General features: G+C 37.4%; 4 protein-coding genes across 11 annotated transcripts; 3 read left to right on the top strand and 1 right to left on the bottom strand.

Annotated features, from left to right (window-relative positions):
• Positions 1–4,080: 4,080 nt before the first annotated feature.
• CAMSAP2 (calmodulin regulated spectrin associated protein family member 2) lies at positions 4,081–84,805 on the bottom strand. 4 transcript variants are annotated; one of them, XM_056497170.1, is made up of 18 exons: positions 84,211–84,569; positions 71,590–71,849; positions 44,541–44,702; positions 43,797–43,880; positions 37,986–38,018; positions 33,789–33,930; positions 30,567–30,706; positions 22,983–23,076; positions 21,835–21,928; positions 18,653–18,723; positions 18,088–18,157; positions 15,047–17,258; positions 13,864–14,000; positions 13,114–13,334; positions 11,993–12,092; positions 9,932–10,047; positions 8,831–8,949; positions 4,081–7,367 (listed from the first exon to the last, which is right to left on the bottom strand). In XM_056497170.1, the coding sequence occupies exons 1-18, from the start codon at positions 84,347–84,349 to the stop codon at positions 7,062–7,064; spliced, it is 4,500 nt and encodes a 1,499-aa protein (XP_056353145.1). In that variant the 5' UTR covers positions 84,350–84,569; the 3' UTR covers positions 4,081–7,061. The 4 variants fall into 4 exon arrangements, with proteins under 4 accessions (XP_056353145.1, XP_056353146.1, XP_056353148.1 ...); XM_056497171.1 differs by having other exon boundaries at positions 11,993–12,065; XM_056497173.1 differs by lacking the exon at positions 37,986–38,018 and having other exon boundaries at positions 11,993–12,065; positions 84,211–84,805.
• A 220-nt stretch (positions 84,806–85,025) lies between these two features.
• DDX59 (DEAD-box helicase 59) lies at positions 85,026–107,613 on the top strand. Of its 5 annotated transcripts, none has more exons than XM_056497178.1 (9): positions 85,032–85,120; positions 90,818–90,913; positions 101,173–101,996; positions 103,152–103,319; positions 103,838–103,927; positions 104,319–104,570; positions 104,734–104,886; positions 105,370–105,498; positions 107,148–107,613. In XM_056497178.1, exons 3-9 carry the CDS (start codon positions 101,184–101,186, stop codon positions 107,409–107,411), a joined length of 1,869 nt encoding a protein of 622 aa, XP_056353153.1. In that variant the 5' UTR covers positions 85,032–85,120; positions 90,818–90,913; positions 101,173–101,183; the 3' UTR covers positions 107,412–107,613. The 5 variants fall into 5 exon arrangements, with proteins under 5 accessions (XP_056353150.1, XP_056353153.1, XP_056353154.1 ...); XM_056497179.1 differs by lacking the exon at positions 85,032–85,120 and adding an exon at positions 97,559–97,699; XM_056497175.1 differs by lacking the exon at positions 90,818–90,913 and having other exon boundaries at positions 85,026–85,120.
• A 1,089-nt stretch (positions 107,614–108,702) lies between these two features.
• Positions 108,703–137,177, top strand: KIF14 (kinesin family member 14). Its single transcript, XM_056497987.1, has 31 exons — positions 108,703–108,765; positions 110,507–111,687; positions 112,044–112,298; positions 113,467–113,554; positions 114,975–115,070; positions 116,031–116,083; positions 116,415–116,445; positions 116,802–116,909; positions 118,051–118,167; positions 118,786–118,904; positions 119,176–119,348; positions 119,679–119,826; positions 119,928–119,991; positions 120,193–120,377; positions 121,093–121,195; positions 121,399–121,559; positions 122,321–122,468; positions 123,141–123,293; positions 123,878–124,004; positions 124,595–124,688; positions 125,198–125,336; positions 125,749–125,852; positions 126,273–126,367; positions 127,086–127,307; positions 127,432–127,616; positions 128,191–128,349; positions 128,879–128,998; positions 129,859–129,933; positions 130,616–130,751; positions 130,873–131,214; positions 134,215–137,177. The coding sequence occupies exons 2-31, from the start codon at positions 110,594–110,596 to the stop codon at positions 134,232–134,234; spliced, it is 4,914 nt and encodes a 1,637-aa protein (XP_056353962.1). The 5' UTR covers positions 108,703–108,765; positions 110,507–110,593; the 3' UTR covers positions 134,235–137,177.
• A 30,556-nt stretch (positions 137,178–167,733) lies between these two features.
• ZNF281 (zinc finger protein 281) lies at positions 167,734–172,760 on the top strand. The gene has a single exon (XM_056497965.1). It carries the CDS (start codon positions 167,985–167,987, stop codon positions 170,598–170,600), a length of 2,616 nt encoding a protein of 871 aa, XP_056353940.1. The 5' UTR covers positions 167,734–167,984; the 3' UTR covers positions 170,601–172,760.
• The last annotated feature ends 47,727 nt before the right edge of the window (positions 172,761–220,487 follow it).

Raw genomic sequence — 220,487 nt, 5'->3', positions numbered from 1 at the left:
GAATTTCAGTTACATTTTTGTAATTGTTAAAAGATTATGGCACCTCAGAGTGATTATAGTGAATAGTCAATAAGCTTGCTCTGTGTTTATATGAAGTGGTGAGATGTTAAAATGCAAGTACAGCACTTGGACAGAGTGCTTGTGACTACACTGCAGTGCACTGGCAGGCCCTGCCGAAAGGGAGATGGTGGCAATTTTCTGACAGGCTGATGCACGATTTTTAAATTTTCCTTTTTATTTTTTAGTTAGGCATGCGTGCCATGCATCAGAGATTCAGGGAAGGTTGCCAAGGTTCTGAGTGAAGCTGAACTGGATTCTCTGCCACATTAAAAAAATGCCAGTGAGGTCAAGTCTACTTACTACCTGTTTTGCTGAGGATCTGCTGAAGGGCAGAGGTGAACCTTGTTATTTTATAGTTTTGGTGAAGATACTATAGTAGCATCCTATGGGAAGAGAGTCCATGGAAGATCCTGTTCTCGGGTTGTTTGCAATTCTTTACTTAAGCACAGAAACGTGTTTGGGATGGTCTCAGCTTGCTTTGAACTCCCTGCTCATTACTGTAAAGGAGCAAACTCCCACGAACAGCAAAGCTGTTGGGTGTGGGTTTTAGAGAGCTTGAAAATCAGGATTAGTGGAGGAGGAGATCTGCATTGCCTAGTGACAAAACAGGGCGCTGCAGTCTGTGCTTGGAGCACTGCAGGAAAGAAAATAGTAATTGTATGCCTGTTTTACAAATGCTGCAGGTTAGAAATGAGAGCTGGAGAGCAGCACTGTGGAAAGGGCCTTGAGGGTCCTGGTCAATGACAAGCTGGACACGAGCCAGCAGTGCCCTGGCAGCCAGGAGGGACAGCCCTGTCCTGGGGCACCAGGCACAGCATCACAGCCGGGCAAGGGAGGGACTGTCCCCTCTGCTCTGAGCTGGGACACCTCACCTCAGTGCTGGGGGCAGCTCTGGGTGCCACGATATAAAACAGACATTGAGCAGCTAGGGAGCATCCAAAGGAGGGGAACGAGGATGGTGAAGGGGCCAGAATGAGAAGTCTCGAGGAGGGGCTGAGGGCACTGGGTCTGTTCAGCCTGGAGGAGACTGAGGGAGACCTCAGAGCAGTCACAGCTCCCCTGGCAGGGCAGAGCAGGGACAGGCACTGATCTCTTCTCTGGGGTGACAGCGACAGCACCCCAGGGAATGGCCTGAATCAGGGGGAGGTTTAGGTTATTTTTCAGGAAAAGATATTTAACCCAGAGGGTGCTTTGGGCAGTGGCACAGGCTCCCCAGGACCGTGGTCACAGCACCAGCCTGGCAGAGCTCAGGAAGCATTCAGACAATGCTCTCAGGCACAGGGTGTGATTCCTGGAGAGTTCTGTGCAGGGCCAGCAGTGGGACTCAGTGATCCTTGTGAGTCCCGATTCTGTGATTCTGTGTGTTGGCCCTAAAAATGGGCCAATCCCAATTTTCAGTACTTGTAACTGAGCCATTCAACTCCATACATTTTATATTTACATGTTCTTGTAAAAACTTAGAAAAAAATTATGTCAAAAACTTTATTCTGAAACAGTTTTTAATAATTTCAATAAAGGGTTTCCAGTACTTCCAGGAAACAATTCAGGATTATTCTTGCATAATCTATAGAATTCTTTATGTCAGCATCATAGCTCCAGTTTCAGGTAGTTTAAACAAGAAAAACACTGATCCAAAGTATAATCTGCCTTCAAGTAATTTAAATAATTGCAGGCTTGTGGGGCCTTGCTAGGTTTTGTACTGCAGACATTTAGATCAGTGATGATGAAGAAATAATAAGACAGAGCTGCTGTGATGGAAAGCTCCATATTAGCTTTTAGTCTTTCTACAAAGCTCCATTAACTGTGACATAAAAGTACATACAGATATTACTTAGTATGTCTCCATGAAGTTCACATACTTTTAACTGCAAACTTAAACACATGTGGAAGAATAATCTTTTACTATCTTGCTTAAACACATTTGTCAGTGGATAATGAAATACTTATTTACCCCTAAGCATTTCATACAACAAGTATGAAATGTTGTTTGTAATGTTGAGTAAGAGTCTGAAGAATGTTTTAAATAACTTTTATTCCAGTGAATGCTTACCTTATTTGTGTTGTTTTCTGCCTTTTCTGGAATCCTGGTGGTTATTAGCTCTTCTGATCAGTTCTTCTGGCAGTTCTGTCTAGCATCCATCAGCATTATCCTTGAATTCAGAAATTTGATTAAAAGAACTTCACCTCCCAAAGACTTTGTACTGAAATGTGCATGCTGTAGATTGTTTCCTTGTCTCTTACAGCAGTGGTTTTAAGTGCAAGAGCTGCTTTTCTTTCTTGCTAGAAGGAAATAAGCTGGACTAACTTCCCTACCATGTTTGACTCATTGCTGTAGTTTTCTAAATAAAACATGTATGTAAGCAAGTAGGTCTGAAGGTAAACGTGCATTTGTATGAATGCATATACAATGTATTTTTACCTAAATGGAGAAAAGAAAATTGCTTATAAATGTACAAAGATGTACATGTAAATATATTTTCCCCCTGTCATCTAGACCTGGAATAAGAGTGTTTATAGGGGATTTTTTTTCCTTTTGTTGTCTTAAATTTATTTAACTAGAAAACGTAAAAGCAGCTGTAAAGGGCTGTGACTGTCAAGATCCATCTTTATAGCCACAGTTCTTCAAGCTGCTTATTCAGCTCATTGAATTAGTAGCAAGACAGAAAAGAAATGCTATTTTGCTATGTGAAGAGATCTAAATAGTTAAAGTTTAGCCCTGTGTCTTTTTAATAAGTTCTTGGAAAAAAGACATCTGACATGGATCTGATCAGTACAGCTGGATTTGAGAAACAAAGTTGTTTTTTGCATCACATTTGTGTGGTGATCTATCTGAAAGCTTCTGTTCCAAGCATAAACCTCTCACTGGATCCCACAGCAGCACAAATTTTGAATCAGAAATTCTGTACAAATTCAGGCACACAGAACAGTCACATTATGTTAAATTAACCAGGGAATGAGCTGAAGTTTCTTGGCGACAGTGCTATTTGCCAAAAGATAGAAAAAACGAAGTCTGTTCTAAAGCGGATCTGTACAAAGGCTGTTTTTAGAGGAAAATTTTGAGCTGGGCTCACCACTGAAAAAAATAGCTTTACTGGGTGCAACTGTGTGTTTGTGTTCCAATATAATTCCTAGCTTGTGTGTCAGCCTGTTTGTGATGCTGTACAGGGAACTGACTGCACTGCCTGAAAAATAACCAGTTTTCAGGGGCAGGAGGGAAAGCTATTAATTTTCTTCAACAGTAGCTTTCAATTCACCATTAAAAGCTCTACTGTCAGATTGCTGGTATTCTTGAAGTTACCCTTCACACACCTCTGCAGTTCTGAGGTTCTTTATCTGTGCAAGTTAGCCCAGCAATTTCAAGTCTGCCTGTTGACAGTGCTGGGTTGTCATGGCCACTTTCAGCAAGGCCTTGCTCTTTACTCTGCAACCCAGGAGGACAACACAAAACTCCAATAAAGGCATGATTTGGACTGGAAAAATTACTAATTTTCAATTCCGGAAGAGGCCCGTCATTCTTTTTGTAGTGTTTCTGTTCAAGATAGAATCACTAGCAAGTACAAACTATTTCACTAGAAGCGACACACATGCTTTATACAGGAACTTGACAAAGATAAGACTTCAGTTCACCTTAACCTTTCAGGCTGAAGCAAATCTTTTAACCTGACCAGCAAGTTTGTGTGGCTTTGGAAAAATGGAAGTTAACCAGAGCCCAGAAGGTTATCAGATGACTTAGAACTGTGAAATTCACTTCTGAAGAGAACAGGGTAACACCTTGTTGACCTCACGAATGAAGTAGAAAGGTTATTCAATTATTCAATAGCCTTCCTCTGATAACATCAGAAATCTAGATTATCTATGGAAGTATAACCAAGGATGGGAAACAAAAGAAGAAATTGTAATTGTAATCATACAATTTCCACATTGCTGAAATATGAGAAGAAACAAGATTTAAACATTACCGTGAACATTTTATAATTTTAGTTTACACTTAAAGGTAAGCAAGACAACAAAAAAAAAATGTTATTTTGGTGCCATGCTTTTATTTAAAGGAAAGGAAAAAACTACACTGTACCACATAAGTAGCAATGACAATCTTTTACAGCACAGCATTTGAAAAAATATGGAAGCTATGCTCCATAGAAGTGGACAAGTAAGCACACAATACACTGTACATTTTTCAACAGTGCCCAATAAATCATAATTAAATAGCTGAATTTGGCTTTAAACAGCCAAATAATAAAAACTAACAGTCATATTAACACTTAAAAAAAAAAAAAAAATCAGTAGCTATTATGACTGTTAGAAGATGAAATTTTGCTCCAAAAACTAAGATGAGAGTTTGGCAATTCAGTCGTAGCAACAATAGTAATACCCCTGATGAAAGCACCAGTGTGTTCTGGAAAGGTCAGTGACAAATACTGGCCTTTATGGAAAGCTTTCCTTTTTTTTTGTTTTTTTTCTTTTTCTTCATTTTATTTAAACATGATCCCAACCAAAGATCCACTGTGATTAGAAAATTTGCAGGCTTAAAAAGGAAAAGCATCTCTAGCTTTACTTTCCCTGTATTAAGTAAAACCTTATACTGCGAGCAATGAAATTTTCAACAGCATTATTCACATTCTACTTTTAGACATTGCACAAATCTTTAACCTGTTGACAAACGCAAATTTCATAATACATTCAGATATATTTAAAATTACTCAGAGAATTCCTGTCATGTATTTAAGCTCACTTTGATTAGGTTGATGCATGTGTCTTTATGGTGTTGCAAATCTTCAGTTAAATCATAGAACATATTTTAGAAATAAAAAGCCTCCCATCATAAAACTTCTTTTGAAGTTATTCACCGTATGTGTGTGTCAGTTAATTCCAACCTCCTGGTTTCTTGAATCACTGTATATTATATACAGTTTCATATTGTTATTCAGGATGTTCCTACAGTGGCATCTGTAGGAAGTGTCTAACAGGCAGAATGTGCAAACCCTCTTTCCCCCCTTTTTAATATTATTTATATCCTATATACACAATATGTATACACTTGAAATATAAGAGTTACATATCCTGGTGATATACATGCAAACAGTAGGAATCAGCTAACTACAAATAGTTTTGAGCCACATACATAATAAACATGTATTTTAAAGTGTTTTTTCTTTTTTTTTTTTTTACAGTTTTAACAAATATACATAAATATAAGAACATAAATTACAGTAAACTGACAGCATTTTTGAGAAAATGTTTATAATCCAGATGCACTGATGCCTAAGGCCTTAAAATAATTTTAAAAAGTACTGTTCTAAACTGCTTAATGACATCTCATTCCTGTGCATCTTTTCTCTAAGTAAATGAGCACATCATAGTAGTGAGGCAGTTTCTCTCAAAGCAGTTTAATGAGAGAAATACAAACATCATTTTAGTCTCCCATGAAACTGAATGGACTACATACTTATAGCACAATACTGTCTTATGTGAATGGAGTTGTCACAACACTGAAACAGAACAGAATCACAAATCATTCAAGTCTTTTCCTGAGAATGAGATTTCCCTCCCCCCCAACAAATTCTCTGGTGATGTTATCAAAAAGCCACAGATTTAGGGGAGGCTTCAAGTTTGTGTTTTCTTTTTTTTTTTTTTTTTCAGAACAGTGCTATGTTAAAAGCAAATTATAAGAGAAACAAACACTGAAATGGGATAGTGATTTATAAAATAATCAAACACTGTTTTGAAATAAAATGCAGCCCTTTATAAATAATACTGAAATATGCCTAGAGTTTGGTTTTGCAAATGGTCGTGTTGTAGATTTACTGAAATGTCAGTTAGGCTTTTTTTCCATGTGTACTTAAAAATTGCTGTGTCACAAGACATCACCTGTTAGTGTCAAGAAAACAATTTACAAACACACAGAAAATTCTTAGCAGATGTCTGTTCCCTAGAAAACTGATTCAAGTCTGAATAGGCAGATCTGAAGGCAGGAAGTGGCCTGGATCTTAAAATCAATGGGAATTAGATACACAACTTCTCAAAGATCTGTGACTTAGTGAATTCTGTGATTCTTCTGAATATTTAGTGCTCTCTTAGGCAACATCAGGGATCTAGTTCTGAATGTTTCATGAGTTCCTATTCCTTCCTTGAAGAAGCAGGACCTGACCGTGTGGTCTCTCTCCAGCTGGAACAGTGCCAAGCAATGAATGCGCACTTGCTTAAACCATTTCAGAGACCTACCAAATCTTTTTACTTTGAGTTTTACAGGTGTTATGAACATGCACATGCTCAGTCATTACATCTGAGATGGCAATTTACTGAAAAAGAAATAAACTGCACCACCTGTACCCTGAGTTGTTAAATAATTCATTTGAAGGAAACTTCAAGCAGTTCAAAGGTTTTTTCCTTTACTGTTTAGTTTATAAGCAAATCAGTACTATTTAATTGAAAAAGAATTATAAATACACAGGGGAATGAATCTTGATTTTGTTACAGCACACAGTAAGGATCTTGGAGAACAGACCCATTCAGCTGTTATTCAGTGACATACAATTTATCATTTAGTCTTTACTGTAAGTCAGTATGCAAAGTTCAATGGTATTGGGAATATTAAGAAGTTTTTCTTTAGTGAAAGAAAGATATTTCAAGACAAGCACAAATACAAACATATAAGGCAACAGATGTAAAAAATGTAGTTTGAGTCACTAAAGAGGAACATTCAGTGCTTCAGTGTATCTAATCAAAATACAGAGCAAATATACTCTATATGTTGCATTAGCACATACAAATCTCCACACAAGTCAAACATTTCTGTAATCACTCATAATAATTCACCTAAGAGTTAATCTTCTGCACTCCTAAACACTGTGTTTACATTCCAGTTGGACATGATAACAGAACTCGGTGTCCAGTTTTAAGTTCTAAGAGTCTTGTTGGCAACTAGAAATCTATTCCTATAGGCAGTAAAGATGAAGTGCAAGTTTATCATAATTGTCTCAAGCAATTTTTTTTCCCATCTACTATGCCTTGGTGGGTAAGAGTTTCTTAGGAGTTACTGGTCTCTTGGTTTGCCACAAATGGCTGTGAATTGTAATTGCATCGACACTGGCAGACAAAGTTTTGGCAGGTATGTGGCTAAATTGCTTCCTGTCAGAGTTGTATTTATACAGTCCCTCTATCATTTTCTTTGTGATAGATTTGGGACCTATTCCTGTTAATTTATTGATTTCTTCTGTATCAGGGCAGTACGTATACAGAGATCTGAACTGGCAGCCTGAATCCCGGAACAAGATTAAGAAATTATTGGCATCAGATTTTTCCATTTCCTTTAAAAGAAAGAAAGAAAGAAAGAAAAACATTCAGAATATGAATTCTGCATTGTAATTAGAAAACATTTCAATTAGTTAGATTTCATTTTGAATCAGTTTTCTCCAAAAACTGTCCACTAAAAGATCTTATTTTCAATCATTAAAATTTGCTAAGCTTCACCTGTCTGAATTTTGATAGGGTAGAAATTAATCTCAATCAAAACCTAATTTATTTAGACAATTTCAGCTATACTTGTTTAGTTGTACCTTAAGAACAGACATCCCAAAAGTCTTTTTGTAGACCAAATAAAAATTATTTTCATCATTCATTTCATCAAGCTGGTCTAATACTTGAAAGTTTGGGAACAGGAAACTTGACACACATCTCAGTATGTCTGAAAGATCCTCTGGTACTAAAATGGAATTTCAGTCATCCCTAAATCCTCAAGCTTGGTCAAACCATGAAGTCAGTTGAAATGTACTGAACAAAATTTTTTTATTAGTTAAAATCTTCAGATTCCTATTCCACTTAACAGACCTTCTATGGGACACATGCCCTGAACATATACAGCTTCTTTCAAGTGATGCTTGCTTTGTCCTAGAGTTAAACATTATATTTTTGCAGCTATTTTTTTCTGGGATTTCTGAGGATCATTTTGCTCCCAGTTACATAAACTCCAAGAGTGTATCCTGACTTGGTATTTCCAAAAAGTGTCTGGAAAGACAGAGAAAGCAGCATCTAGACATAGATGCAGAAGGATTACAAAGGAAAAAAAAAAGGCAAGAAATACTGCTGTGAAGTTTATTCCAGAAATGAAATTCAGTCTGGATTCCAAGTGTCTGTGAGGTTTGATATCAATTAATCTGTTGTATTTGTCATAGCTGGTAAAAGGAACAGTCCTCTTAGTCTCAAGGCTCAGACTATGTTATTCCTTTTGCCTGGAAACATATTGTCCCCCAAGTTCTTACAATATTTGTGCATCTTCAGAAAGGTTTATAGCCATGTAAGAGAGAAGACTGGAAGGCACCTTCCTGTAGTAGAAAGTCCTGAATTTGCACTAGTGCTTGGAAACTGGAGAAGAGCCTAGAAGGGATGCATTTCAATTCTTTCTGTTCATGAGGATGCTGTGCTGTAGTTCTAAAGTTCCCAATGAGAGGATCTTTATGTTTAAGGGAAAACAACTTTGGGAGCAAATTACAAAAACCTAGATACTGAAGTTCCCCCATAAAACAAGCAATAGCTATTAATTAAATGTGAATTAATTCAGCTTCCTATGCTGCATGTACAAAGTAACAGCTCTTGTTTCTACAGCACTGGAGAACCTTTCTGCCTACACAGGAAGCAAGTCACAGAATTTACTCCATCCCTTCACTGATTGCTGCCATAATCTCTAAGGTTTCCTTTCAGTATCTGCATTTATGCTTTAGATTCTCCATAATGCACATAGGTGTTTATGCTTTTAGGGGAAAAATACTCTTACCTCTAGGATCTTTTTCTTTTGACCTTCATTTACTTTTCCAGCCAGGCAGCAATGTGCCAGTGCATTCTGAATTATATACTTATTGGATTTAGCACTGGGTTCTTTGAAGAGCTTTGGTCCTATGCAAAAGGAACGACAAGCTAAATTAATCAATAAGCCAACAAAGAGTTACTTTGAATGCTGTGAAGCACTTCTGGTGTGGAACTTTTGCATGCATAGAAACACAAATCCAGGAATAATACAGAATTTGGTTAGAGACCACAGTTTCACAAACAAGTAAAATGTCATTCAGCTGTCATTGAATTTACTTACAAATGTGTCTTTCATTATTAAATCATTATTATTGGCAGCCTTGGTAAGTATTTTTTCTCTCAGAGGACCTTTTCTATAAACAACAAAACATTTTGTTTTTTCTAACCGAAATTTAATCAGGAGGGAAATTCTAACCAGGAGAGAGCAGAGTCTTTCTTTTTCTACACCTGTGATTTCAAGGCTGCAAGGTATAGCAATGAGGCATATGCAGTGCTTAGAGTAACTGTTGCCTGTTGTCTTTGGAATTCCAGAAGTGTTTTACCCAAAACTATGGATGAAAGATCTGGCCTTACACTTGACAGGTTATTCTGTCTGTAAAATGACTCATTTGGTTGAAGAAAAATCTACTGTTTTAATTTCTGAAATGTCTTGACTTGGGTCAAGACCATTTAAAAAAACCCAACCCATGAGTACCAATTACGAAAATAATGTACAAGCATCAATTAAATTTAAGATTAAATCTCAGTTTGTCTAAGCTTTGGGGAAAAAAACCCCTAGAAAATGCCTAACTTTATGCCATTATTCTCACAAAGAAAGCAATATTAGGTTGGCAAAAGTGGAGCTTTCATAATCCTGATGATGCAAGGTCTTGGCAGTATCATGTGTGTGGTATAGTTAGAGAAAAGGGAGGAAAATACCCTTACTATTTGATTCATAATATAATAAAGAATCAGTAGTCTGATCATAAAATTCTTAATAAACAACAAAGGATCTGTTAGGAAAAAAATAGTGCAGAATATTTAAAGATTTCTTGCTGCTGCAAGTTTTCTGACTATTGTTGTCACTGACCTGTGTACTCTGTAGCAGAGGCGACTGAAGAAGTTGTAGATGCATTTTCCCAATCTTTTTCTCCATTACGACTACCACAGCGACTTGGAGATAAAAATCCTTCCACAGATTCAGACCTAAACATTAGTTTTAAAATCTATTAAAAAAATTCACAAAGTTCAGCTGGGAAGCCTTCTGATATGAAAAGAAGGCAAGGTAGAACATAATGATCTGAATTACAAACTATAAACCTAAATGCACAATATTTTGTGTGTTTTGAGTGATGCAAGAAGTTGGTCTTTACATGAGGTATGTGTTAATTTTTGGGCTTCATCTGAGGGACAGAAACCTAATAGATGTTCTTGGCTGTGGAACAGAATTACTTAAGTGGAAATTCATGTTACTCTTAACATGTACTGGCAAACCAATGTTATCTCATGTAGTGAACAAACCAGTTCTTGATAGTATGATGAATATGAAGTAAAAATTTATTTCATTTATACTTATGACTTATGGCAGTGAGAACTGCTGTATTTTAAACAGCAAAACAATTTCCCTTCTAGTTTTTGTTTTCACAAGCAATAACTTCTGGTGCTGTAATTCTTCAGGCTGCACTCAAATGTGGATAATTTTGCATTTAAAAGTCTAAGTCTAAGTTGCCAAGTTTTTCTTAGATTATTACAAGATATTTGAAACATTTCTGATTGTGGCTACTGCAAAAGCCAATCAAATTTGCAGCTTGGAATGGAAGTTTTCTAAGTGAGAAAATGGCACAGAATAAGGAAAAAAGCGGTATCATATTTGTGTGGTATCAAAATTTGTGTACATGCTCATTTTCAGTAAAACCAGCAACAGAGGAAAATTCAATTTATCATATATCCTACACCTTTTGTGATTAGCACCTGCATGAAGAAGGTGACAAATGCATCATTGAGATTCTCTCAGTGGGATCATCAAAAACAATGGTGATGCAAGGACAAGGTGACAAAATGAGTTTGGAAAGATACTGAAAATTCTTTCAACTCTGTTGCTTTTTAAAAATATTTAAAAAATCTCAATTCCCTAAAGAAATCCAAAGCTTGAGGAATATGTACTGCTCATTACAAGCATAGTACAGCACTGTACAACTCCAGCTCCAAACACGTGGTCATCTCCTGCAAAGCCCATGTAGACGAGCAACATAAAGCCTTTTGTAATAGCTAATATAGCTGGAACTAGCTATATTAGCTCTCAGCTGAAACTGATAATTTTTAAGAGATGACAAGAAATATTAGGCTAATTGGATCATTTATGAAAGTTTCTTATGTAATACCTGGAAAGTCAGTTCTTGAGACATCAAGGTAATTGAGAAGTCAACTGAAGCCAGCTGCAGGTTTATCAGAGCTGATGAATAATGTGTAGTGGCCACAAAGACATGACATGCAATATCATAATATGTAGTAGTCCTTATTAGCCCCCTTCTCATAGTTTGCCTTTCTTCCCTACTTCTTTTTTATACAAAGAAAATAGTACTTGTCTGAATATTATCAAGTAGTTTACAGAAATAGTAATTTTCCTCTGAATATATGAGACTTGTACTAAAAAATTTAAATTTTTTCTGTTGTTTTCAGGTTTTTAATGCAAAATAAATTCTGGTGTTTGGAAAAGGCTGATGTCCTTGTGAGCATTCAATAATTCCCTGTACAACTGCTAAAGAAAAAAAAAACAAACAGAAAATAAAATTCTATGTTAAAAAAAAGAAAAGCAGCTATGTAGTTGCACGTAGCATACAGGTTTAGTAAAATATCCACAGGTTGGGACCTAGATACAAACAGGTGAATTAAAGAGGCTGTGTGAACAGCATTTTGTTTTGACCTCATTTATACCTGCCCAACTGGTTTACTTGGTAGAATTTGCAAAACAAATGATCATGGCTTGGTTCCCGAATGTCTGACAGTGGAAACTATCCACTCATGTCTCAAATGAGGAAAACACACCTCTTCTCAGAGTACACAATATATACATGACCTCTGAAAAATTCATGTTAGTTTTACATAGCTGATTATGAAACTGTATTAAATGAAATGGTTATTTTAGCTTTACCTTGGTGTTCTCTTGCCTGACTGCACACTCTCATTGTCCCCTGTATTCAGCGATGCCAATGAAAGACTAGATACTGAAAAAACACGATAAAGCTGTGAACCTGGATAAAAACAAAGTTAAAGCTTATAAACCTATGCAAGTAGGAGAGTCTGTTCATCAGACCAACACCAGCATCTGAAACTCAGTAAGAGCTTTTCTACATGGGACTAACACCCATCCATGATATACCTGCATGCATATGTGCTGCACTTGATGTAAACACTTGCTGACACCCAGTCTTGGCAGTCACTGGGGATGGGCTCAGGCTAAACACTAATGGGAAGCATGGACATGGGAAAATTGGCACTATGCAAATCAATGAATGCAATTAAAGTTAACAAGTCTTCTTGAAAGAGAGCTTAAGAGACTTAATTTAAAGCTTTACTTGGAAGGTGTTAAGGAAATACTCTAAATTACACTGGAAGATAGAGGGAAGCAGCCAGAGAAAATGTAGCACAACAACAAGGGTAAAGGAGGCTGAAACAAAAAGGATCACTGAACAATCTTGTTATTTTTTCCAATTGTAAATTGACAATACTTCTTCCAGCCATTACTGCAAGTTATTTTGTATGTAAAAGGATGCTGAATTATTCCACATGGTTAGTGTTGCTATGTTCTTAACAATACATGCAGCTGGTGAGCAAAACAGAAAAAAACCATGAAATATAAAAGTAACTTTCAGATTTTAATTTTTTCCGTATTGTATGAGTTTAAGTACTCTTACCTTATGGTCACCATTTTATTTTTGATCCCTTATCTCCCAACTTTTATTCACTCTTAGCTCTACAGGTGCAAGAAGAGATTAGTGAAGAAAACAGAGGTGTGCATGAAACTTGCAACACATATTCGTCCTTCCACTGGGTTTTCAGAGCTAACATTTTTGTTTGCTGATATATGCATGCATGCATAGCAGGTAAGTGACACTCATCTTCCCATTTCTATGCCAAATTTTGCTTTCCAGTTTGGACACGTGCATTTTCAATTTAGATGAGACACTCATAAACGCACGTGCTTGTTAAGACCAAAACCCAAGCTGGTGTTTTAGCATGAACAGACTCTTTTTCCACATAAACATTTGTTACCTGGTGGACCTTTGATTGGTGTCTTAGGTGATTCAATATGGTCTCTATGAATAGATTTTGGACGTGGCTTTTTCTGTTTGATGGAGAGGGAACGTGGCTTTATGACAGTATCCATGTCTTCCATAAGCTTTAGCTGTTTTCTTCTCATATATTCCTGCTTAATGAATTCTCGCCGTGCTCGTTCATCCTCCTTCTTCTGACGTTCTTCTTCTGTTTTGCGTCTAAAAATTATCAAAAAAATTCAGCAGTAGAAACTTTTCAAATAAGGGATTTCAGCTAGCACAGTGAGAACAACACAAGCATCAGATTTTTGGAACTTCAACATTCTCAAACACTAGTAAGAGGCAATTGCTTTTAAATTTTTCCACAATTTTCAGAGAGTTTAAACTATTTGGGATATTGCTACTAATAAAACCAAATGCAGGTTTATGAGTTTCATTGCAGTAACTAAGTGAACATTGTGCTTTTGTGCAGAAAGAACCCTGAGGGATAGGCTCCCTCAGAACTGTGCTCAACCAGCACAGCTCCCAGCCTGAGAGCTACAGACTGATGCCACCTGCTGTCCTGCAGGGCCAGCTGGGCTCCTCTGCACATCTGGTAATTTTTACTGCTCTAGCAGTAAATAACTTGAATATTAAGATGCAATTCTTTGACATGCAAGTTACACTTTTAACAAACCAGACATTTTTATGTTCACCATTAAATTTGGATCAGAACATGTCAGATCATTTGGATCAGAACAAGTTTTACCTTGTCTCTTCCTTCTTATGTTCTAGTTCTGCTTCCAGCTGCTGCTTTCGAAGCAAAGTCTCTCTTTCCCTTCTCAAACGCTTCTCCAACAATGCTGCTCGTTTCATTGCCATATCATTTTCTGCCTTTTGATCATCCTAGCAACCGTTTTTGAAGGAAAAGGACCAAAAAATATTAAGATCTCTAAATTCAGTAACTGATTTTGTCAAGTCACTTAATTCTGTATACTGGGTATCCTAACATACTCTTGCAGTATTTGGAATAAGTTTATTTTTTTAAGATTTTTCTTAATACGCTTAAAAACTTCATAATGGAATTTTTCCTTCTTGAGTCAAACAAAATTCAACACTGATATGAGAAAACTTGCTAAGTGAGATATTTTAGTTTAGAGTCAGATCCCACATAGCACACTACTCCTTTCAGCTGGAAGAGTCTGCATGTATGAACATGAAGGTAATTATCACAAACCCCAATAATTATGCGCCATATAAAAGTAACTTCTGAGCAAGCCAGGTGTTAGAACTGAGAAATGCTTCCAGACAAGCTAGGTCCATCTAGATATATGATACAAAATTTTGGTGTATTCTAAGATGGGAACAAGTCTAGACCACTGTCTTACAATATGCATTATAGTTAAAAGCCTGTCTGAATACAGCTCTTTAATAAAAAGTCTCCAAGGAGTGCTCCCAAATACAAACTTCAAAAGGGAGTCTCAGCAGACTATACTTTGTTAGCCGGCTAAGAGAAGAGAAAAAGGCTCTCCAAAGTGCAATTCAAAAATATGAATAATTTTTAAAAATGCAGGCTGTTATGTACTTCAAAAACTTTTAAATTTGGGAGTGAGGTGGGGAAGTGAGGGTGAGATGTGAGCACATTTAATCAAGATCACCAAAACATCTATTGAAAACAAATCTACATACAGCATGCATCTTCCTCACCAAGACCTCCAAGCACTCTTCCATAACTATGAATGGAAGGGGACACTATTACATGCTCAGAACTGTAATATAGTAGAATCTCACCACTCTTACGATGCCAAATTAATCAAGTCCAAAAGATAAGCCTGCATTTTTAGAGTTGCAGTACCATCTGCTTTGACTTCAATCATCAGCAACATCCACATTTCAATTAAAGATTCAAACAAAGCTTAACAGCTGATATACACATCCACTAGTTCTCTTACCTTAAAAAAGAATCCACAACACACTTTCTGGTCATCTTCAAACTGCTCTCTATCACTCTCACCTTCATATTTCTCAACAGACACCTCACTTTTTTCTGGTGGCTTCAAATCTGATAGGGAAACTTCAATTAAGTTAGCTGTTTTGGGAGCTGGAGGTGGTAAAATCGGTTGGTTTAGCTGATCTTCATTTGGAGTGAGGCAGACGGTTTCTGTGATAGGCTGAGATAATACTTCAGAAACATTAGATTCAATAGGCTTAATCTCCTTTTCCTCCAACTTCTGCTCATCCTGTTTTGGCAATTTTGGTCCTTCTTCTTTTGCTACTTCTTCTGTAGGCTTGACTTCTTTCAAAAGATTTCCCTTTGACTGAGGTTCGCTTACACGTTCACCATCATCTCCAAAGCAAACAAATGATCTAGTCTGAATGGGAACCTGACTGGGAGAAAACCTCCTCAAACGGGGCAGACTGTCCACAGACCGTGGGGCAGTCAAGGTACGGTTTAGAGGTGTTATTTTCAGTTCATTTGGCCTAGGAGTCCTTTGCATTTTAATGTGAAAAGAGGCATTCTTCCTGTTGGAAGATTGTGGAGATTGATGGGTAGAGCGAGGAGATTCCTGTGAGAAAGGTGCAACAGGAGCTGGAGTTCCCCCTTGCCTTGAAGAAGACTTAAAGTCCCGAATCTGCTTCTGAGGAGAAGGTTGAGGAGGAGAAATAACCCAAGCCTGTTGCTCTCTCATCTGCATCAGCATCTCCTGCTGAAGGGACAGACGTTGCATTTCTTGCTGTAGAAAGTGTAGGGAAGAGTTTAGTTTTTCAATAGATTTTGTATATTCTAAGAGATCTCCATCATTAATATTTTCTTCCGAGGGGCTTGCTAAATTCCATTGCTTTTCAGCATCCCCAGAAGTAGCAGGAGATTTTAACCATTTGCTATGAGAATTTTCTGGGTTTTCTTTTATTAATTCTGAAGTCTTACTAGTTTGGTCATCTGATTTCTGAGTTTCTTTTTCTTTCAACTGATTGCTGTCAGTGAATACCTTCTCATCTTCAGCTCCTGCTGCTTCCTCTCGGAGAGGTGATACCCCATCACCTTTCTTTTTCACAACATTGAGAAATGCTGTTCTTCCCATTTTCTGCCTCTGCTTTGTGAATGCAGCTTCAACTTTCTTCTTCTGTGCTTCAATAGCTCGCCTTTTTTCCTCTAGCTTCATCCTCAGCTGTACCATTTCAGAAGCCAGTAATTGTGTAGTGTCTCTCCCTTGAGGAACAGATGCCTCCTCGGGAATGTGGGCCCAAGCAACCATATGAGGAATGTTCAGCTCAGAACCTTCTGGTGTGGTTTTCTGAGAACTGCTTCCACTGCTTTTACTATCTGTGTGATTCAACTTCCTGAATTTCTGCTCAGCAAAGCTGGTCATTTTAACTCCTGAGCTCGAAGAAGCACTGCTGCCTGCCTGTGATTTAGTACTTACTGAGCTGGGACAGGGACTTAATTGATCTCTGTGACTGCTAGCCCGCATGTCATAGTCCTGGAGAAATCTAGATGGCTCTTCCATGTCAGAGTCCATGCTTACAGTATAATCTCTCAAAGAAGAATCCTCATCCATTGTCTCTGGGATATCTTCTGACGGGACATGTATTCCAGTATCCACTTCTGTGTTGTCAGTCACAGGACTCAGAGCACCTTTAGTGTCTGTGATTACATCTGGGGTAGTCTGATTTGGTTTAATGTTTGAATTCAAGATGCTCATTTCCCGATTGTGAAGAAAGAACCCATTTGTAATTTGGTCTGTCTGGAGAAGTCTGGGAGATTTTTCAGTGTCATGAATTATCTGCAAAGCCTCTTCAATGCTCGGTGTCTCAATCTGATTGCCAAAATCATCCAGAACTGCCCTGTTTTGCAGAGCCCCATTTGGAAACCTGTAGTGTCTGCTCTCATTGGCATTTCTTTGATTTGCATTAAGAGACTGATTGGCCTTTGTGTCTTTAAGAGGTGTCATGTCCCTTTCCTCTTCAATGTCTTGATTCTCCTCTTCTCCATTTACTGGTTTGAAGGACAGGTTTTTTCTAGAATGCTTCGGCATGCGGTTGATGTTTCCTGAAAGGCCTTCATTGCTCACAGATCTAGGAATTCCTCTGCTTGGAGTAGATACTGGAATGCTTTTCTCTTTGTCAAAAGGAATGTCAAATGATACTCCATGTAATGATGACCTAATAGAGATCAGAATAAAGAAAGTAACTGAGCAACTCATGGTTATTGATAAAAATAATGAAATGTTTGTATTTGCTTTTTAAATTATTTTAAGGTGGTAGTATTAAAGGCACTGTTAGATGTACTATATTTTACCTAGCTTCAAATATAATAAACATGCATATATTTTCAGATAGATATTTTTAGATGGATAAATAGATATAACACATTTTTTAAAACCATGACAGAATACAATGTAACAACGTTTTATTCAGACACAGCCAATGCTTTTCACTACTTTGGAACAAATTCTGGGCATTTTACGAGAATAGGAATTATCACCCTAGATCACAAGGAAGATGTGAAAAGACACAGTTTACCAGTCATAAACTCTTTATCTGTAGGGCATATACCTCTGTAACACCATTTTAACTTTGGTATATGCCCTACAGATTAAGAATTTATGACTGGTCTAACTGAAAACTAAAAGATTCAGCCTGATTGTTCTTAGCATCCCCAAAATAATACAAGCTTAAATGCTACTGAGATCATTAGCCATGTTGCTGTTACCATGTTTAATTCACTGTGATGAGTAAATATGAACATATTTTACACCAACAATTCAAATATCTGAAGTATACCTCTTCCAGTATAATGATTAAATTATTTATTTCTGAAGACTGTTTCCTATTAACCAATTTTTAATACATAACACAGTTTTATCTTTCTTTTTTCTACGTTTTCATGTAGCTTACAAGAATTCTTATTACAGGACTCTGAAAATCCAAACTACAATGGAGCATTTACTAGTACCCATACCAAAGCCCAGTATTTTGTAAGACTACTTACCTTTTTTCTTTGGGCCATGTCCCTACTTGCCCATCTACATAAGACATTGATGTGGACCTTCTGATGACTCCTAAGTGAAACAAAAATAGGACCCAATGTAACTACTGTGCAAAATGATTTTAACATCACCTCCTATTGCTTTGCTTCACTACTCAGAATACTGCAATGGCAAAAATATATTGAAAATACAACTAAAGCAACAAAGCCAATGTCATCCTGAATACATGTATCATTTACCCCTCATCCCTCAAAGAACTTAGTATTGCGTAAAATATTCTACAAATCCTACTAAAATATACCACAAATACTTTTAAGCCGTATCTTCCACATAATCAAAACACAGGTCAAAGTAAAAAAAAAACACAAAATGCATTTGATACTAACTTCCCACTTGTATATTTTATAAATTACAGAAGTCAATTCTGTAAATTAATTAATTTCTCATGTAAAGGTCTCCCCCTATTTCTGCATAAATGATGCTTGAATAAATACAAGCAGGATAGCAATTTACTCATTGGACAACATCTTGTCTCATTGCCTCTACCAGCTCTTTGTGAATTGTTACCTGGAACAGATGAATAAGGCTGCTGGGGTGTATGCAGTTGGTGAGGTGGTGTGTAACCTGGACTTTCCAATCTGTAAAGCAAGAGACATTAATTTAGGATTAATACATCAAAAGCCGCAATACAAAAGGACAAGGAGTCACCCTGTCTTTGGCCAAGACAAAACAGATTTATTTTTTGTGATGGGAAAGTAAGGGTAGTTCTCTTCTGGAAATACTAATTTATCAACTAAAAAGAGAGCACTGTAATAACATTGAATTGGAACTAATGCAGGTGCCAAAAAGTCAAAAAGGTATTTTTGATACATAAACAGCTACAGAGCTGCTGCCTGAGTTTTGTTAATGTGCTTGTCTCCTGATTTATTTCATGTAAATGTCTCTATTATAAGGTTCCATTTTTTTGGTTTGATTTCAGTAAAACATCTAAACAAATATGAGCAAAATAAGGCAGCTCCTACTGGCCTCAAAACTGAGTGATTGCAGCCAGTATCACATACTTTCCATGCATTTCTGTTTTCAGTTGCTTAGTTTGAAACTTCTGCTTTGTGTCTGGACTGCAACATGCACTAGAAGATAATAAAGAAGATTTTGTGACAGACATGACTGTATAAATAAAAAAATGTATTCACTACTAAAGAAGTAATTATAGAGATTTCCCGTTTCTACTTACACATACTTTATTTGGTTTACAGAGAAGGTCTGTAATTGAATAGCTGTGTTAATCCAGGATTAGGGGAACATAATTTAATGTTTTGATCAAGGTGCTTTTTCATGATCAGAACAAAGACACATACATAAAGACACATGGATTTGTATGTAAAACACTTCTAGAGAAGCCAGACTTCAAACACAAGCTGGATTAAATCCTTTCATGTTTTGAATTTTGTCCACTGAATTGAAGAGCACACTCCCAAACTCACATTTTTCAGTCAGAATATTTGTTTAGTGTTATTACATTTATATATACAGTATAGTGTAGAACTGTCTCTAAATAGTATTTGCAAAAAGGATAGTCACATCAATTTAAGAAAAATACAATCTACAAAAGCATCTTTTACAACTATATATTAAATTATTCTATATAGGTTCCCATAAATTCCTGGGTTTTTTGTGTCAATAACATTATACACTACAACATAGCTGTTTTAAATGGCATTTGAGATCCCTCTGAAAATTTTTTAATCCTAATGTCTGTAAGTTATCTTAAAAGAAAAGCATACTTTCCAAATTTAACCCTGCAGCCTGTGAAAATCTGCTACCACGAAGAAAATCTATACACTTAATTTTCCTTGGGGAAAAGACTGATTCTGGCACCAAGCCTGGGTTCCATGGCAACCTCAGACATCCTAACTGCTCACTGCCATAGTCCCACTCCCTCCTCTGTGCTGGCTCTGGCTCTCCAGCCAATCCTCTGAGTCATTTCAACAAGCTACAGTGACAGAACATTCACTTTTTCCAGCTGGATTCGTTTTTTCTGTCTTTGTGTGCTGAAATGGCAACTCAAGCACTCAAGGGGGCAGGAATGCACAGATGGGACAGAGAGAAAGGCCAGGAGGAGCACAACATCCTGCAGTCAGGTCCAGGGAACCTGCAGCCCTTGTGTTGGATTCCAACCATCTGAAATTACTTTTTGGGCCCCTCCTTTGTCCTGCAGTGATGTATGATCAAGTTGGATTAAATACCCTGGATTATGAGGAGAGATACAGCAAATGGCCTTGGGAACCCCTGCTTCAAAGGACATGTTCGAAACTACTGGTTCTTGTTCTCCTGGCTTATATACTCATTTTACATGAAAACAGAATCATTGTCTACAACAGAAACACACTTTGGATACACACAGGGAAAAGATGTGGATTTAATTGTAGTGTGAAATATTGCTTCCTTATTAAAGTCAGCATAGATTACAAAACTATTAAAAACGTACTAAGGAACCTTAAATCTCAAACCCAACCTCACCTGCCTCTCCAAAAGCCCCATCCAAAAACAACAGAAAAGGCTAAACAAGATTATCTGGGTTGGAAACCAACCATTTGCTAAATATCCAGTTAAAAAGCTAATTTTATCTTTCTCCTTCAATAAACCAAAATAAAAGCCCCAAAATTATAAATGTATTGTAACACTGTCTCTCATTCACTAGGTCCAGATCAGATCACTGGAAGGCTTTCTTCACCTCGACAAAAGAAAGATTAAAAAGAATGCCTAATGTACAATTTATGTCCATTATCATGGAAAGAATAGGTTGGAAAAGACCTTTAAGATCATGAAGTTCAGCTGTTAACTCTGCCAATGCCACCACTAAACCATGTCCGTAAGTGCCACATGTACACATCTTAAATACTTCCAGGGATGGAGGCTCCATCACTCTCCAGGCAGCCTGTCACCAAACTGGTTTTGGTGACAAAATTTTTGCTAATATCCAATCTAAACTTTTCCTAGTGCAAATGGAGGCTATTTCCTCTTCTTCTATCACTTTTTCCTTGGGAGAGGAGACCAATCTCCATCTGTCTTTCTTTCAGGTAGTTGTGAAGAGCAATTAGGTCTCCCTTGAGAAATTCATCAAGAGCTACAGAACATTAGGGAAACAACATGTTTCCATATTGCTTCCTAATGTGTACCAGTAATACTAAAAATAATGTTCTTATCTTGTGAGGTTTATACTTTCTTTCTGATTCTCCTCCCCACTGGGAGGCAGTTGGGGGTGGGTGGGTAAATTAATCACAGCATAAGTATCTATTTTTACCTATTTGAATTTCATGGTACTATAGTAACATAACCAAATCAAACTAAACCCATCACTCTGTTATCTCAGTTTACTTTCACTATAACTTTTGGAAAATTCGCTGTGAATTCCAGAAAAGCAGCTCCTTCAGAGCAGACCTGGTTAACAGGTCCACTTGAAATTGAAGAGGACAAGGCCATGTGACACTGCTGTGCTGAATACTGAGGGTTTTGGACACTGATAAGGGAACAGCACGTTGTCCAAGTTAAAAACATGAACAAGCAGCCTGCCATGCAGCAGGGAGGGAGGGCTCAACTACAGGATACTGCACAAAATTCCACAGATTGAATCTGTAATTTAATCACAGAGCTCTGCAAAAAGTCAAAAACTTAAATTAAAAAAACTGTTTGATTTTGCACAGAAAGGAGGAGATTGTGAAACAGTACTAGTGATTCTCTGACATTACCTGGCTACAAAGTCAGAACCAGATGGACCATCCACATAATTTCTTCTATTAGCATTCAAGCTGTGAGCAGAAGCTGCATCTTTTGCAGGTTCAGCTGCCAGGAAGAACAAAGTTCAAGTTATTATAGTTTAGTGTTCAGTTAAATTACACAGTAGAAAAGCTGTCCAAAATAATCTGAAATAATGACTTTCAATGATTTAAAGAATTTTCATTGATTCCACTATTTAGATTAAAACTGTCATTTCATTTCATCTTTAGTCCTCCAAAGCTCCCATACTGGCACTAATGAAATAAATGGAGACTGACAAAATAGACTAGAAAAAGCAAGCAAAGAACTAATACAGAAAAAATAAACTAAAAAAGAGCCACAAAATCAAAAGGAAACAAACAGTTTTACCAAAATTTGTTCTTCTGGAAGAAATGTTTCTGATAAAAGTTCTTCTTCCCAAACCCTTAGACTAACCAGAAAATAGGTTTTTTTGTCACACTCTAAACCAGTTAGCACTTACCTAAATATTGATATCAGATTTGTATGTGCTATAAAGCATAAAAATGAAGAAAAGGTGTAACAGCCACCCAATGAAAATCTCTTCCTAGTGCATGGAAAGCCAATCACAGCACTGCTGTGTGAACATTTCAGTCACCTGAAATGTTAGTAACCTGAAAGCAGTCATTAACAGATCTCAAGATCTATTTGAAAGGTGAATTTTTAAATTTGAGAATTTCTGATGGAATATGGTACCTTTCCACTGGGTACAAAATGCAATTTTACAATTAGCTCTATATTCACTTTGCCCAGATTTATGATTCTTTCTCTTGGTATATTCTCAGCAACATAATTCTTCAGGCTAAATTCTGTTCTTGGTTTCTTATTATATTTGTAATTCTTGCATGGGCACAAATGGATTCGAGGCTTGTTTAGGTCAGGAAAATTTGCAAGTGATTATACCACAACAAAATCTAATTATGATTTATGAGATGAGATGAAGATTTACAATGAAGAAAGAGTACTCCTCTCCTTCTTTAAGGGGGTTGTACACTGCCAAATCCTGTTAACTAAAATATTCACTGCATCTGTGAATACAATGGCAATTTGTACACATACATATCAAAACATGCATATTAAGGCCAATCCATAGCATAATTACCTTGGGGATGCACAACAACACGTGGTTGTACAAATGATGGTTTCACCACTTCAAACCACCAGAACAATTCTGCCATGAACACCATGTAATTGCTCTACATGAAATAAAAAAAAAAGATGGAGAAAAATTGATGTTAGAACATAAGCCTGCAAATAAACAGATTAAGGAGCATTTGGGAGATGCCTCTGTGTTTCAACCAATTTAAAATCTCCACTTATTTTACAATCTCCATTATTTTTTTAGAAATAGAGACCAGTACAACTGATCTGTAACACCAACACATAACTTGACCAGATTGCAAGTGATTGGCTCGAAACATTTCATAACAAGCATATGCTGGAGCCTGATGTCTTGCAGGGAGGGCAGAGAGGAGCAGGATGGGTGGAAAAAAATGCCTGCCAAAGATCAGCCACTTCCATAAAAAAATAGCAATGAAAAGCCCACTGCAAGGCTAGGCAATGCTTTTTTTCAGAGATTTTTAACATAGAAAATTATAGCAGTCCTTTGTTTTAGTACAGGAAGTTGGAATCTGATTTTGGCTTTTGTGTTAAGTTTGTGCTTTTTTCACATTCATGAAGTTCTACCCAGATTTCAAGTCTTTAATGCAAAACAAAAAACAGCAGCAGTTTCTTGACTGCAGGATAGAACAAGGTTTTAGCTCCAGAGGTTTATGCACTGCTGATACATATGTACCTACTGTATGTACCCATTACACAGCTTTGAAAGACACAGTGTGGGAGCCACCAGATTAAACAGAAGGGGAAAAACAGATGAAAAGGAAAAAAAAAACTGGTGACAAACTGCATCAACAACAACAAAAGTCAATAGAGGATAGCACTGCAGGAGCAGTTGTTTCTGCTGCAAGAGCATATGAGGAGTGCAAAAAGCCCAAAAGGTTATTGACTGTGGAGGCTGAAGAGTTCAGAGGCCAAAGCTTCATCTTCAGTGCCACTTCATATCTAGAAATATCAACTGAATGACATCAGCAAATATCCATGTTTGAGCTGGCTCAAGCAGGTGCACAGATCTTCACCACCATTCTTACAAAGTCGGAAGATGTAAACAATGCTTGTACATTAAACTGGGAAACCATAATTAAACAATTTTTTCAATGAGTTTCTCTCAAAAATTCAAAACAAAAAAGTCATTCTAATTCAAAAACAAATCAGAGACATTAAGGATAAGAATGCAATTCTAAAATAAATAGAATATTTACTAAAAAAACTTTGATAATAAATGAGATTATATCAATTCTGCATCAGTATATTTAAAAATATAATTTTGATTATATGCTTGACACTTTAGCTTCAGATTTATTTTTCCTGAAGATTTCTAACATGGATATACTTCAGCAAAGGGATACTCAGACCAAAAGCTACTCCTACACTGTACTATATGGTGAAGGAATCAGGCAGATGTTGCATAGTTATTACACACAAGTTATAAATAGAATAGGAAAAACCCCATCACTGTTTATCCAGCTTGACAGAACTGAATGAGGAAAAATGCACAGCAGAATTTTTTCTATTCAAGTAAATGTCAGGCATAGCATCACACAATGATTTCATTAGGAAGCTTAGACCAAGAAAAAATCAGATGTACTTCTCAGACAAAATATGTTTAATACTACAATTTCAAAATATTACAAATTCTCTCTGAATATCTCCCCTTCCCTCTCCTTAAACTTTTATATTTTTAACTCAATTTTTTAGTAAAAAGTTTAATCGTAAAATGTTCTAATCATAGCTTTGTCCCCATCCAAAGTAATATTGCATTCAGATACTCCAATTTCTCATGTTTATGTTGAAATGCTGCATTTCAACAAAAAACAGACACACAATAGTGTGACTATTTTATGAAGGACAGATATTCCTTCTGAGAATATCTTCTACGCAGTCCTGAGCTGCTGCAAGACTGTTTGTTTTTCTAAAGCCACCAAAGCAGTATTTACTGAACTAAAAATGAAAGTGCTGCACAGCCCACTGAGAACAGAGGCTACTTTAGATGTCTGATGGTGAGCCATCATGATGGAAATCATGTTTTCACACAAGTTATTTTTAGTCAGAAAAGGACATTAAGAATGATCGAAGGGAAAGACTGTTGAGTAACAGATGAAAAACTAGCAGTGGGTCTATAGTAATGTTGCTATCCAGGACTCAAAAGAACGTAGATATGATTTCCATAGATTTTTGCCATATGATTACGGTGACAGAAATTCTAGCAGCTTGCCATATGATTATCACATGCACTTACAGTAATATTCAGAAGTAGAACAGTATTTTAACAGTAATAAAATCTAAGGAAGCTCTGAGCAGTCCAGGCTAGCTCAAGCCCCCTGAACAGCAGATGGCAGACTTGCAACTTCAGAGATCATTATTAGCTAAACATTTTCATTAAATTTAATTTCATTTAATCTCATTTAATTTCAAGTACTTCAAATAAATTATACTCTCCTAATACCTATAAGTTTTAGAATAATCACAATATCATATACACAAATGATACATATAATTCATCATCAGGCTTGTTTCCACAAAACTTGGGTGTGAGAGCAGCCATAGAGGCTTAGAATTTTTTGCAAAATGAACATAAAATACACTGTACAATTTTTACCATGATGCACATTAAAATCTCTGTTCAGTGGGCCAGGAAAGGTCGCATCCAGTGCAAATCCACAGCTTTTTTATTATACAAATGCCAACATAAAAGCTTCAAGCCTGCAGAAAATTGCAGTGTCACAAACTGTCTCAAGAAGGCCAGACTACAGCTGTGTGTGATCTAAGAGTGGCCAGTTTGTCCTCTGTCCTGCCACAGGCTGATAAATGCCACAACAATTCAGTTCTAAAATGCACTAAGCTTTGTTTCAGACCAGAACTGAGAGGGAAGAGCAGCTGACATCAGTGAAAGCAAACCACGCTGCTTCCCTTTAAATAATGAGTCAGGAACATTTGGTCCCTCTCAGGGAAAAACTGTCTCAAAAAACTGTTCCCTGGTTGAATCTTACATTTAATTCCTTCTCCTGAATCCTTTTAACCTGGCCAGATGGGAATGAAATGGCTGAACTGACTCCCACCATACATAATAAGTGCCTCACCAAGCACAGCCAGCTGCTCTCCCAGGTCCTTAAGGGGCTCCAGTTGCCAGCTGAGACTCAGGTGAGCAGCCTGGCTGGCAGTGGGAGGGAAAGCTGTGCAACACATGTGGACATTGTGCAGCCCTGAATTTCTAGGATGACCTATGCAATGTATTTGAACACTATTTTTCACGTCTCTGGTGCTGATTATAGCCTCTGCTTATGCTGTTTACAAATAGACACCATCAATGTACAAGTATTCAAAAGTGCTCAAGTGGAATAAATATTTTTTAATATAAATCAACCCTTCAGATATCATATACTCCTGTTCAATTTAGCAGTGGGAAAAAAAAAAAAAAGAAGTTCTGGATTTAAATCAAAAAAGATTTGACAGTGCAAATGTTTTTTCTACCAGTCTAGTTAGTAATAGTGCAAAATTAAGGTACTTATTCCAAGTGCTTAGCTGTGATTCTGCACAGTTTGGAGTCTGGCCCACATCTAGGTCAGAGGAACGCCCTTTCAGTCAAGATACAGCACTCAGATTTGCACAGACTCATCTCTCAGATTTGCGTCATTTCACATTCTGAAAGCTTTCATTCTGTAATAAAGATGCCTTCTGCATGAGCTTGAGTGAGCAGACCTACAGATCTCAGCACAGAGCAGACAGAAAAACAGCATCTGTGCTGAAGGACATGCAAATCCCCTCAGCACCGAGGCGGCAGAGCCCCGTGGCCCTGCTGAATTCCCAGGAACCCACAGGCTCAGAGCAGCAGGACTCTGCCAGGTCCTTACAGGACCAGCAGAACGTGCCCGTGTCAGCAACAGGCTCTACAACCCTGGCTGCACCCACAAGGGCAGCAGTTACTACATGCAAAGATTATATGTATATACACACCCCAAGGGACAAATTAACTCCTTGAGAAACTTTGTGCACATGTTCCTAAAGCCACTCGTGGGCCACAATGAGGCCCTGCTTCTGGGAGACCATGAGGCTGGGCTCCAGCCCAGGAAAAATGACCCTGTGAGCAAGTGATTGCTGTGTGTGAATAGTTATCTCTTAGTAATAACTGAATCATGCCACTGATAATGGCAGGTGAATCCACAAAAAGTGTTCTAATATGGTGATCTGAGTCTTACCATCAATCCTCTGTCAGTGAAGGGAGAATGTACAACATGTGTACATTAAATGAGTAGCAGAAATTTAGGATCACTATTAAAGAAAACAAAGCACACACCCACATATTTGTACAGGCTCAGGTAAAGGAATACAACAAAAGACAACAATTAACTGCCTGTCAATTGATGCAATGCCAAGTTCCTGGGTAAGCTCTCAAATCATGGCAAACACCAAATGACTCCAGTTGTCAGTCAGTCCCCTCCTTGACACTTAACCCCCTAAATGACTTGTTCTTAGATATGAAGTCTATGGCCCTACTAGAATCAAGTGGCAGAGAAGAACTTAAATTATCAAGAATATAATCAATTACAACCAAAGATGTGTTTTTTTAACTTTTAGAAGTAATTTCCATGTGTCTCATGTGAAATGGAGCATGTGAGATGTTTATTTTAATTCTTTCTCTTCAGTATAGTATTCTTATACTACAGTATAATATCCTTATAGTACTTATACATTCCATTGGATTGCCAAAGCACAAATGCTACACACCTCCTATTATATCTCAGTGCTAATCAACTGCTCAGACAAAGTAATAAAAAAGTCTTTAGGGTTCTGCAGGGTGGTTCATACTTCTTGTGATGGCACTTAATGCACGGTTTTCTGTTTCTACAAACTTGTTCCTTGAAAAGGCAAAACAAGCACATTTCAAGTTACAATAAAACAGTTCCTTCAGCTCTGTGTACTTTCCCAGATACAGGTGAAGAACAAGATACTTAAAAATAAATTCTGTCTGAAGATAAAACTGCTTACAGGAGAAGAGAAAAAAAGCAATCTGCACAACTAAAGATTCAAGATTTTTTACTATTTCCTCTTGTTAAATATGCAAGGAGGATTCAGAAAACATTGTGATTATTTTTATGTAATCACGCCCTACTTGTGTTTGTCTGCCTCAAACGAAAACAACCAGGAACCAGTATAGTCCTTGGTTGGTGCCCCAAGCATCCATGGAATGTATTGAAATATTTTTTTCTTTAATATCAGTAGCCCTGCTCAAGTGAACATCTTGTGAAGAACTTTACAAATATATTTTTCTTAGAGGAGAAGGAATAGGCAATAAACACATTAAAGCTGTCTAGAAATCCAGACAAAGCTTATTTCTCCTCTGTGCTAAACCAAAACTAAGCCAACAGTTTAATCTGCTGCAAAATCTGAGAGCCTCTATCAAAGACTCAGGATGCTGAAGTGAAGTCACTGTGTTTCTGTGCATTTTGATGGAAAAACCCAAAGCAGGCAATGTCACTTTGGTCAAGTGCTGCACTAAATTTCTGCGTCATGTCCTATCTCTAACATACATTGATGTAACGCACCAAGACAGTGCAGGGAGCCCTGGGAAGAATGTAAGGTACGTACTTTGTGCTGGATCACTTCAGAAGAGGTTCTGTTCTCTTCCTGCTCAAGAACTAGCAGCAAGTCAGGATACCTACTGTAATTTCTAGGACCACACAAGGCACAGCACTGTAATCCCAAAAACGCTGCTATGGTTTTTTTCTTGATGCTTTTTCCAGTAAGATATCAGCAGTTGGTCTTTTTTACTTTTTCTGTCACCACTATGAATGTAAAAGATTTTTAAGCCAAAAGCACTGTGGCACCTACTGTGCAGTATGAGCCACTCTGCAAACAGACAGGAATTTCCGCTGATTAACAAAGACACCTCTGTAAATCCTAAGACTTTATACTATGTACATTTTGTAGGCTGAGATAAGAGTAGCTGCCACAAACCAGTGTAATTCAATGTGCAATATCTGAAATATCTACTTACAAGCTTTTTTGAAGTGACAATAAAATTTTTGGAGAATAAACATATTTATTAAAACTTTCTCTAATCAGATGAACTGGAAAACTAAGGAGCTCTTTTAACAATGAATTTATTCTTAAAGCAAATTAATTCTTAACACTGGAAAAGCAGAGTTTACAGCACTAGCTGAAGCTTCCATGCCAAGTTTTAGAAGAAAAACTTGGCAGCCTTGCTTTGTAGCATTTACATCTAAATAAGCCATGCCACAGCAGCTTGTAAAAATATGGTCACAAAAGGGCTTTCTCAGATCTAGAAATACTCTAACTCTTTGAAAGAACTCTAAATCCTGTCTAAAAACAGTGCTCAGAAACAGCAAAATCACTGAGTATGCTGCACTTTAAAAGTGTAAAGTCTGATGCATTGGGATACTGACAAAATATTTACTATAGGTTTTTTTTTCTTTTTTCAAATGAAGTTTCTTAGTGCATATTGGCTTGAGAAATAATTCAAGCCATTACTATAAAAATGGTATGACTGATTGTCATGAATCAAAACATGAATAATCAATTGTGCATATTCCATGTGTCTGTAAGCAGAGAGAAACCATCAAAATGCAGAGAAGAAGTTGTACTGGAGACCACTGAGTGTGGCTGTAGGATATGAGGTGCAGCCAAGGCAGACTGCAATGCAGCAGACTTCACCAGCATGTAGGTACATCACTGCATGTGAAATCTAACAGCACCAAAAGCTGACTGAAAGCAGTCACTACACAACTTAGCATACACCAAACAAACCAGCAACAGCTAAGTAGTCTAGACTTAGGTCCTACTGCCCTTACTCACCCTGGCAGCTCATTACTTATTTGAAAAGGATTGAGTTCAACCCTACAGGAGACAACAAAGCTGTATTCAAGCTCTGGCCTCTGACTCTGCTTGTGAGATTGCTAGAAAATCATAAAAGCAGTGAAATGACCCAGATATTTAGAAACCAATTACATTACATCTGCAGTGGATATGCTGACTTCAAAAAAATAATATTTCATTCCCTAAAGGCAACCCAACAAGAATCTTAAGCAAATGAAGTGTGTTTTATATAGAAGAAAGTCTTAGTAAAACATAATAATGAAAAATTAAATCTACAATCAGGCAAATCATTCAGTTGCTCCTTTTCTTCCCACACACGGCTTAAAGAATTACAGAATAATGCTTTATTTTCCTCTTTCTAAAAGATAAAAATCTTAGATTGACTGAAAACACCTAATTGTTTATTCAAACAACTGGATTTGTTGGAATTGTGTTACTGCTTATATTTGGGGCAAAAAGCCATTGGATTTTCCAATGAAATCAACTCAGAATTTTACACTTTTGCAAAAGTGAAAGAGCTTTAAGATTAACACCCATGAAATTATTGCGTATACAGAAAAGAGTAAGAACAGTGAGTAATAATTCCATAAACAACAATTTCATTCTGCTGAAATTTGTTTCTTACATGCTGTGTCACAAGAGAACCCATACAGCAGCAAAAAAAGACTAAACATGTCATTAGCAAAATAGTTCTGTGGATGTTGCTTGCATTTTTATTTAACTGTTATATTTTTACCTTTATTGAAGAAGCTGCATAGAGCATGTCCTCAAGACTGAAATGGCAACACTGGTTGAGGTATTCCTGACAAAATTCTTGAATCAATTGTAGATTATATAGGCTGTCAGCCAAAGACATTGTATCTTTCAAACAAATATCTAAAAAAGAAGAAAAGAAGCAAAGATTAGATACAACTACATATTTGCAAAAAAGTGCTTTTTGGCTTTTACAGATTCAGGAGCATTTACTGGAAAATTTCAGACATAATTTCTGCCCCACCCCTCCCCACCAAAGACTTTTATTTTTCTTAGTCAGAAATGAAAGAAATTATTTATCTACATTTTATCTTTGCATTTCTAAATATTTAGATATTTTTGTAAAATTGAATTTTGTTTTTCACCGTTGACAAGTTAATTTGTTTCTGTTTTGCCTTTTGTTGCCTCTCACCCCAACTATTTCCACATAATGAAAAAATACATTTAATCACTACAGATTTTCTATAGAGCAACAGCAGTAAGAAATATACACGTTTTTCAAACACTTCTCCATACATATTAGTTCTTTGTCTTTAAACAGGGACTCAAGTACATTTTAGTATCAACAACCTGGATGTTTGCAAAAAAACCAGCCTGGTCTATGGTATTTGTGTATTCAGATATTTGAGATGAGGTTTTCCAAGGAGCTTGAAGGCTATTACATGAATTATCACTCTCTGTTTGAAAGTGCTGTTTAAAGACAAAGAAGTGGTGGCTGTGAACAGACTTGTATCGTTATACAGTATTCTCTGACTACTATTTAAGCCCATATAGTCTCTCTTGTCTTTTTATGACTGCTTCTTGGAAAGTTAAGTAGCAATAATAAGGTCCATGAAAAAAAGATAGTCCTCTTAAAAGACAGGACTGAAGAGAAGAATTAAATGTACTTCCAGAGCATGCATCAGATTTTATTCCTAAAGCAACAATGTATGACAGAACTCCACATAAGTTTTGAATTGCTAAGAATAAAAGGTTTCTTCATGAAAGGAATCTACTTTGATACCAGCAGGATAAGGATTCCCATACTGAAGAAAATCAGACACAGTCCATAATTCCAACCCCACAGATGATGGTCAATAAGAAAACATGTTTGACTAAACTGACTGAAATGAGATTAAATTCAGAAATGCAAAATGTGAAGTCATACATTTGAATCTAATAAAATTCTAATGTGATTCAATGATTGAAGGTGATATAGAGCAGGGAGTTATCATGTATTAGCCACTGTAAACATGTGCCTTTGGCATCATGCAGCTATGGAGAAAACAAACATCATGCTAAAACCTATCAGAAAATTTATTTCCAGCAGTGACAGAGAAGCACTGCACAAGGCAAGAATGGGATGTCAGTCTGGATTTCTCTGTACAATTAGAACCATCCATAGTCAAGAATGATAAACCCAAATTGGACAAGTTGCAGAGGAAGGCTATTGAGGATAATAAGGAGAATGGAAATCCACTTCACCAAGGGAGCCTGAAAAGGCTTGGTTCAGTAGCCTGGGCTAAAACAAGAGGAAGAAAACAGATCAAAAATGTGTACATCAGATTAGAAGCTATTAAACCAAAGGATGCTGCTGCAAGAACAACAAAAGCACGTAAGACAGGTTACAGGCAGACTTAGGTGCAACACAAGAATGAAATTTAAAATCATATAAAAAAGGAAACTATACAACAGTGGGTAAGAAGAGTACAGATTTTCAAGATTTTGACAGTTTCAAGATAGAAAAAGACAAATTCATGAAAGGGATTATATAATTTTGTCCATAGTCAACATCTTGACTCAATGGGATTCCTTTCTAGTTCTGTATTCCTTCAAGGAAACCTAGATTTGAAAGTGAAATGAAGACTTAATGAGAAGAATTTATCTATTTCAGACTACAGAGAACCATAGAATACTTTCTACTTTTTTGTTAATGCATTTTTAAGCATTTTTTGCATACGTATTTTTATTACCTGCCTTCCTCAGTTTCAATACAGAACCAAATCTCAGTAAAATTCAACATGCATCAAAAATTATACTACCTAAGTACAGGGAGGATGATAAAGTCTTATTAAAGTGTTTCCAGTTGCTTTGGAGTACCTTTGAATTTACTTCTGAGACAATGACATGCACATTTGTATCTTCAGGGAAGAAGATGCCAGGATACCTAACAGGAATATTAAACTAAAGCTCCAAAGATGACATGTGCCTTGCCATTAAAAGCCAGATGCTGGAGGAAGGTGCTGGTCACACAAGACCTTTCAGACTGTCTGTGTTCTCAGCCATGCTGGAACAAGACAGAAGTACCAGGTGTTACCCCAGTCAACACCACCCAAGTTTTAACTCTTCCCTAATCACATATAATAGTATGCATTTGGCTACAATGTTTATGCAAACTGAAAGCTCTATTTATCAAAATTCTCAAGCTGCAGAAGTAAGGTGAATGAATACATATTTGTGCCTTTCATCTTCAATGCCTACTGTGCTTGAAGCTGTCTATAAAGTGGTTGTGTATATGAATTCCAGATTTCAGCCCTTACCAAGCTCTAAACCCTTCTTCATATTCCTGGATTTCTCAGAATGTTTCTGCATAAGTGTTCCCACGACATCAAAGGTATCATAGAAAGAACACAGGCAGAAAATGATGGGTGTTAGCTGCCAAGACATTTTACAGCTCTTAGTTGCCAAGAGGAAGGTATAACTTTACCAGGCTACTGAGCAAAAGAATGAGATGAAGCTGCTCATCCTCACAGACAATTGCTATTCTAGAACAGCATGTCACTAATACATTCTACACTATACATTTTTGTTTACTCTATAAATGATCCAGGTAGGTCTCAGGTGAACTAAAAGCACAGAATACAGAGCAACTATTTGCCATGCAGTGAAGCTACACAGAGCCTAACTCTAAACTCTTCTAAGTTTTATATCTGTAAATGCTCAGATTCACAAAAAGCACTTAAGCTTTAAGAATAAGAGTTTTGCAGATAATTTCAAGTATGTTTATTTTAGTGTGACAACATAAAAGCAAGCACACCAGGAAGGACATCTGGGCTCCTTTTATTTAAAGGTAAAATGAAAAAGGCACAAAGTTTATATTAAACCTGCCACATTAAAAAATGCCTGCTGTATACTGCATTTAAGCACCTTCCTTCACACAGTTCCCAAATACAGACATTTAAACTTTTATGGCCCATGTGTACAAGCCAAGAGATACCAGACATACCCTCCAGTTTAATGATATCTGGACAGTAGAAGTGGATCAGGGCTGCTAGAGCACAACCATCTGTACCATCCTTCAGCAGATTCTCCACCAAGGGAATGCAGGGCAGCTGTTTCAGCAATGTTTGCTCCTTCCGGTAACGAGCCTACAGTTTGAAATAGAGAAATTTAGAGAAACAAAGGCTCTGAAACATATGAACAAACAAATTCATGCTGTAGATTTTACACTGTTAGTGAAAAAGCAGTATTCAAGAAATAGCTGAATATTCTCAGTATTCTTTTTCCTAACAATATTTATGTTATGCTACATTTCAAACAGAATAAATCATATCTAAGACAAAAGGAACAATGCTAATACTGAGCTTAGCCTTCAAAATTACAAGGTTTTGATGATCTCTCTACAGCACACTAAACTAAATAACATTCTATACCTGAATTAAAATTTAGCAGTCATTATTATGCAATCAAAAAATTATCTGTGTGCAAATACAGTGAGACAAGTCCTTAGCTAGCGCAACTTCAGTTTACTGGTAAGTCACATGACTCTGACCTAAGTATCTTGCCCAAAATCTCATTCATGTAACTGACTTAATGACAAATTCAGAAGTAAGGAGATCTGCATTTTATCAACTCCATTTTTATTACTAGCATGTGTCACTATAAGCAGTCATAAACATATGTCACTCATAAACATAGAGAAATCTTAATGGTGAACTGTTATGACCATGCAGTGACCCAGCAACAAATGGAAATATTTAAAAAATGAAGTCAGCATATAAAGAGATCATTAGGTTAGGATACTGATATAGCATTTATCTGCAGGGAATATATGTTCAATGGGTTTCTTTCTTTTTGTGTGTGATAGGAGAGGAGGGCTTATTGAAAAAACGGACTTAACATCATTCCCATTTTTTTTCCATTTCTTCCTGGGAAAGGAAACAGAGGTGGAAGAAAGTGGTATAGATTTTGTTAGTATTATTTACTAAGACATTTTAAAACAGTAGTGAAGGGTAACTGCCGTATTCATACCACAGAACTACTTAGGAGTAGTAGAGTGTTTCTGAGTTAATCTCATGCTATTTAAATGCACACTGGACACACACTGGACTACAATTCTCCCTGAAGGGTCTCTCAGAAGTCTTTGTGGAAATCACTCTTCCCAGCAAGGCCAAAACTGACTGTTCCTACCTCCTTCTCTTCACCTTTTGGCTGTGCTGGAGCAATTGCTGATGGAACTGTACCAAAACCATTGGTCCAGCTACAGCAACTCTCTCCTCCTTTGTTTCTGCAGTGAATGAGTACGGATGGAGGTTTTATGGGTGGGGTAGGAATTGTTGAATGCATTTGTGCATGCAAAAATATCTGTGGAACCACAGACTAACCCTGAGGGCTGTACTTACTGTCACTGGATTTCTGTCAAGGATCACATGGGATTATTTTAGTGAATGTCAGTGTCCCCTAACTGGCCTAAGTAAAAGCCTAATCTGGCAACAGCAGCCACATCAGCTCTAGAAACATAAAGGGCTTGCATTTGGCCCAGAGAACTTATACCGGAAGCAATTAATATTAAAAAAAAAACCCCTAAGACTTAGTTGCTATTTCATGCTTTTAGTGTAGTTGTATTTGTGCGTCAAATACACTTTATAAAAACGAAAATCCCATTTTTGTGTGCTAGAGGAAACATTAACACCAAATAAAAATTGTGTTCCCTGTTACATATTATTAACATTTTTTCTTCATGTTCGTAATACTCCCTAGTATCTCTAATGAAATAGGCCAATTATTATTGCAGTGAAAGTTAATGACAATCCAGTGACCCACTATGATGAAAATGCTCTGAGTTTAGAATTCCATCTTATTATGTCCACGAATGTTCTCCTCAACAAGGTTAAAATTAACTATGAAATACCACAATTTAATTATGATTAAGCATCAATAATGGTAACAGATACAGGATACAGATGGTCTGAACATCATGATCCAAGAAGCTCTGTTTAATTAATATATTTTTTGAATAGTATCTTTGGAGTATTCAAAAACTTGAAATTGACAATATAGTGGTGTTGTACAGTAAATCCTGTGAAAAAGTACACTGCACTTTGATGATGCCTTCACTGGCCTTAGGCCACCCATGCTAGAAACTGTGTCATATCTTTGAAGTGGACATAGAGGATTTAATTCATTGTAGAGAATGCCAAGCACATTACTTCAGGAAAGATAAACTCATATAACCTGACCTGCTAGGTTCATTAGTGTATGGCAGGCATCATGTTTCTATTTGGTTAAAAAGATAAATTATACTGAAAAAAATGAAAAGCACTGCACTGAATGTACTGCATTTTAAATAAACTTCCATTTGAAGAAACTATTCTCATCAGCTGCAGTGTTTGCTACTAAATGCATATGCAACAATGCAAAAGATGAACTTCTACATTATAAAGCTCTAGAGTTAATTGAAACAGAAATGCTAATATAGGCATCTTGTTTCTGAGATCCTAAACCATCCTGACTTAGCATCCTTGAGCTTATTCCACTTAACCTAGTCTAGGTATAGTCAAAACACTTGCCTAGAAACAAGGTCAGCGAAAGATGAACCAACCGCACACCAGCTACTCTGTCCTAAGTGCTTGTGTGTATTCAGAGCTAATCATTAACAATGAATGCTCTTACACATTTACCATACAGTAGATAACATGTTATAAATGTACTTAACAGTTTTTAGCTGCCTCTATGCTGAGGAATATCTGCCACTATGAAATGTGCTCTGTTCTAAAGGGAAGAGACAGAAGACTGGCTAAAGCAGAGCAGCCTGAGTTTTATAACTTGGAGTTCGACTGTATCCCTACTGAACTAACACCATCAGGTAATATAAATACCACTAATTCAAGCTGTTTACAGATTATTGGCAGGCAAATTGGAGTTAGCTTCTCAACAGATTGAGTATTTTAGAACTGAATATCATTTTTATGCAAAGGAAGATACTCACTAGTAAACCAACACTCGAGACAAAAACAGAACACATTCTGAGACTGTTTTCAAGTAGCCTTACTTTGACAAAATAAGACAAAAAAAAAGTGATATCATGATCCATCTTATTTTTTTTCTTCATTTTCTTCATTCCAATTAGTTACACTACCTTAATTCCAAAAGAAAATTAAAGGGTTGTACTGTGAAGAGCAGAGTATCTGTGTGTCACAACTGCGATAGATAGATACCTTTACAGAGCAATTGCACCCAGAGACTGTTAGGAGTCTGAACACTGCTCAGGCTGCTGGACACAGTATTTTTAAACTACTTTTCCAGACACAGAGTAATTTTTCATGTTGCCTACATGCACCTGCCTTGTTAATTTCAATTTCTTTTGCAATGTAAGAAGTGTTTCATTGGTTATGGCAACGAACATCTGAGGGACTGCTAGATCAATTATTTGGTAATCTTCAGAGCAATGATAGATGGGAATTAGGTCTTTGGAATTCAGATCAGAAGTATGCAATTCTGCATATACCTGAACAGCTGTTCCCAGCCAAACTTTGCCAAATAAACAATCTGAATGTACATCAAGTGTGAATTCCTACATGAAGAGGAAAGTAATGATAACCCCAAGGTGACACAGCACAGAGAAAACAAACTATATTATTGCAGACATGAAAAGCTATTTTTTACTTTTAGTGAAATTATAATCTCAAAGTATGCTGCTTTGGGTCATTTTGTGTGGGGAGAGATTAATAGCAGTCTTAAATCAGCTAAAAAAATGGGGAATTCTAGTTGAATGAAGTAATGATTGCATATGCTTAGAATAAATAAGATTTCAGATTGCATGTAGCATCAACAATCAAAAACTACTTCTGTAAGTTTCTTTTTAAAAAATAATTGGTATCAAATAGCATGTTTACTGAAAGTTTATGAAAAAATGGTTTTTAAATGTTCATTAGACATGTGTTAATAACAGGTAGCACCGCTCTGTACAAACCCACTGACTGCCTGAAAAGTAATTCCTTGTCCAGCATCATATCTCATATTTCTTTTGCACAGATTACCTTGCAAAACAGGCTTCTGCAAGTATGCACTCCTTTGCAGGGCAATCTCTTATAAAATTATATCACACAGATAAATGAAATGAATGATTAGACCAGCATGACATGGACAAAGCCATTCCCAAAATAAGCAACTTGATCAAAGTGAAGCAGTTGGGCAAACTTACAGGAACCAGTTTCCAAAACCATTTGGTAGGAGACTTCAGAGGAAGCAGTAGGAAAAAAGGATAAAAGCAAAAAGCAAAGGGGAAAAAAAAAAAAAGGACATTTTATCAGATTTCATAAATTACTTTTATAAAGCAATTTTCTTTAACATTCTCAGTTTTGTATAACAGTGAGTTGTAATTTAATGGCAAGCATAAGTGCACTGTAACCTCTGCATATTGAGCTAATTAGCAGCAATAACACTGGAGAAATATGTCTGCACTCTTTGTAGATCAACATTATAATTTTCCCACATGAACAGCTAAGATTGTCAGATCAATGCAGTTTTATGAAATGCTTTCACACATCTAATTGTACGCTACATATGCAATCCGACTGAAGAATTCATTTGAGACTTGAAGTCATGATATCACAAGTATCAAAATGAACTCCAGCAGCACACATGGGGAAGCAGGGAAGCTAAAGCAATGAAAAAAGGGATAAACACACTGTAGTACAATACACCCAACTGCAGTGAAGCTTGTGTTAGTTACTTCAAGCCAAACAGTAACATTCAACAATATTTTTAAACGATCATATGACAGTTTTCAGGACAACAAGAGGTACAGGCAGTTATATTTTTACAATGACAAATCACATTAGCATCAGCTGCATGATGTGCAATGACCTGAAATGTAGATGGAGTTTTGACTACTGGCAGAGGAATTATCAGAACTAATACATAAACCTCCAAACTCATACACAATCAAAATATACTAATCTGAAGTGCACTGACTTTTTTCTGCAACTCTGTGCACTAGTCTGGCATAATACTTCTAGTACTAAAAACAAAAATATTATGTACCAGTACTATAGATACACACAGAAAATATCACCACTCTATTGATTTCATTGTAGAAAAATAAAAATCAAACCCATTACTGAAGTGCAGCAAAGAATTTATTTTGTTTTTAATGAAGATAAATATTTTCTGGAAATGGTGAAAATGTAGTTTAAAACTATCATGGAACAAATTGCTATGGAACCTTATTATTTTATGTAGTTGTTAAAATACTGTGCTTCCATAAAACCTTGAAAACAACTGCAGTAACAATACAGAGCTTTTATGGAAAAAAGCTATTGTGCATTAATGGGTGTGCAGTAGTAACACAGCTATTCTCAACATCCTTCTCCTCCATTTCACTGGATTGTAGCAGGGAAGAATTCCAAAGGCAATTAGAAGAAATCAACTACAAGATGCACATCAGTGTGTGGCTCTGGACATTTCTGTCACATTCAATAGGATTCAGTTACTCTTAATCTCACTGAAAAATAGTCAGTGTATGGAAAAACATGCACATTTGAAAACAAATTATCTTAATTTTCAACTGCAATCAGGAATTCTGAACTGTATAATTAAGCAAGGTTTTGGCTAACTTGGCTGAGATCAGACCTAGGCTGCCTATTATTCTATTTAACACTGACAGGAACATTGTTCTTGCCTTTATCAAAGTGCAGTGTATTTCAGACCTGGACTCCAAAAGTTGACCAGTGTCTATTTAATGCTAGGCTGAAGAACTACTCTTTGCAAAAAAGCACACATTCATTTCAATTCCGAAGACCAGCTCTCTTGGACAACCTGAGAATTCAGTGGTTGTTGAACTGTCACTTTAGATCAGCAAAAATAAACATTTTGCCCTGTAACTTCACAAAAATCAGTCACTATGAAACAAAGCAAAGAATCCTGGCTGGCTTCTCCCCAGTGTTTAAAACAACAACAAATCCAAAATAAAACCCCACAAAACAAAAAACAAAACAAAACAAAACAAAAGCTGAAAGAACAAATAGTCCCTCAGGTTAAGAGCCTATAGTTTTACACTATGATTTTTTTAACCTCCCTAACAAAAATTTTTAAACATGACTATGATAAATTTATTTCCATATAAACTTATCTTATGGTGCCAAGACATGATAGTCATGCCTTTCATGAACTGCTTGTCTCTGCTATCTTCCTTGCACCATCATTTGTGTTCATGCTGCTGTGCACTGATTCGATCAAGAAGCTGATTCTACTGCAAACTTTTCTTCTTGACAGGTTAGCTTTAGGTAGCAGTGTGGATTTATGAAACATTAAATTCTAAATGTGGAAAGTGGAACTACAGTGTTAGTGTTTTACCTTCACACAAGAGGTTACACTGTTTAAACTGATCTTATAAGAAGTTTGAAGAATTCAGGTACTTAAATGAAGCTACATTTGTTTCTCTCATAGGATTTGCATTTGACTTAAGACTGATTCAGTCTAAACCACAGAAGCAAACAAAAGAAGAACATGTTTTTGGGAAAGCTCCAACTACACTGAAAATCAGAAATTTAACCAGTGCAACTGTACACTCACTACATATTATTCAGTGGAAGGCTGAAAAATCAAAGCTATTCACTAGAAAACTTGAAATCCTAATTCTGAAAAGAGATGCAGAGACTCTACCAGAAAAAGATGTTTACCACAAATCACCAGCTGATCAAGGTCCACAGAGGACTACCTGGAACTAAAAATCATACACACTCCTTCCTCTCTTATCTTCTACAGACAGCTAGTAGCAGAAGACAGGGAAAGAAAACAAAAGCAACCTCAATCTGTTAATACTGATTTTATCTACCCAGACATAGAAAACAGGTATATCTTATAATTTGTAGTATCTAATAATCTGTATTTGATGTTTAAACCTTTGTAGAAATTTACTATTCATTGCAAAAAGATTCACCACAGTTTTGTAACAACACAGTAACACAGTTAGGCTTGAGGGCTACACAGAAATTATTTTTCACAATTAATTTACAAACGTGTAACTGTATGAAATTATTTGAAAATGTATGTTATTTGTTTCACCTTTTAGGTACCAAATTTTCCTGCTTCTTGGCCAGAAATTAAACCTAAAGAAGAGCTTTCCCTATTGATTGGGAAACTTATGTATTCTTCCCATGTTTGCTTGGCCACCTCTAATCAGCAGAAAGGGCATTCAGAATTTAAAATTAGTTCACATTCAAGACCTGACTATACCTTGGAAACTTAAATAAACAAAGGTTTTGTCTAGAAAGGAGAGATAACAAAGCTTCTTAAATTTTCATATGGAGTTCACCATTTGAATTACTAAATGCCTTGGTAGCATGGAGAACATAAATTTAAAAGCCCCAGGCTGAAAATTATGGTGGAAGACAGAAAAGCTGAACAATGGATAATTCCAGTTCCCCTTCATGCTAAGTTTTAAAAAACAAATAGAAGCAGCAGTTAGGAATTTAAAAATATCAAAGAAAGAAAATAAAACAATTCAGATACTGATAATCAAACTACAACTGTAATATAAGCATAGAAAATGCTAAATATATATATATACACACACATACAAGCATAGTTTAATTTTTCCAAAAAATGGCAAATGATATAGTAGGGCTTTAGTTAATACAAAAGCAGAATTTAATTCCCCCTGCTCAGCTTTTTAAAATCTAAGAATACCTATTGTTATTAATAACTAAAGCCAAGCACAACATGAAATGAGAAATGATATACATATTTCAACAAGGCCCAAACCTAGTACAGGAATTCAGCTACAGTTGTTTCTCAGCTTTGCTGAGTGCAGAGGTAAGGCCAATAGCATCAATGATTCTGTGCTTTTAAAGGAGAAATACTGATGCAACATGGAGACAGATAATCAGTGGAAAACACCTGGGCATCTGGTAATAAACACTAAGAGATGCTTGACAGGAGCCACATGATAATTTACCTGAAACTCCTGTTAGAAATGCTGGCCAACTTGATTTGATGCAATGGGCTCATCCAATGCATCTGCATTAGTTTTCCTTGCAAAGCCAGCATTCAGTTTAATCCTCAGTTAAGAAATGCAGGGTTTAGCTAGGATGTTACATGTTTCTAAACCTCATATATTTGCATGCATGCAATAACCATTACCTTTAGGAAAAATAAGTGGAAACTTGGAAAATACTGTGAGACATATAACTAAAAGAAAAACTGAGATATCATAGCAGTAAATTAACCATCAGTTGAACAGTTTCTCAAAGAAAACCTGGAGTTCAATAATGCTCTTGCTAAAACAACTACCAAGCACAGAATATTTTACTTGACAATGTAATTTATGCAGCTGAATCCCTACTGAAGCAAAAAACATAACATGAACCTGGGATAATAGTATCCAAAACTCAGTGTACAGAAGAGATGGCATTAAATATAATTTTTTTCGTGATATGGCAAATGTTGCATGATTTTGCTATTTTGCCAATGCATTTGTACATTAGCCAACTGGACTCTTGTCTTCTGTTACAGCTTCACAATTCATCTAAAACACCACAATACCATTTTTAGGTAAATGTGTTATTCCCCTGAGTCCATTTATGAGATCAGTTACAGACTATATAAATCTTTCAACAATTGATTCCAAAATGTGGACAGTGAAGATAAATTATAAACTAAAAATTTTATCCTTTTACTCCTAATATAAATTGCGAACTATAAGTGAAAATAAATATTACTGAATTTTTTGCAAATACAGATAATTTTATGGAATTGCTCTGATAATACTTTTCACTTTGATATATATATTTGTTTATCATACTAAGACTCTCATGTACTTTTGATTTTCAAAATTGTTCTCATCTTTCCAAGTGACCTAAAAACCACCTAAAACTTCCTGCTATTATTTTCAGGGAAAAGAAAAACCACTAAAGGACAGAAGGACACAGGTTATTTCCCCAGCCTCTGTTTACTTGTTTTATCTGAATTTGAGAAATGAACTTGCCAAGGACATCTTATTCTCCAGATTTCTATGCTACTATCACTATTGATACTGAACAAAGTTTAATTTTTATTTCCATGGCAGGGTATATGCACCAGGGTCACACTATTATTTTAAGAACCACCATTTTCTTTTGCTGAGTCACATTTACCTTCATAGGCATTCCTTATACCTAAAAAACCCTTACAAATAAAAAGATATTCATTACATTCATATTTTTTGAAGCTGAGCATCTAATCCAGGCTGGTAACCCACCATTCCCTCAGAGTGGCACAGAAAAGGAGGCAGCAGCTTAGGTGAGAATAGGCCAGGCTGGGGAGGAGGATTACAGCCTTGCAGCAGCTTGGAAATCTGGTCTGCATTCATGTGCAGGGATAATACCAAAAGGTGTTCAGACTGATTACCAATCCTACAATAATAGTTATATAACAATAGGGTAAAGGATCTTTCTGTAGCAACTAATTTTACATGCTCTAGAAGTGTCTGCTATCCCTATGTATTTTGATGGTCATATAATGATTAAGTGAGCTCTGCAAACAAAAGAAAAAACTCCCGTTAGGAAAGGGAATCAAACATAATCTGGTTTTATTGTATAGCTAATAAAACCTGTAATCAACCAGTATTTTGGATCATAGCCAGAGCAATCCTTCCCATGTACATGCACAGATTTCTCTTCTGAGATTCATAAAATACACAAGGAAAAAACTATTAAAAATCATGAAAAAAGTTTTGGTCTTCTTCATATCAGATTTGTCTGGGGTTTTAATTCACTCAAAAGTATTCATTATTCTTAAATTCCTTAGCACTAATATAAGAGGTGTTTCCCTGCTATCAAAGATTTATTTGTCAGAAAGGAACTCTGTTAGCTATATTTTTAAATGTGTATTTTAAGAAAGTGTTAGAACTAATAGCAAAATGAATACTACAAGTTTGCTTTCTTTAACAAGCTGTTAAAAGCTCAATGTCTGCAATGTCTGTTTACACATAAATGCTTATTCTTGTTTAAAATATTTTAACTCTTCCACCTACCTTCTGACCTCCTGCAGATTCTGCACTGTGATGCTCTTTCAGTTTTTGTTCCTGTTCCATGATGTCCTTCAAATGTTCATTTACCTAGAGACAAAATAGTTCATTCAGTCATCATAGAAATAAGAAGTTCTTCAAAAGGTCTATAAATCACAAACACAGAACTAAAGAGATAAACCAAACATTTCAGACTATAGCCCTGAAGCAAAACCAGCAAATGTCAATCTCAGATGCAGTCTAAGGTCACTGCTTGTTAGCTTTACATTGTATAAACGAATCTGTCCCTTATTATGCTCAGTCACATTTGATTAACAGGCTATCCTTGTCATTTGATTTGATTATGCAGTGAAGGTAGATCACTTTGAGCAAGATGTGTTCAAACAAGCAGAACACCTTTGGGTTTAAATCATAACTAAGTACACAATGAGATGACACCTTACAAAGAGCCAAAAAGAGACCCTTGAGCAGGAACTGTGGCATCTCAACATGACAGTGACACCTAAAATGTTGCATGTAGTATATATTACAGTATTAACTAAGATGTCCTGTTGATTTGGTTCACACATGTTTAACTTAGCTCTGCAAACTTTTCTTTTTGTATTCCATAAACAGCAGGTGAAGGAACAGTCTGTTATCAGAACAGTCCTGATATACCTACATACACAAATACACATCCTAGCCCCTCATCTCTAATCAAATCATACACACAACAAAGAAACCCCCAGCTTGCTTTTCCAGCACTCATACCTTGTTTATCCAGTACATGACAGCATCCTCAATGTCATAGGGTACCTCTGTAGCCTGGAAGAAGGTTGAGTATTGCTGAGTGCAAGCGATGACTTTCTCCACGCTGACCATCTCCACAGTGTAAGCCATCATGAGGGTGTCAATCATGGCCAAGTGAGCACTCTACAATCAGAAGCACCAACACCTGATTAGTTTGCAAATCAATAGATTTTTCTTATGTATTGCTTCTGAATATAGATAGCCACATACATAGAAAGGTCAAAACTGTAAATGCTCCACGTTACATGTCTGGTTGCTAGTTTTAAATGAAAAACAAATGAAAACAAACATAACAGACTTGAGAACACAGATTAAATTGCAAATTAAAATAACTTCTGTAAAAAAAAGTAACATCAAATTTAAAGAACTGAAAGTGAACAGAATAAGCAAGTTTAATGATTCAAACATCACATCACATCTTTTAAATTTGTCACGACAGCAAAACAAAACCCCCCTGTCTGATCAATGTCATTTGTACCAGAAATAAAAGCTGAAACTGCCTGCTATACAACCTTCATTGTCCTGAAAATGATGCACTAATATGTGAAAGTTCATCTATATTTAAAGTTCTAATCCAGGAAGAAGACATGATTATACTAATCTTTAAATATACTAATTTTTTATTATGATTATACTAATCTTTAAAAAGATAGAAAAACATCTATTTTTCTTCTAGTAAACTAGTTATGTTATGCAGATGTAACGTAGGTGCCACAGCTATAGATACTCAACCAGGTTTAAAAAAATGTACCTTCTGTTAAAAGAGGAGGTACATTTCTTCTGGTGTCATATATTGTAAAATGACAGCTATTTCACTGTATGTAATAGTTCAAAATAAGCAATTTCCCCCACACAACCCAGCAAAACACAATAACAAAAAAAAAAGATGATAACCAGGATTTACATTAGGTTTTTGTGATTAAATAACAAAATAATAGTGGTTTTTAAAGGCAATGCCTACAGCTAAACACATTTACTTATGCTTTGTGATAAGAAAAACACAAACAGCTTTCTAAATATTAAACAAGATTTCCCATGGATCAGAACAATTTCCAAAGACAGTATTTTTAAAACACTGCCTTTAAACACAGCTCATAAGGAAAACAAAGATCCCCAACACTTGCTAACACCATCACTTCAATACTATAAAAAATATTCATATAAACATCTCACAAGGTAGCTGTTAGAGCCATGGTAACAGCAATGAACAACATGAGTCACACAGCAATATGCTATCTAATCATCACAGCTAAGGTAGTTCACGCACATCACTTATTCCAAAATTCCCAGCAGGAAAAAGAACAGATCCAGACTATGTGCTGCTCTTATCATCAATGAAAGTGATCATGCTGACCTCAGAAGTAGGCAGCAGCACTTACTGCCTTTTAAAGCAGTTAAGTTGCTTTGTTTCACAAAAAAAGGCAAACTACACTTAAGAAACATTCACAAAACTGAAGCTGACAGCCAACCTTCCTGGGACTAGTTTACTGTCCTTGGACCCTGGGTGCAAGCCCTGTCTGCCAGAGTCCATCTCTGCTCTCCGCAGCTGCAGAACAGCTGGGCAAGGCTCAGCACTCCTCACTGCTGCCACCACTGATGGACTCAGCCTGAATAAACTCCTTCCACCTCTGATATTATGCCTTAAGAGCTTTTTTAGAGACCTTAATTGGCAAATACTGATACAAGCTCCTGGGTGAATGAAGCTAAGTGCTGGGCAGCTCAAAATATTGAAGAAGAGAAAGGGTATTGCCAACGTGCAGCCTCAGTGTGCCTTGCTACATCTTGTCTAGTCTGAATGGCACCTGGGTTAAAACCCTGAGCTATTTTCAGACTGTTTTCAGGACCTCCCCCCAAAAATAAAAAGGATACATTAAAACAGCAAAAAAAAAAATGCTGTTTTTGCTGTTTTAGAGGAGGTAGTGCACAAAAATGTTTTCCAGCCAGGTAAGAGTGGCCTCATAGAGAATGCTACTGCTAGGAGTGTGCTAGGAGTCACCCAGGCTGATCCAGAGCTGTTCACATCGCCTGCTGCACAAGGGGATTCTTTCCACCTTTCACTCCCTGCCTACAGGGAAGACACTGTCTTCCATGTGAGGTCTGACAACCAAGGAAGCTCTCAGAGGGGTGAAAGCAGCATCTTCTTGACCAGCTGTTGATCCATGAGTAGTGGTCTACTACACCTGAGATCTGAGATCACCCTGCAAGAAAAACCACCACTGAACTCCCCAGAGGGAATTTAGTAGCCTTCACCTCCCATGCTGGATCATCAGCTTCTCTGGAGAACATCTACAAAGTGGATTGACAGCGGAGAGAGAAAGCTGCTGAAGTGTTGCTAGAACTGCCAATGCACTCAATACATTATAAATACATTAGAAAAAGTAAATTATTTACAATTTGTTAACTGAGTCTCATTTTCAATGCTTCTAGCAAATCATTAATGAAATGCAAACTACTTAAACAAACAGAGTGAAGAATGACCTTAGATAATAATTTCTACTATCAAAACTAAGTGTAATAAACTTTTACTGACACTGGTTAGATTCATATCACAACTTTTATTTTATACAAGCAAATGCAAGCATCTTCAGTATCAAAAGTGACTCCAAGTCATTTTCTTTATAATCTAGGCAGGAGACTCAGAAGACTTTTAAAACCCAGTAAATAATAAAAAGAAGAAAGAGTATTATCCTGAGAAATTGCCACATTTTTAGCTAGCAAAACTCAAAATTTTATAAATAGTTTCTTTAACAATTAAAATATTTAAAACTAGTAACGTATACAGACTTATTCCCCTAGAAAATTGCAAGCAACCAAATAAGTGTATATGATAACATTTCTAAAATAGCTGTTTGTTTAGTTTAGTTTGTTTGCTGGGTTTTTTTAAAAGGAGTTACATAAAGAATGAGGAAACTAATTGTACATACAGCCCTACTGGTTTTCTTCCACTTATTCTAGAAACAGCAGACAAGCTGTGTTCTTCCACATCTCTCCATTCACTGTGATCAATAAGAAACAGAAAACTAAAAACTGCACTAAATAAATAGTATCCTACTCTTCCAAATACAGGCTTTGTCAGCATAACTGCTGAAGTTCTCTAAAAAATCCCAAGTTTTAAGAAATTCTGTTGATAGTAATAAACTTCTGATTTTTTTTGCCTCTCTCACTGAACAGCATATTTTAAGTACAGTTAAAAAAATCAAGAGGGAGAGTTCACTTTTACTAGTTAGATCGGCAGTTATGAGTGAATAATGCAAGAAAGCAACATTTCATATCCGAGGGAGAAACAGAAACCCCTTTGAGCTGGGCAGAAACCAGTATCAACCACTCAGCAACCCCTTCTTTCTCTGGATGAGCCTGGACACAATGCCTGAAGGAAGAGCCCAGGAACTGCTGATTGGGATGAAGGCAGTACATTAAATTTTGGTATCTCCTCTGAGACAGCACCATTCAGATACACAGCCTAAAAAACCAAAGCAGGATTTCATGCTGTCACATGTCACATGTCACCTCCCACATCCAGAATTGCAGCAAGGCATGAAGATAGATGTACAATTCGAAAAAAGAAAAATAATTTTAGAGAAATAAAATACCTCCCAAATGGTAGCATAAAATTATACAAAACCATTAGAGAAATCTTTTTTAAAAGTCAAGATCAACACAGTAGCAGAGAACAACACAGGAAATAATACACTTTTCCCCTAAGTGTTATGGAGAGATTTGGTTTAAGCCAATTCAAAAAATCTTTTTTTTCTTTGATTGCTTCACTACAATGGTGCAAAGTAATAAAGTCTAAAACAGAACACAAGAATTTATTAAAAAATATAAAATGCTGGATTCTTAGAGGTATTTTATTTTCTAAGACACAAATGTGGTTTTGTCTTTCCCAGCTACAGTCTGCACAGAACACAAGAGTTTTAACTTACTAATCTTAACAATCTCATGTAATTACTGGTTAGTTTCTGCCTTGTAATGTAGGTTCCACAGCTTTCATTCTACTGCTGAATAGTTCAATAAGAAGCTTACTGAACTGCAGAAGAAAAATTATTCTGAGCATGGCTGCTAATGCTTTCCTGTCTGCCTAACATCTGATTACAGAGCTTTCTTCACTTCCACTAAAGAACTGAAAACAACTTCATTAAAAAGTGTACTAAGCAAAAGGTGTACATGATACTGTACACACAGATACTTACGGATAAATACCACAAATTACAGACAGCTTCTACATTGCTACCGACTACTAAGAATATTTTTTATATTCCATTAAACTCAGGTCAGGACTTCTCTTTTGAACTCCCTCTTTAGCAAAAACATAGATAAACCCATTTCATACTAAAGCACTTGAGGAAAGGGGAAGAAAGAAAACAGAGGATACAAATGTTACCCTCATGCTAAATAGAAATAAATAATTAGCTCACTCTTTCCTGGAGATTTTTCTTGTAATAAAAGTCCCCTAAACCCACAACGCTTTGGAGAAGAGATTTGATTTTTTATTGGCTTTTGCAAAAAGAAATAAGTAAAAAAAACCAAACCAGTAATTCCAAGGGCTTAATGAAAATTACTATGATTACCAAGAATATAGATGGAATAATCACTGTAGGACAAATATTTTAGGAAAAAAAGGTAAAACGAAAGTTGCTCATATCCATTGTAAAAGAAAGAGAGTAATAGCAGGTGCGTATAGGCTTAAATATACAATAAAAGGTGTGCCAAGAGCACTCTGAGGATCTGCTTCCACACCACTCTAACCCACATCTGTGCAACCAGCTTCCTTGCAGGTTCTGTGAACAACAGTTTGAGGAGGCTGGCTAGCTTAAGCCTCCAGGCCCCTTTCCCAGAGACCCTCCTCCAGATAATCCAAGTCTCAAATGAATCTGCTAGCATAAGGAGATATAATCTAAACTCCAAGTCTCAATTAAAAATTGTAGAGTTCCAGCTCAGGGAAAGGATAGGCCAATGCTTGAATACTGTAGGAGGTGAGGAAGGAATTAATGAGCAGAGCCAATAGGTGATAGCTCTATTACAAATGTCAAAGCTATTTCTTCATTTGACCATCATTTTTAAAGCAAAATTAAAACAATTTTGACACCACAAAGGAAACAAGTTCTAAAATATTCCAAACAACAAAATGGAGCAGTTTGAAGTAGTCAGTTCTGCTCCGTTTGATGATTTTTGGATGCAATTCTTCTCTAGCCTCACATAGTACTTATCCTTAGCACAATCCTAAAATAAGCCCAGCTGTCTAGTTAGTCTTGTCCTGCAAGTCAATGATCATGCTGAATAACCTCCTTGCTGCATTGCTACGAAGAACAAGCGCTTGACTCTGATAGGATGCTAAGTCAGCAAGAACAGGAATTACTGAGTCATGCTAAGGACCTTCAAACAGGTTCTGCAACACAGGGAGAGTGGGTTTTGCTTTCAATATTTTTATAGCCTTCTCTATTTGGTTAACTTTTTAAATTTACTTATCTATTATATGAATATATATATTAAGAAATCATTGTTGGGCTAACTACATATATCTGACATGGGAAACATAAGTCAGTTCTATAGAAAGGATTTCTCAGGTAGAGATATTGGCTACATTAAGCATTTTGACAGGACTTCTATGTTTGACCAAAGGTTTTCTCATTATTTTTGTTAGGAAGCTTCATAATTTGATCTACTAACTCAATCGTAACTAACTAAATTAAATCTACTAACTAAATACCTAACAGAGACTCCCTGATTTTCTGGATGACATGACCAAATGAGACTTTGATTTACTCCAGGACATAGTGAAACAAAATACCTGCACAACACACACTAGAATCAAGAACCATCAAATGGTGCTCATCACATTATTTGAATTTTAACTTTTTTTATAGTTTCACATGACCTACTTTGAATTTTAAAAATATATTTACCAATTGCAAGTTGCCTGCTCTTATTTACTGGGAGAATCAAGTGTCGAATGGTAAAAACCACAAAGGCACTTCAGTGTCTTTATGCTAACTAATCCAAGTTCCAAAGATAAATACTGGTAGTTAGTTTAAACTAAAGTAAGAGAGTAACATAGGACAACTGGTAAGACAGTGATACACATTTCAACAAGTAAATAGCAAGAGCCTCAAAATTCCCAGAGGTCTTCGTTTTTGCAAATAATTCAGAATTTTCCTAGAACATACTGTTAAATCCTGTCCAGATAAAACAACTCAAAAATCTCTTATAAAAATTACTTATTGTCTCCTTGATCTTATGCTGGTTCAAACCAAGAACAAGCAGTAATTGTATTAAATATCATCTGAATTTCTTATTTTCTTTCTTTGAAGAAGACAGGAGCAGGAAAAAGAAAAAACAAGGCTTTGTATTATCCATATATGAAAAAAAAGCAGTTCCCTCTTCCTGACTCGCTCATACCTGCATGGGAATGACATCAAAACCACCAGTTTAACTTCTCTGGCAGCTCAGCTAACACCTGCAGAGGCAGTTATCACCAGGAAGTATCAAAGCATATTCATCTCAGAACATCTGCTGGAGGAACCCAGCCTCAGGAGTGCTGCAGAACTACTGCTTCTTCATGGACAAGCAGGAGCAGTGCCAAGACAAGCTGGATTCCTACAGAATTTGGGGTGAAGAGTTCAGAGTTGGGTGATGCAATAGAAGTATGTAAGAGGGTAAGTATGGCAAAGAGAAAAAGAGGCAGAGATCCCAAAATAAAATATCTGTGTAGGGCTGAGGTGTTAATCCATGGAGATGTGACTGGAAAAGGATGCAGAGATGTCTTCTCCAGTGCATGAAGCCTGGCACTGAGCCTCAGCATGCTGCAAGCCCCACTGACAAAGTCTCCCTAAGCACGGCTCAGTCTGGGATCAGAGCAGACTACTCCTGAAACTGTACAACACACACTTCTAATTCGCTGATACTTAAATATTGACAGCCAGTTCTGAATGCTTTTTTAGCCCAAGTAACTGGTATCACATGCTTTCTGACTTATCTGCATTTCAGTTTTGCATTTTTTTAAATCAAACTAGGTAGTTACACCCTTTATCTCACAATCCTTAGAAGGTTTAAAGACTTGAATAAATGTAAAACATGTGTTTGATTGAAGGCGTGCAACCAACTTGATATTACAATAATAATTTACTAAAAGATCACCTAAAGTAATACAAAGCATGATATTTCACATAAATCTCAACATTTAACAAATCTTCAGCCTTGGTTTCTGATGAACTGAATTGTAATAAGGAGCTTTTCTGCATATAGTACTAATGATGCTTTAATTGCAGTGATGAGTAATACAATATACTGGCATGTTCAATTAATCTGTTTCAAAAACTGAACTCTCAATATCATTATGTTTTATCCTTCCTTTTCTACAAGAGAGGAGATGAAGTTATCTGTGGTTCTTTCCCTCATTTCTTAAACCAAAAGAGGATCAAAGTAGGGCCAAATTATCAATGGAAATCTCCAATTCCACACAGCTCTGGGACTGGCCTTGCAGGGTATGTTTTTAACTCCTACATTCTACTCAGTTTCCTCAGGAAATAAGCCTCCCCACTGGAGCTTGTGTGAGACACTTGTCACAATATAAAACTGGAAATATAGACTTAAATTCTTGAGGAAGGCCTTTTAAGAACAACTTTTAGTTATAAAGAAGATATTTGGGGTGCTTTGTTGCAAAAACTATCTTTGTTTTTGAGAGTTACTATCTTCCTTGGTCCAAATTTCTATTCTTATACTGTATGGACGAAATGTATATCATTCAGCACCTTAGATAAAGTAAAAAAAATGTAGTATTGAAGCTAATGCCTCTGACATGTAAATATCCAAGATCTAGGGACAGATTCATTCTGTCACAATTCAAATATTACTGTATTTTTACAAAACTGCTGCTGAAGAACCTGTGAAAAGCTTCTGTGATTTTTTGTTAAACTGCTGATGCACAAAACCCTATTAGTAAGAAAGAAACATGAGAATCTTTGTTAGGCTTAGCTTTCTTCATTGATCTAACAAACTATTGGCTTAAGAAATCAAAACATGTATGTTCATTTCAACATGCTATCTTCAAAAAGAGGAAAACTAGGTTCAATTTTTACATGAGAACATAATATGAAATCTTCCTGCATTTGCATATGAAGAGGCTCCTGATAATTTCCCTGCTGTTTCTTTATTAACCATACAAGAGCAGAGAAATAAGTTCATCACACTAATTTCTATAATGGCAATTACATTAAGAATTTGCATTATTTGACCTTTTCTTCAAAGGTTTTTAGGAATACCATGTTTATAGACCATAAGACAGCACAGTAAAACATGAGAGGGAAATTGACCCATACAAAAATTTTCTGCTAAAATAACAGCCAAGGTCAAAAGAAATTTCCTAGTCTCCTACTTTAAATGAACTCTATCAGCAGTGTTAAAATAGACACACAAAATTATACTGATCACAAGAAATCTATTTCTTTAAGGTAGTAAAACCTTGCAAGTGACAAGCTGCTGACTAATAGCATTACTCAGACAGCTGACCAACATTTTTTCATCTACTTATTAAAGGATTAGGACAGGCCAGCCACAATAGTGGCTGCTAAACAAGGATATGGCCCACAGTGATGTTATAGCAGAAGTGGGAAAGGTACTTTATGGCTGTTTCAATAAATATATTCAAAGGTGTTTCCACTTGTTTGGTTAATCTGGACTAAACACCAAATTTGAGGACACATCTTGAACCTCTGAAGTAGAATATGGGTTCTTCAGAGAAAGACACGTGCACACACAGGTGTAAAACAACTACTTTACTGTAAACTTTAAGATCTGTTTCTTCATTGTTCAAAGCAACTGTACTAAGGAATACACTTTATTCTTAAGAAAGAGCAATCTGCATGCCCTCATAGAGATTGTATTGTACCAGTAATCCTTTTTAATAGATTACTTGGACCCGGGGATGTCCACTTCATCTACTGCAGCAGATTTTTGCAGGACATCTGGCAGTAGTTTCCATCACCATAAGCTTCTGCTAAGCACAGGGTCATACCCAGGCTCTGTCTGCATCAGGAACTGCTGCAGACCAACAGGAGCAGATTGGTACCCAGAAAAGGGTTCTGCTGAGGACAGGATACCTACAAGGAGGACTGTAGTTGCCAATTATCACTCTACTTCAAAAAAATCTGGAATTCAAACAGCGTACTAATAAGGCAGTGGACTTTTTATGAGTGTTTCACAAAAATGGGAAGGTCGATGACATAGTAACTAAAGCTTTTCTTGGAAGTTACTTTGGTAAAGGCATGAAAAGTAGTTGATGATATGATACCATCTTCAGGAGGTACAATTTCTTCAAGAAAATTTTATTATGAAAAATAAAATAGGAAATTAGCTTGCAGCCTATGCACAGAAAATATTTAAAATGTTTTACCCAAAGAATTAAGATAGAACAGGAGACCACTGTGGACTAGAGGCTACTTCTTAGTCAGTTGGTGAGCAAAGTAAAACAGTACCCATTCTCATCCTTCACAAGTACCTGTTTGTGAACCAGCATTTTTCAGGGCATGGAAATAAATTGCAAAGTCTCCTTCCTCCACCTCTCTTTGATAATGAAGTAACTGCCAGTTCATAAGTCTTTAAAAAGATTAAAACAATAAACCACACCATGGTGTTCTCATTTCTCATGCATTTTTGGTTTATAATGTTATTATTCCAGGAGATGTTGCGTAATTAGTAGCTCTTGAAACAGTGAAGTCAGCTGCAACAGTAACCTATTCACATTGTAGTAAACAATCATTTTCTTAGGCAAAATATCACTCCCCTTATTCTCCTCAACTAAGGCAAGCTGAGTAAAAGAGCATGGTGATAGATGAAACAAAACAGAGAAACCAGCTGAAGAGAAAATCACAAGGCAGAAAGAGAAAAACTGCTAACTCCTATCCTTTTATTTTCCCAATAATTACTGAAGATGGAAATAATTAGACTAAGTATTTTCTTTGCTTACAAGAATACCAAGAAATGCCAACAATATTATTTGAAACCTTCTGCTACAAGCACAAGATATATCACTGCATGCTGTTCAGAAACCACACAAGCCCTTCACATGATGAAATCTTTCCTCTGGTAAAAGCAGTGACCCCCATACATGAACCTCACCTCGTTAATTGGAAAAAAGAGGGAAGATGAACGGAGGGAAGGAGCTGGAAGGTATTTTATAGCTGCCCTTAAACAATGGATTCAGAGACCAGCCGCTGTAACCATGAGGTCCCATCAGTAGTACCCATACTGCCATGCAAGGATCAGTGCAGGTCCTGTCCAAGATTCAGGTAGTCTCATTGATTCTCAGAATTGTTTCATCAACCAAACGCATAAAACCACAGAACAAAAAATCTCTGCTGGGCAGTTTGGCTGTTGAACATTTGGAGGAACTGAAAACAGGCGTTTTTTTATGAGGTGGGAAAGAAGCTGGTATAAGCATTGAGGAATGACATCAAACCAGCCCAAAATCCCCGGAGAGGTACTGCAGCAAGGACTTAATTGATACTTTTTTCTGATTGGACTGAGTAAAGCAAAGAAAAGTAGAAATTGTTGTTTTCCATTTTTTTCTTAATTTCTTAATGCCTTATTTTGCTCTGTGTTTCATGTCAATGGTTTATTTGGGTTTTTTCCAAACCTCCTTCTCATTAAAATTAGAAATTGCCTGACATCTGTTCTTTCTTTTCAAGCATCCAAACTCTGAAATCCTATAATCCGTAAATGGGAAAGGATGATTACTAAGAAACTTGGCTGAACTACATGTGAGACACATTATGGGATGTTTCAGCAATCAATTTAAAATTACTGGCTTCAAGCGTGTTATTTCAGAATTGCAGGCAGTATCTGTAACTTATGTTACCTAAAATACCCAAAGGAAAATTTTATCAAACATAAAAAGATGGCTGTCTGCATAGGCAAGTCAATCTGTAGTATTTGAAAAAGGAAAAAAATCAAATCTGTGATAGAACAAGATGGAATGGGCACTATTAGAAAAGCTGGTGTGCAGTACTCACTGAAGAAGAAATATCACAGTACATGTATGGGTAACAGCTAACAGGCAGGATATATTTCAGCATCTACCTGATTACCCAGACATATGACAAGCCCAAATCAGTAAGCAATTTTGCCAATGAAAAATCTTACAGTACACATTATAGATATGAAACACTCTGCAGAACTTTATCTTAAACATGAAAACTTGTCAATATTTAAAAATCTACTTTAAAATATAGTTTTGATAATTTAGGGTTTGCTTAGAAATGTTAAATATTCATACTCAGACACAGAACAGTTGATATTTTAAGACACATTACTTCTGAATTGTGATGTTTATTTCAAGTTCTGTGTTGGATACATATGGACACACATCAAGCAAGGCACAAGGTACAATAAAGACCCAAGAATGAACCCAGGCTAGAGGAATGCCAAGCCTACAGAAGAACGTACACATGGTTTCTCCCTGAACCGAGGGCTCTGTAGTATTTTAGCTTCCAGTAAATAATGTGTACTCTGTGTACATAATGCAGCTACAGTGGATATATTGATTTAATGCTTTATTTTATTACTCCATGACAGATTAAAGCTGCAGGTACAGATCTAGGTATCTCATGAGTGAAGAACTAGTTCACAATCTTATAGTTATTGAGAACAATCACACATGACCCTGTAATCCTCATTTTAAATAAAGTTTCATTTCAGAAAGACGGTTTTATATGTTATATTGCTACAAAAAAAAAAAGAAGGACAAATACTAAAACTATTAGGATAAACTGGTAAGAATATTCACATTAGTACCCATGCTTTCTGTTGTGTCTGGAACTCTTCCCATTCATCCTCTTTGCACTTGGATGCAAAACAAATACTAGCCATCAAAGAGTGTACGGTGTAGCTCTTGCTACATTGTTTGGGTAGCTCAAAAGGCATTATCAAATCCAAACCATAGTAAATGTTTAATACAAGTTGCCCACACTGAAGAAAAACCAAGACAAAACAAAATTAGTTTTGCATGTCCAAAGAACAAGCACAGAAAAGCTCAACCAGAGGAGCTACTACAGACAGGAGGAACATGAACATCACTCACTCCCTTCATTATAGCCTGCAAATTCCTTGTTCCATCCCAGAGTGTGCAGTTGCTCTGATGCTTTGGGTTTTAGCTTTTATATTTTCCAGAATCTCTGCTGCTTAGTCTGTAACTCTGAAACTTCATATGAGGTGTTAGTAAGTTCTCTTCACAGAGTAGTTAGACAAAACAATCCTTTCTAGCTAGAGAATCAAGGACAACTTGGATTTGATTTGGGTGTGGCCCTGGCCAGGCTCTTGCACTGCCCAAGGTGTATCCTTTCAATAAATACCTATTTTATTCCTTTTGCTCTGCCTAGTCTCTGTTCCAGGCCAGCCTTTCCAGGCAGCACCCCAAGGGGAAGTGCTCCCAGCTCCACCCCTCATCAGGCACAAACAGCAGGGGCTGTGTGCCGGGACAGCCAGGCTGGCCGGAGCCGGAAGCCCTGGGAAGTGAAGGGTATGTTCACACATTCATTCCACAGCCACACCACAACAGCCCACACTGACCTACCAGAAAGCTACAATAATGAAATAGTGCAAAATAAAGAAAAGGCATGGTAATAGTGATTCTTCAAACCTTATGCTTGGATACTCTTTAAAATACTTCTATTTTTGATTAACATGACCTAAGCAATGACTTTTGAATAAATCCCTAACTGACTATACTGGGAGTCTCTTTACATAAATTACAGATTATTTTGGCAATGCCAGCTCTATCAATGACTGACTGTAACAGTTATTTTGAATGCTGTCTTCATCTTAACTCTACATTCTAAATGCCTTATTTCCCTTCTTGTCGATCTGGCTCAGTAACTCTCACGTTTGTTTACATATACACATTTACACACCAATATATCTACAGGAATGAGATGTCAGAGTGGCTTTGAATACACATAGCAAATGATGTTTGCCTTAATGAGAATGAATCAGTCATTCAAACAGCATATATCCCTTTGAGATATGAACAAGACAGGCTGTCACATTTAGAGACTAATGTCATGCTTTTGCCAGAGTTCCAAGACTGCAAATGAAAATGCCACTTTGGCTTTTCCTAGCTTTCTAGTATATGGTACTGCCAGTAATTTTTAAAACTTTTTTTCATGCACAGTTAAATATATAAATAATATCCTCAATTTCATTTCTATAGATACTAATATCGGTATTAAAAAATTGGGTTTTTAAATAGATCAGTTGTATAGAAAAATCAACCATAACAAACACCACTCATTTGCTTAACAAGTCCTGTTCAGCTCTTTATATTTTATGTATCTATATGATGACTTTTTCATTCCTCTTTTACATTAAAACTTGCTCTTACATCCCAGTATTTCAACAAGACACTGGACGAAACAATTTAAATTCTCTTGCAATTACTGATAAAGAATGTACTGTCTAGTACTGAATGAATTCATATTTGAAAATAGAATGCTATATAATAAAACATGCTGCTTGGTGAGATAAAGACAAACGATTCTTTCACATAATTAATAGATACATATATAGACCTGATTTTATAGTCTTCTCACTCAGCCTCCACATTTTATCCTGCATTTGATTAATAAACATTTCACTGAAATAGTAAGCAGCCCTACCTTAAGCACTATGTACTGCATACTGACATTCACAACAGGGGAAAACAAGTGGTCCACCAAGCTTTCCAATTTCACCTCAAAACCTCCTTAAGCTTTCAATATATAATCATGTTCAAACTGCTTATGCAAATGCAATTAACTGCATCTTCTAAAAAGGCATCTGAAATAAGTAAAAGAGTGCAAAAACAGTTTCTGTAAATATAAGCCTACTGTAATATGCTTTTTCACAGCAGCAAGTACAGAAGCTAAACAATATAAAAGGTTAAATTAAAAGTTCAATTATTATTCCCATACTTTTCTTCAGTATTTACCTGCTCCAATATAAATCCACAATTTGCTCCCAGAAATTATGACAAAAAGTAGGAGATAATTACATGTCTAGTTGCCAACAAATGAATAGTGTATTATTTTAATCTGTAAAGCACCATGTATACTGATGCTGCTGCAAGAAGCAGAGGAGGAGTGGTGGGAGTTATACTGTGGGAGAAAAAAAAAAAATATTCTCATTCTGGAAGAAGATATTCCCAGCAACAAGGCTTTATCACATCGTGCCTACACATAGATCTGGAAGTCTCTGCTTTATTGGGATTGTCACAGATCAATGATGTCCTTTTGACAGAACAACAGAAGCACTTTGAGGAAACACCTCCAAGTACTTGGCTGTGATTATCTTTTAGTAACAAGAAGGTGCAAAGTGGGAAGAAGTTAAGTTGCTCTGTATCAGAGATCTTTGTGAATTGATGAACTGTGAGCTCCAGTCTGCAGAGAAACTTCTCTTCCTCTCTCACCCAGCCATCACTCTTAAGTCCCCTTGAAGATCTCTTTCTAAACCCTCTAATCGCTCACATTTTTTCTCAGACCTACATCCTGAAGGCCTCCTTGAACTATTCTCAGTATGTGCTGGCTCAGGAAGGAAGCTCATCAGAGTCCATAGCTATTTGGTCTGCACTTCAGCCTTCCCTTTGGCAAAGGAGTGAATTTGGCTCACTCTCCTCTAGTTCAGCAGCTATCTCCAATATGCTTGTAAGAACTTGTACAAGAAGGAATTTGTAAAATAAATAAACAGCAGAAGAGAGATATAGGCCATTCCGAAGTAGAACAAAAGACAAAACCAAAACGTCATTGGACTAGGATTAAAGCTGCAAATTCAGATCACATTTTAAATTATTATCAAAGAAGATGTGGGAAAGGTACAGGAGCAATGCAAAGAATGAAATATCAGCAATGTATGCCATCAGGAAAACTAAAATGAAAAATTAGTCAGTGGTTGTACTGGAAGAATGGTAGGTATTTTTCCAGATAAAATAACTGCCAGGAAAAAACCACAACCTACATTCAGAAGAACTATGATCTGGACAAGACAACAAAAGTGACAATATGGTGAAAATGAAATATATTTTAGAATAATAAGAAAGCAGTCTTGCATGATTTATCCTTAATTTAGTCAACATGATGGCAGCTTACATTAGCTAAAAGTAAATATGAACCAAGAGCTTTTTCATACAGGGAAAATGTGGTGTAAGTGGTAGGAGAGCCCTGCAGTTATACCATTAAACACAGCACCTTTTTAAACCATCTAAGTGCTGACAGGCTTTTGTGCTGCTGTCCAAGGTTTCAGCCTTAAAAAGCCAGCATGTAGCTCTTTTCTTTGATGACTGAGGATATTTGCTGTGTTTAAGGGTGGGAAATACAGAGCCTACAGAGAAATATCTCAATTCAGTTAGGAATTAACATACTAACCTGAAAGTTGACATTAGTCATGTACTTTCCCTCTTTAAAAGGGAGTTCTAATTCAGTCTTCTAGAAAATATATTAATTTTTGATAGTCTTTGCATTATCTGCAAGTCTGCCAATTTCATGCTTAACCTAAATCTTCATCTCAGTCTGGAGCATGCATGGAAAGAAAAAAAATGCCATGTTTTTAAAACTGCAGAAGAATTAAAGAGGAGTAATCTGTACACATTAAGCTATTCTTCCAATAAGTTTAAGAACACTGGGGACATTCCAAAAGATTAGAAGACATGAAATAATAGATTTTTTTTTTGAGTCAACAGACAATACAAATAATTTTAATGCCCCAAATTCTTCTTCTGATCTCATGTAAAATAATTTCAGAGTCAACAAGCAGCTTGATTTATGTATAATAAATGAATACATGCCAATTTAAACATGAACTAACAGAACATAAGCCACTCTCTAAATTCACATATAAATATAAGTGAAAAGTGCAAGGCTTATTATGAGTGTAGGCATCTAACTCGATACTAATACATTCAGATTAAAGAGACTTCTTAATGCTGGATACATTAAATTGATTTATAGTGCATCCCTGAGCATGGAATCAGCAATGAATTGGTGAATTTTTCAAGAAACACCACATGAATGAGTTATCAGCTCACCATCTCTGACTATTTTTACCAGTGACCTGGAAGGAAAACTCATCACTGATCAGGTTTAAAGAGACAGCAAAATTTGTGGGAAAATGATGAATTACAGGAGTAATCAGTTCTCCCTCTCAATTTAGTAGGGTAAGAAGAGAAATAAGTCCCACAGAAATGGAAGGTCCCACCTTAGCTGAAAAAAGGCAAGCTACAATGATCAGAAAGGTACTGCCTTCTCTAATAAAGGAAGGTTTAATGTTGTTTTAGAAAATGAACCTAAAATAATTGACACTACAGCCATAGATACGATAAGAGCATAATTGTGTTAAGTTATTAAGACATTAGATCTTGTTAGAATAAGCAAGGCTGTATTATCCTTCTCCTTCCCCCATAAGCAGTACAAGCCAATAATACCAAAGTACATGTAGCCCCTTACATAAGTTCTCAGTTTCCCAATGCTCTGGGAAAACCAGATAAATTATCCCTCAGCATTTGGAGGCATATGAGTATTTTTGCTGCTGCTGTTGAAAATACATAGTACTTTAGGAGGATCGGGGTTTTTTCCCCCAAAGCTTTGACCTGGAAAAATAAGAATTTTCATACATATGCATTATACTTTTAGAATCAGGATTTTCTTCTCTCCAGCAGTTCTTTGGTAGCATGTAAATGTATTTCTTTATCAACTTTAGTATAACCATGCTATTTTACTTCCCAACTGCATACGTAAAGTGTTCTTTGTACTTCTTCCTCTTGCTAAAGAAAAGCTAAAAGCAGGAGTTGGAATAAGTTCATCCTTTGCAGGTATCTATCTTAAGAGATACATCTTACCATAAAGAATTTTTCAACACAGAAGTTATGAGACTTCCTGACAAAATGATATAGTGAACTACATTAATTTACAAGCTTTCTATAGGCAACCACAACACTACTTTTAACCTCACATACACATAGCTGTATTTACAGTGAATTTCTAAGTACCATTAGATGGTTTGGTTTTGCCTTTGGGAGCAGGGAAGTTAAGAACAGGGATAAGGAAAAGAAACAAAAAAGTAAAACCTTCATAATTGTGAATTTTCTTCCATCAACCTTCTCTCCATTTCATTGTTTAGGATGTAACCTGGCAGAGACCTGTAATTCACTCTAACCTTCTTTTGTTCTTCAGTCCATGCTTCAAAGTGAATTGGCTGTCTTGGCAAAACAATGCCCCAGAAACATACCAGTGGGATTTGCACAATTCTTTCTGTGTAATAGACCAGGAAGCTTTTACAAATGTTTATTACCTCACAGAGTGCCCTTAAGAAGGGAAATCAACTGCTGGGTATTTTCCACCGAAGTCTATTTCAGTAACATATGGTATAATCAGTTCCAAATTAATCTTAATATGACGGAGAAGGGAGTCAGAAAAAAGTCTGTATTAACCTTTTGCACCAGGGTAGAGAACACACAAGTAAATCACTGGTCAGCAGGCACAATCTGAGCTTAGAGACTGTCACCAGCAGAACAGGAGCATGCAGAGAATGTCACTGCAGGAGAGGCAGCTGGCACACACATGGGTCACCTGCAGGCTCTCGCTCACAAAAACACCCAACAAGCCACGAGCCCTACAAGCCTTGACATGGTCAGGTGGAATCCTGGGTCCAGTTTCCAGCACAACCTGTCCAGAAAGACAGCCACGAAATGGAGAGTGTTGGGAATGAAGAAAAGGTTTGGGAAACTAAGGGCCTGAGAGACCTTACCTGCCCACACACAAGAGCTGCCCCAAAAAGGAAGGGAATAAACTGCTCATGTTCACATAGGCACAGTAGAAATTAAGGAGTTGATACTACATAATAGATGTTAGAAAGTCTCTCTCAGAAGGGTTCTTCTGACAGCTGATATGGCAAAATAAAGCCCTCCACTTACCCCAGAAATTAACTTATAATTTTCAGGTCAGCAGGCCAGCATCAGTAAGGTACAACTCCTGTAACTACACTTTTGAATAAATGTTGTTGACAAACAGGGAGAAAATGCCATCTATCTTTCAACAGCACTTAATTGGCACCTACTGCAGTGGTTTGTTGCCTAAATACCACTTACTGCAATTTACTTCAATATATGAGTATCCTTTAATAATGTAACAGATACATCAGTTTCATATTTAAGAAACACGTTCATATATAATGAGATTTCATATTCATATGCTATATATATTTAATAATTGCATAATGTAAAATTAATCTGATGACCCATTACATGCTTACTCAGTATCTATATATTCTCTCTCCTCTTCTTGTAACTTTCTTCTTTTAAAGGCCACAATATTTTTAACCTGCCACTTCTTTATGAAACCAAACAGTTAAAAGAATTTCAATACACACTTCATATTGTATATGTTTAAGTCATAAATACTGACTGCTCTGTCTTCTAAATTGTATTCCAAACACCCAACTTAGATTTTATAAAAGCTCTTGCCATTTCAGCTTTAGAGGGATGTCAACAGTCTTGACAGCTGACTGATTTGGATCCCTGGCTACTGCTAGATGATTATATAAATTGTGCTAAAGATAACTTTTTCCATTATTCTAAAATCATAAAGCTGCAGGATTTCTAACATACACTTTACTAATTTCTCCACTGGTCTTAGATTCACAGTTTGGGAAGGCAAAGAAATATACTGGGAGACATCCTTCCTCATGACCTTCTGATACATGAGGGAAAACTGAACATCATCTGCATTTACAGTAGATAGTTTCCTATAGAGCACAATTATAGTCAACTTAAACTATTCAACAAGTTATCAGATAATCTTTTAATGTAAATCTTGTTATATTTACATAGGACAAATTCTATTGGATTTTGTTTTGACTGATTTGGAGCTGCATGTCTTGTAAGGTAATACAATTTTTTACTAGTTCATATAAACCTACCAGTTCCTATAAATAATAGACATACACTGCTATTTACAGCATTTCCCTAACTGTCAGACAAGAAGGGTAGATATACTACAGAGACCTTAAGATATTTTGTTCATTCAACCTCAGGAAAAGAAAATCTCATAATGTTAAATTCCATAAAGTTTGTAAGAACAAAGATTTTGTTATGATACATCTACTGTGATGACAGAGTGTGTTCTCTGCTGATAAAGGCAGGCAGATTGCCAGGACTATGTGTGCAGATTAACAAATGCAGATTCAAAATGTTCTTTTGTACTAGACTGGAGCAGCTGCTGCATTTTGGGGAGTACAAACTGTATTCCTTCAACAGCCAGTGTGGTTTTGTCCCCTTGTTGCTGTGTGTATGTACTACACAGAGCTGGTAGTGAAGCTCTCCTTATGTTTACATGACAGACCCACACCTCCTGCTAAAAGCTGCTCACTATTTTCCATAATAGGAAGAAAGCAGTGCTCTTGAACTGCCTGCTACAACCATGTATGATTTTTAGCTTTGAGCTAGCCAGTACAAGGGTATTAAGAAAGATTTCTCTTCCTTACCATGATTCAAACAAACTGATGAAGAAATTCCTTGTAGGTAGTCTGTAAAACAATTCAGATACGTCTTTTCCTCATAGCTCAGTCAGTGTTTTCCAAAATATACTTAACCCAGTAGAAGTAAGACCATTACTAAACATTTATTTAAATAAACCTTTTCACCTACTTAAAGTTACAAAGAAAGTTCACAGCAGCAAACCAACAGCCATAAGCTGAACCATACTACATCTCAGTGCTATTGAAACAGGAAGAAAATGTTATTAAACTGTGTTTAACAAAATAGTCCTTTCAAGGTTAATAAAAATACTTCCTGACCTCTTTAGAAGGCATTTTAGACATGGTATCTGGCATTTTTTATGGGCTTAATTCATGACATATTTCTTTCATAATTTATTCCTCCTTTTAACTGGTTTTCTTTTTGTGCTTCAGCAATGGATTTTGGTCTGTTCTCAGGTGGTTGTTTTGGGTTTTCTAATTAAATCACCACCATCACCCCTTTTTTCTCCACCTCTCCCTCCCCCGCAGGTTGAAAGCACCACAAGATGGAATAATAACTAAGAACACAATCAGAAGCTCTTTGATTCAAAACTTGAGTTTGTTCAAGGCAAACTATTTTGCAAGGAAGTGAGCAAGATAGACAACAGACAATAATAATGCACTGCATTATTTTCTCATGCGAGGCATGAGACTTGACTCTGGGAGGTATTACCTTCTCTTCAGGTTCATTTAATTTCCTGTCATTATTCCAAAAGCTGCAGTTTGATTTAGTAGATCATGTATCTCGTTTGGAAAATGTATTGCAATATTCTCTCCTCATTTTAGTAAAAGATTAAATGTAGTTACCACAATTTTACTTTAGACTAAGCATGAGAAAATGTGCTCCTATTTCTAAATATTTCCTACTATATTCAGCTGGCAAGGGCCAGTGTAAGGGCAGCTTTGTAAACATCTGTATCCATCAGGGATTTTATGGTGGTTCTGAGAAGATACTTTCAAGGCAATACAAGCAGTATAGTTTATTAAATAGCTCTGCACAACTGAAATCAACCCCATAAGAATTGGAAAAAAGAACAGATTTAGTTACCTTCTAGGCCAGAATTTTTAGTAATACAAGTTTGAAATTCCAGTTACGGTGCTGAAACCCTAAGACCAAAACAATACATAGATTTTTGTACTGAAATTAAGGATGCTGGATTTTAAAAACAGAACAAACAAACAGCAACAACTAAAATTAAAGCTAGAGAAATTGTAGAAAGCCTTAGGTCCTGGTCCTTTCCAGCAACTCAATTAGAGTTGCTGGAAAGGACGAGGAAAGCATCCCTCCTTTGTATTCTTTATAGACACAACTTGGGCGAAAGTAGTTTTGCTACCTTCCACATTAGTTGCCACACTCGGTGCACAAATTGAGCAGACAACATTCCATGAAAATCCAAAGGATGTTGCAGAGGCCTTTGTGGTTATCTATTTCTTCCACAAACTTCTGATATGGATATAAAGATGTATAACAAACCCTACTATAACTCACACTGGTAACCTGCATGTTTTGCACTCACTAAACTCTAGACAAACATACTGCAGAAAACATCCCAAGACTGCTTCTATTTACATGACACAGAAAAAAAGCATTTTCTACATATAAGAAAAACATAATTAAATACAAACAGCAAGCAAAACAAAATGCCCAGGCTATGAGTCAACAAAAATTGCTTGAAAACAAGAAATAGGATATTAAGTTCTAAGTTAAAATGGTAAGTGCAGAATGAGCTCTGTGGAGAGCTGTAGCAATTCCTGTGGCCCAAGCATGAACTGGCACCCTGTGTGTGTGAGGCAGCCTGGTACAACATTACAGTAGCAAACAGCTGATAGTGCAGTGCTGACTGAAGTGGGATGGTATATTTGACACAGCAAATCCAGCAAAAATACTGGATCCCTATTTTCAAGCAAATGAGAACCTGATGAGGAATGAGTGTGAGAGAGGAGACTAGAAATGGAACAAAAAATATGGAACCTCTAAAGATTACATTTTCCCAGCCCAAACCCACAGCAGACTGGTTCTACACAGCACATCAGACTCACTGAAGTCAGGTCTGTTTCACCACTATATTTGCTTATTATTTTAATCTTCTATGGAACACACTACTATCAAGGATGATTTTATATCACAAGGCAGTTAGAATCTGGTGCTTTAACTAACAAATTAAGGTATCTATGGGCTGAAGTCAAGTAACTGCAAATTCTTTTTATGTGTCTTCATCTAATAACTCATTTACAATAGCATGGAATGGAAACTTGTTGCATCATGCCTAAAACCAGAAAAAAAAATTCTTCAGGGCAGAAACCACATCTTACTTCTTTGTTCTGTGCAGTGCTTAGTACACATTGTGCTGCTTTCCAGACCAGAGTTAAAGGAGCTGTACAGCCTGGAAGTGCAGAGACTGCTGCATGTAGCTGCAAGTACCTGGGTGAGCTGCTGCAGCCCTTCCTCAAGGAGAAACACACCTCTGATGAAAGACACTGTCATTTCCAATGAATGCAGTCTGCCAGGGAGACCAAAAGTCTGGATTGCAGGATGAGTTAACCACTTATTGTCTGTTATCTCACGCAGAAGGAGAGCCAGGTTCTGGCTGTGGGTACATACACACCCAGAACCACCAATCCCCCAAGTCCTCCTGCTTTCCACAGGAGTTTCGCTGGCTGTGATTAATTCCACAATCAGTTCTGCACAACTGAAAAACAAAACTTGTGCAAAGGTCCCTGGACTCACCTCTGCTCCCTGCTCAGGGGATTCACTTCAGTCAGCTCTGTTCCAGTTCTGGGAAATGAGTACCCCTTGGCAAGTGAGCTTCCATAGGTGTGATCTAGAGCCCAACTCCCAGGTTACATGCTCAAAAAACCTGCATTTGTGCTCCATGAGACACCCCCACACTGCAAAGCACGAAAGGAGTAACTGGAAGAAATGCAGGTGTTTGCCTCAAATATGTACTCCTGATGACTACTAACCAGCTAATACAGGCACACCTAATTATACCTCAGCTATAGTCCAGAGTCACAAACTGCTACAGAGAAATTACTGCCAGACTTCCTCACAGCAGACATCTTCAAGGAAGAAGGCAATTTGCAGCTAAATGGATATACAACTTGCATGACAGTACACTATTTCTTATATTTAAACCCCATACATGCAAATAATGTGTCAGAATTAGCAAATCAGCAATTTTTATTCCTACCAGCTATTGTGGACTTATTGCTGGGGTTTTGCAGGAGCCTCTCATTCCCTTTCCATCTTGGCTGAAAATTGTAGAATTTTATGAAGCATTTAGGTGTTACCTGATTAATGATAGTAATGGGTGCAAGGTTAAAGAAGCTGCTCAGCTGGTTGACTTTCTTGCAACACTACTCTTCTGAATTGAGAGTTCAACTTTTAACAAGTTATGCTTTTCAATTATATTAAGCATAGCATGGCTTTTATACTTTCCCACACTGAAAATATAAAAAAATATTTGTATGGCATATTTTCTTGGATATAGTATTTACACACAGGGTATTCACTAAACTTTTTCTAGTCACTAAATTTTATTTAAGAACTAAATATCTTAAAATGCCTTAAAAAGTTAATAACTATTTTTTGTAGTCAGCTGAGAATGGTTTATCAACATACAATATTAAGCTTAGGCAAATAGATTCTTCTGGTGCAAATTTGGTAGAAGTCTGTAATATTACTGTATCTCTATACCCCCCAAAAACACTGGTTTTAAACAAGTATTCAAGATTTGACATTATTACTCCTCAAGCTAGAAATTCAGATAGTTTTGGCCCTGTCACATTAGGGACAGAAGTTCACTGCTGGTGTAGTTATGGAACTTCAGTGTCCCTGCAAAGTGACCTGAGATGCTGATTTTTTATTCCTTTCCCCACATGGCAGAAGTGCAATGCAGGGAATGAGGGAAGGAAAGCATTTCTTAATGCCCCTCTGAATCTGTTTATTCTTCCCTGCACTTGAAGCAAATTGAAAGAGACCATATGAATACCAAGTTACCAGCCTGATTAAATATCAAAATTCTTGTAAAATGATTTGGCATGGAAAATAAATTATTCAGTTAATATAAAATTCTTGTCATAATGGAGAAATTTGTATAATAGTCTCCTCTGACCTACCCTGTAAGAACAGATATATATGTTTTTAAAACAAAGAGATCCAATGCTTATATGAGAAAAAATATGAAAAAAACCAAACTGACTTCTAGTGTATGTGACATTTGAAGATTTCAGTCTGTTTGGGTAATGAAGGAAATACCAAACTTAAAAAAATAAATCAGCGTATAAAAACAAAGCTAAGCTTGACTTGAACAGTGATCTATATATATTATAGCTGAAAGCATTAGAAAACTATTGCATCATTATCAGAACCATGCTGGATTCTCACGCTATTTCTGATTTCTATAGCAGGTCAAAATCTCACATTTCCATACGGGGGTACCTGATGAAGACAGATTTTTTTTTTTTTTTTTGTATGCAATTGGAACTTGGCAACTGACATAAATATCTTTGCATTTTTTTTTACAAATTAGCTTCCATAAACTCTTTAAACATTAGATAATTCTTTTCGTACAGAAGTATAATTTCTAGGAGACAAAGACTCTGGTTCTTGGTTAAACACTTTCAATTCCAAGCTCTAGACTATTTCTGCGCTGTTTTAAGTGTAGCAGAGCAGAGCCAAGACCATATAAATTTCAACCAGAAGAGAAATAACATGCTATTTGGTTCTTTTGCTCCCCTACCAAAATTAAAAACAGGATGATCCTACCAAACACAGAATTAACAAAAATAAGCACATAATTAAGTTTTAATATCTTGCAATACATGGAGAACAGAAATTGAGATACCACTGAATAACCTAGGTTTTGGTTTTACCAGAAATTAAATAGGAGATGTGAACAAACCAAACACGAGAAAGAGTAAAAGAATTAATCAGACCACATAGGGGAGGCTTTAACAGAAGCCTTTGCTGCCATGGGTTAATTTCCCAAGTGCCTCTTTCCTACCCCATTCCACCGGGGCAAACTGAGTTGTATACACTCATACATACACCCATGCATGTACACACACAGAGAAACACACAAACACACATTTGCAGCCTCTCACATCAGATACTAATACAACCAAGTCAGTCACAACTGACAAAGTGCCATCTATCCTGACCCCAGCACAAAGCAGCACATCCATTTGCTAGATTTTTCAGACTTAAATATGTGAGGTGCTTCTGAGAAAAATTCCACCTAAGAGAAAGAAGACCAAAATGCCTGCTCCACTGTACAGTCACACGTGAACTAAGTCAACAATTCATCCCCACAGACGTCACTGTGCAAACATCCAGTCCAAGGAATTCCAAGTCTGTTGGCCACAGCTACACACGTTATAATACACGTGTAAAATTAAAACATTCCATACTCAAATCTCTTTCCATAGTTCCATTCCATATTATATCTTGCCCCTTTTCAGCTAGAGAAAATACAGTACACCCGAGCAAGTAACAAGAAATAGCCACTAACAAACACCAACACCTTTCCCCTATTCCTGGGGAAGATAGGATAGCAAAGGGAATGACAGCCATACTATGTTCTATTAAATTACTCAAAATTGCATTTTACATGGGTTTAACACAATCTGGTCTGCTAGAGGAACATGTGTTAATTACAAATGAAAACTTTATGTTCTACATAACTGAAAAAGAAGAATTATTCCATACTCTAAAACAGGATATACATTTAAATTTGTAAGACTTGTAGAAATTGTGACATATGGAATAATAGGAAAGGCATCAAGGAAAAAGACTGTCAATACTGCAACAGCCAGATCTGAAGTTCTCTGCCAACTTTACTAATAGCATCATAAGGAAAAGGGTTGAGGCTTTCCAATTAAAATTTAATGCTGCTGCTAGGAGCTTGCATAGGAATGAGAGCATGGTTTGACAGAGTAAAACTCATGGGCTCAGGATGTTAGTATGGAAACTACAGCTTCACAGCCATTTTTTGGTAACAGTTGTTTTGGACAAGGCTGTGTTTCTGCCCAAGCCAGTTGTGTTCCCTGTCCTCATCATAGTCCAGCTGCCTGTGAACTGACAACAGCAACAGTGCACCCATCTGTTACTAGGACTGGAGTGGGGACCAGTGCCCTGGGCACAGCAGGAGCCTGGGGACATCAGCTCTCAGGATATTCATGTGTCAATAACTTCCTGCTGACTATACCTAAACAACACTGGGAAAACACACAGCCCCACAAGCATGGGAGAAATAGAAAAGGACTATTGAAATGCATTTTAAGCAACATGAATTACTAAACCAAACATCAGCAAACCAAACTAGGTAATAATTACACCTTTTTTTTTTTTTTCATCTGAGAACTCTGGGAAGACATGACTCTTACAACTACTCTAGACAGGGATCAAATTAAAACAATCAAAAGGGGAAACCAGAGGCCCATAAATGCCAGTCAGTAACCTTATTTTCCTTCAGAAGCAAGGACAGAATTAAGTTCTGCAATAACATAATCAGTCAGAAAGTTTGTTTCTTAAATGCTCTGATTTCCTAATGTGAACATTAGGAACACTCCTAACCACCCACAAGTATTGCAAGTATCCTGAAAATTTTGCATCACTTAGAAACATAGAATAATTTAGATTGGAAAACACCTGTAAGATCACCATAGCTATATTCATTTCCACACACCTTCATTCTAGAGGCAGCTACAGGTCACTGACCACAAATACTTTATTTACTTAATTTACTTTCTATATTATTCTCCATATTAAATACAAATATAAATATTTCACTTTAAATATATTAGCATCTTATTATACCATGCTGCTATTTGCTAAACAAACATATGTAGACATCCTTTTTACAGTTAATTTTTTATAACTCAACTCCAAACAAAGAAGAAAACCCATTACTTTGGAGCTTACTAATAGAATCAGTCATCAGTTGAACTAATGCTTTAATTAGCAGTTGTATAAAGCAAAGACATATTATTAAATGTCTCCATGAAAAAATACCATTGTTGTGTGTTTTACATGACTTAATGTGCAACAGGTGACTATTCAATGTTATTAGGTTGAATTCAAATATTTTTTCAAGCTTTTAACCAAAGATTTCTACCCAAGAATTATGTTTTCAAACTTTTCCAACACAGAAATATTCACTTAGAGTCAGTGCTGTAAAACTGAAATCAAAGTGATCATATTGTCACTGCTATATTGAAAAATGTAACATTTTAACTAAGTAGGAATATAGGTGTCTTCTAGAATTAATACAGAAGAAATACACTTGCACTGACAGCTGATGATATGACAAAAACCCCTCAAACCAAAACAATTATAAACTTCCCAGTAATGAATCCCACTGAACTCCTGAGAAAAATACTTCAACATACGGATGCATTTTAGAAGACAGATCTGTAGGTATTGGGAGTACACAGATGAAGAGAAAAGAGATGTAACACACAAGATTTGAACACTCACCATCTGAATTGGTTTTTTGTGAAGATCTCGTTCAGTCACCAACTTTTCTTGGTCAGTGACATAAAGGCCTTTTTGTGCCAGGGCTTGTATAACAGCATCATGACCTAGAAGTGGTTTTGCAGCATCACTCTTGAGAATAAGGCTCCCAGCACGACAGTAGAGCTCAGCAGACAGCAGCAAGTTAACAACAGGTGGTTTAATGTGTTCCTGGTCATACTGGTCTGTGTAAAATGGTTCTCGGAGTTCTTCTGGAACATTTTCTACAAACACAAAGAGAGCACAAGTCAGTATGAGAAAGGACAGTTAGAGTACTAGGGGATTCTTAAAAACTATACGTGAACTCAAAATTATGTCAAAGAAAGCTTAACCAAAGGGAGGCCAAAGTCTATACCAGCAATTATGTTATAAAATACTGGGAAAAAATTCAGACAAACATAATATTTGAACTATAAATAGAAACTTGAAAGAAATTCAAAGTGTCTCACACTACAAAGGCCACAACAGAAGACCAATCGTGGTTTACAGCACCATTACATTAAAATGTCTTGGCTTCTCCAAATACATGCCCAAACATTCTCATTTCCTTTGGCATAATATTATATAGGTCAGACATAGAAAGACAGAACAACATCCATTTAGAAAAAACCCTGGACTCTATTACAATAACAAAATGGTAATGAAACATTATGTTTCAGCTCAGAAAAACTCAAGACAAAAAGCAGCCTTCTAGTTTCCATATATGCAGGAGAATTTTGATTACTATACTGTTTATTTTAAAGGTCATGCATCACAGAATGATGACAATACAGCAGTTAAGCATAAATATATGGGCTTTTAACAGAAATTAGAAGAATGGAGAAAGAAGAAAAAATACTATCACTTTGTTTCTGACAAAATACTGAGTTCTTATTGGCCTTGTTGTGTTACTGACTTCCCTTGAAATTGTGGTTTTCCTCCTTTTTCAGTGAGCTGGCTTAGCACCCAGAGAAAGCTATGCAAGATTTTTTCAAATCTATGCTGAGATCTTAACTCCAAAATTAGCATTCCAAGACAATCCAACAATTTTTCAAATAATGTACATAACAAAATACAGCAGATTATATTTATAATTGTCTACCACAAAAGTAATAATTATAAATTAATTAAAAATGGTACTAGATCAAATTAAACTAAATCATGAGTCAAGTGGAAAATAACTTTCAGATTTTCAGGCATACACGCTACAAGATGCTTCATTTTCCTCCTGGAAGAATTTCATTGTCTATTGTTGTAAAATTAGTTAAGCCAACAACATTTAGGGGATAAAGAGCATGTGATTCTTTTCCTGAGTCCAAATGCAAAAAGCCTATTTAATTGCTAGAAGAAAAAATAAGTGTGTAGGAAAGCAGTGATGCAACTCTAAGTTGCTATTCCCTTTGCCTTCAGCTGGAAAAATGGCCAAACAATCAAGGTTTGAATCAGTCTGGAGTAAACAGCCCAGTAAGGGTGGAGCAGGAGAAGAGAGAGAAAAAACAGAACATGCCATCACAAGATAATGACAGATTATCTTTCTCCTCATGCATATTCTATTGCAGTTCGTGTGCTTCCATCATGGGCTTTGGAAGGTGCCAGCTGCCTTCTAGCTGTGAGGGAAGATATGTTTTAGAGAGGAAGATATGTTTTAGAGAGTGCAAAAACTGAAAGAAATATTAACACATGCTTTAAATGCCAGAAGGATAGTAGGAAAGGGTAAGATATTGCTGCTTCTTTTGTCAATTTAGAGTATCAAGGGAAAGAGAAGCATAGTTTGTAATTTGCTTAAACCATGAGCCTAAATTTGGCAAGAAAACTCACAGTTCTGCTTTAGAATACAGATCAACATATACCATCAGCACAAACACTCTGCCCTTTAAAACACTAATCTAATGCCTAACAGCCCTACTTTTTTACAAGATGACAATAAAATTGCTAACAAAAATATCTACCAGTGTCAGGAGACATTTCCATCTTCCCTTCCACTTTCCAACTTCACCTACTGACTATAAGATCCAGACTCATCCAGTCCAACAAAAAGCACTTCTAATTGAGGATCTCAGCACTGCTAGATACCTGCTTCCCCAGGTATTGTTTACATCTATATCAATTCTACCTGACCATCTTTCATTTCCCTATTTGTCCACACACGGTCTATTTAAATACTAAACTTGTTATTTTTGAAGTCCCTAATGATCTAGCTCCAGTACCAGGAGCTCAATTCTCATCAGGATTTTATCCTCTACAATACCAAATGCCAACTCTTAAAGCATCTTTATGCTATTTCTTCAAGCTAGAGAGGATTAGAAAACTTTTTTTTTTGCAAATATCTCACAACGCACAATGCACACGCAGCAGATCTTGCTTTTGGAGAAACAGAAAAAAGCCCACAACAAAAACCCAACCCAACCAACCAAATAAAACCCAAACCAAAATCCACACATCCCTGTTTTGAAGCAGATGAGATTTTCAATGGGGATGGGGGGGAAGCAGGGAAGAACAGAAAACCATTTGTAATTTCATAAAAGACTTTCAAGAACCTCATTCCTACATGAAAAAAACAACCTCCTTAAGGCAGGAGTACCTAGCTACACAAAGTCACACACTCTGTGGTTCAGATCCACTGAAGACAATGACAGATTTCAAGTCCGAAAATTTGACCCAGAAGTGAAATCTCAAGCCAGTAAATAACAAACCCAACACCTGTTAATTCTCATCTTCTGTATCACTGAAGCACACCCTAAAGTGATAAGATGCAATAAATGCATTTATCATGAAAGAATGGCATCCGCTGCTGCGACTTAGTAATTAAAAACTCAATACAGTTAAAAACAACAACAACAAAAAATCAACATGATGACTAGCAAAGGCAAATAGAATTATTTATAAAGCTTAGTTCCGCTTCTAAAAATACAGAAAAAGACAAAATGACATGTATGCCATTTCTTTTACTTCATTGGTGTACACAAAAATAAACCTGGAAAAGAAACTTACTGATCTTCATAAAAATAAAGCCAGAAAAATAGAATATGGAAACAAAGGGCTAGGAAGAGAAGCTGTGGCTATAGGCATATTCTGAACGTATAAAAAATGTGAAAGCATAAAAACAAGGAATCTCTGGTGCAACAAGATCAGAATGCTCTACAAAAATTCCTGTCAGAGTTTCCTCTGCACAGGCAGAAACACAGCACTTTCTCCCACTTCATAACATGTATTAAACTGTTTGATATCAGAATAGCTCTTGATAGAAGGTTCAAGTTGTGTTCTCACATTAGAGTTCAAAAAGACAACAAAAAGCCCCACAGCAGATAGGTAACAGACAGAGAAAGCCATCTCAGAGTATAAGTCCTTCCAGAATTGGCATGTGCTGCCTCTGGAGTCCAGTGGCAGGGAATTTCAAGGCTCCATCCAGTTCTCAGCAGATTACCAGAACAACCAGCAGGGTCAATAGCCTTTATTAACAATTCTGTCAGAACTAGAGATTGTTAAACAGGCTCTGCTAGGCAGAGAAGAACCTTAACACTGATCCCCTATGAGTTCATTTTACCAGTCCTTCCTTTGCCCAGCTGACAAAGAAGAATCTTTCAAGACTTAACTCTGAGATAAATGACCCGTTTTAAAAGAAATACCTTGTAGCACATATTGCCATAAAGTACATGTGACCTTGAAATCCTTGGTTATTGTGTCAGGGGGAGTGCTGGGGACAAGAAGCGCAGCCAGATGAGCACATGAAATGCAGAGGAGACCCCCATACTGGGGGCAGTGCTGGAGAGAGGGTGAAGGGAGGATCCATCTGCACTCTTCCAGCACCAACAGGTTTTAGAAACATGGACTTAGATAAAAGGCAGTGGTCTCAGGCTGATGCAATGAAAAAGTTTTTCAAGAGAGACCACCAGAGCATAGGCACAGGTTGCCTGGGGATCCAGCTGTGAAATTGCCAGTCCACAGGGACTTCCAAAACTATTGACGAGGCACTGAGAAACCTCTTCTAACTCTGAGGCTGACCCTTCCTGGAGAAGGAGGCTGAACTAGATGACCACCCTATTTTTTCCTAGAATTGTGAGCAGGACCACAGCTCTGGAAATCCTTATGACATTTTGAAATGTGTAAATATTGTACTATGAAGAGAATAAATGAAGCTAATGGGCAAGTTCAAGACACAGAGAAAAGAAAACAGAAATAAGCCCATTAGCCCAAAATTGCAACTCAAATTTAACCATCAGGCTAACTCAAAAAAACAAGATATCCTGAGGTAATTTTTCATAAATGATCAAGGAATCAAAAGTCCTGCAGACGCTCTTTTTAGGTAAAAAAATAAAATAAAATTAAGAGCTTATTCAAAGCTTTAAAGCCAACACAGAATTATTATGGCTCCCTGTTTTGGTTTAACCCCAGCCCCAACTAAATTGCCCAGCTTCTTGCTCTTTACCCCACTCTCCCTGCTGGGATGAGAGGACGGGAAGAAGAGCTAGAAAAAGGTAGATCTCACAGGCTGAGATAAAAACAGCTTCATATTTGAAATAAAGTAAAATATTCTAACAATAATAACAATGAAAGGGAAAGAGAGAGAGAACCCATTCCCAAGCAGTGATCAGCCCTTCCTGGCCAACTCCCTCAGTTACTCCTGAACACAGCAGCCATGGGTTGCAGTGGCCCTGTGGCCAGCTCAGCTCAGCTGTCCTGGCCACGCTCCCTCACTGCTGCTCCTGCATGTCCTGGTGGCACGAGGCACAGAGATGTCCTTGGCTTATAGAAAGCACCACTGAGAAACAACTAAACACCAGTGTGTTATCAACAGTGCACTCACACTGAATCCAAACACAGCACTGCACCAGCTATCAGGAACACAACTCACTCTTTTGCAGACAAAACCAGAACACTCCCCACTGTGAGATAGAAATGCAACGTAATTTTCCATTTAAATAGACCATTTTAAAGGAAAGGAATGGTTTAAAATTAATTCACGCATAGCACTACAGAATTTATCTTTAAAAGTTGCTTTATGAAAAAACCTCTCCACTTAAATAGGTATGAATTACTCCTTGGAAGACAGTACAAATGTGAAAAGTTTATGTTTTCTTTAAAAACAAATTGCTTTTTTTTGGTAAAGTTTCCATGCTTCCACACAGATGAATACAATCCCTTACACAATTATTAAGTTTTTCAAGTTTATATCAGTGAACAATTTCAGGTTTATGAATGTTTGCCTTAAGAATGTCCAAAAGCTTAGAAATCTTTGTCAACAAGGTCTCCATGTTGTTTGTTTCTTTGTTTTGTTTTGTTTTTAATTCCTGAGGACAATATAAACAAGTTAAAATATTTTGCCATGGGCTTTCCAATTAAATGATGCCGTCATTTTTGGGAGCCATAAGGCCACATTAAGCCTCAGTCAAAAAACTTGCTCATTACAGGTTACTGACGTCAATGCACAAAGACATTAAGAAGAAAAAAATATTTGTAGAAGATTGAGGTATAATACAGAATTATTTAATGAAAATTCTAGTACCTTTAACCACTTCCTTTCTACAACCAGTAGATGAATGCATGCCAAATCTTAATGGACTCGACAGTTTTCTGCAGGTCAGCAAAGGTATGCTTTTGCCATGAAGTAATCGTGTCAAGTTACCTCATTCAGACTCCCACTGCCAACAAGAATTCTGGTGCCACATTTACAATCTGGGCACAAGACAGCAGAGATAGCACAGAAGAATCCAAGAATTGAAAATGGGTCAGAGAAGACAAAATTATACTATTTAACTTCTGATGAATTTTATAAGTGGACTCAATAGAAGAGGAAGACATTTCAATTTACTATTTTATTTTGGAGATACCATCAAGAAATAAGACTTCAGTCAGGAAGTGAAAAACAAAATGAGAGAGTAGAGATTACAAAATAATTTTTACTTTTTGGTTTGTTGAATCAGTCTGCCACTTCCATTGCTGTTGGCTAGCAGGCTGTAGGTGTACTTCTGTCAAGAGACAAGTATCTGAAAGGCCAACACTCAATTTATGGCACACTCAGCTCCAGGATAACCATTCTTAACTTTGTCCATCTCGATAAGATGAACTCAAGAGATTCTTGAATTTACCATCACAGAAATACTATGAACAAACAGATCCTACCCTCCTGCCTCTAGATGCCACAAAAATAGATCATTATCTACTGCTTCAACAGCTGTTCAGCACCTAAAAAGGATTCCTCATTCAAAAAAAGGAAGCAAACAAACAAAAAACCCAAACCAAACAAAAAGCCAAACAAACACTAAAAAACCCCACAATCCAAAAACAAACACACCAAACAAACAAACTCCAAAATATTTAAGGAAAAAACATGCAACGGTTCTACTTTCATAGCCTAACCAGACTTCAGTTGTTCTTTGAGCACTGAAAGTCATGTAAGAAATGCTCTATTAATTGTCACACTAAGTATGTATTCCATCCAATATTCTGCCTTCAGTAGCTCCTCACAAAACCTACAGAATGTGTCTGGTACTGGCATTTCTTATTAAAATGGGAAGATTAGCATCTAATTTACTAAAACCTGTGTATTGATTCAGGTTTTAATAAACAAAGGAATGACTTAGAATTAACACTGCCAATAAGGGGATCAATTTTCATTAACATAAATGCCTTCAGAACTTATTTTTTGAGAGAGGCAAGTTATGAGAAATGAAAAGATAATAGTATAATTATAATCCTATCTCACCCAGCTAGCACCTTGATGACTATTATAGACAAGTTATGATTTAAGTATCCTATGTAGCATGGAAAAAGCTTCAGAAAATTAGAGATAAACATTTTTTTAACTTATTAGGCTTTATTAAGCCAAAGAAAACTTTTTGCCAGCCACAAGTAGATATATGTGAATGGACACATCTTCTTTGGTGTCTGGCTTACAGGTTCTCTTAGTGTAAGACTGCTTTTAACTGCATACAAGAAAATGTGTAGGAAACAGCTAGAACTATACAAATCTTACATCTGGCAAATAGATTTCAAACACTGCATCTCACCTCTGTAGCAGAAATGTTTATTATTACCATCTGATGCAGTAGTAATGTACTGTCCAACTGCACAAAATAAAAAGTAAGGGGGTGGAGGAAGAACTCTACTTTTCTTATGAAGTCTTGAGAGTTTTTCACTCTCAGCAAAAATGATCATTCAGAGCTCTGGGTTTAGCAGAGCAAGTAATAAAAGTTACTAATTTCAGGAGAGGAATTGTATCCAGTTGTACTAGCTGTAGAATGGAAATTGCATAACATCTTATTGAAAAAGTGACACATTCGTGATCAACAGCATACAAGTTTGAATGAGAGCCACTTCTAAACATGGAGTCACTAAAGAAACCCAACAGATTACCCTAAATCATAGGATGAAGGAGAAAATTTTAAACTATTTCTGCAGCAGTAACTGCAATGGTGGTCAAAAAGTACAAAGAGAAACCAGGTATAGGGAGATTTCATCTCATCACCTGTAATCAGTGAGTGTTTGGCTACACTCTCTTTGTCAGGTCTGTTACATTCTGCAGACAAGCACCTAGAATTGTAAAGGCAAACAGGCTAAAAGGCATGGATTGAGTCATTGAAAGAACAGGTTCTATATCCCAAGGAGGTGCATTGTCTACTGCCAATCCTGCAACTGTCCCCTACTGATCACCTTCCTTTACATTTGTACCTGCACAGTCTACAACTTCAGAGGACTCTGCCAAACCTAACAGATCCAGAAGCTCATATAATTTTATGTATTTACTTCAAAAAAAGTGATCTACAGTCAAACTACATTACAAATGTTTTCTACAGAAAGGAGTGATATACAAATACCTTCCGAGTAAAACATCTCAGTAGATGATTTGTCTAACCCACTGATTTTAGTAGGATTGACTGAATTATCAATTTGTCAGCAACTATTTTAGAAAGATGATGGAATCTAAAAAAAAAGAAATTTCTCACTAGAATCTCAACTATTTGTTTTTGCAATCCAAACCCTTCTCCAAGGTTTTGCTACTGCCAGACTGAATACAAGTGAAGAAATGAGGTCTGCTAGAAAAAGATTAAAATGTATTCTGGCCTGCAACACCCAACAAAACAGATGAGAATATTTAGCTACAACTTGTTTCTGTCAGATACACAATGTTCATTTTCTCCCTTCATGGTTCTACTGGCAACATGGGCAAAGAGCAGTAAGTAGCCACATATGAATTCTGAAAACATTAATCATCAGCAGAAAGCTATTTTTAAGTTTCTGGGGTAATATTTAGTTACAGATTATGCAATTTGTAATCTATTGCCTCAAACACCTATAAAGAATACATTTAATGTTAAAAGGTATATGGACTATTTTGTTGACTTCAGAAAACACAATAATGTTTAGGACAATTGCTCAGACTTATGCAGCTTTTATTTAGCTTTTAGTTTATTCCTGTAAGAAAAAAAAACAACAACAACAAAAAACTCATGTCAACCAGTTAAATGTATTACTGTAGCAGAATAATATGTTGTATGGATAGTAAAGTAGCAACAGCTTTAACTTGACTTAAAACTGTTCCCATAATTTTCTGAAAATCATACACAGAGATACTCTTAACTTTTGTAACTAAAAATTGGGTGAAAAGCTGTTTGAAAAACCATTTCTCAAGAGTACTCAGATGTCCCCAACCAAACGGGAAGAACATGTACTTCCAGGTTCAACAACTCACATCTTTCTTCACACTAGACAAGGTTGTAGAAAAGTGATTCCAAGATACAAAAGGACTGAAAGCACTTTGGAGGACAAAATTATAATTCAAGATAATTTTGACAAGTGGAAGGAGTGGTTTGAAAATAGGATGCAGTTATGTAAGTAGAGCTGCAAAGCAGGAACCTACAACAGTGCAATTACAAGATGGGAACAACTGAGTAGGCAGCAGCTCTGCAGAGAAAGATACAGAGCTACAGTGAATCACAGACTGCATGAGTCAACAATTCTAGGCTGATGCAGAAATGGCAAACACCATATTTTAGTGAATAAATCAGAGCATTATAGGTTGGAAATATGAAGTAATTTTTCAAATTTACCTTGTACTGTTAATGGTTTCACTGGACAAATAGATCCACATTTAAGTACAGAGCTCATGTAAACCAACCACAGGAAAAAATTACACGAAAAACCAATCAAACAGAAAACCACCCAAACCAACCCCTAATAAATACAGAGAGCAAAAAAGTTTGGCCTACAAAAAAAGAAAAAAAGTCTGTTCTTTCTAAACAATATAACAGACATTGCTTTTATATACGAAAGGTGTTACAAAAACTTAAGGTGCACACTATTCTCAAAAGCACCAGGAAGACAGTAAGTAATGGCTTAACAATGTAGCAAAAGACATCAAGATTCTGTTCAAACATCTAAAAATAAATAAGGCAAAAACTGACTGGAAGACATACTAGAAAGTCTATAATTAGAGATTTTCAAAAAACAGGCTAAACAAACATCTGTCAGGAATGATATATATTTAGCTCAGCCTTTCTTTAGGAGCACGGATGGATAACAAAATTTTCAGGCACATTTTTTATTACTATAGCAGACTGAAAAGGCAAAACCTTCACATTCCAAAATAGTGAAACCTACTTCTGTTGCTTTAGAAATAAAGAGTGCGCAGACTACCACAACATCAAGACATTTTTCAACTTATTCCTATGAAGTAAGTCCCATTATACTTTTAAGTTGAAGGCTATAGTGTCTGTACTGTTCATCCAGTTCTTTGGGAAGAAATTCTAACTGAAATGGTTAACTGCCAGCATTGGGAGACAAGGCTGAAATTAAGTATTTGCACATTTAATTTCTAAGGGCAAACATTTCCCCCTTTCATACTTCACACTTGTTAATTTTCCCCCTTTCTGTTACTGCAAGTTGTGTCATTTAAACAATTTGGTTATTACAAAACATTTAATCTGGCATGTCCTAACATTGATATATTGTCTCGCAGCAAAACACTAAGGCACAAAATCCTACACACCCTCAACACTTAAATACGAATTCCTTCTTCAATTAGTATTTCTTAAACAAACAATTCTTCATCTGAGATGCCTTCAACATGACTGTTAGTACATTCTTACTCTCCTATGACACCTCACTAATTGGACAACTTCTTTTGACCTGCTTGCATTGTAGGCCAAACTCACAATCGCAATAAACAATTGTCTCTCAGATTTTGGACTCAGGTATCAATGAAACACCAAAAGTCATTACTAATGTCAATGAACAGTACCTATTTCAAAGTCTTTTTGCAAAAGCAAATTCACAACATGCAGTAAAGCTGTATCCACAACTCTGACTGTATTGAAATAGAGTTTTAAGACTGTGAAAGCCATCCACTGAAAGATGTACCCCATTGATGCATAAAGAGATTTTGATTTCTTTACTGGATACACGATTGTAACAACCTATGCTTTTCCTTAAAGAAAATGAACTGCATTACTTTGTTTCACAGGTGGTAGGGGAAAACTCTTCACCTTCTCCTGCACGCTTAGGGAACTTCAATATTTCAAGCATAAAAAAGAAAAAAATTGAGGCCCCCATAAACACACTAATCATCCTTTGTATTTCCTCTGTACAAATGTACATAGCAATAGTTGGAAGACATGACTGTGGCTGTGGTTCTATTCCCAAGAACTAAAATAATTTAACAAACACAAACTTCCTTCCTTCTTGGAAAAGGTGAAGGCCAGTTCTTCTGTTTCACTCCAAGTATAAAGGAAGCATTTGTACTGCAGACATTTAAGTCCTGTATACTGCCTTTCCTTACTTCAACCAAAGTAATCTTTGAAGTTCCTAGTCACATTAACCTAGTGGAAGAACTGGGATCAGAAACACTACAAATGTGTGTGCTTACCTCTCTTCCTACTGTTACATTACTGCAGTGTTTAGAGAGCAGATGGAGCAATTATTCCCTCTAATTGTGTTTCGTTTGAGCATCTCAGAACAACCCCAGTCATAAAGAGTAAAGGAATTTGTTTTGGATCACACTTTCTATAAAAAGTAGCAGAAAAGTGCCCTGCAAGTGGCTTTACACATCCAATAGAAACTCAACCAGTATAAACCAAGACATTTCAACCATAGGATGAGAGTCTGTCCAACTCCAGTAGAAAAAAGTTTTCAGGTTAGAAGGCTGGGTTATATAATTGCACAAGCATTGTACACTCAGAATCCCATGAGCAGATGCTATAGAACCAAGCTGCCTAAAATTATAATGATCTCTGAAAACGTTGACTTAAGTACTTCCAAGAATTTTCTCTACTATTTTAACCTCTTACACCTGCATAGCTAATAAAACCATATACCAAAATATTACTTGTTCAGATTTCACAAAGAAAAGCAAGTAGATTTTATCAACAAATCTTTATATAGAAACAATACTTTGATATTTTCTTTCTTTTTAAAGTGATGCACTCACTGAAATGTCAGTAGATTCAAGCACTTCAGAAGTGGCTTTTTGGAAGCATCACATCAAATACTATGAATTCCCAGAAGCATGTCCCATAAAGACATGCTAAATACAGGCTAACCCTGGTTAAATACATAACAGCATCCTGCCCCTAAATGCAAAAGGTGCAACATTCCATAAGGAGTAACCTCTTCCTGTTATTTTACAAAAAACAGAGGCAAAAGTAATGATTGTTGATATCTACCTCACCTTTCAAAAAAATCCATTTTATTAATCCACAGAAAATCAAATTATTACAATACCACAGCTATACTAAAGCCAAAACACACAAACAACAAGCAAAGAACCCTCCCTCCCCTCAAAAAAAATGAAAGGAAAAAAAAAAAAAGAAACCAAACAAAAATCCAAAACAAACAACTAAAACCCAAACAAAAATCCCCCAGCTTGGTACATTTTCATAATGCTTCCCCCAGAAGACCTTTGCAAGTCTGGTATTTCTCAATGCCCAGTAATATTTCAGGCACAGAATAATAGGTCTGGTATTCCTCAAGGTCCAAGGTTTTCAACGACAGAGCACTGATGCCTTTTGGAGGCATTACAAATCGATTCCATTTACACTCACAGAGAAGGAGAGCCTTCTGTATAGTGCAGACCAAAAGCTGGCATTAAATGCTCCTTCTCCTGAAACCCTTCTTATTGCTTAACCACTCAAATGGCTACAGGCTACTGTCACACATGTCAAAACCAAGAGCACGCACCCATTCCCATTGCTAGCCCCCAATTCTGCTCCTAAGCAATATCAAGAAAATTTTGAAGATGACAGACAAACGTGCATTATTAGGTTTTTTTCGCATCGTAGAAGTGTGACTCGAGTAATAAATAAAACATCATTTACAGGGATCGATTCACTCAAATAAAATAATATGAGCGACAATACACAAAATTTAGTTGCTGATGGAAACAGTGGGACTACTCGACAAAGACTAAGTGCAATAAAGGAAAAACAAAAGAAAAACAAACAAACCCCACAAGGGGTAAGAGATCTTAAAGATAAGGAAAAGACCAAAAGCATTTCCCACACATCTCCCCCCACCCCTTCTCAGCTCCTTAGGGAATGGCTCGCACGTCCTCAGAAGAGAAGCAACCAAGCAGGAACCAGCATCAAAGAAAGGGAAGAAGGAGACGCCACCTACCTGTCCCAAAGGCTTTGGCCACCAGCCAGGCCAGATTACAGGCGATTTTCGCTCGGGAGAAATCATAATGGTCAAAGGGTTTGATGGCAGGAACAATGAAAGTCTTCCTCATCTCCTTGGCGTCAACGGCATCCCCCATCTTCTCACAGGACCCCCGGCAATTGGGAACTTACATGGTTGTTTCTCCGTCCTCCTCCTCCTCCCACGGCCGGGAGAGCCGGCTGTAAATACGCCGACAGCAGCTGAGAGCAGCGCCGGACCCAGCTGTCCGTAAAGGGCTAACACCGCCTCCCGCCTTTCTCTGCACAGGAATGTAGCCGTCCGAGTGTCCTCTTCTTCCTCCTCCTCCTCCTCCTCGCTCTTTGTCTCAATTCACTCCCGCCGCCGTCCCTCCGCCTCCGAAAAAATGCCCCCGGCGGCCCCGGCCCCGCGTTCCCTGGGGAGACCCTGCGGCCAGGGCTGCGGGCCCCAGGCGGCCGCCAGTGCCCCGGCCCGGGGCGGGAGCCGCCGGCAGGGCCCCCGCAGCCGCCGCAGGCCGGGACGCGGCCCTTCCCGGCGCCGGGATGTCAAAACGCCGGGCTCCGGCCCCGAAACGCCGCACGGCCCCGCACCGCCCCGGCGGCGGCCTCTGAGGGCCGGGAGCAGAGCCGGCTCCTCGCCGCTGCCCCACGGCCCCGGCGCCCCCCGACCGGCGCCTCGCTCCCGCGCCGCTCGGCGATGCCGCTGCGGCTCTCCACCCGCGGCTGCCGCACTGGACGGGCGAAGGCGGCTGCGCATGTGCCGCCAGCGCCTCCCCGCCCGGGCGGGGCGGGAGCCCGAGGGGCAGCGCCAGGCAGGGCCGGGCCGGGCCAGGCCGGGCCGCCCCCTCCCACGGGGGCTGCGGGCGCCGCGTCAGGCGGGGTCGCTCGAGGTGGGTCCGGCCTCGGGCGGGGCGGCCTCGGGAGCGCGGCCAGGCCAGGCCTCGCCTGGCCCGGCCCGGCCCGGCCCGGCCCAGCCCAGCCCGGCCTTGCCCCGGCGGCAGCGGGAGGGAGATGGGGGAGCATTTCCCGCGGTCAGGGGGCGCCGGCGGTGCTGGGAAAGCCTGGGAAAGGGCGGTGTCCCTCGGCCGCGGGTCCACCCGCCCCGCCGTCGCCGTTCTCCGCGGCGTGGCCGGACGGGCCGTCGGGGAAGGTCGGGATCACCCTGCGTGTCTCGTCTGTGAGGGGGACTGAGGAGCCGCTGGGTGCGGAGCAGCCCCGGCGGGCCGGGCCGCGGTGGCCGGAGCACGGCGCGCTGCCCAGGAGGCGGGCTGAGCATCCCCTCGGGCATGTGACCCTCCTGTTTTAAATGGGGTCTATATATAACTTTGAGAATACTCGGATAGAAAAATGACAAAGCCTTCAAATGGTTCAGGGCCTGGTCACGCAATCACTTTAAAGGCAGCAGGAGTGCGATTTGCCCTGGAGACCATCTCCCGTGTTGCTCACAAGAACCTGGGCTGGTTTTGGGAGCTTACAGAAGCACTGTAACAGTGTAACAGTGGGCTGCGTGAAGGGAAGCATTAGTCACGGTAGGAAGCAGTAACTGCGTGATGAGTGACTCAAACAGGACTGGATGGGCTGGCTCCCGAGTGCGGGTCCGAGGGCGCGGCCGTGGCGGTGAGGGGAGGCTGGCGGGAGGCTCTGCTCCCCCGGCCCGGGCTCGGTGACACCGGCTGGCCCGCGGCGGTGAGGGGAGGAATCGGCACGTTCTGGCAGCAAATGGCTGTTGTAGGTTATTGTGGGTATATTGTTATTGTATGTATGCATATATATGTATATCTGTATATATGTGTTTGGGGTAATGTCTAAGTCTGCCCTTCTTCCCCTAAAGAATAATTAGACGAAGTCTAAGCATGACATTGTAAGATTTCAAATAATATTCCACCCAGACTGTTCTTTCTTTGTGTTTCAAGTGGACCGTGAATTGATCTGCACGGAGATTTTCCCATTGCTGTGTGGCTACGTGTGCTTCTAGCGCTTCAGGTGCACAGTGAGACAAACATCATGATTATGAGGCAAGAGCACTTTACAGTTTCTATATTTATTAGTAATGAGTAAATGAAGGGTTGTGTAGGTCAGCATTTGAAGAAATGGTTGCTGAGTATTCCCCATACACTCTGTGGGATGGGATTCCGAAACTGTCATGCATACCACTCATAAGTGGTGCATACCTAGCTACAAAACTAGGAGCTGCTGTGGGCAGTGCTCAGCAGAATGCAGGGGAGGAGGAAGTTGAGAAATCCTTGCTTTAGCAGGCTAAGGACTGAAATTCCCAGATTCTCTGCAGCAGAAATAGTAATAATAATACCAAATTAACATATAGGTGCACTTGGAAAATGTTCTCTATTAAGAAAGACCATATGCTTAGTTTTCAACACTTAATGTTTGCAGATTTTCCTGAATTTTTTTTATGCATACTTTGGAAATAAGTTGCATTAGACACTTCATGTTATTTTAACTATTTTTTACACTGCTGGTAGAAAATTATTTTAATTCTTCCTGCATATTTAATAACAAGCACCTGAAATTCATAAGCTTTAAAATCTCAAATTATTAGAGCTAAGAAGAAAAAAAAAAAAACTAAGTTCCAGATTCCAATCCATTTGTTTCTTGTATGATTGAGAAAATACCTCCAAATTAGATCAGCCTATAGGAAAAACATGCTTAGAAAAACTGTAGGGCCATTATTTAGCTATAATGGAATTTTTTGTGTGTGAAGCATTTGTGCTGATGAAACCTGTTTCAGAGTGACCAAACAAAATCTAAAAAAGCTGTCTTGTGGTAACTGCAATCAAAGTGGGGTTTCACTTGCTTAGTGCTTTTAAAAGTGAATGCATGAATATAAAATCTAATATAAATAAGTGCAAAAGAAGACATCACCACTGGTTGCTGGAGTTCCTGTGCCAGTTCTACTTTTGCAAACATGCCAAACTATCATCTTGCTTATTGCATTGTCAAAGCTATCAACAGCCAACATGGAAAATGATTAAAATCTGCTCTAATTGCTCAAATTAAATAATTGCTCAAAGTAAATAAACAGGAAAACTGAATGAAGAGTCGTCCCTTTCTGCTCTGATCCTGTTTATACATCTTGAAATATTTTAAATAGTGATAGTCTTTCCTGTATGCAGTCTTTCTGCTGCACAATGTTTTATACTTTAGCATTAATTCCAAGCAGAAAGACAAAGCATTAAAACAAGCATCTCACAGATTTTTATTTTATTGCCTTCTTTCTCCCTTCCTCTCCCCTCCCTCTACCCCAAATTAGAATCCCATTTGACTAGTTTTATCCTGTGATTACATCATAAGCCTGGTTGTTCACTGTCATGTGTCTGGCCATTTTCACAGTGGGTGTACCAAGCCTGTAGTGAGTGTCAGGCAACAGGAACCAATATGGCTGTGAAGCTGTGAATAATGGTGTGCATGGCAGTTGTTGCTAATAGTTCTACCCTTGGGAGATAGTGGAATGAGTCCTGACTAACAATTTCATACATATTTTTCCACTTGTTTCAAGATTCACTTGCCTTCTGAAAAGGCTATGTGTAGACTAGGAGCCAGTAGACTAATTTCAGGCTAGCACTAGATTACAGTGTTCAATCTGGAATAACATTTCATGCATAGTTTCTTACTTCACAACACTTGATTATAAAGGCAAAGTGAAATGTTTTAAATTAGAAATACCATGACTGTTTTTGCAATGGCACTGTCTGTAGCCAGACTGAGTGCTAGTGAACCTAGCCAGCTTATCAGGCTACCTATGGAGGATAGTAAAAACATTCCCACTTCAGATTAGCTGGTTGTATTAGGGCAAATCCACAAACATAGCAGTTCACAGCAACTATACTGCTGAGTAATTCTTCAGTTTTGAAGTTGGAAGCAGACTTGGAATAACACTGCGGGCATATTATCTTTAATGGCTGTTATCAAATTTGCCTAATTAAGATGATCCCATCTGTTTTCCTGAGCTTAGAGGGTATCAGTCATGATAGAAGTAGTTTGGCTGAGGGGAGGGGTGCACCCTGTGGCCTGTAACCTCATCAGTGAGGCTGCATGCACAACTTGATGTGGTGCTGTCAGGCTGTCAATTACAAACCAAGAACCAGTCCTGTCCCAAGTGGGATCCCTGAGGAATGTGCTTGTTGACTTCAGCAGGTTTTGTGTTATATTTGTGAGGTCAAACAGGTAATCTGTAAATCATTGTGTGAGGTTATTACAGCCTAAGGATGACACATGAAATGAAATTATTGGTATTCCAGCCTCTTAAACCATATTTATTAAATATATTTCTTTATGGGTAATGATAAAACTGTAAGAGTTAAGAAATTCTATTTTTAAATAGCAATCCAGCTGGCTATAAGCAATCTAGGAGACTCCTGGGGTGTGTAGAGACATTTTCCAGGTCCAGGCATTCAGTGAACCAGCCAGAAGAGAAATATTATGGGAGCTGGTGCTTACCAGTGCAGATGAGGTTGGTGGTTAAGATTAGAGAGATTAAGATTGGTGGCAGTCTGCATTGACCACTCCCTGGTGGAATTTGTAAGGATTGTGAGCCTGGCAAGGAGCTAAGTCAGGACCCTGAACTTTGAAAGAACAAACTTCCAGTTGTTTAGAAGTTGATTAATGAGATTCCCTGGGAAACTGTCCCTAGGGACAAAGAAGCTGGCAGCTCTTAAAAACAGTTTTCTTAAAACGAGGGGATCTTTAAGGTCTCATCCAACCAGGCTATTCCATGATAATCAAGTGAATGATTGTCTGAATGATAGAAGTTCTTTTCCATTATTACTAACATGTATATATGTAGTCTCTGCAAGCTTGGAGTTTTCTCAGAGCATGATTTTGGAAGGGAATGTGTTCTTCCTGTTTCAGGATGATGCAAAAGTAGAACAGTTACATAATTACTGTCTTTTCTTAATAATTCTTCCATTAATTTGTAATCAGAAAGTAATGAGGGAAGAAATGTTTACCAACTTTATACATTCTAGCAGTCATGAGCCAAAGGGAAAATAAAGGTTTGTATGACATTTTACTTGAATCATCTGTGATTTTTGAAACTAAAAGAAAGAAAAATTGGAGAAAGAGCTACTTTAGCTCACTACTGCTACTTAAATCTACACAACCAAAAAGCTGCTCAATGAGAATTAAGTGTGGCACCTAACAGTAATTTCTTCTTACTTGGATGCTACTGGTTTAATTTCCTCAACCTGGCTTTGACCTAATGTAGCAAGGGAATAGCATAGAAACTATCCAATGAAGGTTTTTTTGTTTGTTGGTTTGGTTTTTTTTTTAATATATTTTTGAAATATCATAATCCAAATTTTCACTGATATTTTTAGGAAGTTTCCATTTCTCTTAAATTACTGAGAAATTTCATGTTATTGAGGATTTTTTTTTTTTTTAAATTACTTTAGGGAGCAGGTGTACATAGCTGGTAACTGTTTAAAAATCGGCTGTGGAAAGTGTATATCAAAGATTTTCATTGTAACCATTTATGTGTGTGTAGTAAGGTCATCAAAACCTGAGTGTATAGAACTCTGTTACATTTAATTCTCTTTTGGAACAACTTAATTTGTTTGTAATACTTTCTGAGTCGCTTTACAGGGTGTTTGCCTTATGATTCATTTGAAAACATGTTCAAGATAGGAAAAATGCATGGGATGTTTCAAGCATGTACAGAACAATTTGATTTAAATACTCCTCCAATTTTAATATATATTAGAAACATGGAAAGAACAACAATTATTTTAATACTAGCCTTAAACCAAATGTGTGTATATATATTTAGCAATAAAATCTTGGCTCCAATGAGATTTTTTTTTAAGTTTAGGTTAATCTTATGTGTTGCTCCCATTTGAAATCACTGATGCTACAGACATGATTAAATATAAGTGTGTATGTAATTGGTTTTTTGGATTAAAGGTGTCATGCAGTTTCTGTACTTGAAGAAAGAAACCCTGAGTGGTTTCTTTCTTGTAGAAAGTTTCAAAAGAGAAATCAAGTACAAAAGTTGACACATCTCTCTGGTTATTCTGTCCTCCTGTGGTATTCTTGCTGTATAATATACATGGCTCCGTTAAAGCCTGGAGTGTTATCTCTGCTATCTCACCTGGGCAGGGAGCAGTCAGGTTCCACTTGTTGGCACAAACAAGAGAAACATCCATCATCTTCATGGGTGTTGGAAACAGACTTTCTCCTTGATCACCAGTGTAGTTGAATAAGGATGAAGGAAGGAGGCCCTGACCTTGCTGCTCAGGGCATTTGTGAGCCCCAGTTGTGATGGCCACTGCCCTGGAAGCTGCCTGAAACCCCTGGGACTCCCATTTCAGCATAGTCAGAAAGTCCCCCATAGTCCAGGGTTTGTTTTGACAGCCATAGTTCAGTTCTTATGAATGATAATTTACTAAAGGAGTAGAGAATCAGCCTGGGGGAGAAGATGCTAGCAGGCACTATGTTGAATCAAGGGGATCATTCCATGAAACAACAAAAGTAACTGGAGGGAGACTTGCTGGGGTTTATACCTATTCCCTTTGTTCTGGCACGTCTCTGTTTGTGTCAAAATCTTTCCTCCTTTTTTTATTTGTTCTTAACAGAAATGAAGCACTTGCCAGATTGGAGGATGTAGGGCATCAGAACAGATTTCAGTGCAATGTGCCAGTGTGTGATAGAGATCCAGCTTGTTCAGATGAGTGAGTATTTTGCTATGCATTGGGTAACTGTTGAAATAGGGTACTTGAAAGTGTCTGTTGCAGCCGGTAGTCTGCACTTTCAGAGGTGGGAAAAGCAGTAAGTCGTGGTCACCAAAAGTGTTGGGGAAGCAAAAAGAGTCTCAGTAGGAAAGCATGTTCAAAGTAGAAGGGCGTTCAGCAATGCTTTATTCTCTTTTACCACCAAGGTCTTAAGTGGTATTGTACTAGTGTAATTAGTAATACTACTTGACTTTTTTGGTTAAAGAGATGAACTGGAGATGGACTAGTTCAGTAGTAAAAGAGAAAAAGCTCAAACGACATGCTATTTCTGTTGTAGCATGTCATAGGTTTTCTAGTCAGAGGCAAGGATACCATGGTGCAAATGCTGAACAAACTGTTGAACCATTTTAGTTCAGAGTGAGAATAATACAAGTTTTAGACATTGTAAGACTAGGCAAAGGGTAACAAAAAAAGGCTTTGATTACTACATTGCTCTGGTTTTGTTATTTAAGAGAACCCAGTCCCACAGAAATATCCTCACTGCTGGTAGAGAACAGGTTCCTTGTGTATCAACAGAAGATTAGGAACCATCTGAATGGAGATGGTGTGTCTGTGCTTCTGCTGGCTCTTTAATTATTAAAGGATGACATGTCATTCTTCCCAGGGCCAACACCCTCTTGTAACCACTGCCTCCCTTTGTGGCTGCTTGCAGAGCAGACAGTGTCAGTAAGACAGAAGCCTTTTGGCAACCTTGCCTTTTTGCTCCAAGTTCCAGTTCATGCAAACTCTCCAAGAATGGTAATGTCTTTATACACCCAGCATGTTAGCTGAATTGCAAATAATCTTAAAGGAACTGTTGTTCCATAGACTTCCATAGTTTTGATTTGTCTTGAACTGTAAGGTAGGTAGAGATATTTTGGGGGATAATGTGATCTAGGGGGGTAAACCCAAGTTAGTCAGGAAAATCAGCAGAAACTTTATGATACTCTGTCTTTTGGGTTTTTTTCTGGCCCTGTTCCTTCCAGAGTTTCCTTTGACATGACCTCACTGTATATATTAAGAAAAGTTTATGATTTATTGATATAGATGATATTTTTATGTTTTGATTATCTCCTTCAGTTTTGAATTGCTAGGAGGTTTATTCCTGATAGGTGTAAGCCTAAGCCACCACTTCATCTCCACTACTTGAGCAACTATTGCAGCCTTCATGTTCCTTGACACCTGGCTATTACCTGATAGAAAGCTTCCTTAGCTTGGGCTGAAATCTGTTTTGTGCCTGAAATCTAATTTCTGTATATCTTGCTAGTTGCCACAGGAAAGAATATTACTTTGGCCAGGAATTCTACAAAATGATCTGGTTGTAATGGGTCAAGAGGCAAAAAAGAAATGGGTACACTGAAATTGGATTTTTGTGTGTTTCAAAGCTTTGAATCATTTGTTTAAAAACAAAACAAAAACAACCTGACATAATTTCTATTTGAAATTCTGTGCTAAATGTTAAAGAGACAGTTTTTTTTCACAACCTGGCATTATACCCAGGTCAGCTGAGTTGTATTAAGGATTAGCACAGATTTATTCCATTGAATTGTTTGGCAGATAGAATAAGGAGTGTTTCATATGTATTTCATACAGTCTTCCTTAAAAAGAAAATACACGTCAGTGAAGTCTTGACCATACAGCACAAAGTCTCCTTTCACACTGCAGTACTTCAGACTTATTTAATATCCAAGAGTTAGAAAACATAAAATGATCTGGGGTGCAAACTTGATAGCTACAAATTTTCTTTCAATAAAGTAACTAAAAAATACATGTAGTGCTAAAGTGCTTACATTATTTAGTGTAAATTTAATTTATTCCAAAGCTCAAAAATATATTTTAAAACCTGTAATCTGAATTCTTTTGAACTGGATATCATGTTGGAATTTTTTTCCCGCCAAGTTACAGATCCCAGAAAAATAAGCTTTGCATGAAAAGTTCTTGGCAGATCTCTCTTAGAACAGGACAAACAACACTGCTTAACAAGGAGGCATTCATTATTTCTGTCTTGCTACCCTCTGCTGTTACAGTCACCAGCTGTAAGGTTACTGGCATCTTTGAATTTTCCTAATAAAAAGCATGGGGAGCAGTCATTCAAGTATGATAGTGAAAAATATGTTGCATTTTTCAGGTTTGCTTTTGTTTTTTAATAGCCATTGTGTTTTATCCAGCAGAGCTAATGCATTGTCTGCATGTTCTCACAACAAACAGTTTAGGAAAGTAACAGTTTCAGAAGGACAAACCTGTTGGTCTCACTGATGTGGTCTGTGATCCTTGAGTGTGTGATTAAAAAAAGTGTTTTGTCTTTCAAACCTAAAGCCATCTGGTGTTTAATTTTTTGTTTAAAAAAATCATGGATAAGTGGCCTTCTTAGTGAGCATATATTTCTATTGCATAACCATCCTTTTGGAAAAGCTTTTAACACAGTTGTAACTTTTTTTGGTAAATGAAGCCACAGGTCTTGTATCCTGTTTTGCTTAGCAAATACAACACATACAATGCTTTTTTTAGCACCTGACAAAGTCCTGTGCTAGTGAAATCAGTGACAGGTATATCACATACCTGTAAAATTAATATCTGAGCCCTGCAGTATGAGTTGTTAAAAAAAATATACACAAAGTATATTTTTTAATTACACTATTAAGACTGTATTTAATACTCTTTACACAGAATGATGTTTGAGAACTTCAAAAATCTGTAGGCTAGAGCCCAACAGAAACAGTTACTTGGAGCAGTGGTAAAGGCTGAGATCAAGGAAACTTTTGAGACCTGGATCCTGGAGCTGTGCAGCCACAAGCCCAGTGCTGGTAGAAAGTCCAAGAGCTGGAGGGATGCTGTACTGGGGAGAGGCTGCCCAAGGCTTCCAAAGGCAATGCTCACAGCTGGCAGTCACCCCAAGTTTGGCTTCTACTCTTGCAGCAGCAACTGGTTTTTGAAAATGTAGTTATAGCCTTTCTGTGCCCTTTTGTTATTTTTTGGTGAGGGATTCAACTAGGGCAATTTAATCGTTCATGCAGAGACAGAAGGAGCACCAAATGTAATGTGGGGAAGCATGAAGGCTAAACCCAATGGTTAATACTGGCATGGATTTTAACAGGAGGACTGATAAAAAGTCTGCCTTGTAGCAGCTCTCTTGCACGTATTCCAGGCCTTTCTTGCAGTAGTTTCTGCTGCCACTAGCAATGCTTTAGGTAGGAGCTTTAGTGGTGGAAAAAAATAATTATTAGCCATTTACTCAAAAGGTTGATGCCATAAATATTTTCTTTAGTTTGTCACAGTATTGGATTTTAACTGTATGTTTGCTTCCCTCCCTATGAATGCAATGTACCTATTATATTTGTCATACTTGCTGATTAATTAGAAAGGTCTTTAAGTTACATGAATGAAGGGAGAGTTTATTGATGGGCATGTGGCAATACACATTGGACACAGGTCATCTGACAAGCTGGAACTCAATGATTCCTGTTGTCTCCTGTGGAATTTCTTTTTTTCTCTCACATCCTTTTGAATGAGACCACAAAGGAGGGGGAAAAAAGGGTTTACTTTCAGTAATTGTATATTGTGTGACAGTTATCTTGCTGTTAGAATGGATGACAATCTCTTTTGCCTTTAGACTTATTAACTGGAACACAAATATATTCTCTCAGAAGGAGAAGTTTACACAAAAGGAGAGAATTTTTAATTCTTAATTCTAATTACATAATATTTCAAAATTTATTTAATCCTGTTAATTTCCACCTGAATTCTGTAACAATCTGAGTTATTGTTTGCTGCCTACTAAAGTCCCTGGAATCTGGCAATTGTTTGCAGTCCTTTGGTCAAATGCTTGTTCTCTAAGTCTCAGAGACCTAGCAGAGGTTTGTAAGTTTAAATTAGTTTAAATGATTCTCATACCCTAAAATAATTCATTTTAATTGCAAGAAGCTAGACTATCTTGTACACAAAGGTTGGTAATTGTAGTCACTGTAGTTTTTATTGCTGTGCTAACAGTATGGTGATACTGAATTAGGGAGTCTGTCAGTTTTCAAAGTAAATATTATATGCAGTATTTGAGCATATAATCACATACATTAATTATGTTCATAATTTTATTATTCTATAGAGTTATTTCCCTATGGACTAGTGGCATTTAATGCTGAAGCTTCAGGGCAGATTTGCTGTTATTTGTGGATTGTTTTTCTTACTCTCTAAAAAAAAAATATACCTCCACAGTAATATGCTTTAAGGATTCAGATTTAATTAGATTGTTTTTTTTAAACTCAAATTTTACCATGGATTTCTGCGGAGACTTAATATTGGCCAATGTTTCTTTAGAATGTGGCTCTTCAAACAGAGTGCTCAGGAAGCCAGAAAATATTAGTTCAAGTTTTTTTTTTATTGATGATTTACTTTCAAAAACTGTAGGATGTGCCTGTTTAGATTAAACAAAATTAGAAAAACTAGGCCTCAAACTAAGTATACTGCATGCAATACCTGTACAAAATCAGAACATTTTGTATGAATATGAATTGTCTAGGTAATGGTTAGCCACCATTATTTGTTTTTAGATTATCTGGATTTTGCCTGTGTGGCTCCCTTAAAGCTGTAATTCAGAAATCAGTGGAGTAATTGACTCACTGGTTCCTTCAATCAAAGAACTATTCATTACATACACTTTGGGTTAGAGCTGCAGATTAACTACCTAAAAATCTGCTGAGCAGCTTCAAAATCCCCAGACAGTAAAGAAACAGAACAAGAGATTTATGGCAAAACACAGGCCAATCCCCAAGTAAACATACTGTGGCTTCCGTACCTCCTGAATGGAAAGACATTCTCCCTCCTTTCCACCCCAGCAGCAGATATTTTGTTAACTCCAATTATATGTATTCAAGTGTGACACACTTGGAAAAAAAAACCAACCCAAACCAAGAGAATTATTTTTTTTATTCTTTAATTGACATCTTCATAAACTTAATATTCTTCATTCATTATAATGTTATTGAACAACAACAGCAAGGGTCTGGAATTCCGTAGTTTAGAATAATGTAACATGGGATGCATACTGAGATATTTAAAAGAATTAATAGCTTAATGAAAACACAAAGCTGTTTCTCTTGATGTGATTTTAGACGCATTTTAATTGTCATATCTGTTTGTCTGGCACTTGCCACTTGAGGGAGTGATGCATGAGGTGCTGGTTGGGCTTTAGTCCATTCTCAGCAGATTTGCATGTGCTCACTCAAAGTGGAAAATTCAGACATTGTGTGAAGATATTTTTGCTACAAGGGGAACTTAAAATGCTGTGTATTAAAATGTTTTGGAGAGTTACACTTTGGAATGGTTTTATCTGTTCCACAAATCCCCGTGTGGAACTTGAGAAGACTTTTCCTGCCAGAGGCGTGGAGAGGTTTCGTTGTGGGACAGTTTGGTTCAGGTGGGAATTAACAGGGTCACTCTGGGCAGTATTGCTGTGGGGAGCTGAGGTGGATGCTACAGTCAGGCAACTCTTTGCAATGCTGGTGATTCTGTCTCTGCATTAGTACATGGAATGTCTGTTTCTTATGGATTTACTGTGCCTGGGAGTAGAGGAATTTCAGTCTCCTTCTTTAATCCAGTCTTGTTTTACTGAATTATTTATTATTTGCAAGTGATGGGAAAGGTTGATTCATGCTTCAAAAGAAAGACTGTGACACGTTATAGAGTAAATGCCTGATTTTATACTGAGGGTAGGAATCCTTTCTGTATAGTTGATATATAAACCTTAAATATGAAAAAATCTTGATATAATTTAAAATAGACCAAAAAGTGGGACACTTACTATTAATAATCTGTTTGTTATGGTTTTCATTATTTCTTTTGACTTTTAATCAATAATTACTGTCCTTGTTATTCTAACAAATTTGCATAAAGATGAAATGATCTGTTGCTGTATATTTATGTAGTAAATCTGTCTGTATATATTGGTCCTTTTGTACACATGGGGTTGTGTGTGTGTTGTTACATTTCTGTAGCTCCTACTATTTACTTTAGAAGTTACTCTGAAGAGACACTTTAATTATATAAGGACTATATTTGTGTTCTAACAACAATACGTGATACCTTCCTAAGCAGCTATAGTACACATGAGTGTAGGCAAAATGGGAATATTGTAAAGTCTTGGAGTTTTACCAACTCAATTAAATAGCAATGTAATCATACAAAATACAAATGCTACCCTACTGCCTTGGAAACCTTAACACTTTCCTTTATGACACTCCCAGATGAATTGTACAGAATGAGCAAAAATTATTGTCCATAATTACTCATGGTTTTCTAGCAGTACTTAAATCCACTTTTATTCAGCCAGTGCTTGAACTAACTAGTTTTTAGGAGGAAAAATATTGAGATAAACCCCTTTGTAGCATATCTGAGAGCATCTTTTCTGGGACATTTAATGTACTCTAAAGGTACAAAAACTGGAATTCAAAAATCTTATTAAAATGCCATTCACCTTAGATCTGATTAGCAGCATCAAGAGCTGAGAGGATGGGAATTAAATTCACCAAGGAATCTCTTACTCTTACACATTTCATCATTCTGAAAGAAAACTTAGGGGAGTGACTGAACTAGAATGTCTATGCTTTATTCCAGAAAAAAAAAATTATTCAATGAGTTCACGAAGTACAATATCTCTTTCAGAAGAGGTTTTGTTACATCTATACTGATTAACTTCTCCATGTAAATAAAGAATAACCTACTACATTCTGTGGGAGCTTGCACTACTTTTCAGTGGTGAGCATTTTTTATAAACCTTGTTACAATTTTTTTTGGAAGAAATAATGAATTATCAATAATTATGCAGTCTTTATGAACCTCTCAAGGTACAGTAGCTCTTTTGTTACCTTTTATTAATCATCTCTGTTTCAGACTGTTGAGTCTACATAGTTATTTCTTGTATGCAAGCCTTTTCATGCCTCTGAATATCCATAAAACTTTTTTTATAAAACTTTTTTCAATATCTCCTGTAGTCTTTCTCACTCAACAGGAGAATCTTCTACCAACTAAGTTTGTTTTTTCTTACTGCTGTTACACACTGAAAAAAACAGAAAAAGCTGATACATATAGAATGTTTGTATTTTGATCCATGGACTGTATAGTGTATGAAACATCTCATATCATATTAAATATTGTTGAAATACTGGTCTTTGTTTAGCAAATGACGTTTTGAATTCCAGGAAATGACCTTGTAAAAATGGAAGTAAGAAAAGGAAATTTGCTTCTGTTAGGGAGGGAGAATGAAGGAAAGAAAGTTAGTGCAAACAAAGGGGAATGACAGAGGCTGAATCAGAGAAAGGTGGGGATTTTCACAGGAATGTATGGAGTGTGGGTGGAAGGTGACTGACAGTTTTTCCAGCCTAGTGATGCCCACATTCCAAATCTTCAATAATCTTTTCAATTCCACCAGTTAATTAAAAATCCCAGAGACCAAGCCCCCTCCCCGTTTGCAATTTGTATTGTTACTGTTGTAGCAAGCTACTAGAGAGAAATCCAGGGTACTTTAAGATAGACCATGTTTCTTTCATGTGTGACTGGATTTGAATGCTACAGAATGCTGTGGGCAGCTGCTTGAAAGCCCCCAGCTTTGTGTCTGTGTTTTTACTCTCCTCTCACTGGCTCCTCTGACTGGTCCTCTGGACTGCCATTAAATTGTGCTTCCAAAGGGGCTGTTAGGATCTATGATTTTCTCTTCAGCAAGAAATGGTGATGGTGGTAGTCACCAACAAAAGCAATGAGGCAGAAATGTCATTCTCCAATCAATGTGGATGCTTTCAGGTTAATTGGATTAATGTTGGAGGGAGGAAGTAAGATTTAGGGCATCTGGAGTGCCTGGGCATACATCAACCCAGAGAGCTCCTTGCAGGGTATCTTTGCCATGCACCAAGTCATCATGGTCATAGGGTATACTTTTTAAAATCCATAAACAGCTGTGTCACCGTGCCCATCACAGCTAGTTGGGGCATGTACTGGACTTTTCTCTTGTGTACCTTATGGGCTCTGTTGTGTGCTGCAGGAACGTTTTCCACATGTACAAATGTGTGTGTCTATAGCATCTGTGGTCTGTAGTATCAACTTGGGCAGTAACTGCAGGAGTCCTGGACATGCCCCTCCACAGAGCCAGTGTTGCAAAATGTGGAATATGTACAATTTTCATAAAGATTGTTCTTTGTTTGATCTTTGTATACTTTCAAGCCTAATCAACAAGAAGGGAAATTTAATCCATGAAACAAAGAGCAGCTAACAAGTTCTAAGTGATGTCCAGGTGTTAGAAAAACAAATTAGTTGTTGCTAGAATTACCTTGTCATGGTTTAGGGCTTGACATATTCCACTGACATCAGACCTATGGGGAAGTTGGCAGAGCCTGGGAATAAGGATGTCCACTGACACTGGACACAAAGAATGCAGGATTTACAGGACTGCAGGATCCACCAGAATTCCCAAGATAAGGAAGAAACGAATAAAGACAACTCAGACAAGTAAGCTCCGACTGGGTAAAAGGTAATTGTGGCAGGGGCAGATCACGACCACCGACTCATGGCCCACCAACCCAAAAGAGAAAGACTGAGCATGCAGACTAATTAGCACGAGAAGTGAGGGAATCATTAACAATAGAAGATAGAATTCTGATAAATTAGAGAACCGTGTAATGTGCAGCCAATGAACACTAATGTCTTTGTCGGCTATAATATATAAATGGTAAAAAGTTTTGACAATTGGCGCGCTCGATTTGTGGAATACCACCGCGCACCCAGGCTTGCGCAAGTCTGAGATAAATGATCGATATCTCTCACGAGCGTATGATTGCCTTGTTGAGCACTGGGCAGCGAATTTGATTCCAGTAGGTACCAAGCGCGCCTGCGGGCCCCGAGCGCAGGCCGAGCCCGGCGGCGGCAGCCGCGGCCCGCCCCTGCCCTGCCGTGCCCTGCGCTGCCCGCCGGGGCTGTGGGCGGGAGCGGCCGCCGCCATTTTGTGCGGGAGGCGGCGCGCGGCCCGGCGGCACCGGTGCGTGAGGCGGGGGGGCCGGGGCTGGGGCCGGGCTCCGCCTGCGGCGGCGGGCGCGGGTGTCGGGCGGAAAAGGGCACGCGCCGCCCTGTTCTGCCGTGGGGTGGGTGGCTCTTGCCGGAGAGTGGCGCTAGGAGAGGCTGTCGTGCTGCCCGGGGCCCCGCGGGCCCCTCCCGAGCAGCGCGTCCGTCAGCCCTGCACTCTGTGAGCACTCCCCTCGCCTGAGGGGCTGCCGAGCTTGCAGAGAGGTTCGCTGTGGGAGATTTTCGTTAGGCGCGAAAAATGAAATGGTGATACTTGGCTTGTGGTCCGGGAGCTCTGCGGGCCGGCGCTGCTCCCGCCTCCTCGGGACTGCTCCCGGTTACATGAGCACAGCTGTGCGCACAGACATAACTTGGTGTATGCTTCAAAAACTCCTGTAACAAGTCTGTAGAGACTGGTAGGCATAGTACAATTTATTCTGAATAAAATTGCCGTATTTTGTGTACCTTTTTACTGATTGTATGATAGCAAACGATTGGTGAGTTATCTGATGCTTTCGGAGACAAATACTGAAAGTTCAGAATATAGGAGATGGTTCTTTTTGAGCACTTAATTTGTCTTGTATTACGGTGTATATTTGGCAATTGATTGTGTTAAGTCTTTACTTGTTTCTGGACACTATGAACAAGCTGAGCTAGACTAAGCAAATCTCAAATTTGCAGCCTTATAATTTTAAGTGGACTTTAAAAAGAACAACAAAATGAATAATCTTGGATGGATCCTATATTGAATTTGACACCCTTTCCGAAATTGATTGTTTTATTTGGTTTAGATTGCTTGGGTGTTTTCCTATAGCTTAGAAGAATGCTTGCATATGTGGTTTCATCTTAGAAACAGGTGATCTCTACAAGGGTGCAAATATGGCTGACTTGCAAAATGGATAAATTTCCACATAGAGAAAATCGAAGTGTTTACTCAGCTGCAAAGATGTAACACTGACAATTAACTGTAGATAGATCTCTATATTGTTCCCACTGTTATTTTAAAATACTTCTTGACATTTGCATCAATCTTGTTGCAGTCAAGATCTTTTCAGGAACATTGGTTTCTGTGTTTGGCAATATTTGCTAGACTTTTTTTTTTTTTTTTCTTTGTGGTGGCAGTAAAATGTACCTTTTTCAAAAGTAGCAGTTACTAACAACTGTAACAATTTTCTTTCCAGTGTACTGAAGTATGTTTTTACCACGATCTCTTAAAGTCAAGAGGACTGCTGATGAGGACAAAAGTTGTACAGCTAAGAAAAATAAACTATCTTCTGGAGGATCTTTGCTAGAAGAGACCACAGAGTTCCAGGACTGTAAGTCAGTTGGAGCAGAAATTTCTGCTTCAACAGGCAATTTAAGTGAAATTGTACAAGAACACCCAGAACCTGCAGCTGCAGACCTTGGCGTTGCTAATATACCATTGGGAAAGGACAGCCAAAATACTGAGGATGATGGCTCTTTGGAAGAACCCATAAAATCCTTCAGCAAATCCCAGCGCTGGGCAGAGCCTGGAGAACCTGTGTGTGTGGTGTGTGGCCGTTATGGGGAGTATATCTGCAATGAAACAGATGAAGATGTTTGTAGTTTGGAATGTAAAGCCAAACACCTTCTACAAACTCAAGCAAAGGAAAAACAGCTAACATCTGACCAACCCGCGGGCTCTCAAGCAGAAGCTCACCTGCTTAATACACCTTATTTCTACAAAGATCATGCCTTTATTTTAGGTTTGCAAGATGAGCAGGTTATGAACCTTAAACTCCAGCTGGGTATTTCTGTCCAGGGTCAGCAAGTTCCAAGACCTATTGTGGAGTTTGAACACTGTGGTTTTCCTGAAACTTTAAACAATAATTTAAAGAATTCTGGCTATGAAGTCCCAACCCCCATCCAAATGCAAATGATCCCTGTTGGACTATTAGGAAGGGATATTCTGGCTAGTGCTGACACGGGCTCTGGAAAAACAGCAGCTTTCCTGCTTCCTGTTATTATGAAGGTTTTGAAAGAGGTAATGAAACTTCAGATAGTTAGAGAAAGCAGTTTGCAGCTTTGTCTGTTGGATTCCCAATGTAATGGAGAATGTGATTGCAGTGTTTTTCATTACATTCAGTAATGTATTTGACTTTTGATTGATTAAGCATTTGGTTCTTGGAGTGGGGAGGTGCTGATTGTTTTTAATGCAGTTGAATGTTTTTTCACTTTGGTCAGGAGATTAAACAACTGTGTCAATATTACCTATTACACAGTTCCTGCTTGTTGAGAAAGTTAATTAAATTCTGTGGTGAGCTTCCTAAATTACTTAAAATGGAAAGTGAAAATAATCCCTGGTCCTCTGTAAGTTCTTCCTGTATCTTCATATATCAAATGGCTCAAAGAGATTTGTTGGAATTTGTGTAACTTCACAGAGTCATTTCTGTTGGAATATATTTGTTTGACTGTCAAATAACAGGAATTTGGGGTAAAAAAAATTCTGAAATCCTCTAGTTACACAGTCTCCATTTTTATAATGCGGGAAAAAGAATTAAGAAAACTTACGTTTTGTGAAGCTATGAGTGTATGATTAGAAGCAGTGGAAAGTAATATTACATACTTTGTGTGTGGTTCAGAACTGTTTTTTTGCTTTACAGGCTTTATTCTAAAACAGGTGCATAAAAATATATTAGAAGGATTCTGGACATTATTCTAGGGATGCTTTGCACTGTTTAGATACCTTTATAGAATGTATATACGCACAAGCGTGTGTAAATCTTTTCTAATGAATAATTGAAAGATTGTTTAAGTAACTTTTATTCTTTAAAGTACTCCAGCAACTCCTAAACTCTAGTTTAAGAACGAAAGCATTATGTGGAATTAGGTAAGAAAAGGTATATACACTCCAGTAGTTTCTCTGTCTGATTATCATTAAAGTCTGCAAGACAGATGTATGTTTATAGTAACGTGCAAAATTGGAGTCTCAATGAAAAATGCATGTGTATATAATCTTTCCCATTCTTCATCTTCAGGGTACTGTACAAGTTAATGTATATATCGAGAAGTAATTTTATTTTGCAGCTTAAAATAATTCTCATTTTTAATGTAAAAGATTACTTTGGGAAATTTGAAAGCTTGTTATCTAAATAATAAAGCAATTCCACATTAACAAGATTTTTCCTCTCCTTCCTAGACAGAAACTCCCTCTGCCCTTATTTTGGCACCAACGAGGGAGCTGGCAATTCAGATCGAGAGGCAGGCGAAGGAGCTGATGGCTGGGCTGCCCAACATGAGGACAGTTCTGCTGGTGGGAGGTTTGCCCCTGCCCCCGCAGCTGCACCGCCTCAAGCAGAGCGTGAAGGTGAGCGCCGCCTGAGTGTGGAGCGCCACGCTGGCATCACATTCACAGAAAAGACAAGTGTTACTGGTGACATATGAACACGCAAAGATGGCTTCCTCCTAAGTCTAAACTACTGAAATATTTGCTACTTCCTGAAAATTTTACCTTTACACCATTTAAAAAAAACTTTTTTACCTTTGATTGAACATCTAATAACTGTTTTTTTGTTTATGTTTAAAAAGTACATGTGTGATATTGCTGCTTTCAAAGAACTGAAATTGTAAATGAGAGGAAAAAGTAGTTTGTTTTCCATGCAGATTTTATTGCTTGTAACTTCTCCATTAGATTTTTAAAAGGTCCATTTCCTCTTAGGGCTTCATAATTTATAAGTTTTATGACTTAATTTCGCTTATTACTGCCATTATTATGTATGTGATAGAATTTCATGGGGTTTTTTTAGGATGGTCCTCTGTCCTTTCATGGAATTTTTTACTCCTCTGGGGTTTTCCCTCTCACTTTTTTTTTTTTCTTTTTTTCAGGTGATAATAGCAACACCTGGAAGACTTCTTGAGATTTTAAAACAAAGTTCTGTTCAACTGCATGGCATAAAAATTGTAGTGGTGGATGAAGTAGGTTTTTATTTATCAGAGCTCTATTACCTATACAGAGGTCCTGTAAGAGTAATGTGGCTAGTCTCACTTATTAAACATACAGAGTGTTTGTTATAAAAATACAATAAAAATATTTCTTAGGAGACAGTTTTATTTTCCAATACAATTTGAAACGTGTTTAAACAACACATATTGTATTGCTGTAAAGATTTAGGTACCTGACAGGATAATACTGTTAGACCAGTGTGAACCATTTGTTTTTAATTTTCTTACTTAGCTTTTCTCCTGACTGTAAATCCTCCTGCATTTGGATCGTTACATGTTACATTATGGTTCTTCTGTCAATTTAAGTTCAGGATCCTGCTATTCATGGAAAAAATGTGGTACAAATCTAATATTTTTCATTTAGGTGGATACCATGCTAAAAATGGGTTTCCAGCAGCAAGTATTGGATATTTTGGAAGACATCTCTCATGATCATCAAACCATACTGGTGTCAGCCACGATTCCAGTGGGCATTGAGCACTTGGCAAATCAGCTTCTGCACAATTTTGTCAGAATAACCATTGGAGAGAAGAATCTGCCATGTTCCAATGTTCGGCAAATTATCTTGTGGGTGGAAGAACCATCTAAAAAGAAGAAACTCTTTGAAATACTAAATGTAAGTTTAATATTTTTCTCATAAGAGCAATTTATAAAATGATTCATGTCTTTCTGCATCTCTGTCAGGCTTTTATCTCATGATCAGGAGAAATTGAATTCATTCTGATGATGAACAGCCAATGGTTGTAATCTCTTTTTAAATAAACTGTTTAATTTTACAGGATAAGAAGCTCTTCAAGCCTCCAGTGTTGGTGTTTGTGGACTGTAAACTAGGAGCAGATCTCTTGAGTGATGCTGTTCATAAGATTACAGGATTGCAGTGCACAGCTATGCATTCTGAAAAGTCTCAGGTGGAAAGAACAGACATATTACAGGTTTGTGCCTGCTCATGTTAAAGGTGTTTTGGTAGATTTCAAATGGCCTTTATTTTAAATGTGGCTTCATTTGAATGACTGAAGTCATAATTGAATGTTTTTCTGCAGTAATACCTGAGGTATTGCTAGGGGAGATGAGAGACAGACAGGACTAAGAAAAACTGCAGATACTTATCCTGTTTTAAATGTAGATAAATACAGAGACTGTTTCCCAGATTATTTGAAATGGGAATTTAAATAAGCATTTAACTGTAACTGATAATTTTTAGAATTAAAATTGTGGGTTTGATCTCTCTGGTTATCTCTCTGAATTATATTCCTGTTTAAATCAAGAATACAGGGAGCCATTCTCTCTTCTACGATAGAATAACCTCACTGGGTGTGTTCTTACACCAAATAACTAACTGTTAACCTATGCTTGGAGAGGCTTAAAATACAAATGAGGAAAAAATAATTAATTTTGGTTTGTTCCTTCCTTGCCAGGGATTACTTCAAGAGAAGTATGAAGTTATAGTAAGTACTGGAGTCCTTGGACGAGGGCTTGACCTTGTCAATGTCAAACTGGTGGTGAATTTTGATATGCCTTCAAGTATGGATGAATATGTACACCAGGTAAATAAATAAATTGCGAATGCTTTATTTGAAAAGTATATTTCAATATGACATCCATCTGTGGAAATTTAAATGCAAACAGCAAGATCATTTTTCTCTTCAGAATATTTTTTTATAGGAAAGGAAAAAATGGTGCTGGATATCTCTTCTGTAAGTCTCTTATATCAATTACTCAAATCTAGAATACTGTTCCTATTATCTCCTAAGTTACTAAAACATAGAATCACTTACTTTTCCAGTGGTCTTCTTCCTGTTTTGTACTCTCTTGTATCATTTTGTGTATATAGAAAACAAAGTTAACCATTTTTTATTGTGTGAAGGAAGGCCAGATGCCCCTCTTGCAGGTGTAGCTCATCCACAGTGTGGGCTATGCATTAAGAGTCAGGAATGCAGTCATAAACTTGATTTCTTCCCCTCTTTCTAGTCAAGCATCTCCTCTGATAATTTTTTTCCTGTGGATTTCCTGCTTTAGAAAAGATGATCTATGAGTTGCATGTGTGTGTGTTTAAGTGCACAGTCCCTAGCCCTAGTTTAGCTGGCACATCAAGAGAACTCATTCTTGCCCTCTTTGTGGCATGAGGAAGACACAATGCTACTGTGTACAGTTCTGAGAACATCAGCTGTGGGAAAAGGCAGAAAACTGGAGGGAGTCCAGGTGAAGTCAGGGGGCTGGTACACGTGACATTTCAAGACAGGCTGAGGCAACTGGACTTGTTTGGGCTGCACTGGAGACTTAATTGCTCTCTTCCATTCGGGTGATTACAGAGGAGATGGAGCCAGACTCTCCTTGAAGATGCCCAGGGAAAGGACAAGAGCCAGCAGTTGTAACTTTCTGGAAGGGAAATTGTAGCCTCATAGCAGGGAGAAAGGATTTTTCACAGCGAGGGGAGTCAGGCAGTGATGGGGCCTTTGTGCTTCAGACACTTGAAACAAGGCCTTGAGGGAACTGATCTGACTTTGAAGTAAACCTTGTTCCGAGCAGATGAGGAGGACCTCTGGAAGTATCTACTGTCATGAGCTCCTCAAGTATCCTGTGTTCTTAATTGCAGTATTCACCTCTTGTTTTTAATTATCTTTCTGCTAAAGTTTCAAGCATGTATTAGCGAAATAAAAATGGTCTTTCCTAGCATCAAAACGATACCAATATTAACATGTTAGCCGTTCCTAAACAGAGAGTGTTTGTAGGTTCTTTTCTAATTTGTTCATGCATTTTAGATAATAGTGCTAAATTCTTTAAAGGTATTAGGACTTTGACAATAAAGGGCATTTTTGTGGCTGTGCTGGCACATATTGTGCTTGATGTGGAGTAAAAGTATTTGGCATCTCTATGGTATTTTTTAAAACCTTTTGTTTAGATCAGATTACTTTGCCCATAGTCTGTACCTCATGTCTCAGTATCAATATTGGATTTCTTGTACATCTCATAAACAAGTCATAATTTTAAATGCATTTCAGCTACAGCTTCAGATCTACTTATCCTGAATTCATGAAGTTTGTTTTAAGTACCTTTGTGCTTACAGGATGAGAAAGATTTAGCCCTGTGACTTAGGTTTACTTGCTGTTTTGTAACAAAAAAACTAAACTTCTAAGGCTATTTGAAGGACTTCCATTTAATATTGCTAACTTAAAATGAATTTATGCCTTTTCAGGTTGGAAGAGCGGGGAGATTGGGTCACAATGGAACTGCAATTACTTTTATCAATAACAACAGTAAGAAGCTCTTTTGGGATGTTGTGAAGAGAGTAAAACCCACAGGCACCATTCTTCCCCCACAGCTGCTTAATTCCCCGTATCTGCATGACCAAAGGAGAAGAGAACAACAGAGACTTAAACAGTTACAGAATAGCCTTGTAACAGGAGATAATATTATGGACATTATTAAGAAACACAACAAAAATAATTCTCAGAGGTAATAATGGCATATTTATGGTTATGTAATTACAATAAAAGTATGATTAAAAGTAAATATTAAATGTTGCATTGTATATTGCATTTTTAAAAGAAATTTGTACCATTTTTAAAGAAGTCTCCTTTTTATCCTATCTTTATTTTAAAATGCAGGCTATTGTGTCCTTTAGTTACTGTAGTACCTAGTAAAAGCAGTCTGGAAACCTTTTTCAAAACTGGTACTCCTTGGTCATGCTGGCAAGGAAAAAAAATTAATGGCAGATTAGCCTCTGAAAATCTGTTCCTGTTAGCTTAAATAAAATCTTCCACTGGGAATGCTTCTCCAAGTCCTCAGTCTGCTCTCTTGTGGTTTCTTAAGAACATATATGCAACTTCTGTTTGTAAACAGTACTCAGACTTTAGTTTCTCCATTAATGGCTGTAGACCAGCTGGCAGTTCTGTTGAAGGAGTTTGCAATATCAGAAATAGTTTATTAGTGTAACTTCCTGGAAGAGACATAAAATAAAACCTATAATTTTGATTTTATTTAATCAAAATGATGTCTTCTCTAGAAGTGGAATTAGTTGATTTTTCTGCCTCATTTGAAATAATCCACTCCTGCCTGTAAAATGTTTTTGTGTAACTCTTCTGCAGCCCAGTTTAGGCATTGGTATGTTTAGAAGCATGGGCATGCACCCTTGCTGTACCAAAATTCCACAAATTGTGTTCAACGATCATGAAACCAAACAACAGCTCTACAATCACGTTTGCCCTGGGAACTAAATGCAAGTACAAGTTGTGTGAAGGTAAAATTGTATCAGCACGCCGGTTCTGTTATCTTGTAACAAGCTGTTAAACCCACTGTTACTGGGTTTAGATGGCTTTGTACAATACGTTTTTATTATCAGCGGGTCTTTCGTGGGCATATATATCCGTCGGTTCCAGGATCCTGTTTTTGTTTCTTCCCCTAGTGCTGCTTGGAGCGCCAGCATTGCCCAGGAGTCACAACCATCGTGTGTTCTTTCATTTTCCTTCCCAGCCATTTTTTCCTTCCCTTGTCACTCGTGCTTTGTCTGCACGCGGAGCGCGGTATGACAGCAGTACCCAGCCCGAGGTTGCCCTCGGAACGGGTGGCGCTGGGTGGGGTCGCGGTGGGACCGCAGCGCTCCCGGGGCGCCATGGCCGCGCTCCGTCACCGCCTCACGGCAGGCCCGCCGCGGCGCCCCCTGGCGGCGCGGGCGCTGCCGCGGCGCCGGGTCTGGGCGGGGCCTGGCGGAGCCAATCGGGCGCGCCCGGCGCGTTCAAACGGGGAGGGGGCGGCGCCGCGGCCCGCGCGGAGCGCAGCGCGGTGGGGCGGCGGTTGAGGAGGGGCGCGCTCAGGTGAGGGCCGGCCCGCACGGAGCCTCCGCGGCCCGCTGGGGCTTCCTTCCACTGCCGTGCTGTGGGCAGCCGCGGCCCGGCGGAGCTTCTTCTGTGCGGGTCGTGTGGGGCGGCGGGGCTGGGGCTGCTGCTGGTCTGGAACTGCTGCTGCCGCCTCCTCGCCCTCTCCCTCTCCCTGAGGGCGGACCCTTGGCCGTGCGGAGTCTGCCGGGGCTCGGCCGCGGCGGGAGGGGAGCTTTGCTGAGGGATGACAGAGCTGCCGCTTGTTCCAGCTTTGAGCGCTTGTGTTTCCTATTTAGTTAGTGGTTGTAATTCCTTAAAAACGAGGAATGAGCGTATGTCTCCTTCCGAGTTCAGTTCTCTCGAACTGAACCTCATTCCTTATTTTAGTACAAAGGAACTTTTAATGGGGAGTTTCACTTTTTTCCAGAAAGACTATGATTACTCATAAAGCATAGCTTTATGGCAAGACGAGGGGAGAACTTACAAAACTTATGTTAAAGCTGCATGGAAAGGATGAGCTTTTCAGAAAACACACCAGTCATAGCTTACATCCGTGTTTCTCTATTTACTGGCTGCTAGAGGTAACCACAAAGCTTGTATTTTATTAGTAATGTAAAATAGTTTCCTGTCTCGAACTGGATTGAGCAATAAATACACTGCTCTGAAATTTTGGTATTTTCCTCACAAGTTGAGAGCTATGAAAACTGCAGTCGTGACGTGTAAGTGGATGTAATTGCATAAAGTCTGAGAGTACTCTGAAAGCTATTACTTAAGAGTGTAGCACTGTTGGAGCAGTGGCTAAATGATTTCTTCTACATCACTTGCTTTCATCTTGTTTTCCTTTTTTCCCTCTGACCATGTACTGCTGTTGTTAATGATATGGCAGCTTTTGAAGGATCAAACGCAGATGACTTTTTGCTGACTTGTAACCATGAATTAATTGCAGCTGGCAAATCTGCAGTGGATATTGATATCAAACCCCTTACAACCCAATAACTATGATGCAGATGCAACAGGGAAAACATGCTTTCCTATAAAAATTGCATATATAGAGCTTTTGAAATATTTAGATGTAGAAAGGACAGAACACGTGCTTTTTGTCTCCTAGGCTAGGTATCTTTTGTTTTGGTATGTGACTATGTACCAGAGTGAACTAAAATAACATCCAAAGGTACTATTAATAGTTCTCTTTATTAACTGTCCTGTTCTGATACTGGGTTATAGATTCCATATCAAAATCATGAAAAAAAAAATAAATCTTTCTTCCATATTTACAGACTTCCAATTAAAGGTTTATTTTGTTGTTCTGTTGTAGTCTGTTAGCTTTGAAAAACAAAGAGTGTAAATAGATGTGAGTGAATGGAGACATGATCTAGAATTTCCTTAGTTTGGAAATCATGGTAGATCATTTGGAAGAAATATCCATGGTCATCTTTGCTAAATAGTTAGATTGTTTTTTTGTTTTTTTTAACCAACTGGTGCTTCTTTGTGATGCTTGGTTTACTTTCTGAAACAAATCATAGAACTCAGTAAATCAAGTCAAATAGCCTGTTGTTGGAAGTAGTCATTCAAATATAAAAGAATTATTTTTTAAAAATACTGAGGTGAAACAGGATATGAATTGTTCTTAATGTTTGGGAACATGTACTGCAGTATACGTGAGGAGCTACCCATGCAGCAAAACATAACTCACACTGCACATAAGCATCATAAACAACTTTTTGCTTTGTCTCCCCAGATTCCTCATGAAGCAGCAACCAGAAATAATCCTTTAGGGAAGGTGCTGTACTTGTCAACATTGGGTTTTAATTAGCTGGAAGACAAGATGCCTATTTACACAGTTCCTGCCAGGAGCCCTGCTGGGACACGATGCACAGCCACTTTCCAGAAGGCTTCCTCACACAATAGCCTGGCCAGCAGTAAAGCTTCTGGACAGCAGCTGAGGTCACAGGTTTTGGGAGAAAAGGATGGGCTGCCTTCATGTCCTAAGAATAAGGCTGAGGAAGTAAATAGGACCTATGTGATTTCAGCTTGTGAAAAAGTGAACGATGTGTCAACTTCTTTTAAACTGGAAGGCAGATTAACACTCCAGAGGAGAACTGGAGCAAGTAAAAACTCAGTGTCTGGTAGTGACACAACACAGAATACAGAAGAACTAGAAACAGAGAAAAGACTTACTCTGCGGAGACGTGTGGGGACTGCCTCCACAGAGGGGAGTACAATTAATCAGAATATCGTGCCTAGAAAAGGAAATGGTAACTTTGATGCACGAGGAAAGGACAAGATTACACTTCCACACAATAGTAAGGGTACAGATGGTGTTAAACCAAACTTGAAGTTAACTGAGAGTCAGTCAAGTACCAAGTTGCAGCATAACCTGAACAGCAAGGATACCTTTGGTTTGGTTGGTGGTGTCTGTGAAAATGCTATCAACACATGTTTAAAAGATAAGATAAGCACTGCTGACACAAAGTTTCGAAATGAAGTTCCTAAATCAGAATGGTTCATTACCTCAAAATGTACTGATAGGCTGTCAGGAGAACAACAGAATGAAAAAGGCAATATAAATAAGCTAGCTGGAAAGCAAAGGGTACAGCACTTGATGATAAAACAGAGCAGCTTAGAAAGACCAAGGACACCAGCAAAATATTTAACAGAAAGATTTACACTTACACCAAAGAACAGCACTTCTCAAAATCAACCATCTCTCAAGCCAGCCTCAAGTGAACGAACACCTCATCTGCAAGTTTCAGCCAAGAATCTCCCTACTGTCTCCAGCTCTCTTCCTGTGGGTACAAGTTCAGAAACAAAAGTGAGCACAGAAACTTTAGCTGAGAGCAGCAGTACTGGGGAAGATGTTTTCAAAGTGAAAAACAGCAAAGTGATTGTAGCTGTGCGGGTGCGGCCCTTCAGTAACAGGTTTGTATCCTGGCCTTCTGGTGCTAACAGTGTGTGTTGATTCCTACTTTGTACCTGTTATTTCATCATTGATTCAATAAGGATATAATACATACTTGGAAATTAGCTGATGCTTCATGCAACACCACGGTAGATTTATTAAGAAACTGAATTGACTTATTTGGTGTTTGGGTCTGGGTCTGTTTTTTTACATATTTGGTAATAAAAGTGTTTTGAAACTTAATACTTTGTATGTTCCTCAAACAGATATTTTTAGCAATGATCACTAATTTTTTTTATTTTCCATTAGGCAGTGAATTACTAACTTAAAGCATGGAGCTTATTTTTTTTTTTCTTTTCCCTCCTTTTCCATTCAGAGAGAAAACTGAAAGCTCATTCCCTGTGATCTACATGAATGGTTCAGAGACAATTGTACGAAATCCGTCCACAAACCAAGTTTACAACTTCAGTTATGACTTCTCCTTCTGGTCTTTTGACAAGGATCATCCTAATTTTGCAAGCCAAGCAATGATTTATAAAACTTTGGCACTGCCACTCCTCGAAAGAGCTTTTGAGGGATACAACGCTTGTCTTTTTGCTTATGGGCAGACTGGCTCTGGAAAATCGTACACGTAAGTTGCTAGTAATAATTGTTAAAGTTCTTCCAATTGTTGTTCAGTGTTAAGTAATGAAAGAGATTCAATGGAATAGATTTCGGAGTGATTGAATTGTGTCAAAAGGTTATTGTGGATTTTAAAAATAATTAAACCAGTATTTATAGCAATTAAGCAAAAGTTAACTGTGAAATCAAATCTTTGTATAAAATAATCCCAGATAAGTAACATTTTTAGGGTTTACAGCCAATTGTTTATACCTTATTTATATTTTTCAAAATATATATTTTGAAATAGGATGCCTAGTGAGCAGTTTGGTTTCCTAACATGCATCTATTAAAATTAGTTTGAGTTTTATAATTCCTACCAGGTGTTATAGACTTTTAATAAAGATAGTTGTGGACCAGAAATGTTTCTGTTCAATTTACAATAAATATAGTACTTACACAGAAGTAAGTTCCCTTTTAAGTGGGTGAGCTTCCATTTTAAGTGAATGAACTCAGCTTTTACTTACACTGTTGTTTTTACCTTGGCTTAAAAGAAAGATAAACTCAGGATTGGCTTAAAAGAAAGATAAACTCAGGATTGCAACTGTTATCCTATTTGTAGGTTTGTTGGGTTTTTGTTTGGATATTTTTTCTTTTGCTTTCACTTAAACAATAACAAAACCCCTTTGTGTTTTGAACAAGGCTAAAATTAGTATCAGGGTCCTCTGGTCAAGTTTACACAACAAATTTCTGCTGTGCAGCCCTGTGTGTCTCTAGACTGCAGGTGGATCAGTCCAGTGCAGTGGTGTGCTGCTGTGACAGAACTGGACAGGAAAAAACTGCGCCAGAGCTGGAGACAAGCTTAGGTTGCACTGGAAGTAGAGAGTGCAGAGAATATAAAATGCAGGCATGTTAAGATATTGAACATCTATAGGTTTAGACTCTTCAGTTGCTGCAGTCTTTGTTTTACTTGGGTTTTCAACCTATTTCTCAATGGATGAAATAGAAAATAGCTCTGGATATCACCTTGTCCAACTCCACACTTAGACAAGCACCAATTTAGATCAGATTAATTTCTGTTGCTTATTGTTGTATAACTTAGAAGCGTGTGGCATGTCAACTGTAGAGCTGTACAGTTAACATGAAAACTGTCTATGGAGAATTACAAAACTAAAGCATCGGGATTTTTGTGACCGCAGGATGATGGGATTTGATGAAGACCAAGGAATAATTCCAAGACTTTGTGAAGATCTTTTCAATCAAATAGCTCAAATGGACAAGGAACAGGTGATATGCTTATGCCATTTACCTTATATTGGAATATGAGCAAAGTGATACTTTAGTGCTGATGCCTTTATTAATTCATATTCTTTTGCTGGATCAAATCTTATTTGTATTCATAGCTCTGATTCATGGGGTTCAACATTGTTTTACTTCCTTAATGGCAGTAATATGAGAGAGAAATATGGGCATGATATTTTTGTTGCATCACTAGACTAGGATTCTTTCCTCTATATTACACATCTTACATTTTAAGATTTATGTAAGGAAAGGCAAAACAAAATCCCTGTGGGCTCCCTATTTTCAGTAGAGGCACTAAAAGAGAGCTCAAAATATGAATTTATTGTTAAACATCACGTATCAAAGCAACATATACCATAATAGTATTCCAATTCTAGTATTCCAGCTCAGTATTCTAGCCGAAACAAAAAATAACTACCCTCACTTTCTTTGTATTTTTTTAACCTGTGTTTGTGTCTATAATGACTGACTTGTGGCTCAGTAGACCTTAACATTCAGTTAATCTTTCTCAGGCAAGCTTTTCCATTTTTAACTATTCCAAGTTTCTTTACTCCTTTATATTTGAATTCTTGACTTCAAATCCTAATACCTGTCAACATCTAATATTCCAATCCTCCAAGAGATTTGATAGACTGAAGAATTTAAGAAAGTTATTTATTGCTGAGCTTGGCAAAAGAGTATAACTTCTAAAAAATGCAGAGCTTTTTTTTATTCCTTTGTTTTATGCATTGTAAGTGAATTCTATTGCAGTGAATTGTCTTGAGTCTTGTCTTTCTGATTCCAGTGTTAAGGGGCTTTGCTACAATCCTCCTTGTCTCTTAAAGAAAATTCCATTATTTTGACAAATAAAAAAAAAAGACTCATATGCCTTCAGAGGAAAAAGATATTTTCATGAATGTGTTGTTGTGGTGGTTTTGTTTTTTTAATTGCCATAGTTAGAATCAAGGTTTACCTTTCCATTAGATCATTCTGTTACATGTCAGGATGTTGACAACATCAATCCATGCCTTCACTGTGACAATTACTGTGCTGTAGAAGCACAGCCCCTAAGGGAAATTATATTTTCATGTACTAAAAACCCAACTCTGAAACTTCTGAAGTGCATGTATGTACTTTTTTTTTTTTTTTTTTTTTTAGTGCTTTATAGCTTCCATCTGGGAATGTCTATGGATGGAATTCCAATGAATTGTATTTTTGGTCTTGGCAGAGGTGTTAGAGTAGACAACCTTTAAGGGTCCCTTTCAACCCAAACTCTTTTGTCATATAATTTCTTTTGGAAAGTCCTTTCAGCACAAATGTTTATAGCATTGAAAATCAGGATCTGGTAGTCTAAGTAACCTTTTGAAACAAAGGGTGATGAATATGTTTTGTGGACTATGTAAATAATTATTATTAATTTTATTAGGTTTTGTATCATCTTGAAATGAGCTTCTTTGAAGTATACAATGAGAAAATTCATGATTTGCTTGTCTTTAAAGCTGAAAATGGACAGAAGAAACAAGTAAGTTGGTCACAGAATCCAGTATCTGCATAACCTCTAAGTAGTGGCATTTATTCTGAAACAAAAATGTATACATGGCAAGTGATCATTGTTTTTTATCTAAGTACATTAGTTGTGAACAATGAGATTCAAGTAAAAATAAAAAGATCAAAATATCAGCACATGACTTAAAGCAAATGCTTGTCACTAGAGAAATACTACACAGTGCTGACATAGATATAAAATGATTCAGTAGAAACAATCAAAATAGTTAAAATCTCCCCTTATCTGCAAAATGAAGATAATCTTATCAGCATTTTTAAAAAGTCTCCTGCAATATATCTGAATCTCCAGCTTACAATAAGAATCTTCTGTGCACTATAGCTTGAGTTACAGTCTTGTGATTTACATGGAGTTTTCTTTATTTTGTTGCCTGGTTGTCTCTTAAGGAGCTGGAGGAGGAGGGAAAGAAACAAGATTGGCCTGATTAACTAGTTAAGGATCACTAGTTAAACAAGTTTAGCTAGTGTTTAGTGGTTGTGTATTACAATATGTAAAACCGTAAATTAAAGAAATTTGTCTTAAGTAGTGTATGTAAGGAAGGAGTTTATTATGTCTGATTTATCAAAAAAAGTACTTCCTGTGCTTTGACATTGAACACTATCCTGTAAATTGAATATTAGTTTATGATAGATGCAACAGATGGTATGCAAAAGATGATATGCAACATCCAACTTGCTGTTGAAATAAATCTTTTAACTTAAGCTTGGGACTTAGGTGGACTTCTTATAAAGAAATTAAGACTCTACTGTCTTGTCTAAAGCAGGAGTGCCTTCACTCTGAGTTTTCCAGTGATTTTGGGGTAAGCGACTTAGAAACATACTAGATCTATGTTGCAGAATCTTCTTTTCTAATATTCCTGAGTACTACATCTAACTAATGCGCTCCTAATAATTTTTATTTTGAAATTATTCTCATCAGCTTCGTGTGAGGGAACATCCAGTGTTAGGACCATATGTGGAAGGCCTGACAGTGTAAGTCTTCATTGTACTTGTTTTAACAGATGTATGGTATGAAGAGGATATCTTGAGGCTCTATGAAAGCTTGTGTACCCCCCAGTAAATTAAGCAAGATCCCAGTATTATGTAGTTTTAGAAAAATGCATACCCGTGACTAGCTTGATATATTTTCTTCATTGTCTTAGTGAAATCTGAGAGTGTAGAAGTCTCAAGACAACTGCATCTTTCATTATGTATTTGTATTCTGTTTGTAACTGGGAAAAGCTTTCAGAACTCAGGCAGCATGTATGTTCTATAGAAAGGAAACTGTCTGAACCCAAACTTTTGTTTTTTCCCTGCACTGTAGGAATGTTGTCCGTTCTTACTCGGATATTCAGGTAAGATTTTTTGGTTACTAAAAAGGAGTACAAATATTTCTGCCCGCTCCTTTTCTGCTTACTGCTGAAAAATAAATTTTATTTATGGGAAGCAAATGTTTGACAGACTGTCCAGCAGTCTATGATAATTCAGCTGATTTTGTAAAAGAGCAATGAAGACTAGTCCTGTATAATGGAGCTGAGTAGATTTGTACAGTCAAGTGTCACTGTTCACATCGTTATTTCTGAAGTTTAACTTTTAATTCCTCTCTTATAGTCATGATTTGTGTTAACAACTGTATTTGCAAACATTTAAATCTTCAGTTAACCATCCAAAGTAGGGTTTGGTTTCATGTCCTGACTTTTGTCTTTTACAGAGTTGGCTTGAACTAGGAAATAAGCAGAGAGCAACAGCTGCAACAGTAATGAATGACAAGAGCTCTAGATCTCATTCTGTCTTCACCCTTGTCATGACACAAACCAAGGTATTGCAGGGTTTTTTCATATCTGTTCAAATCTAGTAGTAAAAAGTTCTTTTGTGTGTGGCCTAGGAAGTTGTGAGAATATACTTGAAAATTTTTGAGTGAAGCACAGGGCATTTTAACATGGTTTTCTACACTGCAAAACTTGTTTTATTTTCCATGCTTTGAGTATATTCTAGTGTCTTAGTGCTAAGTATATTTATAGCAGCAGTGTAAATATGTCTAGGCTGACAGATCTAGGAGTAGTTCCAAGCTTCTCAGTGTGAGTTTTCAGGCGTAACAGGAGTCCCAATTGAGGCCAGATTGAATTTCACACTGCTGCCAACACAGCTTCTAGGAAGGTTAGGCTGTGCTAGGTGTGTGGCTGTGCTGACTTCCTGCAGGCAACAAAATGGGGCAACAAAGTGGTAGAAGATGCAATTTCTGCTCAATTTCAACACGCTTCACTGAATAAATGTTTTCTTGCTTCAGGATGCCTCTTCCCCAAATGTCTCCAGGATATAGGGACTACAACTCGTCATCTGATTTACAGATGCTTAAAAGACAAAACCTGACTTAGTGACGTGAGCCTGAAGACAGAAATGGAATAGGTAGAGCTCCTCAGGAGTCTGCAGACTGTCAGTTTTCTCCATTGACAAATGACTTGTTTGGTTGGGGGTTTTTGTTCTTGATCGGTTTAATTTTTTGTCCGTTTCCTGAATTTTCTCCTTTCTTCTTCCCCTTGCCATTCTCACCACTAGGTTACTGATTTTTTTCTTCATCATAGCTGGTCTTGAGCTTTTCCACTGACTCCTTAACTGATCTTCATTGGTCTACGTCAGTAACAGCTTGCTGATTTGCATGTTTATTGGATGACTGCAATTGGATTGACTGTAGTCATCAACCTTCAGACCCAACCCCCTAGTTTGGCATCTATTGGGTTTGCAGTTTCTGCTTGTGCAGTTATTCAGCCACAACCAACTTGATACTATGGTTATAAGCCTCAACTTAGCTTCTTTCAAGGGATATACATGAGAGTATCCTGTCAAAAATTAAATGGCAGCATGAAGTTTTTATGTATTTAATGTGAACAGCTTGTCCGATTTCTGCTTCTCCTCAGGCTTTTTATTTTGGTTTGAATGCCAGCATTTCCCTTTCTTTATAGGTAGAGTTTGTGAATGAAGAAAAGTGTGATCGTAGGCTCACCAGTCACATAAATCTAATTGATCTAGCTGGCAGTGAGTGCTGTACAAAGGCTCAGACCACTGGAGAAAGGCTGAAGGTAAAGCAAGAGTGGAAATATGTGGAAAAGGCTTGACTCCTAACAACACTCTTAAACTCCAAAACATGTTCACCTAACAGGACTTTTTGGGCAGGAACTGTAGCTATAAAAGGATGTATATAGCCCTTATGCTTATCAGTATTACATCATATTTTTCTAGTGAGGGTGGGTGGCCTGAGGAAGCTGTTTGGACTGTACAATGGGGCAGATCTTGCTTTGAACACCTCTCCCCATTTTATATAGGTCTAATGATCCTGTAGGAGGAGTGAGGGGAAACTGTGTGGCTTTGGAAATCATGAATCAAATATCACATGGAGCTGAGGCTTGCCCCTTTTTGGGGCATCTAATTAAACAGATTTTTCTAATAAGAGACACTATTTCAAGCTGCCTTCAAGAAGTTTGATGGTTCTTCTTGCCCTTAAAATAAGTAGCATTGTCTTTGTTCTTTCCAAATGAAGATGCTCTTGCATCTTATTGTTTTTTTAATAACTGGTGACATTTAATGTGGTACAGCTGTAGCATACATTGAACAAACCTAATTTATCAACAGTACAGTTGATAAGATTACACAAGAAACTGCAATGGTATTATAAATATTTTTATTTTTGCTTTGTGTAGGAAGGTGTGAGTATCAATAAATCACTGTTGACCCTTGGAAGGGTTATTTCTGCACTGTCTAAACAATCTCAAAATGGAAAGAAAACTTTCATTCCATACCGGGAATCCGTCCTTACTTGGTATGTACATTTCTGAGACACTCGTTTTCTCATCTATTCATGAGGCACCTCTTCCCATCCTTTCTCTCCCGCTCTCTCAAATGACCTGTGGAGGGAAGAAATTAGCCTGTTGCATCAGATAAAGACCAAACAGAAGCCTAATTTGTGTTTTAAGTAGCCAACAGTTCTTCTCAAATAGGTAGCAAGACTTTGGGTATTTTGTATTTTATCTGTTCTAATTGGGAAGTTTTGAAGGGCCAGGGATTGACTGGTATTCTCCTGTCCAATGCAGGCTGTTAAAGGAAAGTCTTGGTGGCAATTCCCAGACAACCATGATTGCCACGGTGAGTCCAGCTGGCAGCAGCACTGAGGAGACGCTCAGCACCCTTCGCTATGCCAAACAGGCTTGTTCAATTATCAACATTGCAAAAGTGAATGAAGATGTAAATGTCAGACTAATCAGAGGTGAGATTGACATCTGCAGTCTTTCAGGATTGTCATTTGCATGTGTGTTTAGCTTATTTATTATAGGAGTTCTTGCTACTAATATTCTGTTGACTGACCTCTTGTCAACTAGACAGAGCTTGGGATGTCTTCCTTTTAATATTATTGATTTCTGTGAGCCTTTTTGTTTTCCAAAATGCAGGTGATAATCTTAGGTTACACTTTAGAACCAGAAATAGAGAAAGCTGTTTTGTTTTAAAATAAATAACAGGATTAATTTTGTGCTATTGTACTGAAGTGTGTTTTGCCTTCATTTTTATGTGTAGTGTGTTTCTGTTTTGTCTAATATAGAATTAAAAGCTGAAATTGAAAAACTGAAGGCAGCTCAGAAAAGTGCTCTGAACACTGATCGTGAAAAATACAGGCGTTATTTGCAGGAAATAACATCTCTGAGGGTGGAATTGCACCAGCAGGAGCGGAACATGGCTGAAATGCAAAGGTCAGGCACTCATTAATGCCTTAATTTAAAATGGAAATGGTAAAATTTATATTATGTAATTTTTCTCCTAATATGTTATGTTATTTTCTCCATACATTAAGGGCCTGGAAAGAAAAACTTGAACAAGCAGAAAAAAGGAAATTGGAAGATATAAAAGAATTGCAGGTACATATTTTTTCTATAGGACATAGTACAGAAAATATAACCTCAGGAAACCTTGCAGAAGTATGAGAGTAGCTGTAAGATCTGGTTTCCTTAATACTCATCTTTTAACAGATTGCTGCTACTTTTTAGAGAAATTTAATGTAGATATTTGAATGCATAAAGTAAATTAGTTTTTAACACAGAGCTCTTTTTTTAATCTAGAAAGCTGGAATTGCTTTCAAAATGGACAATCGTTTACCAAACCTTGTCAATCTCAATGAAGATCCTCAGCTTTCTGAGGTGCTGTTATATATGATCAAAGAAGGAGAAACTACAGTTGGAAGATGTACACAAAATTCAAAACATGATATCCAGCTGTCTGGAGTGCTGATTGCTGATGACCATTGGTTTGTAGTGTTCTCTTTATATTTTAAGTTTCTTCTTGACCTTCCCTTTCTGTTGAGTCACTCTTCCTTATGGCAGTAAAAATATAGTTTTCTAGCCAAGAAAATACTATGTAGGGATATTTTTTGTACTGCTCAATGATTAAGGCAACTACCTTCTGCTCCTTCTAGAAATCTGTTAACCGAGGTAGTTTAGTTTCTTTGTTCATTTTATTCACGTAGCAGAGTTTTCTTCTGCAGCATTTCTGCATGAATAAGACATGATGAAATGATGCTGTGTGACATATAAATGTTGCATTAAGTTCAGTGGAAAAGTGAAATGCCTTGACAGTTCATAATTTATTGAAAATAGATTGAAGCTTGGCTATACTGCAGAAATATTGCATAAAGTGCATTCAATGCAACTGATCCCCCAAAAAATGCTATAAGAAATTTAACTAATCAGTTATTAAAAACATGAAAGGCACATTATCAAAGAAATTCTCAGATGGCAGGGTATTGCAGTAATTTTCTAGCAGTGGATTCCTAGATGTAAATATAGGTTCTCTACCAAAATATAGGTTGTCATTCATTAATTATGTGTGTTGTACCTAAATAGTATGAAGACAATACACATCTAGGAAAACAATAACATCTAAAGCCTGCATTTTAGTCTATTAAGAAACATCACTTGCAATTATCGTGAGTTAGTAATACTGCAAATGTTTCTTGTTTTCAGTGTTATTAAAAATACTGTTGGCCAAGTAAGTATTATTCCACTGAGAGAAGCCAAGACATATGTAAATGGGAAATGCATTTTGGACCCAACAGTTCTGCATCATGTAAGTAATTAATCTGGTAATAGTAATTTGTGCATGTGTGGGTTTCTTTGCTTTGTTACTATCTCAGCTTCAGACAGCAGGTTTTCTGAGAATGCTCTGTAATCATAAATATTTGTCTCTTCCTCTTTGATTTCTAGCTTCATCTGCATGTTTTAAGCACTCATAAATCTGAAGGTTTCAGAAAAAAATTTTTTCCCCAATAGGGTGATCGAGTGATTCTTGGGGGAGACCATTATTTCAGGTTTAATCATCCAGCAGAGGTTCAGAAAGTTAAAACACCTTCTTGTGGGACTTCGTATTTGCATGATGGTCCAAAAGATTTTGAATTTGCAAAGAATGAGCTGCTTATTGCACAGCGAGCACAGTAAGTATTGATTCCTCTTGTTCTGAAAATATGGTCGGTTGTTAATTCAACCATGCAATTAGTTTTAGAAATAACAGAAGATTATTAATTATTTCACAATGGGGAAAGTTGGAAAATAGCAACTCCATTCATAATGGAAGTCAGACTTGGCTGAAATGATGTACATCTCTGAGGTTCAATTGTCACAAGCTAATTCAGGTGCCAACAATGTAGACCACTATTGGAGAAACAGGGAGCCTCAGAGTAGTGTATCTATTTAGTATGTTTCTCTCCACTGTATGATGAGTCTGAAAATAACTTCTGATGTTTTAAAGATTTAAAGCCTGAAAAGTAAATGCTTTAGCAAAATGAGAAGAACCCAAAGTAATAACCTTGGTCTTCTGTGAGGGCAGAGAATTTGAGAGACAGTGAATTGTTATTCATACTTCATTATGGGGTGTTATTAAACCACAAGACTCATTGATTTAAAATTTAATTTTGCATTCTTATGTGGCTTATTGAGTTTCCATTGCAGTTTTTAAATTTGTGAAAAGGATATAATAAAGTAAAAATTGAAATTGAGTGGACTTTGAAATTCTGGATTGTCTTCCAAATTTACATTGGAAGTGTCTACATTTTGTCTGTGAAATCAAAACTATGCAAAGTATGTAAGATATTTTGTTAAAAAAAACCTTAAACACTCATGACAGAAAAAAATATTATAATCTGTGTGAATTTTATAAGAGACAAACAGCAGCAATCTAAATGTATAATACTTGTAGGCTTGAATCAGAAATTGAAGAGGCACGACTCAAAGCCAAGGAAGAAATGATGCAAAGTGTCCAAATAGCAAAAGAGATGGTTCAACAAGAACTGACTGCACAAAAAGAAGCATATGAGAGCAAAATAAAATCTCTAGAAGCAGAGGTGGTAAGTTGCCATTGCATCATGACATGAAATATATTAATAAAGTAAGCCAGAAACTGTAGTATGTGGTATCTGTTTGTTAGGTTCTCAGTTGGACTTGGTTTGTGTGGTTTTGGTTTTCTTTTTCTCTTGCATATTATAGCAGCATGTTAGAGAATGCAAAGCCTCATTCTTTAAAAAAAAAAAAAAAAAAAAAAAAAAAAAAAAAAAAAAAAAAAGTCAGTCTTAGTAACAGAAGTTGTAAAGTAGTTATCCTCTTCAGAGTTATTCCAGGCGTTGTAACTTGTAAGCAAAGAAGACTACCTACAGAATCTACCTTATTGCATGCTTTAAATCACCGTACTGGATTGATTAATACAGGGTTATTTTTTTCTTTCCAAACTTGCATGCTCCTTTGTAGTTGGTGTTTTTTTTTTTTTTTTTTTTTTCAGTATGGTTGCAACATGCATAAGTTGGCATAGAATGGTAAAACAGTAATGATGTGTCTTATATCTTATATATTCTATAGAAGACCTGAAGTGATGCTTGTGAACTGGGATATAATCATTGCTGACATTGGGCTGTGTAGGTCACAGAGGCTGCAAGTTTTAAATGTATTGAATATCTACCTGAAGGATGACTCAGAAATGGTGTAGAAGGAGTATTCCTACTCTCACTTTTCTTTTTTGATATTAGAGAGAAGAATCTCGTAAGAAGCAAATCCAAGAACTGAATAACCAAAAAGCCACAACTAAAATACAGGAGCTGGAGAAGGCAAAGAAAAGCCTTGAGCTAGAACTCAACTTCAGTAAAAAGCGTTTAGAAATGGAGACCTTAGCTACCAAGCAGGTAATGGAAAAAAAACCTTTTAAGGCAGTGAACTCTGGTTTGGTTGGGGGAACTTTTGTTTGTTTGTTTGTTTGTTTTTTAATCAATTATTGTAAAGGAAATTATTTAAAATACTTCTATGTGATTATATGCAGAAGAACTGATGTTTTATTTGCAACCTGAGTATGGTAATGTATTAATGTTGGGGATTAACTAATGCTGACCTTATTTCTTAAATAACGTGGATGGTTTTGCTCCTGCACCAAAATTTAGCAACCGTTGCCTTTGGCAAAAGTTATTACTCCAGACATTAATGTAAGTAATGACTGAGTCTTGGCTGGTGTTCATATATATTTGACTGCTGCAATAAATACAACTTTTTAAAAAAGCTGCTCCTTTTAAATTCCAGTTCTTTTTCTTTGAGAATTGCAATATGTAACCCAGAGAACTGTCAGTTTGAAAATTAATTCTTTTATATTAGTATAGCAGATGTCCGGTATAAAATTAATTCAGTGAGTCTTTAAAATGGCAGGAAAAAAAAATTAGCTTCAACAAACAGCAATGAGAGTTTTAGAATTTTTCTTTTACCACTTGCCATTTTCTAGGCTCTAGAAGAACATACTATTCATCATGCAAAGATAGTGGAAGCTCTGGAAGCTGAGAAGCAGAAGATTGCTGAGGAAATACACACCCTTCAGAAGAATCATGGAAGTGGGAATAAACCAGTCATGAGTATGTATATGCATAATGTTGCAATGCTGGCTTTTCTTTTTCTCAGTGGGCATGAGTGATGAGTATTGATACAGGAACTCTTCTGTTCCACTAATACTTCTCTAGTGGTCCTGAGCAAGAAGGGCCTTCTGGTTGTTACAGTCCTTCCTTTTCCTCAGCTGTATGTATTGGACTGCATTAAAAGCTCTGTTTAATCATACTCAGGACATACCTGTAGTCTGTATTTATTCCAGTTACTTAGAAGTCCTTCTCTGTCTGTCTCCACTGGTCACGCATTATCTCATTGGGGAAACTGAAGTAACAGAATTAAGTTTTTTCATTTTCCTATCTTGGATTAATAATAATAATATAGTGTCTGGTCCTATGCCTCTGTTTCTGAAACACCCTTTACCCAACCATTTAAGAGAGTTATCTTACCTGGAAGAGTAATGTTTTCCCAATGTGTTGGGAATTCTTGGAAATATTTTGGCTAAATTACTTTTTTGCTTTTGGGTTGTGGTTTCTTTTCTGCCCTTTATTTTTTTAACCCTAAAGTTGTTGCATCACATCGTTTGGTTCACTGTATCACTGTGTTCTATATTCTTTATTAGTTCCACTGAACTGGAAGTCTCTGAAGCTCTCTGTGATGATTAAAGAGGCAAACACCATTAGCAATGCATTAGGGAAAAACACTGTTTTCTGCAGGTCAGTATCTGAGTTACTTAATTATAATACGTATATATAATGGATATATACATGTAATACTTATGTATATATTTGGGGGTGGATTTGGGATATGCAATGTGCTGTTGGTGTTTCTTTTAACAGTCTTGTGCAATTGAACATGATAAATTTATTTTCTGGATGATTGTTAGTTAAGTGGGTAGCTGAGCCTTGTAATTTTGAAATGCGAGTTCCTAATTTGAATTTTAGATCAAAACTTTAAAGGTAATAACTATAGCTATAGGCAATAAATTTTGAATTTAGTGTACTTTGGAGGTAAATCTTCTGATACCAATCTCTGTCCTACTTTGGTTTGTGTATTTAGTGGTCCTAAAGCACAGTAACTGTGAGATGCATGATGTCTGAAGAAATTTTTGTGTTTGTGTCTCCTTTTTAGTCTCTGTATAATCCTATCTACAAGTATCTTGTTTATTTTTGCAATATTAATGTGGGTTTTTTTGTCTTTCTTTTTTAATTCCTCCAATTCTTAGGCATGACAAAATTGATGATAAAACAGAATCAGTGTCTTCTATTCAGGTGCAGGTTCGTAATATCAAACTGGGAATAACAACTTTCTGGAGCCTAGAGAAATTTGAGTGTAAACTAGCAGCAATGAAAGAACTCTATGAGGTTAGTAACAACTGAAGACGAACCACTGGTAATCAGTAATATTTTATCAAAGATAATGCATGCAGGAAGAAAATCTTGATGCCTTTTTGGGTTGTATTTTTTAAAAAGCAAGTTGCATGACTACTTTTCACTAAAAACATACAGATGCATTTGTCCATCAAACAAAAAGAATACAATAGAAACAAATTACTTTATTCAGGTCATTTTGTATAGAGAGTAAGAAGCAGTAAAGCAAAGACTGCTTTGTGATTCTTTTAGTTTTTCAATTGTTTTAGGTTGTAAAAGAACTTGAATTTCTAAAGACATCACTTGAGTTTTCATTATTATGTTCTATTTATCTATATGTTAACTACTTTATCTTTTTTTTTCTGTTTAACTCCCCTCCTCCCCTGCATTTCCTTTGTTTTTTCAGAGTAATGATAGAAATAAAGCTGTTGTTGATGTGTTTTATGATCCTGCTGATGAGTGGGAACCTGACCTTTCAGATAGTTCCATTTCCTTGCTTTCAAAAAGAAGGTAAAAGTAATTCATAGCTACTCTTCTAAGCTTAGAACAAAATGAAAAAATGTGTAGTTATTTAAATATGCTTTTGTTCCACTCTCATACACTGTGCCGTCTGGCGAGTTTTCTCTTGTATTCACTTATTCTCTTGGATTTCCTCCATGGCCAAAAAAAGTTGTATGTAGAGCTTTCCAAAGCATCAGTGCAGAGTGAAGTGTGTAGTTTTTAATGTTTCCTTCCCACTTATCAAAGCATTGATTTTAAGGAGTAAATTGTATATGGTCTGGGATCTTGTACTTGAAGTTTTAGCCTTATAACAATATTTATAACTGACTCACACATTTGTGCAAGCTGTAGCTAATCATGGAAATGCTTGATGAGGAGAAATGCTTTTCTTTTCAAGGTTTTTCATGTTCTTTTATCATTCTTGCTTAGAAGTAGAAGCTTCATGAAGAACAAGAGAATTTCTGGATGTTTGTCTGAGATAAAATTGCAATCTATTCAGAATAAACAGACTTCCTACATATCAGGTACTTGCTAAATGGCAGAACACCTTTCATTTCATACTGAGAATTTGAACCTACTACATGCATAAAACATAGATGCTTCTGATAGTTGTTTAAAAACTGTGGGTTGGAAAGCAAATTTAAAAATGTCCTGACTGTGATACCATCAAATTTATAATGTCAAGCTGTTAACAGTAGAAGTTTCTGTATTTTTGATTATCCTTTCTGAGGACAAAAACTTCCTCACCAGCACTTTATGATCCTGATTTAAGAAATCTATCTAAAACTCTGCTTAACTATGTGGGTTAACTGGAGAAAGAGGCTGAATCCTGATACAGTAATATGAAGTCTTCATTTGCTTGAGTTGTTGATATTCATTCAATTACTGAGGTGTCCCCAAGCTTTTGGCCAGGTTTTACAATCTTTTTTTTTTCCTGAAATATAGCGTGCTTTAGTCTTCCAAATATTTGAATGCCTTCACTTATTTTAGATTGGTTGGGTTTTACTTTTATTTCTATGTGGATTTGATTGTTGAAACAAATGTATTCATGTTAAAGAATTTCACTTTGGAATTTCTTTGTACTAACAGATCTTATGAACTATTTAGAACATTTTACGCTTTTTTTCTGAATGACTGTCTTGAGTAGGTGAATGTCTATATGAAAGTCATTAAAAATACACACTGACTGCTCATTCCTATGAAGGATTTCATGCATGTGTGTTTTGCTTTTACCTTGTATAGATTCACTGAACAAGCCCAGCATATGCTCAAGCACTTCTGAATTGTTTCTTCCTGGCATTTGCAAGGAATCAATAAGTTCAGCTTTAGATTTGCTGGAACAGAATCATGAAGGAGGAAAAAGCATACCAGATAGTCTCCTAACTAATTTGTTTATAATTCTTTCTGGAGCGTCTGCCATTTCAAAAGCTTATGAACAGCAAGATGAAGAATGTCAGGAAAACTGTAAGTTTCATATAGTGGTTTAAACATTTCTAATGACTTGTCTTTAGATGCACAAGCATTCAAGTTTATCTGTCACAAGAATTAATCTTCATTTGCAAAGGCGATGCATCTCTTTTTCTTGTAGTTTTCTCTCTTGATCGTGCTGCTCAGTCCTACAGCATCAGAATTGTCTCTGCATTTGACCAGATTGTGGTTATAAGTAAACTCTGGCTTAATAGTATCCAAAAGTGTCCTGGATCTAGAAAAGTTGACGAAGAAATGAAACAGGAAATAAAGAACTTGGGAGGTTATTTACAGTTGCTGTTGCAGGTAAACTATATTAAAGAATTCATCTGTGTATAGAAAACTTTTCTGCATTAATGTAGTATTTATTACAGACTTCCTAAAAGCACTTATATGTCCAGTGCATGTAATGACAAACCAATGCACCTAAGGAAGATAAATAGCCAAGCTGGCTAAGCTGGTAGTTCCATGTGCTAGTGGAGAGTAATGCAGACCTTCCTGTGCCCAGGCCCTGACAGAAGCATTGGTTCTTACTCGTAAAATTGTAAAATTAAACACACAATTAGAGCAAATGATAGTTTAGACTACTAAGTGCTGCTGTTTATAAACTCATAAACCAGTGGCCAGTGAATGTTATTTCTGTGCACGCTACTTGTGAATTTTTTTTCCTTTTAAAACTTTGTAGCATAACGCTATTGTTGCTCTGTGGTTGCAAGGCATGATTTTTTAGCTGTGATAGATAAGCCATTGAAAGTAGGAAGATGTGAAGCTGAAAATGCCTAAGTATTGTGTGCTAGGAATTCTTACAGTATAGAAAGTGTATATTCTTTGACCAGAGGTGCTTTTTGGCATCAGTGAAAGATGTGCCTTTGTTTCCCAGGGGTGTTCTTCAGATATATCCTCGATGGTAACAGAAGCATGGAGCAAAGTAAACCAAACGGTAAAACAAACAATGAAATATGTAGGACACATGGCAGTAGTCACAACAACTGATATTTCATTTCCTGAAGAGAACAACATTCCTGCCTCAAGTCTACAGGTGAAGAAATGTTTCTTAAAAATATTGATACTGAATAGTAATTCTAGTATTGAGGTTACACTTACTATCAGTAACTGTATTCAGGAGCAAATTGTTCCATATACCATCTTCATCAACTGAATTAAGTATATTTAGAGTTTATCTAATACTTGAAACTTAGGGTGAAAATGGTTGTATTAATGCCCTTGACTTTCTTTTTTTCCTTAAAAACCACATCCTTTAAATCTGTGTAAATTAAACCTATGAAGAGAAAGAAGTGTATGGTGCTTTTAGGACTGTACCTGCACTGAGATGATAGAAGTCTATCTGTTTCAGTGAAATTCTACACTACTTATATTTTAGTAATCTGTGTCTAAGTACCACATTAAATTTACAAAAATCTGAACAGAGCTCCTATGGTCTGAGAAAGATACGTCTCAATAGACCTGTCAAAGCAAGATTATTTCTAATCTTCTGTAGAAAATCTGTTTTAATCCAAGACCACATCAGTTTTCTTTAACCATTGCATTTTGAACCTTTGTTTTTAAAGGAATTTGTACTTGCCATTTATGATGGAGTAGGCTCAGGACTGGAGTGTCTCATTGATGCTGTACAGGAGAAAGCAAGAATAGCACAGAAAGAACTTGTGAAACAATGTCCTCAAAATGAGGTGAGATGAAATGAAGATTAAAAACAGCTGCTGTATCTTAGAGACATTTGATCATGTTTTGTTTTTTGTGCTTGTATTTTAAATTATGAAGATGATGATACTGTAGGGAGTTAAATGAAGCAGAGAATAAAGTATAAGGAGTAAGCACCATAGTTGAAAATATTTCTGAAACAGTTTGAAAATTCCAGTAGGGAAGTTTGGTGTGTTTTCCAAGGGGTACCCTCTTTCTTACTGGGTAAGCCCTTTTGACAGAGAGCATGGTTGAATTCCAAGAAAATACCTAGGAAAGACTGAAAGCTTCTGAGTGACAAAGTGTTCCTCTCAAGGAAAGTAAAAATTTCTTCCTGCTCAGATTTTTGCTGTTGTCATTCTTAATGCTACAGATAGTAGTGAAACTATCCAAACTATTTTATTTATCAGTGTCTTTTGGGTAACACCCAAATGCTTTGTGTCTCCAGCAAAAGGAGCTGAGCATTCTGCTTTCCAAATAATGTCCAAATTGCAGCAAATTCTAAAGTATCTTCAGCATCTGTACATGCTTGTCTCTGGTGCAACTACTGTGAAAATGGAAAGAAAACACCAGAGCTCCCCCTTCCACTTAGAATAAATAAAATTATAGGACAACATTTCTTTAGTGAATATTTAAATATGTTCATTTGATCCTCCCATAGTAAGGGGTTTTAAAACCTTGCAGATGTAATTAATGCTTTCTACCAGTTAATATTTTCTTTGAAAATTTGCATATTTAGTTGCAGAAAATGTTATTTCTTTTGGATATTTATCTCTTTAGTATGCCACTGTTTGTTGTTTTGTTTTTTTTTAATGTACTTCGACTTGAATAATTAGAAGTTTCTTTGTAGATTCAAAATCGAATAAAGGATAACGTGATGGCACTAGCCAAATTCCTTGAAAATAATATGCCTTACTGCAGAAAGGTAAGAGAAATATTTCACAGAATGTGTGCTTTGAGTCTGGTATTTAAATTTTGATGATGTATTTATTGAATAGGAGGAATGCATATATATATACACACATACATATATATATATATATATATATATATATATACACATTCATACTGTGTATTTACAATTGCATGATGACACTTTCTGTCACAGCAGCATTCCTGTGACTGGAATGCTAACTTCCCTTGCTACTGCACTTCCACTCAAAGCTCTTGTATTTTAATTTTACTAAAGATAAATAATTTCTGGAGGTACTTGTATCTTCCTTTTTGTGCTCATCTCGAACAGCGTAACTACCTGTTGTGTTGGGTTTTTTTTTTTAAGTTGAAAGATCAACTTTGCTATTGTAATTATTTTATAACAGCTGCCACAGTCACTGGTATTTTGAATTAAAAGCCAGGATGGGTGATTTATCATCTAAGAGCCAGGCATTTCCTGGATTTTCATGTCATTTGCTTTTTTTCTTCTTTTCCTAACTCTGTCAACCATGTGCACTTCTTTTCAGTGCTATCTTATATGATATATGGCATTGATTTGATTTTGTATTTCAGCATTGGCTTGATCTATGTGACTGAAACCATAATAGGCATGTTTAGTAGTTAATACACTGTGATGTATTTGATTCTCTTTAAATTGATCTTTATTAATACAGAAAGAAACACAATCTCAGTTGCCAGAAGACTCTCTATATAAAGAAATAAAGAAGAGCACTAAGATTGCTGTGAAGTATTTGGAATTGGAGCAGTGCCTGACTGAAGTCTGTCAAATTGTCTCTTCCATGTTACAAGGTATTTAGCTGAGTTACCACCTGTAACATATGGGCTACAGAAGACTTGCAAAGTAAGGGAGAGGGCTCTTTGGTATGTGCAAAATGCTGCATTTGATTCTTCTTGTTTCTGTTTCTCATAGGGTTGTACAGAAACACCAGCCCTCTCAGGAGCTCTGCAGAAAATATTTCTGTCATTGCTGGATATTTTAACAACTATTTCAGTTTATTTGCCTTGTCTTCTGCAAACAACCCTAACCAGAAAATGCATGTGCCTTTTATGAACCTGGATGAATTGGACTCTCTGGTTGATTCCCTTATTATGAATTTTGAACTTGAACAAGGACACCCATCACTGCAATCTCAAATTATTCATAATGAAACTACTGAGACTCGAGGAGGGCATGTTGAAACAGATCAGGTTGAATTTGCTTGGAAATGGAATGGGATTCCAGAATGCACACAGACTCCAGAGCTTTCACCTGGTAGGATAGAATGGGTATAAAATGTTATTATCAAGAAATTAAAGAAAACTTTCTTGTTGCAGCATATCACAAAAAGCTAAAATTTATTGCTGTTATTTTTAGTGAGTAGTGAAAAAGTAAAATGTTATGTTTAAGTAGCCTATATTTCACCAAAGAAAAAAATACATTCCATAAGAGGCTATCAAACATCAAAATATGATTCCTTTTCTTTTAATAGAAGTCTATTACTACTGAAGTTTATAAGAAATAATTTGATTTTTTAAAATTTTTGCTTCAAATCAGCTGCATTATGGTCTAGTAGTGCTACTGCAACTTGAAATTGTTTTTTATGCCTTTTTTTTAAACTGAGCAAAAACTATGTATTTTTTATGTAGAGGAAAACAATGACAGCTAGTAAAAGTACCTTACAAACTTATTTGATGGATGCTTTTTAAAGTGGTTTTAGGTTCATTGACAACTTTGGGCTTAAAGCATCAATGATGCTGTTTAAAGTGATCTAAAGTAAGTTTATGTTGGGTTTGTTGCTAGTGAGTTAACTTTTGATTGCTGAAATAATTTTCTCTACTATTTATATTGGAATAGAAGCATATCTGTTTCTAAATAACATATAAATCATCCCAGGTTGTGGAGAACTTCCCAATCCACTACTTTCTTGTGCTTGTTATTATTGTTTAACATCTTGCTTTTGGTCTGCTGGCTGAAGTTAATAGGAAGGATGGAAATAAATTTGCATGGGTTTTAGGAGACCTGGACTGAGCACAACACTGATGTATTGTAAGGCATCAAGCCCAGGGCAAGCACAGGAGTCTGCCCAAAGCAGCCAAACAGCAATAACAATATAAATTCCATCTAACACATTCCAATCAAGGCTGTTGTTATCTCGACCCCTTTGAGCCCTGCATTGGATGCCAAAGTGGGCTGCTGTGGTTTAATCTCATCTGTTAACTCAGCCCCACACAGCTGCATCTCACTGCCTCCTGGTGGGGTTGGGGAGAGAATTGGAAGGGTAAAAGTGAGAAAAATCAGGGGCTGAGATAAAGACAGTTTAATGGGGAAAACAAAAAATTATGCATACAAAAAAACAAAAAATCAGTTCAGTACTTCCTGTGGCCAGGCAGGTGTTCATCCATGCCCAGGAAAGCAGGGCACCATCACATGTAATGGTTACTTGGGAAGGCAAATTCCATCACTCCAAATGTTCCCCCATTCCTCCTTCTTCCCCTCTGTATACTGAACATGATGTCACATGGTCTGGAATGTCCCAGCTGTGTCCTCCCCACTTTCTAAGCACTTCCAGCCTCTTTATCAGCATGGCAGTACTAGAAGCAGAAAAGGCCTTGGCTTTTGTAACTTATGCTCAAAAATAATAAAAAATCTCTATGTTATCATTGTCATGTTCAGCACAAATCCAAGCCATTGTCCTATATGAGCTACCTTGAAAAAAATTAACCACGCCTAAGCTAAAACTAGCTCAGCTTCCAAGGTGGGTAGTCGTGGCTGTAATCTCTCCTTCTGAGGGAAGGTGTTCAACATCTTGAGAATTTCAGTCTTTGAAGACATGTCAGGCTCTTGGAACTCTTCTATGTGAAAAGATTGCAGTAGAATCAATCATAATTTTCTTTTGAGCATTTTAGTTATAATTGATGCTGTTATTCAGTGATTTTGTGCTTTTCTGATACAGAGGATATCAGGGAAGGTAATCAAATAACCAGCTGATCCAGTAACCCAGGTGTGTATTTCCTAAAGACTAGTATGCTGCAATACTTTCCTAAAAAATATCTAGCAGTGCAGTTCTGCCACCAAAAATACTCAGCACTTTTTCTTGCAGCTGATAGTTTTCTTCTTATGTGAGGTGATGCTTAATTGCTTTCTTACTGTAAAGACCTTTGCAAGTTTACTCAAGGGTTAAGAGTCTATTCAGTTGTTTAGATTTTTATGCTTTAAATATGAAGAGAAGCCTGATATATTTCTACTTGTGTAAATCTATTATTTTGTATTTGGCTGAAGTTTTAAAAATGTAACTGGTTTTTCTGTGTTGCTTATCTAAGCATGGGAAATGTAAAGAGTAAAACTACATCATGTACCTGATTTCTACAACTTGTAAATTTCTTGTTGATTTTCTTCCGTTGATTTTGTGACCTTCCTTTGTCACTGAGAGTATTGCTTTCTTGCACAAAATATTATAGTGTCTAAATATGAAGTATTAGTAAGAAGTGTTTTCTGTACCTTACAAGAGAAACAAACTAAAAAATTTCTTTACCTACCTAAAATTTCTTTTCTCTACCAAAACGCATTCAGTTCCCTCAACTAACAGCACACACATCTATTGACTGAGTGCTTATTAAGTAATCTATGCCTATCAATGTTAGAACAGTCAATTCCTTTCAATATCTGCTAGTCAAGATTATGGTGTTATATGTTCATTGCAAAATTACATTTGGGTGTTAGTGATGTTCCATGTGCTCATGTGATTAATCATGTTAGCTTTTGTTCTTGTATTTAATGAGAAGCATTGCTTAGGAAACATATTGAGATTTGTATTGCTATGAAATATCTTTTGCCTTTCTATAACTGAAAACCAAGTTTTTCACAAACTTAAAGCTAAAAATGACTTTGAGATTTTAGCATTTAGGAAATTCAGGAAGTGACCATGCAAACTAATGCATTTTTTTATAGACTTTTAAGGTCTATGAGGTTTTGAAAGAGCCATCTTAATAACAAAATTTGCCTTTTGCAGGATAAGTGAAAATGTGCCAATAACTTTCTTCTGCTCAGTTGGGCTTTGTTGTTTTGGGGGTTTTTGCTGTTTTTTTGTTTGCTTTTTCTTCTTCTCTGTGCTTACTAACTCTGTCTAATCAATCCCTCTCTTATTCCCATTGTTAATATGCTATTTGAGAGTAAGACGTTGACAAAACCTGTTTCTACTAGTGTTTTCTTCAGTTTGGTGCCCTTGTTGCAGTTATACATCATTGAAATGCTTCATTCTCACAATCCATACAGTGCCCATACATCAGCAGTGAGCCTGTGCTGCATTAACACATCATCACGCTTAGCTGAGGCCCCAGCCATCCATGGATGTAATGCACTATAAGGTAAGGTATATTTATAACTATAGGCCAGTGTATCTAGAAATTATCAGTGCCAAGGAGCTGGCATCATAGCCAATATTTATTAAAACACCTTTCATTAACTGTTATTAATGAAATTAAGATGTTTACTCCCAGCAAGTAACTGTTCACACAGTACTTTCACTTACTCCATCACACTTCACTTGCACCCACAAATAAAAATCACTCGTGGCTACAAGGCTGGAGCAACAACTGTGAGCTTCTCATTCTAAAGTGGAGGCTCAGATTGGCTTTGATGGGACTTTGATGTGCCAGGCACCTCAACTGCCTCTTTTTGGTTACTGCTGTCTAGCTACTGTTTCTTCATCCACAGCTACAGGTACCCATAGAACTGTTCACACACACTTACCCAGACAGAACTTTCATGGTTTGGGCTGAAACTTACTCAGTGTCTGAAGTCATGCTTCTGCTAAAAGCACTAAATTTGATCTTGAAAGGCTTTGGAGTTTTCAAATCTACAGCCTTCAGCTCCATGACACTGAAAGAAACTGTGATTGAACAGTCAGGAGCACGTGGGAAGGGTGGGAAGTACTATGAAGAAATGTTTAGACACCTGACTGAAATGTATAGTTTTCTGCAGTTATTATGAATTTACTTTGTTATATGTATTGATGTAATTTGTGGGCTGTTGTGTTGGTGTGGGTGTTTTGTTCAGATTGCTTTTTTTTTTTTAACGTTGATTTTCTTCTTTTTCCTTCAGGAAATTATTCTTCAGTCAGCTTTCAGGTAAAAAGTAACTGGAACTATAGGTACTTGACCCATGGGTTTTAATGACTGACGTAAAAGGAGGGGGGTTTTGTTTTAATTTAACTGTAAAGGAGGGGACAGGGTACTCAGACTGCTGTACGCTCATTTAACTGGAAAATGTAAAACTACAAAAAATCTAACAAATTAAATACATTCTCTTTACAATAGAAGTCACTTTAATAAATGAGTAAGAAATAGTTATCTGTTCCATACTTTATTTTAAAAATGGTATTAATTAATAAAAAGACATAATGGTTCTGAGAGTACCCAATGTTGACCTATCTTTATTGAGACACATTGTGTGTAAATGACCTTTTAGAAGAAAGTGCAGTCTAGCTATGCTTTTAAAAGAATTTGTATTAGTCTTAGAAATTAAGGATAAATAAACTCTTCTAGTACTTGCTTGGAAATTCTAGATGAAGGAAAGCAGCAAGCTGCAGTTTAGATTTAATTTGATCCAGTAATGGCATCTGCATGCAGAAGAGGAGACTACATCTGATTCACCTTTGCAAATACAATCTGCTATTTTTGGACAGGCTGTTCTCATTCTTCATTTAATTAAAAATACTGTGATTTGATGAGTCCTGTTACTTTTGTATGTTTTGCAGCTTTTATGATTTCAAGGTGGGTTTTTGTTTTGTTTAGTTTTGGTTTTTTAAAATATTATTATTTTAGGACAGTATTTTAATTCCCTTCCTAGCTTTTGGTAGTATCCAAGAGGGTTTATACCTTTCCCCAAGAACTGTGTTTTTTTGGTTTTTTGTTTTGTTTTGTTTTTTTGAGTCTTGATTTTTATTTTTTTCTATTTAAAACCCCCAACAATTGCCAACTTTTCTTTGTTGTATTCTCTTTTTGGTACATGTAACAAGATCTGGTTGTTCTTGAATTTTTTTCCTGCCCCATTTTCGTTTGTTTGTTGTTGTCTTAGTATGTTTGTGTTCATGAGTAGCTTTGGCTTCTAGGACAGGAGACAGTTAAAATAATCTAATCAATTTTCATATGATTTGATCATTGCAGTGGAAACAGGACAAAACAGATCTTCTGAGCTAAATGCTTCATTAACATCAAGCACCACAAGCAACATTTTGAATGTGAGCTAGAGTGGCTCACCTCTGTCCTGGTGGGATTCTGTTCTGGGGCACCCAGCCAGGATTATGCTGATGAAATACTCCTATAGCAACTGGTGAAAGTCTCGTTGCCAGAGCTGATTGTGTAACTCTCTATCCATAACCATTTGCCTTTTATTAACACTTTATAATTCTCTCACCAGTTTTCATTCTGCCTCTTGCCAGCACTCTCCCTGAGCAGCATTCTCAGAAGGACAGCAGTGACATTTTGTACAATTTTATAGTTGTGGATTTTTTTTCCTCTCAGTTTAGGAAAGTTCTGCTGGCTATGCCGTGTGTGTTTCCCAAAAAACGTGGTATGTGCTGCGGTGTTTTTCCCTTCCTCGGGGTTTTTTCCTTGCCCCGGGGCTGAGAGGATGAAGCCGTGTGCCAGCGGTGCGCTGCGAGGGCTGTGCTGCTCCCGGAGAGCCGCTGGATGGCGGTGCTGCCCAAGGCGAGGGCGCTTTCCAGCGCTCCTGAGCTCCAGAGAACAACTTTCCTGCTACACGGCCCCTTAACTATTTGACAGCTTAAAGCACAGCTGTAATCTATGCACAAAAATACCTATTATCTCACACTTATTTTTTTTCACATTGTTAGTTTAGAATTTATTTTTTTTTTCTTCAAGTTATTATTAAGGAAAAAAACCCATTAATTTTGCTTGCACATAATACAGTACAATAATGAGTAAATTTCAAAAATAGCATGCTTAACTCTACAAGCAGTCTCGAGAAATAGCTTTTCCTGTCATGTTCTTATGAATAGCGCAGGAAAAAAAAAAGCTCAGATTTAATACTGGGATATGTAAAGCTAGGAGAGATGATGGCTAGTAAAGCAAATTTTATGCCATTTTAACTACTTTCTGAAGCTACTTCTAATTACCAAAATGCCTATAAATAAACTAATTTGCTGCACAGGGGCTTGGGTGATTCCTTTATTCCCCTTTGTGTCTTCCACAAGTCACATAATGGGTCAAGAATAAAATTCAAAAGGGAACTCGGAAATTCTGACTTGGAATTTCCTGTTGTAACTGGTAGCTAAGAAATATCTTAAAATCTTTTGGGTTTTAACAGGTGAACTTGGTAAATAGGATTATTGTAAATGTGCTCAAATTGTAAAACCAAGGTTTTGTTGGGTTTATGTTTGCATTGAGTATGAGACTATTATTGAGAAAATCTCTTAATGTCTGCAGAGAAACTCAGCACTTAAGAATTACTTATTTAGTACCTCTTTTGTCCCCTGTTTAAAATAATCCCCAGTGCTTGTTAGCATGTCTAACATCATAATTTCAAACTGTATTCAAAGGTCTAAGAAGATCTGAGATAAACAGTACTTTTCTTTCCTCCAGCCTTGACAATGCTTGTGAGAGTGAGGTTGTAAATCAGATGGAGAGCGGGCATTTTCTTTTTTATTTAATTTTTTTTTTTTTTTGAGAAAGAGGGTCTTTATTTAATGAGCAATCCATGTTTTTGTGCAGTCCCACCTTTTCAATAAAAAACATTAAAAATTGGTATGGGGCAATCCCACCTGCCAGTTATTGTGCTTACAAAATTTAGACTACAGGTTTAGTCACTATTTTATTAACTGTGTCTTATTAGCATGGGATTCTTCCAGAATTGTTTTGTCTGCATTTTAGTAGCACTGCAATGGAATAAAGGAGTTAGGCTGTTCCACAAGTACATGTGAAATTAAAGCAATAGTTTTAAAGCTGCCTCATCTCTAAAAAGATACCAAAAGCAACCAACCTAAAATGCAATTTGTTTTTCAAATAATGAGCATTATTAAATATTGTGTCTTGCAGACAGTTCAGTAAGATCAACATTGGACACATTTCCCAATATTGTATGTGGGATTTTTTGTTTTTAATTTTTGCAAAGATGTTTTTTTTTGTTTGTTTGGTTTTTTGGTTTTTTTTGGTTTTTTTTTTTTTTTTTTTTTGTTTGTTTTTTAAGAAAGCCAGAGTAGATGCTTATCTTAATAGATATATTTTAAAGAGAGGATTTCTCTTAGCAGAATATTAGTATACTTGGACCATAATAGCTACAGCTTGACCTCTCCACTTGTGATGCTGTTGAATCATGCTAAAACTAGCTCCTGTTCTGCAGCTGGAATTGCATGAAAATCTAGTGTTCCTCATCTAGTAGGTCTCAAAGTGCTTTGAAAAGGTGAGAAACTCTTTGTCATTCAACAGATGTAGAAGAAATTATTCTATTGCTCAGTTGCAAAACAAATGAGTGATCTGCTCATGAACAGATCTTATCGAAGAAATAGATTTTTAACTTTGGGGGGATCTGCTTAGCTGAGGTGGTATTTTTTTGACCTCTAGGGAGTAGACTCTAAGCTGTTCTAAGAATTCAGCTATTAATATAGTCCGCCCATTACAGCTCTGTGAAGGAACTTTGTGAACTCCAGCCTGGGTAGAGACAGACATCCTGGTATAAAATAGCAGGAAAAGCAGGCTTTATACCTCGAGCTTAGGAGTGCTGCCTTAGGTAAGCCCTACATTTTGCCTGTCCATGCTTTTTAATATTGATGTTAGATGAGCACATGTGACTGTTCTTACAGTACCTAGAACTCTTGTGGGACCTGCTTTTTAATCTGGCATTTAATGGCCCCTTTTCTGTGTGCTTGAAACTAGACTTCCATGCTATTAGTTTACAGCTGTGGTCCAGGAAAGATGAGGCTTCACTAAGATATACAATACATAAAACACATTTCTGACACATTGCACTGGCAGCCCTGTATTGGTAGGCTCTGCTGTCCAGGGAATAAAGATCATTCTCTGCTCTGTGCTTTGAGGCAGTGCTGCTGTCCTGAGAGGGCATTTACAGCATTCTCTGCTCAGAGAAGTGAAGACATCAGTGACGTGTTCTTCACAAACCTTGTGTGTTAGCCAGCAGCATAGTTGGCTTTTCTCTTCAACTGTCAGATAATTGGGGCTTACAGAGGAAAATAGCATTTCTAAATATGGAAGAAGAAATCCTTGAGAGAATTTGTTGTTCACAATATCTAGAAAACATCAAACCTTGAATACAATCAGATAAAACTAGAAATAGGTCTTGTGGCTTGAATTGCAAAGTTTCTTTGAGGCTAAGGTGTAATGTGACTGAAATATTTCTCTGCCTTGTCTAGATGTTAGAATGTGGGAGCCAAGTACAGCAGGATGCTGGTATCTTTTACAGTTACTCAGTGTTAGGGTAATTACTGCCTAGCAGAAATTCCCCTGTTGTGAAATGTCTTAATTTCCTATGTCTTTTGTAAGGAAGGAGTCATCTGCCAGGGATTTTCAACAGGAAATTAATAATTCATAGCAGTGCAGTGCACCAGGTCCATTTCCCATTTCTTTCTGGGCTGTATAGTTGCAATAGGATGTACTTTTGTCACTATGGAATTGAAAATATAACTCTGAAATTTGGCTTTTGTGTTGAACAAGATAATTTTATTTTGGCAGTCACTTTTACTGACTGTAACATTTGAGTATTTGTTTGTATAAAGTGGGAGTCATGTACATTTCTTTTGACAGTTTCAGTGCTGTTTTTATGATCAAAAGAAGTCAATAAAAGTCATATTCATGTAGAGTAGTGGTTTAGGACCAAGTTGTTAGCTTCCTGTTTGGCTTTTCTAAGCATGGCCTGTGATGGATTTCTGTGCTAGTATATTTTTAAAAATAAAGAGTAATCATATTTTTATGGCTGTGCACATATTTGCTTTCTATGATTTATGTACTCTTAAATGTCACTATATCCAGAGCACACCAGTATATTCCATCTTCATGGGATGCTTAGTTCTAAGTTGATGGTGCCTGTACTTTCTTAACCTGTACCTTAGCCCCTGGAAGTTGATTTTTACTTCTTGACTTCCTTGTTAATTTTTACATGAGAAATGTATTGACTTTTTAATTATAATGTAATTGCAAAATCAGATTGTAATAATAGTTTGAAAAGGGTGAAGCTTTTTTAGTTCACTAATGCAGAGGCTGCATCAGGAATTTGCTTAGGTAAAGATGTTTGTTATTGTTTAGATTTTATAAATGCTAATTATTTAGAACTGAAAACAGAGGGGGGAAGAGGAGGCATTGAATTTGAAAACTTATTCAAGGCTTGAGAATTAGAAGTATTTTATACAGATACTATTTTTAAATGATGCTATTTAGAAATGCCATCTAGAAGAATGAGTTGAATCTGTTTTGAAGGGAGGGGAAAAAAAATCCTTAAATCTCCAATATGATGAATATGACAAAAGGTAGGAAGATAATGCATATTAAAATAAATAGTAATTTTATTGTACTTACCATGTTTTTCATAGGGTTAGAAAAACAGTTAAAAGTATCACAACTTACATGATTTGATTCTAAATTCAGATTTCCACAGCCTGTTTACTGTGTGCATTCTGTAATGCAAATATAGCATAGTCATCCCTTTGCCAAGAACGACAAAAAAAAAAAGCATAAAAAAAGATCTTATAGTTTCATGATAACATGCATCACATGAACAGCATATAGGAACTCTCCGAATTCTGGTAATAAAAGAGATTTAAAATGGGTATGAAAGACTGACATTTAGACAGTTGACACTGTCCTGTTAAATAAGGGTAGAATTCAAAAGTTAAGCAAGTTCCATGCCAGCGGTAATTGTGGAACTGCCCCCTTAAATGAGTAGTATAAATTGTGCTGTTTGATGTTCTGTTTTATAGTACTGTAATTATGCTAAGCTCTTTCTTTTGCTTGCGGATCAACTTGAAAACTGTTGTTGTTGTGTAAATAAGAGCAACTCTAGGCAAATACACTTTTTCAAGCTCTATAAATCACATGCATTTGTAATGTAATCTTGGAAATAGCAGTGCCATTCCATGGAAATTAGAAAATTCTACATATGCCATAACAGGCATCTAGTTCTTGTAAACCCATACCACTATTAAAATATACAGCCCTTTATAAAAGGGCTGAATACAATTCTTCAATGGTGTGACAGCTGCATAAATATGAAAGCTGCTGAAGTAGTGTATCATAATGGGAGGGTTTGCAAAACCTGCCATGTTCTATGGGTGCACAAATACCATCAGATAGTAAAGGGACTCTGGCTTCTAAATCTATTTGGTTATTCTGAAAACCTCCTTGAAAGGTTGAAACTGACACTGCAAAGAGATACACAAAGTGCACTTAATTCTTCCAAGTGGTAGCTTGAAGTAGGCAGGCTCCTGCTGAAGTGCTTTCTTTGATGCAAAGTTGAGTTTAACACTTGCAGCCTGTCACCAGCGGCTCAGGCTGTGTGACACAGACATAGCGAGCTGGGGCCATGCTCTCAGCCACTCCCACTCCTTCCAGCTCTCAGCACGTCCAAAGGGCGATCTCCAAAATCTATGCAAACGCGTTCCTTTGTTATCCTTTAACATGGTAGGGAACTTGAAATTTTCCTTGTTAATTCGCTGATGTTATGTCATCTGAAACTGCAGCTCTTTTTGGTGTGAACAGGCCTGAGGCTGACAAAAGCATCAATGAAATGCAGCAAGGACCAGAAAATGAGTGAATAAGCAAATTGCAGAACTGCCTGCTCTCTTGTTCTAGTGAAAAAAATAGTACTGCAACTTATGTACTGAACAAATTAGACTGCTTCCTACTCCTTCAAAACTTGAAGAATTTGCACATCAGGTGAGCTGGAGTAGATACAGACAGTGGTCAGTGGGGTCCCCTCAGCCGTCGGCTTAGAATAAAACTCAAATTCATAGTAGCAATGATATCAATGGGAAGTAAACTTATTAATGCAAGTTATGAAAAGAATGGGAAATCTACCATCAATCAAAACATAGCTACTTATATTTTAGTTAATGAAATTTGGTATATTTTATGTATTTATATGTTCTGCATTTTTAATGTAGTTCTGTTTTTTTTCATAAAGAACTATATATACAAAGAGATTATTTTTAAAAGATAGGGTAAGAACTATTTGTATTCTAGATTGTTTTAAGGATACAGTACTGTAGGTATCCTGCAGTTGATCTCAAGTTTACTGAAATACTAAAATACTATGGTATAACTTAGAGAAAGCAGAAGGGAAAATATTTTAATTTAAAGTTGCACACACAAAAAAAAAAAATCAAAGTACAGTTTTGAACAGTTTTGATAAGCAAGGCCTGTGAATATTTTAACTGTTGCTTGATTTTAAAAAAATGTAAATATAATAGGTTTTTTAAAATAAAATAAATAATACAGTACTCCTCTGACATTTTTTCAGATGAACAATTTTTCAGGAAGATTACAAGGCTGAGTAGTCAGTTTTTGAGAGGTGGAGTATAGTTTAGTTGGTGGGCCTGCTGTGATTGGAATTGATTAATGGGTGTTGTGATAAGCATAGAAACAGATCAGTGGCAGCTTATCCTGCTTTCAGCTGTCACAGCTGTGCCTCTTCACTCTTCTTCTGGTCCTATCACACTCCCTGGCAGCCTTTAAAGTACCTCCTTCCCAGTGGAATTTCTGCAAATCATCTACTCAAATGCCAAGATACCCTAGAAGCAGCTGTGTCTGAGACAATTTGTTCAGGCTCACATATTTGTTGTGATGAAGAATATTACGTTAGAGAATCCTTTCCTCCTGCAGGAGGAAGCACGCTGTGCCATACCCTGAAGAGAGAGTTAAATGATGATTCTGATGGGCAGGTGGGCTCCTTGTCAAGAACTTTCAGTGTTGGCTGGAACAGGAACATAGTTTACAAACCTGCTGGCTAAGAGATATCGCTGCTGCTGCTTGACAGTTGCAATAAATAATACCTGAATGTTAATTTTATTGCTAATGGCAGTTGCCTCTTTTGTTGTAATGTTCAAAAGATTTTCAAATGCAGGTTTTAGAAGTTCTGAATGTGTCTTGAAATATTTCCCTGGTTTCCTTAACAGGAACTGTGATCTCCAGTGTGATCACTGATGCAGTAGTTTGAAGGGGAATCAAGCAGTTTTAACAGAAAATTATAGGTATGTGGATTTTATACAAAATAAAAGTGGGACCCTGAGGTCCCTTCTAAACTGGCATTCAATGAGCTGAACTTTTTATGTAACTTCATGGATTTCAGGAGGATAGCCTAGGAATTATGTGCTTTTCAGGATATGAGACATAATGCTCTGTAGGATTTCTCAGATTAGTTACAAAAATGTTTTGTTCATTTTATTGGAAAATGAATAAGCCTAAAACATGGAAATAACTGTACTACTCTTTCTGGACATTTTGCAGATTATAATACTTAGATGGTAAGTAGTCTTTTTATAAAACCTCTAGGTGCTGTAAATCATTGTTGACTTCTCTGTATGCTTTAAATGCCTGAGGCAGCTATGTCAGCTTTATCAATAAATATTAAAAATGTTTTTATCAAACTCAGGCAAATGCAATCTGAATTTAAAAGCAAATGATGCACATAGAAGGTCTCATCTCTGGCTAAATCTGCAGGATGTCTAACTGATCCACCAAGGCAGTGTACAGTTTATCCACTGTGGCAGTCTGTGAGCAAGAATAAGTTTAGACTATTTGGGAAAATAAATAACTAAATAACAACTAAACTAACTAAATAAAAAACTAAAAGAGATGATTTGTTGTTTCTATTTATAAGTGTACATACAGTTCCTGTGTTGTATATAGAATCAACTAAGTCACATTGGTGAGAAACTACTTCTGAATGACGTTTAAAAAAAAGTAATCTTATTTCAGTTTTTAATTATATTTTATAGAGTAATATATGTTTTTAAAATCATATTATTTATTTATTCTACGATTATGTCGTATGTCAGCTGTATCTTGTAATGCCCTCTGGCATAGGAAAGCAAACAAAGTCAAGATACGTTAATGACTTGTCTGAGACTGCTTGCCTATAATTCCATGCTCCTTTGCTATAGAAAAAACATGACCCTGAATCTTAAATAGCTATTAAATATAGGCACCTACAATAATGATATGATAAACAAGTCCATAGATTTATGACTTAGTGCTTTTGGTTTTCTTTGTTTAGTAGGTTTTGCTTCAATTTACATTTGCATGTTCTGGAATAAAATAAAAAAGGGTATTTTAATTCAGTACATTTTAAAATTCCCTGTTTCTATATTATCTAGTGCTGCCAAACTGGAATATTTTAAAGGAAAGCTGATTAAAAGGAAAGAAAAAATGTGATTATATGTTATTCACATGTAGTGTAATTGTTAAGTTTTCCACATCTTGATCTGCCACAGGGGGTCTTGTTCTTTGGGAATTCAGCCTGCACTTTTGTCCTTCCTGTGATTTCTTATTTCAAGCTTGATAGAGAAAGCATCCACTGTTGTATCATTTCCTTAGTGCTAACAGCTTTTATTCTCTTCAACAAGTGTTTACAGAAAAGTGTTGATGCTTATTAATCTGTTTCTTGTCTTACAAATGTGCTTATGCATGATTTGCGGTAAAATTGGCATTTCTGACAGCTTTCAGTGTAATCTGCATAGCACAACAAGATTGTTACATTGAACAGATGTGGCTTGGAGTTGTTATTCTTCGTAATTACCATCATTAAGTGAAAGCATGTGTCAATCAACTTTGTACTTTAAACACACCACTCATTTGTGAGACACATGCATCTGCATTTCAGATACAGATCTAAAGTACTTGGGTTTGAAATTTATTTCTGTTGTTTCTATTTAATACAATACTCCATGAAACACATAATGCCCAAAGATGTCAAAGCAACAGATCATCAAGTTAAGAAAGGCTTTACTGGGGGTTCATGTAGATATAATTTTCTTTTTGGAGTGGGGAGAGAGGAGGGTGATAATAATAGATTAATTCTCCTTTTCTGGTAAAAGAAAGGCCTTTAAGTTTAATTTTATAAATTTCCAAAGTCACTCTCCTATTTTGGTGTTTATGACTTTCTTATTTGAAGGGAAGGAGGTTCTGTTTAGTTTGATTATTTGGGGGGCAAAAATGAATCTGCATCAGTCAACTGACATAATGCCTCTTAAGAAAAAATGCTTAGGTCATTAAAGTTGCCAGGATACCTTTTAGGGTCACAAATGTTCATACTGGTAACAAACAAGATTAAATCAGGAAATTATATTTTGAATAGAGTTGAAAACAAAGGGGTCTTAGCCTGATTGCCCAACAAATGACAATAGAATCTGACTGAAGCCCACAAAAGCAAGGACATTTGGAGATGACATTCACTTTCTTCTTGTTTCCTTCTATGCGGACTTCAGTTCTTTGTGTTAGGGTCAGTAGAGATGATGGCATCTATATACTGGGGCTTTGTGGGTTTTTCACCCTGTCCTGTGATACTTCTTCAGTGCCAAATAAGATGGACTTGAATATAAACCACAAAGTGACAATCATTATGTTGAGATGGAATTGCTTTCAATTTTTGAGGGTATTTTACCCTCCACCTTTACAATTAAAGCAGTTCTGTGATTTTTTTTTTTTAATCCTCCCAAATTATGAAGGAGAAAAAATAATTATATTTTTATCCTTCAATTTTCCTTTAGATCTTTGCCTGCTGCATTACAGATGTTTCTGGTATCCTGGATGTGGTGTGTGACTCATATCTACTTTCCAACAAAAAGCCCCTTGTATAAGTATTCTTCAGAATATTTAATGAAAATATATTGTTTAGATGCTGCCAGAGGCACATAAGATTTCATATGAATACTGATTGTTTTTCAGACCCTAATCATCTTATCCTTACTGAGTCTTCTAGAAGTACTGAAATAGAAATTTAAAATAATCTATTTGAAAATTAGAAGCTAGATGAGCTACAGCCAGAGAATAGATAATAAAGAACTAGGAAATAACTCTTCATTGTGAAGAAAAAATTTATTTGCAGTCCAAGTATAGTGCCTAATATAGAACCAGAAAAAACATGGAAATTACATGGGGAACACAGCAGTACAGTCTGACAGTGAAATCAAGTGTCTGTTCTAATCTCAGCCCTTTCAGTTAAAGAAGAAACTTTCTGACAATCACTTGCAAGTTATCTGGTAGCTGTGTAAAACCAGTCACTGGGAGGCAAGAAAACCAGGGCCATGCATTGATTAGTACTTCAGTGGTCCCAATCAATTTTGCACATTTGGTAATTTTCTTTGCCAGTACTTTCTCCACCTGTTGATGGGGATGATATGTGGCTATTGGAGTTTATAACCATGTTAGGTAAAGCAGTTTAGCAGTGTTGAAAGTCCCACAGCAATCTGGGGGTAGAGGAAATCCTCGCTGCCTCCATGACTTTGGATAATTGTCCATTATCCTTGCAGCTCCAGCTGCCCTATGTGGAAGTGACTGGACTTCTATTGGAGCAAAGTGCTGGGAAGAAGATTCCCTCATACACATTAAATTTAATATAATTTTGTTCAGAATAAGGAATTGAACTGTTGAATGAGCTGAAATTGAATGTGCCAAAAACTGCCTTATATAGACTCAACTATAAGCAAGATGTGAGATGCCAAGGCAGCTTTCACTGGTGATGTGCTAACCAACCCTATCACCCTTTGTTCATGAGGAAGGTTGTAGAAGCTACAATGTCTTGATTTTATTTACCCCTGTCCTGATCTCTTGGGCTAGTGAAATTCAGCATAGATATTTTGATATTTCTTGCATTACTGCATTGTCTTTCAGCTTTTTCAAGTGTAAGATATGAATAATGAAAACTTCCTATTTTCCTCAGTGCAGAGAATTTTACATAAAGTACCATATAAATGCCAGTTATCTAACTATTACATTTTCACATATCCTGATGAAAGAAAATTTGATTTCAAGGAGTAGGGATTAATTTCTGATGCTTTTTCCTGATCAGTGGTTTTCTTGCTCTTATAAGTCCTCATAGTCCATAATTGTTGAGATAAGTGTTATGTCTGCTTTTATGTTTTGTTGTATACTTTATTTGAAATGTTTTATAACATCTGTGTAGTATTTAGTAAAGAAATGTAGGACTGGACAGTGCAATACACAGTGTACAACAGACATAGTCTCCTTCTGTGGTGAAACCCCAGCATCTCTTCTGCAAGCACACCTATTCTTTCCTGTTATTTTAATGGTAGAACTTTCCAGGAAACTTGGCATGTTTGCTGTCAGATACCAGCTTTATTTTAGTTATTCTACCGTGTTATGCTTTCAGTTACTTAAAATGTAAGGAAATATTACATGGAGGTAATGAAAATAATTAACTTTAGAAAGAGATACAAACATTTCTTATATATTTGATTTTATTTGGCAATTTACTTAGATTTCAAAGGTTAGTGTATTTTTTACATTAATTACTCTGCTTTAGAGCATGATGTTTTATTTCTTGATGTTAGGGTCCTTCTATTTATTTACGTGTATAAAATGGGCAATCAGTAAACAGTCTTTGCTCACTAAGATAACATTTTGATGGCATGACGGCAGAAATAAGAGAATAATCTTGATTGCACACTACATGCAAGTGGAGCAGATATTTTATTTAGTCCAGGCTTTAACACTTATATTTTTCAAGAATCTGTTTTATTTTAGGGACGTTGTACTATTGTTCTGCTGGGAGAATGGGTGAAATATAATATTTAAGTATTTATGAAAAGAAAGGTAGATTCCTGGCCTTCTGACCACTGAGTTCCTCTGAAGTAGAAGCTACATTATGAAAAAACTTCTTCTTGGGATGTTCTTAAGATTAAAAATTCTAACTTTTGTCAGGGACTTCCTATTTTATTATTATCTTGGAAATGACTGTGGTTATTTTCTTTGGAAATGGCTACAAAAGAGAACATAAATTTATATCACTTTAACTTATTTTCAATACAGAAAATTAAGAGGTTGAAAGCGTAGTTTAAGTTACTCTTATCCCCTGAAGCTATATAAGCTTGGAAGTTAAGAAAGACATAGAAAAAAAGTTGTTTGTAAAGATATTTCACTGTTCCATGTATGCTCAGAGGTAGGCTTTTGTAGACATTCAGTGGTATTCATTTCTGTTATGCACGTTTTATTTATTTTACTTCTTAATGTAGAACCATAAACAAATTTAGCAGTAACTATTTAGGGATGTTGTATGTCCCTAAAATGGAATGTGTTTGAAATCTGTAAAAGGCATATGTTGCGTTGAGAATAGTAAATTTCTTGTAAAAACCCACCTAGTAGGGCATTTTCTCCTTTGAGGTGCATATATAGTTTTCATGAATATTAATGAGATTTATAGAACTGCAAAGGAAAATGGGCACCAGAGTATATGTTGTGTATATGATATTAACATCCCATAAAGTTTTGTATTCTCCTTCATGTGCTATGGAACCCAGAGATGCACAAAAGACTAGCTTAAGTCTGACTTTTTGTTTGTTGTATTTGGCAAAATTGCCTTGGAGTGTAATTACCTCCTGACAAACCTGTTCTGTCCCATTTTGGCAGTGGTCTGAATATTTATTGATACATGTACATGCCATCAAATGTAGTTGCCTAAATATGAATTGACAGCTGAAAGAAAGCTTTGGCTTTCCCAGTGGTTTATGCTGGGTTACATGGGGATTAGTAATTGCTTTAACTGTTGAAATTTCACATTTCGTATTCCCATGACTTTATCCTTGTTTTGCTTAAATACTAAAATTATCTTCAGAATATTAATCCAGTACATTTAATCCTTCATTTAGTAGCCACAATTCAATTCTGCTTGAATTTAAGGTCTATTCCAAAATGTGAAGGAAGAATTTTACCTGTGGATAATGAGCTCTGACAGTACCTGAGCTGCAGGAGGAGATGAAATCACTGTCTATAGAAAATAATATTTTTTCTACATATTCAGGTTAAATGTGTGCACATCCTGGTAGCTGAAACATCTGTTTCTAGCTTGTTGTTCCTCATGGCTGCTTCTCAATTGGATTTCCTCAAGCAGGTCCAAAGCTTGTCACCTTAGCCAGGGTCTGTTAACTATCACCACTGGCCCCACATTAAGTAGGAGGTTCAGGGCTAAGCTAATAACTCTCCTGCCTTTCTGACTGATAACAGTGATTCTCCCTGTGGCTACTTATCATGCTGTGCTCCTATGGGAGGGTTATCTTCTTTGTCTCTTCTTCAGCTGGGAATTATTTTTGCTTTCTTCATTCCTAAGTTTTCAGGTGCTAATTCTGAAAACCTTGTCACTTTCTGAAGCAGCTGTTTGATTTACATCCATTATTTCTTCCTTATCAGCTTCATGCTCTTTCACATGTCTAAATTTTGCTGCTTTCCTTTTCTCTGGCTGTAATTTTGCTAATTTTCAAAGCAGAAGTTGTAACTAAACATGAGGCAGAATGGATGCAATAGAAACGTGAACCTAATGCTAGTTTGTGTGAACCTTGAATCAATTTCTGTGTTGTCACAGTTGAAGTGATTTTCATGATTTTTGCTTTAGTGTACAGTGCTGCTTAACATTTTAACATGTCCTATGTAGCTTATTGGGCTGTACCTACCACGAGCTTTCTAAGAGAGCTCAGGAGAGTTGAGTGAGAGAGAAAAATCCACAGAACTGCTGATTTATGGTCATTGGATGCCTCAGCCCCTCACGTAAAGCATTACCAAAGTCTATGAAATTATTTTGGTTGGCTTTAATGGGCATTGATTAAGGCCCAGAATGAATATTAGGGTATTCAGTGGAGGCTTTTTGCTTGTTGAGAATTTTAGAAAAGATGGTGGTAGTGCAGGCAAATCCATGTGTCTTCCCTGAAAATTCTTCTGTGGAATTAGAGTTTGTTGTCCTATGACTTAAAAAAAAAAAAAAAAAAAAAAAAAAAGGCAAAAAAAAAAGAAAAAACTTTAATCAGATTTGAAAAGTGTATCAGGCTTGATATAATTTGCCAACGCTTTGAGAACATATACAGTTAAAACTAAGTTTATTTAATGCTCACATTAGGGTCTGATGTGCTGTTTTGGTTTTTAAATTCTCCCTGTCTAGGGCATGGTGCTTTATGTCACCTGTATTAATGTTCACTTGATAAATGGAAAAGACACTGTGTAAAGTGTCTAAAACAGTTTGTGTTTCAGGGAAAACTCAAATTTGGGGAAAAAATTTGGCAAGAGAAACAAATCTCTCCTGTATTTTTGGAAAAAAGCTTCCTGGGTCATGAATAATACTGTAGAGAAGTTAAGTGTTGTTTTACTGAGCAAAACTACTCTGTCATCCAGTTCAGCTTTGGTTTTTGTCTGCATGTGAAGAGATCAACACAAGGACAACCCTGTGTCTTGTGAATTGTAGCTTTTCCAGTTGAAAACTAGGATGAACAATGCATAACTCTCACACACTTGTGTTTCTCACCTTTTATTTTTCAGTACTGTGGTTGGCTTGGGATTAGTCAGATCAGTCACAAAACTTGGTATAAGCAGGGACATGAAAATATAGCCCCTCAGTGAACAGCTAGTTTTTCATCCTAACAGGATCTGCTTGCTTTCACTTTATCATGCCAATAATTGTGAAGGCTGAACTGAGTTATTAGGCACTCTTGAAAAATTTTAATGATTTAAAATAAGATTTCTTCAAATCTATTAAGCGGCAACTGTATTTTCAGTCCATGATGTAGTACTGCAAATCCTTAGCTCTCTTTTAAAGGTAATGAAATGAAGGGAAATTGGTGATGGCAGCAGATGAGAAATGGGATCTGAACTGGGATGCAGCCTAAATAGGAGTTATCCCCAAATTGTTAATGAAATAAGTCTTACAAGGTTTCATAGCATATGTCAGAAATAGTAACTGAACACAAGGGAACAGCAATGACAAAGAACATTGGAGACTGAAATGTGAAGAAAATAATGGCAAAATTAATAAGGAGAGATGACTGGGAGAAGATTACAGGAAGAGGTAAGCGTGTCTGGGAAATATGACAAAATAGATAAAAAAATCTAGAAAGCAATTGAGCACCCAAACATCTGTGTGATTGTGCATTCCAGACAGACATGGCTGACAGCAGGACAAGAGAATAAGGATTGACATCATAAAAGTTCTTTTGCAAGTTAATAAACTATTTTTTAATTTCTTCCTTTAATTTATTGCTCATCTGTGGGTAGCCATTTCATTGTTTCTTACTGTCCTTTAGTCACAGTGTCCTTCTGAATCTCATCCTTTTTGACCCATCCTCCTCTTTACATTCTTAATTTATTGTTCTATTTTTTTCTAAAATATCTGAAGCTCTCTGCTTTCAACACTGTATTTGGGTCTCAAGTGGTGTGGAAATGTTGCATTGAAAAGGCTACTAGAAGAAAATTCTTGTCAGAATTTTTTTCAATTTTTGTTTATTAATGTTTAAATATTTAGAATTTTATGTAAATATAAAACATTGCTAGCCAAGCTCTGACTATAACTTACGCTGAGTCTCATTCCTAGCTGATTAAATTAGGACAGTGATCTACATGGTCAGCTCAGCTGAGCAGTGCCTGACAGGAGATTTATTATTTCAATCACTAAAACTTGCTGGGGAGTTTAGTGAAACTCCCACCCAACGCAATGGCCATGTTTTGGTTTAAGTTGCTTGTGGTTTATTCTCTATAGAAACTCTGAACTAGGCCATTGAACAAAATTATGAAACTGAGAATCCTGTATTTCTTTTTTTAATCTGCAACATCAAAATAAATTCAACAGGAGTAGATAGGGCATTATAAAAACTAATGAAAAAAGTAAACAAAAATAATATTTTTCTTTCTGTGATAGTAGTCTATACAGTCACTTAAGCACACAGAATGCTAAAAATATATTGCTCCAAATAAATTAAAATACTGCTTTTAAAAGCATATTTTAATTAATTCTGCAAATATAAAAAATATAACTCTGACCATGTAGAGGAAGGCAAAGAAGGGAATAAAGTGAGAGAAAAGATGACAGAAAAGTTATTAATATATCTGTAATGATCGGAAGTTTATTCTAGGGTTGAGGTAAAACTTAATGGTTCATAAATAGCAAATTCATTATGTTTTTAATACTCAGGTTATATTAACACTATATAACATCTTTATGGTACCATTAGTACCACTTAATCCTAAACTAAGTTTGGAAATAAACATTTCCAAATCCTTTTTTTTCATGGAACAATTGGCCAAATAAATTATTTTTACAATAAGTATTACCTGATTTGTGCATGGCTCCTTCAATCATAAACAGAATTATAAATTTTTTCCACCAACTCTTGCACAGAGTTCTTAAATGTTAACAAATTAATTTATTTTAAAGGCCGTATCAAGGTGAAAACACCACGGCCTTAGGCAGCAGGACAATACATCACAGAGCCATTTCTCATTCAGTTACAGTAATGGCAAAGGATATGTTAAGACATAAAATGCGATATGGTTTGTTAAATATTCATTTATAATTTGCATTCATTATTAAATCATGTGTTAGAACTAATCTTTAATCTCAAAAATACATAACGTGTCAGGAAGTCTATTTGAAAGCATAACAATAAATATTTTATGCTTTTTATGTTGCTTTTTAAAGGTTGACTAAAATACACCAAGATGCTTGTCATTAATGTAATTTAATTATTCTGAGGAGATTTGGTCTACACTGATGCTGATTTCAATAATTTATTTCAACCTTTAGGTCAATATAAAATAAATACCTGTTTGGGAGATGGGCTGTTCTATGATTAATGACAACTGAGCTCCCCTAGCCCGCCATACAACACTGCAGTTCATTGTCTGAAACCTTGCAGTGCAATGCCGTAGCTCCAAGAGGTTCTTTTTTCCGAGGTCCCAAGCAGTTTGCTTGGTGATTACAGTGCAGCTGCTTCACTGCTTGTGACTGCTGGAGATCTCCTTTATAAGATACAATAGCTTAAACATTTATACTGCTGGGAGCTGCACTGCCTACAGTGGCATTTGCCAAATGTCCATGGAACTGCTATTCCATTTCCAGTTTGTACCCTGAGCAGAAAAACGTGGATGAGAGGGGTGAGGATGATGGAGACCTGATTTGTATTACAGGGGACTGGGAGCTACTCAACGAACCATGTAAAAACAGTTCATTAAAATGTTGATGTGCTTGGCTAGTTAATGCAAAGAGAGCTTTATTGCTGTCTTATAAAACCTCAGTAACTTCAGGCTGGAGTCAGATCAATGCATCCTGTTAATTCAGACAAATACCCAGTTTAGGTTAAGAACCACCAAAAAAATTGGCAAGAAACAAAAATCTTACTTCCAAACTAAAACCCATTTGAGTATTTACCGCAGAACAATCATATTCAGTAAAAGATTTTTGGACAGAGCTAGCATGTGTCAAGGTTTCCCTGGATCTTTTCAACCCTTACACATCTGTTAGGTAAGATCTGAGGTGTTTGGTCATTTGTTAATACTGCAGCGCCTGTGCCAAGGCTCTGGGAATACCTGGGATGCTCTTAAGGTATGTACTGTGTCCTGTGTGTGCCCTTTACACCTCACCTTATATACGGCCCTGGAAGAATTCTGGTTATCCTCTTTTTGGAGACTACTGCTAAGAAAAAAGAAGTTAAGCCTCTAAATTATACTTCCCGTTTAACTGTTGACTTGATGTAGGAGTAAGTGCTTATTTGAAAATAAGTGCATCAGTGAAATGGCCTTGTTTGTTAAGTTTGTCCTGGACAAAGTGTGTGATTGCCCTAATTAGATGCTATGGGATTAATATAAGCAAAAGTAAATCCACGTAAAATGAACTTTCCTGGTTCCCGTCAGAGGCAGTGGCAGAGAACACTACAGTTGTTCACACCAGTTTAGCAGGCAGCTCCTCTCTGCAAGGAGAATGTAACATCCTGGAGATTTGTCCAGAAGCAAAGAAGCTGGCCTGCACAGGAACCCACAGGAGAGTGGGCAGACCTGTCTCAGAAACCGTGCTGGGCTGCCTAGTAACTTACAATGAATGGGGTGGTGATTAATTAGGTAATGAAGCAAACTTTCCTCCCTGAAAAACAATGCCCTTGTTGAATAGTAGGGAATCTTCTTATTATTACAATCTTCTGAAAACTGCTAAGAGAGGAAAGGAATCTCTTTAAAAGATGCATAGTCAGGGCAAACCCCTGACTCCTAATCAGCCACATCCTCTCCCTTTCCTTCTGGAGAATATGGACCATCAATTTCCCCATAAGATGAAGGGGAGGCAAAGCAATAGTTTAGCATCCTATGCATTATCTCTCTTTTTATGATTACAAATAGAGCACTTACGTTCACTGACCCATATCTCATACCAGACATCAGTAGCCAGGTCCAGATTTAGGTTATTGTTCCAGCATGGGATTAGGCCATGTGATCACAATCAAATTTATATAATATGATCACTTGATTGCGACATTTCTTACTGGGGCTGTATGTAGGCACAGCTGAAACTTGAAGACATAAAGCAAATGCTCTTAAGGCCCAAAAGAACAGTTGTCAGTGCTTTCACAAAGAGCTCCAGAAAGGTTGAGGAGACACTCTCTACTGGGTCAATTAAGATGTCCTTTTGCTTGCAAGTCTAAAAGGGAAAAGTGAATTTGCTCCCCATGTGGCTTTCCCAAACTCTTTCAGTTGTAGCTCTAAGCTTAAATGATCCTCAGTCCTGCAGCATATCAACTTGATGTATATAATTGATTGCTAAACATTTTTTGCAGCTTAAATGGTATGGCTAAAAAAAAAAAAAAAAAGTAATATGGGAATGTTGATTAAAGTCCTTTTGTAGAGAGGGGTCAGAGATATTAGCAAGTTAAAAAGAAAGTGTGATCTCTGCTGTGGTATGGTACTTCTAACCTGTATACTTTATTTCACATAATTGATCCCACATGTTTACTCTAAGGACATTTTCGTCAGGGTTTGAACTGAAAATATTAGAATGCATTTAGAAGAGGGTGTGCTTCAGTAAGGACACTACACAGAATGCTCAGCAATGTAGATTGCTGGTATTATAATGGCAATGATTGTAAAAGGAATAATTACAGTAGCTAGGAACTGTGTGGTAAGAGGAAAAAATATCAAGGTGTAAAACCTCAGAGTAACACTAGATCTGAAATGGATGAAGACAGGCATTCAAATTATAATTCTCAGCAATTTTGTTTTCATTATAATTTGTGGGGGTTTTTTGATAACTGACAAAGAACACAATATGTTTTTCAGGGGTTTGTGATAGCTAGGCAAAAAGTAGAATCTGTCACAAAATCTTTTGTTGAGAAAGGTATGATGCTCTTACATAAACAGACTGAAAAACATTCTGACTGTACCTCCAGGAGGTTTTTGCAATGAGTGGGTACCTGCAACAGAACAAATGATCCATAAATTTGTTAAAAGGGAAAGAATAAATATTCGGTCCTTGTCTGGGAAACAGTGCCTCAAAAGTTTAAAAAGCACAACTTTTAAATTCTGACATGATTTTCTGTATTTTTTTCTTTAAATTATTAGCACTATTAAAGAAAAGGTGGAACTTGCTAGAGTTGCCCAGCCAAGTTAATTAACAATGAAATTCACAGGATTAGAAGAAAAGTTTGGTGATTGCTATTTCTCTCTAGTTATGCCAGTAAATGCTAGTCACAAAAACCCATTCACTATGAGCTGCACACAGACACATCTGACAGTGAATATAAACTCAGAGCTTTGTGTATATATTGTTGAGTAACTAATGCATAAAAGCAAGTTTTAGTTTGCACAAATCCAAGCAGGATTTCAAGCAGTCATTTGGGGGTGCAAAGTTCAGTGTTTGCTATACAGAACTTCTGAACTGTCCTCTTCCTTTCCACAGCTTGGTTTGTCTGTTTTTCCTAAAAAGTAGAAGCTTTCCTAAATGTAGAAGCTTTTTTGTATTGCATACTTTATAAATAGATTGAAACATAATTTATTCTCTGGAATGTGGTAGTTCAACAGTTATTTTTCAAAAGAATGTTCTATATTTGTATCTATGCTATTGGAAATTGGACAGAATATTTGTCTGGATGATAAAGTGTAGCAGACATTTGCTATTATTAAGTCATAACATTATTTTAATTGGTAATACATCTGCAAATTGTATGTACCACTTAGAAGAATGAGACTCAACTGAAGTGATTTATTTTAAAAATTGTTCAAGAAGATATAGTTCACTTCTGAGATTTTAGATTAATTTATTTTTCACGTAATCTAAAACTCTAAATGTTAGTAAGATGACCCTAATGTTATTCCAGTTCCCCCATTTACCCATAAATAGGAACAATGCTCTCAATATTGGAAGTTTTATTTTTATATGTTTAAAGATAAAACAAAATGGGTTTAATTAAAAAAACTCCAATCATTATTAGGGTACTACTTCTAAAAGGCTTTGAGTCTGCCACAACTTTTTTGCTGCATAACACAGTATGAGTTAGCTAAAATGAACTTAGAATCAAAACCAGACAAAAGCTACACACAATAAATCTAATTGTTGAGGTAAAATGATTGGGAAAGTGACAAGAGGAAACGAGAAAGGAATATCTCTCTTAACGTGGTCTGTTTTTTGGTTTTGTTTTGTTTTTTTTTTTTTAACTTTGCAGAAGATTATCAGTAAGACTTTTTTTTAAACTGCACAATATCTTGTTTATACATAATTATCTATGTTCCTGACAGTAACTTGAAAGCTTTGCAACTCAGACAAAACATTTCTGGAATAAGTTTCATTTAAGACAGCAGAACAACAGTGAAGTTAGAAACATGTTTGTGTCTTTTTTTTCATGACTAGCCCATGTCTATTCTCTATGAAATTGATGTCAAAAAAGTATTATATATTTTCAGTGGGAAATAGAAGGCTGCCCTCTACTATCCTTGTCAGGACGTCGTATCCCTTTAATCATACTTTTCATTTCAGTACATTGAAATTTCCGTTACCAAGGACAACATCATAAATAAAAGTGTTTGTGAAATTTTTACCTGCAGCTTCCTAACTTTGTGCATTAAGCATGAGACTAGCAGAGAGGTGGTCAAATGTGAAAATTTATAATCATTTATTACATACGGCTGAAGCGAGAAGGGAATAAAAGCGTGAAGGCATACATCTATAAACTGGAGCAGAAAAGCTTAAATGAAAAGTAAAGTGAATTTCTGTGTCTTGTCATAAAGTAATGAGAAGCTAGAGCTTTATTCATAGCAACCCAAGATGCATTTACTCTCAATCTAGCTTTAGCAGTAAATGCTTCCCTGATGTATTGCTTCGGACTTACAAAGAAATATTTGTGCTCTACATAATAGTATAGTTAGGAGAATTACTGCATGGCTGAGGAGATTCTATAAAGGTTTATAGCTGGTGCTGTTACTGTAATTTAATCACAATGTAGCTAATGTAGTACTTTAATATCACACGTTACTATTTTATTTACCATTTATTAGTAGCTGACAGTCAATCATCACCACATCATAAACAAATCACGCAGGATTCTGTAGGAACCCTGAAGTTCCAGAACAGATGCACTGTAGCTCTTACATGTGCTCCATAATGAACTAGACATCAAATTATTTTTTTAATGGAGTAATCATGTAAGTCAGGGTTCTTGTTTTCATTCAGTTCATCAGCCAAAGAAAATGTTTTAAGCCATGAATACAAATAGTGTTGCACATTGTGCATACATGTTTGAGTTAGCACACCAACCCTCTACAAGGAATACAGGGGAATGTCTTCAAAAACATGAAGATTTGGGTAAAAGACAATGTGTACATACTGATGAATGCATTTATACAGACTAACAATTGTGCTCTCTCACTTTCAGCCCCACTTTTTTGTTAGGTTTGCTCTGATTTGTAAATGGAGAAAGTAAATGTAGCAGAGTCCACCAAGTGCTCTTTAGGCACTGAAATCACAAAAAATATGTTGAGATAAGAAGGATTTTTTTATCTTAAGAATGATAATTTCATTGCCCTTTTTAGATCCACTGTAGGATCAATTTATCTTAGATTTGATTTCATGATCGGGTGTCAGTACAGAATCCCACTATTTCTCTGAAGTCGCTAGTGTTAGCAAAATTAAATGCTGATTGGAACTCTGAAAGTACTGCCTCTTCAGACTGAAACCTGTGCTTCTCCCAAGACCCTAAAGATCTTTTAATTGCAAACAAAATCTTTGTTTTCCAGTCCTCTCCAGCTGTGGGGGAATGACTAGTAACCAACATCAGACTGCCATGCTGATTAATATGTAGCAGTAATAAGCCCCTCAGAGATGTGTGTTTGAGGGCTATTGGTGCATGTCCTGGGTAAAGGAACAGCCTGAACACCAAGGGCCTTCAATCACTTGAAAGGCTTGCCAAAAAGTCTAGTAATGCACACCCTAATATGGCTTATTGCTATTAGAATGTGCCTCTTTAATTCAAATTTCATGAAATTTACTCTTTGATGGTGAAAAATTATTCCTAGAAGAAAAATGTAAAATATTTGGAGGAGTTGTATGGGAAATCCCCCTGCTTTGCCATGAAATAAATTAGAATATTAAATCTCCTCTTTCATTCAGCATTGCATTGCTTATGTCTACAGGTTCCCCAGACCAACTTGACATTTCCAAGTATTAAATGTGATGTAAAGGGGTTGCTGTTGATTTGACTCTTCGTAAGTGATTTTAAAAAATCAAACCAAAACAACTCTCCCTACTTTGCTATTAGGAGAAGCCTGTGAGTATTCTTTTCCCTAACAAATATTTTAGGTCTTAGAAAATCCTTGAGTTTGTTTATGTATATATTGACCCTTTGATATATTTTTAAAAGAAAACTGAATTGCCCTGTATTCCCTTGTAGTTGGCTCAGGTAAATGGATAGTTGTGCAAAGTACCGCCAAATGAAAATGGCTACTGAATGTTTAAACATAGTATTATTGCTAATATGGAAAAAAAATATTGTGAAAGGAATACACGAGTAAAAAGCCATCCTCATTTCTGTCGCTAGCTTCCTTTTTCTTTTGAATATCTCTATGTGTACAGCCACTTTCAGCACATTCTTGAGTGGTTACCCAAGATCCAATTTAAATCATACTGCACAGAGATCCATTAATTTTTAGACATTATGTGCTATTCTGACTTGTACCTCCTAAGGGGACTTTCTGGTCAAATTGACAATATATTGAACTTCAGACACTAACCTCTATTTTTCAACAGAGCATTTAATACCTGATGCATTCAATTAATGCCATTGTGTCCATATCTATTCAAAACCTATCTCGATCCTTGAAAGCTGTAGAACGACTGTTTCTTCTTAGAGTTTTTTTTCTTAACAATTATTCTGCTGCCTACATTTGGGACAAAATTTCTGTCCTCCTGTTCTAATCTAAATTTAGTCCTTCTGTTCAAATCTAATTTTTTTGTACCTGCCAGAGCCCCCGATGCAGTCTCCTAATTAATACTTTTCTTGTTTGGCTCTTTCCTTGTCTCATGTTTCCTTTCCTCACAGCCCTGCTGATCATGTTGTCCCCGTGTTGCTCTGAGTCTCATCTGGAGTGGCTGCTTTCCTTTCCTTGCTAATCACATGTGTGATGTTAAGAAGGATGTCACTGTGTGAGGAGTGGGAAGACCGGCAGGAAAATGTTCCATGGCAGTTATGGATGGTCACTGGGATCTGAAAGAGGTGCTGCTATGCAAAATGAGATGATTCTTTGGAATATTAAACTTAAATGTCTGCTTTTCATAAAATACATTGTTAGAGCACTCTGTCTCATTTACATGCTAATGTGGAAATTAGACCTATTTCTTTCCTTACCACTTTAAATTTGCTTAACTGAATTATGAAATATTTGATGTGGAGCAGAAATTAAAACTCAATTCAACAGAAATGTTGCATGAACTTACATAGAATTCTCAGACTGTTTTTCTCAGAATGTACTTTGAAAGTGTGAGTTGTTTTTAGGTGTAAATAATTTGCTTTAATTTGGATTTATCCACCTTTTAAAAATATACTTCTGTGAGGTCTTTAAAAACTTCCAAATGAAGCCAAATGAAACTTGAAAGTTTTTGGGGTGTTTTTTACTGGGTGGTGGGTTTTTTTGTTCCCTAAAAACCCTCCCCATCCCAGTTAAAATGTTTTTGGGTCAAATAGGCATTTTGGGTCAATCCTCAAGTATCAATTAATTTCAGCACCTATTTTGAGACAAGTATTTAAAAATCAGTTATACAGCCATACAGTTCAATGATTTTTCTTTTGATAAGGTAAAGTGCTGCAAGTTTTTTTTTTTAGATTAATTATACCTGAGATACTGGTTTGTAGTTAGTGTTTTCAAATATTTTTCTAAAGGTTAACTATCATCCTCAAGTGAGCAGTTTAAGAATTCATTGCATACTATATGAAAATTATGAAGAGTCCTTCAAAGCATGGGCACGGTGGGTTTTACTGCTGCAGCACAAGACTGAAAGCAGAATTTCAAAGGCATGTTTGGAACCCGACATACAATAGAAATGCAAATGGCTGAGATAGCTTGATCGTGCATAAGGAATCAGAACCCATCGTGGCTTTCACAATCTTTTGGCAGGGCTGGCTCAGGAAAGAACTCAAATTGTAAACTACACATATTTGCTATGCAACAAAGTGAAACGTAAGTATGACCCTTGGAAACTATTTTCACATGAACGTTTTTAGACATTGAATAAATTTCTAAGTTTCTCCTTCAAAACAATCTACTGTACATTTGACATGTGGATCTTTGGAAGCATCTGACTTTTTCCTTTTTCATCAGAATCATCATCCGTTTGAAAACATAAAAACCCTAATATTTGTAACTTTTTTCATATGATCATGAAAACCAGGGCCCAACTTGCAATCAAGGATTAAAAGACAGAAAAACAGGCAGCAATAAAAAACCCCAAACTCACTAGTCTGTTTCTGGTCAGCTGCTCATTTGGATAAGTTTCAGATCCACACCAAGACATCAATAATTTAATACATAATTTTGAAAATACCAGGGTACTATTATGGGGCCATCAACTATTTCCCAGATCTGCAACAGCAGTTAGATTCCAATTTATTGAGAAATTATTTTTGAAATCAGTACAATTGAGATGTATGAAGACCTTTGCAAATCTGGACCTAAGTGACTATTCTCTCTCTCAGAAAATCAGAAATAGAAATGTATCTATTAAGAAATGACATTCAAATTATTTCTAAGGACAACATTTTTTATGAACATATTTTTAAGTTCTAAGGCAGTTATTGCATCCAACAACAGGACAACAGTAATGTCTGAAAATCACCAGATACAGAGATCTTCCTCTAAAATAACAGGAAAGGGTTATTCCAGAGAAAGATTCACTGTCCTTGCAATGGCTGAACTAAAGGGAGCACATAGGGTTGTCTTTATGCCTTTTTCTAATAATTCAAGGAGTTTGTACCAATAACTGTCCTGATGTGTGCTAAGAGCCTTCTTGTACTCCGGCACAACTCCTGTTTGAAAGCCCAAAGGGCTTTCTGCTCATAGAAGATGGCAGCACCAGGAACCTAAACTAGTCGGAAAGGATGTATTTGCAATGAGGCTTCAAATACTGTTTCTTTTACAGTCCATCTCCACATCTAACTCACACAGAACTGATTTGCTGTGGAAAAATGTGAAAATGGGGGATGTGCCAAAATTGTTCAGTCACACATAATTTCATCAACATTTTCTATGTGGCTCCTTAAAAACTGTAAAAACTGGTTTTGTGCTTCAGTCCTTGCAGAGATTCTCAGTGTGGAATCCAGAGATGCACTCAACCTGTCCATTTCCACTTCACCTGATATTAATAGAAATAAATACCTTTTTAATATGGCTCAGAGTTAAGGATGAACTGTTTGGTTCTTGATGAAACCGAGGCAAAGCACAATTTTTATCTAAGGGCAAAGTAAAGTTCCAGGGTAAGTTACTGATTTGCTTCAGCACCTTTTCTATGACACTTTATTACTACCTGATTTCTGTGGATCTGTTAATCAGCATTACAAAATTTTCCCTTGGTTTCATTCCTTTTTAGTTCTAGTTTTTATAGGCAGAAAATCCAAAGCAGTCACATTGTTTGCTCCTGTTTGCAAAGCCTGCAGTGCCAATTGAGTGATAACAATGAGAGCTGGAATAGCTGCCTGTGGGACAGTGACTTTGAAATTTCACAACAGTGCTGTTTCAAATGTCAGACTTCTTAAATGTTAGTAAAGATTTCAAACTTCTCCAATCCAATAATTTTGGAATTTGATATTCTTTGCATTAAAACTGATGTAATATGACAAGAGTTTCCTGAGGCTTACAGTTTCTAGCACTGGTCTAGATTGAAAATAAACAATAAATTCCTAATCTCTTCTTGCTAAGACAATTTTTATTTTTTTAGGGTTACAGAAAGACTGATTGTGAGAGTAACATGAATTCTATTTACAGGCTGCAATTTCCATTGCTGCAATAGCATTATTTTTTAATTTATGAAAAAAACCCCAGTATTAGTCCAGTATAGCTGCATATGATCTATCTTTATCTCTTCCATAAATCAGAAAATTTCTTGCAATCCAAACATTTTCAGTGCTGGAAATTTTTAATCCTTTAAAATAACAATTTTTAACTGATTTATTTAGAATATATTTCATTGTTTTTAATTCTACAGTTTTTCTATCTAGTGTTTACATGCATATTTTGCTAATATGGTTTTATTTAACCGATCTTTTGAGGTATTACAATAAGGATTTGTTAGCTGTGAATTCTTGAAAATTATTTTCAGTTGTCAAACAAATCAGAGACCAAATGCTTAAACAGGAGAAGGATGAAGCAATTCCACACTTTTGAGAATGTGTATATTGAAAAAAATGCTGAAATGTTTTTTAAAAAAGTATCAGTCTAACAGTCTCAACACACCAAAAAATGATTGCAATTTATTATCTAATCTTGAATGAAATATAATGTCCATAAAAAGGAAATGTCAAATAGTAAGAGAAGGACAGACAAACGTTAAAATCATGGAAAAAAACTTCTGATGGAAACAACTGCCATGCAAATTTCTGTTGCCCTAAAGCAGAATGAACTTGTGATAAGAGTGTCAATTTTTAGTGGTACCACCCAAACTGCAACAGAGCCTGACAAACTTGCTAGAGATTAGAACTGTCCATAGACTGATTTATTCAAGATAGCAAGGACAATTTGGGTAGGACCTGCCAAGTTTCAAAGCTGAGCAATCTGCTCATGCCCTGCCCAGAGTGACAGAGCTGTAATTAAGGAGTGCTTTCCTTGGATTCCAAAAGGCAGGATTCAAGCTCGGCCGAAGGTTTTGGACTTCTCCTCAGTCTACCAAGAACAAATCCTACTTTGGCATGAGACCTGAAAAATGACAGGTCTGCTTTTCTCCAACATGACCAGATTTTCTGTCTAGAAACCTTTCCCTTTTCAAGGCGAAGGTAGCTCATTCTGGATGGATAATGGATTTGTTACTGAGAATAATGGGCTACAATTCCTCTGCAGGTTCACATGTGCTATTGGAACACAAAAATACAAACATGCTCTCTATGCTTCTTCCTTCTATACTTCTTCCAGGTATAACAAACAGTTCTGGATAAAATTACTGGTTTGACCACAACAGTGTTTAATTCCCAGAAGTCAAAGTACATCTGACCAGCCTAAACAACTGAGGCAGCCGCTTACAGAACCACACTTCTGCTGACATCAGGTGCCACTGAAAAAACAGAGAAGATCCCTTTGCAATTAATGAGCTAAAGAAACTGACCTATCAATTATGTAAGACCACATTATTAACATTTCAAACCACCTGAGGCTCTGCACCTCTTTATTTTTACCACAGATGGACCACACACTATCCTGTACAGGTAATTGCTGATGACAGCATTGTGTGGAAAATGACCCCTCATTACCAGTTGCGGGTGCCAAGACCTCGTAACTCATTGCAGGCAATAATTAAAATCCTTGTTGGGATGATTCTATTAGAATAATTTGATGTTGGAGGACACCCCCACTTCAAGAGAAAACAAGACAAAAAGCTCCCAGAAGTCTACAAGAATTAAGAATTAAGATAAGAAAATCCACAGCACTTCATTTTTCTAACAGTTAAATATTAAAAGGAGCTGTTATCAAGCTCAAGAAAAGCAAAAACTTGGCATGCTAGTTTAAGATCTGGAATATTTAATAATTTGTTTCAAATTTTTTATAAGATTAATGAAATCCAAACTGAAGTAGTTAACTAGTTTGTTCTTCTGGGATGATACGAAATTCACAGATTTCAGAAGAGACTCAGAAGCAACTAAAAACATTGCTTTTGCATAACTAGGTTAAAAAGAGCATTCTAGTCCTGGAAGTCTTGAATGTATATTTAAAAATATTTTTTTACTATTTATATGAGAGCAGCCAGTATTGCTTGGAACTGAGTTTTGGCAAGAACTTTAAATCATGAAAGTACTTGAATAACAAGCAGCATGTGGTTTTACTCTCTCTTCTGGGATCAGCCTGAGAAAGATTTCTCTTTTCTTTCAACTTAATAGCTGATTATTCATTGCCTCTCTCTCTATGGCAGCTACCCATAGCAGCCTCTTGCTTGGGATGGAAATCCCTAAAATCCTGGGAACTTGAAATGAAAGTAGGAGGAAATAAAGGTGTAGATGTTGTACCCCCTCCTTTTTTAATGTAGATTTCAGATGACTCTATGTCAGGAGACTCACAATGGTCCACTAACTCTATATTTAGAGAGATAACTGAGATTTTATTCCACAAATAGTTTGCTTATGAGTAAGTCACTTATGTGAAGTGCTAAGCTTCAGGATTGTGGCAGCTCTGTTTCCAAATGAGCATCACAATATAATTGTGATATATACTGTAGAAAAGAAAGCACACTCAAAACCAGCTGGTTATTTTCTGAATCTATTCTTACTTATTGAGTTCATTGATGTAACCTGAAAATAACTGAAAGCAAGTGTTGGATTTTTAGCTTCTTTGAAAAACTAAACAAAAGAAATTAAGTAGAAGTTCTCTCTCCAAAGGGTTTTATGCTGCATTGGCTAATTGGGAACTATTACATATGAATGGTACCTCTTATTCTTCCCTGCTTAATAAGATAGTGATTTTGCTGATGAGCAAATCCAGAATTAATCCAAATATCTTAAAGTAATTTTTATGTTGGATTAAAAAGTTACAATTTGTTTGCTATTTAAATGCAATTCCTTATCAGAAAAAATTTTTAATTTGAAAATCAAAAGTTTTTTCCCTAACATATTGAAGTGGCTGGATTTAATTACAAGGTAGGGTAATTTTACAGATAAGTTTAAAAATAGGTTATAAACCCACAGTGAATCTGAGTCACAGAAGCACTTTCATAGCAAACTATGTATATTTTGCATTTATTTCCATTCGTTATTCTATTCTTCCCAGTAATTTGAGTGTGTTTTTCAGGATTTTGCCTGCAGATTGCAAGAATTGGTACCAAATTGTACTACAAACACACATCCTGTACACAATCCTTCAATAAGGAGAATATGTTCAGAGAAACTCATTGAAGTGAGTATTTTGTTTGGTTTTAGTTTGCTTAGTTTACTAAGAGGCCAATGAAGCAAGCCCTTAAAAGAACTTTGGTGATTCATGTATGCTATATGCTTGGGTTGTTTTTCTTTTTTGTCCTCATAAATTTCTCATTTTCTCCCTATTTAGATTTCTAAAATAATTAAATATATGCATTTGTCAACACATATGTGAAAGTATATTTTTAGTGTAGAATTTGAAAGTATATGTTTTCTTACTTTTAGTTTTACAAAAAGAAATAGTAGAAGTAGAGATTTTTCACTCCTCAGTTTCTTAGCATCTTTGTATTTTCACTTTTTGAAATAATTTTTTTTGGTTGAAAGACCATTCAAATATAAAATTAAATTTTCTAATTAATGTTATAGATCCCTCGGTGCTAAGATTTTAATTTTCAAACAGTTGAATATCACAATATAGTTGATGCACTCCCATGTTATCAAATAAATGCTCAAGGTACAGCTTATAATGTTGAAAAATAGAAAAATAAATTGACCTTGATGAAGTGTGTCTTCTTTTGTCTGTTCCCAGGAAAGTTTATTTCAGGTATTTCTACTGCTGAAATGATTAGAGTTAACAGCTTTTTCCCTCCATTTTATTTTACAGGGTCTCTTCATCTTCCTGATATATGGGGTGTACAACACAGAGGTAAGTCTGCTTGGAGTATCTCAAGGCTGACAGAGTGAATGAGAGAAATGACAGGTTTCTTATCTTGATAACTGAGGGACAAAGTTGGCTTTCCATACGAGTGTCCTACTGCCCTTCATGCTTGGACTGGCTTATATGCATCCCAGCTTACCATTAAACACAGACACCCTGAATAAAGGGACAGACTCATTTCTCATAGGCACTGACTAATATTTTACTGCTGCTTTAAGTTTTTTGAATTCCTGGTCTGTCTTTTAACACTTAGCTAAATATGACAGTCCTAAGTTACTGTAGTCTGATTTAAATTTTGAAATTAACTGTTGTTTGCATGCTATAGAATACTTAAATTATAAAAGGAACTAGTTTTACTTACTCAACAAAATTTTGAAGTACACTAATGGCATAAAATTCCACTTTTTGCATCAATCAGATATGATTGATCAGAGCCTTTGTACCAGTCAGGGTTATGAAAAGTACTTGCTATTTATAGGCTCATCTCTCATAAAGGAAAGTATCTTTGAGATAAAGCCAAAAAATTGCAAGGAATTTGTCCCACCTCGTTCCATTACATCAGTAACAAAAATTAGTGTTAATATGTTTAATTCCAACTTTTTAAGCTAAGGTGCTTCTGATTTTTGCATTTTAAAACCTAACAGAAACACAAAAAACTTTCGAAGTAAATATTCAGAAATTAAGCAGAATTCTATTTATATTTTATTATCCTCCAAGGAGGGCATGGACTATTAGAAAAATAGTGGAAATGTCTCCTGATTAACTGAAATAAGGAACTATTTCCAAGTAACAATTTAATCTCATTTCTAGTATAAGGATGAATTATCTCGGTACACGCAGCTCAGCCAGTGAGCATCACTAGCTCGGGTTTTGCTGTGGGCCAAAGGATGCCGGCCGTGGCCGGGAGCAGAGCCGAGGGTGAGCTCAGTGATGCCGGTGCCCCAGGCGCAGCTGGCAGAGGCGGGAGCGCGGAGCTGCTCCGCAGTGTGCGGGGCCAGGGAGCGGGGAGCAGCGTGTCCCAATGTGCCCGAGGCGCATCCCGCTGGACACCGGTGCTCCCGGGACTGGAGCGCCTTCGTGATCCCCGCGGCGCTGCGTGCATCTCGGCTTTGGGACCAAACAGCATCACCCTCGAGCCTTTGCTAAACACTCCAATTTCAGCCCTTCCGCATCTGCCGCTCCATCCCGCGGGTCGCGAGCGCTGCAGACCCGCTGCCGCGCCCGGAGCTCTGCACAGCCCGGCACCGGCCGTGCCGCGCGTTCCGGAGCAGCACCTGCGCTCCGCTCCCGGGCGAGCGGCAGTGCCCGGTCCCGTTATCCGGGCTGTGCCGGCGGCGCAGGCCGTGCCCGGCTCTGCCCGCCGGGATCCCGCGGCTCCCGGATCACGTCCCGGCGGTGCCGCCCGGCCCGGCCCGGCCCGTTCCGGCCCCGCGGCGGGCAGCGCCCACCCCGCGCCCCCCGCGCCGCGCCTGCGCGCCCGCCGCCCGTGCGGCCGAGGCTCCCAGCGTGCCGCGCGGCGCGCATGTGCGGCGGGGCGGGCGCTGCTAATTCCATTGTGGAGCGGACGCGGCGATATTTGTAACTGGCGGCGGCGGCGGGAGCCGTAAGTGCAGCCGGGCCGGGGCCGCCGCGGGCGCGGGCGGGAGGCGGCGATGCGCCCGGGCGACGGCTGCCGGGCCGCCGAGGGAGCCGCCCGCTGAGCCGGCGCGGTCCGGCCGGCGGGCAGGCAGGCGGGCGGGCGGCGGGTCCCGCAGCCCCTCTGGGCCGCGCCTCCTCTCCGGCCCGCCTTCCCGGGGGATGAAACTCGGCAGCGGCTTCCTTGGCGGCGGCAAGAGGGCGGCGGCCATGGAGCCAGCGTTCCCCCCCGGCATGGTGATGTTCAACCACCGCCTGCCCCCGGTCACCAGCTTCGCCCGGGCGGCCGCGCCCCCCGCGGCGGCCCAGCACCCCCCGCAGTGCGTGTTACCTCCGGCCGCCGCCGCCGCTTCCTCCACGGCGGCGGGCGAGCCCCCGGCGCCTCCGCCCCCGCAGGACGTGACTTTCAAGAAGGAGCCGGCGGGGGCTTTTCCCTCCGCGCCCTCCTCGCAGAGGAGCCCCTGGGGCTTTCTGCAGTCCCTGGTGAGCATCAAGCAAGAGAAGCCCAGCGAGCAGGAGGAGGAGCAGCAGCCGCAGCACCATCACCACTACGGGGGGCTTTTCGGGGGAGCGGCGGAGGAGAGACCCCCCGGCCTGGGCAGCGGCGAAGGAACCGGCCAGAGCGTGATCCAGGACCTCAGCCTTCTTCACCACCTGCACCAGCATCCCCACCGAGACCTGCTGCTGACTGGCAGAGGCGAGGGCGCTCCAGGGAGCGTGGGTGAGCCAAAGCACGACGCCCAGGTCAAGAAGGCAAAGAGGCCAAAGCCAGAAACTCAGGGAATCAAAGCCAAGCGGAAGCCAAGTGCTTCATCCAAACCCCCCCTGGTGGGAGATGGAGAAGGTGCCGTCGCGTCCCCCAGCCAGAAACCTCACGTCTGCGAACACTGCAGTGCTGCCTTCAGGAGCTCCTATCACTTGCGCAGGCACGTGCTCATCCACACCGGGGAGAGGCCTTTCCAGTGCAGCCAGTGCAGCATGGGCTTCATCCAGAAGTACCTGCTGCAGAGACACGAGAAGATCCACAGTAGGGAGAAGCCTTTTGGCTGTGACCAGTGTAGTATGAAGTTCATCCAGAAGTACCACATGGAAAGACACAAGAGGACGCATAGTGGAGAAAAGCCATACAAATGTGACACTTGTCAGCAGTATTTTTCAAGGACTGATAGACTGTTAAAGCACAGAAGAACATGTGGTGAAGCCATAGGTAAAGCAGGGGCTGGAATGGAGCCTGGATCATCAAATAGCATGGGTAGCTTGGCTGCTTTGTCTCAGGGAAATACAAGTTCCTCAAGGAGAAAAAGTAAAACAAAAAATACATCCGCTGAAAGCAAAGGAAACAAGTGTAGCAGCAAACTAGCTGAATCTCAAGTTACAAGTAATGTGACCATGCCGAGTTATGCAGTTGATATTCCTATTGTGTCTTCCAGTGGTGGTCTAGTTGGCACGGGCGTAGAAGAACTTCAGAAAAAGGTGCCAAAATTGGTCTTGAAAAAAACGAGCAGAAAACAAGCAGACAAAAATTACCTTAATTTTGTATCACCACTGCCAGATATTCTGGGGCAAAAACCACTGTCTGGGAAACAGAGTGGCTCTCTAGGCCTAGTAGCCAATACCGGTGTAGAAACTATTGGCCTTCTCCAAAGTACAGGTGGTAAACCGGGTCAAATAAGTAGCAATTATGATGATGCCATGCAGTTTTCAAAGAAAAGAAGATACTTACAAACTGCAAGCAGTAACAGTGCCTTTTCCCTTAATGTTGGACACATGACTTCCCAGCAGTCCGTCATCCAGTCTCCGGGTGTTAGCGTTATGGATAATGAAGCTCCTTTGTCTCTCATCGATTCAGCATCTTTAAACAGTGAAATAAAGTCTTGCCATGACAAGTCTGGTATTCCTGACGAAGTCTTACAGAGCCTTTTGGACCAGTACTCTCACAAATCGGAAGGCCAGAAAGAAGATCCTTTCAGTATAACTGAACAGCGTGTGGACTTGCACACCGGAGAACATTCAGACATGGTTCAGGAAGAAAACTTGAGCCCTAACTCTCAAACAGTTTCAAATGATAAGGCAAGCATGTTGCAAGAATACTCAAAATACCTCCAACAAGCCTTTGAAAGAACAACCAACAGCACTGGTTTTGCTTTTGGACCCAGTTTCCAGTTTGTTAGCTTGTCTTCAACTCTCCATAACCACACTCTGTTTCCAGACAAACAGATATACACTACATCTCCACTTGAGTGTGGCTTCAGCCAATCTGTTACCTCAGTATTGCCAACTGCGTTGCCAAAGCCTCCGTTTGGGATGTTGCTTGGCTCTCAGCCAGGCTTTTACTTGTCTGCTTTGGAGGCTTCGCATCAACAGTTGACTCCTTCTCAAGAGCTGGATGATCTCATCGATCCACAGAAAAACTTAGAGACTTCATCAAACTACCAGTCAACATCTCAGAAACTGACTGGCCAGAAGGAACAGAAAAACTTAGAATCCTCAACGAGCTTTCAGATCCCATCTCAGGAGTTAACCAGCCAGATAGATCCTCAGAAGGACATAGAGCCTAGAGTAACCTACCAGATAGAGAACTTTGCACAAGCGTTTGGTTCTCAGTTCAAGTCGGGCAGCAGGGTGCCAATGACTTTTATCACTAACTCTAATGGAGAAGTGGACCATAGAGTAAGGACTTCAGTGTCAGATTTCTCAGGGTTTACAAATATGATGTCTGATGTAAGTGAGCCATGTAGTACACGAGTGAAAACCCCAACCAGCCAGAGTTACAGGTAAGGTCCTGACTGTGACCAGGCTGTGGGGTCTTCTTAATGTAATTTTACTTTAACAACACTGCCATTGGAATGTTTCTACACGGTCCTATTAAGAATAATGTAACATGCCCTTTCAATGCAACTTTTCATATTTAGTTTATTTTGTTAGTGTGATTTTTTTAGCTCTGTTTATTATGGTTTTTAATCAAAAATCAATAGTTTTAAAATAGCGTTTTTGTTCAAGTGACAGTGTTTAGCAATCAAATTTACATTATGTAGATTGTCAGGGAATAGCCCAAGAGTTTAAAATGCAAAAAATTAACTTTGTTCCTAGGACTAAAGTTTATTCTAATTGCTTTACTCTCAGGAAAGTGTAATGAAGCATGGGAATTCTATGCACCACTAGTGTATTGGAACTTCCAATTTACAGATGATGACAAATATATCTCAGCTTTTTGAGGAAGGGATCTTTGACATTTCAAATTGCTGTCTCTTATGTCAGCTGATCTGAAAGAATTTTGCTACCTAAATCTTGTGGTTTTTAAAGTACTCCTGTTCTTCCAGGTGATGCTCATTCCAGGCAGGTGGAGCAAATATTCTCGGGTCTGCACGATGAGCCCAGCACGGTAGCTTTAATCTGAACAGTAATGTCCCCAGAAGTTCTGTGTAAGACTGTAATTCCGTAAAGAGATTCTGTTGGCACAAACTGTGAGAACAAAATGTGTGCAGCTGGTTCATGTCATTAGAACCCCAACTTGAAACTACAGTCCTAATCCAGAGAGGGTTTTGGGATACATTATTTGTTACACACGGTTCAAAAAAGTCTTATCTCCTGCTCTACCTACCCCTTTTCACATTCTTTTAGTGTTAAGGGTTTCCTCTATTTAATTGTGTTCCTGGTTCCTCTGGACTTGACCTTGGTTATCTACCTGCCCCCCCCAGCCCTTCCCCATCCCCTTTTATTTCCGTTTTCCCCTACTCACTCTCTCACCCCAACGTAATAGCTAGCATTTAAAAAGATTTACATTCCAGAAAGTGCATATCATATGATGTGCTTTCTGATGTCTTATGACATCAGATGATGAACAATGAACACCCACCTGTTTTAGAACTATGTTGAGGTTTCCATGTACGATAAGAAATAATCTACTCCCAATTGTACATAGTGAGGCCCCTATCCTGCATCAGGATCAGCTACCACAGACCCCCGTGCCCAGCAGTGTCCCAGTGGTGTCACTGGAGCTCTTTACAGAGAGAGGGGCTTGCAGCAGTTCATCATGGCAGGCTTTTAGGGCCTAAGGCTGCAATTCCATCAAAGGATTCTGGTGATGGCATCAACTACAAAAGTAGAACTTGAGTGGCTTGTTAATATCAACAGAACTTTCCTTTGGAATTATTGCCTTACTTTATGTATATTTTGTGGTACATTATTTATTATATGTGAATCCTGATTAATACCTGTGGAGCCATGGAAACCTGCTAGAAATACTGGTGGCCATTCAAAGCTGCTGAAACGCAGTGGCACTGCTCTGAACCACTTTTTGCAAATGAATTTTTTGATTAGTTTTTTAATGTAATTTTGGTGATGTTTATGATGATGGTTTTTTATGTACTCTTGGTGATGTTTCAGTCTTATGTACTTTTCTGTTGTCAGGAAGGTACCAGTGGTTGTTTGCAGTCTTATTGTGTAATCAGCCTATTACAGGCTTCCATGTATAATAAAGTTATTAACATTGTGCAAGTGTAAAACACTTCTGTTATGAAAGTGGTGTATTATTAAAGAAATTGTTACAAAAATCCTGGGTTATTTCTCCTGTTGTCCCTCACCACTATGAATAGAAACCTGAGCCCATTCATGATCTCTTTTGATAGTAAACTTTTTTTCCGCCCCCCTCACTAACCTAGAGTTTGTTCTCATAGAATCTGTGTAACTCCATTAACTTTTTATTTATACTTGATTCTGTATTTCATGCCATTTCAGTTTAATAATCAAACAACTGTTCTCTAAACACAGAACCCAGCCTGTTATCAGGGATGGAATAGTCCATAACCACTGTGTTGGCTTTTTTAGTACCTTTCCTTTTGTTTTACAGAGGTTATAATTTACATTCTTTATATTGTGTGTAGTAGAAGTTGCATATGTATTGTTCTGGCTGTTTGCTTTAACTTAATAAAACCCATTATTCACAAAATCATAAAGGTATTACTTCTATTATCCAGTCATGCTTTTGAGAACTTAGTAAGGAAACATTAAGAGATGACATTTTGAGAAGGAATAATATAACTTATTAAAAAGTTTTAATTTTCCTGTTTAGTCAAATAATTAAAATGTGCTATTTTATAAACCGGGGGTCTAACTCATACATTTAGCTTAGCAAAACTTAATAAATTTCCCAAAGTTAAAATGCTTATGCAGATTCATCTTTTCAAATCTGTAATTTATCTAAATTGCATAATGTTAACTGCAAAGACTTTTCGTAATTGCTGGGAGTTCAGAATGAAAAATACATAATTAGTAACTTAATTCAAGGCAAAGATTATAGAAAATCCTCTTAACTGTTTTTTTGGGGTCTTATTTGGCTGTAATTTCTCCATCACCCTCTTGTTAATTCCTATATTATAAGAAAAGTCCTGTAAAAGTAGTGCTATAGCAAAATACTTTAAAAGCATTTTAGGTAATCTGAAGATAGGTTGTGGATTTACTTAGTCTGTATTTTTCTTCAACTTTGCATGTGAATTTGAATCAAAGCAGTGACATGGATGAGAAAAATCCTTGGCATGTTGAAAAACAAGCACAAAAACCTTACAAAAATTAAATATAGAATATGCTCAATGTCTAATATTCAGGATATTGCTAGGAATCATTTAAAAGTATGATGGGAAAATGTAGTGGGATTTTATAAGTTCTTTGCACAGTTTAGTCATTCAAACGTTTCTAGATAGGGTAGAACTAAAGTTTTTGCTACTTTATTATGGAGTTTTTATTTTATTGATGGTAGGAGTATGTTAAAATTCCATGGAAATCAGGCTATGGCTTTACCTGGTACATATTCAAAAACTGTATTGTAAGTAGCAGTTAACCCAGGTGAACTTTATTTAGGGATGTGTCAGTGAGAGAAAGAAAAAGGAAAGCAAAATGGCTCTTGAATTATTTTCCATTTTATTTCAAGGTTTAGTTGTTTTTAAAGGAGTTGTGGGAGGGGAATGAAAACCTGGTTCCTACCACTAACAGGACTGTAAAGAAGAATTCATAGATGTAATGATAGAAAATGGTGCATGAACTGTTCCACTTCCTCTTAGAGTGGTTCACATAACATTATTGCCTTGGAACCTAGTGCATTATGGTACCCTGAACTGTGACTGCAGCTGTGTCCCACTGAAAGTGCATGTCTCACCTGCCTGCACATGATCTAGAAGAGCTAACTAAAATTTGTTATAGTTCCTGAGTTACTTTAAATGGGCACAGACTTGTAGGAGAAATATTAGAGAAAGAAACTGAAATTAAAGGAGAATGAAAAAAAAAGTGAAAACAAAATGGTGTGAAGGGTATGCAATTTCAGGTTTGTGGACTACTGATGAAGAAAAGCAGCGTGATGCCTCATGGAGATCTTGAGAAGCTACTGGAATAATTCAATGTATGCTATTAGTGATTTTTTGTTGTTTCAATTGTTTGGTCTTCCCATCACTCCCAGCATTATATGCTTGATAACATTTGTATTTGTCTGAATAATGCCTTTGCTTTTTTTTTTTTCCCCCTACCAACTAGGAATCAGTCTTGTTCATGTGAGGCTGCGGTTTTGGCTGTGGAAATGTTTGTAACACCCAGGAAGATACATGTGAGAATGTGTAAGTTACCAGCTCCATGCTCTAGTGGTTGAAGTGAATCAGGTCACTTTAAAATCCAAGATTCTGTTTACAGCTCCTGCTGACTACCAGCTTTATACATTTGAGCTGTAATTTTCCAGTCTGTCTGTGTCATGCTCTATGCTCTGTCTTTCTCTGGGAAACTTCTGCAAAAATTGCCCACGTATTTCCTAAAATTAGATTAAGGAAGAAAACTTTCTTGTTCCATTGGTGATTTCATCCCATGCTTGTTCAAAACCAAATCAGAATCATTCTCCCTCAGCTAGGACTTTAGACTGTGTTGATGGATGTCCCTTGTTGGATCACTGTTTTTGAAACCCGATACATTTTTGAAAAATGCTTTTATGTTCAGGCATGTGAAAGTTTGTATCTCCAAAGATGATCCCTCCAGGACAGTGCATCATTGATTGGTATGTTAGCCCACGTGGCACTCTTTTTTCTAGTGTGTTCTATATTGTCAGACTGGAATATTTTCTTGCTGCTTATATAAACTGCAGAGTCTTCACTTTTAATATTCTTCTCAAGTGATTTTTATGCATTTTTTTTTGTTTGTACAAACACCTAGGAAGAGATGGTTTACTATTGTGCCATCATCTGGAACACAGGATGTATACCCTGCTTAGCAGATACAATTCTTATACACTTTGTAATCTGTGTTGTTTGAAACATTTCTTGTGCAGCCTCATCCTGCAGGGTCCTGCTTCATGCTCTGAGTGCCATCCTGCTCGATGTGGATACAAACAGCAAGGCAGTGTTGCTTGGAAGAAATTCTCTGTCATTGTGTCATCAGTCTGTTGTACATTCGAGATGGGGTGATTGAGGGATCAACAGAAGATTTAGTTCTGGCACTTTTTAACTTATAATGCTTCCTAATCTTTTCAGTAATGTAATTTTTTGTATATAACATACTGCTTTATTTTCATATTGATCCTTTTCAATATTTTGATTTTATTAATCGGATAATGTATCTGGGAATCTTAAACCCAAGGTTCTCCTAAGTAATGGGGTGATGCCACCCTGGAAAGTTGTCTGTGTACTTGGTGACCTGTCCTGAAATTTGCTAAAATATTGTATAGCCAGACACAAACTGAAGAAAGAATTAAGAACTACTTTAAGAATATTTTTTTTATTATTTTAATACACTCTCTCTTACATTAACTGTATCTTAAATAGTCTCTTATTTAGTGCTACAGTTAGCAAAACATTGTGTGAGTTAATGAGGCATGTAGTGGTCATTATGCAGGATCTGCAACATAGAGATTCTGTAGTAGCTCATGTGCCACCTTTCATGCTAAAACCTGCTCTATCTAAAACTAGGTTATTACCCTTCAGAATATTCATGTGTCTTGTTCAGAAGGAGCCTTTACTTTGTGCTGTTGGCAAAAGGTTTCATTTTGATTTTTATCTCAAAGGTCAAAAGGCTGCTTGTTTTTTCATCCCAGATTTCTCCTTACAGTGTGTACTTCTCTGTTTGCACATACTCTGTTCCCATTGGATAGGTTGGAGTCTTGACTGGGATATGATGAGTGTGGGTGGTGGCATATGGCCAGAAATTATACTGAGGATGGATCAGGCTGCTCAAAGATTCTGAATACTTTTTTTTTTTTTTTCTGGATGGGAGGAATTATACCTCACCGGTGGGAATGTTTCTATATGGTGATATATTCTGAGATGAGTGGGAAGAAAACTGGGCTGAGACCTGTGTAGAGTAGAATTTACAAAGAAATCCATGTGCAATTCTGTGAGTGACACAGTTTAGAATCACTTTAATTTGCTTTCCAGTAATGAGGAAATATATAGATGTGTAATGTGTGATAAAACATCTTGCATGTTTTGCTGAGGTGCTTTAAATTCTAGTGGGTAAAACATGTCAGTGGATCTTCTTACCTCTTAAAGAAAATGATCTCTAGAATGAAAAATGCATTCTCTTGGAAGCTGCTTGGAAAATGGGACTAATAAGGATTAGCTTCTTGAGCTGCAGAGGGCATTCTTGTTGTGTCAGCTATCTGCCTGGAATTCGGTCAGGGTGGTGGTAACACATTTACTTGTGGAAGCTGCTGGCCCCATGCTGTCTCCAGGGGCAGAAGGCACTCCAGGGTCTTGGCAGAGAGGATGTGGCTGCCTTGTGCAGCTGGGCTCAGGCCAGGGGCTGGGAGGTGGGAGAGGCAGCGCAGCCAGCTCCACTCCTTGCAGCACTCAGGGGTTTTTGAAGGCTGTTTCCAAGTATTGACTCACTTTGTGAAACTGAAATGCAGAGATCTATGCCAAAAATCTGCTAGCTCAGGTTTGGCCAGAGGGTTGAATAACCCCAGGGGTTATTCAGCAGTGATCAATGGAGATGTGGCACTAAAACTATTTTACCTGTTTAGCTTAAGAGATCTGTGAAAGGTAGGTCACATTATATCATGTTCATGTACTTGGTCCATCAAGCCTCACAACTAGACATTTACACTTGGTAATCTTAGTGTAGAGTTAGGTCTGTAGGAAATATGGAGGTGATTTAAAAATTTACTTCATAAGCATTCTTAAATAGAACTTCTTTCTAGTCATTTAATAGTCTGGGGACATGAGAGTTAAACTAATTACTCTGTGTTCTTGGAACCTTGATTTTTGGAGAGATGGCAATTTTGTGCAGAGATACGAAATTTGATTATTTATTTTGGAGTTTAGAGACACTTTAGATTAAAAGTATTTTCATATTTTTTTATGTGGTTGTAGAAATCATACTTCACATGTGTTAAGAGTGGATAGCGAAGGGAGTAAGACTGCTGAAATCATTAGTTTTTACAATTTTTAACACCATAGACTGATGCTTATGTGTTTTGTTCTTCTCACAATGAAGCTAAATTAAAATCTCTGAGAAAGAGGTCTCTCTAATATAGCATAATGAAGTCTTTAAATGGGTACAGTTGTAGGTCATCATGAATAGGAATGCAGTGACCTTTGTCTTGACAATGAAGCTGACACAAGCTTCTCAGAGCTGTTCTTTTTTTTATTTCTCCGCCAGAAAGGACACAAATAAAACAGAGGATCCCCCTTCTCCCATCAGTGAACAAAATCAAAAGACTAGAAAATGTGTTGTAACTTGTCAGTTTGCAAAATCTGGAAATAACATGGACTTCTTTCTCAATATAGACACTGCTGCAGGAATAATTTGTAGCAAGGAGTTGGGAAAGGAAGGAAAGTCTACTTGGCTGACCCTATGACTGATAAAGGCCCTTCCAGTTTAAGGTACTTTCTAATTGCCTGTTTGATTTTGGGATACACAGCAGGAAGGTGTTCAAAATTTTTACTTGTACCTACTTACAGTTTTATATCTAGAAAAATCACAAATTTTCCTGTTGTTCATTTTACACTCACTTTTGCAGTACATTGCAGACTTGCAATGCACTGTGTTGGAATCTAGCAAGGCTTGAATTTCTTGGTGGCCCATGTGAAAAAGCAAAGCATTCTGCAGAAAGCACATCAGTGTGGCTGTTTCCTATGGGGAGACACCATTGCTCTATCCAGCTTCAGCAGAGGCTCGTGAATTGCAGTGCTCAGCAATTTTCTTTAACCATAGAGAATCATCTGTCATTCTTAAATAATGGCACTGCCTACTACTTTAGGACTTTTTCAAGGCTTCAGTAATGTTGATCTGAGTTGTGCTGCCTCTTGTAGAGGAGAAGCCTGTGTAGCAGAGCAAACTCTAATGTATGCAGTCAAGGTAACGAATGGAGATTTGTTCCTTTTATAAAAAGTCATATCTATAGGACTGGTTCTCTATGATCAGATAATGATTTTAGTTATTTTTAGCCGAGGACTAAAACTACATGTTTCTTTTCAAGAGAAGCTTGTTTACTCAATGATGATGAATGATATTCCCATAAGGCCACAGCCTGGGTGAGTACCTGGAACAGTTATTTTTATTGGGAATGTCCTTCTCTGAGAATATGCTTCATCAAAAGGAAAAGAAGAAAGAAAATTCAGTTTAGAGTTTTTACTTTAGAAAATTTAAGTTTAGAGTATGCACATGTTATTTCAGAACTGAGTAAACTAAAAGAGTGAAACAGCAGATAACATAAAATATTGCAAGTTTTTAAAACCTATTTCAGGAAAACAATACACTGATACCCTATAAATGGATCTAGTGGACAGTAAGAAGTGACTTCAATAGATCAAAATAAAAAGGTAAGTGGGACAGTATGTTAATAATTGACTAGAAATATTTAACTTGTTGTTTTCTATAAATGAGAAGACTTATAAAGCTAACTTAATAAGCTGGAACATGACCCATTTGATACCAGAAGAGCAGTGTGCCCTTGTGGCAAAAAAAGGAGTCCAGCAGTGCCACAGGGATGAATAAGTACCTGGATTCTCTTTGATAGTAGGAGAGGCTGAGAGACCTGTGAGTGTTCAGCCTGGAGAACACCAGGCTCAGCAGGGTCTCATCAGTGCCCACAAATACCTAAGGGAAAAGAACAAAGATGAGAGAGCCAGATTCTTTGCAGTACTGCCCCCTGACAGGACAAGAGGTAATGGATTAACACAAATTAAAACACATTAAATTCCACAGGAAAATTACTGTGAGGGTTGTCAAACAGAGGAGAAAGTTGCCAGAAAAGTCATGGAATGTCTGCCTGTGGAGATATTTGAAGCTCAACTTTGATTTAGGACAGACTGCTCTGCCTGACCTGGCTTGAGTGGGGGTTTTGGGTAAAATCAACTGAAGAGGTCTTTCCCAACGTCAATAATTACATGCTTCTCTATAGTTTGATTGGTGGTCTGTGCCAAATAGCAATGACAGGTTCCATGCTGAAGGGACACTGGATGTCTCTAGGAAGTAGTACAATGGTGTGTCTGAAAGTGCATTGTTTAATGGAACAAACGGGCTCGGGAATTCAGGATGTTGCTGGGACTCCTGGTAAGCAGTTCAGTGTTTCTGATGTCTAGCTGGACACTTGAGTCTACATAAACTTGCAGGCCTTTTGCATGACCAGTCTTCCTTAGACTGTTGATAAAGGTTAAGAAGGAAAGATGGTGAAACCATTGTGAAATAAAATGTCTGTTGTTTCTATTAAATACAATACAAAACATATAATATAAATTATATAATATATAATACAAAATATATAATATATAATACAAAATATACAATATATAATATATTTTGTTCATTTGTTACTTTGTTTTACTGACTTTTCGTCTTTCATTTCTGGTTAACTGTAGAAGGTTAAAAAAAGGAAACATCTAACTGATACAAATTTACCAGTTTTGGGAAATGGTAATTGCTTTTTCCCTCCTCTCCCCAAAGTTAGCTGAAATGGCCTGACTTGAAGCTGTTGTTCAAACCTTGTGCAGAGCAAAGCAAGTAAAATGCAGCTTCTGGTTTTGGTTCAGACTTTTGACTTGAAATCTTTCTTCTGGAGAAAGGCCGGCACAGAGCATTATCTTATCAGTCTGGTGATAACTCGTAACTGCATTAAGCTCTTTCAGGCATTGCTGTCAGATGTTGTTCTGGTCACGGGCTTGGTTGTTGCAAAAGACTGTCTTGACAGGGGTGAGACAGCTTTTTTTTTTTTTAATTTTTTTTTTTTTTTTAAACAGCAAAAAAATGATTATAAAGGATGGGGATTAAAATGTATACAATGAATGGATGACAGCAGGAACGTAAGTTTTGCATTCCAGATGTTTTTTGAAGCTTAATCAAAGCTGGATATTATGGCAGTGTAATTTGGGTCGTCCTTGGTGGGTCTAGTCTGGCTGTTCCTCAGCATCAGGGCAGCAATGCTAAATGGTGCTGCAGTGAATCCTGAACTTCCATGTGGTGATAGCAGCCAGTTATAATGAGGAGTTTCATAATTTTCACACATCTGTTGTAGATCTAGTTTTAAGTAATGGCTTTTAACAGAGGTCAGCATTTTTCTAACATACTTGCAATAGGCCTTTCTTTTCTCTGCTCTGCGCTTCTTTTGTTTGTTAGGCTTGATTTCATCACAGACCTTGGTTTTATCAGAGGGTGTTGTTTGGACTAACTCAATATTTCTATCTTCAACTTTTCTGGCTTCTATAAATGGTAAGTCTTTGTTGGTTTGTGGTTACAGATACATGTTTTCATGCTTTTAAACCCCTCTTTGTGCATACTGTGTGCTTACTTGTGTGTATTTGTCAAATATGCATATATAAACTGTAAAAATTTCTGTGAAAATCCCTGGTTCTCTGAGATGTTGCAATAGAAAGATGTATATTTTAAAGGGAAGGTACTAGACTAGTGTTCATGTAAAGTGTTAGAGGTTATTATCCTTTTTGACATGCAAAGCCATATTATTGCTGAACACTGTGATTATTGATTTTTATGGAACTTCTTGCTCTAATAATGTGGGAAGGCAGCCCTTTATTCTATGCCAGTCTGTAATTACTGAACTTAAAAGGATTTTCAGAAAATATTAAACAACTAGCTTCAGGACGGATTTATGGCTTCAAGTAATCTTGATATTCTTCTACAGTTTTCCTGTATATATTTTTCCTTTTTGTATTTTGATTTGGTTTTATTTTTTTAAGAAAGCAATCTGAGAAAGCAGCCAAAATGCCCCAAGGTTGACTTTCTGTTGGGGATCATCCTCTGGTTCAGTAAGTGAGTCTGAAGCCCTTGGATTGGGCAGGACGAGTGACTTTTGAGCTGGAGTGACTGGTGACAGTGGCTGCTTTCACCCTCCATGGAACAGGACCAGGGGAGAAGACACCTTTGGAGTTGTTTTCATGGCAGATGCTGATATCTCAGTAGCGGTGTCCTTGGTATTGTTGCTCTTCTGCTCGGGCTAGGATGCAGGAACTCAAGAGGATGGACTCTTGTTATCTTGGCCTTGACCCTTGTTCCAGTCCTGCTTCTCTTTGTGCACTTAACTCAGTAAGCAAATACCAGTTGTCTCATTCAGATCTCCTTGTTCTGCAAGTCTCTGCCTCCCTCTTAGCTCCTGCTTTGCTATTTCCATCATCCAATGTGTACCCTCCTTCAGTCCTAATCTTGTTATTTCTGCTCCTGCATTCCTTGCCTGAGTGGTTTCTGCATCCTGCCACATGTTTTGTTCTTCCCTCCTGTTCCAGATTGCTTGTCTCTGTGTTATTTCCCTTTGTCTGTGTATAGATTTTATTTCTTTCCATGAGATGCAGATTGATATTTACATGCCATGTGGATGTCTTGCTGCTGTTGGGATAAAGAGCTGTTGTAACTGGCCTTTACATGAATAGTTTGGTTTGACTCCTCTGGCAGGGCTGGAGGCACATATCCTAGCCCACTGGAAGAATAGGGCCAACTACAGTTTTTCAGAAATTTATATAATGTGGATGAATTTAGGTAGATTTTCTTGACAAAGTAGTGTACACCTGTGACACAATGGATACATTCCTATTGAAACTCAGTCATCTTTGGGAGTACCAGAGACTGCCTTTTTTTTTTTTTTTTTTTTTTCTTTTCTGTGACAGTTAAGACAATATATTTTTCATTAGCATTCTTCTTGGAAATAAGCAGGGCTTTCTGAATGACTAATGTATATATTTATTTTCATGCACATGTGGGCACAAGAAAGCATTTGACAGTGTCAAATATGGTTGATGAAAATGTGATCAGCTTTGCAATAACAAGCTTGACAAGAAGATTGTGAAAGGTTTTGGGGTAACATTTTAGAAGGCAAACTATACACTGTTAATTAGAGTACATCAGTTGAAATAATATTAAAGGTAATGGACAGAACTTTTCACAACTGAAGCATCAGGAATTGCATTGCCTTGGGCAAGTAATGTGTACAATAGGTAGTTTGTTGCTGCAGGTTCCATATTCCTATAGAGGAGCTAGTGCTGCAAATAATCCAGTTGTAATGCAATAATCCACCAGACATCTACTCCTTTTGAAGGGTATTTAATTGAATGAAGTGCAATATAACTAAATTGTATGGTTGCATATATGCAAGTCACAGAAGGATGTGACTTACTCATTCTGTTGCCCTTCCAAACCAAATTTTTTAATTTGCAGTGGAAAATTGTAGAAGGATATTTCATTGTAGTAAACCTTTAACTGCTCTAAATATCTCTATGTAAATGAATACAAAATCTCCCATCCTTTTAAAAATAATTGTAGTTTTATTAAGGATATTTAGAAAAGGCACCTTCTTCTTCCAGTAGTACCTGCAGCCAGAAATTAGTTTTGATTTACATGTTAAATTGGTAGTTCTGTTGTTCCTCAACCTGCAGGGAATACTGAGCAAGAGTTTTGGGAAGTGTAATTGGAACTGCCCAGATAATGAATTAAATGCTTCTACAGTCTTTTCTCACTGAATAAAGTTGCACTTAAATGTACTTTAAAAACCATTTTAATAAACCTTTCACAGTTAGCTTAAGTTGAGGAGTTATCTATTTTGAGCTGAATGGGAATCACCTTCACATATTGCAGCTTATTTTTCATGCAGATAATACATTTCATCCCATCCTTTGCAGCTCACAAAAATACTTACCCCTTCACACCTGTGCATGGGGGCACTGAATAGCACAGAGCTAGTGGTTTTCTATGAAAAACTTGATTTAAATTGATCATCAGCATGCTTTTTCATTAGTTTAATTGCTGATTGTTCCTGTTCTTTTGTTGTGTTCTATATAGAACTTCAGGTCAGGAGGTCAAGTCTGCTGGCATATTTTCCTGTGGCTTCAGAACTGTGTTGCCTCTGGCTCATGCATTCATCTCCCCATGTGTCACACTGTTAGTGCTTTCTCTGCTTACTCACTTTAAAAGCACTGTTTATGGATTGAGAGACTCCCTCCAAAACGTAAACATGAATAATTTAATTTATATGTGACATCCCTCTAAGTGATATAAACATATGTATTTGTGTACAGTATGCTAGGAAAGAATTATTTCAGTTATGATGCCTGTTATTTCTAACTGATTGCACTGTCTTTACTAAATTCTTCTAAAATGTAAGAAATGGCAGAGAGCTTCTTTTGCAGTTGACCTTTTGGAAGTTGAGTATTGCTCTTTGATGTATGCACAGATTTTTCACTTCTGACATGAAGAAATCCTGTGTTGTCCTCATTTATAATGTATAGACCTCTCTTTCCATATTTATGCTATTTAAATAAAGAATACTGTGACTTAAAAATGCTGCCATTCAAGTGCAGAATGATGGTACCCAGCCTTCTAAGTGTATGGTTTGGAATATGGTGAGGATTCTGGTGGCTTAATTACTGTGTTGCTGCTTTTCTGGTTAATGACTGAAACATTGACTTATTGGACAATCAAAGACCATCTGAATTTCATTGTTTCTGAGGACATGCACAGCTTTGACAGGTCAAGAGAAGGAAAAAGATTAACTGACTTTTGGCTAAAATTCACTGATTCCTCAATTGCTCCTTTGAATTAATCAGGTCTTCTTGCTCAGGGAATATCTATAAGTTTGAGAAACAGGAACTTCCTAATTCTTCAATCATTGAGTTTTATTTAGACGATATATTGGTAGAAGTTATAGAGTGAAAATATATTGTGGAGCTGGATTCTCCACAAATTGACACCTTTTTGAGTTCCAGTAGAAGCACTTGTGTCTATAGTTAGGACAACTACTTAGCAGTTTAATTGATTTCTTAGGAAGGGGGATTTCTGAAGGTAATAGGGTCTCTGAAAAATGCATTTATTAAAAATAAATCAATCTCACAGCAGCATAATTTTATAATCTGGTTGGACTGTACTGTAGAAGACCATTTGATTGTTCTGTGGGCTCTGATGTTGGGAGTTGTTAGTTGAATACACAAGCATTATCAATACTGGCGGTGCATAGCTGGAAACCCTTCTGTAGTTTTCTACTTTTAACATTGCCTCTAGGTTGTTTAGGTCTTAAAGTACAGAGAGTGCAGATACAGTATCACTGCATCCCAAATCAAACTTACCTGTCTGTATTCTCACCTCAAAATCAGATTTTGTTTACAGGACTATTTATCAAGAAGCTTTTTGAAGTTTTTGGTTTGATTTTTTTTATCATCTTACACTAATATAGCACTGCAATATTTAGGATTACAAATACAGCTTTATTTAAAACAAACAGCTTTCAGTGAAATTGCATTACTTTTCTACTACTAAACACAGATTTATATGTGAGGACTAGAACACTGAAGGTCTCCGAGTCCAATGTTATAAATGTGAATGCTTCCAGTAGCTAATATTTATGCTTTTTCTTATTTTCTGAAAGGTAATATTACTTGTTAGATACTCATAGTGAAGAGTTGAATATCCTTTTCTTTGTATGAAAGTGTAACAGTCTTCTCTGACTGATTGTGCAGTCATGACATAGCTGAGGTGAAGATCCAACTTCAAACATTGCAAGATAAATCATTTCCACATTCTTGCTTAAGTGGCTATTTTAGTGTAGAGAAGCACATTTTCTGTTGACTGCTAATGCCGCTGTCTCCTTGACCCAAGGTCTTAACTATTCTGAGCAAAGTAGATTTGGTACTTAGTGTAAGAAGGAGTTTGCAAGTAAAACACTTGTGCCACGTAGAAATTTTGAAATTTCTGTACCTTGTGGGATTGTCCACTGATAAAAGCATTGATTGAATGAAGCATACTTTATACATGGTATTAATAGACATATTCTCCTTTCTTATTTATAGAAACTGGAGTGGGTGGCTGGGATCACAGCTTTGTGTAGGACTGTGGAAGGGACCTCCGAGAAGGATGCGTGTTTCTCAAATTATTGTTTTGGCCAGCTGCTCTGTCCTTGTTTTCAGCAATGAGATCTCTTAGCATGAGGCATTTTGCTAAAAAGGGAGGAAGTAGGACTGTTTAATATTGCTTAATGGAAACAAGACTGTAGTTTTATCTTAATTTTGCTGTCTGAGGGCAGTGTGGCAATTAACTCATGAGAAACAAAGCATGGAATTATTTTGTAGTCTTAGCAGATAAATCTCTGGAATTTTGTTAACTAACAATGCTGGTTAAGCTTCAGTAGCTTTATTGCCACTAGGAATATAATGGTGTTAACTACAGCCAGCTACATTTAACATGAGCTCAGGCTAGGGCCATTTCTGCTTTCAATGTGCCACTTTTGAGATGCAATGCTGCTTTCAGTCTGAGTTGCCAGTACTGTGTCATGATGTTCCCAAACCCATTGGGCAGTGGCAGTCCCATTACAGAAGAGCCTCTTCTGCCCCTGGATTGTCCCAGTTTGTTATGTCAAATTTTTCCACAAATACAGAGGGGCCTTGAATATCTGAAAGGCTTTCTAAATTTCAAAGAGGAAGAACATTTGCAGAAACAGGGAGAAAGTATATGCAATTATTCTGCTATTCTTTTGGCTGCTTATTTTTAGTGGCTGCATAAGACAGTTCTAAAATTGAGCATTTATGTGGGAGTAAAAACAAGGATGCTTTTGCCCTGCTGCTACCTGGTGATTTCCCAGTTATTTTTCTAACACAGAACTGTCCAGCTTTATCTGCCAGCATAGAAAGAGCACGGGACAAGGTCTCTGTCTGTTTCATGCTGTTCCTGCCTTTTGCAAGAATAGTCTTGCATCTCTCAAAGAGATGAGATATTGTTTGGAAAAGCCTTTTCCAATTTCTATTGTTTCGTCATCTCAAAAAATCGACTGTAAAGCAGCAACTTCAGTGACTGCTTATCAAATACCATCACACTGCTTACTTTTTAAAGGAAATTGAAAGAATTTCTGACACAAAGGCATCTGAAATGAAACACTCAATAAGCACAATATACCAAGATCTTACCTACTGGAAATATGTGTGTCAGTGTTAAAAATAAAACATAGACTCATTTAGTCCTGAGCATGTACAAGTAAATTGTTTAAAACTCAAGAGAATGGATGGAAAATCAGTTTTCCTGGAAAATAAACTTAGGTGCTTCAATTTGTGCTTCTTATAATAGGTATTTTAGTAGTGTGCATAATAAATGTAAAGTTGTTATTTAATAATGTGAACAATAATGTCAGCAATAATAAAGTTGGATAATCACAGTGCAGCAGCATTTTCTGGCTGAGGATATCAAGGGAAAAACTGTTATTACTCTGCAGTTGGTAAAGTATTGTATATATATTTTCTCATTCTCACTTCCTCCAAGCTGCCTGTCAATCAACTGTTATTATGCTCTTTTATGTCAGTGCATTATAGGGTGGACTAGAAAAGCTACTCATGAAAGATTCAGCTCCATTAAAAGAATTTTTTTTTAAAAAGAAATTCCTTACTGACTTTACAGGACTGCCCAAAGGAGTCAAACATTTATGGATATAGCAAGTAGCTATGTGGTAGAGCATGTGGAACCATAAAATGTAAGTATGGAATATTGAATCCTGAAAAGTAAAAGCAAGTGTGGTATATGTTTTGTGTAATAAATATCTTAAAGGATGCAAAACAGCCATAGAAAAGTCACTCAAGATTTTGCTTCCCTTTCTACCCCTTTTCAGTTTACATGTGCACATAAAATTAGATTTTACTGAGTGAAAAACTCAATGCTTTTTTTCCCCTTTGGAAACATATTTAATGACATTTGCCTAGCTGCTTCATATTTCTAGTCTTTCTTTTCCCTCCTTGAAATGGAAAGATTTACACAGCGTCTGCAGTTGTATGAAACATGACAAAACGATTAGGTAATTGTTGGGCACAGTATGCTGAACATATAAAGCTTCATGTGACAGCATAAGGTATTAGCTGCAATTGAAGATAAATGTATATTCACATACTCTGCATAATAATTGGTGAAGTTCTGGTTGAGCTAGCGTCTCCCATTTCCTTCCAACTTGAAAAATGTTTTCTTTAAAGTGGGATTGCAGTGGTGGTTTGCACTTAAGATAGTTTTATATTTTTATTTTTTTATTCCTTGATTCTAATTAGAATAGTTGTAGATAAGACACAGGACAGATTTCCATGTTTTTAGCTGGAAGTGCTTTTGGGAGTATCAGATTTTTTTATTGTTCTTTCAATTAAACAGTGAAATATGAGTTAAGAATGGGTTGCACGGCAGGATGAGTTTACAGTTCTCAGGTAGATGCAGGTCAGTTGTATGAAAACTGTTTTTAATAATTCCTTCAGTGTGGAGAAAATGCAATAAAGGAAAACCCTTCACAAAGTGTTTCTGAATACACAAAGTATATTTAGTGTTAATTTACATATCCAACTTTACAGGCCTTTCATCATAAAGATTTTTCTTTTTAAATTGGTATTTCCTTTCACCATTGTTCTGAAAAGGAAGGGGAAAAAAGTCTTTGAAGTAAGTACCTATAGTTGAAATTAGTGTGGACTGGGTTCAATGTAACACAGAAGCAACATCATCTCAAACTGGGACACAGAGGAGGAGACTTAGCTCATAAAGCACTTGGTGCAGTCAAAATATTTAGTTTGACTTTTTTCTTGCTGTGGTTTTCAAGGCTTTGATCTCCTTGCAGAGGAGATAGAGATTTGCAAGGGGCAAATTAGAGCCTAAATATTTAGTAAACCTTATGGTACTTAGAACAAATAAAAAAATGGAGCATTTATTAATTGGACATTAGCATTAATTATTAGTGTGAATAAAAGCATGATTAGTTAGGTTATTATTTGGCACCTTTAGCATCTAGAAGAACCCCTGAAAATTGTTTTCATGTTTCCTTAAATGCTACCTTTTTTTTCCCACTTTCAGATTTATTACAGTAGTACTACTTTTGTAGGTTTTCACATGTAGAATCTGAATTTCCTCAGCCATTTTTCTGCATAGCTTCTTGCTTTCTTGCTTTCTGTTTCCCTCCAATTACCTTTTTCTTACCCTGAATCATTGTCTGTTAATTGTTCTTTGTTTCTCTTCTGGCCCAACTATGACTGTGACCTTTAACACACAAAGGAGACAATTTCTTCTTTTCTGGTGTTATAGGTTTATGTACAGGACTGTGACTGTCTTTGCAGAGAAACTACCTCTTTTGTTGGCTTCAACCAACTAAAAGCTCTGTAATTAAATTCTTAATTAGGACTTCTGTGCATTTTTCTCCAAATCATACAGCTCCCATGTGAAAAAAATGCTCACTTGCAGGGTGCTGGTGGTGCTGTTTCCCTTGGACTGCGTTATAGGGATTTTGCACCCTTTAACTTTCTCACTGTGGGAGATGACTTTGCAGTGCATGGTGGAAGGAAGCACGGGGGAGAAGAGTAGCTCTGGCTTTAAAGACAAATCAGCTGTGTTGTACAAGCTAAAAGCAAAAATCAGCAGCGTGGTGAAAAATAAATTGTTGTCTGGGAGAAATATTTTATCTGTGGTGGTTCTGTGACATCACTGAACAACTGAAATAAATGTGTCATGAAAGCAGCCCAACATCCTCCTTAGAGGAAGTTGAGATTTTTTTTAATAGACAAAAAAACAGATTAGATCACTTCTGCATGGCTCTAAACACAGATGCACAAAAGTTTCTCATGTTTAAGTGATTCTTTAAATAAATGTATTTTGGTTAACTTCTTGTCCCTAATTGCATCAGTAGTTGAAAATTTTCTTTTGTGTTGCCGCTTGTAGCTTTGAGACATTAATTTAAATAACCTAATATTTTCAGGATCTGTCTCCTTGGAATGACTAACCTCTACTATGTTGTAGAGGAACATACTCCATGCAGGTTGCTCAGTGGAAGCATCTACTTTTCTTTTGGTTGCCTCAAAATTTATTTTTCATGTGTGTCCTCCTTTTGAAAAGTTCAAGGTCAGTTTTATTAAAAATAATTGCATGATTCGTATCTGTGACTCACTGTTTTGCCCAGTCCATTAAACAGAAATGGTGAGGGCACCACAGGGGTCTGCCTTGGGTTAACATCATCAGTGTGTTAAACAGGGAACGCTTTAGTATGCAAATATAAACAGGGGTCTTGGCAAATCCTCTGCAGAGGAAAATGAGCTGTTTGTCAGTTTTGTGGCATTTGCGCGCTTTTCCTATTGTGACAACAGATTTTGTTTGCTAAAGCCTGTTTAAGCATCAGTGCCGCTGTGTTTAACCCGAGGGGCCCCAATAACGCTCTTGAGTGCGTGAGGGGGTTTAGGTGGGACATGGCGTGAGGCGATGACCCCCGCATCGGGCGTACAGGACCTTCCTGAGCTTCGAAACCCTTCGGTCCCTGCACGTCCCTGCCAGGCTGAGGGGAGGGAAAGGCTCAGGCAGAGAGGGGCTGAGGGCAGAGCTGGCTGAGGGCAGGGAGGAGCTGCGGGCCGGGAGGGGCTCAGGCAGAGCTGGTCTGAGGGCAGGGCAGGGAGAGGCTCTGGCCAGGCCGCGAGGGGCTGAGGGCAGAGGGGGGCTGAGGACAGGGCAGGCTGCAGCCAGAGAGGGGCTGAGGGCAGGGCAGGCCGCAGGCAGGGAGAGGCTCTGGCCGGGCCGTGAGGGGCTGAGGGCAGAGGGGGGCTGAGGACAGGGCAGGCTGCAGCCAGAGAGGGGCTGAGGGCAGGGCAGGCTGCAGGCAGGGAGAGGCTCTGGCCGGGCCGTGAGGGGCTCAGGCCTGTCTGGTTACAGGCAGGGAGCTGCTGCAGGCAGGGAGGGGCTCAGGCAGGGCCGGGCCGGCTGCAGGCGAGGAGCGGCTCAGGCCGGGCTGTGCTCCCGCGGCCCTCACAGACCCCGGCCCGGCTCCGCCGTGCAGCTGCGTCTCCAGCCGCAGTGGCAGAGAAGTGCTGAGGGACGAAGACAAGCCGAAGAGTTCAGATTCCTATTTCTCTTCCTCTTCGCTGCTGACTTTGGGGCTCCAAGTACCGTAGTTTCTCTTGCACCTTCTTTCCAAGGGTTTTTTGAGCGAGCATAAAGCCTGGCTCGTTCCTTGAAAGTAATCAGATTCAGCCTTCTGCAGTTTGAATTAACATCTTAAGGCAGATTTACAAAATAGTCAACAGATGTGTGTTCCCTGCTATCAAGTGGGAAAGCAGTTATGGTTGTTAGGGTTTTTTTTTTCTTTTATTTTTTCCCTTTTTTTTTGTTTTGTTTTGTTTCTTTTTTTTTGTTTCTTTTTTTTTTTCCCAATATGCGTAAGAGAATATTATCCATGACGTCCTGAAGGGAATTGGGAGTTTCCATGAAGTTGTCTTTCAGTATTCTTTTAAAGGAATACTTTTTATTCCTTGCGTTCATGTTAGGCAATTCCTCATATTGCACTTTTCTGCCAAGAAACACAATTTCTTAATCAAGCTTGTACCGTCTGTTTTTGATTCAAATATTCATTGTAATCGAATCGGGTGTTATCAGAGTGGTTATACTTGTTCCCAATCACTAACAAGGTACATAGTTTGCTGACATCTGCATATGGATGAAACTTGTTGTGTCCTGTAATCATTCCTCCTCAAAGAAAAGGCTTGGTGAGGAATGAGCCCTCAGGAGCTAAAGACTTGATGGCATTCATGGAGGGGTCGTCAAAATTCCTTTACTAGTCTGTTCTTCAGTGGAGGCAGAGCCTATGGTACTGTCTTAAACTCTGAGTTTTGCAAGTTTTGTTCACTTTTAGAGCATACTGTTAGCAAGTCAAGGATTCTTAGAGGAGTTGTTAGTTCCATTTTGATCTGATCACTTCAGTCATTTCCACCAGCTAGACAGTACTGTGAGGTATTTGTAATTTAAGCTGATCATTGTGATAACTGAGTTGTTTATTTTCCATATCATTATGATTCTGAATCTTATTCTTTCACTCCAGGGCTTAAAATTCAATGGGAGAATTTTATCACAGAAATGACAGCTTTCAGGTATTGTTTTAGAATTGAGTTTGTGGTGACTCAGATGTTTTAGTATTCAAATAATTCAGTTTAATTATGTATTTTGTAGAAATTATTACTTAGTTGTAATTTAAGCTCTCTTTTTCTCATTAACTGACAAGAATTTTGCAACTAATGTTTGATTTTTAAAAAATTAATAATTATAGAATGACTAGGGTTGGAAGTGACCTGAAACATCATCATACTTTCAACCCCAAATTTCTTGTTGAGAATATGCAAAATTTCTGCACAGGTGGTTGGGAGAAGCTGAACAGCTCTAGATGTTACTGTTTTCTGCCCTAGGTAAGGGAGAAGGAATCATGAAGAAGTTGCAAAATGAACCGCAGAGTTTGAAGAAGTGCAATGAACCTGGTAAATTATTGTCTTGACACCACTGTATGTAAAGGTGAAGGAAAATTAAGAAGGGGAAGCTCATTTAGCAGGATGCATCTAAGTGTGATTTCCAGCCTGTTGAGTGAAGAGCCCCAATAAGCCCAAATTGTTCTTACCCTCCCTCCGCTACTGAGGATAGAAAACTGCAGCAAGGCAGGTGTGATGATGCTGCTCATTAATTTTCCAATAAATGAGCTGTTGTAGATAGGTAGGAAGTAACCAGGATTTGGTTTTGTGTTTTTTTTTTTGTTTTTTTTTGTTTTTTTTTTTTTTTTTTTTTATTTTTTTTTAATGGCATTTGAGCTTGTTTCAAGTAATTACAGGTGTAACTCACAAATGGTCAAAAATTATTTTTCATTGCTTTCTCTGAGAAGTATGATCTTCAAGCAATGAACTTTTCTCTACTTTTTCTTTCATTTTTGGTTTTTCTTCCTTTGCTCTTTTTGACCTGAAGATTTGGGCCAGCTATCTATTACTTTGGCCTTCTAAACAATTTACAGTGGTGGTATAGCGTGTGCACAGGTTGAGAACAATTTTATTCCTGTATTAATTGGTTTATAAATCCTACTAACTTCTGTAGAATTTAATTTAAAGTATTTTAAAGTGAATGTATAATAATTTCAAAATAATGCATCCTGTAGAGGTGTGTAATATTGAATGTATATTCCCATGCACAAAAGGTCCTGGAATCCATTGAGTCAAAACTGCCATTGGTTACAACATGAAGATTTTTTTTTTTTAATTTGGTAGAATTTTTAAGTTTCATTCAGCTTTAGAGACTGTTGTAGTGTTTATTTAAGCGGTGTAAACAATAGCATTGAGAGGATTCATTTGAAAAGACCATAAGTTAAATCATATATTTACTATAAAGTTTTATTACTGTGTGTTTAATCTTGGACAGATGGAAAAAGTGGTGACAGAGTAACCTGTTTGTCTGGTTTGTTTGATTACTGAGTTATGGAGCTGTCTTCCCTTTGCTAATGGTAGTACTTAACACACATTATGTGTTCTACTACTGTTCTGGAAAGCAAAACTGGAAATGGACGGTAGTGGATCCTTTGCAGCTTCTGAGTAGATGATTCTCTAAATAAACCAGTGGCTAAAATAATTTGAAGCAAGCACTGTTTCACTTCTACAGCCAAAAGAATGGTGGCTGTTGACATGAGCATCACTGAAGAAGAGGTATAATATGTGGATGTTTGGGAGATTTTCCAAAGGTTCTAGAGCAGAAAATAGATGTGGCCTACAAACATTTTGTGTGAAGCCAAGTTGGAGTCCTGAAGCACATTCTTTATGCCTAACTAATGTTGAATTAATTTTCTTTTTTAATATTAAACATTGTCTAAAGTAGTATTCAAGAATCATCCTTCAACAGTGATTTGTCTCCCTTTTGGATTATCAGAAGTGAGATTGAAAAAATAGCTGCAAACATGTTATCTGTTCTTCCTTTGCTGTGAATATTTGAGATTCACGCACACGCAGAGATCAGTGTCTCAAGGGGTTTTTTTCTCAACCTTTCCTTTTGCTGTAATAGATTTATAATTAGTTAATAGTAAAAGCAGAGATCTGTAGTGCCAACAGTCTGGCAGCCTGTCCCAGAGCCATTGCACTTCACCTTTCCTCCTGGAAAGCTGGCCTCCAAAAGCTATGTTGTGTGCCTCAGGAAGTCATTCTCCATTCTGAGCAAGTTGTATTGGCACTTTCTTTTCAAAACTGTATGTGCTCCTGTATCAAGTTATGCTGGCTCTGAAGTTTGGTATTTTGTTAGATTAAGGTTTACTTCTTTGCTTCTTAGTGCCCTTGGCAGTTGTGTTTTATGAGACATGGATAAATCAGCCCCGTTGTGTTCGTGTGCTGTTTCAGGTATGGTTTTGTGTCTCTATCAAACCGTGGGTAGTGAATCTTAGGATGAGCAAGAGTTTGTCTGCTTCAGCAAATTGGAGTACTGGTCTCTTCCTGCACGTTCATGTTAAAATACCCATTTGCTTAATGACTGAAGACAAATGCATTAAGGATACTGTGACCTGTGTCTGGAATCATTAAATAGGGTTGTGATGAAGAAGAAAGAATCAGGAAAATGAGATACTCCTTCAAGATGTTTTTTTAAAATTTTTGATGCTGAGACCAGCTTAATTCACTAAGTCTTACAGATCTCCTCTGGCTTTTCTTGTCCACTGACTTTGAAAAGGGTGATGGCTGTTTTTTTCATATGAAATACTATCTTGTTCATGGTTTTCAGTGTAGTGGTGACCAGAGAAAAACTGACTGAAGCACAGATTATGTTATGCACTAATTACTTAAGACATCCAGTGATCTTTTTCTGTTCCTGTCCGCTATGTAGCAGGTTCAGTCAATAGATCCTCTCCCACGTTTGAAAGTGTCTTGCTTAATGCAGATTTTCATGGTGTGTGCCCAGCTTGTCTTCAAGGAGGCTCAGTTCTGGGCTGTTTTCCTTGCCTGTGAATCATGCAGCCCAGTGAACTTTTAGTGCTGCAATGTATTTAGGTTCCTAGATTAGCAGAAGCTCCTGGACTGGGCAAAGCTAAACCAACAGGGAGTGCCTTCACAGAAGAGGGTGCTGGTGACCCTTGCTGCTGCTATTCTAGAGAGACCCTCAAGGAGTGTTATGTTATCCATCTGATATCTTAATAACATCAAATCGTTTAGGTGCAAAACATATGAAAAGTTGTGAGTGCAAAAATCAGTCCCAAAGTACCTTAATCCTTCTATCGATAGCCCCGCTATTGGGTTACACGGTTTTAATCCCAGAGGAGTTGTTGCCTGACATTAAACTGTCCAAATAGTATTTATATCTGCTGCTGCCCTGCAAGATCACTTAACCCTGCACAGCAGTTTAAAAGTAGTTAATGACAGACCCAGCATGACTTGCCCCTTATGAATGATCACATAAGTTCGACCTGTGCTGTCATGGTTTATGGAGGAAGGCAGTTTGTCCGTAGCCTGCTTCAGCCACAGCAGGTAATTTGAAATGAAATGAGACAGTTTCTACAAGCAGATTGATTTGGGAATCTTGCCTGTTCTTCCCTTTGACCCTTGACAAGTTGACACTACAAAGATTGTGACTTTAAAAAATGATTGGGTGCAAATACATTTAGGTAGATGATTTACTATGTGTTAAAGCAAGGACAGTGCATTTAGAATGGAGCTGTGAGGGAAGGTAATTGTAAACTTTAACAACTTGTGTTTTATGTTTCTGTATCTTATTAATTATCCGAGTAGGTGAATCTTCTGATAACAGGAGACCAAGTACTGTATCTAATAAACTTGTGTGTGAGAGTCCACAGACTCTGCATACCAGTATTCAGTATTTTAGTTAGGCAGAAATAAGTGTATGGGATTTAGAAATGCAATTGGAATGCTTTGTTTGAGCTGCAAGGGTTAAGTCTGAAGATGAACATCTGGATGTATAGGCTTCCTAATCCAAAGATGTCTTTATTTTGTTATTCTTTTGTAAATGCAGTCATGCAAATACAAATATTGAAATAGCAAGTTCCAGCATACCATAGATAACTGGCAAATAGTAAAATAATGAAAGGATGCCAGAGAGAGAGAGAGAGAAAAATCACAATTATGTGTCTATAAATACTCTGGCTCTGCAAAGCATACACTCTCTTAGTTAAAAAGAATTATGTAGACTTTATAAGACACTAAATGGAGATTTTATTCAGGTGCCTTTTTCTGATTTATGTAATTGGATTTTTTCCCAAACCATTGCATGATTAATTATATAATTTGAAAATAAATAGGTAAAATGCATTGGTTCTGAAGAATTACCCTACAATGATTCAGGAGAGTATGTAAAACACAAGTACAAGTGTTGCTGAAGTATGTATCATATAAATTTTATTATAATTTAAAGTTAAATGTTTAATTAAATAACAGTCCTAGAAAGCATAAACTAATCTTTGATAAGCCACCTAGCATTAAACATGCTATGAGTGTGTAGTTGTAAAGGCATAATACAAAGTAAATGTTTGCACAAAGTTCATCTCTCTGCAGGTCTTTCTTCTCCTGCCTGTTCAAAATGCTTTGTAGGAAGCATTATTTTGAAGATGCTTATAAAAAAATTCTTATTGGTCTAGGTTGAAATTGTTTAATACCTTTTTGACTGTGTCTTTACTGAAGAATATTAGAAGTATTTTGCTGAAATGTTTCTTTATGTTGTCCATTGGGTTTAATAGACGTGCCATTTAATAAGCTCTCTACCTGTAAGGATAGACTATTTGACCTTTGTGACCTGCCAGTGGTAGACATAGTATAAGATTGCTTTGTGAAATAAAGCTGTCGGTAACATCAACAAAATAAAAAATGATCGTATTCCAATACTCTCTGCTCAGTACTATGACAGCACTGAAATATGGAATAAAATTGAAAGTAGATTAGTTTTGGGTCCTAAGTCATGTTTTGACACGATATAAGAGAGGAGAACATATCTTTGAACTTTTAGTTTTAAAGTTTTTTAATGAAAATATTTATCATTTTGTAAGGTTCCTTCTTTCTTTATCACAACGGGGCTGTATAACCTTAAAACAATCCATTCTCTTATTGTGAGGGATATAAATACTGTACTATCTTTTATATTAAACATCATAAAGGATACATGCACAGTATGAAATTGTTTGACACTTGCAAGTAAAGGACTGTCATGTTAATAAAAAGCTTATTGGAGAGGTTGAAAACAGTCATTAATAAGCCATATATTTTTAAACTATGTAAAGCATGTAAATACTGCAGACAAGAAGGCAGGCTTTGCCATATTTTCTCCTCTCTTTTTGAAATACTTCTAAAGCAATAGTATAAATGACAATTATCAGATTGCCTCTTCTGTGCTCATTGTAAACTTTGTATGATTAGAAAATAAATTAATACATTTAGCTGCAGTTATTAATCTAATCAAATTAAGAGTTTGGGTGGAACAATGATGACATGACTGTGAATGAATTAGGCAACTTGCTTTCAGTCTTTTCTGAAGAAGAAAAAAAACAAACCAAAAGAAGAAGCCTTTAAAGAGGGAGTGGGAAAATCCTGCTAGCAAAATCCACTTTTTAGTAAAGCTCCGTAGTGTGGGAAATCGAAGGGAAGGTATATTAAACAGTGACCATAGTCTCTTTGCCTTCATTTATGTGTATCAAAAATAGAAATCAAATTAATTTTAACTTCTCAGTCTAGGGTTAACATCATTAACTGTTTCTCCTTGTTTATTTTTTTAATATTACCTTTTTTGAAAATGTCTTTTAGTTTGGTTGTTCTCATTTATCTCTTCCATTCCTCTAATTGTTCAATTGTTAGTCTTTTAAAAATACTTCTGAGTTAATGGAATGGATTTTTTTTTCCATGGCAAACATTTATTTTTGATGCCAAAGGAATAAATTACATTTCCTGAATGAAGTCACAGTATTTCTGCAGAGATATTAGTCTTAGCAAATTAGGGTATTCTCTGAGGAAATATGAGATTCTTTTAATGGTAGCTCATAAACAAAAATATTAATATAAAATCAGGTGGAAAATTCATACAAATTTCTGTCTTACCCAGTGCCTCTAAAAGCACTGCAATGATGTGCTTTTAGTAGAGGTTTATCATCTTGGAGCATGATATAATTCCAAAGTTTAGTAAAATAATGTAAACTGATAACAAAGGAATGTTGCCCATCCTCAAACTGTGCCTCAGGTTGTTGGAAATGAAGAGGAGAAGAACTTGCAGGAAAATCTACCTGCTCTGCATGGGACTGTGCTAAAGGTCAAATGCATATGGCTGTGTTATGACTGTGCTTTTGCCCTTTCGGGTGATGTGAAAACAATGTAATTGGGTTATTCTCTTGCCCCACGGATGGTTGGGGTGCTCTTTGGTGGAAGCTGTTCCCTCTCTCTTTGAATGAGGTTAATGCCCATTATTGTTGGTTTCTGTGGCTGTGAGGCAGGAGCTGTGGCCCCAGTAGCAGCATCTTTGCTGTTTTGAGTTCCCAGCCAAGTGCCAATGGCCAGCGTTGGCCAGAAAGTGGGGCAGGGCTGGAGAGCAGGGAGTATAGGTCACTGGCAAGTGAGGAGGCATCTCCTGCTGGAAGTACCATGTGCCCCTTTGTCAGTGATGAGAAGCTCTTGGAGACAGTAAACTGTTCCTGGCACAGTGAAGTTTGGTTTTCATATGTGCCTGGCTGGAGTTGCCAGCAGCAATAGGACAAGGCTGTGCTGTGGATTCACTTAAGCAAAAGGAAAATGCTCCCCTGCATCTCCAGATTTTGCATCAGTAGTGTTTCTTGTGGCAGGAGTACTTTTTTTCCTTTCAGACTTACGTGCGTATTTTAAAATATAGTTTACAAAGCTGTTTTTCCTGCTTTCTGGTGATTTTGCAGAATCCTGTTGTGTTGGAGGTGGGCTGTAAGGCAGTGAACAGCACAGTAATGCAGCACATGGTTTTGTCTGTAGCTATTCATTTGCTGTTTCATTTCTCTATGTGTCTTCTTTATCCTATCCTACCCTTTCTTGCCTAATTAGAGATAGATGAAATTGCTCAGAACATGGGCAAGAGAAGGTGTTGCCTAGCTGGCCATGATTTGCCAGCAGTTCTTTTGGATTTGCACTTCTTCTCTATCTATGCCAGACAGTTTTTGTCATTACATTGCTAACTCTCTGAGATGAACCATGTGGAAGTACAAATGGACTAATCTAAATGGTTTTTTATCAGTCAGTTTTTGTCTGAGAACTGTTATTACAATGAGGATCAGAAATTTGTTACTTTAGACTCAGAGTTTTGGAAACTTGTACTTCAGTGGATTAAACAGAGACTGAGAATATTGAAACAAGCAGATTCTCTTACCTTTCAACAGGAAATTTGGGGTCTTATGCCTATTTGACATGGTATGTGTTTCTTAAAACCTCTGACTTGTTTAAACAGCTGTGTAACCATATATCTTTTAATTTGATTGTTTTGCATCAAAAATCATAAAGATTAAGCAGAAGCTCCAGATTCTCCATAATGGACCTGAATAATTGGCTTAAAAATGGAGGTGTAAAAAGTAACTTCTAAAGCTGGACATTGAACCAAAGGTAGAGGGGAGGACTGGGAAGGATTGAGAAAGGAGGAATGGGGTAGCCCAAGAAGTGAGGTGTAACATACACTGTCTACAGATCTAGGTCACTCATAATGCTGCATCTTACATGGACAATCCTGAGTGGTTTTGAAATAAGTCTCAGTATAGTCCAGACAGCCTTGTGGAAGACCACTGGCTGTCACTGTTTGCTTGGTCTTGGAAGAGAGCCTGAGACTGAATGAAGTATGGGTAGATGGAAGTTTTTGAATATGGAAGCTGCCAATTATATCCTTTCTGAAAAGAAACCGTGTCTTTTAAGAATGCTAAGTTGCCTGTAAATCAACACTTGAAAAAGAAGTTATCCCATGGATCATAAGGTGGGCTCTGACCTGGGTTACTTGGCTCAAGTGTATTTTGACTGGCATTGTGCAAAAGCCTTTAAGTTCAAACTCACTGCATACTGGCACTAGAAATTTAGCTTAGATTTGCCCTTTTGAACAGACATACAGAAGACTGCTGATAGAAATGGCGAACACAGTATAAAATACATACAAATACATACTGTAATATATATAAATTATTCACCAATAAGTATATTTATTTGGAAACTCTCCCAGTTTTACTATATACTACAGATTTTCTTTTAGCAATTGATCAGCCTTTCTTTTCTTTCCCTTCCCACCCCAACTGTGATTATTCTCATTCCTTTTTACAAGATGCATAATAGTTGAATTTACTGCTAATTGCTTGTTCTTGAACTTACAGCTCTGTTCTTTATAACCTTTTTTTTCAAAATCCCGCAAAATATTTAAATTGCTCCAATAGGACTAATTCGGGAAGCAGTACAAACAGAGGAGTTTTGTAATTTTTTTTGTTTATTCCATAGTATTCACAGTCGCGGAGATGCCAGGACACGGTTCCAGGAGCGGTCCCTGTGGGTGTCGCGCTCACATTTAAGGCTCAGCCAGGCACAGCGAGCGGCAGCGATGCTCCCGCAGTGCCCCGAGTGGCCGAGAGGTGGCAGCACCACCTGCGCTGTCCGTGCCGGGCCCTCGGTGGGAAGGGGGGACAGGGACAAATGGGGCGAAACCTGGCAAAATGGAGACTGCCTCGTGCTAACGTATAAGTACTTCGTTAGTATAAATAAACCTATTTTTGGAGCTGTGCTGTGCTGAGCTGCCTGCTCTGTGCTAGCAGAGACACAGAAACTCATGCTGATGATTTTGAGTGTCATATGCGGGCTCTATGCATGAAGTTTCAGTGACTGAGCAAATGTCTATTTGTGCAAACCCAAATATTCTGTTCCCCTTGCAGGGAGTGGCAGCTGATAATACAAGTCTCAGTCAGCTGCGTGAGGCCCTGGCACACTCTGCATCTGTGAGCTGCTGCTCCTGTCAGCCAGGGCTGCAGCAGAATTGGCACAATCCTTTTGCTGGCTGGCTGCTGTTCACTGAAGGTTTTGATTAATAACTTCCAAGGGATGAAAACTGAAGGAATTTGCAATGGTGGTTTGTCTTCAGTTATTCTCGTAATTATTTTTATGAGTGGGACGTGCTAAAGAAATGTTCTGCATTTTGACCACAACAGTTTGCTGTAGAAAGCAGCCTTTATAACAGCTATTACTGCTGCATGTCACTTTTATGATCACAGTGAAATAATCTGAAATACAGTTTGTGTTGTACTGAGGTTTTCTTCTTTTTGAGGACATAAGTTTTTCCTTTTTTATTTATTTATTTTTTTTTTCATATTGAGTTAAAGCCTGTGATACTGCTTAAAAGCTGCATATGTTCACGTTTTCCTTCTTTCTGCTTTTGCCAAATTATTTTCCATTCACTCTTTCTTGAAGTTACCTGCATGGTGTTTATGAAGCAAGAGGACTTGATGTTTTTCACTTCAAGGGCTTCACTAGCTGGTTTTCACCTCTCTGTTGGTAATCTGTGATAGGTGAAATGCACCTCGCTGTGTGTGTAATTCCATTTTGTCGGGCTCCACAATTTGCTTTGGAGTTAAGCTTGCAAATAGAAGGCATGTTCTGGAGCTGATGGAGGTCTGTTAGCAGCCTGTATTGCTCTTTCATTGTGTTCCTAATCTGAACAAATGTTAAGGTACTTATAAAATGCCTCCTATTTTCTCAGACACAAGAAAATGGTAATAGGCATTGAGCATCACAGGAAACTCCTTAGCAATGGGAAGCCTGCTGCTTTCCCTGTGGATGAATGAGCTGTTCTCTGCAGTTCAAGTCCCAATCGACTTGGGGAGAGAGATGGGAGACCATCATGATGAATGAAGCTGCGTGTCCCCGATGACAGTGTTGTTCACTTATGAAGTACTCTAAGTTATTTACTGATTTTTTTTTTCCCCCAAGGTTACACTGCTGTACATAACACAGGTCAGATCTGTACAAGAAATACTATAGTCTAAGGTGTTTCTGGTAGTTTTTTTTCTGCCCTTTCATCTCCTCACACTCTTCCTTCCTCCTGTTCTCCCCACCCCCTTCTGTTGGAGGTAGAGTTTAGATGATGACAAACCCCATCTATCTGACCAATGCTAGATCTGCCTGTACAGCTCTGTGTTCTTGCAGTGCACTATGTAGCAATTGTGTGTCAGCTCTAAAACAAAGTTTATGATGTTTTTGAAGACTCTGTTAGTTTCTGCCAATGTTAACCTAGAAACAGCAACAGCAATTCACTACTCTGTGAAGTTATTTTATGGATCTGGTGGTGCTTGCCAAGAGGACTGTAACCCAGAAATGGTGGCATCCTGCAGAGAAGAAATAAAAAAAGAGTGGGGTGGATATTCAAGTGATTAAAGAGCTGGGATATTGCATGGCTTTGTCACTGCCACTATGGTCAAACCTCCCATGGAACTGCTCTTTCATGCCACCAGTTAGCCAGGGGAACCGAGTAAGATACAAATGCAGCATGAATAATGGTGGTTTCCTTGTCGCATCTATTTAACTAGGACTTGTATCTCCTTAATTCTGAAAGAGACTTTTTAAAAAACGGGCCAAAATATCAGTTTTATGAAGCCTTATGATTCATGCCAGAAGGTTTTTTTTTAAAGTTGTATTTTGAATATGACTTTTGGTTTTTTTAGTAATTATGACTCTGTGTGTTACTTCTGCATTATCCCAGCTGTTGAAAAAAAAAACCCCTCTGAGAAACATGTTGTAATACTCTCCTTGAATATGTTATTTTTCTCTCTATCTTATATGGCAACCCCATAATATGTGAGCACTATCAATCATACATAGGCTTATCTACAGTCCTTAGAGGAGATAGGGAATATTATAAAGTGGCACCTAAAGTACAGGATCTTTGGGGACTTCTGTGTCATCACATAGGATGGTTGGCCCTGGAGTTTCTGGCTGTAAGACCATGTTCCATAAACTATCTTACTTCTGTAATATATAATAGAGATAGAGGAATAAATCTGAAAACAAACCCCCCCCAAAACAACCTCCAGATGTGCATCTTGAGTGTTGCAAAAAACCTCTGGTTATTTTCAAATTGAATCAATAACACACAGAGAAGATCATGTGCACAGAGTCTGTACGTGTAACAAAGAGCAGTTTTTCATGTGAGCATGTTTTTGTATGGAACTGTAACACCCTTCAAATACTCCTTTGTGATATTTTAGTATTGTGCTTTCATAAGAAGATAAGACTTGACCAGTGTGCTCTTAATCCTCTGTATTTAGAAGAAATGCAGTTAAGTGTTGCTAGACTTGTTCCAGCTATTTCTGTGCAGGGCAGCTGGATTCAGCATTCTCCCTTGTCTTTTTCTATCTGTGAAAGTTGTAAATGCCTTTTTTTGTAGTTTCTGACACAAAATTCTGTGTTATATTTTTTTTTCTCAGAAAATTAGCATTGTATCATGGTAACATTAGTTTGAGATTTTTTTGGGAAAAGGTATATATCTTTGTCAGCTGGATTGTCCTGCAGAGTTCATACAAACTGTTGCTGCCCTCATGTTCCCAAAACAAGGCCAAGGTCTCTGAAGAGACACTGACTATCTTTGCTAATTCTCTGGACACACTGACAGTCACCTGCCTTGGAGTAGGGCAGAGCCACAAGCATTTCCTTTTAAACCTCTCATTCTCTGCTGAGTAAAAGTTTATTCTCTATACATAAAATGTTTATAATAAAATGGAAAAATCTATAATAATATGTATGTAATACCACTGAAACTCAGTTTATAAGTATACAAGGTCTGTTTCTCATCCTGTACTGAGTGAATGTAATATTGAGATGTCCCTTTGTATTTCTTCCAAATATAGAACAAAAATCATTACGGAGTTGGGTCAGAAATGAAACTATCTTACTTTTAAGGTAGAAAATAATAATCAGCTTCTTTGGACTCTTTGTCAGCATCTAGAACCTGCACGGTACACTTAGATTTTTTTCAAACATGTAGTTTATTTTATTTTATTTTAAAATTGGAATCTTCTGTAATCTTGTCTCTCCAAGAGCCTGATGTTCAAGTGAAACATGAAATATTCTGCAGCATGCAGTAATACTCTGTAGTCTACTGTAGAAACCAAGTGTACTATGTGATCCTAAATAATAATTAGGTGATATTTTTCATTTCTTCTGTGTGAATTGTTTGCAGGCTTACTGTGGGGTTGTCCATGCCCACACAGAATTAAACCCACAACCCTATCTATTCTGTAGAAAATTGAATACAAAATAGCCTTTAATTAATGCTTGCTTTTTCCTGGCAGAAGGAAATTGTAAGGATTTCAAGTTGGTATAACATCTGACTTATTTGTACAGGTATCCACTGGCCCAGTCTTTTTAAACTACTTTATTAGAAGTATTTTAGTTGAAGTAAACATTTGGATTTGTATGTAAATTAAGGTTTTTGGTTGGATGTCTTTTCAAATTTCCAATGACATGGTGTAGGCTTGTAATATTTATATATTGAACAAATCTGTTGAATGGCTCAAGAAGTCTTGTTCTTCAGAATATTCATATTAAATTTGTTACCAGTGTGGGAGAGCTCTCATACCTATAAAAATACTTTAGGCAATGCTTGAAATTGTAGGTGAAGGATGTAATCATGTTCTGTAGGGTTATAAATGCTATGAAAAGACATTACAGAAATATATGCAACTATTTAATATCTGTTTAATGTAGAAAGGGAGAAGCTTTTAAGAGAAGGATTTTTAGGACAGCTGCCTTCTTTTCTGAGTGACAAGAGAGGATGCCCCTGGAGGCAGGAGTGGGTATGGATTTTGGGGATTTGGGTTTGGGTTTTGTGTAAGAGCTGCTGCTGACCATGTAACATGTTTTATATGTTTTGTTAGAGGAAGCTTTTAAAGAGTTTGATGAGGCCAGAACTTCAGTGTAGGGATAACTTTGAGGTGATGGGGATAAACAGGCCTGTCCTTGAACATAAATGCGACTAGCTTCAGTGGAAGGAAAACACGTTATTTTTACAATAAAGCATGAATAGCACACATACATCCCATTAGCTTTGGCTTAGGGATGCTGATATTGGCAGGCGGAGAGGAAAATTGCTTTGACATCTTAGTGGCCATATTTGAAAGGACCTCTTTTTTATCTCCATCTGAAAAGATTTTGCCAAGATAATGCCTTTTGTTTTTGCTTGCAGTGATGTCAGTAAGTATTTTCCATTGTAACAGGAGAGTGTGTTCAATATTTAGGTTGCCCGCTTTTTGTTCATCTGTGCTGTGATCATGCTGGCTGGCCACAGTACTGTACCCTGTTTTGTTCCCTGACCTGCATGCTGACATGGAAGTGACTCTTGGAAACAGAGGACAGAGCAGTGCAGGCCATGCCTCTTTCCAGGAGAGCAGCTTCTCTCCTTCTGGGGTTGTCCTTCCTCCCTTGTCCTGTGTACTGCAGAGTGTGCTGCCTGACAAGCGGGGGAGCCATGAAGGCCACATGCCTTCCTCTGAATCAAGTCTCAGACATGGTTAACAGGTATTGACTTGCCAGCACTAGAAATCCCTTGTGTGTTTTGGGGAAAAGCAGGGGACAGGTTGCCAGCATAAGTTCTTTTTTTTCCATAGTCTAGCTAATCTGTTATTTTGTCAGTGCTGCCATGAGGGATTGCCTTGACCAGTGGAGTGCTGTGTGTCCCTGTGGCACTAAGTGGCTATAAGGAAGCTGGGAGGGTAAGAGTGCCTGTTTGCTTTCATCTGATTGCAGAGCTGTGGATCTTCCTCTGTGCTCCTGGCCACCTTGAAGTCCTGTTGAGGCAGTGCAGACTCCTCCCCTGCTCCATAGCCCCTGTAACGTTGTGCATGAATCCCAAGTGCACAGGCTTTAATAGCTTTGCAGTAAAGTGAGGTACAAATGCTGTGTCTGGTGCATTGCAGAATCCCTGACAGCAATGCCCAGGCTGGGAATTGTAATTGAGGTCCTGTAGTGGTAGCAAGTTTCTGGATTGTGTCATGCGGGGGTAATAGACTGATTCTGCAGCCCAAAGGGAGCAAACTCTGGAGGAAGGGGTTCCAGATGGCTGAGCATGGTTCATTTGGCTCAGTTTGTTGGAATTGCAGTGAGCAAATGACTCAACTCTACTTTAATAAAGCTTGTGGATACCAGAACAAAGGAGTTGAGGAGACTGTAAGGTATGACAAGACAATTGAGCCAAGCTACTTAGCTGCTTATAGACCCCAAGAGAATTGCTTATTTTATTGTGTCTGAAGGTATATCATGTACAAATTTATCAGGTGCTTATGCTTTAAATAAGAATGTTCAGATATATGATTTTATATGTTTTATCTAGGTGTATAAAATATACAATTATAATATCTATTTAAATATAATTATATATATATTCTTTTTCTGGTGGGAAGCTATTTTAAAATTTGCAGTTACAATAATCTCTATATATATATATATTCAGATTTCAGATGATAACTTCATCCCTCAGGTTGAGTGACTGATCTTCATTTTCTCTTTGAAAATAGAGATCAACTAGGCAATTTAAAATGTGTTGCTTTCTTGCAGGTCCTGATTCTGCAATCTTTATGTGGAACAGTATTTACCTGAATGAATAGTACCATTGTACTAATTTGCAGGAATAATTGCTCTTTGGTTTAGTAAGGGTGACAAAGTTGAGCTTTAATTTGCAACAGCTAAGACATGTGCTAGTGATTTTCTCTTTGCTGCTTATAAACAAAGAGTCAGCACAGAAGTATACAGTTTAAGGTTTTTCCATGTTGGTATTTTCTGTTTGGTTCTGAGGTATTAAAGGAAAAATCTTAAGACAGCATTTTTTCATTGTATGAGAATGTTTGTCTAGACTTGTTATAACAGAGATATATTTCTTCCTTCTCCTTTAAAGAAGCAAAACATCGATGTCTGAAAAGTTCTGACACTTAAAACTGCTTTTCCTCTTAGGAAAAAAGAACTGGGAAGAACCAAGTACAGTTTAAAAGAAAAAATGTTGATAGAAGCTTAGAATTAAATACTTGCTTTTGAAGAAATAGTAAAGTCAAGGCTCTTCATGGAGATTTTGCAGTAACTATATTTGAGCATGATATAATCCTTTATCACCTCTTGGCTATATCTGGTCAATTTATTCAGGGCAGTGGAAACCCAATCACTCCTTCCTCTCCATCTTTACTGACAATATCAGGTAATACAAAAAACCCCTCCAAACAACAACCCCCCTCTGAAAAAAAAACCCAAAAAAACAACAAACAAAACCAAAACAAAACCCCAAAGCAAACAAAAATTAATTCTTTCACAACAGTTTCACTTTCCTCTGCCAGCTTACACTATTTTTTCCATTGCCTCTAAGAAGAAACTTCTGCCTCTGAAGAAGTAATGAGATAGAAAAATACAGGGGCTTATTTACCTTGGGTGAAACCAGAATAAATTCAAGAAACAGGTCTACTCAGGCTGCAGGAATTTCTATTAACATTTGAATAAATGACAAAGAAATTGAGGTGTTCAGCCTTTTAGTCTCATGATGAGTGATGGAGGCTTTTCTTTTTTAGTAAATCAGAAATCCTTATTCTCACCTCCTGGTTTTCTATGTTTGTTGATGAAAAAGTAGGTGCTAGTGAGAGAACAACATGTGGAAGTTTGGGGTTCTTGCTGTTGGGTGATCAGGACAGAGACACCTAATGATATGTAACTAAAGTTGAGTTCCACTTAAAACCACCTGATCTTTCTTTGGTTTTGTTTGGGTTTTTTGTTTGTTTGGTCTTTTGGGGACAGGAGGGAATTTCTGTCATTTTTCTTTTGTCATTTCAGTGAAATGCAGTTCTGGGTAAAAATTCTCTTTGTTTTGGTGGCACAGTTCCATTCTAGCCTTGCTCAGTGAAAGCCACTCATGAAAGAAAGGACCCGACATTTGGAAATCTTTTGCTATCACAATAAAAGAAGTCCTCCTTTCCCCCACAAATTCTGCATACTTATTTTGTAGAATAAGTCAACTTCAAATAGTTTTGCCATTGTGAAAGAAAAAATGTAAAGTACAAAATAACAGTGTCCCTTGTTCTACTGTAATATCTGCTAAATATCACCACTTAGTTTATTTTTTAAGGAGATGTCTAAAGTAGTGCTACAGCAAGGTGTATGTAGGCCTGTTTCTGAAAAAATGCTTTATTTGCCATTCTGTTTGCCATTCTGATTTTATCACTGAGTTTCCTCCAGTCTCTTCCTGGAACTTTAGTAAGCTGGACAACAACCTTTTTTTAATTAGTATTTGTTTAATTTTATGTAATTTCTTCTTTTTTTCCCCCAAGTTAGTTAATTTTGCAAGTATTAGAGCATTTGGAGAGATTGGAATACAATGCCATACTTGTGATGTCATAGTTATCTGCTCACCTATGAGAAAATGCAGTGCTTCTGGGAGGGGTTAGGTCCCCTGAGGCCACAGCAGCTGAGGTACTGGCAGTGGCACACAGAGGTGGCATCTCGAGTTCCCTGCGTGCCTTACTCTTTGAATACAGACAGATGTGACACTGGTCACGCTGCACCTGCATCCCCCATTGCAGTCTTGAGGTCACTTCTTATTAGGATTGGGGAAAAGGTGCCATTTAGAGCCTGTGCTTTGGGTTCCTCAAGGACTGAGCTTTCTCCCTAGACTCTCTGGGAGCTCCCCTGAAGAAAGAAGCATGGAGCAGCTCACAGCATTTCAAATACCCTGCCAGGAGCCATTTGGGTTCCTGCGTGCTTGCAGGAAAGCACCTGCTGAGCTCTTGCCTGGAGGGGCCAGGCAATTTTAGGTATTTTCCTAAACATTCCAACCGCATTATCTAAATACCTCTTAATTCTGCGTTCACATGGAATGCTCTGACACAATATATGCATCTCAAAACTTAGACTGGAGAGAGTGCTCACTTGGGTTATCTTTTCCAATTGCAGAGAAAATGTGATTTTAATTCTTAGTTCAGGCAAGTTAATATTTCACAACCTTTAAACAGATCTCTTTCAAAGGCATGTATAAAATGTATTATCTTAGTGGGCTGTCATATGGGATGAACGTAAGCAACAATTCCATAACATGTGAAACAATTTCAACTTCAGATTGTTCCTTAAGAGACTTTCAGTTGTACTGCACTGACTTGGTTGTAGGCAGCCTTTTGCCTGTGAGGATTCAAGACAAATGCAAGGAGAATACTGAGGTGAACACTAAGGCTGCAAAAATGAAGCACAGTCCTCCAGCTATGAAAGTATTAAATAAATCTCTGTGGCATTTCTTGTAAGTGGACTGTCTTGTGTATTGAACTGGTTTGTAGGAACAGAGGTACCTTTCCTGCTCCATGTTTGCTCCCTTCCTTCTGCTGAGACAGTGGTGTACCTGGTGTGATGGGAACATTTATTCAGCTGGACTGAAACCATCAATTCATTTTTGCAGAGGTCACCAAAAATCCATCAGGTGGTAATGACACTCAGTCACTACTGATGTGGGCTGGATGCGAGCCAGTGATCTAGAGGGGAAAGGCAGTCTAACCCATTACCAACTCCCTGGAGCCACTGAGTCCCCCACTTTTTGCTCATCTTTCTGCTTCTACAGTTCTCATAGGTTAATCTTTCTTTTTCTATGTCTAATGTGATAATCTTTCTTCTCTTACATATCTGCTTTTGACTTTTATGACAGTATGGCTGACAAACATCCTCAGCATTTTTCCTTCTGATGCAGAAGATATTAGTCAGTAGTGCAGTGGTCAATAGGGGTTATTAAAAAAAGAAGAAAAAAAACCAACTCAAAAAAAGGGCCAGAGAGAGAAGAGAAAAAAGCCACTAGACAAAGGGAAATATTTACTTTAGATTTTCACAATAGGAATAACTACTCACTGTTTTAAAATTTGTATATTTTAATCAGAATATGGCTATGAAGGCTTACTGTCTATATACTGTGCCTGTGGTAGAGTGTCCTATAATTCAGGGCAAAATTGGGAAGGAGGAACAGCCACCTCAGCTACTAGAGGTGATTACACTTGGAATTTGTACTTTTCATGCTCTGGTGTCCTTGGTAGTGACGTGGAGATGTCTGGAGTAATTTGAGTGTTGAGAACAGTCCCACTGTCCTAGACAGCAGCAGTGTTTCAGCATCTCAGCCTGCTGGGACTCAGGTAGAGTGCTGTTCTTGGCTGGCTGCGCTGCTTCTGATTTTTGTGTTGGTTTGGAAACCTGTGTGTCAGCAACTACATGGCCAAGTGATGAGAAGCCAGATTAATAATGGGATACTGATGAAGATTTGCCTGATCATGTTTATTTTGAGGAATAAACCCCATTAATTATTCTTGACTTTTTAGGAGTGTTCCTCTTTACTGCTATTCTGTATAAATGCATCCAAATGAGTATTTCCAATAAGAAAAATTAAAAATAAGCTAAAAATTATTGTGTAAGTACATATTTATTCTGGAACAGGACTTGCAGACATTCTGAGAATACTGCTGGAGTGTACCTAGATAGGGAGAGAAAATATCCTGTCACAAATTAATAACTTACAGGAGTTGCTGTGAATACTTTGGGAGGAGGATATGTGCTGAGGTGATTTTCCCTAACAAACCAGAGTCTATTTTTATGTACTTTTGTCAAGCTAAAAACAGCTTTGTTACTAGAATTAAGTCTTGTTGCATCACCTCAGATTAAAATGGATCTTTTGCCCTTTATTGTGCGATATTCTGATGAACTGGGAGTTATAATAGGAACGCCTCCTCTTGTATCCTGTGCTGTTTTCCTCCCCTCCCCCACTTCCAAATTAGAGAATCCAGGGCCTACTGTTTCCATTTAGCAGAAATTGTTTTAAATTAGCCTGGAGGTGTGGTTACTCCTGTAATCCAGTGCTTGTAAACATATGATCCTGCCAATAGAACCACACAGGGTATTTTAAGCTGATACAAAGTGGACCTATGCCAAGAATTTTTTTTGTAGGAATAATTAAGTCTATTTTTCAATGTCATGCTTTGCTCTATTTAGGTTCCGTTATAAAATAGTCCTGAAAACAGTCTTGAACTTTCTGTGACGAGGTGAGTTGAAAGTGTTGAAAATTACACCACAGCAAACACAGCAAGCCTCATGTCCCTGTTATGGAAATTTCCTTTAATTTACGTATATGAAATCTGAAATTACTGGAAATTAATTGATGCAAAGCTAATATTGCCGCCACTTCCCTTTTGCATGTTATTACACCTTGTATCTTTTCAGGAACACTTTGCACTTATCAGTGGAGCTTTAAATACTGCCCTAGTGAATAAACATTTAATTTCAGTAAACAATCCCCAGAAATAGATTTTTTACCGCAAGTAGTTTGTTTTTAATAACACATACTGCCCCTTGGAGTTACATCCCTGAAGGAACTGTAAAATGAATTTCTATCACAGCATCTGACTTCCCCTCTTTGTCAACCTTCTCACAGATGTGTTGGGTTCCCTGTAGTTACAGGTCAGCTTCTGTTTATTAAAACTAAATCAAAACAAACCAAAAGAAAAAAAAACCCAAAAAATAATGGAGTGGGGAGATAGAAAAGGAGTGCACATATACTGAGATAAGTATTTAGATGCAAAATTGAAAACTTTGGGTCCAAAGGAATTTTTTTCAAGTAACAAGGGCTGACTTGAATACAAATTTCAAATTCCTGAGTGTAGTATGAAGGTTGCTTTTAGGAAGTCAGCTTTATGATTCTTTATGGTCCCTGTTTTAGTCAGAGAGTTTTCACTGTCATTTTGAGGTTGCCAGCGTTTTTCAAAGTTAATTTAATTTCTGAGGAACTGATTTTCAGTCTTTTAAAGTAATGTAAACAAAGCAAGATTTGCTTGTGCAAAGTACTGTGGAAGCAATGACCACGTGTTCAAATCAGATTCTGCAGCAGAAAGCTCCCCTACAACTTGTACTTTTTACATGTGGTGTTTGGAAAACACCTTGGTCTGTTATCAATTTTCAGGAAAAAAATTCAGCTGTGAGATTTTTATGGACCAGAGGGGGAAAAAAAACCCAGTCCCTTGTGGATTCATAGTGCTTGTATATGAGGATTAGGCTAATGCAGATTCACTGGCAAAAATCAATATAGATTTCAGAAATCCCTTCTGCTAACGATGGAACTGATCATGCAGTTCACAGGCTTAATTATGTATCTTCTTTATGAGACAACAGTAATATCTCTTCACATGGGCATACAAGTTGAATTTAACCTTCATCCTATACTAATATTTTTCTTACTGAAAAAGTATAAGTAAAGTGCTAAATATTACTTGCTTGATCAAAGAGGAATAAAAAATGATAGACCATTGTATAATTTGTTCAAAATAACCATACTGTAAGGAATAGATTAACTTCTCCCATCTGTCCACCAAAACATCACATATAAAGACTATTTACAAAGTAATATTGTCTACAGAAGTTGCAGCATCAGGCAGAGGTTTATGGTAATTAATGTAGCTATCACACAGATTTTATGCTTTTATGGAGTAATACTGCAGAGACCTTGTAATCTGAGGGTATCAACATTTCTCAAGGGGCAAAAAGGACCCATTCCTTTTAAAGGGATGTATGTTTTATGTGGAATCTCCCAGCTTGTTCTGAAAGCTATTGAAATTGAAGAGATGAAACACAGTGAAGCCACTAGTGATTTTTTTTTGCCTAGGGAGTGCAGAACAGTGCTGCAGGATGGAACTGTGTGAAGGCACAGAGGCTGCAGGGATGGTTCACAGCCCAGTAAAATTTACGTTCACCATTAGCATCTTGGTGGTTTTAACAGGAGGGGAAGGTCCTGGGGATTTCTTGCACTGCCTGCCATGCTTCATTTTGAGACATGCCAGCCCTTTTGGTGTAAGGCAGAATGCTTTCCCCAAAAAGGGTTTGCCTTTCTTCTCTCCATTTCTCAGTCATCTATCCTGAGTTTCACTGCATTCACCGTTAAATATCAAATAACATATTAAGCTGCATTTTCTGCCTTCTGACCCCTTTGATCTCCCTCACTTCTCTCTGCCATCCACCACCACAGTTACAATTACTTCAGCTGGCTCTGCAGTGGTATGGTGTTCTGCATTAAGGTGAAACTCTTCCTGTGGTCTTGAACAGGGAGGATATATTTAAAACCACTCTCTTGTGATGTTTACAGACTAAGCTGAGAGTTTTTGTTACCATCCTTTGTGCTTTGATACATGTAGAAAGCATAGAAATAATTTTATTTGGTGCTCTCTAAGGTACAAGTAAGGTCCCAACAAACATACATAAAGGAAAAATATTTGCCATCTATTAATGACATTTTTGGGTATTTTTTAGATTAAAAAAAGAAAACAAATTATCTTGGTTTAATATGATGTGTTGCTGAGCTTGAGATGCATCCATTCTTTGTTGCTTCTAGAATAATGCAGCATATGGTGGTTATTGCTGGATTAAAGAAGAGGCCCAACTTTAATTCCAGCTGTAATCACGTGGTTTTTTTGTGACTTAAAAAGGCTGATGAGAAATGGATTTAGAATATGGGATTTGAATTTTATTACCTTGATTCTCTTAAAAGGGAGCTTTAAATTGTCAGTTCTTTATAGATGTGGGTGTGCTGGAGCTGTAATGTTAATGGCAGCTGGCCACAGCTGGGGTTGGTTAGGCTCATCTTCTTGAGGAGACTCCACCATGTGACTGCAGAATGGAGAGCAATGTAATTTGTTAGGTGTTTACAGTAGTTGAAATTAATCAAATAGGCATGAGATGTAACGTATTTCTAACATAGAATGTATAAAAGATGTTTTAGTTTATCATTAAGAACTAAAATGAGGAGGGAAACCCTGGAGGTGGTGATAGTTAAGCTCAAATGAAAGAAAACTGTCTAGATGGGAGAAATAGAGACCTCTATAACCTTTTCAAAAGTGTAGTTTGAGTTTGCCTTGTATCCTGCCATTGAATGGCTGAAGACTCAGTGCTCAGAGGGAGATTTTGCTGTTTTCTAAGATTTTGTTGTTTCCAGTCTTATGCTAAAGTGATATAGAAGGGGATTTACAAGGAGAATAAAATTCATGGATGGGAATTTCCATGCTCTTTCAATTATAATTGGGGTTTTCCAAAAGAATTCAATCTCTTGACTTCATGAATTCTTTCAGATACTTTTCCTATTTCCTTCCTACACCTTTCAACATAGACAAGTCTCTTCTGTACTTGACTTTGCTTCTCCTTTTGGTAATTATCACATGGTTAATAGTTAGAGTCTCTCTTCACCACCATCACATTTTTCTTGAATAAAGTCAATAACAGGTTCCTCAAAGCAAAATCTGCTTAGTCTGTTGAGTCAGGTTCTTCTTGTGTTTGTTTTTTTTTTCTTTTGTCTGGTTTTGTTTTTGTTTGTTTTTGTTTTGATTTTTGTTTGGTTTTGCGGGTGGTTTTTTTTGTTTGTTTGGTTTTTTTTGTTTTTTTGTTTTTTTAAAGAACACAAACAGTATTCTCTCTCTTTTTAAACTTTCATCCTTGGGCTTCCAGGTTTCAGTCAATGTTTTTCTATTGTTCTTTGCACATTTTTCTTAATTTTCACTGTTACTTGTACCTGTTCAATCTTCTCTTCAGTAATTCTTCCAAATTCTCACCCTTTCTTCCTGTGCTTTCTCTGTGACTACCTTCTGCATTTGAAGATTTGAACTATATTTTTATGATAATGATATCTAAATTTCCTTTGAAATATTTTCATATTTCTCTTGCCTTTTATTTCCTTGTTCTGATTACCTCCAGCTCAGCCCCAGTCATTGTTAACTTCCCAGCTATGTTGCCATTCTCTGGACAGGCTCCAGCCCCTCAATGCCTTTCTTGACAGGAGCAGCCCAAAGCAGGATTTGAGGTGTGGCCTCACCAGTGCTGGGTACAGAGGGGCAATCACTGCTCTGGTCCTGCTGACCACATTGTTGCTGGTACAGGCAAGGGAGTTGTTGGTCTTCATGGACAGTGTCCACTAGCTCTCATCCCAAGCCATCTACAGTCACTGCCTTGACTCCAATCTGCTTCTACTTCTCATGGAGTACTGGGCAGAGAAAGGAAGTGAAAACAGCAGCACCTTCCCTGTTCAGCCTCCTTGCTTATGGTGACATATGGAAGACAGGCGCTCATGCTCTAGAAAAGGTAAAGAGGAAGCAAATCTGTTCTTCCCATGGCCTTGTTGGAAAAAGAAAGAAAAAGGAAAAAGGGGTGGGAAAAAAGGCAGGGAGACATAGAACAGGTACTTGAGAAGCTGTACCCAGAAGAGCTTATGAGAAGGGCGTGGTAGCACCTCTGCCCAAAGAGGTGTTGAGTAGTGTTGTAGCAGGACTTCCAGTTTCCAGCCTTGCCTGAATCACTAATGCTGATGGTGTGAGCAATAGCTGTGTGTGTTGGGATCAAGCACCACCTCTCACTTGACAGTCACGCCAAGCACAATGTTTTTGGCTGTAGCCTAATGAGAAAAGTGTCTGACCAGAGAAGGTAGTGTAGATCAGAGCCAAGCCCTCCACTGTTGGGCAGCTGTTGAGGCAAGAGATCAGTTCATATTTCTTAACATATGAAGTGCAAGAGGAAAGCTAAAGCAGACACCTGTACAGTCATCTTATAGATAGTTTACAATTAAAAGTTAATTTACTCTTGGAGTCCTGTAAAATGATGCACGCAAAATGCTGATGCATGGATTTGTGTTGTGGGATGATAGGCACAGCCTGAGTCACAGCCATCTCATGCTGCCTTTCCCCTGCCCATTTTATGTAGCAGTCATGTGAATGTGGATTATAAAGAAGCAGTAAAAAATTAAGCAGTAGTTTGTTAAAGCAGTATTGGAGGAACTGTGAAACTTGCTTAAGTCCATCTCACTAACTGTTCTGTATCCTTTGGGTATATCTGGTCCCACCTAGTTTATACAATATTTCTATTGCAGTCATAAATAATTTCAGATGCTACTTTAGCTGTTTCTAAGCTCAGATTCACAGTGTACGTGGCATATAGTGCCTGCATGCTCTGCAGTAGACATTTCTCTCTTATATTTACTCACATAGAAGCGGATATAGTATTTTCTTCTCAAATTTTTGGTCTGACTCCTGTGACTCTGACTCCAGTAAGTAATGCCAGTAGCATGGGTAGATGGATCTGACAGGGCTGAAAACTAACAGCATGTCAGACCCTTTTCTCCAATGAAGGCTATAGATCAGAGCTAGGAATCTGCTGGAGCTGGAGAGGGTGACAGGGGAATAACATCCCTTTCTCTTCCAACGACAGGGGTAATAACTCCTGGCTCCCTAGGGACAGATTGTAAAAGCCAATAGCCAGAAGCTGTGAAGCAGGGAGGGTAGAAGAATTGAAAATTAAAGAGGGAGTGAAAATTTTGTGTAAGGCTTTAGTGAGATGTTGGAATAAACCATCAAGTGTCATTCTTTTAATTGCCTTATTGTTGACAGGGTTTTTGCAATGTTGCATTTTATTAGTTTGTGAAGTTAAAATACTAGTAAAATACTAGTTAAAATGATTAAGATATACCATTCTTGCATTTATATGTAGCTAGGCATTGTGTATTCTATGCTGTTATTATTGAAAGTATGTGGAAAAAATGTTTTGCAAATACTGCTTTAAAATTAAATAAAACAATTTTGTTAGCATCATTACTATACATAAACATGAGCATGGTGATGCTGTACACTGTATAAAAATCTGATCATTAATTTAAATGACTGTGATGTATAGGTGTTATCTCCATGTATAAAATTCCATGTTGTTGAATCTTTCATAGTTCATAAGCATTTAAACTTTATCTGCCTTTGTGTCCAGGAGGAGTGTTTCAGTCCTGATAAATTTTACTAATGTTGTGATACTTGCATTATACTGTGGGTCTTTAATTTATTTCTTTGTGAAGCAGTAGCTTTTAACAGGTTAATGACAAACACTTGAAGAAGAAGAACCATAATAAAAAGGCACAGCTTCTGCACTTTTAAGAAATAGAAGTGCTTAAAAGTGTTATTTTTTATGAGTTGTTCTTGCTTAGTTTTTAAAGTGTGACTGGTGTTTAGTTAAATCTTTTACAGACTCAGTTCACTGAAGGTGACAAAAGTACTCACTTGAGCTCAATGAAAAGTAGACATGACAGTAAATTTTTCAGTCAGAGACAGGAGATCTTGTTATAGGAGTCAGTATGGGGGTCAGGGCAGAGCCTGTTGATGATTGAGGAAAAGAGAAGTAAATTCATTCTGCTTCATGCACTTTGTCAAGTGCCAGTAGCTTACCATTGAGAACTAGTCACCCGTTCTAGTCTTACGGCCCTAGAGGTCACTCATTTGATATAAATCATAGCACTGCATAGGCTCAGCAACCTATTGCCATTCCAGATGAAATAAAAAGAGAGGAATGCTTCATTCTGAATTAAAATGGCTTTGAATATCCCACCACATGTTGCTGTTCAATGCAATATGTGGTTAGATATTGATCTCCAAAATCAAGTCATTAAAATGTGCAGTTTTTGTTTATTGGAATGAAGCAATTAAATGGTTCAGTTATGCCAGACCTTACCTTTTCTGATGAAAAGTATCGATTTCTTGCCACAGCTTTATAAGCGACAATGTTTTTGATTACTCTTGACAAACCTCCTTGGAGTGTTAATTAAAATTGTACCAGATGAGCAGGTGTGGGAGATCATTAGATCGCCCGGATCACACACTGTACTTCATATTCTGCAGCCTTGCATAATGAATAGGGCACAAGAGGGGAAAAACAATATCTTCATCAGCAGAATTAGCATCTTCTCTCTCTTTTCTTTTTTAACTAGGTGACATTATATTTTACAGTACTTCCATTTATCATTTATTGAATATATCTTCTGAATCCAATTAAATTAAATTTCCTTTGAAATATTACATTGCTACAAAAATACAAAAAATTAAATACTCAAGGAGTTTGTGTGTGAACACTGATAAAATTGCAATACCCACCGCATTCTTCCAAAAACAAAGCAGAAACTTTGACATTTTCTGAGATAAGACATTTTGATAATGTCTGCATTTTTCTTTTGCTTAACTGCATGATTGTATAAAATAGCATAGAATTATTGATTATATTGGCTTTCAAAGAGCAAATTATTTCATGATTTATTAATTTACCATAGATTTCTTGTCTGATATAGTAGTAATTGGTTGATAATTTTTAAATTATTATATTAAATTATGCTTAATAGTATGCTAAGAAAATAACTGTTGTAGTTGTGTTATACAGTGGAAAGATGGCCTATGGAACTGATTATGAAGCCTGTGCAGGTCTGTTCAGTTGACTAGACAGTGTAAGGGAAAAAAGTAGGAGTAAAAAGAACTAAGAAAAGGATGTAATGTAATTAAGGATGGGATATTCGTTTGGAACAGAGGAGGGAAATGGGCAGAATATGTGATCATAAACTTCTTGGCCTGTAAATAAACAGCTGCCATTAACATCACAGGTCAGTTGCAGTTGTCACTGACTGGAAGTTTGTGTGATGTGTTTGTAGCTCAGGCCAAGTCTTATTGAACTATCAGTTTGGGCCTTAGAGGCTTTAAACTGAAAAAAGCAGGGAAGTAAAAGAGAAGAACTACTTAGATAATATTTAGAAAAAGGTAGTGCACGAACAGTGTCTGGGATAGGTGTTCTCTGGAAGGGAGCCAGGGAGACATCATACACCCTTTGTCTAAGTTGCCTTCTCTGTGCCTATTTTTCTGGAAATTAGATAAAAGTTACTGTTTTGCAGTTGCAGTTCTTAGTATTGCAGCACTTATTATATGTTAATGAAATTACCTGAAGTCTTGGCATAACTGTAAATTCAAATCACAAAGAGATAGGCATTTCTAAATGATTAATTAGCTGTACATTATGTTATTGAAAATCTGTCCAAAATGGAAATAATACTGAAAACAGGCAATCCTGTGTTAACTGGTCCTATTGCAGTATTATAAAAGCTGGATCATTGCAAGAATGGAAGAGAAGGCTCAGAAGTTACCTACACATTGGAAACATGGGTGTGATGTTTTCTTCTAGTAGAAATCCAGCTGGATAAGTTGAGTTGTCCCATTGATTTAGGTGAGCAACATAAATGAGCTGGATATTATTAACTCCAGCTGTAGTGACTCCTTTGCAGTAGTAGTGGTCTATATTTGAATGTTGTAATTTGATCATGCGTTTGTGCTTGAATGCAGAATGTGTTGATCATGTATGTTTTGGACTTGATTCTGGAAGATGTGGATATTTTTGAAGTTCTGTAAAGTATTCTTTAAATAATGAATTGCTGACTTCATTCACAGACGCTGCTTCTTTTAGTTACATTTGAAAAGGATGACATTAATGCGAATGCATATAATTTGCAGGATAATTTTCTGTAGATTTCAAATATAATTTGGAGTTTCTCAGTAATCTTTATAGAAGAAAGTATTTTTATTCGTATCACTATGGTTTCTTTTGGGTTAGACTGAAAGCAAGGGAAGAGGATGCTATTTGCAGAACAACAGAAATTGCCATGCACATAGTGTTTGCTTGGTAGCTTCAAAGTGGCTGAAACAAGATTCATTCTTGCAGGATGGTTTAACATGGACACCTCTAACAGTCAGTGTTGCTTGCTACCCTTTGGAATAGCCTTCAGAAGGCTGTTAAAGCAGAATGGAAACTAATCGGTGCTCTCAGCCCCTGTCAGAGCTGAGGTATAATGTGGAAACCTTGCCATGTGCTGCTTGTGTGCTACCTTTCTGGTGGATAAATAGGATACTGCAGCAGCTAGGAAGAGTCAAATATGTAACAGCTAAACTTTGCAGGAAAAAACCAGTGACAGAAAAGATGACATAATGTAACAGTTTAAGTGAAAGAGAAAAGAAGATTGAATCCTATGAGCATTTAGGGTTCCGCATCTTTTTCAATATGTTTGTGCCTGTTGATTTGAGGTTTAAAAATCAAATTATATTTTAACTGGTATTCTAAATGTCTCATGTGATTTAGTAAATAATACTTCCACAGGTGGAAAACCTGCGCTGTATAATCAGCACTGTAAGAAAAGGCTGAGTGCAACAATTTCAGTTTTTTACCCAAGATTTGAAAATACTTTTTTTTGGTATGTGAATGCATCCAAATAAGCTTTCAGTTTCCTGCCTCTTCTGCTTTCCAAAAGTATTGGTTGTATAAAACTGAACTGAAGGCGTGTTTATGGAAAGATGCCGAACAAAAGTAAAAATAGGAACAATAATAAAAAAATAATTTCTACTTTACATAGCTCCTTTAATTTCAGGAGTTAAATAATTTTGCAATCACAATTTCATCACAATCAGAGATTAAATGTGAAATGGCCAGAGTACCTGAAATACAGCTTTGATTGCCAACTATCCAAAATGTAGGCAGCATATAATGTAGTATATTATTAGTTAGGCATGGGAAAATCTCTATGCTTCTAATTGTTTATTTCCTATCTTTTCTTCAGAAAAATTACATCAGTGCCTTTATAAGTAATTTTTTTCTTTTGTGGGATTCCCATGGCTGTTAGCCACATTGCATGTAAAATGAGTGAAACCTGGAATCTCTCAGGGTTAGTGGTTCTCTTTATTCTTTGCTTCATATTGAAAATCGTTCCTGCCAGCTGGTGCTCTCCAAGCTGCCTGCAAGAACTTTGGCATAGTTTTCCTAACCTTTCAAACAGTAAAAGCAAAACCTTGCTTTGATTTAAAAAAAAAAAAAAAAGCCAGAGAACTTTGGCCCCGAGCCATTAAGGATGCAGGCGACTGCGCTGTGGGCTGACAGCATATTCCACAAACCCTGCAAAGTTCTCCTCGGGGTCCCTGGAGCGGCTGAGGCACTTTGCTTGTACTTAACATATATCAACTGTCACCCCACGACAGTCAGTGCTGCACTGAACACAATGGAACATCCAGATGGTCTAAACAAAGCCAACAAATGTTCACTGCTATTAAAAGCTGTTTACATCAACTTCCAGTATTTCATGTGCTGAAGTTTATATTGTGTCACTACTGGGGTGCTTAGCTCCATCCTCAGTTCAGAGCAGGGATTTCTAAACTATTGTTGCTTATGTGTTAAAATAACATTCTGAATATGCCTTAAATACATGCCACTGAACTTTTTTTTCTTTTAAATAGGAAATTGGTCATTGTATGCTAATCGCACGCTTTCAAATATTGTAATTGATTGTCCCATCTAATTTCCCCTTGCTTTTCCCCCAGTGTCCTCGTTCCAGCGCCTGTCCCCTGCATTTGTATGTCCCACTGGTGCTGCTCCTGTCGGGCACACAGCTGCTGGCTGCCAGGCTGGTCTTTGTCACTGTGTGTCCCTACTGCTCCCTGGCCAGCTGATGGAGGTGCTGGTGCGTGCTGTGCTTTGCTCTCATCCCTGAAACACTCCGAGGCATCTCCTCTGTCCTATTAGTGATTAACACGTGGAGGTGACAAACGGACATTTTACACCTCCTTCCTCTGACCCTTGTTCCTGATGTCCGTTCTACTGGAGGTCCACATCCCTGCCTTCTACT

The sequence above is a fragment of the Oenanthe melanoleuca genome, chromosome 8 (assembly GCF_029582105.1).
Source record: "Oenanthe melanoleuca isolate GR-GAL-2019-014 chromosome 8, OMel1.0, whole genome shotgun sequence".
NCBI classification, from domain to species: domain Eukaryota; kingdom Metazoa; phylum Chordata; class Aves; order Passeriformes; family Muscicapidae; genus Oenanthe; species Oenanthe melanoleuca.
Note: the sequence above shows the minus strand (reverse complement) of the source record. Positions and strands in the feature narration are given on the sequence as shown.

Bases quoted from the DNA above. Each gene is read 5' to 3' on its own strand.
- CAMSAP2 (XM_056497170.1), bottom strand. From the start codon at position 84,349: ATGGGGGATGCCGTTGACGCCAAGGAGATGAGGAAGACTTTCATTGTT. The intron at 38,019-43,796 runs GTAGGTGGAAGA...CTTCCTCTGAAG, and splicing joins AATCTGCAGGAGGTCAGAAG to TCTCCTACCAAATGGTTTTG. The intron at 30,707-33,788 runs GTATGTCTGGTA...CTTCTTTTTTAG, and splicing joins AGATATCATTAAACTGGAGG to ATATTTGTTTGAAAGATACA.
- KIF14 (XM_056497987.1), top strand. From the start codon at position 110,594: ATGCCTATTTACACAGTTCCTGCCAGGAGCCCTGCTGGGACACGATGC. The intron at 115,071-116,030 runs GTAAGTTGGTCA...TATTCTCATCAG, and splicing joins AAAATGGACAGAAGAAACAA to CTTCGTGTGAGGGAACATCC. The intron at 131,215-134,214 runs GTAGGATAGAAT...CAATCCATACAG, and splicing joins GACTCCAGAGCTTTCACCTG to TGCCCATACATCAGCAGTGA.
- ZNF281 (XM_056497965.1), top strand. From the start codon at position 167,985: ATGAAACTCGGCAGCGGCTTCCTTGGCGGCGGCAAGAGGGCGGCGGCC.
- DDX59 (XM_056497175.1), top strand. From the start codon at position 101,184: ATGTTTTTACCACGATCTCTTAAAGTCAAGAGGACTGCTGATGAGGAC. The intron at 103,928-104,318 runs GTAGGTTTTTAT...TTTTTCATTTAG, and splicing joins AAATTGTAGTGGTGGATGAA to GTGGATACCATGCTAAAAAT. The intron at 104,571-104,733 runs GTAAGTTTAATA...TTAATTTTACAG, and splicing joins AACTCTTTGAAATACTAAAT to GATAAGAAGCTCTTCAAGCC.